Genomic DNA, 205,388 nt, shown 5'->3' on the forward strand with positions numbered 1-205,388 from the left:
ACGCGCAACACCCGTTGAATATGGCAGGTGTCAGTAAACTTTGGCAAAAAAACGTAATTAAATTGTTGCCAGCATTAGAGTTACAGTCACCAACGCTCTGGATAACATAAACAGCCTAACCAGCTCTGCTAGGGTGAGTAAAATGGTCAGAGTGAGCTGTTCTCTCATTTGTGTCTGGAAGTAGCTAGCAAGCTAGCCAACATTAGTCAGTTAGCTTGGGTGGTTGACTGCTGTTGTTAGGTCAGAACGCTCGGATCAACCCTACTTCTCGGCCAGAGCTTCCAGTGTGCGCTCTGAACAATGCCATGGCGAAACGCTCTGAATTTACTTACGGACAATCTGACAACGCTCTGAGGTTAGGAACGCCCAGAGCGTACTCTGAGCGCACTCTGGCACTCCAGATTGAATTTACGAACACACCCGTAGTATAAACCAGCCTTTAGTCTTTGGTGGTTTAGTACATGGCCTCGCATGTGAATCCTTAAAGAGATGGTTGGGGCTAAGGCTTAAGAAGGTGTGAACAATGCTGAATGGGTGTAGACAAAGAATAGCTCTCCAGTAGTTTGACCAAAACATTCAAGGGACATTTCATCAAAAGTGGGGTTACAAGTTTATCAACTTTCAAAGCAGAATTACTTTCCCATTGTTCCTCAACTGTAGTGTATGATATCATTTTCTAGCTCTGAGTCTCTACTTTTATCCAATGTAAAAAAAACAATTTCAAATTTTGCTACATAACACCGAATTGAGCCAGTCGGTCACCAATAAGGTATTTCTGTTTATAATTTTTTATAAATATCCAAACATTTCTAAAAACCTGTTTTTGCATTGTCATTATGGGGTATTGTGTGTTCAGTCGTGGTCAAAAGTTTTGAGAATGACACAAATATTAATTTTCACGAAGTCTGCTGCCTCAGTTTTGATGATGGCAATTTGCATATACTCCAGAATGTCATGAAGAGTGATCAGATGAATTGCAATTAATTGCAAAGTCCCTCTTTGCCATGAAAATGAACTTAATCCCCAAAAAAACATTTCTACTGCATTTCAGCCCTGCCACAAAAGGACCAGCTGAAATCATGTCAGTGATTCTCTCGTTAACACAGGTGAGAGTGTTGACGAGGACAAGGCTGGAGATCACTCTGTCATGCTGATTGAGTTAAAATAACAGACTGGAAGCTTTAAAAGGAGGGTGGTGCTTGAAATCATTGTTCTTCCTCTGTTAACCATAGTGACCTGCAAGGAAACGGGTGCCGTCATCATTGCTTTGCACAAAAAGGGCTTCACAGGCAAGGATATTGCTGCTAGTAAGATTGCACCTAAATCAACCATTTATCAGATCACCAAGAACTTCAAGGAGAAAGGTTCAATTGTTGTTAAGAAGGCTTCAGGGCGCCCAGGAATGTCCTGCAAGCGCCAGGACCGTCTCCTAAAGTTGATTCAGCTGTGGGATCGGGGCACCACCAGTGCAGAGCTTGCTCAGCAATGGCAGCAGGCAGGTGTGAGTGCATCTGCACGCACAGTGAGGCGAAGACTTTTGGAGGATGGCCTGGTGTCAAGAAGGGCAGCGAGGAAGCCACTTCTCTCCAGGAAAAACATCAGGGACAGACTGATATTCTGCAAAAGGTACAGGAATTGGACTGCTGAGGACTGGGGTAAAGTCATTTTCTCTGATGAATCCCCTTTCCGATTGTTTGGGGCATCCGGAAAAAAGCTTGTTAGGAGAAGACAAGGTGAGCGCTACCATCAGTCCTGTGTCATGCCAACAGTAAAGCATCCTGAGACCATTCATGTGTGAGGTTGCGTCTCAGCCAAGGGAGTGGGCTCACTCACAATTTTGCCTAAGAACACAGCCATGAATAAAGAATGGTACCAACACATCCTCCGAGAGCAACTTCTCCCAACCATCCAATAAAAGTTTGGTGACGAACAATGCCTTTTCCAGCATGATGGAGCACCTTGCCATAAGGCAAAAGTGATAACTAAGTGGCTCAGGGAACAAAACATTGACATTTTGGGTCCATGGCCAGGAAACTCCCCAGACCTTAATCTCATTGAGAACTTGTGGTCAATCCTCAAGAGGCGGGTGGACAAACAAAACCCCACAAATTCTGACAAACTCCAAGCATTGATTATGCAAGAATGGGCTCCCATCAGTCAGGATGTGGCCCAGAAGTTAATTGACAGCATGCCAGGGCGGATTGCAGAGGTCTTGAAAAATTATTGTCAACACTGCAAATATTGACTCTTTGCATAAACTTAATGTAATTGTCAATAAAAGTCTTTGACACTTATGGAATGCTTGTAATTATACTTCAGTATACCATAGTAACATCTGACAAAAATATCTAAAAACACTGAAGCAGCAAACTTTGTGAAGACCAATACTTGTGTCATTCTCAAAACTTTTGACCACAACTGATGAGGATTATTTTGTATTTAATCCATTTTAGAATAAGGTTGTACCATAAAGAAATGTGGAAAAAGGGAAGGGGTCTGAATACTTTTTGAATGCACTGTAACTCAGTAAAATCTTTGAAATGGTTGCGTTTATATTTATGTTCAGTGTACTTTGTTAACATAATAATAATATAATAATAATAATATAATAATAATAATAATAATAATATAATAATATGCCATTTAGCAGACGCTTTTATCCAAAGCGACTTACAGTCATGCGTGCATACATTTTTTTTTGTGTGTGGGTGGTCCCGGGAATCGAACCCACTACCTTGGCGTTACAAGCGCCGTGCTCTACCAGCTGAGCTAAAAGCGGATTACAATCGTTCTAAACCAGTGGATTATTTATCATTTTAAGGCTCCACTACTGGTATATATAAACACATTTATAGATCTAATTTCATTAGATTACATATATAACATATATTACAAAAATTATATACATTTACCTCAAAATCATTGTTGGAGTGACTTAAAAAGTTGAGTTGAGACAGATCAACTTTTTAGTAGTGGCAAGAAGTTAATGTAGGGCGGTTTGTGTCAAACTGTATTGCACACCTCTTGATTTATGATGGGGCCGTGTCTGGTGGGAATAGAATTGGGTAATTAAAATACATAACCAGGTGGTTTCACCCATGGTTGTAAACAAAGGGTTTCTAAGGGACTGATTTCGGGGGTTGGAATTTGGGGGGTGGGGGGTGTTCACCTGTGGCTGTAGTTACGTTAATTAAGACTCTATAAATTGACGTGAAATATACTGCTTTAAAAAAAATAGAGGGAATACTTAAACAACACAATGTAACTCCAAGTCAATCACACTTCTGTGAAATCAAACTGTCCACTTAGGAAGCAACACTGATTGACAATACATTTCACATGCTGTTGTGCAAATGGAATAGACAACAGGTGGAAATTATAGGCAATTAGCAAGACACCCCCAATAAAGGAGTGGTTCTGCAGGTGGTGACCACAGACCACTTCTCAGTTCCTATGCTTCCTGGCTGATGTTTTGGTCACTTTTGAATGCTGGCGGTGCTTTCACTCTAGTGGTAGCATGAGACGGAGTCTACAACCCACACAAGTGGCTCAGGTAGTGCAGCTCATCCAGGATGGCACATCAATGCGAGCTGTGGCAAGAAGGTTTGCTGTGTCTGTCAGCGTAGTGTCCAGAGCATGGAGGCGCTACCAGGAGACAGGCCAGTACATCAGGAGACGTGGTGGAGGTCGTAGGAGGGCAACAACCCAGCAGCAGGACCGCTACCTCCGCCCTTGTGCAAGGAGGAGCAGGAGGAGCACTGCCAGAGCCCTGCAAAATGACCTCCAGCAGGCCACAAATGTGCATGTGTCTGCTCAAACGGTCAGAAACAGACTCCATGAGGGTGGTATGAGGGCCCGACGTCCACAGGTGGGGGTTGTGCTTACAGCCCAACACCGTGCAGGACGTTTGGCATTTGCCAGAGAACACCAAGATTGGCATATTCGCCACTGGCGCCCTGTGCTCTTCACAGATGAAAGCAGGTTCACACTGAGCACGTGACAGACGTGACAGAGTCTGGAGACGCCATGGAGAACATTCTGCTGCCTACAACATCCTCCAGCATGACCGGTTTGGCGGTGGGTCAGTCATGGTGTGGGGTGGCATTTATTTGGGGGGCCGCACAGCCCTCCATGTGCTCGCCAGAGGTAGCCTGACTGCCATTAGGTACCGAGATGAGATCCTCAGACCCCTTGTGAGACCATATGCTGGTGCGGTTGGCCCTGGGTTCCTCCTAATGCAAGACAATGCTAGACCTCATGTGGCTGGAGTGTGTCAGCAGTTCCTGCAAGAGGAAGGCATTGATGCTATGGACTGGCCCGCCCGTTCCCCAGACCTGAATCCAATTGAGCACATCTGGGACATCATGTCTCGCTCCATCCACCAACGCCACGTTGCACCACAGACTGTCCAGGAGTTGGCGGATGCTTTAGTCCAGGTCTGGGAGGAGATCCCTCAGGAGACCATCCGCCACCTCATCAGGAGCATGCCCAGGCGTTGTAGGGAGGTCATACAGGCACGTGGAGGCCACACACACACTACTGAGCCTCATTTTGACTTGTTTTAAGGACATTACATCAAAGTTGGATCAGCCTGTAGAGTGGTTTTCCACTTTAATTTTGAGTTTGACTCCAAATCCAGACCTCTGTGGGTTGATACATTTGATTTCCATTGATAATTTTTGCGTGATTTTGTTGTCAGCACATTCAACTATGTAAAGAAAAAAGTATTTCATAAGATTATTTCATTCATTCAGATCTAGGATGTGTTATTTTAGTGTTCCCTCTATTTTTTTGAGCAGTGTAGTTTTGTGTGGGGGTTGTCTGTGATTGCTGTATATTTATATAATATGTTGTAGCGTTAGGTAGAAACAGACCTGCATTGTCTTGGCTGTGTGCAAAGGGCACATCAACATCAACTGTTCAGAGGAGACTGCGTGAATCAGGCCTTCATCGTCGAATTGCTGCAAAGAAACCACTACTAAAGGACACCAATAATAAGAAGAGACTTGCTTGGGCCAAGAAACACGAGCAATGGACATTAGACCGGTGGAAATCTGTCCTATGGTCTGATGAGTCCAAATTTGAGATTTTGTGAGACGCAGAGTAGGTGAACGGATGACCTCCGCATGTGTGGTTCCCACCGTAAAGCATGGAGGAGGTGATGCTGTGGGGGTGCTTTGCTGGTGACACGCTCTGTGATTTATTTAGAATTCAAGGCACACTTAACCAGCATGGCTACCAAAGCATTCTGCAGCGATACGCCATCCCATCTGGTTTGGGCTTAGTGGGACTATCATTTGTTTTTCAACAGGACAATGACCCAACACACACCTCCAGGCTGTGTAAGGGCTATTTGACCAAGGAGAGTGATTGAGTGCTGCATCAGATGACCTGGCCTCCACAATCACCTGACCTTAACCCAATTGAGATGGTTTGGGATGAGTTGGACCGCAGAGTGAAGGAAAAGCAGCCAACAAATGCTCAGCATATGTGGCTACTTTGAAGAAACTTTTGACTGGTACTGTATATAAATAAAAACAGTCAGTGTAAGGGGAAGCTACTCTCAAAATAAATGACCAATTACTTCATGCTGTGAGATGTTAAGCTACACTAAACCTAACCTCATATGATATAAACAGACAAACACCCAAACAAATTGCCACACGGCAGACAGAATCAGAGATTTTACATAAATATCTTATTACATTTTGTACATTTTTTTATTTATTAAACAGGCTACTTTCTATACATTACAACCCATCATAAGAATTGGGGTGATTATTTCAGTTTTTACAGGTAAACAAGCAACTACTTGTGCTGAAGAACTTGTCTCCTGTTAAAAGCTCTGTTCTTGTTACCCCACCTTACTTTTAAACATAATCATATTTGGTACTGCTTGAATCACCCGTTCTCTGGTTCTAAATAAATTAACCACTATGGGCATAGTTTCAATTTCACATCTCTGGATATTAATAAAACATTTTAGAAAAGGGAGCAATGACGATGTCTTAACCCTACACATACACCCCCCCCTTCACTTCCAACACAGACACCTGGATATTAGCTGATGTTTGTTGGGTGTTTCAAACTGGTTGGTCTGATCACAGGACAACCCTTTCAAATTGGATTCATCCTCTCAGCCTTGAGTGCTTCAACTTACCAAAGTCTAATGGCGCACACACAAAACCTACATCAAAAGTGCTTCCATACAATACAAGACGACCACTTGGTTACCTATTTTAATTAACACTCGCGAGGTGTTAAGTAGAGTTTGACGCAAACCGCCCTACATCTACTGGGGTCTAGAGAGGCGTGTCTTTGATGTTGAGGTAACAGTGAATCAACAATTTTTATGCAGATTTAACCTTGGTTTGGAGGGGTTATCTACTGTATACCGTGAGTGAAAAGACACAACCAACCCATACCATTTCCTCTCAAACGTTCCCCCACACCTCTGTTGGGAGTAAGTGATCTATTCACTTGATGGTTTACAGGGAACAATGTACGAATTAACATTCAATAGATCACTGGCAGGACTGAGTTCCTAACATAAGCTTCAAATCTAATCAAATTGTATTTGTCACTTACAGTTGGAAGTCGGAAGTTTACATACACACATTTCTTGTTAACAAGCTATAGTTTTGGCAAGTCGGTTAGGACATCTACTTTGTGCATGACAAGTAATTTTCCAACAATTGTTTACAGACAGATTATTTCACTTATAATTCACTATCACAATTCCAGTGGGTCAGAAGTTTACATACACTAAGTAGACTGTGCCTTTAAACAGCTTGGAAAATTCCAGAAAATGATGTCATGGCTTTAGAAGATTCTGATAGGCTAATTGACATCATTTGAGTCAATTGGAGGTGTACCTGTGGATGTATTTCAAAGCCTACCTTCAAACTCGGTGCCTCTTTGCTTGACATCATGGGAAAATCAAATGAAATCAGCCAAGACCTCAGAAAACAATTGTAGACCTCCACAAGTCTGGTTCATCCTTGGGAGCAATTTCGAAATGCCTGAAGGTACCACGTTCATCTGTACAAACAATAGTATGCAAATATAAACACCATGGGACCACACAGCCATCATACCGCTCAGGAAGGAGACGCGTTCTGTCTCCTAGAGATGAACGTACTTTAGGGCGAAAAGAGCAAATCAGTCCCAGTACAACAGCAAAGGACCTTGTGAAGATGCTGGAGGAGACAGGTACAAACGTATCTATATCCACAGTAAAACAAGTCCTATATCGACATAACCTGAAAGGCCGGTCAGCAAGGAAGAAGCCACTGCTCCAAAACCGCCATAAAAAAGCCAAACTACGGTTTGCAACTGCACATGGGGACAAAGATCGTACTTTTTGGAGAAAAGTCCTCTGGTCTGATGAAACAATAATAAAACTGTTTGGCCATAATGACCATCTTTCTGTTTGGAAGAAAAAGCGCTTGAAAGCCGAAGAACACCATCCCAACCGTGAAGCACGGGGGTGGCAGCCTCATGCTGTGGGGGTGCTTTGCTGCAGGAGGGACTGGTGCACTTCACAAAATAGATGGCATCATGAGGAAAGAAAATTATGTGGATATATTGAAGCAACATCTCAAGACATCAGTCAGGAAGTTAAAGCTTGGTCGCAAATGGGTCTTCCAAATGGACAATGACCCCAAGCATACTTCCAATGTTGTGGCAAAATGGCTTAAGGACAACAAAGTCAAGTTATTGGAGTGGCCATCACAAGGCCCTGACCTCAATTCTATAGAAAATGTGTGGGCAGAACTGAAAAAGCGTGTGCGAGCAAGGAGGCCTACAAACCTGACTCAGTTACTCCAGCTCTGTCAGGAGGAATGGGCCAAAATTCACCCAACTTATTACGGGAAGCTTGTAGTAGGCTACCCAAAAACGTTTGACCCAAGTTAAACAATTTAAAGGCAATGCTACCAAATACTAATTGAGTGTATGTAAACTTCTGACCCACTGGGAATGTTATGAAGAAATAAAAGCTGAAATAAATCACTCTACTATTATTCTGACATTTTAAATTCATAAAATAAAGTGGTGATCCTAACTGACCTAAGATAGGGAATTTTTACTAGGATTAAATGTCAGTTTAAATGTATTTGGCTAAGGTGTATGTAAACTTCCGACTCCTTCCTGAGCGGTATGACGGCTGCGTGGTCCCATGGTGTTTATACTTGCGTACTATTGTTTGTACAGATGAACGTGGTACCTTCAGGCGTTTGGAAATTGCTCCCAAGGATGAACCAGACTTGTGGAGGTCTACAATTTCTTTTCTGAGGTTTTGGCTAATTTCTTTAGATTTTTCCATGATGTCAAGCAAAGAGGCACTGCGTTTGAAGGCAGGCCTTGAAATACATCCACTGGTACACCTCCAATTGACTCAAATGATGTCAATTAGCCTATCAGAAGTTTATAAAGCCATGACATCATTTTCTGGAGTTTTTCGAAGCAGTTTAAAGGCACAGTCAACTTAGTGTATGTAAACTTCTGACCCACTGGAAATGTAATACAGTGAATAAAGTGAAATAATCTGTCTGTAAACAATTGTTGGAAAAGTTACTTGTGTCAGGCACAAAGTAGATGTCCTAACCGATTTGCCAAAACTATAGTTTGTTAACGAGAAATTTGTGGAGTGGTTGAAAAATTAGTTTTAATGACGCCATCCTAAGTGTATGTAAACTTCCGACTTCAACTGTATGAGATGAGTAGTGAAAGATATGTAAACATGATTAAAGTGACTAGTGTTCCATTTCTTAAAGTGGCCAGTGATTTCAATAGGCAGCAGCAGCCTCTAATGTGCTAGTGATGGCTATTTAACAGTCTGATGGCCTTGAGGTAGAAGCTGGTTTTCATTTTCTCTGTCCCAGCTTTGATGCACCTGTACTGACCTCGCCTTCCGGATGATAGCGGGGTGAACAGGCAGTGCCTCGGGTGGTTGATGTCCTTGATGATCTTTTTGGCCTTCCTGTGACATTGGGTGCTGTAGGTGTCTTGGAGGGCGGGTAGTTTGCCCCCGTTAATACGTTCGGCAGACCGCACAACCCTCTGGAGAGCCCTGCGGTTGCGGGCCCGACAGGATGCTCTCAATTGTGCATCTGTAAAAGTTTGTGAGCCTCCTGAAGTTGAAGAGGCTCTGTTGCGCCTTCTTCACCACACTGTCTGCGTGGGTGGACAATTTCAGTTTGTCAGTGATGTGTACGCCAAGGAACTTGAAGCTTTCCACCTTCTCCACTGCGGTCCCGTCGATGTGAATAGGGGGGTGCACCCTCTGCTGTTTCCTGAAGTCCATGATCATCTCCTTTGTTTTGTTGACGTTGAGTGAGAGGTTATTTACCTGGCACCACACTCCATGAGCCCTCACCTCCTCCCTGTACGCAGTCTCGTCATTGTTGGTAATCAAGCCTACTACTGTTGTGTCGTCTGCAAACTTGATGATTGAGTTGGAGGCGTGCTTGGCCACGCAGTCATGGGTGAACAGGGAGTACAGGAGGGGGCTGAGCACGCACCCTTGTGGGGCCCCAGTGTTGAGAATCAGCGAAGTGGAGATGTTGTTTCCTACCTTCACCACCTGGGAGGGGCTCGTCAGGAAGTTCAGGACCCAGTTGCACAGGGTGGGGTTCAGACCCAGGGCCTCGAGCTTAATGATGAGCTTGGAGGGTACTATGGTATTGAATGCTGAGCTATAGTCAATGAACAGCATTCTTACATAGGTATTCCTCTTGTCCAGATGGGATAGGGCAGTGTGCAGTGTGATGGCAATTGCATCGTCTATGGATCTATTGGGGCGGTAAGCAAATTGAAGTGGGTCTAAGGTGAAAGTTAAGGTAGAGGTTATATGATCCTTGAATAGTCTCTCAAAGCGCTTCATGATGACAGAGGTGGGTACAGGAACAATGGTGGTCATCTTGAAGCATGTGGGAACAGCAGACTGGGAAAGGGAGAGCCAGCTGGTCTGCGCATGCTCTGAGGACGCGGCTATGGATGCCGTTTGGGCCGGCAGCCTTGCGGGGGTTAACATGCTTAAATGTCTTTCTGATGTCGGCCACGGAGAAGGAGAGGCCACAGTCCTTGGTAGTGGGCCTCGTCGGTGGCACTGTGTTATCCTCAAAGCGGGCGAAGAAGGTGTTTAGCTTGTCTGGAAGCGAGACGTCGGTGTTGGCGACGTGGCTGGTTTTCTTTTTGTAGTCCGTGATTGTCTGTAGACCCTGCCACATACGTCTTGTGTCTGAGCAGTTGAATTGCGACTCCACTTTGTCTCTATACTGATGTTTTGCCAGTTTAATTGCCTTGTGGAGTGAGTAGCTACACTGTTTGTATTCTGCCATATTCCCAGTCACCTTGCCATGGTTAAATGCGGTGGTTCGCGCTTTCAGTTTTGCGTGAATGCTGCCATCTATACCCGGTTTCTGGTTAGGGTAGGTTTTAATAGTCACAGTGGGCACAACATCACCTATACACTTCCTGATAAACTCAGTCACCGTTTCAGTGTATTCGTCTAAATTATTTTCGCAAGCTACCCGGAACATATCCCAGTCCACGTGATCAAAAAAAATTTGAAGCGTGGATTCCGATTGGTCAGACCAGCGTTGAATAGTCCTTAGCACGGGTACTTCCTGTTTGAGTTTCTGCCTATAGGAAGGGAGGAGCAAAATGGAGTCGTGGTCAGATTTGCCGAAAGGAGGGCGGGGGAGGGCCTTATAACCATCCCGGTAGTTCGAATAGCAATGGTCGATGATTTTAGCAGCGCGAGTACAACAGTCATAGTGACAGAAATGATAGAACTTCGGCAGCCTAGTCCTCAAATTTGCTTGGTTAAAATCCCGGCTACAATAAATGGAGCCTCACGATATGTGGTTTCCAGTTTGCATAAAGTCCAGTGAAGTTCTGAGGGCCGTCGTGGTATCGGCTTGAGGGGGGATATACACGGCCGTGACTATAATGGAAGAAAATTATCTTGGGAGATAATACATTTGATTGTGAGATATTTGAGTTCAGTTGAACAAAAGGACTTTAGTTCCTGTACGTTACTACAATTACACCAAGAGTCGTTAATCATGAAACACACACCTCCACCCTTCTGCTTCCCGGAGAGATATTTATTCCTGTCTGCGCGATGAACTGAGAACCCATCTGGCTGGACTGATTGACAGAATATCCTCAGAGAGCCATGTTTCCGTGAAACAAAGTATGTTACAGGCCTTGATGTCTCTCTGGAAAGAAATCCTTGCCCGGAGCTCGTCGACCTTGTTAACCAGTGACTGAACATTAGCGAGTAGTATACTTGGTGGGTGGTGTGCGAGCCTCCTAAGTCGAACCAGCAGGCCGCTCCGAGTGCCTCGTCGGCGATGTTTTGGGTCAGCCGCTGGAATCAGTTCAATTGCCCTGGGGAGGGCAAACAAAGGATCTGCTTTGGGAAAGTCGTATTCCTGGTCGTAATGCTGTTGAGTTACCGCTGTTGAGTTTTTCCCTTCTGTATGTAATGATACAAAACACTTTCTGAGCTAATAATGTAAAAAAGAATACACAAAAAAACAAAATACCGCAAAGTTTCCTAAGAGCTAGTCGCGAGGCCGCCATCTTTGTCGGCGCCAGGTGATGACGTATGTCTTTGAACATAAGACATTTTCCATCACCAATGTAACTTCTTGAAAACTGTTGTCTGCAGCATCAGTGGATAGAGGTATGTTCAAGAGATCTTCAATGATCTCACAAATGCAATCAAAAAAAGTTTATTATGTCTAACAATCTCCTTGTAAGTACAAATACCCTTCTACAGAAATCCCAGATTTGACATCTGTGGTGGTAAATCACAACCCCCGGGCCTGTTTCTACCTAACGCTACAACATATTATATAAATATACATCATTCACAGACAACCCCCACATAAAACTATTTCACGCCAACTTATAGAGTCCAATTAACATAACGACAGCCACTGGAGAACACCCCCCCTACCCAAATTCTATCCCCCGAAATCAGTCCCTCACAAACCCTCTGTTTACAACCACAGGTGAAACCACCTTGTTATGTATTTGAATTACGCAATTGTATTACCACTGGACACACCCCCATCATAAATCAAGAAGTGTGCAATACAGTTTGACAGAAACCGCCATACATTAACTACTGTGGCAGCCATGGAAAGTGTTTTGCCCCACGCTTCAACATCCCATGGGCCCAGTTTCTTAAAACCTTTGATCGGATTTCGTAAATCGGATTGGATTCAATCTTAGAATTGGGTATTTCAAAATTGAAAATTTGATCATTCAATGTTGTAGTTGCGTTTTTCAAAACTACAAGGTAGTGATTAGGATAGTTTTGATGCCGAAAATCAGGAAAATCTTGATCGCACTGGAAAGGTGGATTCAGGGTGGATTTAGAAAGTTGAAAGCCACTAAAACCGAGAAATTTAAAATGTAACTAAAAACAGGGACTTTCTTACATCTGAAAACCAAAGCTTACTAATTTTATTAAAAGTTTTAGTTATGTTAAATTGACTGCAGTATGGGTATAGGTCAGTTTTTATATTGAGAAGTGTCAAATAAATGAATGTACTTACTTACCGTTTCTTCTACCAGCTGTGCTGTGCGGGCTACACGGAGAAGCAGCACAAGCTGGTACGGGAAACCGCTCGACTTACACAAAATGGAATATAACGTTGTGGATAAAGTTCGGAATGACACAATTGCATGTGTACAACATCTAAAGACCTACATCACTATACTGAGAGTGTGTTTCTAAAAAGACGTATTTGGGTGTTTTTGGATATGCTTTTTGGACGCCCGCACACTGCACAACGAGCAATGAGAAAAGTCTATCGCGGCTGTTTATCAAAAACAAGTGAAATCACCAAAAAAGTGTCTTCACCCTTTTATAACATGCTATTAACATAAAAAATACAGATTAGGCTGAAAAATAGTAACATTCTCCTTTAAAGGGCTTCAACTCATAAAATTAACATTGATAATTTGACAAAATATTAGATCTACAAGGAGCAAATGAGGGCCCAAATATCTAGTGAAGTTTTTTCATAAATAGGAAAATAAATATTGTTGTCTTCATCTTATCTTAGATCAAGCACTAAAACACATTTCTAATCAGCATGTAGTCAGTGCCCTGGCTGTTTGGTTATCCATCAAGAAATCCACTCAAGTAAATGTTTTCATTTAATGTCACAAAGCCATTCCACATCCCAAACTGAACTTGAATTAAAACAAGTAAATGGGAAACCATCCCTCTTCAACAGATGGTGGAACACTGGCCGGTGTAGGCCATCATTGTAAATAAGAATTTGTTCTTAACTGACTTGCCTAGTTAAATAAAGGTTAAATAAAAAAAATAAAAAAAATGAGAAGGCACATAATCATGCAATGTTGCTGTGACTATGGTACCTAACATTGCTGATGCATTGGCCACAAAACAATAACATTTCCAAGATTGCTTACTTCTGTAAAGTAGAATAATAACAGTTTCTGATGAGAAAGTGCAAAATATGATTACATTTCAGTTAAACGATAGCTAAAACAATTAGATTAGCAATTTTAAACCAAAGTTTAAAACTAAGTCCTGATAAAGAGAGCATGTTCCAACATACAGTGGGGGAAAAAAGTATTTAGTCAGCCACCAATTGTGCAAGTTCTAATAATAATAATATTAATAATAATAATAATAATAATATGCCATTTAGCAGACGCTATTATCCAAAGCGACTTACAGTCATGCGTGCATACATTTATTTATTTTTTTGTGTATGGGTGGTCCTGGGGATCGAACCCACTACCTTGGCGTTACAAGCGCCGTGCTCTACCAGCTGAGCTACAGAGGACCAAGTTCTCCCACTCAAAAAGATGAGAGAGGCCTTTAATTTTCATCATTTCATAATTTTTTTCTCTCCAGAAAATCACATTGTAGGATTTTTAATGAATTTCTTTGCAAATTATGGTGGAAAATAAGTATTTGGTCACCTACAAACAAGCAAGATTTCTGGCTCTCACAGACCTGTAACTTTTTCTTTAAGAGGCTCCTCTGTCCTCCACTCGTTACCTGTATTAATGGCACCTGTTTGAACGTGTTATCAGTATAAAAGACACCTGTCCACAACCTCAAACAGTCACACTCCAAACTCCACTATGGCCAAGACCAAAGAGCTGTCAAAGGACACCAGAAACAAAATTGTAGACCTGCACCAGGCTGGGAAGACTGAATCTGCAATAGGTAAGCAGCTTGGTTTGAAGAAATCAACCGTGGGAGAAATTATTAGGAAATGGAAGACATACAAGACCACTGATAATCTCCCTCGATCTGGGGCTCCACGCAAGATCACAAGAACGGTGAGCAAAAATCCCAGAACCACACGGGGGGACCTAGTGAATGACCTGCAGAGAGCTGGGACCAAAGTAACAAAGCCTACCATCAGTAACACACTACGCCGCCAGGGACTCAAATCCTGCAGTGCCAGACGTGTCCCCCTGCTTAAGCCAGTACATGTCCAGGCCCGTCTGAAGATTGCTAGAGTGCATTTGGATGATCCAGAAGAGGATTGGGAGAATGTCATATGGTCAGATGAAACCAAAATATAACTTTTTGGTAAAAACTCAACTCGTCGTGTTTGGAGGACAAAGAATGCTGAGTTGCATCCAAAGAACACCATACCTACTGTGAAGCATGGGGGTGGAAACATCATGCTTTGGGGCTGTTTTTCTGCAAAGGGACCAGGACGACTGATCCGTGTAAAGGAAAGAATGAATGGGGCCATGTATAGTGAGATTTTGAGTGAAAACCTCCTTCCATCAGCAAGGGCATTGAAGATGAAACGTGGCTGGGTCTTTCAGCATGACAATGATCCCAAACACACCGCCCGGGCAACGAAGGAGTGGCTTCGTAAGAAGCATTTCAAGGTCCTGGAGTGGCCTAGCCAGTCTCCAGATCTCAACCCCATAGAAAAGCTTTGGAGGGAGTTGAAAGTCTGTGTTGCCCAGCGACAGCCCCAAAACATCACTGCTCTAGAGGAGATCTGCATGGAGGAATGGGCAAAAATACCAGCAACAGTGTGTGAAAACCTTGTGAAGACTTACAGAAAACGTTTGACCTGTGTCATTGCCAACAAAGGGTATATAACAAAGTATTGAGAAACTTTTGTTATTGACCAAATACTTATTTTCCACCATAATTTGCAAATAAATTCATAAAAAATCCTACAATGGGATTTTCTGGATTTTTTTTCCTCATTTTGTCTGCCATAGTTGACGTGTACTTATGATGAAAATTACAGGCCTCTCATCTTTTTAAGTGGGAGAACTTGCACAATTGGTGGCTGACTAAATATTATTTTCCCCCACTGTATTACATCCATCATGTAAATACTTCACACAGCCAAGATGCAACATTCACGAAAAACCCTTGAGGGAACATCCCAACTGAACTGCAAAGCATAATCACTTAAACTGAATACCTACATGTACTCATTCGTATTCCTATAACATAGAGTTGTGCACTCGTTGTGTATGACAGTCACTTTGACCATCCACCTATTTGCTTCATGAGGAAGAGAATGTGCTCTTCCAGTTGGTCAATCTGTGAAAGAAAGGGGTTCAAAACATGTTGGTTCTACACTTTGGGCAGAAGATGGTCCTTAACACTAGAACCACCGGGCCTCGAGGCATACTGATTCAGGCCAATGTCTCACCCTTGGCGTGTCTATTTTAACAGTCTAATAAATCCATTTAATATACACCATCACAAAGAAACTCATTATCATTTCGTTTAGGGAGGTCTTAAGAAACATGAAACAAAGACTATGTATTTAAAAAGAGCAGAATAGCATATTTTAAGTTTTATGTAACTAGTCGGTGCTTAGTAGCCTAGGCTATATGCTGCCACGAGTGCTCATGTGTGTAACAGCGAATAACAGCGGTTATTCGACAAAAAAAGTGATATAGAGATATATAGAGCCCTTGAGTTGTTTGGCAAACGTAGGCTACATATATGTGTGTTTAATTAGTTTCGATATAGTTTAGGTGTAGTTTCGATGGGCCATTATGAGATGGGCAGCTAACTGTTCGGTGTCCTCGTAAAACTGCTTATAACACAAACTATTTGTGGTATCGAAATTCTCACAACATAAGTGTGTGAAATAGACTTATTTAGGAACAGTCTAGGACGGAGGTGGACAAAATGGCAGTGATCCACCTGTGGTAAATTCAATTGATTGGACATGATTTGGAATGGCACATACCCGTCTATATAAGGTCCCACAGTTGACAGTGCATGTCAGAGCAAAAACCAAGCCATGAGGTCGAAGGAATTTTCCGTAGAGCTCCGAGACAGGATTGTGTCGAGGCACAGATCTGGGGAAGGTGGTCACTCTGACAGAGCTCCAGAGTTCCTCTGTGGAGATGGGAGAACCTTCCAGAAGGACAACCATCTCTGCAGCACTCCACCAATCAGGCCTTTATTGTAGAGTGTCCAGATGGAAGCCACACCTCAGTAAAAGGCACGTGACAGCCCACTTGGAGTTTGCCAAAAGGCACCTAAAGACTCTCAGACCATGAGAAACAAGATTCTCTGGTCTGATCAAACCAAGATTGAACTCTTTGGCCTGAATGCCAGGCATCACGTCTGAAGGAAACCTGGCAGCATCCCTACGGTGAAGCATGGTGGTGGCAGCATCATGGTGTGGGGATGTTTTTCAGCAGCAGGGACTGAGAGACTAGTCAAGATCGAGTGAAAGATGAACGGAACAAAGTACAAAGAGATCCTTGATGAAAACCTGCTCCAGAGCGCTCAGGACCTCAGACTGGGGCGAAGGTTCACCTTACAACAGGATAACGACCCTAAGCACACAGCCAAGACAAAGCAGGAGCGCTTCAGGACAAGTCTCTGAATGTCCTTGAGTGGCTCAGGCAGAGCCCGGACTTCAACCCGATCTAACATCTCTGGAGAGAACTGAAAATAGTTGTGCAGCGACGCTCCCCATCCAACCTGACCGAGCTTGAGAGGATCTGCAGAGAAGAATGGGAGAAACTCCCCAAATACAGGTGTGCCAAGCTTGTAGCGTCAAACCCAAGAAGACTCGAGGCTGTAATCGTTTCCAAAAGGTGCTTGAACAAAGTACTGAGTAAAGGTTCTGAATACTTATGTAAATGTGATATTTCAGTATTATTTTGTATTATTTTTTATTTGCAAAAATTTATAAAAACCTGTTTTTTCTTTGTCATTATGGGGTATTGTGTCTAGATTAATGAGGTATAAAAAACAATTTAATCCAGTTTAGAATAAGGCTGTAACGTAACAAAATGTGGAAAAGGTTATTGCAATCTGAATAGTTTCCGAATGCACTGTATATACTGAACAAAAATATAAACGTAACATGTAAAGTGCTGATCCCATGTTTCATGAGCTGAAATAAAAGATCACAGAAATGTTCCATACGCACAAAAAGCTCAGTTTGGCCTTGCGGCAAGCTCTAGGAAGAGTCTTGGTGGTTCCAAACTTCTTCTATTTAAGAATGATGGAGGCCACTGATCTTGGGGACCTTCAATGCTGCAGATATCTTTTGGTACCCTTACCCAGATCTGTGCCTCGACACAATCCTGTCTCGGGGCTCTGCGGACAATTCCTTCGACCTGGTTTTTGCTCTGACATGCACTGTCAACTGTGGGACCTTATATAGACAGGTGTGTGCCTTTCCAAATCATGTCCAATCAATTGAATTTACCACAGGTGGGCTCCAATCAAGTTGTAGAAACATCTCAAGGATGATCAATGGAAACAGGATGCACCTGAGCTCAATTTCAAGTCTCATCGCAAAGGGTCCGAATACTGTAAATAAAAAATAATGTAAATAAGGTATCTGTTTTTTATCTTTAATACATTTGCAAAAATTTCTAAAAACCTGTTTTCGCTTTGTCATTATGGGGTATTGTGTGTAGATTGATGAGGACCTTTTTTTTTTATTTAATCCATTTTAGAATAAGGCTGTAACGTGACAAAATGTGGAAAAAGTCAAGGGGTCTGAATACGTTCCAAATGCACTATGTATATACACATATACAATACCAGTCAAAAGTTTGGACACACCTACTCAATCAAGGGTTTTTCTTTATTTTTACTATTTTTTACATTGTAGAATAATAGTGAAGACATCAAAACTATGAAATAACACATATGGAATCATGTAGTAACCAAAAAAGTGTTAAACAAATCAAAATATATTTTATATTTGAGATTCTTCAAATAGCCACCCCTTGCCTTGACAGCTTTGCACACTCTTGGCATTCTCTCAACCAGCTTCATGAGGTAGTCACCTGGAATGCATTTCAATTAACAAGTGTGCCGTCTTAAACGTTTATTTGTGGAATTTCTTTCCTTCTTAATGCGTTTGAGCCAATCAGTTGTGTTGTGACAAGTTAAGGGGGGTATACAGAAGATAGCCTTAGTCCATATTATGGCAACAGCTCAAATAAGCAAAGAGAAACGACAGTCCATCATTACTTTAAGACATGAAGGTCAGTCAATACGGGAAATTTCAAGAAGTTTCTTCAAGTGCAGTCGCAAAAACCATCAAGCGCTATGATGAAACTGCCGGCTCTCATGAAGACCGCCAGAGGAATGGAAGAGTTACCTCTGCTGCAGAGGATAAGTTCATTAGAGTTACCAGCCTCAGAAATTGAAGCCCAAATAAATGCTTCACAGAGTTCAAGTAACAGACACATCTCAACTGTTCAGAAGGGACTGTGTGAATCATGCCTTCATGGTCGAATTGCTGCAAAGAAACCACTACTAAAGGACACCAATAAGAAGAAACCTGCTTGGGCCAAGAAACATGAGCAATGGACATTAGACAGGTGGAAATTTGTCCTTTGGTCTGGAGTCCAGATTGGATATTTTTGGTTCCAACCGCCCTGTCTTTGTGAGACGCGGTGTGGGTGAACGGATGATCTCCGCATGAGTAGTTCCCACCGTAAAGCATGGAGGAGGTGTTGTTATGGTGTGGGGGTGCTTTGCTGGTGACACTGTCTGTGATTTATTTAGAATTCAAGGCACACTTAACCAGCATGGCTGCCACAGCATTCTGCAGCGATACGCCATCCCATCTGGTTTGGGCTTAGTGGAACTATCATTTGTTTTTCAACAGGACAACGACCCAACACACTTCCAGGCTGTGTAAGGGCTATTTTACCAAGAAGGAGAGGGTGCTGCATCAGATGACCTGGCCTCCACAATCCCCCGACCTCAACCCAAATGAGATAGTTTGGATGAGTCGAACCGCATAGTGAAGGAAAAGCAGCCAAAAAGTGCTCAGTATATGTGGGAACTCCTTCAAGACTGTTGGAAAAGTATTCCAGGTGAAGCTGGTTGAGAGAATGCCAAGTGTGCAAAGCTGTCATCAAGGCAAAGGGTGGCTATTTGAATAATCTCAAATCTAAAATACATTTTCATTTATTTAACAATTTTTTGGTTACTACATGATTCCATATGTGTTATTAAATAGTTTATGTCTTCACTATTATTCTACAATGTAGAAAATAGTAAAAATAAAGAAAAACCCTTGAATGAGTAGGTGTGTCCAAACTTTTGACTGGTACTGTACATTCCGGCCTCATTGCTCGTTCTGATATTTTATAATTTCTTATTTTTGGGGGGGATTGTGTGTGCATTTTTTAAAATATTTATTGCTAGGTACTTCTGTACTGTTGGAGCTAGAAACACAAGCATTTCGCTGCACCTACGATAACATCTGCAAATCTGTGTACGCGACCAATAAACTTTGATATGATTGAACAAAATCAATCAAATTCTGGAGCCCTATTTTGAGAGTAAAATATAGCAACAATAGCCTAATTGTCAACCCAAAATTAATAACTGGTTTAGGTTACATATAAAAATATCTCGAGTCATGCATTCTTGCTTGGACATGTCAGATTAAACAATGTATTTATTGACTTGAATCATACCATCTTATTAGCACTGTGAATTACTTTATAAGTAATTTTTCTACTGCTTGACAAAGGAACAATTTAGGTGTGACTAAATCATGGGTTGGTGCCACCAATTGAAAATGTTAGTAGCACCAGTGGAAAAATTCTCACCTTATGCACCAAGTCCCGGCAGCAGCATGAAGAGCTATAATCTGGAGAACAAATATTGGAGACAGTGCTTAACCAACTTGGAAGCCAAGTGATCCAGTAAGCAGTATTTGATGAGTAATTTGGTAGAGAAGACATACCATTCATGCGCTTTGAGCATGTTAAGCTCTGTGGTTCCTTGGGTTCGGTATTCTTTGGTGCAGCACACTCTGAAACTACATAATAGATTTATATATAATGCTCATCTAAAAGGTTTCATGCAAAATATTTAATTAGAAGATACTACAAACACATTGAGAAAGATGCAAAAAACAAAACAAATGGTTACATTGCCCAAGACATCACCACGGTGCGGTGACCTTGGAGCAGTGAAGGGGTTAAGTGCCTTGCTGAAGGGCACAACGGCAGGAAATGGCATCTATGATACCTAGAATCCCACCAAATTTTCCTGTAAGGCATGGGATTCGAACTGGAATCAGTCCAGTTGCAGGCCCACCTTTCTAACCTCTAGGCTACCTGCCACCCACTACAATATCCCTTTGATACTGTCTATTAGTACCATAAGAACACTGAACTGACATACCAGTCACTGGAGCTGTGGCCGGTTTGACTGGAGTTGTGGCCGGTTTGACTGGAGCTGCGGCGATGATGGGGGTCTTGGTCTGGTCTGGCTCCTGTCTGGGGGTGGAGGTCTTGGCGCTGTCGGTTTGTATGCTCTGCAGCCCCTCTAGGATCATAGCGTTGAGGTGACCCCCGCCTCGCTCCATTTGCAGGGTGACCGACAGCAGGTTGGAGTTGCCATCGAAGGCCTGCACAGAGGCCAGCACTCCGTCACTCAGCAGGACACTGAAGAGCTCCAGGACCTCCACGGGCCAGACCGACGGGAAGTGCTCCTTACCTACAGCAGGGCCAGTGCCAAACAGACAGACACATCACACAGACTGACAGGTACCATCTCAGAGCACTTCTTACATACAGGGATGAAGACTCACAAACAAGACGGATCAGTCACACAGGCAGTTGACAGACAGATACAGGTCATATCCCTCTTTATCTTCAGAAAATGAGTGCCACAGAGACAGACCAGTCACACAGACATACAACAGACACAGATCACATCTCAAAGTGCTCCTACAGGGCCAGACAGACACCAAGGGACAAGATCAGAGCTACAGGGCTAGGAGTTAACTTCAGACTGTGCAGTTGACTTCTGCCTTGTGTGGCCCCTCTTACCTGTGAGGGCACAGCGGGCAATCTGGAAGGGGAGCTGCAGGAACTTTGTGGGGATGGGCAGGATACTGGTGAAGGGGAGCTTCTCGGAGTTGCCGTAGTCTGCATAGATCACACTGGCCTCAGTCTCTGTGGTCTCCAGGAACACAGCTCTGTACCAGTTCTTATCACCTGTGGGGTAAAACAACAATAGCTTGCCTTGTAAAGTACAGCGTTATAAAGGCCACAGAGATTTTGTGTCCAAAAATTAGTGATTGAGCCAATGTTTTTTTAAGGAGAGTCATCCGTTGACAGGTGATGGACAACAGAGATAACTGTACATAAAAAAAAGCTCACAATATGTATGCCTTTGTACCGTATGCAGCTCATCTGAAAATAGCTGACTTGAATTGAACTTAGACAATGAATTCATATTCGATTAAATCCATGTTCATGTGGCAATAGTCAAAAGGAATGAGTAGTCTACGTTTCATGCAATCAGGTCAGTGTTTCTACACACAGTAGCTGCCCCTATATCAAGTGTAATATTCAGAATATTTTGATTACCAAGGGCTTGACATCTGAGAATTCAGTAGCTTTTCTCAGTGCTTCACATAATGAAACAATGGCATTTCAGCTATTAAAGACTATTGGAACACTTTTGTTGAGGGTTTTTAAGACTAGACTATTCACTCTTTACCTTGAGTAGTTTGACTAACATTTGCTGGAGCACAATGTGTGGAAAACACCATTAAATCCCAACCCTATAGTTACCTGCGCAATGGAATGCACTCTGCACTCATTGCATGCTCTACACCTAAACCTCCACACTGTGTTGAAAGAAGAGTAGACAACTGCTTTTCTGCACGCACATCGTGTCTTTATTTCACTATCAGACATGAAATGACCGGCTTTGGTCTGGAATGGCACTACTGGCTGTGGAGGTGAGAGCGAAAGAGAAAGAGAGAACAGACTCTGGTCTTTGATCGATCACCTGTCCGCTTTAGGAACACCTACCTGTAAGGTCTGTGTAAGTTTTTGGCAATTAATATTTCCTATAAGATGACAAGATAAAAAAAACGAGTGAAGGGTCGTTCCTCGTTTATTTGATTCGAATCCGAAAACAATCACAAAAGTATGCTTTTTTGTTTTCATTGTCTAAAGGAAATATTGAATAACGAGAAACTGAATAATGATTCGATTATTCAAATGTTGCGTTTTCAATGATCAGTTCAGGTTAAACCCATGTGCCGTAAGTTTTGGCCATGTGGGTCAGGTGACCAGTCCAAATTGGCCTAGGTCAGTGAGACAGCCACTTCCACAACTTATACAATCTTATGCACTTCAACATGTAGTGTATTCGGAAAGTATTCAGACCCCTTGACCTTTTCCACATTTTGTTACGTTACAGCATTACAGTGGGGAAAAAAAGTATTTAGTCAGCCACCAATTGTGCAAGTTCTCCCACTTAAAAAGATGAGAGAGGCCTGTCATTTTCATCATAGGTACACGTCAACTATGACAGACAAATTGAGATTTTTTTTTTCTCCAGAAAATCACATTGTATAAAAAGACACCTGTCCACAGAAGCAATCAATCAATCAGATTCCAAAATCTCCACCATGGCCAAGTCCAAAGAGCTCTCCAAGGATGTCATGGACAAGATTGTAGACCTACACAAGGCTGGAATAGGCTACAAGACCATCGCCAAGCAGCTTGGTGAGAAGGTGACAACAGTTGGTGCGATTATTCGCAAATGGAAGAAAAACTAAAGAACTGTCAAATCTCCCTCGGCCTGGGGCTCCATGCAAGATCTCACCTCGTGGAGTTGCAAAAATCATGAGAACGGTGAGGAATCAGCCCAGAACTACACGGGAGGATCTTGTCAATGATCTCAAGGCAGCTGGGACCATAGTCACCAAGAAAACAATTGGTAACACACTACGCCGTGAAGGACTGAAATCCTGCAGTGCCCGCAAGGTCCCCCTGCTCAAGAAAGCACATATACAGGCCCGTCTGAAGTTTGCCAATGAACATCTGAATGATTCAGAGGAGAACTGGGTGAAAGTGTTGTGGTCAGATGAGACCAAAATCGAGCTCTTTGGTATCAACTCAACGTGTTTGGAGGAGGAGGAATGCTGCCTATGTTTTTCTGCTAAGGGGACAGGACAACTTCACCGCATCAAAGGGACGATGGACAGGGCCATGTACCGTCAAATCAAGGGAGAGAACCTTCCCTCAGCCAGGGCATTGAAAATGGGTCGTGGATGGGTATTCCAGCATGACAATGACCCAAAACACACAGCCAAAGCAAGTACTAAGTCATGTTTTGCAGAGGGGTCAAATACTTATTTCCCTCATTAAAATGCAAATCAATTTATAACATTTTTGACATGCGTTTTTCTGGATTTTTTTGTTGTTATTCTGTCTCTCACTGTTCAAATAAACCTACCATTCAAATTATAGACTGATCATGTCTTTGTCAGTGGGCAAACATACAAAATCAGCGGGGGATCAAATACTTTTTTCCCCTCACTGTAGCTATGCAGCTACGCTCCCCATCCAACCTGACAGAGCTTGAGAGGATCTGCAGAGAAGCATGGGAGAAACTCCCTAAATACAGGTGTGCCAAGCTTGTAGTGTCACACCCAAGAAGACTTGAGGCTGTAATCGAGTAAAGGGTCTGAATACTTACAGTACCAGTCAAAAGTTTGGACACTCCTACTCATTAAAGGGTTTTTATTTATTTTTTTACTATTTTCTACATTGTAGAATAATAGTGTAGACATCAAAACTACGAAATAACACATGGAATCATGTAGTAACCAAAAAACTGTTAAATCAAAATATATTTTATATTTGAGATTCTTCAAATAGCCATCCTTTGCCTTGATGACAGCTTTGCACACGCTTGGCATTCTCTCAACCAGCTTCACCTGGAATACTTTTCCAACAGTCTTGAAGGAGTTCCCACATATGCTGAGCACTTGTTGGCTGCTTTTCCTTCACTATGCCGTTCGACTCATCCTAAACCATCTCAATTGGGTTGAGGTTGGGGGATTGTGGAGGCCAGGTCATCTGATGCAGCACTCCATCACTCTCCTTCTTGGTAAAATAGCCCTTACACAGCCTGTAGGTGTGTTGGGTCATTGTCCTGTTGAAAAAAAAATGATAGTCCCACTAAGCCCAAACCAGATGGGATGGCGTATCACTGCAGAATGCTGTGGCAGCCATGCTGGTTAAGTGTGCCTTGAATTCTAAATAAATCACAGACAGTGTCACCAGCAAAGCACCCCCACACCATAACACCTCCTCCTCCATGCTTTACGGTGGGAACCACACATGCAGAGATTATCTGTTCACCCACACCGCGTTTCACAAAGACACGGCAGTTGGAACCAAAAATCTCCAAATTTGACTCCAGACCAAAGGACAAATTTCGACCAGTCTAGTGTCCACTGCTAATGTTTCTAGGCCCAAGCAGTTCTCTTCTTCTTATTGGTGTCCTTTAGTAGTGGTTTCTTTGCAGCAATTCGACCATGGGCTCCCGAGTGGCGCAGTGGTCTAAGGCACTGCATCTCAGTGCTTGAGGCGTCACTACAGACCCCCTGGTTTGATACCAGGCTGTATCACAACCGGCCATGATTGGGAGTCCCATAGGGCGGCACACAATTGGCCCAGTGTCCTCCGGGTTTGGCCGGTGTAGGCCGTCATTGTAAATAAGAATTTCTTCATAACTGACTTGCCTAGTTAAAGGTAAAAATAAATAAAAATAAATAAATGAAGAACTGTCTGTGACTTGAACTCTGTGAAGCATTTATTTGGGCTGCAATTTCTGAGGCTGGTAACTCTAATGAACTTATCCTCTGCAGCAGAGGTAACTCTGGGTCTTCCATTCTTGTGGCGGTCCTCATGAGAGCCAGTTTCATCATAGCGCTTGATGGTTTTTGCGATTACTTCATGTCTTCAAGTAATGATGGACTGTTGTTTCTCTTTGCTTATTTGAGCTGTTCTTGCCATAATATGGACTTGGTCTTTTACCAAATAGGGCTATCTTCTGTATACCACCCCTACCTTGTCACAACACAACTGATTGGCTCAAACACATTAAGAAGGAAATACATTCCACAAATTAACGTTTAAGAAGGCACACCTGTTAATTGAAATGCATTCCAGGAGACTACCTCATGAAGCTGGTTGAGAGAATGCCAGGAGTGTGCAAAGCTGTCATCAAGGCAAAGGGTGGCTATTTGAAGAATCTCAAATATAAAATATATTTTGATTAGTTTAACACTTTTTTGGTTACTACATGATTCCATATGTGTTACTTCATAGTTTTCATGTCTTCACTATTATTCTACAACATAGAACATAGTACAAATAAAGAAGAACCCTTGAATGAGTAGGTGTCCAAACCTTTGACTGGTAGTGTATGTAAATGTGATATTTCAGTTTTGTATTTTTAATACATTTTCAAAAATGTCTAAAAACCAGTTTTAGCTTTGTCATTGTGTGTAGATTGTTAAGGGAAAAAAACTATTTAATCCATTTTAGAATAAGGCTGTAACGTACCAAAATGTGGAAAAGGTCAAGGGGTCTGAACACTTTCCGAATGGACTGTACATTAGGCCTATTGCATTTTGCACACATCCAGCCTATACTGTCCATTGCTTGGCCTTTCCATGTTTTTTATTGTGTAGGCTATGCTGTGAAATGAGTGTTATCTAAATCAAGATGTGCCCATTAAACCGGCTCACAGGAAGACACTTTCAGGACAATTGTCCGCCATCGCAAGTCAGCGCGAAGAACTAGTGCTGACCGTGAGTTGGTGGATAGTGTCACTCCAGGCCTGGGTTGATAATAGCATGGTGCAGGCCTGCGTGGCGAGAGACTGCCAAGAGTAGAGCTTTGATCCTTAACCCGAACCTGTCGGGACCACGACATATACAGTGCCTTCAGAAAGTATTCACAGCCCTTTACTTTTTCCACTTTGTTGTTACAGCCTGAATTTAAAATATATTAAATAGAGATATTGTGTCAATGGCCTCCACACAATACCCCAATAATGTCAAAGTGGAATTTGGTTTTTAGACATTTTTTTTAATTAATAAAAAATTACAATCTGAGATGTCTTGAGTCAATAAGTATTCAACCCCTTTGTTATGGGAAGCCTAAATAAGCTATTTGACAAAGATAAGTGTCATTGAAACTGCAGAATGATCTTTCTGATACAAAAATATAAAACGCAACAAGCAACAATTTCAAAACTTTTACTGAGTTACAGATTATATGAGGTAATCAGTCAATTTAAATGAATTCATTAGGCCCTAATCTATGGATTTCGCATGACTGGGAATACATACAGTGGGGGAAAAAAGTATTTAGTCAGCCACCAATTGTGCAAGTTCTCCCACTTAAAAAGATGAGAGAGGCCTTTAATTTTCATCATAGGTACACGTCAACTATGACAGACAAATTGAGAAAAAAAAAATCTACAGAAAATCACATTGTATGATTTTTAATGAATTTATTTGCAAATTATGGTGGAAAATAAGTATTTGGTCACCTACAAACAAGCAAGATTTCTGGCTCTCACAGACCTGTAACTTCTTCTTTAAGAGGCTCCTCTGTCCTCCACTCGTTACCTGAATTAATGGCACCTGTTTGAACTTGTTATCAGTATAAAAGACACCTGTCCACAACCTCAAACAGTCAAACTCCAAACTCCACTATGGCCAAGACCAAAGAGCTGTCAAAGAACACAAGAAATACAATTGTAGACCTGCACCAGGCTGGGAAGACTGAATCTGCAATAGGTAAGCAGCTTGGTTTGAAGAAATCAACTGTGGGAGCAATTATTAGGAAATGGAAGACATACAAGACCACTGATAATCTCCCTCGATCTGGGGCTCCACGCAAGATCTCACCCCGTGGGGTCAAAATGATCACAAGAACGGTGAGCAAAAATCCCAGAACCACACGGGGGGACCTAGTGAACAAAGTAACAAAGCCTACCATCAGTAACACACTACGCTGCCAGGGACTCAAATCCTGCAGTGCCAGACGTGTCCCTCTGCTTAAGCCAGTACATGTCCAGGCCCGTCTGAAGTTTGCTAGAGTGCATTTGGATGATCCAGAAGAGGATTGGGAGAATGTCATGTGGTCTGATGAGACAAAAATATAGCTTTTTGGTCTAAACTCCACTCACCATGTTTGGAGGAAGAAGAAGGATGAGTACAACCCCAAGAACACCATCCCAACCGTGAAGCATGGAGGTGGAAACATCATTCTTTGGGGATGCTTTTCTGCAAAGGGGACAGGACGACTGCACCGTATTGAGGAGAGGATGGATGGGGCCATGTATCGTGAGATCTTGGCCAACAACCTCCTTCCCTCAGTAAGAGCATTGAAGATGGGTCGTGGCTGGGTCTTCCAGCATGACAACGACCTGAAACACACAGCCAGGGCAACTAAGGAGTGGCTCCGTAAGAAGCATCTCAAGGTCCTGGAGTGGCCTAGCCAGTCTCCAGACCTGAACCCAATAGAACATCTTTGGAGGGCGCTGAAAGTCCGTATTTCCCAGCGACAGCCCCGAAACCTGAAGGATCTGGAGAAGGTCTGTATGGAGGAGTGGGCCAAAATCCCTGCTGCAGTGTGTGCAAACCTAGTCAAGACCTACAGGAAACATATGATCTCTGTAATTGCAAACAAAGGTTTCTGTACCAAATATTAAGTACTGCTTTTCTGATGTATCAAATACTTATGTCATGCAATAAAATGTAAATTAATTACTTAAATATCATACAATGTGATTTTCTGGATTTTTGTTTTAGATTCCGTCTCTCACAGTTGAAGTGTACCTATGATAAAAATTACAGCCCTCTACATGCTTTGTAAGTAGGAAAACCTGCAAAATCGGCAGTGTATCAAACACTTGTTCTCCCCACTGTATATGGACGAGCAATGACAGAGCGGCATGGACTAAGATACAGTAGAATAGTATAGAATACAGTATATACAGTTGAAGTCGGAAGTTGACATACACTTAGGTTGGAGTCATTAAAACTCGTTTTTCAACCACTCCACACATTTCTCCTAGAGATGAACGTACTTTGGTGCGAAAAGTGCAAATTAATCCCAGAACAACAGCAAAAAGGACCTTGTGAAGATGCTGCAGGAAACAGATACAAAAGTATCTATATCTACAGTAAAACGAGTCCTATATCAACATAACCTGAAAGGCCGCTCAGCAACGAAGAAGCCACTGCTCCAAAACTGCCATAAAAAAGCCAGACTACGGTTTGCAACTGCACATCGGGACAAAGATCATACTTTTTAGAACTGTTTAGCCTCATTATGTTTGGAGGAAAAAGGGGGTTGCTTGCAAGCCGAAGAACACAATCCCAACCGTGAAGCACAGAGGTGGCAGCATCATGCTGTGAGGGTGCTTTGCTGCAGGAGGGACTGGTGCACTTCACAAAATAATGGCATCATGAGGAAGGAAAATTATGTGGTTATATTGAAGCAACATCTCAAGACATCAGTCAGGAAGTTAAAGCTTGGTCGCAAATGGGTCTTCCAAATGGACAATGACCCCAAGCATACTTCCAAAGTTGTGGCAAAATGGCTTAAGGACAACAAAGTCAAGGTATTGGAGTGGCCATCAAAGCCCTGACCTCAATTCTATAGAAAATGTGTGGGCAGAACTGAAAAAGCGTGTGCGAGCAAGGAGGCCTACAAACCTGACTTAGTTACACCAGCTCTGTCAGGAGGAATGGGCCAAAATTCACCCAACTTATTGTGGGAAGCTTGTGGAAGGCTACCAGAAACGTTTGACCCAAGTTAAACAATTTGAAGGCAATGCTACCAAATACTAATTGAGTGTATGTAAACTTCTGACCCACTAGGAATGTGATGAAATAAATAAAAGCTGAAATAAATCATTCGCGCTACTATTATTCTGACATTTCACATTCTTAAAATAAAGTGGTGATCCTAACTGACAGGGAATTTCTACTAGGATTAAATGTCAGGAATTGTGAAAAACTTAGTTTAAATGTATTTGGCTAATGTGTATGTAAAATTCCGACTTCCAACTGTATATATCCATAAAAATGATGCAGATTCATGATTTCGACTAGCTGAGAAAAGATGTCCATCTCATCCTGACACGTTAATTCTCAATAGGATAGTGAAGATCGAATTTCAATATTGAACAACGTTGCATATGTCGACAGACAGAAACGTTCGTACAAAACCCTGTTGTTGCAAACCAAATTTTAGGCTAGAAGCAATGGGAAATAATATCTAGATGCTTTTTACTGTGGAGATCAAGTTAACGAATTGGCTGGGCTGATGGGACACTGGATGTGCAGGGATGTCTCAAAAACAAGATGCCTATGTTTACGTCATAGGCTTACCCGTGTTAAACCGGTTTTGAAGAAAGGCTTAGAACACGTCTCAACAAATAACAATGCTTGTTTTGTATTTGTATTTATTATGGATCCCCAGCGGCAGGTAGCTTGGCGGGTAGGAGCGTTGGGCCAGTAACCGAAAGGTAGCTGGATCAAATCCCCGAGCTGACAAGGTAAAAATGTGTCGTTCTGCCCCTGAGCAAGGCAATTAACCCACTGTTCCCCGGGCGCCGATGAAGTGTATGTCGATTAAGGCGGCCCCCCGCACCTCTCTGATTCAAAGGGGTTGGGTTAAATACGGAAGACACATTTCAGTTGAATGCATTCAGATGTACAATTGACTAGTAGCTGCTGCCTACTCTTCCTGGGGTCCGGCAAAATTAAGTCAGTATTACAATTTTAAAAACATTATAATACATTCATTACAGAATTCACAACACACTAATATGTGTGCCCTCAGGCCCATACTCCACTACCACATATCTACAACACAAAATCCATGTGTCCGTGTGTGTATAGTGCGTATGTTATCATGTATGTGTATGCATGTGCCTATGATTGTGTTGCTTCACAGTGCCCGCTGTTTCATAAGGTGTATTTTTATCCGTTTAAAAAAAAATCTGATTCTACTACTTGCATCAGTTACCTGATGTGGAATAGAGTTCCATGTAGTCATGGCTCTATGTAGTACTGTGCACCTCCCATAGTCTGTTCTGGACTTGGGGACTTTGAAGAGACCTCTGGTGGCATGTCTTCTGTTGTATGCATGGGGGTCTGAGCTGTGTGCTAGTCGTTTAAGCAGACAGCTCGGTGCTTTCAACATGTCAATACCTCTACTAATACAAGTAGTGATGAAGTCAATCTCTCCTCCACTTTGAGCAAGGAGAGATTGACCTGCATATTATTAATGTTTGCTCTCTGTGTACATCCAAGGGCCAGCTGTGCTACCCTGTTCTGAGCCAATTGCAATTTTCTTAAGTCCCTATTTGTGGCACCTGACCACACGACTGAAGGACCTGCCTTGTTGATGGTACTGTTAAGGTAGAGCGGCGCTTTATTATGGACAGACTTCTCCCCATCTTAGCTACTGTTGTATCAATATGTTTTGACCATGACAGTTTACAATCCAGGGTTACTCCAAGCAGTTTAGTCACCTCAACTTGCTCAATTTCCACATTATTCATTACAAGATTTCGTTGAGGTTTAGGGTTTAAGTGAATGATTTGTCCCAAATACAATGCTTTTAGTTTTTAAAATATTTAGGACTAACTTACACCTTGCCACCCATTCTGAAACTAACTGCAGCTCTCTGTTAAGTGTTGCAGTCATTTCAGTTGCTGTAGTAGCTGACGTGTATAGTGTTGAGTCATCCGCATATATAGACACACTGGCTTTACTCAAAGCCATTGGTATGTCGTTAGTAAAGATTGAAAAAAAGTAAGGGGCCTAGACAGCTGCCCTGGGGAATTCATGATTCTACCTGGAGTAGTGTTGTGTCATCCACATAGACACACTGGCTTTACTCAAAGCCAGTGGCATGTCATTAGTAAAGATTGAAAAAAGTAAGGGGCCTAGACAGCTGCCCTGGGGAATTCTGTTGGAGAGGCTTCCATTAAAGAACACCATCTATGTTGTTAGACAGGTAACGCTTATCCACAATATAGCAGGGGGTGTAGCCATAACAGATACATTTTTCCAGCAGCAGAATGATTGATAACGTCAAATGCCACCCGTTGTAGAAAGAGAAAAGGGGAGAACACCATCGTGTTCATAAGAGTCATCTTTCCATAGACTGGTCATATTAGCTTTACATGCCAAACCGTACAGATGTTTTCATGAGAAAAACCGAATTTTGGGATGTCTCATGGTCTGACACACACTGACAAACACTGCCACATTCCACCGCAGATATCCCTACCTTAAACTGACGTATTTGATGGGGATTTTTTTTATTATGTTACTCCTTGAGTCTATTGAGGTTATCTGTTTTGTTGGGTCAGAGCAAAATGTATGGAGATTGAGTGCCTCTTTGCCTATAACTGGTAGTTTCATTGTATGAGAGATATCATCACATAAAACCACGTTGGCTACCCCCATCTAATAGGGTCAATGTAAATAGTCTGGGTGGCCATTTGATTAATTGTTCAGCAGTCTTATGGCTTGGGGGTAGAAGCTGTTAAGGAGCCTTTTGGTCCTAGTCTTGGTGCTCCGGTACCACTTGCCGTGTGGTAGCAGAGAGAACAGTCTATGACTTGGGTGACTGGAGTCTGACAATTGTTTGGGCTTTCCTCTGACACTGCCAAGTATATAGGTCCTGGATGGCTAGAAGCTTGGTCCCAGTGATGTACTGGCCGTACGCACTACCCTCTGCAGCGCCTTACGGTCAGAGGCTGAGCAGTTGTCATACCAGGTGGGGATGCAACCTGTCAGGATGCTCTCGATGGTGCAAGTGTAGAACTTTGGGGATCTGGGGACCCATGCCAAATCTTTTCAGTTTCCTGAGGGGGAAAAGGTGTTGTCGTTCCCTCTTCCCGACAGTATTGGTGTGTTTGGACCATGATAGTTAGTTGGTGATGTGGACACCAAGGAACTTGAAACGCTCTACCCACTCCACTACAGCCCCGTCGATGTTAATGGGGGCCTGTTCGGCACGCCTTTTCTTGTAGTCTACAATCAGCTCCTTTGTCTTGCTCACATTGAGGGAGAGGTTGTTGTCCTGGCACCACACTGCCAGGACTCTGACCTCCTCCCTATAGGCTGTCTCATCGTTGTCTGTGATTAGGCCTACCACTGTTGTGTCGTCAGCAAACTTAATGATGGTGTTGGAGTCGTGTTTGGCCACGCAGTCGTGGGTGAACAGGGAGTACAGGAGGGGAATAGGCTTGCACCCCTGAGGGGCCCCAGTGTTGAGGATCAGCGTGGCAGACGTGTTGTTGCCTACCCTTACCACCTGGGGTGACCCGTCAGGAAGTCCAGGATCCAGTTGGGGGGAGGTGTTTAGTCCCAGGGTCCTTAGCTTAGTGATGAGCTTTGTGGGCACTATGGTGTTGAACGCTGAGCTGTAGTCAATGAACAGCATTCTCACATAGGTGTTGCTTTTGTCCAGGTGGGAAAGGACAGTGTGGTTTGCGATTGAGATTGCGTCATCTGTGGATCTGTTGGGGCGGTATGCAAATTGGAGTGTTCTTGGGCACAGGGACTATTGTGGTCTGCTTGAAACATGTTGGAATACAGACTCAGTCAGGGACATGTTGAAAATGTTAGTGAAGACACTCGCAAGTTGGTCAGCGCATGCTCGGAGTACACGTCCTGGTAATCTGTCTGGCCCTGCGGCCTTGTGAATGTTGACCTTCTTAAAAGTCTTACTCACATCGGCTACGGAGAGTGTGATCACATAGTAATCCGGAACAGCTGGTGCTCTCATGCATGCTTCAGTGTTGCTTGCCTCAAAGCGAGCATAGAAGTGATTTAGCTCGTCTGGTAGGCTTGTGTCACTGGGCAGCTCGCGGCTGTGTTTCCCTTTGTAGTCTGTAATAGTTTTCAAGCCCTGCCACATCCGACAAGCATCAGAGCCGGTGTAGTACGATTCAATCTTAGTCCTGTATTGACTCTTTGCCTGTTTGATGGTTTGTCGAACGGCACATCGGGATTTCTTATAAACGTCCGGATTAGTGTTCCGCTCCTTGAAAGCGGCAGCTCTAGCCTTTAGCTCGATGCGGATGTTGCCTGTAATCCATGGCTTCTGGTTGGGATATGTACTGTGGGGACGACGTTGTCGATGCACTTATTGATGAAGCCGATAACTGAGGTGGTATACCCCTCAATGCCATTGGATGAATCCCGGAACTTATTCCAGTCTGTGCTAGGAAAACAGTCCTGTAGCGTAGCATCCGCGTCATCTTTCCACTTCCGTATTGAGCGAGTCACTGGTACTTCCTGCTTTAGTTTTTGCTTGTAAGCAGGAATCAGGAGGATAGAATTATGGTCCGATTTGTCAAACAGAGGGCGAGGGAGAGCTTTGTATGCGTCTCTGTGTGTGGAGTAAAGGTGGTCTAGAGTTTTTTTTCCCTCTGGCTGCACATGTGACATGCTGGTAGAAATTAGGTTAAACTGATTTAAGCTTGCCTGCATTAAAGTCCCCGGCCACTAGGAGCGCATCTTCTGGATGAGCATTTTCTTGTTTGCTTATGGCCTTATTCAGCTCATTGAGTGCGGTCTTAGTGCCAGCATCGGTTTGTGGTGGTAAATAGACGGCTACGAAAAACATAGATGAGAACTCTCTTGGTAGATAGTGTGGTCTACAGCTTATCATAAGGTACTCTACCTCAGGCGAGCTTATTGACAAAGATACACACTCCCGCCCCTCGTCTTACCAGACGTAGCTTCTCTGTCCTGCCGATTCATGGAAAATCCCGCCAGCTCTATATTATCTGCATAGTCGTTCAGACACCTCAGTGAAACATAAGACATTACAGTTTTTAATGTCCCGTTGGATATTCTTGATCATAGATCATCCATTTTGTTTTCCAATGATTGCACGATGGCCAATAGAACAGATGGTAGTGGAAGTTTACTCACTCGCCCACGAATTCTCAGAAGGCAGCCCCGACCTTCGGACCCCTTTTCTCTGTACTTTCTTCATGCAAATGACGGGGATTTGGGCCCGTTCCCGAGACAGCAGTATATCCTTCATGTAGGACTCATTAAATAAAAAATCTTTGCCAAGATCGAGGTGAGTAATCGCTGTTCTGAAGTCCAGAGGTTATTTTCAGTCATGAGAGATGGTAGCAGCAACATTACGTACACAATACGTTTTAAAAATAGTTTCTTTGCCTTGTTTGTAACGTAACAAAATGGCACAGTTGGTTAGGAGCCTGTAAAACGGCAGCCATCCCCTCCGGCGCCATAAAGTATTCAGACCCCTTTACTTTTTCCACATTTTGTTACGTTACAGCCTTATTCTAAAATTGATTTAAAAAACTAAACAATCCTCAGCAATCTACACACATTACCCCATAATGACAAAGCGAAAACAGTTTTTTTATTTTAGCAAATGTATTAACTATAAAAAACAGAAATATATTTTTTACATGAGTATTCAGACTCTTTGCTATGAGACTCGAAATTGAGCTCAGGTGAATCATGTTTCCATTTATCATCCTTGAGATGTTTCTACATCTTGATTGGAGTCTACCTGTGGTAAATTCAATTGATTGGACATGATTTGGAAAGGCACACACCTGTCTATATAAGGTCCCACAGTTGACAGTGCATGTCAGAGCAAAAACTAAGCCATGAGGTCGAAAGGAATTGTCCGTAGAGCTCCGATACAGGATTGTGTCGAGGCACAGATCGGAGGAAGGGTACAAACATTTTTATGCAGCATTGAAGGTCCCCAAGAACACAGTGGCCTCCATCATTCTTAAATGGAAGAAGTTTGGAACCACCAAGACTCTTCCTAGAGCTGGCCGCCTGGCCAAACTGAGCAATCGGGGGAGAAGGGCCTTGGTCAGGCAGGTGACCAAGAACTCGATGGTCACTCAGACAGAGCTCTAGAGTTTCTCTGTGGAGATGGGAGAAACCTAAAGAAGGACAACCATCTCTGCAGCACTCCACCAATCAGGCCTTTATGATAGATTGGCCAGACGGAAGCCACTCCTCAGTAAAATGGCACATGACAGCCAAAAGGCACCTAGACCATGAGAAAGACTCTCAGACCATGAGAAACAAGATTCTTTGGTCTGATCAAACCAAGATTGAACTCTTTGGGCTGAATGCCAGGCGTCACGTCTTGAGGAAACCTGGCACCATCCCTACGGTGAAGCATGGTGGTGGCAGCAACATGCTGTGGTGATGTTTTTCAGCGGCAGGGACTGGGAGGCTAGTTAGGATCGAGGCAAAGAGGAACGGAGCAAAGTACAGAGAGATCCTTGATGAAAACCTGCTCCAGAGTGCTCAGGACCTCAGACTGGGGTGAAGGTTCACCTTCCAAAAGGACAACGACCCTAGGCACACAGCCAAGACAATGCAGGACTGGCTTCGGGACAAGTCTCAATGTCCTTGAGTGGCCCAGCAAGAGCCTGGACTTGAACCCGATTTAACATCTCTGGAGAGACCTGAAAATAGCTGTTCAGTGACGCTCCCCATCCAACCTGACAGAGCTTGAGAGGATCTGCAGAGAAGAATGGGAGAAACTCCCCAAATACAGGTGTGCCAAGCTTGTAGCGTCATACCTAAGAAGCCTCGATGCTGTAATCGCTGCCAAAGGTGCTTCAAAAAGTACTGAGTCTGAATACTTATGTAAATGTTATATTTCAGTTTTTTATTTGTAATAAATGTGCAAAAATGTATAAAACACAGTTTTTGCTTTGTCACTATGGGGTTTTGTGTGTAGATTGAGGAGGGGAAAAAAACAATTTAATCCATTTTAGAATAAGGCTGTAACGTAAAACAAAATGTGGAAAAAGTCAAGGGGTCTGAATACTTTCCGAAGCCACTGTATGGGTCTTTGGTTTCCCTCTACAATATCCACAAGCCTCATTAGAACAGAGTGAACTAGACCAGGCACTAAATCAGACGGAGGAAAAGATCATACAAAATTATTGCCTGTTCATCTTCAGAACTTCCCAATACCTTTCTGATGCATTTCAGTCACTTCAAACCATACTCAGATTGAAATACTGTCAAGACTGATTTGTAATAGACTGTGATACCCCCAATTAAAAAAGTAAACATTGGCTGTTGATTACATCATTTAAAAATAAATATATATATATATATATATTTTTTTACACATGGTGGGGTCGTGAAAATGTAATATCACAATGGGGTCGCGGGCCAAAAAAGTTTGGGAACCCCTGGACTACACAAAAAAAAAACCGGAAAAGCCAATCAATGGATATTACAAACAATCGATAGTATAGGCTGGATGTGTGCAAAAATCTATAACATGCATGCAGGCTACAGATTAAAGTGCATAAGGTTGTAAAAGTTGTGGAAGTGGCTGTCTCGCTGACCTAGGCCAATTTGGACTGGCAACATAACCCCCTACAGTGACAGTCAATCAAGAAATCATTGGAATGAGAAAAAAACAACATATAAATGACATTATTTATTCGATTTCATACACTGACCAAAAACATGAAAAGCGACACATTTATCATCTTCTGTGTTGCCAGGAATCCGAATATGAACTGCCCAAAACGTACGGTGCACGGGTTGAACCAGAACAGATCCTTGAAAAAACATTTGAATAATCTAATTATTATTCAGCTTCTCGTTATTCAATATTTCCTTTATACACTGAAAAAAAAAAGAAAACTTTTTATGTCTTGTTCGATTTCAGATTCAAATCAAATAAACGAGGAACGACCCTTTACTTGTCATCTAATGGGAAATATGAATTGGAGAAAATGTACACGAACACTAATCTTCCTTGGGGATGGGCATTCCCACATGAAAAAATACAATAGTTTACTGTGGTATAAATACTTTAGTATTACTATATTTATATACTATAGTACTCGCTGTAGTGTTGTTGCGGACATTACTGTAGTGTTTTTGCAGAAGTGTTTTTTATTTTATTTTTATAGAAGTGGGGGCACTCCTTGAGAAAACCTACTGGACTAATACTAAAAGAGCAATTTTTCAAAAACCTGTAAGTAGGTAGAACTGGGGTCTTCACAGATAGAAAAGAGTAGAAGCTCTGAACCTATAACCTGTACTGAACACAAAATATGGTCTATAGTTGGCATGTAGGTTTCTCACTCATGGGTGGCACAAATTGGGATATGGGGAGGGGAAAGGGTGGGGTATGAGCAAATTAAATATTAGCATATCAATACAGTGTGTAGTATAGTATTCACAGTATACTACAGTTTACTACAACATTATATAGTAAGCACTAGACGATCAACGGATACTAATATGGAGTATAGTATCCTACAGAATACTACTAATTCTATAGTAAGCACTACACGATCCAGGGAGTATAGTATTCTACAGTATACTATAAAACTCTACAGTAAGTACTACACATGATCAAGGGATACTAGTGTGGAGTACAGTATTCTACAGAATACTATATCATTATTTTTCTTGAATACTTTCCTGGTCTTTGGAAATAGTTTTCCACAGATAGCATTAGGATATAGTTGTTTTGGAAAATGAGCACACAACTTCGCTGTTTTCATGATATTCACGCTAAGTACAGAATATGAGTGCACAGGTAACCACAAATCCCCAAAACACTGAACCCGGATTAAAGGGATAGTTTTCGGGGTTTTCGGGGGACTCACCCGAGAACTGGGCACAGCAGGCAGCTCCTGGCATGGGTTTGCACTGACTAGGCGAGGCCTTGGTGGAGCAGTACACAGCCAAGTCCATCATCACACTCTGCAGTCTCTCCACATTCACTGGACCACACACAGACACAAAATAGTGTTAATACCGTAAACACAGATCATTTGTGGGTGAGTCTGGTGTAATTGTACACCTATAAGAATTGACATGGATTTCTGTACACACAGAGAGTGAGAGACAAAGAGAAAGACAGAGACCTCACCTGGGCTGGGGTTGAGCAGGTAGAATAGACTGGGGCTGATCACGGCTGCTATGCAAGGCTGGAAGGTCTCATTGCGAGGTAGCTCCACCGTCCTCCAGTCCAGAGGGAATGTGTCTGCTGAGGTAGAAGACAAAAATAATCGACGTATGTGGTTTCTTGTCCAACAAATGCTGTTTTCTTTGTAAATATATAATTCCTCTGATTAGCACTACTAGCGTTAGCATTGATTGACTGATGAGGTTTCCTTGACTGATGTCCTTGAAAATAAAATGATTTACACCTCCACCCCACACATTTGCATATACATATATATATATATATATATATATATATATATATATACACACACACACACATACACAGTGGGGAGAACAAGTATTTGATACACTGCTGATTTTGCAGGTTTTCCTACTTACAAAGCATGTAGAGGTCTGTAATGTTTTATCATAGGTACACTTCAACTGTGAGAGACGGAATCTAAAACAAAAATCCAGAAAATCACATTGTATGATTTTTAAGTAATTAATTTGCATTTTATTGCATGACATAAGTATTTGATACATCAGAAAAGCAGAACTTAATATTTGGTACAGAAACCTTTGTTTGCAATTACAGAGATCATACGTTTCCTGTAGGTCTTGAACAAGTTTGCACACACTGCAGTAGGGATTTTGGCCCACTCCTCCATACAGACCTTCTCCAGATCCTTCAGGTTTCGGGGCTGTCGCTGGGCAATACGGACTTTCAGCTCCCTCCAAAGATTTTCTATTGGGTTCAGGTCTGGAGACTGGCTAGGCCACTCCAGGACCTTGAGATGCTTCTTACGGAGCCACTCCTTAGTTGCCCTGGCTGTGTGTTTCGGGTCGTTGTCATGCTGGAAGACCCAGCCACGACCCATCTTCAATGCTCTTACTGAGGGAAGGAGGTTGTTGGCCAAGATCTCGCGATACATGGCCTCATCCATCCTCCCCTCAATACGGTGCAGTCGTCCTGTCCCCTTTGCAGAAAAGCATCCCCAAAGAATGATGTTTCCACCTCCATGCTTCACGGTTGGGATGGTGTTCTCTGGGTTGTACTCATCCTTCTTCTTCCTCCAAACACGGCGAGTGGAGTTTAGACAAAAAAGCTCTATTTTTGTCTCATCAGACCACATGACCTTCTCCCATTCCTCCTCTGGATCATCCAGATGGTCATTGGCAAACTTCAGACGGGCCTGGACATGCGCTGGCTTGAGAAGGGGGACCTTGCGTGCGCTGCAGGATTTTAATCCATGACGGCGTAGTGTGTTACTAATGGTTTTCTTTGAGACTGTGGTCCCAGCTCTCTTCAGGTCATTGACCAGGTCCTGCCGTGTAGTTCTGGGCTGATCCCTCACCTTCCTCATGATCACTGATGCCCCACGAGGTGAGATCTTGCATGGAGCCCCAGACCGAGGGTGATTGACCGTCATCTTAAACTTCTTCAATTTTCTAATAATTGCGCCAACAGTTGTTGCCTTCTCACCAAGCTGCTTGCCTATTGTCCTGTAGCCCATCCCAGCCTTGTGCAGGTCTACAATTTTATCCCTGATGTCCTTACACAGCTCTCTGGTCTTGGCCATTGTGGAGAGGTTGGAGTCTGTTTGATTGAGTGTGTGGACAGGTGTCTTTTATACAGGTAACGAGTTCAAACAGGTGCAGTTAATACAGGTAATGAGTGGAGAACAGGAGGGCTTCTTAAAGAAAAACTAACAGGTCTGTGAGAGCCGGAATTCTTACTGGTTGGTAGGTGATCAAATACTTATGTCATGCAATAAAATGCAAATTAATTACTTAAAAATCATACAATGTGATTTTCTGGATTTTTGTTTTAGATTCCGTCTCTCACAGTTGAAGTGTACACACATGCTTTGTAAGTAGGAAAACCTGCAAAATCGGCAGTGTATCAAATACTTGTTCTCCCCACAGTATGTATGTATGTATGTATGTATGTATATATATATATGTGCCCATCTCAGTGAACTAATCCATTGCGGAGGCCTAGATTAAAAGCCCATTTATGCTTGATCTGAAAATGTGGTCGGAGGCTCCATATGGAGGGTGTGACGCAATTGTGGAGCCTCCAGAGGCATGCAGAGGCCAAATCAAGCTTGGTACCGCATCGCCATTCGCCTCCCAAATTTTGTATCAATGCGTAGGGCTCTGTATAACTCCGCATTGACATGATTGGTTGACAGTAGGTGGGGGCGGTACATCCTGTAGAAAACACAAACTCACTTACATTTACATTACATTTACATCATTTAGCAGACGCTCTTATCCAGAGCGACTTACATTATTATTTATTTTTTTCATACCCCCTGTGGGAATCGAACCCACAACCCTGGCGTTGCAAACGCCATGCTCTATCAACTGAGCTACATCCCTGCCGGCCATTCCCTCCCCTACCCTGGACGACGCTGGGCCAATTGCGCGTCGCCCCATGGGTCTCCCGGTCACGGCCGGCTACGACAGAGCCTGGATTCGAACCAGGATCTCTAGTGGCACAGCTAGCACTGCGATGCAGTGCCTTAGACCACTGCGCCACTCAGGAGACACTCTGTAAACAATGTATCCTCTCCGACAATGATAACGGGTAATAATATTGAATGCATTAACAGAAATTACGGTAACCAAAGTAACAAACATTGTAGATTAGAAATTATAGGAATTAACGGTAAATGTACTACTGGTGATATATGTAATGGGGAATTGATACACACTAACAATCAAACGCGAACAATTCACACAATGAAGTTATGAAACAATGAATGTGCACAAATTGTCGGGAAAGTGCATTCTGGAGAGAGAAGTACATTGTGCATCTGGGCACATGGTCAATCCGACATCTGCATTGGCCACTCAGGAGACACTTCCTTGATAACAGCTCTGCAGTGCTCCACAAAGCGCAATAAATATGAATGCCCTGACTTCTGCTGAGGCCGTATCACCGTAAATGCTGCATGGCCAATGCAGATGTCGGATTGACCATGTGCCCAGATGCACAATGTACTTCTCTCTCCAGAATGCACTTTCCCGACAATTTGTGCACATTCATTGTTTCATAACTTCATTGTGTGAATTGTTCGCGTTTGATTGTTAGTGTGTATCAATTCCCCATTACATATATCACCAGTAGTACATTTACCGTTAATTCCTATAATTTCTAATCTACAATGTTTGTTACTTTGGTTACCGTAATTTCTGTTAATGCATTCAATATTATTACCCGTTATCATTGTCGGAGAGGATACATTGTTTACAGAGTGCACAACCTATGCTACACTTGTGAGAAACAAGTTATGGTTTATTTCATTCCATTTACGAGTTGTCAATTGAGTCATTGTCTTTTGTTTGGACTGCTCCTGTCAATGTTGCGTTAGGACGCGCATGCATAGATGCAGGCATATAGGCTACCTGGCCTGCGCGTAAATGTAGGAATATACAGTGCCTTCGGAAAGCATTCAGACCGGCTTGGTTTTTGCTCTGACATGCACTGTCAACTGTGGGACTTTATATAGACAGGTGTGTGCCTTTTCAAATCATGTCCAATCAATTGAAATTACCACAGGTGGACTCCAATCAAGTTGTAGAAACATCTCAAGGATGATCAATGGAAACAGGATGCACCTGAGCTCAATTTCGAGTCTCATAGCAAAGGGTCTGAATACATTTTTACATATTTGTTTTTACATTTTAGTCATTTAGCAGACGCTGTTATCCAGAGCGACTTACAGTTAGTGAGTGTGTACATTTATTTTTAATTTTTCATACTGGCCCCCCGTGGGAATCAAACCCACAACCCTGGCGTTGCAAACGCCATGCTCTACCAACTGAGCTACATCCCTGCAGGCCATCCCCTCCCCTACCCTGTACGACGCTGGGCTAAATTGTGCGCCGCCCCATGGGTCTCCCGGTCGCGTCCGGCTACGACAGAGCCTGGATTCGAACCAGGATCTCTAGTGGCACTGCGCCACTCGGAGGGAATTACGTAAATAAGGTATTTCCGTTTTTTATTTTTAATACATTTGTAAAAATTTCTAAAAACCTATTTTCGCTTTGTCATTAGGGGGTATTGTGTAAATTGCTGAGGATTTTCATTTATTTAATCAATTTTAGAATAAAGCTGTAATGTAACAAAATACTTTCTGAAGGCACTGTAAATGTGCCCATTTGGGGATCTGATTGTATTTCTGATTCACTTAATGCACCACCACTAATGACCAGTGGAGCTTCTCAAAGTAAGGTTTTCTTCACCTCAAGCAGCAAGCAAACAATGTCTGTTTTTACATCCATTGAGAATAACAATAGTTTCTCAATGTATTAGACATTTTTTTCAAGGTCTCCCCCTTTCGACAACCACTCCGCGTGAAAGGGAAAAATGTCATGCTCTGATCCAGTGGAAACTATATAAAATAGGCCTACCTGATTACTTCTTATCAGTGCTTGACTAAGGTTCCGGTACTCATTTTGGGTGCTGGAAGTGTTTATATTTAGGTGCAGGAGCTCCACAATACTTTTGAGCTAATATTCTATAAGAGGAACAGGAGCTCAAGCATTAGAAAGTTTGAGGAGCTGGTACTCAACTCCAGTGAGCTCCTGCCCAAGTCAAGCACTGCTTCTTATCCCTTGCGCAAATAGCCTACAACTGTGTCTGTCCTGAGCGCGCTGGTGCTGGAACCTCTGAGCGTCCAGAATATTTTATACAATGTTTCAAGTTCGCTAGCGCAAGCTTCAAGCCGGACCCAATTTAATAGTTGATATGTTTCAAGTTCGTTGCAGACAGGCCCATGTGTAGCCAATGTGCACATATTAGACAGTGAACTTGCAAAGTCGACTCAGACTGGTCTGTGCACTTGGTTATAACAGGCGATTAAATTAAAAAATGTGTTGCTTTGCGTGCTGCTCCAATGTAATAAATGTACAAATCTAACAGAAAACTCATCAGGGTCTGGATCTGCATCCCCGCTCGCCATCATGGCTAAATTATATTTTAAAAACTGATGGAGGAATAGACACGCAAGAAGATCGGACAGAGAGAAGCAGTTGAGTTGAGGGAGGGGATGCGGCTGGCTGATTACAGCTGCCACACCTGATATGCGCATGAAAGTGAAGTGGATATTATTGGACCTATGCATACAAGAGACTAGTGGATGTTGCTTACATTCAACTGAATTTATAATCAAAACTGACTTTATAAACATTTTATAACAGGCGCCAGCAGGTTCTTTAGAACTGTAGGGCTGAAAATGTTGATAGTATCATATGAAACGGTACTACAGTATTCTAGAATGTTGGTATCATAAGTATCATGAGGTTTTGGTACCATGATATTACCATGGTACTGTGCAACATTAGTTAAATGTAACTTAAGTTTGATTTTAGTTGAGTGATGATGTAATGATCAAACAGTACAGAGAATTGTAGGAAACTCACAGGTTTGCTGTTCAACGTCAGATAGAAAGTTTATTATATTGGACTCCGCTTGTCTTGTTGGAGTTATGAAGTGCAACTTTAGTCGGATGTCCTGTCGCAAATTCATTAATTAATTCAAGCTTTGCTAACATCCTGTTTCTGGTTGTTGTGGTCTATCATAAAATGCAGTCAGTGTTAAAACGAGAGAAAATCCTGTGTAGCTCAGTTGGTAGAGTATGGCGTTTGCAACGCCAGGGTTGTGGGTTCGATTCCCACAGGGGGCCAGTATGAAAAAATAAAAATAAATAAACATGTATGCACTCACTAACTGTAAGTCGCTCTGGATAAGAGCGTCTGCTAAATGACTAAAATGTAAATGTAAAATAAATCATGATTCTGCAACTTTTTGGGGGTCTTTCTGTTGTGATGGAACTCATATTGAATTATTAAGTTTTAGGCTATTATTTGGGGAAAGAAATATGATGGTGCATCTAGTGATGACAGCTCTTTAAAAGTATTCATTTTGGTCACACTAATTGGATAGTCCGGATTGTCCATCTGTAGATGCTCTACAGATTGTCATACTATCAACAAACTATCTGTAGATCAGCAACTTCTTGCTAAGGTTACGGTTAGGTTTAGAATATGGGTTACCGTAAGGGTTAAGATTAGGTTAGTCCATCTATAGATGGACTATCCAAATAAAGTGTTACCATCTAATAAGTCAACTCTTTAGGCTAACAGTGATCATTTCATCTTGAATAACAGTGAAGTAGAGGAAGATGTCATACACTAAGTTTGTATCTAACCTGTTGGGATAGTGGTGAGAAGTTTGAAAGAAAAGCAGAAAGGCATGACATTTTAGCGTGAGCTAACTTTTTGTCAAACCTTTTGGGAAAGTGGTACAAATTTCAGTTGTTTATAAAAAGTTATAAGAAATGTCGTTGATGAAGTTAGTAAAACAGCTTTATCGATATGTTTTTTTCCCTTCTGATTTCAGATTTGAATAGCAGAGAAGTAGAGGAAAATTTCATACGCTCTTAACTTTTTGTCTAAGTTGTTGGAAAAGTGGTCAAAATAGCTGATGTGTCAAAAGTGACATTGTTATAGTGAATAGAATGTTGGGAGTGATGTCACAATGGGACCTTTAGAATGCTGAGGAAATCCAATGAAAGTGGATGGAGGGAAAAAAGGACAAAAAGCTTAATTGTTTAAAAAGTCTAAAAGACATAAGAAAAGTTGTATGTAAGCAACTTAATCCAGACCAGTCTACACGTTTTAAAGTTTGAATGGCGTTTCAAGCTTAAATGGTGTAAGAGGAGTAGCGTGCTAAAGAATAATAACTAGATGGTAACTTTAAATGAAATAAAATGTGGGTCTTGCTTTAACTCTTTAAAAAAGTATTTTTGTGGTAGTGGAAGAAGTTTAAAATGTTTCACTTAAGCGAAGCAGTTAAATAGTCAAAGTAAAATTTAGTAAAATAGTTGGTTTGATTACTTTGATAGTCTATCACTGCTTTGATAGTCTTATCCAATCTGTATCAACCTCATTAGTTTGGATTGTGTGGCAGGTAGATCACACGTCATCAGACTACACTCAAGACTACTACACTTTTAAACACTCTCCTACTAGAATACCACAGTATGCAAACAGTAATAACAGAAGACAAGGAGACCATTGCATCCAAGCCCACCATTGGATCCCAGCTCATCATTGGATCTAAACCCATCAATGGGGGAACACTTTTCCAAACCCAGCACCACGTCTCACAGCTGCTGTGACAGTGGCAAAACGTTAGCTTTGAAAGCTGACATGCAGAGCCATGTGACTCTCGACAAGAAGAGACCCAGCGGATTCCACTTCAGCAAAAAACGCTACAATTCCGTCTGTAAACTGAAGGCCCATATCCGACTCTGTCACAGTTGGATACCCTGCACCTGCTTTGTTTGTGGCAAAACCTTAAAATACGAAATATATATCTGTCCATGCACATTAGGATTCACACAGGATAATTTAGCTGTGGTGACTGTGTGAAATAATTTTTTAAGAATAACCTAACCAGGCATAAACTAATTCAAACAGAAAATAAACAATTTAGCTGTGGTGACTGTGGGTAAAGCTTCAGACATAACACACTAAACAATCATATACTGATTCTATTGCTGACAGATAAGTGCTTTTTGAGGTCGGTACTTGCAAAGTGTAATCTGAGCTAAGAAGAATACATGAAATGCCTTCATGCACATAACAAATCCAGTGTGAACGTAATGAAGCGTGATCCAAAGGATTGCTGGGTTAACGGATATAATCCACAGTTGCTAAGGGCCTGGAACGCCAACATGGACATTCAATACGTCCTTAATCCGTAGTGTTGCATTATGTACAAGCTGTCCTACATATCCAAGGTTGAATACGAAATGAGTGACTACCTGAAAAGAGTCAAAGATATGGATCACACCAACATGTAAGACCGCGATGAAATTAAGCAGGTTATGCAGGCGTACACCAAAAACGGAGACCTCAGCGCCCAAGAGGCTGTCGGCTGCACGTGTGGTTTCAAGATGAGGTTGTGTTCACAAATTGTTATTTTCATACAAACCGATGACAATGGTTTGAAAATGAGTCTTCCTATGAGGTTTGTGGAGAAAAAACACCAGATTCAGAAGATGTTTGGATGTCTGGTTTACAAGACAAATACAAAGCCAGGCCAGAAACACTTGAATTTGAAAATAAGTGTATGGCAGAGTTTGCTTCACTGTACAGGCTGGTGAACACTAGGCAGAGGAATGGTAAAAATGTCATGCCCTTTCTAAACGACATGGGATACCTTCAAAAGCGGAAAAGAGCAGGGAGGTTTTCCAACGCCTCGCAAAGGGCACCTATTGGTAGATGGGTAAAAAAAAAGCAGACATTCAATATCCCTTTGAGCAAGGGGAAGTTATTAATTACATTTTGGATGGTGTATCAATACACCCAGTCACCACAAAGATACAGGCATCCTTCCTAACTCACCGCTCAGGGATTCCCCATGAGGCCAATGGTGAATTTAAAACAGTTACAGAGTTTAATGGCTGTGATAGGAGAAAACGGAGGATGGATCAACAACATTGTAGTTACTCCACAATACTAACCTAATTGACAGTGTGAAGAGGAAGCCTGTGCAAAATATTACAAAACATGCATCCGGTTTGTAACAAGGCACTAAAGCAATACTGCAAAAAATGTGGCAAAGCAAATCACTTTTTGTCCTGTATACAAAAGTGTTATGTTTGGGGCAAATCCATTATAAAACATTACCGAGTACCACTCTCTAAATTTTCAAGAATAGTGTTGGCTGCATAATTTTAAATCGGTATGCTTGTAATCGTTAGCGACTGGGGAATTGTTCAGGATAAAAAAAGAAACAGAATGGAGCTAAGCACAGGCAAAACCCTAGAGGAAAACCTTGTTCAGTCAGCTTTCTACCAGACACTGGGAGATGAATTCACCTTTCAGCAGGACAATAACCTAAAACACAAGGCCAAATCTACAGTGGAGTTGCTTACCAAGAAGACAGTGAATTGGCCGAGTTACAGTTTTGACTTAAATCTGCTTGAAGATCTATGGCAACACCTGAAAATGGTTGTCTAGCAATTCTCAACAACCAATTTGACTTAGCTTGAATCATTTTTTAAATAATAAAATGGGCAAATGTTGCATAATCCAGGAGTGGAAAGCTCTTCGAGATTTAGCCAGAAAGACTCACAGCTGTAATCGCTGCCAAAGGTTTTTCTAACATGTATTGACTCAGGGGGTTGAATACTTATTTAATCAAGATAGTTTATTATTATTTTCTTTTAGAAATGTTAGAATTGTGTAGATCGTTGACAATTTTTTTTTTATTAAATCAATTTTAATCCAACTTCGTAACAACAAAATGTGGAAAAAGTAAATGGGTGTGACTACTTTCTGAAGGCACTGTAAGTAAGTGTTGAGGTTGTGCAGAACATGTACCAAAATCTCAATCAAACCCAAGCGTTGATATTCTACACTGTCCACGACTGGTGCAAAAGGCTTGTGTGCGGCCAACATCCTGATCAATTCTTCTACTTCGTCACAGGCGGTGCTGGTACTGGAAAATCACACCTTATGAAATGCATCTATACAGAGGCTTCAAAGACACTATCCAAACTCCCCCGTGTACGGGAAGAGAGTGACGTGTCAATGCCCACTGTGATATTAACCGCAAGAATGGGCTTCTATCTGCGAAAGGGTCTACCCCAAATGCATCTCCATAAGCATACAATAACGACATTTCAAGAAATGTCATAGACTCTACTGTCAGCCTTCACAGAATGTTTTCCAATGCATCACATTTATGTTCCAAATGTAAACAGGATACTGGCACCTTCATGCACGTTTGTTGGTACTGTAGCAGAATCCAGTCTTAATGGGATGATATTCATTTACGCATCCAGAAGATCTTGGGTAGACAATTTGCTTTTTCACTGAATTTATATTTGCACTACTTTGATTGTAACGTTGTGTTTGACCCTGACTCAGAACGTCTGTTCAATACCCTTGTTTACTTAGCCAAAAAAATGCATATTGTTATTAAGGTCCACACCTGAAGTACCATCTGCGAGAATGTGGCTTTCTCAAGCTCCTGCTATTCTACCCCTAGATAACCTTACCTTTGACTTACACCAGAAGTCTGATACATTTTGGAAAATCTGGTCTCCATTGTGGTCCTATGTAGAAAACCTCCCATAAACGCCCCATGTTATAATTGTGACGTTTGTATATATTTTTCCTCTCCATTTTATGACTGCCTTTTTGTATAATGTTTTGCTGTATACTTATTCCTTTTATTGTACTTAATCGGTGTGGTGCACCTAGTTTGGTTGTCTATGTAACCTCTGTTAAAAGAAAATAACATTCTAATAAAAAGATAATACCAAAAAAATTAATGTGTCAAGTGCAATGTCTGTTTGTTCCTCATTACACACCACAGACCAACAAATATTATTTACATCAACAACATAGGAATCACTACAAAACTTATTGCATTACACTATATTAGGCCCAGCCTTTGGAACTTTGGTTTTCCTAGATATGGCTACTATATTGTGATCACTACATCCGATGGATCTGGATACTGCATTAGTAAAGATGTGATCAATACATGTTGATGATTTCATTCCTGTGCTGTTTGTAACTACCCTGGTAGGTTGACTGATAACCTGAACCAGGTTACAGGCACTGGTTACAGTTTGAAGCGTTTTCTTGAGTGGGCAGCTTGATGAAAGCCAGTCAATATTTAGAATCCCCCAGAGAATATACCTCTGTTGATATCACATACATTATCAAGCATTTCACACGTTATCCAGATACGGACTGTTAGCACTTTGTGGTCTATAGCAGCTAACCACCAGCATGGGCTTTAGGTGAGGCAGATGAACCTGTAGCCATATTACTTCAACAGTATTTAACATGAGATCCTCTCTAATATTTACAGGAATGTGGTTCTGAATATAAAAACAGCAACACCTCCACCTCTGGCATTTCTGTATTTTCTGCAAATGTTCTGACCTTGTATTGCTACCACTGTATCCAAGGTATTGTCTAAGTGAGATTCAGAGATAGTCAGATGTTACTAGTAAATTATTAATTTCATGAACCTTGTTTCATAAGCTACATATGTTAACGTGGGCTATTTTGAGCACTTTTCTGGGATGGTTGCTTGTTTTCAGTGCTTTACCGGGAAGCTTAGCAGAAGTAGATATTCTCATGTTATTTATGTTAGTGCAGGGTGAGCTGCACACAGTGGACTTCCTAGTAGGGCACACCGCCACAGTTCTAACAGCATAAATCTGGTTCATAGGCATATGATTGCTGCGTACAATAGCTGTAGGATCAGCTGAGGCATTCAGGGCAGTTAGAGGGACATAAATTAGGTTACTTTCATTGTGTCTACCAATGCCCTTGCTATAATGTACATTTGCTAAAGCATTATGATGACTCAGCAACATAATGGTAGGGATTAACTGAGCTGGACTTGGGTCATTGATAAGTCATTGTCTCAACGCAGCCTTATAATGCTGTGAAAGGATCCAAGAACCCAAATGATTTGGGTGGATCCCATCCTCCTTAAAAAACGTGTTTTGTTTCCAAAAGGTATCGAAATTGTCAACAAAAGTTACACCCATTGAGCTGCAATAATCACGTAGCCAGTTGTGAAGAGAAATAATCCTGCTAAATCGTTCAATGCCACGATTCAGAGAGGGCACAGGGCCAGATATGATGGGTCTTTTATTATTGTCTAGCAGAGTCAATCAGCTCTTTGAAATCCAGTTTCAACTGTTCAGAGCTGCCCTTCATAATGTCATTAAAACCCACATGGACTACGATAGAATCGATGTCCATGTCCTGGCGTAGTACAGTGGTTCTTCCTTTAAAAGTTGTGTTGTACTGCAGCACAGCTTGTGGGCTGCCGCAAAATTCTATAGCACGTTATTTAAGTGTCAGCCATTGTTGTCATTAATGCTAGTTCGTGCTAGTTTGTCCACCAGAGTGCATCTTTGAGAAGCTAAGTTTTTAAAATGACATGAAGCTGTAGGCCTAAGAGTCAAAGGGAGCCTTGAATAGAACAGACTATACAGTGGGGAAAAAAAGTATTTAGTCAGCCACCAATTGTGCAAGTTCTCCCACTTAAAAAGATGTGAGAGGCCTGTAATTTTCATCATAGGTACACGTCAACTATGACAGACAAAATGAGGAAAAAAATTCCAGAAAATCACATTGTAGGATTTTTAATGAATTTATTTGCAAATTATGGTGGAAAATAAGTATTTGGTCAATAACAAAAGTTTCTCAATATTTTGTTATATACCCTTTATTGGCAATGACACAGGTCAAATGTTTTCTGTAAGTCACACACTGTTGCTGGTATTTTGGCCCATTCCTCCATGCAGATCTCCTCTAGAGCAGTGATGTTTTGGGGCTGTCGCTGGGCAACACGGACTTTCAACTCCCTCCAAAGATTTTCTATGGGGTTGAGATCTGGAGACTGGCTAGGCCACTCCAGGACCTTGAAATGCTTCTTACGAAGCCACTCCTTCGTTGCCCGGGCGGTGTGTTTGGGATCAATGTCATGCTGAAAGACCCAGCCACGTTTCATCTTCAATGCCCTTGCTGATGGAAGGAGGTTTTCACTCAAAATCTCACGATACATGGCCCCATTCATTCTTTCCTTTACACGGATCAGTCGTCCTGGTCCCTTTGCAGAAAAACAGTCCCAAAGCATGATGTTTCCACCCCCATGCTTCACAGTAGGTATGGTGTTCTTTGGATGCAACTCAGCATTCTTTGTCCTCCAAACACGACGAGTTGAGTTTTTACCAAAAAGTTATATTTTGGTTTCATCTGACCATATGACATTCTCCCAATCCTCTTCTGGATCATCCAAATGCACTCTAGCAAACTTCAGATGGGCCTGGACATGTACTGGCTTAAGCAGGGGGACACGTCTTGTACTGCAGGATTTGAGTCCCTGGCGGCGTAGTGTGTTACTGATGGTAGGCTTTGTTACTTTGGTCCCAGCTCTCTGCAGGTCATTCACTAGGTCCCCCCGTGTGGTTCTGTGATTTTTGCTCACCGTTCTTGTGATCATTTTGACCCCACGGGGTGAGATCTTGCGTGGAGCCCCAGATCGGGGGAGATTATCAGTGGTCTTTTATGTCTTCCATTTCCTAATAATTGCTCCCACAGTTGATTTCTTCAAACCAAGCTGCTTACCTATTGCAGATTCAGTCTTCCCAGCCTGGTGCAGGTCTACAATTTTGTTTCTGGTGTCCTTTGACAGCTCTTTGGTCTTGGCCATAGTGGAGTTTGGAGTGTGACTGTTTGAGGTTGTGGACAGGTGTCTTTTATACTGATAACAAGTTCAAACAGGTGCCATTAATACAGGTAACGAGTGGAGGACAGAGGAGCCTCTTAAAGAAGAAGTTACAGGTCTGTGAGAGCCAGAAATCTTGCTTGTTTGTAGGTGACCAAATACTTATTTTCCACCATAATTTGCAAATAAATTCATTAAAAATCCTACAATGTGATTTTCTGGATTTTTTTTTCTCAATTTGTCTGTCATAGTTGACGTGTACCTATGATGAAAATTACAGGCCTCTCTCATATTTTTAAGTGGGAGAACTTGCACAATTGGTGGCTGACTAAATACTTTTTTTCCCCACTGTATGGGATAGATTTTTAGAAATGTAGCTTAATTTGATTAATATTATGGTGTTTCTATTCCTAGAAAAACGAAAATGCATTTCTTACTGTAGCTGTTTTAGCGTAACTTACTTATTGGCATAAAGGCCTACTTCAATATACAGTACATCAATCAATCATTCATTCATTTGTGCATGTCATCACACAGCATACAAGTCATCCATGTCTTTAAATACAGTCAAGCATTTTAGTTATAAAACTTAATAACAAAAGGGAGCCTTGAATAATTTAACAATCAATAAACCGCAACATGTCAACAAAAGCGATTTAATTCATGAATGCATTTGACTGTTTTCAATATTGGGGAAGTGCAACTAAAATGTAGCTGAGATGTACAGTAGTTGAAATAAACATCTGCGAGTCTTTATTATTTTATTAACGAAAGCATAAAGATGTTGATGAACAAATACTGTACAGTATATGCTTTATCCGACATTTTGAGGTTGCATGAGGTTTGGAGTTAGAAATGTAAAACTTTAGAGTACTGAAGCATCGAATAGCTGCTAATAGCCCTTCATGGAAATGTTGTTCGCAGAGTTCACAACCTGCTACACTTGTGAAAAACAAGTGTTTGAAAACATGTTTTCAAAATGCCTCGAGCTGTAAATAAAAACACAGCATATAGATTATTGAATTATTATTTTTTTATATCCCTGCAAATGAAAACGGTCTGATCTCCGCGAAAGCCAACCGAACTGAGAAATACATTTCGTTTTTATACTAACAAATAGTTGCCATGGTGAATAATCCAATAATAATTGGTATGACACGGCTCGCGGAATTCATTAAAGAGGCGGCTTCTAAATGAAAATACTGGCAGATCAATAAAATGTACTCGTAGATCTAATAAAATGTAAAGGATTCTAAATTATTATCTAAAGTGTTTTTATACAATTATAATGCAGGGTTAATAATACATTTGTAGGGGTTGATGCATTTTTCGTTTGGCAAATCTGGTCTGTGATATTGAGTTAGAAATGTAGTAATTTTCTATTTTGGGGGGGGGGGGAATAATAGCCTACTGTCCGTAGTCATAAAAACAATTAGGCTAAATAAATTGATATTATTTTGTTTGGTAACGGATCGGCTCTCGGAACTCATTAAGAGGCGGCTTCTAACTTCAATATAATCATTTGAAGGATAAACCCATAGGTTTTAGTAAATTAAATTAGATTACCAGGTTCATTTTTCATTAGGTTATAATAATCCATGCCTTCTGGGAATGTTAAAAAATCCTAAAGTTATGGGTGGAGTTAGACATTTTGCTGTCAGAAGTATTAAAATCAACCAATGTCAGCCTTTAAATGCTTTATTATCCGAATGTTTAAAGTGCGTGTGGTCGACGGAGAGAAACAAAATGGTGCAGTTTGAGGCAATGTGGCAGAGAGTGATGCGGGCGCTGGAGATGTGAGCATGTGGGTCTGGGCAGGTGTGATGTAGTTGTCGTTTGTATGTGTATGTTTTGTATTGTCTAAAAAGATAAAATTCGTACCAAAAAAAATGAAAAGCTTGCAACACGCATCTAATTATTAATTATGAATATAATTTATTTGATTTATTTCGTTTACATTCTTCATTGTAACCACAATGTCAAAAATAATTGAACACACACGAGCAGATTAATAAAGAAATTTTTTGACCAAGTTAAAGACTATCAGAAAGAATGTTGGTACTTATTTATTTTGATCCAAAGACATGAATGAGTGAGTCACTCAGCTTTATGCTGACAAATCCTCGCTGGACTCTCATTCCGTTTTATTTTTCATACTGGCCCCCCGTGGGAATCAAACCCACAACCCTGGCGTTGCAAACGCCATGCTCTACCAACTGAGCTACATCCCTGCCGGCCATTCCCTCCCCTACCCTGGACGACGCTGGGCCAATTGTGCGCAGCCCCATGGGTCGTATTGTATTTACCGAAGTTCTCTCTCAACTCCAGGACCACCGGCAGCAAACCATTTTTTTGCATGATGCAGGACTCTAGTGCCAGGGAATTGAGACTCTCGGACTGAAAACGCCTCCATTAATTTACGAAAAGATAGTCAATTTGTGCCACAGTTTAGACTAACGATAGATCAGCGTTCCAACTCCCCCTTGTGATAGTGTGGTGCAATGACAGAATGACGCAATTTACCACAATCTGCACCATCTACCACAAACGGTCGCGGCATAAGCTTGAAACTTTTAAAGGAAGAACCACTCGGGAGGAGCTTAGTAATGTAATTTACTCGAGCTCCGGGACAGGACATTGTTTTTGCACCAGGAACAGTCATTTCTTACCATGGAGCTGCCCAAAATCACGGCTTGCAAGAAGGACAAGAAAATCCGCCCACTCCCACGCTTCACAGAACGGTGCAGGCCTCCGACAGATGGAGAAGCCCCGATCCAGAGCAGGAACGGAAGGTTGCCGACGTTGACTTCGAAATCGTAGTAGTAGGCACTGCGGCCGCAGACACAAGCACCCCCAGTGACAAAGGTGCAGGAAGATCAGGCTCCAGGACGGCAAAACTATTCATTGGTAGTATCCGCTCCGGGCCTCTCGTTGGGAGTGTAGACTGCTTTGTGGTAAGCTGCAGTCTTCGGCTTCCACGACTTGTGACATGTGACCATCGTTGATTGCCATGCTCCTCTTGCTGTGCTCCTTTGACTCCGCTATCAGATGGGGGAGGAGAGGCAGGAGATGGCTCCCCTGGTGAACGAACTCCAGGCAACACCGGCCAGTCGGATAACGACAAACGACAAGACGGAGATGCATCCAACATGCGCAAACGCCGTCCAGCCACCGGTGTAGAAAAGGTAAACATTTCACTCTGTGTTTTCCCCAGTTTCTTACGTAGGCTGGCTACCTGCGTGATCAAGGAAGCCACCTCAAGCCTATAATCCTCGGCAAGCAAACAATTGCCGGATTGGAACTCTGAGTGATCCAGTTTGTACCGAAACAAAGCATTGTAGATACAGCTTCTACAGCGCTGGATCCGTTCATTTACTTCTCCAGACAGAGGGCTCAATTGGAAAACTCATCTGGGACTAACTTCGTTAGCTTGATGGCTAACTTTAGCAATTTAGCGGCTCTTTAAAGCAGACTTCAACCTGTCAGTTAAGCGGGATTCCAGGACAAGAAATAGCGGTCCTAGCTGTTAAAAGCTAACCGCGTCGCAGAATGCATGCAAAAACAAGTTTGGTATTTATGTTTAACAAAAATTGGTTATGTTTTAGTTAAAATAACAAACCAAGTGTTTCCGGTATACAATGTTCAGCTGTGCACTCTGATGACGTCAGGACCAAAATAGAAAGGGTTAAGCAGTGTTAAAAAAAAAATCTAGAAAGTTAAGTTTGGGCAGTCTGCACATTTGAGAGTTGGTTTCGTATTAATGGGAAATTTCAAAATTGTTCTACTTCATATTGATTATCTCCAGCACCACCCCAACATCAACATACACTATATATACAAAGGTATGTGGACACCCCTTCAAATTAGTGGATTCGGCTATTTCAGCCACACCCGTTGCGGACAGGTATAAAATCGAGCACACAGCCATGCAATCTCCATACACAAACATTGGCATTAGAATGGCCTTACTTTAGAGCTCAGTGACTTTCAACGTGGCACCATCAAAGGATGCCACCTTACCAACAAGTCAAATTTCTGCCCTGCTAGAGCTGCCCCAGTCAACTGTAAGTGCTGTTATTGTGAAGTGGAAAGGTCAAGGAGCAACAACGGTTCAGCCGCGAAATGGTAGGCCACACAAGCTCACAGAACGGGATTGCCGAGTGCTGAAGCACGTAAAAATCGTCTGTCCTCGGTTGCAACACTCACTATCGAGTTCCAAACTGCCTCTAGAAGTAACGTCAGCACAATAACTGTTCGTCGGGAGCTTCATGAAATGGTTTTCCATAGCTGAGCAGCTGCACACAAGCCTAAGATCACCAAGCGCAATGCCAAGCATCGGCTGGAGTGGTGTAAAGCTCGCCGCCATTGGACTCTGGAGCAGTGGAAACGCATTCTCTGAAGTGATGAATCACGCTTCACCATCTGGAAGTCCGACGTATGAATCTGGGTTTGGCGGATGCCAGGAGAACGCTACCTGCCAAATGCACAGTGCCAACTGTAAAGTTTGGTGGAGGAGGAATAATCGTCTGGGGCTGTTTTTCATGGTTCGGGCTAGGCCCCTTAGTTTCAGTGAAGGGAAATCTTTAAACGCTACAGCATACAATGACATTCTAGAAAATTCTGTGCTTCCATCTTTGTGGCAACAGTTTGGGGAAGGCCCTTTCCTGTTTCAGCATGACAATGCCCCCGTGCACAAAGCGAGAGCCATACAGAAATGGTTTGTCGAGATCGGTGTGGAAGAACTTGACTGGCCTGCACAGAGCCCTGACCTAAACTCCATCAAACACCTTTGGGATGAATTGGAACTCCGACTGCGAGCCAGTCCTAATCGCCTAACATCAGTGCCCGACCTCACTAATTCTCGTGGCTGAATGGAACTCCCCACAGCAATGTCATAGCAGCAAAGGGGGGACCAACTCCATATCAATGCCCATGATTTTGGAATGTTTGATGAGCGGGTGTCTACATACTTTTGTCTACATACCATGTAGTGTGTGTGAAAATGGCGCATTTCTATGTTTTGGAAACTGGAGATTAATATTTAGTTGAACATTTTTGAAAAGTCAATTTATTAGCTTAAATCGTTTAAGCTCTAGAGTGGGCGGAAGAAATCAAATAATATGAGTATGTAAGAAAACGCAGTAAGAACTCTACCCCTACCTCTTTTCCTGGGCTTGCATAGGATCTCATCCGGGATGCAAGGATTGTATTGTGGTGGCTGGAGAACATGAGGGCGCAGGGAAAGGAGTAGGTCTCAGGTGTAGGATTTCTGACGGCACTCGGCTTGGTAGATGGTACGGGAGCATAGGTTCAGTCAGCAGGTCTCAACCACATCATTATGGAGGAAGACGTTGTGCGTTAAGTTTGTATTCCATACAGAGTTAGTTAAGGGAGAGCAGGGAGGACCAATTTAAACACTGCTAAGAAGTTAGAGCGAACAAAAACATTGTACTTTTTCATACCAAGAGTTGCTGTCTGAAACGGTCTTCCTTGGGAGAAGTTTCCAGGTTAAATAAATTAACTGGATGTGAAGGAAATCAAAACGTTTAAAAAATGTTTTGTAAAGTTATTTAGCCCATGATAATTTAACATGATTTCTATATTTATTTTGCCATCACCTCACCACTGTTTCAGTATAAATTATAGCTAAATGATTCCTTATCAAACCACATTTACTGAATCATGATTTACTTGTATTGATGGCAGGTGTGTTGGAATTTAAGTTGATATTTCTAAGTTGCACTTGAATATTGTATGACAGCACGAGTACAGACAAACACAAACAGGAGAAATTTGCTAAACATTAATTAACATGAATTGTTCTTGTAAAAGTGTGCGGCACTGCCAATGTGACTGAAATCAATAGGTTCAGCACTGTCATGTAAGCTCACGCTGAAATAAAATATAGAGATGCGTTTTATCTGAAGGCAAGACATGGACAGACAGATAAGCTGTGACATCGCAGCCAAACTTGTGCTGTTGACCGAAAGTTATTTTATTACATAAGCTACGTTTCCATGCACTTGTAGACAGATTTCCAAACGAATTATACCAAACTGGCTTGTTGCGGACAACAAGCTGTGCGTAATGACGTAGTGCACATAAAAAGCCCTTTCATTAATAAAAAAATAAAAGGCTTGTGTCTCAATTTCAACTCTGTTGATGGTTTTGCCACAAACAGTTGCGATAAACAGCACATTTGCCCACTCTGGTCTTAGGACATGCGCTCATGCCAACAGCTCACAGATACAGTGCAGACAGAGGGTACATTATAAAATTAATTTGTAGGCTATTTGTGACTTGTTTCATGAAACTAGGCGTATGTCGCACATCACTACTTCACAAGAGCAGCATTTTAACGTAAATATAATTGTTTTAATCAAAATGCGTTGTTTTGGCAGAAATGCCTTCTGGTACATGTGAACTTTCATGTGCCTTAATAACAAACTTGTATTCCATCCATAAATACTGATAAAATTGTTAAATTACGAGCCTAGTTGGTTTAGCCATGGACAAAGACAGGAACTTTCCCACTAGCCATGATTGGCTGAGATAATGTATTGGCTGGACATGCCAAGAGATGAGTTTGGATTGGTCTGTCATGTAACACGCTTCTGTCTATAACGTGAACTGTTCAGTTTGTGTTCTTTTTTTAATTTATTTTTTTGTCATTTAGCAGACGCTCTTATCCAGAGCAACTTACAGTTAGTGAGTGCATACATTTTCATACTGGTGTTGACAGTCCTTTCTACCACGCCGTTTTTGAAAGATATACACTACCATTTAAAAGTTTGGGGTCACTTAGAAATGTCCTTGTTTTCGAAAGAAAAGCAATTTTTTTGTCCATTAAAATAACATCAAATTGATCAGAGATACAGTGTAGACATTGTTAATGTTGTAAATGGCTATTGTAGCTGGAAACGGCTGATTTTGAATGGAATATCTACATAGGCGTACAGAGGCCCATTATCAGCAACCATCAGTCCAGTGTTCCAATGGCACGTTGTGTTTGCTAATCCAAGTTTATCATTTTAAAAGGCTAATTGATCATTAGAAAACCCTTTTGCAATTATGTTAGCACAGCTGAAAACTGTTGTGCTGATTAAAGAGGTAATAAATCTGGCCTTCTTGAGACTAGTTGAGTATCTGAAGCATCAGCAATAATGGGTTCGATTACAGGCTCAAAATGGCCAGAAACAAATAACTTTCTTCTGAAACTCGTCAGTCTATTCTTGAGAAATGAAGGCTATTCCATGCGAAAATATCCAAGAAACTGAAGATCTCGTACAACGCTGTGTACTACTCCCTTCACAGAACAGCGCAAACTGGCTCTAACCAGAATAGAAAGAGGAGTGGGAGGCCCCGGTGCACAACTGAGCAAGAGGACAAATACATTAGAGTGTCTAGTTTGAGAAACAGACGCCTCTCACAGGTCCGCAACTGGCAGCATCATTAAATAGTAACCGCATAACACCAGTCTCAACGTCAATAGTGAAGAGGCGACTCCAGGATGCTGACCTTTTAGGCAGAGTCGCAAAGAAAAAGCCATATCTCAGACTGGCCAATAAAAAGAAAAGATGGGCAAAAGAACAGACAAGTGTTATGGACAGACGAATCGAAGTTTGAGGTGTTCGGATCACAAACATTTGAGAGTTGCAGACCAAATGAAAAGATGCTGGAGGAGTGCTTGATGCCATCTGTCAAGCATGGTGGAGGCAATGTGATGGTTGTGGTGAATTATTATTAATGAACTGTAGAGTTTAATGGACTATGAGGTAGAACTGGGTTAATCAAGAGTATAGAGATTTCTTTGTTACTGGGCCAGGAATTGAATTGGGTCATTTCACTGTGTGTGTGGGGTTTGTGTATGTTTCAAGGATTTAGGGCCTTGTCATGGTTAAACTAAACATGAGTGTGTGTGCAACACAGGAGAGTGAGTGATTGGTTGGAGTACTATGTGCATAATAAAAGTCGAGTTTAGTCGCCCTCAGAGACAAAGGAAGTGGGCGGAGCAATACAAGAGCGGGAAAACTGAAGAGGGGACTATAAAGGATGGAGGGAGAGCGTAAGGGGGTGAGCCATTCTGCAGAATGGTATCGGCTTTGTTGAAACTTTAATAAAGTAATTTCTTGGTGCAACAAAAACTCTGTAAGACCTTATTTGTAATAAAGTATAGTGGTTATTTTCCACAACATGGTCTGGGGGTGCTTTGGTGGTGGTAAAGTGGGAGATTTGTACAGGGTAAAAGGGATCTTGAAGAAGGAAGGCTATCACTCCATTTTGCAACACCATACCCTGTGGATGGCGCTTGATTGGAGACAATTTCCTCCTACAACAGGACAATGACCCAACGTACAGCTCCAAACTATGCAATAACTATTTAGGGAAGAAGCAGTCAGCTGTTATTCTGTCTATAATGGAGTGGCCAGCACAGTCACTGCATCTCGACCCTATTGAGCTGTTGTGGGAACAGCTTGACCGTATGGTATGTAAGAAGTGCCCATCAAGCCAATCCAACTTGTGTGAGGTGCTTCAGGAAACATGGGGTGAAATCTCTTCAGATTACCTCAACAAATTGACAACTAGAATGCCTAAGGTCTGCAAAGCTGTAATTGCTTCAAATGGAGGATTCTTTGACGAAAGCAAAGTTTGAAGGACACTATTACTTATATTAAAAATCATTATTTCTAACCTTGTAAATGACTACATTTCCTATGCATTTTGCTATATTTCCTATTCAAACTAATTTCATGTATGTTTTCATGGAAAACAAGGACATTTCTAAGTCACCCCAAACTTTTGAACGGTAGTGTATATGAAAGATATATAACGTTAGTCATCAAGAATTACAAAGGTTTTGCTACTTTTCTCAACAACATTGATACCCTGAATTTAGCACACACTCTCAACAGATCAGTATGAAAAAGTCATGAGCTACTTTCTCCACACGCCACAGTCAGTGTGAACCAAAGTGACTTGACACAAAGCTGGCCAAACAAGATGTAGCTACAAACAAAACTGAGTTAAATGGTTCCAGTCTGCCATGAAGCGTTCATCCATGTATACGGGTAAGAGTCTAGTCACATTTTCCAGATATACGTTTCAAATTTAGTCAGAAAGTCTTTTTTATTGCAAGTTTAAAGCATACCGTTAGTTAGCTAGCAAATGTTAGCTTGCTGGCTCGCTTGCTAACGTCACGTGTATGATCTGTGTAGTAATATTATTCGAATCAGCAAGCCATTTGCATTGCTAGTTATAGCCTAATGTTAGCTAGTTAACATTGAACCTAGTTTGTTAGCTTTAGCTACCTGCAGATTCATACTACAGCTATGACACTGTTTGTATTAGCAGTAGTATGAGTTGGGGTTATGCAGGTTCATTGTTTAGCTAGCTAGCTACATGTCTAAACAAAAGAATCCAATTCGGCCGGATTATTACATGTCCCATCAAATTAGCAGTTGTGTCTGGGGGTGGTTACGGCAATCAATTGTATTTCATGAACATGTGTACGTGTCTAGACAATAGTTACCCATCCACTTAGCTAGATGTGCGTGATGGGTGGTTATAGCATTTCCTTCACATGACCCATCAATTTAGACAAGTGTGTCGGGTAAGCGGCATCTAATAACGATAAAATATCTATATAAAATATTTTCATCTTGACACTTTGTTTTTGATATTGCTACTATGCAAGTATGAAAGTATTATCACTGTACCGTTTACACCTTCTGTATCCTGAGCATGTGGCAAATAAACTTACATTTGATTTGATATAGTGTGTGTTTACCACATGGCCTCACATGTGAATCTTTAAAGAGATGGGTGGGACTAAGGCTTAAGAGGGTGTGAACGATGCTGAATGGGTGTAGACAAAGAAGAGCTGTCCAGTAGGTGTACCAAAACATTCAAGGGCCATTTTCTCAAAAGTGGGGTTACAAGTTTATCAGCTTTCAAGGCATAATTACTTTCCCATTGTTCCTCAACTGCAGTGTATGTATACCATTTTCTAGCTCTGAGGCTCTACTTTTATCCAATGTAAAAAAAAAAAAAAAAAAAACACCATTACAAATTTTGCTGCTTAAGACCGAATCGAGGCGGTCGGTCACATTTGTCAATTGTCAGCCAAACACCAATCATCATGTCACCAGCATACAAATTAAGACCCTTAATATTTTTGGGAAAAGAGCATCAAGCTCATCACTGTGCACTTTCAACAAAGTGAAATTCATCATAAATTATGTAATCTATAGCCTAATAAACTGCATGCTTTTACGAGTGGTAGTGGGAGGACCACACAACTTAGCATTGTGTGAGTGTTGACACGATACCAGTATCGCGATCCTACGATACCAGATTTTACTTGGCAAAAAAGTAAACACTATTCTATCAACAATTGCGCAAAAAAAGTGTTTCCACTACCATCTGAAATATTTCAGACCCCAAAAACGATCCACCCCTTTTCAACAGATCTGGTTTTGTCAACATTTTGGAAAGTCTACCTACAATTTTATGTTTCCATAAGGCCCATCATGAGTTTTTTTATCCAACAGGTACTTTACTTGTTTAAAAATAGTTGGATGGAAACATGGTTACAGTCTATTCTTAATACCGAAAATACAGTAAATTAAACTCACCAGATGCTGTTCCATCGGACCCAAATGGGATGGCCACTTTTGCCAGCTGCCCAGCACTAGCCTTGCTCTGATTGTTTTTTTTGGCCTGCTTCGCAGTGGGCAGCTCATTTTGATTGGCGGCTCTGGCTTTGGGTGGTCCCACACTGGTGGTGGTGTCTCTCTGAATGGCAGGCTTCTGCTGGGTTTTTTTAGGGACAATGGGAGCGGATTGAGCCTGGGCCTGGCTCTGTCCAGGGGCTTTAGCCAGCTGTTCTGAGAGCAGTGTGGCTGCCACGTTTTGACCACTGCTGTCCAGTTCAAGTCCGTAGCCTCGCTCTGTGATGGAGAGGACACGTGCGTGGAGCTGCTGGCCCACACACAGGGCCTGGAAGCGGCCTATAGACTCCGCACTCCACTGGGGGCTCAGAGGCTCAACACCTAAAGGGGGTGGGGGAGGGTATTTTATAGTCATGACTCGTTAGGACAGTTTCTCACCATATTCGTATGAGCAGGTTGGAAAACAATAATTTTATGAATGAGGATATCATTAACAAAATCCTAAAAACCCTGCAAATACACACATGTACACACAATATTCTCTTTGTGCCAGACCGAGTTTAAACTCCTTACGTTTAATTTTTCTGTATTTACTTATCTGTATTAACTTTTTTTACTGCTCTAGTTATTATTCCTTGGATAACCTTTATAATTCCTTACGCGGTCCGCACTGCTTAGAACACTATAATAATTATCACTGAAGTATCACCGTGATTCATTGTAATGGTTGTTTGTGTCAATTAGGTCAGTAAGGTATGGGTTGCCAACTGGAGATTTGACATGAAAATAAAATGTCAATCATTCACATTCACACAAACACAGTAACGGTTAAGGTAAAAACACCAGTTAATGTTATAACTTACCAGATAAAGTAATAAAACATGAACAGATAACGTAATAACCTTTTTCACTTAACATTATAAGTTATTATGCAATATGGTGGTTATTACGTTATCAGGTGAGTAACAATATTTGATGAATAACGTAACATCTTTAACTGATCACGTAGCTTATAACATACCAAAATCGTATAATATTACTCAATTTGATGCATACCACACCACAGCCCAACAATTGCCAGCACACACACAAACCTCTGCACATGTACTCATACCCACACACAGATATGTACACACATGCACACACAAAATGTACAGTCAGACACACACAGGTAGGTAACACTTTATATAAAGGGGGTATGCATAACAACTTTATCAAACCAGTCATAACACCTTTGAGTGTTGCAGTATCATTCATTAGTCATAACACATTTAATTAACATCATTCGTGAGGAATTTTCAAAATAAAAGTCATTTCGAAAAGCTCTTAATTATCAGTACAGAAATGCATATTTATACTGTCACAGGACCCAACCCCGACACACTATTTTCGTAACAGTCTGGGAGCACCGTATACAGTGCCTTGCAAAAGTATTCATCCCCCTTGGCGTTTTTCCTATTTTGTTGCATTACAACCTGTAATTTAAATGGAATTTTATTTGGATTTCATGTAATGGACATACACAAAATAGTCCAAATTGGTGAAGTGAAATGAAAAATATTACTTGTTTCAAAAAATTCAAAAAAATTCATAACGGAAAAGTGGTGCGTGCATGTGTGTGCTGCCATCCTGTTAGAAGGTAACAGATTATTTTATTATAGTGGTTAAGAGTGACTTTCATTGTGTTGCATGGTGTTTATCGCCCCCTAGTGGAGCTTTCTGGTACTTAGAAGAATGTACAAAAAACGGAAGTAGAGTAGTCATTCTGCACGCAGACAAGCAGCTAGAAACAACGCTACGGTACAGTTATTTCTGTGCAACTATTTCTTGTCACGTTTCAGCCTCGGAAAATATTTGTTTTTAAGTTCAATTCAAGCATATTGCTAATGATGATAATATTGTTATTGATAGAATTGCTTAATTCTCAATGTTAGTTGGTTACATTTACTCACGCAAATTGCATTGACTTTCATAGATGCCGTCAGCTGTATTAGTTTGCTCGTGCGTCGTGTAAAACATATTATACTATAGTTTGTTAATGTTTCTAGTGTAATATGCTTTGTTATTGTACAGAAGTGTGTGCACATTATTAGAGTAATGAAAGGAGTTGGTTAGTTGTTACTCATAGAGTAATTATCTATTTGGTTTGTCGTCATGTCAGATACATGGTAACTTGGCACTTGCTTTGTATTTATGCAACTTCAACTTAACGTATAGTGTACAGCTACAGTATGTCAATGTGAATTGAATACTAAAGTATATTATTTTCTGTATTTCCAGTTTCACAACATAAACGTTTTCAATACATTTGTTCAAGAAAAGTCACGCCTTGGAAGTTTTATTGAAGACTCAGTTCTTAGCTATCTGTCTAGTTTTGCATGGGAAAGCAATTCCAGGGCAGAATAATATGTATTCACCACCTTTGCTATGAAGCCCCTAAATAAGATCTGGTGCAACCAATTACCTTCAGAAGTCACATAATTAGTTAAATAAAGTACACTTGTGTGCAATCTAAGTGTCACATGATCTCAGTTTATATACACCTGTTCTAAAAGGCCCCAGAGTCTGCAACACCACTAAGCAAGGGGCACCAACAAGCAAGGGGCACCAACAAGCAAGTGGCACCATGAAGACCAAGGAACTCTCCAAACAGGTCAGGGACAAAGTTGTGGAGAAGTAAATATCAGGGTTGGGTTATAAAAAAATATCAGAAACTTTGAATATCCCACAGAGCACCATTAAATCCATTATTAAAAATTGAAAGAATATGGCACCACAACAAACCTGGCAAGGAGGGCATTAATCAGAGGCAACAAAGAGACCAAAGATAACCCTGAAGGAGCTGCAAGGCTCCACAGCGGATATTGGAGTATCTGTCCATAGGACCACTTTAAGCCGTACACTCCACAGAGCTGGGCTTTACGGAAGAGTGGCCAGAAAAAAGCCATTGCTTAAAGAAAAAAATAAGCAAACACGTTTGTTGTTCGCCAAAAGGCATGTGGGAGACTCCCCAAACATATGGAAGAAGGTACTCGTCAGACGAGACTAAAAGTCAGCTTTTTGGCCATCAAGGAAAACGCTATGTGTGGCGCAAACCCAACACCTCTCATCACTCCGAGAACACCATCCCCACAGTGAAGCATGGTGGTGGCAGCATCATGCTGTGGGTATGTTTTTCATCAGCAGGGACTGGGAAACTGGTCAGAATTTAAGGAATAATGGATGGCGCTAAATACAGGGAAATTCTTGAGGGAAACCTGTTTCAGTCTTCCAGAGATTTGAGACTGGGACGGAGGTTCACCTTCCAGCAGGACAATGATCCTAAGCATACTGCTAAAGCAACACTCGAGTGGTTTAAGGGGAAACATTTAAATGTCTTGGAATGGCCTAGTCAAAGCCCAGACCTCAATCCAATTGAGAATCTGTGGTATGACTTAAAGATTGCTGTACACCAGCGGAACCCATCCAACTTGAAGGAGCTGGAGCAGTTTTACCTTGAAGAATGGGCAAAAATCCCAGTGGCTAGATGTGCCAAGCTTATAGAGACATACCCCAAGAGACATGCAGCTGTAACTGCTGCAAAAGGTGGCTCTACAAAGTATTGACTTTGGGGGGATGAATAGTTATGCACGCTCAAGCTTTCAGTTTTTTTGTCTTATTTCTTGGTTGTTTCACAACAAAAAAGATGTTGCATCTTCAAAGTGGTAGGCATGTTGTGTAAATCAAATGATACAAACCCCCCCAAAATCAATTTTAATTCCAGGTTGTAAGGCAACAAAATAGAAAAATGCCAAGTGGGGTGAATACTTTCGCAAGCCACTGTTAGGCTGAGATCATTACCCAAGTAGTATTTGGAATTTAGGGGTTTATTTGCCTTGCTCAAGGCCACAATGCCAGTAGGGGTTGGAACCAGACCTGGGTGTTAATTAAGCAATAAGGCATGAGAACCCGGGAATTATCGTGTGAAAACTCCCGACTCCGAAACAGCCCTTAGTTTGTGTGACAAAACCGCACATTTTAGAGTGGCCTTTAATTGTCCCCAGCACAAGGTGCACCTGTGTAATGATCATGCTGTTTAATCAGCTTCTTGATATGCCACACCTGACAGGTAGATGGATTATCTTGGCAAAGGATAAATGCTCACTAACAGGGATGTAAACAAATTTGTGCGCAAAATGAGAGAAATAAGCTTTTTGTGCATACAGAACATTTCTGGAATCTTTTATTTGAGCTCATGAAACATGGGACCAACGCTTCACATGTTGCTTTTATAGTTTTGTTCAGTGTAAACGTGTTCAGAAACATTATCTACTCACTTAGAAAGAAAATGACTGCAGTAATCGTTCAGTTACTATTGGGCAAAACATAACCCAAAACACAACCAAAACAATAGCCTGTTTTTTCTTTTTCGTATATTTCTCAATCTCACTTTCCATCCTTTAACTAAATATACTTTACTGCAACCCGCCCCACCCAATGTGGAACGGATTCTATTATTTCTTCATACATTTTTATCCAGAACCTCTGGCTGAAACTAGCCAGCTAACTAGCTACTTGCTATTAGCCACCGTTAGCGGTCTTCACCATTGTCCGTGGCCGTGACCTGCACTACCTACCAGCCAGCTCTAGCCTGGACAATTATCAGCCAGTCTGCATATCGCGTTATCGAACCAGAGCATATCGGATTTTCTGCCGGAATCACTGAATCACTGGACCTTAACACCAGACCATCGCAACTAGCTAGCTGCAACAAAATGGATGTTGACGTTGTTGGCTAATCACCACTGTCCTGAAGCTAACCCCAGTTAGCCTTGAGCTAGCCTCTCCCGGCTATCTACCTCTCTGTCAACCGGACGGGACCTCCTAGTGTTGACACGGAGCCCCGCCGATCCATCACAACTGGTCTGCCGACATAATCGTCTGATGTGGTTTCAACAGGCTTCCCGTTGCGACGACCACAAAGATCCATCTGCTAGCCCCGGCCCGCTAGCACATGCAATCAACAGCAGTGCCTCCAGCTCGCCTGTAGCGTAAGCAGCCACTGAACTGCTCCCGGACTTACTTATTGCTGTTCACTGGACCTTATGATCACTCAGCTACACAGCTGATGCCTGCTGGACTGTTCCTTTATACGGTACCCCATCCTCTTGATCTGTTTAGCCTCAGCTCAAACTTTTGTCGCCATTACCAGCTTTTGTCTTAGCTCTCTCGAATAACACCTGTGACTGCTTTTTGCCTACCTCCCATGTCAATATGCCTTGCCTATTGCTGTTTCGGTTAGTTCTAACTGTACTTTTTCAATGTAGAGCCCCCAGTCCTGCTCAACCCGTCTCAAACAGATCCTTTGTCCCACCCCCCACACACGTGTAGACCTGCTCAATCGGTGCCTCCAGTGATGCTCTCTCTTTCATCTTTACCCAACGCTTAGGTTTACCTCCACTGTACTCATTTCCTTCCATATCCTTGTCTGTACATAATGCCCTGAATCTATTCTCTATACCCAACGCACTAGAAGACCAGTTCTTAAAGCCTTTAGCCGTATCCTTATTCTACTCCTCCTCTGTTCCTCTGGTGATGTGGAGGTTAACCCATGCCCTGTAGCCCCCAGTATCACTCCTGCTCCCCAGGCGCTATCATTAATTGACTTCTGTAATAGCAAAAGCCTTGGTTTCTTGCATGTTAACATCAGAAGCCTCCTCCCTAAGTTTGAGTTATTCACTGCGTTTGCACACTCAGCCAACCCTGATGTTCTAGCAGTGTCTGAATCCTGGCTTAGGAAGGCCACCAAAGATTCTGAAATTTCCATTCCCAACTACAACATTTTCCGTCTAGATAGAACTGCCAAAGGGGGCGGAGTTGCAATCTACTGTAGAGCTCTATCATACTATCCAGGTCTGTGCCCAAACAGTTTGAGCTTCTACTTCTAAAAATCCACCTTTCCAGAAATAAGTCTCTCACTGTTGCCGCTTCCTATAGACCCCCCTCAGCCCCCAGCTGTGCCCTGAACACCATATGTGAATTGATTGCCCGCCATCTATCCTCAGAGTTCGTATTGCTTGGTGACCTAAACTGGGATATGCTTAACATTCCGGCCGTCCTACAATCTAAACTAGATGCCCTCAATCTCACACAAATTATCAAGGAACCTACCAAATACAACCCTAAATCCGTTAACATGGGCACCCTCATAGATATCATCCTGACTAATTTACCCTCTAAATACACCTCCGCTGTCTTCAACCAGGATCTCAGCGATCACTGCCTCATTGCCTGCGTCCGTAATGGGTCCGCGGTCAAACGACCACCCCTCATCACTGTCAAACGCTCCCTAAAACACTTCAGCGAGCAGGCCTTTCTAATTGACCTGGCCTGGGTATCCTGGATGGATATTGACCTCATTCTGTCAGTAGAGGATGCCTGGTTGTTCTTTAAAAGTGCTTTCCTCTCCATCTTAAATAAGCATGCCCCATTCAAAAAATTCAGAACTAAGAACAGATATAGCCCCTGGTTCACCCCAGACTTGACTGCCCTTGACCAGCACAAAAACATCCTGTGGCGTACGGCATTAGCATCGAACAGCCCCCGCGATATGCAACTTTTCAGGGAAGTCAGGAACCAATATACAAAATCAGTTAGGAAAGCAAAGGCTAGCTTTTTCAAACAGAAATGTGCATCCTGTAGCACTAACTCCAAAAGATTTTGGAACACTAAAGTCCATGGAGAATAAGAGCACCTCCTCCCAGCTGCCCACTGCACTGAGGCTAGGAAACACTGTCTCTACCGATAAATTTCAACAAGCATTTTGCTGCTCCACCTGGCTACCACTACCCCGGCCACCAGCTCTGCACCCTCCGCTGCAACTTGCCCATGCCCCCCCCCCCGCTTCTCCTTCACACAAATCCAGACAGCTGATGTTCTGAAAGAGCTGCAAAATCTGGACCCCTACAAATCAGCTGGGCTAGACAATCTGGACCCTTTCTTTCTAAAACTAGCCGCCGAAATTGTCGCAACCCCTATTACTAGCCTGTTCAACCTCTCTTTCGTAACGTCTGAGATCCCCAGAGATTGGAAAGCTGCCGCGGTCATCCCCCTCTTCAAAGGGGGTGACACTCTAGATCCAAACTATTACAGACCTATATCCATCCTGCCCTGCCTTTCGGAAGTTTTTGAAAGCCAAGTTAACAAAAAGATCACCGACCATTTCGAATCCCACCGTACCTTCTCCGCTATGCAATCCGGTTTCCGAGCTGGTCATGGGTGCACCTCAGCCACGCTCAAGGTGCTAAACGATATTATAACCTTGATCGATAATAGACAGTACTGTGCAGCCATCTTCATCGACCTGGCCAAGGCTTTCGACTGTCAACCACCGCATTCTTATTGGCAGACTAAATAGCCTTGGTTTCTCAAATGACTGCCTCGTCTGGTTCACCAACTACTTCTCAGATAGAGTTCAATGTGTCAAATCGGAGGGCCTGTTGTCTGGACCTACGGCAGTCTCTATGGGGGTGCCACAGGGTTCAATTCTTGGGCCGACTCTATTCTCTGTGTATATCAATGATGTCGCTCTTGCTGCTGGTGACTCTCAGATCCACCTCTACGCAGACGACACCATTTTGTATACATCTGGCCCTTCCTTGGACACTGTGTTAAATCTCCAAACGACCTTCAATGCCATACAATACTCCTTCAGTAGCCTCCAACTGCTCTTAAACACTAGTAAAACTAAATGCATGCTCTTCAATCGAACGCTGCTTGCACCCGCCCACCCGACTAGTATCACTACTCTCGACGGGTCTGACCTAGAGTATGTGGACAACTACAAATACCTAGGTGTCTGGTTAGACTGTAAACTCTCCTTCCAGAATCACATTAAGCATCTCCAATCCAAAGTTAAATCTAGAATCGGCTTCCTATTTCGCAACAAAACCTCCTTCACTCATGTTGCCAAACATGCCCTCGTAAAACTGACTATCCTACCGATCCTTGACTTTGGCGATGTCATTTACAAAATAGCCTCCAACACTCTACTCAGCAAATTGGATGTAGTCTATCACAGTGCCATCCGTTTTGTCACCAAATCCCCATATACTACCCACCACTGTGACCTGTACGCTCTTGTTGGCTGGTCCTCACTACATATTCGTCGCCAAACACACTGGCTCCAGGCCATCTATAAATCACTGCTAGGCAAATCCCTGCCTTATCTTAGCTCATTGGTCACCATAGCAACACCCACCCGTAGTATGCGCTCCAGCAGGTATATCTCACTGGTCATCCCCAAAGACAACACCTCCTTTGGCCGCCATTCCTTCCAGTTCTCTGCTGCCAATGACTGGAACGAATTGCAAAAATCTCTGAAGCTGGAGACACTTATCTCCCTCACTAACTTTAAGCATCAGTTGTCAGAGCACCTTACCGATCACTGCACCTGTACACAGCCCATCTGAAATTAGCCCACCCAACTACCTCATCCCCATATTGTTATTTATTTTGCTCATTTGCACCCCAGTATCTCTATTTGCACATCATCTCTTGCACATCTATCATTCCAGTGTTAATACTTATTGTAATTACTTTGCACTATGGCCTATTTATTGCCTTACCTCCATAACTTGCTACATTTGAACACACTGTATATATATTTTCTGTTGTATTTTTGACTTAATGTTATGTTTTACCCCATATGTAACTCTGTGTTGTTGTTTTTAATCGCACTGCTTTGCTTTATCTTGGCCAGGTCGCAGTTGCCAATGAGAACTTGTTCTCAACTGGCTTACCTGGTTAAATAAAGGTGCAATAAATAAAATTAAAATAAAATGAATGATGGAGCTGAGTTTTTTTGTCCAAAATTTCATTTAAGATGCTCCAAAGCTTTTTACTATCATTCTTTATGTCATTTATCTTAGTTTCATAGTGTAGTCTTTTCTTCTTTTTTTTCTTCTTCAGTTTAGTCACATGATTTCTCAATTTGCAGTACGTTTGCCAATCGGTTTTGCAGCCACACTTATATGCCATTCCTTTTGCCTCTCAACCATACAATTTTCCAATTCCTCATCAATCCATGGGGATTTAACAGTCATTTTCAAATGGGTGCATGCTTATTAGTAACTGGGATAAGCAATTTCATAAATGTGTCAAGTGTAGCTTCTGGTTGCTCTTCAGTACACACCACGGACCAACAAATATTTGTTATATCAACATAGTAATCACTACAAAACGTATTGTATGACCTCTTATACACTATATTAGGCCCAGCCTTTGGAACTTTGGTTTTCCTAGATATGGCTACTATATTGTGATCACTACATCTGATGGATTTGGATACTGCTTTAAAGCAAATTTCTGCAGCATTAGTAAAGATGTGATCAATACATGTTGATGACTTAATTCCTGTGCTGTTTGTAACTACCCTGGTAGGTTGACTGATAACCTGAACCAGGCACTAGTTACAGTTTGAAGCTTGCTCTTCCTGTAGATCTTATAACCATGTATTGCTACCACTGTATCAAAGGTATTATATCTAAGTGAGTTTCAGATTTTGTCAGAATATTAATGTCATCTGTTACTAGCAAATTATTGATTTCATGAACCTTGTTTCTTAAGGTACATATGTTAACGTGGGCCATTTTTAGCACTTTTCTGGGATGCTTGATTGTTTTTATTGCTTTCCTGGGAAGCTTAGCAGAGATGTAAATGCTCATCTTATTTATGTTAGTGCAGGGTGACCTCCTCAGTGCTAAGAGTATCACTCTGGTACATAGGCACATGATTACTGCATACAATAGCTGTGGGATCAGCAGTGACATTCAGGGCAGTAAGAGGGACATAAATTAGGTTACTTACATTGTGTCTTCCAACGCACATGGGATAAAGTACATTTCCTGACGCATTACGACAACTCAGCCACACAAATAGTAGGGATTAAATGAGCTGGGCTTGGGTCATTGATAAGTAATTGTCTCAACGCAGCCTTATAATGCTGTGAAAGGATCCAGGAACACAAATGATTTGGGTGGATCCCATCCTCCTTATAATACAAGCTTTGTTTCCAGAAGTAATCAAAATTGTCAATAAATGTTACACCCTGAGAGCTGCAATAGTCTCGTAGCCAGTTATGGAGGGCTAAAAGTCTGCTGAACCGTTCAATGCCATGATTTAGAGAGGGCAGAGGGCCAGATGTTACGGGGCGTTTGTTGGTGTCAAGTTGTGACCCAATCAGTTCTTTAAAATCTATCATCTACAGCTGTTCTGAGCTGGCCTTCATAATGTCATTGAATCCAACATTAACTATGATACTCAATTTCCTGATGCTGGGTTAAAATGTTTGGGAGCAGCTTATTGATGTCCTGTACTCGTGCTCCTTGATAGCAACGTTTTTGCTCCAGGTACTGAGACATTTCTCATCATTGAACTGCCCAATACAACGGGCGGAGAAGGGAATGGCAAAATCCGCCCATTCCCACCCCTCACACAATTCGTTTTGTCTTTCACGGGACCACGAGAAGCAGGATAGCGTATGCCCACTGCTCCCGGCGATAGTTCCAGACCTCCCACAGCAGGCAGTGCCCCATCAGATCCCGAGAGAGGGAAAGGAGCCGAACTCGACGACGAAGACGCTGCTGGAGTCAGCGTAGTTGGAGTCTGCACCGCCTTCGCAGACACAGGAAATCTGAGCGCAGGTAGATCAGGCACCAGTGCAGTGAAGCTATTCCTTATGTCAATCTGCTCTGAACCTCTCGCAGTCACTCCCGTCTGCTTAGCAGCATGCCGCTGCCGTCAGTTTCCACAACTTGTGACATGGGACCAGCGCTGATTGGGACATTCTTCTTGCTGTTCTCCGTCTACTTCACTAAAGGATGGAGGAGGAGAAGCAGATGGAGACGATTTCCTTGGTAGGCGAGTTCCAGGTAGCACAGGCCATTCGGATAGGGACAGTTGACAAGGCGGGGGACACATCCATCAGGCCCGAGCAGCATCCAGCCATAGGAGTTGAGAAAGAGAAAGTTCCAATTTGCGTTTTCCCCATAACTTCGCGCAGAATTGAGATTTGTTTGTTAAGCAAAGCCACCTCATTCTTGTAATCCTCTGCTAGCAAACAACTGCCGCATTGGAACTCGGGATTGCCAATATTTTCCCGGACAAGAGCGTAATAAACACAGCTTCTACAGCGCTGGAAACGTTCGTTAGCTATTCCAGGCGAAGCGGGCTCCATTGCAACCTAGCTAGCTGCTGTCAGTGTCCCCCGACAGCAGCTTAGTTTCTATTGCCAACTCTTTGTATATATATCCATTATAATGATTCTGATAAATGAATGCGCCTGGATCAGAGAAGCTGCCAGTCTCGTCACGTTCATATGCATGGCACAGTGGAGATAAAAAAAATATTACAAAAACTGCAACATCATGTTGCACAGGTCGGATAGGCACACAGCGAGGCAGTACCAAACCAAATGCTAGGCAAGAAGCATGGGGAAATATGTATAGACACTTTTTCCCGAGGGAGATTAAGTTTATGAATTAGCATTGACCACATAGGTGAGCAGGCCACATAGGGCCATTGTGCCAAATCGCATCTGCTCTATGTGGGGGTTGTAACCAATAGGGTCCAACTGCGATGTCATCTCTCAGAGCAGTCAAACCTGTGTCTCATTACCTTGCTATAGGGCGGCACATAGCCTAGAGGTTAGAGGGGCAGGCCTTTGAATCCTGGGTCTGATGGGAAAAATCTGGTGAATGTGAATCGGCAACTGGAGGGTTGCTGGTATCTAATCCTAGATTCCATCTCCTGCCGTTGTGCCCTTGAGCAAAGCACAAGACGATTTCAAGGTGTAATCTTCTTTATCTCAGGGGAGATAAATACTTTGCAAGTCTTTAAGTGTCAAACAAGGTTCCTCAACACGCATGTGTGGTTCACCAAACTACCAAACCTTTTGACCGCCCCCTCCTAGGGGACACCCATCCGGGCACAGACTGGATTCAAAACACGTTCTCAAGCAAGGTTACTCATCATGATACACAGCCTGTTGTGTGTATGGCGTGTCAGGGTTTGGGAACTGTGACATCGAAAAGACAAGTTCCAGTTGTACAATGGCTAAGTAAAGAAGTGTTCAATTGGGATTTAGAAAATCTCTTTCCACTGACATCATGACCGGTTTCATCTATAACCAAGGAAAGTGTGTTTCTATGACTGTGCATGTGTGTACATTTCAATGTGTGCTTGTGAAAATGTCTATATAGGAGTATTCCGGTATGATGTGCATGACTTTGTGTTTGTAACAGGCAGTATGTGCATCAAATAGAAGGAAGTAATACATAAATACATAGATTTGTATATGTTATTACATGATTGTTTAAGTTATTACGTTATTCTTCAAAACAGTTGTTTCTCACCTGATAACATTACAACCACCGGATAATGTAATAACTTATTACATAAAAAAACTATAAAGTTTGAACATTTAGAAAAGTTATTACATTAATCAGTGCTCTTACATTAACCGTTGTTACAAACACACATAAAAACTACACACAAACCTGCTAGCCAGCAGCGGATAGCCAGGAAGTGGTGTTTGAGGAGTCCGGGTGTGATCGCTCTGAGGTGGGCTGGTTCTACATCACTGGTGTTGCCATAGTCCACAAAATACACCCGGGCTTTACTGCCAGCCCACACACCCTGCACCATACCACGGTACCACGCCCCGTCACCTGTGGGGGAGGGAGAGCACACACACCAGTATTAATTAACCATAATATGCAGTTTCCAACAACGTTCACTGCACCAGTGGGATTAAGAGAGAGACTAAACATACACCAACACGACATACACTTCACATTACTTGATCCCCCATTAATATTCACAGTGGCCAATGGGCCTTTGAGTCCTTGGTGATTTTTTGGAGTGAATATCTATCACACTACCCCATATACTATGATAGTATGAAAGATATTGTCAGAGTGGCGTTTGATAAATCTGGTAGTTTGTTCTCACCAGAGAACAGGGCGCAGCAGGGCTCACCCACACTGGGACAGAAAGGGGTGATGTCTGCCTCACAATGCCGCTTCAGCTCAGCCCCCAGCTCCACTAGAACCTGCAGGTCTGACAACACAAACAGATATCGCTGATGAAGCAGTGTCAATTACTGTGAACACAGGGAATGTAACATATAAAAAGGTGAATATAATATAAATGTGTACCATATTTAACCGTTTCAGTTTATCTATACTGAACAAAAATGTAAATGCAACAATTTCAAAGATTTTACTGAGTTACAGTTCATATAAGGAAATCTGTCAATTTCAATAAATTCATTAGGCCCTAATCTATGGATTTCACATGACTGGGAATACAGATCTGCATCTGTTGGTCACATAACTTTTTTTTTAAGGTAGGGGTGTGGATCAGAAAAACCAGTCAGTATCTGGTGTGACCACCATTTGCCTCATGCAGCGCTGTTGATTGTGGCCTGTGGAATGTGGTCCCACTCCTCTTCAATGGCTGTGCAAAGTTTCTGGATATTGGCGGAAACTGGAACACGCTGTCATACACGTCGATCCAGAGCATCCCAAACTGCTCAATGAGTGACATGTGTGATGAGTATGCAGGCCATGGAAGAACTGGGAAATTGTGTACAAATCCTTGCAACATTGGACCGTGCATTATCATGCAGAAACATGAGGTGATGGTGGTGGATGAATGGCACGACAATGGGCATCAGGATCTCGTCACGGCATCTCTGTGCATTCAAATTGCCATCGATAAAATGCAATTGTGTTCGTTGTCCGTAGCTTATGCCTGCCCATACCATAACCCCACCGCCACCATGGGGCACTCTGTTCAATGTTGACATCAGCAAACCGCTCGCCCACACGACGCCATATACACTGTCTGCCATCTGCACGGTATAGTTGAAACCGGGATTAATCTGTGAAGAGCACACTTCTCCACTGTACCAGTGGCCATCGAAGGTGAGCATTTGCACACAAGTCGGTTATTACGCCGAACTGCAGTCAGGTCAAGACCGTGGTGATGACGACGAGCATGCAGATGAGCTTCCCTGAGACAGGTTCTTACAGTTTGTGCAGAAAGTCTTCGGTTGTGCAAACCCACAGTTTCATCAGCAGTCCAGATGGCTGGTCTCAGACCTTGGTATGTGGTTGTGAGGCCGGTTGGACGTACTGCCAAATTCTCTTAAATGACTTATGGTAGAGAATTAACATTAAATTCTATGGCAACAGCTCTGGTGGACATTCCTGCTGTCAGCATGCCAATTGCACGCTCCCTCAAAACTTGAGACATCTGTGGCATTGTGTTGTGTGACAAAACTGCACATTTTAGGGTGGCCTTTTATTGTCCCCAGCACAAGGTGCACCTAATGATCATGCTGTTTAATCAGCTTCTTGATATGCCACACCTGTCAAATGGATGGATTATCTTGGCAAAGGAGAAATGCTCACAAACAGGGATGTAAACAAATTTGCGCACAAAATTTGAGAGAGATAAGCTTTTTGTGCATATGGAACATTTTGGGGATCTTTTATTTCAGCTCATGAAACATGGGACCAACACTTCACGTTGCTTTTATATTTATGTTCAGCACTTGTATTGTAGCACTTGTATTGTAGTGGTGAAGAAGCAAAGTATTAACTCAACATCTCATCACTTAAGAAACAATATGTCAATGGAAATGCATTCTGTGAGGTGGTAATGAAGTCATCATTAAGTTTTGTGTTGCAGGACAGAACAGTTTCACTTCATGCTTGTTCTACCTTGTGGTATTCTACACTCAGGCTGTAGCATTGTAGTAGATAATCAGATGGCCTTGTGCTGTAGTGGATATAACATGTATACTGAAAGCCTACATGAGGCTCCCACAGCTAAGGCTCCCTTATTCTAATGTAGTAAAATCTCACTCCTACTGTGAGATGTTTAGAATGCAATGGAGTTGGCTGTACCTTCTTGGTTATATTTGTAGCAGTAGAACTCTCCAGGATTCTCCATCACACTGACTACCAGTGCCACCGTCTGGCCCTCAGTAGGAAGCTCAGCACATGTCCACTGCAGCTTCTCTGCCACAGCAGGCTTGGCCACTGTGGGACAAAGTAATGAAATAGGTAGGGTGAGATACTCCCATACGATTTGGATGAGGATTTCTACTTCTGAATGACATCCTGCTCCTCCCGGACCAGGCCCAAATACCCGACACTCGAAGAAGGAAGAGGCGCTGTTATAGAGGCCGGTGTGCAGGATACCTGACGAGACTACGTAGGTGAGTGGATAAACCGCCTCCACCCTCCATTGTATTGGCGAACATGCAATCACTGGAGAATAAACTGGACGAGCTCCGTTCGAGACTATCCTATCAACGTAATCTGAAGAACTGTAATATCCTATGTTTCTCTGAGTCGTGGCTGTAAATCTAGCAGTTTTTTTTAAAAATATATCAGCATGACAGAACAGCAGCGTCGGGCAAACTCGTGGTGGTGTCTTAACAGCTGGTGCGCAATCTCTAATATCAAGGTTTTGCTCGCCAGAGTTCGAATACCTCATGATTAGCTGTAGACCATACGATTTACATTTATATTTTCTGTGGCTGTCTACTTACCACCACAAACCGATGCTGGCACTAAGACATCACTCAACAAGCTATATAGAGCCATAAGCAAACAAGAAAATGCTCACCAAGAGGCAGCGCTCCTAGTGACCGGTGATTTCTATGCAGGAAAACTTAAATCAGTCTTACCTAATTTCTACCAGCATGTCACCTGTGCAACTAGAGGCGAAAAAACTCTAGATCACCTTTACTCCACACACAGACGCATACAAAGTTCTCCCTCGCCCTCCATTTGGAAATATGACCATAACTCTATCCTCCTGATTCCTACTTACAAGCAAAAACTTAAAACAGGAAGTACCAGTGACTCACTCAATAAGGAAGTGGTCCGATGACGCGAATGCTAAACTACAGGACTGTTTTGCTAGCAAAGACTACGATATGTTCCGGGATTTATTTGATGGCATTGAGGAGTTTACCACATCAGTCACCAGCGTCCTTAATAAGTGCATCGACGACATTGTCCCCAGTGACCGTACGTACGTACATACATTTACATCATTTAGCAGACGCTCTTATCCAGAGCGACTTACAAATTGGTGCATTCAACTTATGATATACAGTGCATTCGGCAAGTATTCAGACCCCTTCCCCTTTTCCATATTTTGTTAAGTTACAGCCTTGTTAAAAAATGCATTAAATAAAAAAAATTCCCTCATCTACACCCAATACCCCATATTGACAAAGCAAAAACAGGTTTTTATAGATTTGCAAATGAAAACAGAAATGACTCTCCCTCGGTGAGGATCAAAAGGCCTCACATTAGCTTGGCAAATGGCCGACAACAACCACCCACAGGGTGGCTGTGCCAGTCTTGACACCTTAATACTGCCATAAATATCTCCCGAGTGGCGCAGTGGTCTAAGGCACTGCATCGCAGTGCTAGCTGTGCCACTAGAGATCCTGGTTCGAATCCAGGCTCTGTCGTAGCCGGCCGCGACCGGGAGACCCATGGGGCGGCGCACAATTGGCCCAGCGTCGTCCAGGGTAGGGGAGGGAATGGCCGGAAGGGATGTAGCTCAGTTGGTAGAGCATGGCGTTTGCAACGCCAGGGTTGTGGGTTCGATTCCCACGGGGGGCCAGTATGAAAAAATAAAAAAATTAATGTATTCACTAACTGTAAGTCGCTCTGGATAAGAGCGTCTGCTAAATGACTATAATGTAAATAATAATAAATTAGAGAGGAGGATAATCTCTCTCTGGCATTCTAGTATGGTGAAAGGAATGCCTTTGTTTCAGACACCTTTTGCCACCCAAAAACTTCAACATCCAACAATGAACATTGGGACAATATATTTCAACATCCAAACGTTGGGAATGATGAGAAATTGAATATGGAAAATTAATGTATATTTTGTGACGTCATTAAAAATGGTATAAAGGCGTTATAATGAAACATTGTGACTTGAAGAGCTTTTACACTGTGTATATCAGGGTTACATCCTTTACGTTGTTATCGACAAAGCCCTGACCTCACTCCTATAGAACATTTGTGGGCAGAACTGAAAAAGCGTGTGCGAGGAAGGAGTCCTACAAACCTGACTCAGTTACACTAGCCCTGTCAGGAGGAATGGGCCAAAATTCACCCAACTTATTGTGGGAAGCTTGTGGAAGGCTACCCGCAATTGCGGGGACTTGCTTCCATTCAGCCATGAGCATTAGTGTTCCAATTCAGTCAGCGTTCCAATTCATCCCGAAGGTGTTCGATGGGGTTGAGGTCAGGGCTCTGTGCAGGCCAGTCAAGTTCTTCCACACATCTCAAAAAACCATTTCTGTATGGACCTCACTTTGTGCACGGGGGCATTGACACAGGACAGGGCCTTCCCAAAACTGTTGCCACAAAGTTGGAAGCTCAGAATCATCTAGAATGTAATTGTATGTTGTAGCGTTAATATTTCCCTTCACTGGAACTAAGGGGCCTAGCCTGAACTATGAAAAACAGCCCAATACCATTATTCCTCATCCACCAAACTTTACAGTTGGCACTATGCATCCAGGCTGGTTGCATTCTCCTGGCATACGCCAAACCCAGACTTGTGTGGCCTACCGCTTCGCTGTTGTTGCTCCTAGACGTTCCACTTCAGACCTGGGCAGCTCTAGCAGGGCAGAAATTTGACGACCTGACTTGTTGGAAAGGTGGCATCCTATGAAGGTGCCATGTTGAAATTCACAGCTCTTTAGGAAGGCCGTTCTACTGCCAATGTTTGTCTATGGAGATTGCATGGCTGTGTGCTCGATTATATACACCTGTCAGCAATGGGTGTGGCTGAAATAGCCGAATCCACTCATTTGAAGGGGTGTCCACATTTCAGAAAGTATTCAGACCCCTTGACTTTTCCACTTTGTTACTTTACAGCCTTATTCAAAAATTGATTAAAAAATAAATACATCTTATCAATCTACACACAATAAATAACCCATAATGACAAAGTGAAAACAGGTTTTTAGAAATGTTTGCAAATTCATTAAAAAATAACAACTGAAATGTCACTTTTACATAAGTATTCAGACCCTTTACTCAGTACTTTGTTGAAGAACCTTTGGCAGCGATTACAGCCTTGAGTCTTCTTGGGTATGACGCTACAATCTTGGCACACATGTATTTGGGGACCTTCTCCCATTCTTCACTGCAGATCCTCTCAAGCTCTGTCAGGTTGGATGGGGAGAGTCTCTCCAGAGATGTTCGATCGGGTTCAAGACCGGGCTCTGGCTAGGCCACTCAAGGACATCGAGACTTGTCCCGAAGCCACTCCTGCGTTGTCTTGGCTGTGTGCTTAGGGTCGTCGTCCTGTTGGAAGGTGAACCTTCGCCCCAGTCTGAGGTCCTGAGCGCTCTGGAGCATGTTTTATTCAAGGATCTCTCTGTACTTTGCTCCGTTCATCTTTGCCTCGATCCGGACTAGTCTCCCAGTCCCTGCTGCTGAAAAACATCCCCTCAGCATGCTGCTGCCACCACCATGCTTCACTGTAGGGATGGTGCCGGGTTTCCTCCAGACGTGACGCTTAGCATTCAGGCCAAAGAGTTCAATCTTGGTTTCACCTGACCAAGGCCCTTCTCCCCCGATTGATCAGATTTGGCCGGGCGGCCAGTTCTAGGAAGAGTCTTGGTGGTTCCAAACTTCTTCCATTTAAGAATGGAGGCCACTTTGTTCTTGGGGTACTTCAACGCTGCAGAATGTTTTTGGTACCCTTCCCCAGATCTGTGCCTTGCCAGAATCCTGTCTCGGAGCTCTACGGACAATTCCTTCGACCTCATGGCTTGGTTTTTGCTCTGACATGCACTGTCAACTATGGGACCTTATATAAACAGGTATGTGCCTTTTCAAATCATTTCCAATCAATTGAATTTACCACAGGTGGACTCCAATCAAGTTGTAGAAACATCAAGTATGATAAATGGAAACAGGACGCACCTGAGCTCAATTTCGAGTCTCATAGGAAAGGGTCTGAATACTTATGTAAATAAGGTATCTGTTTTTTTATTTGTAATACATTTGCACACATTTCTAAAAACATGTTTTCGCTTTGTCTTATGGGGTATTGTGTGTAGATTTCTGAGGGGGAAAAAATAAATGCAATCCATTTTAGAATAAGGCTGTAACGTAACAAAATGTGGAAAAAGTCAAGGGGTCTGAATACTTTCAGAAGTAGCAGATTGTTGAAAGTATTTATATATTTTTAACTATAACAATTTAAAACTTAACATGGGTTTAAATGAGAACCATAAGTAAACAGTGGTACCTATTCAGAATTATCCTGCTCCTTAGCAACTAACATTTTCAAAACATTATCAATTCTAACTTTTAAAATATGCATAAAATAACCCACCAACCGTAATAGTAACTCTTGAACCGTTCACATGTTCAGGCTATCCTATCAACCAAATATTTCCATCTACCACCTCTTTAAGGAATACCTGGGATAGGATAAAGTAATCCTTCTACCCCCCCCTTAACCCACCCCCCCAAAAAATAAAAATAAAAATATATTGTAAAGTGGTTGTCCCACTGGCTATCATAAGGTGAATGCACCAATTTCTAAGTCGCTCTGGATAAGAGCGTCTGCTAAATGACGAAAATGTAAATGTACCTACTTTTTCAACTATAACCAGTCTACCACTAGTATAACTTATTTCACAACCATAAATACTCTGACACAAGCTAGCAAGCACAGCCATTTTCTTTAGGAAATGTACTGTTCTAGTTTAATGTTTGGTTTCTTAAATGTAATCATTGAGTAATGACAGGAAAAAATTATGGCAATCAGTTTTTACCGCCAGTAAGAGATAGCTGAGAACTGCTAGCCAGTGATTATATTGGATTCCCTAAAGTCTCTGCTGCTAGCTAACTTGCTAGCACAACGAGTCAACAACTTCGGGAATGCAGCAGTGAGACTATGGCCCCCTGAAACCGGCACACTGCTCTCTTGTGGTGAAGGAAGAACTGCAATTGAACCCCAAAATAAATGGTCACAGGAGAATAATATTCTCAGTGTTTCCCCTATATTCATTTAGCAGTGTCAAATCGTTGCCACCACTCAAAATTATATGATAAAAATAAATATTTATACCGAGACGCATTTTTAAGATCAGAGTCACAATGTACCATTTTTTATTTAATTTATTTCACCGTTATTTAACCAGGTAAGCCAGTTGAGAACAAGTTCTCATTTACAACTGCGACCTGGTCAAGATAAAGCAAAGCAGTGCGATAAAAACAACACAGAGTTACATATGGGGTAAACAAAACATAAAGTCAAAAATAGAACAGAAAATATATATACAGTGTGTGCGAATGTAGTAAGTTATGGAGGTATATGCCATAGTGCAAAATATTTACAATTTCGTATTAACACTGGAATGATAGATGAGCAAAAGATGATGTGCAAATAGAGATACTGGGCTTTGGTGATAAAATGGATGGCACTGTGATAGACTACATCCAATTTGCTGAGTAGAGTGTTGGAGGCTATTTTGTAAATGACATCGCCGAAGTCAAGGATCGGTAGGATAGTCAGTTTTACGAGGGCATGTTTGGAAGCATGAGTGAAGGAGGCTTTGTTGCGAAATAGGAAGCCGATTCTAGATCTAACTTTTGATTGGAGATGCTTAATGTGAGTCTGGAAGGAGAGTTTACAGTCTAACCAGACACCTAGGTATTTGTAGTTGTCCACATACTCTAGGTCAGACCCGCCGAGAGTAGTGATTCTAGTCGGGTGGGCAGGTGCAAGCAGCGTTCGGTTGAAGAGCATGCATTTAGTTTTACTTGTGTTTAAGAGCAGTTGGAGGCTACGGAAGGAGTGTTGTATGGCGTTGAAGCTCGTTTGGAGATTTGTTAACACAGTGTCCAATGAAGGGCCAGATGTATATAAAATGGTGTCGTCCGCATAGAAGTGGATCCGAGCGTCACCAGCAGCAAGAGCGACATCATTGATATACACAGAGAATAGAGTCGGCCCGAGAATTGAACCCTGTGGCACCCCCATAGAGACGGCCAGAGGTCCAGACAACAGGCCCTCCGATTTGACACATTGAACTCTATCTGAGAAGTAGTTGGTGAACCAGGCGAGGCAGTCATTAGAGAAACCAAGGCTATTTAGTCTGCCAATAAGAATGCGGTGGTTGACAGAGTCGAAAGCCTTGGCCAGGTAGCAAGTAGCATTTGATTAATTCAGTGTCTTGGGGTTTTTCCAATGAGGTAAATGCAAATGGATAACCCCATGCGTCAGCCATTAAAAAAAAAAGATTAACTGAAACGCTAAAATCAACCTACAACAGTTTGTACCATGTCGATGTTAGGTTACCTTGTTGAACGTAATGTTATGAAAATGCTTTTAGTCTAATAAAAAGCATGAGCTGGCGCACACCCAGAGAAAATTATTTAGTGTAGAGGTGCTGACTAACCTTGAATAAACTGTAAACTATAAAAACAAAAGAGTCGCACACTCCCTATCTATAACCTCCCAGTAATTTATTGGGTAAAAAAAACACCAATGTTTCGGCATCACTGTGTCTTCTTCAGGGTAATGTCATGAATGATTGAACCAGGTTATGTAGACAAACAGTGCAATTACTGCAACCAGTGACAATAGTGAGGTGTGTGTCGTAATTGCTAGGTTGATCAGAATGAATTGAGCGAAACTGTTAAAAGACAATAGCCCACAGCATATTGAATATATTAAGCCATTGTTATCATTAGTATTAGCATAACATTAGCAACAACATTCATTGTTTCATAAAACTTTCACCTATATATTTAAATATTTCCAATTTCATTAAAGAAAATGGTTACATGTAATCTTTTGGGTCAATCATAATGCATAATAAGCATCATCAACAGGGGGAACATATTGGGTGTACGCTGATAGGTTGTAGGAAAGAATATTCATTTACAAGAGCTGTTCACAGAAAATATAATTGGTCATAAGAAGGGCCTGAGATCAAAGTCAATATTCAGACCACTAGGGCTCAATGTTTTTAAATAGGATATCCAGTAGGCCTCCCTCTGTAGTAGTAGGATCTCGATGTTACCTCCTCTCCTTGGTAGAGCAACATGCTCAATGTCTGTGTATTTGAGGGAGGACATGGGATGGTTAGCTTCAACAAAGTGAGCTGCTTCTGGATAGTCAGTGTTAGCACACCTGATTGAGCTGCGGTGTTCAGCTATGCATTGTTTTAATTGTCTTTTCGTTTGTCCTACGTAGGCTTTCCCACATGTACAGGTGATGAGATGGATTACTCCCTTTGTCTTGCATAAGATGATACCCCTAACAGGGATTTTTCGACCTGTATGTGGGTGTCTGAAGAAGGATGCTTTTGTAGAGCTATTGCACTGTGCGCATGAGCCACATTTGTAGTTCCCATTTGGAATGGGTGTCAAGAGTGTCTGAGTGGGCTCAGGGGGCAGTTCAGATCTCACTAAGCTATCCCCAATATTGTGACCACGCTTATAGACCACCAGTGGGGGTTCCTTGAAGAGGTGTGCAATTATTTTTGTCTGATTGCAAAATATGCCAGTGCTTTTTCAGGATCGCTTCATTTTCTCCGAACACTTGGTGTACTTAGTGCAAAACACTGTTGCGTTGTTTTTCTCCTTTGGTTTAGTTTTTAGCAATTCCTCTTGGTTTTTGAGATATTTTCATCATTGCAGCATTAAGAGTTTTGTCCTTATAGCCTCTCATTTGGAATTTTTCTGTCATTTTCTTAGCATTGCTGTCAAAAACTGACTGGTGGCCACAGATTCATTCAACCCTGCATAACTGGCTATATGGTAGACCATTCTTGAGGGGAAGGGGATGCATACTAACCGCACGTAGCAGGGTATTGCGGTCTGTGGGCTTTGTGTATAAGTCTGTATGTAATGCATCATTCTCTTTGATGATCCATAAGTCCAGGTATTTTTTTTTTTCTCTCATCAGTCTTCATGGTGAATTTGAGATATTCAGAGCTCTCGTTTAGCAGAGTTAGGAATTATTTAGTTCCTGCTGACTTCCTTCCCAGAGCACAAAGACATCATCTATGTATCTCTTCCATAGGAGGATTTTAGAAAGTAGGGGGTGTGTCTCTGTTTTGTAAATGAGCGCTTCCTCAAATTGTCCCACATACAGGTTTGCTTAGTTGGGGGCGAAGGGGGAGCCCATGGCTACACCCCGAATTTGAAGGAAAAAGTCTGACACAAAGATTAAGTAGTTATTGGATAATACCAGTTCAGTGAGTTGCAAGATGCAATCATTGGATGGAGCAAGGGGTAGGGTTTCTCTGCTGAAGGAAGTGTTGCAGCGCCTGCAAGCCTCCAGTGTGTGGGATGTTAGTGTACAAGCTCTCCACATCAAAAGTGACCAGCAGGGTGCCCTCTGGTATCCTTCCTAAGCCCTCTATCAATGAGATCATGTGACTAGTGTCTTTGACATAACATGGGAGATTCTCAATCACATCTTTTAAATGATAATCGAAGGATCTCATTGTAAGTCCTTAAGAGCCATTCGCTCGTCTCTACTTAGGTTATCATAGGATGTGTTTCTGTTTGTCTTTCAGTAGGTCACCTACATCATTTTCAACAATCCTGCAGAAGGTTTCTATGGATGCATTGCGTTTGGGGGGAGGTACGAATGAATTTTTTGCTCTAAATGTGGTTCTCTCAGAGTTCTCAGGTACCTCAGCTTGGTTGATGGCTCCATCTCCTGCTTGACTCATGGTAGGGCAGGTAAGTCTATCGATTAACGTGGTAGACCTATGTGTATATCTCACTGAGGATGACATTTCAAGTGGAGTCATGTAAATTTCACTCTTATCCAAGAACTCACGCAATCTCAGATTACGGAAAACCTTGAATAGATCTATATGGACGTCAGTCATTCATGTAGGTAGTAGGTACAAATGATAACCCCTTATTGAGAACACTAAGGTGGGCTGGTGTCAGGGTCTTACTTGATAAGTTGAAGACATTTAGCTCCTGTTGGACTGGGGGGCCGTCCTGGATCTCAACTGGTAGGTATTGCGGGATGGTAGTGGATTTCTTCTTCCCCAGACGTGTGAGTCGAACCGTCTTACGTACTGGGGGTGTTGTCCTCGACGTTGTCCCCAGTGTCCGCGCCCTCTGTTGGAGAAAAAACGCTCACCGTTGGTAGAGGAGCCAGAGGTAGCGCTGTATGTGGATAGATGGTCTGACAGAGGGACTCCCTCAGTTCCGTCGTAATCTTGGTCTGAAGGTCAGCGTTACTCTTAATGAGATCATCCAGTTTGATAGGATAATTTAGCTCGTCTCATAGAGCTTGCTGTGAATTGTCAATGGAGGTTTCGATGATCAAAGTCATCAGGTCCAGTGAACAGTTGTTAAGTATAGCACACCAACGTTCACAAAACTCTTTCGTGCGTTGGCCAAATGAAGGCTCTTTTTGCCAACGTAGTCCGCGTGGGATAACTCCATTTCGAACATACCCACTTAAAGTGACGATATGCAGGTGTGTTCTACTTTTATTAGATGAACAGTCTTGGAATTCTTTAAAAAGATTTTCCCTGGTGCCTTCTATCCAGTAGCAGCTCACTTTGTTGAAGCTAACCATCCCATGTCCTCCCTCAAATACACAGGCATTGAGCATGTTGCTCTACCAAGGAGAGGAGGTAACATCGAGACCCTACTACTACAGAGGGAGGCCTACTGGATATCCTATTTAAAAACATTGAGCCCTAGTGGTCTGAATATTGACTTTGATCTCAGGCCCTTCTTATGAACAATTATATTTTCTGTGAACAGAATTGTAATGAATATATTGATTCTACAGTTTATCAGCATATGTTCCCCCTGTTGATGATGCTTATTATGCACTATTGTTGACCCAAAAGATTACATGTAACCATTTTCTTTAATGAAATTGGAAATATTTAAATATATAGGTGAAATTAAATGAAACAATAATGCATGTTGATGCTAATGTTATGATAATGCTAACAATGGCATAATATATTAAATATGCTGTGGGCTATTGTCTTTTAACAGTTTCGCTCAATTCATTCTGATCAACCTAGCAATTATGACACACCCCTCACTGTTGTCCCATGGTTGCACTAATTGCACTGTTTTCTACATAACCTGGTTCAAGCATTCATGACATTACCCTGAAGAAGGCACAGTGACACCGAAATGTTGGTGGTTTTTTACCCAATAAATTACTGGGAGATTATACATATGGAGTGTGCAACTCTGTTTTTATAGCTTAATGAAAATGCTTTTAGAACACAATATTATATGTTTTTTTGCGTCGCACAAGCTTCAAGAGATGTGGCCGCAGCCATATTGAAACGTCACGGGAATGGTAGAGCGTCCGCGCGTCTACTTCACCGATGGTTTTTCGATCAAGAAGTGAATAAACTAAAAAGCTAAGACCACCAATCTGATATGGAAAAACAAAACACTAACAAGCATGTTAACTAGGGCTATGGCTGTCATTCAATTTTGTCAGCCGGTTATGGTCATGCAAATGACTGCCGGTCTCACGGTAATCTTTCATTAACATAATCATGTTTAGAATCTCCAGGGCGACACGCTTACGAGCTGCTGATGCGCGCCTTTCGAACATCTAGGCCACTACATAAAAAAATGTCTAATATATTTAATATACACCATAACAATAAATCCATAATTTTTTTAAGCAGGTCTAAAGAAGCATGCTACGAAGAAAATTCATTTCAGAAGAACGAAATATGGAGTCGGCCTACCGTATATTATATGGTTATGCGCCATGCCATAGGCTGTTGGCTAGTTCATTTAGCGGACAAGATATGCTAATAAGTCCCGTGCCATTATTTTATATGATTTTATAGTAAGAAGAATATAATTGAACTTAACTTAATAAATATATAAATCATATTTTTCCCATTACGGAGCGAGTGCGCATATGAAGTGGCTATGTTGAGTATTAAAGTGATAATTAAACAGGTTCTATGAGCTAGATTTATAGTTATTTGGCAGTAGTTGTGAATGACACAAACCTTAGAATGTCTAAGAAATCGAAACATGATGCGACTACATGCTATTGACTATTTGAAAAAGTCGCAAAAAAGCTTACGCTCTTTTCCTTGCCTCAGGCTGCACATGCTGTTCTCTCATCAAGTGATCATATTTTCATCCATCAGACTATTCTCAATTTAATTTCGTTTTTACAAAGATGTTAAATTAGTTTCATTAAGAACGATCCATTATCAAATTGGCAGGAACAGCGGAAAAAAAGACGTCTTCCGTACGCACGCGAATTGCGAATGGAGGCTGCATTCCCCTCAGTTCGTATTTCAAACATGCCAGATAGGCTTCTCTGTTTTTATAGCGAAGCATGTGCTTAATATTAGCAGCTGAGAAATAAATAATAGTAGCAGCTGGGATCCTCTTCTTAGGCAACCATCAAAACTCTGCTTTCACACAGGATTGCATATACAAACGTCTGGGCATATACAGTGAGGGGAAAAAAGCATTTTATCCCCTGCTGATTTTGTACGTTTGCCCACTGACAAAGAAATGATCAGTCTATAATTTTAATGGTAGGTTTATTTGAACAGTGAGAGAATAACAACAAAAAAATCCAGAAAAACGCATGTTATATATTGATTGAGAGGGGGTCAAGAATGTTATAAATTGATTCGCATTTTAATGAGGGAAATAAGTATTTGACCCCCTCTCAATCAGAAACATTTCTGGCACCAGGTGTCTTTTATTCAGGTAACGAGCTGAGATTAGGAGTGCTCCTAATCTCAGCTTGTTACCTGTAAAAGACACCTGTCCACAGAAGCAATCAATCAGATTCCAAACTCTCTAACATGGCCAAGATCAAAGAGCTCTCCAAGGATGTCAGGGACAAGATTTTAGACCTACACAAGGCTGGAATGGGCTACAAGTCCATTGCCAAGCAGCTTGGTGAGAAGGTGACAAGAGTTGGTGCGATTATTCGCAAATGGAAGAAACACAAAAGAACTGTCAATCTCCCTCGGCCTGGGGCTCCATGCAAGATCTCACCTTGTGGAGTTGCAATGATCATGAGAACGGTGAGGAATCAGCCCAGAACTACACAGGAGGATCTTGTCAATGACCTCAAGGCAGCTGGGACCATAGACACCAAGAAAACAATTGGTAACACACTACGCCGTGAAGGACTGAAATCCTGCAGCGCCCGCAAGGTCCCCCTGCTCAAGAAAGCACATATACAGGCCCGTCTGAAGTTTGCCAATGAACATCTGAATGATTCAGAGGAGAACTGGTTGAAAGTGTTGTGGTCAGATGAGACCAAAATCGAGCTCTTTGGCATCAACTCAACTCGCCGTGATTGGAGGAGGAGGAATGCTGCCTATGACCCCAAGAACACCATCCCCACCGTCAAACATGGAGGTGGAAACATTATGCTTTGGGGGTGTTTTTCTGCTAAGGGGACAGGACAACTTCACCGCATCAAACGGACGATGGACGGGGCCATGTACCGTCAAATCTTGGGTGAGAACCTCCTTTCCTCAGCCAGGGCATTGAAAATGGGTCGTGGATGGGTATTCCAGCATGACAATGACCCAAAACACATGGCCAAGGCAACAAAACAGTGGCTCAAGAAGAAGCACATTAAGGTCCTGGAGTGGCCTAGCCAGTCTCCAGACCTTAATCCCATAGAAAATCTGTGGAGGGAGCTGAAGGTTCGAGTTGCCAAACGTCAGGCTCGAAACCTTAATGACTTGGAGAAGATCTGCAAAGAGGAGAGGGACAAAATCCCTCCTGAGATGTGTGCAAACCTGGTGGCCAACTACAAGAAACGTCTGACCTCTGTGATTGCCAACAAGGGTTTTGCCACCAAGTACTAAGTCATGTTTGCAGAGGGGTCAAATACTTACTTCCGTCATTAAAATGCAAATCAATTTATAACATTTTTGACATGCGTTTTTCTGGATTTTGTTGTTGTTATACTGTCTCTCACTGTTCAAATAAACGTACCATTAAAATTATAGAATGATCATGTCTTTGTCAGTGGGAAAACGTACAAAATCAGCAGGGGATCAAATACTTTTTTCCCCTCACTGTAACACTTATATATCGTCACAATCAACCACTGAGGAGCATGCAGCCTCTCGCTGCGCGACAGGTGATATTCTGCCCTAACACTGTATAACATGGCTCTCCAACCATGTTCCTGCAGCTACCCATTTGGGAAACAAAGTGAAATCTGTTCATTAACATCGATAGTAACATGTTTTCACAACAAAATAATAAATTAAAACTGTTGACAGCCCCTCTCTCTGCGTGCTCGAGGAAGTAATGAAGGAGAGAGAAGATGGAAACGCACGGTGGTGAGATATTCTGTAGCGAATGGTAATGTCTCAGCCTACTAATTATGAAAATATAAAAAATGCCCTATTACTAGGCTATTCAAAAACAAATTCACTATAATTGAAGGCCAACTTGGTAAGCCACCCTGCACAATCGATGAACCAACAGCATTACCTAGGCCTATATGTTCTCTCACAGACTCTGTGAGAGTGGTCCTCTGTAGCTCAGCTGGTAGAGCACGGCGCTTGTAACGCCAAGGTAGTGGGTTCGATCCCCGGGACCACCCATACACAAAAAAAATGTATGCACGCATGACTGTAAGTCGCTTTGGATAAAAGCGTCTGCTAAATGGCATATTATTATTATTATTATTATTAGACTCGTGGATAGAACGTTTAAAGTGTAGCATAAGTTAACCAGTCCATCAAGTATGCATAATAATACAGTCCACCCTCAAAAGGTGATTACTAGCCGCGTCCTCAGAGCATGGCCCATTATCAGCAACCATCAGTCCTGTGTTCCAATGGCACGTTGTGTTTGCTAATCCAAGTTTATAATTTTAAAAGGCTAATTGATCATTAGAAAACCCCTTTGCAATTATGTTAGCACAGCTGAAAACGGTTGTGCTGATTAAATAAGCAATAAAACTGGCCTTCTTGAGACTAGTTGAGTATCTGGAGCATCAGCAATTGTGGGTTCGATTACATGCTCAAGATGGCCAGAAACAATTAACTTTCTTCTGAAACTCGTCAGTCTATTCTTGTTCTGAGAAATGAAGGCTATTCCATGCGAGAAATTGCCACGAAACTGAAGATCTCGTACAACGCTGCGTACTACTCCCTTCACAGAACAGTGCAAACTGTCTCTAACCAGAATAGAAAGAGGAGTGGGAGGCCCCGGTGCACAACTGAGAAAGAGGACAAATACATTAGAGTGTCTAGTTTTAGAAACAGACGCCTCACAGGTCCTCAACTGGCAGCTTCATTAAAGCTCTCAACCTATAACCTATATACTTATTATGGACACAGTATGCTTTATATTAGTTATCTTGTTGTTATTAGTTGTTGTTAGTTGTTATTAGTCCCATCCTTCAGCTCCATTCAACACATCCCATCTATCTCCTAACACCATCCATATTGGATTTATATATTTTTCAACTGTACTGTGAATGTTTCACAAAAGTTCTGAACCCTTCTATTATCATTGTTTCTACAGATTGTAAATCTAAAATAAAAAACAATTCTGAAAGTATTATTATATTATTGATCGATTGACTATGACTTTTCAGATCACCCAGTAGTGCTATCTGCAGGGTAAGCTCCAGGTAAATATTGCAATCCTTCAGCCATTCCTGGACCAGTGACCAAAAATAAGCTACAAATAGAAAGTACCAAAACAAATGATTATTTCTCTTCGCAGAAAAATCTGCAGAGCTGGGTAGATTGTATCCCCTATATAAATAACATTCTATTGGTAGCAAAATGTGTATATAATAATTTAAATTGAATCCATTTTTGTGGTAATGCTGCAATTATTTGGTCGTAATTTTGAGTAGAGCAGACATTTCCATTTGTTAGCTGCTGTTATGTGCGACACAACTCCATATAATTTATAAAGAATACCTTTTTTTTTTTTTTTTTTTTTTTTTAAACATAATGGTTTATTATCAATTAGTATATTTGAGTTTAACCACAATATTTGTTGCATTATTTGTTCTGTCGTTTCTGGAGGATTAAATTGAAATTGCAACCAACTTTCTATGGCTTGTTTTAGAAATAGTGATATTTGGGAGATTATTTCCTTTTCAAATAACTGAAAGTGAAAGGTTGTAATCTGAATAAAGGGAAAAAGGTCATTCTTGAACATGGGGTGAGACAATCTTACTAATTTGCTAGAGAACCAGTCAGATTTAAGTATAACTTTTGTATGACTGAAGCTTTTAGGTCTAATGCTTTAATATTTAATCATTTCTGTACTCCGAAATCATATTCATTATATAAATAGGCCTGTTTAATTTTGTCTGGCTTGCCGTTCCAAATAAAATGGAATATATTTTTTCTGAAATTTAAAAAAAATGTTCACTAGGCGTAGGTAAATTGGGATAATAGTAAAGCGTTAATCAGGGTGATTTTTCCACAAATAGACAGGTATTTAACCTTTCCATGGTAGCAAGATCTTATCTATTTTTGCTAACTTTCTATTCAAATGTATTGGAGTGAGATCATTTATTTCATTTGGGTTATGTATTCTGAGTATATCCACATCACCATCAGACCATGTTATTGGTAAACTACATGGACATTTTATTTTTTAGTGATCCAATATGTAATATAGTACATTTATCATAATTTGGTTGTAATCCAGAGAGTTAGAAAATGTATCTAGATATTTTATGAGGCTGTGGAGGAATTCAAGTTGTGGATTTAAAAGAAAACATGTATCATCAGCGTACAATGACACCTTTTTAAGCCCTGGATTTCTAATTCCTTGATATTATTGTTGGATACTAACATTTCGATGGCCATAATAAATAGATATGCCGATAGTGGACAACCTTGTTTTACTCCTCTTGACAGTTTAAAACATTCTGAGAAATAGCCATTATTTACTATTTTACACCTAGGGTTACTATACATGATTTTAACCCATTTTATAAGAGATTCTCCAAAATTGAAATGCTCCAGACATTTATATATAAACTCCAGTCGTACTTGTTCAAATGCCTTTTCAAAGTCTGCTATGAATAGCAGGCCTGGTTTCCCAGATTTTTCAGTGTTCCATTGTTTCCAGTACTTGCCTTATATTATCTCCAATGTATCGTCCATGTAAAAAACCTGTCTGATTAGAATGAATAATGTCAGACAATATTTTTTTTATTCTATGCGCTATACATTTTGCATCACAACACTGAAGTGTAAATGGACTGGATCTTTATATTTCCCACTTGTATCCTGTTTCAGTAATAATGAAATCAGACCTTCTTCTTGAGTGTCTGACAATCTACCATTTACATAGGAGTGGTTAAAACATGCTAATAACGGTCCTCTTAGTATATCAAAAAAGGTTTGGTATACCTCGACTGGTATGCAATCCAACCCTGGAGTTTTCCCGGACTTAAAGTCTTTAATTGCATCCAGAAGTTCCTCCTCTGTAATTTAACCTTCACATGAGTCTTTGTTTGGCTGTTAATTTTACATTATCAATTGGGAAAAAATCCCTACAGTTAGCTTCAGTTAGAGGAGATGGAGGCAACTGAAATGAAAACATATGCTTAAAGTACTTTTATTCCTCCTTCAAAATATCATTTGGTGAATCATGGTGACTGTAATTTGTAACCAGTTTCAGTAAATTATTTTTGGTAGCATTTCGATGTTGAATATTAAAAAATAATTTGGTGCATTTTTCCCCATATTCCATCCAGTTTGCTTTATTTTTTATAATATATTACACTTAAGTTTCTCCATTTATTTTTGTTTTTCCTGTAATTTATTCTGAGCCGCTATGTTACAGCTTTTATTGCTATCCATCTGTTATGTTAGAACTATTTCCTTTGCTAGTATGGAATCTTTTGACCTAAATTGCTTTTGTTTTCGAGATGAGTACTGAATTGCATGGCCTCTAAAGGCACATCTAAAAGTGTCCCATACAATAAGGGGATTTGCTGTACCTATGTTATGTCGGAAAAAAACAGTTATCAATTCCTCTGTCCTAGTTAAAAACAAGTTATCATCCAATAGGCTTTGATTAAATTTCCAATATCCTCGCCCACGTGGAAATTCAGTAAGAGTAAAGTATATGCCAATTATATGATGGTCCGACCGCATTCTGTCCCCATCAACACTTTTTAAACTTTTGGCGCCAACGAGAATGACATAAGAAAGAAGTCAAGATGACTCGCTTGATTGAGTCTCCGCCATGTGTATCTCACTAGGTCAGGATATTTAAGCCTCCATATACAGTGGGGAGAACAAGTATTTGATACACTGCTGATTTTGCAGGTTTTCCTACTTACAAAGCATGTAGAGGTCTGTAATTTTTATCATAGGTACACTTCAACTGTGAGAGACGGAATCTAAAACAAAAATCCAGAAAATCACATTGTATGATTTTTAAGTAATTAATTTGCATTTTATTGCATGACATAAGTATTTGATACATCAGAAAAGCAGAACTTAATATTTGGTACAGCAACCTTTGTTTGCAATTACAGAGATCATACGTTTCCTGTAGTTCTTGACCAGGTCTGCACACATTGCAGCAGGGATTTTGGCCCACTCCTCCATACAGACCTTCTCCAGATCCTTCAGGTTTCGGGGCTGTCGCTGGGCAATACGGACTTTCAGCTCCCTCCAAAGATTTTCTATTGGGTTCAGGTCTGGAGACTGGCTAGGCCACTCCAGGACCTTGAGATGCTTCTTACGGAGCCACTCCTTAGTTGTCCTGGCTGTGTGTTTCAGGACATTGTCATGCTGGAAGACCCAGCCACGACCCATCTTCAATGCTCTTACTGAGGGAAGGAGGTTGTTGGCCAAGATCTCGCGATACATGGCCCCATCCATCCTCCCCTCAATACGGTGCAGTCGTCCTGTCCCCTTTGCAGAAAAGCATCCCCAAAGAATGATGTTTCCACCTCCATGCTTCACGGTTGGGATGGTGTTCTTGGAGTTGTACTCATCCTTCTTCTTCCTCCAAACACGGCGAGTGGAGTTTAGACCAAAAAGCTATATTTTTGTCTCATCAGACCACATGACCTTCTCCCATTCCTCCTCTGGATCATCCAGATGGTCATTGGCAAACTTCAGATGGGCCTGGACATGCGCTGGCTTGAGCAGGGGGACCTTGCGTGCGCTGCAGGATTTTAATCCATGACGGCGTAGTGTGTTACTAATGGTTTTCTTTGAGACTGTGGTCCCAGCTCTCTTCAGGTCATTGACCAGGTCCTGCCGTGTAGTTCTGGGCTGATCCCTCACCTTCCTCATGATCATTGATGCCCCACGAGGTGAGATCTTGCATGGAGCCCCAGACCGAGGGTGATTGACCGTCATCTTGAACTTCTTCCATTTTCTAATAATTGCGCCAACAGTTGTTGCCTTCTCACCAAGCTACTTGCCTATTGTCCTGTAGCCCATCCCAGCCTTGTGCAGGTCTACAATTTTATCCCTGATGTCCTTACACAGCTCTCTGGTCTTGGCCATTGTGGAGAGGTTGTAGTCTGTTTGATTGAGTGTGTGGACAGGTGTCTTTTATACAGGTAACAAGTTCAAACAGGTGCAGTTAATACAGGTAATGAGTGGAGAACAGGAGGGCTTCTTAAAGAAAAACTAACAGGTCTGTGAGAGCCGGAATCCTTACTGGTTGGTAGGCGATCAAATACTTATGTCATGCAATAAAATGCGAATTAATTACATAAAAATCATACAATGTGATTTTCTGGATTTTTGTTTTAGATTCCGTCTCTCACAGTTGAAGTGTACCTATGATAAAAGTTAGAGATCTACATGCTTTGTAAGTAGGAAAACCTGCAAAATCGGCAGTGTATCAAATACTTGTTCTCCCCACTGTATCTACTAGTTACATTTACATTTTACATTTTAGTCATTTAGCAGACGCTCTTATCCAGAGCGACTTACAGTTAGTGAATACATTATTATTATTTTTTTTTATATACTGGCCCCCCGTGGGAATCAAACCCACAACCCTGGCGTTGCAAACGCCATGCTCTATCAACTGAGCTACATCCCTGCCGGCCATTCCCTCCCCTACCCTGGACGACGCTGGGCCAATTGTGCGCCGCCCATGAGTCTCCCGGTCACGGCCGGCTGCGACAGAGCCTGGATTCGAACCAGGATCTCTAGTGGCACAGTTAGCACTGCGATGCAGTGCCTTAGACCACTGCGCCACTCAGGAGTAGTTCTAATGTATCCATGACATTCATGATTTCCTTAAGAGCATGAGGGTGATAGTTTGTAGTGTGATTTCCTTTACGGTCCATTGTGCTATTTAAAACAGTTTTATAATCTCCCACCATAATAATATAGTATTGTATTGCTTGCAGGGTTGATAATTTATTATATATATAGTCAAAGAAGTGTGGATCATCATTATTTGGTCCGTAAAGGTTAATGAGCCATATCTGTTTATGGTCCAATAACATATTTAAAATCATCCATCTACCTTGCAGATCAGTTTGGACAATTTGCACATTTGGATCAAAATTATTGTTAATTAATATCATCACCCCTTTTGAGTTTCTTTGCCCATTGGAGAAGTATATCCCCCCCCCCCCCCAGTCCTTTTCCCACAAAACTTCATCTAGAATTGTTGAATGAGTTTCCTGTAAACTATAGATATTATATTCCTTCTCTTTGAGCCATGTAAATATTGTTCTTCTTTTGTTATTATCTGTTAAGCCATTACAATTATAACTGGCTATACTTATTTCACCACTTACCATATTGAGATACAAGTTTCTATTCTATTTATCATAATATCTTTATTTGTAAATTTACCAATAAAAAAATACCATAGTGATTGAGTGTCAATATAGCTGTCCATATAAGCTATGGCGTCTGTCTGGCCACTCTACTGTAAAGGCCTGATTGGTGTAGTGCTGCAGAGAAGGTTGTTCTTCTGGAAGGTTCTCCCATCGGGTTCTTGGTCACCTCCCTGACCAAGGCCCTTCTCCCCCTATTTGTATTTATTACGGATACCCATTAGCTGATGCCAAGGCAGCAGCTACTCTTCCTGGGGTCCAGCAAAATTAAGGCAGTTATACAATTTTAAAAACATTACAATACATTCACAGATTTCACAACACTCAGGCCCCTACTCCACCACTACCACATATCTACAATACAAAATCCATGTTATCGTGTGTGTATGCATGTGTCTATGTTTGTTGCTTCACAGTCCCTGCTGTTCCATAAGGTGTATTTTTATCTGTTTTTTTAAATATAATTTTACTGCTTGCATCAGTTACTTGATGTGGAATAGAGTTCCATGTAGTCATGGCTCTGTGTAGTACTGCGCGCCTCCCATAGTCTGTTCTGGACTTGGGGACTGTGAAGAGACCTCTGGTGGCATGTCTTCTGGGGTATGCATGGGGTGTTCAAACAGACAGCTTGGTGCATTCAACATGTCAATACCTCTCACAAATACAAGTAGTGATGAAGTCAATCTCTCCTCCACTTTGAGCCAGGAGAGATTGACATGCATATTATTCATGTTAGCTCTGTGTGTACATCTAAGAGCCAGCCGTGCTGTCTTGTTCTGAGCCAATTGCTATTTTCCTAAGTCCCATTTTGTGGCACCTGACCACACGACTGAACAGTAATCCAGGTGCGACAAAACTAGGCCCTGTAGGACCTGCCTTGTTGATACTGTTGTATCAATATGTTTTGACCATGACAGTTTACAATCCAAGCAGTTTAGTGACCTCAACTTGCTCAATTTCCACATTATTTATTACAAGATTGATATGACGTGTTAATACAGGGTTTTAGGAATGAGGTCAATCCATTAGTATGTGTCACTCTTGGTGCCACAGAGTCTGGATGCCAGGTGGTCTGGGGGGCCACTGGTGTTAATCTTAGAATGAGTATGTGATGGAATGTCCTGACTGGAGTGCACTCTGGGCGTTCATAATTCAGAGCATTGTCAGATTGTCCGTTTGTAAATTCAGAGCGCACACTGGACGCTCTGGCCAAGGAGTAGGGCTGATTTGAGCATTCTGACCTTACAACGGCAGTCAAGCACCCAAGCGAACTTGCTAGCTACTTCCAGACACAAATGAGAAAACACCTCACTCTGACCATTTTAGTCGCCCTAGCAGAGCTGGTTAGGCTGTTTTCATGTTATCCAGAGCGTTGGTGACTAAATGTGCTGCTGTTAACAATTTAATTACGCTTTTTTGCCGAGGTTTACTGACACCGGCCATACTCAACGGGTGTTGAGCATTTGTAAATTTGTCAGTTATTCTGCGCTCTGGTGTAAATTATGCTAACAAGCACTCTGGCACTCCAGATTGAATTTAAGAACACACCCAAAGTCGTAAAATGTCTAGCTAGCAATTTGTTATGCTAACAAGCTAGCAAGGAGGTTGCATAGCAACAGCATCAACTTCCGGTAGACAGGCGAAGCGCTAGTACGCTCAACTGAAAGGACACCATTTGTTTACAGTATACTAAAATGAACTATTAGTATATAGTATACAGTATGTTAGTATGGGTATTCGAACACAGCTCTAGTTAAGCTGCAGCTCCCACAGAACAGAGCGGTACGTCATGCTCTTCATTGTAATCAGAGGGCTAATATAAATACTATGCATGCCAGTCTCTCTTGGCAAAGAGTTGAGGAGAGACGGACTGCATCACTTATTTTTATAAGAAACATTAACGTGTTGAAAATTCCAAATTGTTTGCATAGTCTACTTACACATAGCTCTGACAGACACAATTACCCCACCAGACATGCCACCAGGTCCCCAAATCCAGAACAAATTCAATAAAGCGCACAGTATTATATAGAGCCATTATTGCATGGAACTCCCATCTCATATTGCTCAAATGAACAGCAAACCTGGTTTAAAAAAAAACAGATAAAGCAACACCTCACGGCACAACGCCTCTCCCCTATTTGACCTAGATAGTATGTGTGTTTGTATTGATATGTAGGCTACGTGTGCCTTTTTTAAATTTATGTAGTTCTGTCCTTGAGCTGTTATAGTCTATTAATGTTCTGTATTATGTCATGTTTCATGTTTTGTGTGGACCCCAGGAAGAGTAGCTGCTGCTTTCGCAACAGCTAATGGGGATCCTAATAAAATACCAAATTCGCCGTTGGGCGTTTGTACTCTGGCGCTAATGTCTCTTTCTCGTCACTAAATAAATGAGATCAATGGATGAATGGGTGATCGAAGCTGATAATTACACGTGACATGATTGAATTTGAATGAACTGAATGATGAGGATGAGGGTGAAGAGGTTGATTTAATTTGAATGATGAGGGTGAAATATTTTATAACTAAACAAAAAGGCTGAAGCATGATGTTGCCCATGCATTTACCCCATTGGGTTAATCATTAGCTGCTAGATCACTAACTCTAAAACATGATCTTGTTACTAGTTAGCAACGTATTGATGACTAATCTTAATGCTAAATGAGTACAGCAGAAACACTGGCGTACAGGTTGGCAGGTCTGACTTCTAGTTACCATGAGATGATTCTGTCCAGGCTCCTTCACCCTGCTCCTTGGTGGTGGCCTCTTCATCCTGATGGTTGGCAGGCAAGGCATAACCAGTGGCGACCAGCATCTCGGCCACATTGCCCTGGGGGTCGCTGGCCTCGTCGATCATGGCCACCAGCGCCATACCCTCCCGCTCGCCCAGGATCTCTACCCGCAGGAATCGGTTACACACCATCCGCCTGAGCATCAGCACAGTCTCCTCTGACCAGGCCTCTGCCGTGGGACGCACTCCTATAGGGGGAGGGGTGGGATTGTGTGTGTGTAACAGGCAATTAAAAAAGTTAGAGTTTGTAAGTGATCAGGTTAAACTACCACTATCCCTAAAACACAATTTAATGCACTGGAGATTCCTGAGTTTGAGACAAAAAGTACAGAATCAAAAGGCATGAAATGGCAATGCATTTCTTTATTGCTATAATTTAGTTAGTTATTGACACCTTGGCCAAATGGAATGACACATGAATAGAGGATGTCAGAAAAGCAGAAATTCGAGATGAATCAATATATTGACTTGAATGTGTAATAGGTCATACCTGCCAGGGCACAAGGGATGGCCTGCATTGGCAGGGCTAGGAGTTCAGAGGTGATGGAACGCAGGCGACTCAGCTCCACCTCCTCCGAGTTGCCAAAGTCAATGTAGCCCACACACACCTTCTCTTCAGAGGAGTAGGCCAGCACTTTGGCCCTGTACCACTGGTTGTCCTCTAGGAGGGTACAGTGAGTGAGAGAGAGATCACTACCAACAGCGATGAGATCCTTGGCAGGCAAAGCTCCACAAAATTCCTCAACCCGGTCAAGATTGAGATCACAACAGAGAGCTCATCGTGTGTCCATTTTCTGAGTGTGTATGTGTCCTGAGTCAATGTGAGTACTCTTGCCTGACACAGAATAAGTGTGTGTGTGTCCTTACCATAGAATAGGGAGCAGCACACTGTGCCAGGGGCAGGTCTGAAGTTCTGGCTGGCTGGGGCCTGAGAACAGTGCTCCCTCAGTTTCAGATGAAGCTCCTGGATCACACCTGCACAGACACACAACACTCAGCGCCCACGATACAAGAGACTGAATTACCTCCACTAGGTTATGTTCAATTCACTAGGGCACATTACAGCAAAACAGATTTTTTATATTTTTTATTAGTACCTCCCCGTTTCAAAATGTGTTGTCCTGTTTTGAGCCAACTGAAAACGACCCAGATACACTATATATACACACAAAAGTATGTGGACACACGTTCCAATTAGCAGATTTGGCGATTTCAGCCACACCCGTTGCTGACAGGTGTATAAAATCAAGAACATAGCCATGCAATCGTCCATAGACAAACATTGGCTCAACGTGGCACTTCCCAACAAGCCAGTTCGGCAAATTTCTGCCCTGGTCAACTGTAAGTGCTGTTATTGTGGAAACGCCCATGACAATGCCCCCGTGCACAAAGCGAGGTCCATACAGAAATGGTTTGTCGAGATCGGTGTGGAAGAACATGACTGGCCTGTCAACAAATATTGTATTAAAACAGCACTCTGTAGGGTAGCACCATGGTGTAGCCAGAGGACAGCTAGTTTCCGTCCTCCTCTGGGTACATTGACTTCAATACAAAACCTAGGAGGCTGAAGGTTCTCACCCACTTCCATACACTCAACACATTAATTATGACAACTTCCAGAGGACGTCCTTAAACCTATCAGAGCTCTCGCAACATGAACTGACATGTTGTCCACCCAATCAAAAGATCAGAGAATTAATCTAGTACTGAAAGCATAATCTACAGCTAGCTAGCACCGCAGTGCATAAAATGTGGTTAACCCAAGGAGAGATAGAAAGACAACAGTTTTTAACAAATTAAAAGTATTCAAAAATGAAGGAGAAGCAAAGGAGAGGTCTTTTTTTTCACTTTAACTTTTTTTAGCTAGCGAATGCAGCTAGGTAGTTTAGCCTACTCAAACACCCGGTTCAAACAGAGAGGGATGCCATGTTAGCTAGCTGGCTATCCAACACTGGAACTTTTCAAAGTCACGGTAAGCTTTTGGTTTTATTAATTTCTTGTCAACGGGGCCCACCAGTGTAACTGCTAAACTGCTTGCTTACTGCATGATTGTAGCGAGTTTACTAACGCGTAAGTTCTATCTAGTAGCTATGTTGAATATGACATTAGCTAATATGGTGACAAATATGTAGGCTAGCCTTGTGAAGTTTGTTTTTGCCTGGTGACAGACAGCTGATGTGTTGTGCACTGAAGTCCACACGCGAAGAGAAAAGTTGAGAGCGCGTCGATGTGAGAAGGAATTAACGAGCAAAGTGATCATGCAGTTTGTATGTGGCTGATATGAAAGTGAACTGTGTTTGCGTGTGATCAGGGGTGTACTCATTCCGCCAATTCTGTTGAAAAATGTTTAGCAAACGGAATGAAACTGACCTGAATTTGTAAAATAGAAACTCTTGTTTGTAACTGTTGGACTAATGATTACACCCTATATCAGATAGATGCAGGCAAGTGTGTGCAAGGCGGTATTGAATGTGTCACTGTCGGTCACCTTGATAACTCAAATGCTTCTCTCAAACATGTGCACCTACGTTGCAAACTTTTATTCATAGGCTAGGTTGTAGCAACCTCATGATGGGTATAGGGAAAATGTGAGTATCATGTAGTAACCTAAACCTATCGATGTTACATTGAGCTGGGTGAATGGAATGTGAATTATAGTCATCCAATATACTGTAATAGAAATAAAGCCATGCTCATAAAAATTATTAGCGTCCTCCCTCATCTTAAAAACGGCATCGACCGCCACTGGTCTAGAGACAACAGCCCAACCTACACAAAAGCACAGACACTCACTACCCTCTGTACAAGAGATATGGGATGTTAACGTTGACCAAGGAGTGCTGCATTGTTGAGAAAATCACCTACCAATAAACAGCAAGTGTGCCAAATAAGGTTTATTTAGTATACACACACACGGAACAAAAATATAAAAGCAACATGTAAAGTGTTGGTCCCATGTTTTATGACCAGAAATAAAAGATCCCAGAAATGTTCCATAAGCACAAAAAGCTTGACCATTACACAGGTGCATCTTGTGCTGGGGACAATAAAAGGCCACTAAAATGTGCAGTTTTGTCACATCACAATGCCACAGATGTCTCAAGTTTTGAGGAAGCGTGCAATTGGCATGTTAACTGCAGGAATGTCCACCAGAGCTGTTGCCAGAGAATTTAACGTTCATGCCTCTACCATAAGCCGCCTCCAAAGTCGTCTTGGAGAATTTGGCAGTACGTCCAACCATCAACACAACCACAGACCTTGTGTATGGCGTCATGTGAGCAAGCAGTTTACTGATGTCAACATTGTGAACAGAGTGCCCCATGATGGCAGTGGGGTTATGATATTGGCAGGCATAAGCTACTGACAAAAAACACAACTGCATTTCATCTATGGTAATGTTAATGCACAAAGATACTGTGATGAGATCATGAGGCCCATTATGAAGCCCATGTTGTGTTTTCCCAGTCATGTGAAATCCATAGATTAGGACCTAATACATTTAATTCAATTGACTGATTTCCTCATATGAACTGTAACTCAGTAAAACCAATGAAATTGTTACATATTGTGTTTATATTTTTGTTCAGTATTTTTAACCTTTTCACTGAGGCAAGTACACTTACACAGGATATTGATGAAGGAAATTCTCATATCTGGTCCTAAATCGTGGCATTGAACGTTTCAGCAGACTGTTAGCCCTCCATAACTGGCTACATTACTATTTCAGCTCTGTGGGTGTAACATTTATTGACAATTTTGATATCTTCTGGAAACAAAGCTCGTTTTATAAGGATGATGGGATCCACCCAAATCATTTGGGTTCCTGGATCCTTTCACAGCAATATAAGGCTGCGCTGAGACAATGACTTATCAATGACCCAAGCCCAGATAAATTAATCCCTACCATTGTGTTGCTGAGTTGACATAATGCTTCCGCAAATGTCCATTATCCCATTGAAGTTGGTAGACACAATGTAGGTAACCTAATGAATGTCCCTCTAACTGCCCTGAATGCCTCTGCTGATCCTATTGTATGCAGGAATCATGTCCCTATGAACAAGAGTTTTACTGTTAGCACTGAGGCAGTGTGCCCTACTAGGAAGTCCACTGTGTGCAGCTCACCCTACACGAACATAAATAACATGAGCATTCCTACTTCTGCTAAGCTTCCCAGTAAAGCAATGAAAACAATCAAGCATCCCAGAAAAGTGCTAAAAATAGCCTACGTTAACATATGTAGCTTAAGAAACAAGGTTCATGAAATCAATAATTTGCTAGTAACAGATGACATTCATATTCTGACAATCTCTGAAACTCACTTAGATAATACCTTTGATGATACAGTGGCAGAAACAAATGGTTATAACATCAGAAATGACAAAGGTGGTGTTGCTGTCTATATTCAGAACCACATTCCTGTAAAGCTGAGAGAGGATCTCATGTTAAATGCTGTTGAAGTAATATGGATACAGGGTCATCTGCCTCACCAAAAGCCCATTCTTGTGGGAAGCTGCTATAGACCACCAAGTGCTAACATTCAGTATCTGGATGACGTGAGAAATGCTTGATAATGTATGTGATATCAACAGAAAGGTATATTTTCTGGGTGATTTAAATATTGACTCGCTTTCGTCAAGCTGCCCACTCAAGAAAAATATTCAAACTGTAACCAGTGACAGCAACCTGGTTCAGGTTATCAGTCAACCTACCAGGGTAGTTACAAACAGCACAGGAATGAAATCATCAACATGTATTGTTCACATCTTTACTAATATTGCAGAAATGTGCTTTAAAGCAGTATCGAAACCCATTGGATGTAGTGATCACAATATAGTAGCCATATTTAGGAAAACTAAAGTTCCAAAGGCTGGGCCTAATATAGTGTATAAGAGGTCATACAATACGTTTTGTAGTGATTGCTATGTTGTTGATGTAAAGAATATTTGTTGGTCTATGGTGTATAATGAGGAGAAAGCAGACGCTGCACTTGACACATTTATGAAAATGCTTATTCCAGTTAAAACTGTTAAATCCCAGTGGATTGATGAGGAATTTAAAAATTGTATGGTTGAGCGGGATGAGGCAAAAGGAATGGCAAATAAGTCTGGCTGCACAACCGAAAACATACTGCAAATTGAGAAATCATGTGACTAAATTGAATAAAAAAGACAAAGAAACTACACTATGAAAAATATAAATTATATAAAGAATGATAGCTTTGGAGCACCTTAAATGAAATGTTGGGCAACAAGGCAAACTTAGCTCCATCATTCATTAAATCAGATGGCTCACTCATAACAAATCCCACTGATTTTGCCAATTACTTTAATGATTTTTTCATTGTTAAGATCAGCAAACTTAGGCATGCCAGCAACAAACGCAGACAATATATATCCAAGTATAACTGATCAAATATTGAAAAGACAAGCATTGTAATTTTTAATTCCGTAAAGTGAGTGTGGAAGAGGTGAAAAATGATTGTTGTCTATCAACAATGAAAAGCCACCGGCGTCTGACAACTTGGATGGAAAATTACTGAGGATAATGTGGACGTTATTGCCAATCCTTCAATCTAAGCCTACTATAAAGTGTGTGCCCTCAGGCCTGGAGGGAAGCAAAAGTAATTTCGCTACCCAACAATAGTAAAGCCCCCATTACTGGTTCAAATAGCTGACAAAATCAGCCTGTTACCCTAGTAAACTTTAGGAGAAATTGTGATTGTTTACAGTAAAATAGCATTGTATCGGGTCAAACTGACAACAGACTTTCAGCAAGCATATAGGGAAGGACATTCAACAAGCACAGCACTTGCACAAATGACTGATGATTGGCTGAGAGAAATTGATGATAAAAAGATTGTGGGAGCTGTTTTGTTAGACTTCAGTGCGGCTTTTGACATTATTAATCATAGTCCGCTGACGTAGAAACTTGTGTTATGGCTTTACACCCCCTGCTATATTGTGGATAAAGTTACCTGTATAACAGAACACAGAGGGTGTTCTTTAATGGAAACCTCTTCAACATAATCAAGGTAGAATCAGGAATTGCACAGGGCAGCTGTCTAGGCTTTTTTTCCAATGACATGCGTAAGGTAAAGCCAGTGTGGCTGTGTATGCAGATGACTCAACACTGTACAGTTCAGCTACTACAGCGAGTGAAATCAATGCAACACTTAAAGAGATGCAGTTAGTTTCAGAATGGGTGGCAAGGAATAAGTTAGTCCTAAATATAAAAAAAATAGTCATTCACAAAACCCTAGACCTCGACTAAAACTTGTAATAAATGGTGTGGAAATTGAGCAAGTTGAGGTGACTAAACTGCTTGGAGTAACCTGGATTGTAAACTGTCATGGTCAAAACATGTTGATACAACAGTAGATAAGATGGGGAGAAGTCTGGCCATAATAAAAGCGCTGCTCTGCCTTTTTAACAACACTATCAACAAGGCAGGTCCTACCGGCTCTAGTTTTGTCACACCTGGACTACTATTCAGTCGTGTGGTCAGGTGGCGCAAAGAGGGACCTCGGAAAATTAAAATTGCCTCAGAACAGGGCAGCACGGCTGGCCTTTAAATGTACATGAAGAGCTAACAATAATACGCATGTAAATCTCTCAAATCAAATTGTATTTGTCACATGCACCGAATACAACTGGTGTAGACCTTGCCGTGAAATGCTTACTTACAAGCCCTTAACCAACAAATGCAGTTCAAGAAATAGAGTTAAAAAAGATTTACTAAATAAACTAAAGTAAAAGATAAAATAAAAAGTAACACAATAAAATAACAATAACAAGGCTATATACAGGTGGTGCCAGTACCGAGTCAATGTGCGGGGGTACAGGTTAGTCGAGGTAATTTGTACATGTAGGTAGTGGTAAAGTGACTATGCATACATAATAAACCAGCGAGTTGCAGCAGTGTAAAAATGGGGGGGGGGTGGGTCAATGTAAATAGTCTGGGTGGCCATTTCATTAATTGTTCAGCAGTCTTATGGCTTGGGGTTAGAAGCTGTTAAGGAGCCTTTTGGACCTAGACTTGGCGCTCCGGTACCGCTTGCCGTGCAGTAGCAGAGAGAACAGTCTAGGACTTGGGTGACTGGAGTCTGACAATTTTTGGGGCCTTCTTCTGACACCGCCTAATATATAGGTCCTGTTTGGCAGGAAGCTTGGCCCCAATGTAGCACCTTACGGTCGGATGCTGAGCAGTTGCCATACCAGGCTGTGATGCAACACCAACGAACTTGAAACTCTCGACCCGCTCCACTACAGCCCCGTCGATGTTAATGGGGGCCTGTTCGGCCCGCCTTTTCCTGTAGTCCACGATCAGCTCCATTGTCTTGCTCACATTGAGGGAGAGGTTGTTATCCTGGCACCACACTGCCAGGTCTCTGACCTCCTCCCTATAGGCTGTCTCATCATTGTCGGTGATCAGGCCTACCACTGTTGAGTCGTCAGCAAACTTAATTATGGTGTTGGAGTCGTGCCTGGCCATGCAGTCATGGGTGAACAGGGAGTACAGGAGGGAACTAAGCACGCACCCCTGAGGGGCCCCAGTGTTGAGGATCAGCGTGGCAGATGTGTTACCTACCCTTACCACCTGGGGGCGGCCCGTCAGGAAGTTCAGATCCAGTTGCAGAGGGAGGTGTTTAGTCCCAGGGTCATTAGCTTAGTGATGAGCTTTCTGGGCACTATGGTGTTGAATGCTGAGCTGTAGTTAATGAATAGCATTCTCACATAGGTGTTCCTGTTGTCCAGGTGGGAAAGTGCAGTGTGGAGTGCGATGGAGTTCGCGTTATCTGTGGATCTGTTGGGGAGGTATGCAAATTGGAGTGGGTCTAGGCTTTCTGAGATGATGGTGTTGATGTGAGCCATTAACAGCCTTTCAAAGCACTTCATGGCTACCGACATGAGTGCTACGGGGCGGTAGCCATTTAGGCAGGTTACCTTAGCTTTCTACGGCACAGGGACTACTATGGTGGTCTGCTTCAAACATGTAGGTATCACAGACTCGGTCAGGGAGAGGTTGATAATGGCAATGAAGACATTTGCCAGCTGGTCCGCGCATGCTCGGAGTACACGTCCTAGTAATCCGTCTGGCCCCTCAGCTAGGGCTGTTGCGGTGACCGTATTTCCGGTCACGAGTCATGAAGGCAGTCAAATACCACATGACCGTTTAGTCATGGTAATTAGGATTCTCCAAGCTCTGATGCTGCTGCTGGTTATTAGTAGCCTACCAAACTTGCTAACTGCCTGGTACTCAGCAATCTATTGTCCCTCTAAATCACTCTGACATCAAGGCAAATGTAATTGAAAATCTAATCAAACACTTCATGAGAGCCCATGAGCTCATGTTGCGCAACATTTCAGTGATGGCCGCTAATAAAAAGAGGATCCCATCAGCTTTCTATAGGCTAGGCCTACTATATTTATTTCTCAACTTTCCTAATATTAAGCACATTGCTTCTCTTTACAACAAGAGTATAGCCTACCTGGCTGGCATGAAAATAACCCACGGGGAAAAGCAAGCTTTTGAACGGTAGTGTATATGATATATTTTTTCCCACTGCCCCCGTTTCGATACGAGTGCATGATAATGGTCCATTCTAAATCAAAATGAATTTCACACAAATATTATTTAGTATATTTAAAGACAAGTTTAAATCAAGAATAGGCTGAGGGTGACAATATTAGCCTATCACTTGTGAAGTAAATATTATCACTTGTGAATGATGGCCAGCATAAGGAACAATGCCTTTTTTTTGCGACTTTTTCGAATCATAGTCGCACACCTCATGTAGCATAGCCCATAGGCCTATATGTTTTAATAAGGTTTGTATCACAACTAAAGTGGCCAAATAACTTCTTAAAATTAAGCACATTAATCTGCTTTACAAGGGGTGTAGAGCCTAACTGGCATACATAAGCAGGGCGTGAGTTATAGCCTACTGCCATGTGCACATTGCTGCGCTTATAATGTGAAGAAATAGCCTAATAGTTTATCAACATTTTAAGCTAAACGTTCTAATCTGTTGCGTCAGCCACATTGCATAAAAAAGTTTTTTGATGCTAGCGGTTGTATTAATTTGGTCATTTGGGATCTATCACATCACACAACTGTCCCAGACTATGTTCGGAATATTTATTTCTCGCACAGTATAGGTCAGACTTTTGTAGTATGGGGGATAGTAGATTGACATAAGCTAGTGCTTTTGCTGTTTGTTAGACCTACTTGTTGGCTGACGGAAAGTAAATGTGGACAGTTCTTCCAATATCTTCAATATGCACCTCGGAATTGGATAAGGATGCGCGCAGTTGCGTCCCCGATGTGTCAGTCTTCACTTGTAGCCTGTGAGAAAGACCTGATCACGTGATGGAGAGCCATGTGAGTGAGAGACGCTTCGGATTGTGCAGCACACTCAGGGAGAAGGGCACACCGCAGCACTCCGGGCCGCAAAAGGCATGGATTGTTTTAGGGTGCATTACGGCCACAAAAGGGATGCCGCCGTGAAATTCGAGTTTGTCAAATTGTGAATGAGAGACTATTGGAGTGTGTACAGCCTGCGCAAAAAAACAAAGCAGAGCTCATGCCTTCCAAGCGACTTTTTTCAAATCATCATTAGTCTCATCATGCAGCCTTACAATATATTAAAAATCAAAACATATAGCCCAACATGTAGAGCAACTGAAGTTACATTAATAACTAAATTAAGCATATAGGAGTACCTATTTCATTGTTAACCACAACACAGAATAGCAGCATGTGCGCATATTTATATTTTATTCAGCTTTGTTCAATTGTATTCTTCATACTATAAAATAATGCCAAGGAATAACAAGCAAAGCTTGTCTGCTAAATGAACTAGTGTAGCCCACAGCCATTTGGCATAGCCACATCAGGACCTAACATAAGGACAACTCGGAGTATGCTATTATTTTCTTCTGAAATAGACCTTTTCTTCATATCATGCTTCTTTAGACTGGTCTAAAATAAATAATGGATTTATTGTGAAGGAGTAGGCTATATTACATGGATCTATTAGACTTTTTAAAATGACTTGTAGGCTGTGTGTGGAAGCCAGGAGATGATAAATGTGTTTATGTTAATTAACGGTCAATTACCGAGAGACTGACAGATATTTACTTGACAATCACCGGCTGACATAATTTTGTGAATGTTGCACTGTTTAAAGTTCTTGCTCCCATCGGCTACGGAGAGCGTGATCACAGTCGTCTGGAACAGCTGGCGCTCTCAAGCATGCGTTGCTTGCCTCCAAGCGAGCATAAAAAGGCATTTAGCTCGTCTGGTAGGCTCGCGTCACTGGGCAGCTCGCGGCTGGGTTTCCCTTTGTAGTCCGTAATAGTTTACAAGCCCTGCCACATCTGACGAACATCAGAGCCGGTGTAGTAGGATTCAATCTTAGTCATGTATTGACGCTTTGCCGGTTTGATGGTTCGTCTGAGGGCATAGCGGTATTTCTTATAAGAGTCCGGATTAGTGTCCCGCTCCATGAAAGAGGCAGCTCTAGCCTTTAGCTCGGTGCGGATGTTGCCTGTAATCCATGGCTTCTGGTTGGGATATGTACGTACGGTCACTGTGGGCACGACGTCGTCGATGCATTTATTGATGAAGCAGGTGACTGAGGTGATATACTCCTCAATGCCATAGGATGAATCCCGGAACATAATCCAGTCTGTGCTAGCAAAACATCTGACCACTTCCGTATTGAGCGAATCACTGGTACTTCCAGCTTCAGTTTTTGCTTGTAAGCAGGAATCAGAAGGATAGAATTATGGTCAGATTTGCCAAATAGAGGGCGAGGGAGAGCTTTGTATGAGTCTCTGTGTGTGGAGTAAAGGTGGTCTAGAGTTTTTTTCACTCTGGTTTGCACGTGACATGCTGGTAGAATTAGGTAAAACGGATTTAAGTTTGCCTGCATTAAAGTCCCCAGCCACTAGGAGCGCCGCTTCTGGATTAGCATTTTCTTGTTTGCTTATGGCTTTATTCAGCTCGTTGAGTGCGGTCTTAGTACCAGCATCTGTTTGTGGTGGTAAATAGACCGCTATGAATAATGTGGATGAAAACTCTTGGTAGATAGTGTGGTCTACAGCTTATCATGAGGTACTCTACGAGACTTCTTTAATATTAGACATCACGCACCAGCTGTTATTGACAAATAGACACCCACCCCCACCACGTCTTACCAGACATAGCTGCTCTTTCCTGCCGATGCATGGAAAACCCAGCCAGCTCTATATTATCCATGTCGCCTGTTCTCGGGGAAGCAGTATATCCTTCGTGTCGGACTCATTAACGAAAAAATCTTCATCTAGTTCGATGTGAGTAATCGCTGTTTGATGTCCAGAAACTATTTTTCGGTCATAAGAGACGGTAGCAGCAACATTATGTACAAAATAAGCACAGTTGGTTAGGAGCCCGTAAAACAGCAGCCATCCCCTCCGGCGCCATTGTGTAGTCATGGCTCACTACTTGTTTTTGTAAGAAGTGTTGACATGCTGAATGCACAGAGGTGTCTGTTTAAACTACTAGCACACAGCTTGGACACCCATGCATACACCACAAGACATGCCACCAAAGGTATCTTCACAATCCCTAAGTCAAGAACAGACTATGGGTGGCGCACAGTACTACATAGAGCCATGGCTACATGAAACACTATTCCACATCAGGTTACTGATGCAAGCAGTAGAATCAGATTTTTTAAAAATAGAGATCAAATTACACCTTATGGAACAGCAGGGACTGTGAAGAGACACACACAAATTATAAGACATGCACTCTACCCATACGTACACATGGATTTTGTATTGTAGACATGTGATAGTATAGTAGTGGCCTGAGGGCACACACTTAATGTGTTGTGAAAAGTGTTATGAAATGTAATGTCATGTAATATTTTAAATTGTATATAACTGCCTTAATGTTGCTGGACCCCAGGAAGAGTAGCTGCTGCCTTGGTAGCAGCTAATGGGGATCCTTAATAAATACAAATAAAGAAATGTATCAAAAGAGTATTGATGGGTTGTCAATAGGTTGTACTCACTGGCGTTGTCCAGTTTCTGACAGATGATGTCATAAGGCGACTGCAGGTGCGTCACCATGGCAGCGAAGGTGTCTCCCAGTCCCTGGGTCAGAGGGTCAGGTGGCTGTGCCTCCATGTTCTCGTTCTTACCCCCCGACTGGCGGCGGAAGTTTTCCAGGGAGGCACTCACCAGGGAGTCTGGAGCAGAGGGGAGCAGAGCGGGACCAACTACTGGATATTAGAACAAACTGGAGTAAACCTTTACCTTGTAGTATAAGACAACACATTTCAGCTGGAATTTGAATCAGAATGTACCAGAATCCAATTATTATTATGGAACTTTGAAAAACAAGTGTTGCAAAATGGTGACACAAAATAAAATTGACAGTGCTCACCAATGTCCTGTTCTGTGAGCTTCTTATTGACTACCTCCCTCACAGCGTAACCTTGGTCAATGAGGAAGGTGCTCAGCTGTTTGCCTGTCAGAGAAAGATATGGTGTTTACATGGCAGACATGAAGACAGACATCGTGAAAAGCACTTCAATAGTCATACAAAGGACATTTATTTTAAAAAGAGGACAATGAAGGCTATGGAGTATGGTTTACTATGTTATGGTGTTAAAGTTAGTTAAGGTTTCAGTGACACAAACATAACAAAAAAATAAAGATGCAAAGATTCATGCAAAGACATCTATATACACTACCGTTCAAAAGATTGAGATCACTTAGAAACGCCCTTGTTTTCGAAAGAAAAGCAATTTTTTTGTCCATTCAAATAACATCAAATTGATCAGAAATACAGTGTAGACATTGTTAATGTTGTAAATGGCTATTGTAGCTGGAAATGGCTGATTTTTAATGGAATATCTACATAAGCGTAGAGGCCCATTATCAGCAACCATCAGTCCTGTGTTCCAATGGCACGTTGTGTTTGCTAATCCAAGTTGATCATTTTAAAAAGGCTAATTGATCATTAGAAAACCCTTTTGCAATAATGTTAGCACAGCTGAAAACTGTTGTGCTGATTAAAGAAGCAATGAAACTGGCCTTCTTGAGACTAGTTGAGTATCCGGAGCATCAACAATTGTGGGTTCGATTACAGGCTCAAAATGGCCAGAAACAAATAACTTTCTTCTGAAAATTGTCAGTCTATTCTTGTTCTGAGAAATGAAGGACTTTCCATGCGAGAAACTGCCAAGAAACTGAAGATCTCGTACAACGCTGTGTACTACTCCCTTCACAGCACAGCGCAAACTGGTGCAAACCAGAATAGAAAGAGGCGTGGGAGGCCCCGGTGCACAACTGAGCAAGAGGACAGTTTGAGAAACAGACGCCTCACAGGTCCTCAACTGGCAGCTTCATTAAATAGTACCCGCAAAACACCAGTCTCAATGTCAACAGTGATGAGGCGACTCCGGGATGCTCATCTTCTAGGCAGAGTTGCAAAGAAAAAGCCATATATCAGACCGGCCAATAAAAAGAAAAGTTTAAGATGGGCAAAAGAACACAGACACTGGACAGAGGAAGAAAGTGTTATGGAAAGACGAATTGAAGTTTGAGGTGTTCGGATCACAAAGAAGAACATTTGTGAGACGCAGACCAACTGAAAAGATGCTGGAGGAGTGCTTGATGCCAACTGTCAAGCATGGTGGAGGCAATGTGATGGTCTGGGGGTGCTTTGGTGGTGGTAAAGTGGGAGATATGTACAGGGTAAAAGGGATCTTGAAGAAGGAAGGCTATCACTCCATTTTGCAATGCCATGCCCTGTGGACAGAGCTTGATTGGAGCCAATTTCCTCCTACAACAGGACAATGACCCAAAGCACATCTCCAAACTATGCAATAACTATTTAGGGAAGAAGCAGTCAGTTGGTATTCTGTCTATAATGGAGTGGCCAGCACAGTCACCGGATCTTAACCATATTGAGCTGTTGTGGGAGCAGCTTGACCGTATGGTACGTAAGAAGTGTCCATCAAGCCAATCCAACTTGTGGGAGGTGCTTCAGTAAGCATGGGGTGAAATCTCTTCAGATTACCTCAACAAATTGACAACTAGAATGCCTAAGGTCTGCAAAGCTGTAATTGCTTCAAATGGAGGATTCTTTGACGAAAGCAAAGTTTGAAGGACACTATTACTTATATTAAAAATCATTATTTCTAACCTTGTAAATGACTACATTTCCTATTCATTTTGCTACATTTCCTATTCAAACTAATTTCATGTATGTTTTCATGGAAAACAAAGGAAATGTCTAAGTGACCCTAAACTTTTGAACGGTAGTGTAGTTCAAAGCGACATTTCACAGAAGGACAAATTACTTTACAGCACGATGTATACTGAGAGCTGTACTCTAATAGGAGAGCGCAAAAAGATGCTCAAGGTTCCTAACCCCAATCATGCTTACGCTTATTATGGCAAATTAAATGTGGTGATTAATTCTTTCACCTACTATTATTCACTGTAGCCAACTGATCATTGCCTTCCTGTGATACAGTACCGATAGGAGTCAGTAGGATGTCCACTGCGTAGGTGCGGTTATTCTCCTGTGTGTCCACCACAGTGAGTGTCAGGCTCTTTCCAGCCACCAGCTGTCTCACAGCGATGCAACACTCCCCCATCCAGCTGTCAGTCACCGGTGTTATACCGGCGACGCTGCACTCCATAGCCTGCAAGAAAAAGGTTGTGGTAAATAAACGTGAACAAGTACTATTCATCAAGAATAAATATGCATTTGAAATAAAATAGGGCAGTAAATATTTGGGCCTTGAATGTTACTCCTGGGAAACTGAGGTGAATATGGAGAAAGAAAATTAACTTCCGTGCACAAAATTTAACCTCCATACACTATATATAATAAAGTATGTGGACACCCCTTCAAATTAGTGGATTCGGCTATTTCAGCCACACCCGTTGCTGACAGGTGTATAAAATCGAGCACACAGCAATGCAATCTCCATAGACAAACATTGGCAGTAGAATGGCCTTACTGAAGAGCTCAGTGACTTTCAAAGTGGCACCGTCATAGGATGCCACCTTTCCAACAAGTCAGTTCGTCAAATTTCTGTCCTGCTTCCCCCGTCAACTCTAAGTGCTGATATTGTGAAGTGGAAATGTCTAGGAGTAACAACGGCTCAGCCGTGAAGTGGTAGGCCATACAAGCTCACAGATTGGGAAATCCGAATGCTGAAGCGCATAGCTAGTAAAAATCGTCTGTCCTCGGTTGCAACACATACAGTGGGGAGAACAAGTATTTGATACACTGCCGATTTTGCAGGTTTTCCTACTTACAAAGCATGTAGAGGTTATCATAGGTACACTTCAACTGTGAGAGACGGAATCTAAAACAATAATCCAGAAAATCACATTGTATGATTTTTAAGTAATTAATTTGCATTTTATTGCATGACATACAGTGGGGGAAAAAAGTATTTAGTCAGCCACCAATTGTGCAAGTTCTCCCACTTAAAAAGATGAGAGAGGCCTGTAATTTTCATCATAGGTACACATCAACTATGACAGACAAAATGAGAATTTTTTTCTCCAGAAAATCACATTGTAGGATTTTTAATGAATTTATTTGCAAATTATGGTGGAAAATAAGTATTTGGTCAATAACAAAAGTTTCTCAATACTTTGTTATATACCCTTTGTTGGCAATGACACAGGTCAAACGTTTTCTGTAAGTCCTCACAAGGTTTTCACACACTGTTGCTGGTATTTTGGCCCATTCCTCCATGCAGATCTCCTCTAGAGCAGTGATGTTTTGGGGCTGTCGCTGGGCAACACGGACTTTCAACTCCCTCCAAAGATTTTCTATGGGGTTGAGATCTGGAGACTGGCTAGGCCACTCCAGGACCTTGAAATGCTTCTTACGAAGCCACTCCTTCGTTGCCCGGGCGGTGTGTTTGGGATCATTGTCATGCTGAAAGACCCAGCCACGTTTCATCTTCAATGCCCTTGCTGATGGAAGGAGGTTTTCACTCAAAATCTCACGATACATGGCCCCATTCATTCTTTCCTTTACACGGATCAGTCGTCCTGGTCCCTTTGCAGAAAAACAGCCCCAAAGCATGATGTTTCCACCCCCATGCTTTACAGTAGGTATGGTGTTCTTTGGATGCAACTCAGCATTCTTTGTCCTCCAAACACGACCAGTTGAGTTTTTACCAAAAAGTTATATTTTGGTTTCATCTGACCATATGACATTCTCCCAATCCTCTTCTGGATCATCCAAATGCACTCTAGCAAACTTCAGACGGGCCTGGACATGTACTGGCTTAAGCAGGGGGACACGTCTGGCACTGCAGGATTTGAGTCCCTGGCGGCGTAGTGTGTTACTGATGGTAGGCTTTGTTACTTTGGTCCCAGCTCTCTGCAGGTCATTCACTAGGTCCCCCCCGTGTGGTTCTGGGATTTTTGCTCACCGTTCTTGTGATCATTTTGACCCCACGGGGTGAGATCTTGCGTGGAGCCCCAGATCGAGGGAGATTATCAGTGGTCTTGGATGTCTTCCATTTCCTAATAATTGCTCCCACAGTTGATTTCTTCAAACCAAGCTGCTTACCTATTGCAGATTCAGTCTTCCCAGCCTGGTGCAGGTCTACAATTTTGTTTCTGGTGTCCTTTGACAGCTCTTTGGTCTTGGCCATAGTGGAGTTTGGAGTGTGACTGTTTGAGGTTGTGGACAGGTGTCTTTTATACTGATAACAAGTTCAAACAGGTGCCATTAATACAGGTAACGAGTGGAGGACAGAGGAGCCTCTTAAAGAAGAAGTTACAGGTCTGTGAGAGCCAGAAATCTTGCTTGTTTGTAGGTGACCAAATACTTATTTTCCACCATAATTTGCAAATAAATTCATTAAAAATCCTACAATGTGATTTTCTGGATTTTCTTTTCTCAATTTGTCTGTCATAGTTGACGTGTACCTATGATGAAAATTACAGGCCTCTCTCATCTTTTTAAGTGGGAGAACTTGCACAATTGGTGGCTGACTAAATACTTTTTTTCCCCACTGTAAGTATTTGATCAACTACCAACCAGTAAGAAATCCGGCTCTCACAGACCTATTAGTTTTTATTAAAGAAGCCCTCCTGTTCTCCACTCATTACCTGTATTAACTGCACCTGTTTGAACTCGTTACCTGTATAAAAGACACCTGTCCACACACTCAATCAAACAGACTCCAACCTCTCCACAATGGCCAAGACCAGAGAGCTGTGTAAGGACATCAGGGATAAAATTGTAAACCTGCACAATGCAAGAAATAGACCTCTGAACCTTTCACCTGTTACTACCTGTCAGGGCAAGGAGATTGAGGTTGTAACCTCATATAAATATCTTGGAATTCTAATTGATGACGGCCTCTCTTTTAAATTGCATATTCAACAACTTACAAAAAAATTGAAGCTGAAATTGGGATTTTATTTTAGGAATAAGGCCTGTTTTTCTTTTGAAGCCAGAAGGAGGCTAGTATCAGCTACATTTATGCCTTTACTAGACTATGGGGATATTTTATATATGAATGCTTCCGCTCAGTGTTTGAGATCAATTGACACTCTTTATCATGGTACTTTGAGATTTATTTTAAACTGTAAAACCCTTACGCACCACTGTACTTTGTATACCAGGGTTGGCTGGCCTTCTCTAGTCACTCGTAGGCTCAGTCACTGGTATACTTTTATTTACAAAGCCATTTTGGGTTTACTACCTTTTTATTTGGGCATTTTTATTGTTCAGAAATGTGGTGGGTACTCTCTTCGTTCACTGGACTTTATCCTGCTAACTGTTCCAAATGTCCGAACTGAATTTGGTAAAAGGTCTTTTATGTACTCTGCGCCATCGTCTTGGAACACCTTACAAAATAATTTTAAACTGGAAGAACTTGTCCCGATTGGTGTTTTTAAATCTCTGATGAAGGATTTTGAGGCTGATTCCCTGACCTGTCAATGTTTTTAATTTGCTGTTTTTGATATTGTTATACTCCTGTGAATTCATGAATGGTTTTTACTAGATTACTTGTAGTTTTTCATGTTGTCTGTCTGTAATTTTTTGTAATGACTTGGTGCTGCCTATCTTGGCCAGGACGCTCTTGAAAAAGAGATTTTAAATCTCAATGAGCCCTTCCTGGTTAAATAAAGGTTAAATAAATAAAAATTAAAAAGGCTGGGATGGGCTACAGGACAATAGGCAAGCAGCTTGGTGAGAAGGCAACAACTGTTGGCGCAATTATTAGAAAATGGAAGAAGTTCAAGATGACGGTCAATCACCCTCAGTCTGGGGCTCCATGCAAGATCTCACCTCGTGGGGCATCAATGATCGTGAGGAAGGTGAGGGATCAGCCCAGAACTAAACGGCAGGACCTGGTCAATGACCTGAAGAGAGCTGGGACCACAGTCTCAAAGAAAACCATTAGTAACACACTACGCCGTCATGGATTAAAATCCTGCAGCGCACGCAAGGTCCCCCTGCTCAAGCCAGCGCATGTCCAGGCCCGTCTGAAGTTTGCCAATGACCATCTGGATGATCCAGAGGAGGAATGGGAGAAGGTCATGTGGTCTGATGAGACAAAAATAGAGCTTTTTGGTCTAAACTCCACTCGCCGTGTTTGGAGGAAGAAGAAGGATGAGTACAACCCCAAGAACACCATCCCAACCGTGAAGCATGGAGGTGGAAACATTCTTTGGGGATGCTTTTCTGCAAAGGGGACAGGACGACTGCACCGTATTGAGGGGAGGATGGATGGGGCCATGTATCGCGAGATCTTGGCCAACAACCTCCTTCCCTCAGTAAGAGCATTGAAGATGGGTCGTGGCTGTGTCTTCCAGCATGACAACGACCCGAAACACACAGCCAGGGCAACTAAGGAGTGGCTCCGTAAGAAGCATCTCAAGGTCCTGGAGTGGCCTAGCCAGTCTCCAGACCTGAACCCAATAGAAAATCTTTGGAGGGAGCTGAAAGTCCGTATTGCCCAGCGACAGCCCCGAAACCTTAAGGATCTGGAGAAGGTCTGTATGGAGGAGTGGGCCAAAATCCCTGCTGCAGTGTGTGCAAACCTGGTCAAGACCTACAGGAAACGTATGATCTCTGTAATTGCAAACAAAGGTTTCTGTACCAAATATTAAGTTCTGCTTTTCTGATGTATCAAATACTTATGTCATGCAATAAACTGCAAATGAATTACTTAAAAATCATACAAAGTGATTTTCTGGATTTTTGTTTTAGATTCCGTCTCTCACAGTTGGAGTGTACCTATGATAAAAAAATACAGACCCTCTACATGCTTTGTAAGTAGGAAAACCTGCAAAATCGGCAGTGTATCAAATACTTGTTCTCCCCACTGTAGCTAGTAAAAATCGTCTGTCCTCGGTTGCAACACTCACTACAGAGTTCCAAACTGCCTCTGGAAGCAACGACAGCACAAGAACTGTTCGTCGGGCGCTTCATGAAATGGGTTTCAATGGCCGAGCAGCCGCACACAAGCCTATGATCACCATGCGTAATGCCAAGCGTCGGCTGGAGTTGTGTAAAGCTCGCCACCATTGGACTCTGGAGCAGTGGAAACGCGTTCCCTGGAGTGATGAATCACGCTTATCCATCTGACAGTCAGACAGACAAATCTGGGTTTGGCGGATGCCAGGAGAACGCAACTTCTAAAATAATTTTCACGATGAACTCACACATGGTGGAATGGGTTCAATGCTGGCAGCGAGGGGCTTGATCCGATCCAGTGTCACGTCTTCTTCGTTTCCGAAGTCAATGTAGAGAACGTTTGCATATTTATCATCTGCAGCTACAGACTGGACAACACCTCTGTACCATTTCTAGAGTGGGAGATAAGCAAAGGATTAGATAGAGCCTTTAAAAATCCATACTAAGAAGTATTTTTATGACTGCATTTTTTGCTTATTCCTCACCTGATCCAAGGAGTATTTGACGGCGCAGACCTCTCCGGTGATGGGCTTGTAGTCTGTCCCTAGCGAGCCGCCGTTAGTCTTCTGCAGTTCCACAGTAATGGCTCTCAGAGCCTCAACCAGCTCTGGGCTTTGGACGTGAATGAAGAACCTACCAGGGCTACGCAACTCCACCACAGACACCTTAAGGCACAGACAACCAGGAAGAGACAAGACTTCATCTGAATACACAAACACAATGAGATACTCAACATACTACAAATGTTGGCCTATGTACCTACAGGACTATCATCATTGTGTGGGTGGAACATTGAGGTATGTTGGATTAGTTTGTACACCTGTGGATTGTTCTAACATCAGACATTCCCATAGCATATTTTCTAAACATGCGTCAAAAATAAGATCAGTCCTTACTTTTGCCTCTTGAATTCAATCAATGGTGACACTTTAGGTCAGACTTTTTCCCGGACCTAAACATGACCTCAAAAGGACATTAAAGGCGCTGGCCAGAGCACAAACCTGAACTTTCATTCCTTTGGTGATGTCATTCTTACGGAGGTGCCGCAGGTACACTCGCTGGGGGCAAGTCACATCGCTGTTGTTCACCTGCAACGCCAGGTCACTGTATTACAGATCTCATAATATAGTGTTCTTCTCAGTTGACTGGTTGCAAGTCTCTAGTGTCACGAGTGTTCTAATAAATTCCATACAGTTGCTGGTCAAATATATGGTCACCCTTGCACGATTCACTAGTTCTTTTAAAATAACTAGAAATACAACTTTGTTCACGTGTATATTTGCTTGATTTACAAAACACACAGGACAAAAAAATTATCTAAACTGAAATGGAGATTCTTCACTTTGAAGTTTTAAAAAAATGGCTCCATAAATCGTGGCATCGAACTGTTCAGCAGACTTTTAGCCCTCCATAACTGGCTAGGAGACTATTGCAGCTCTGTGAGTGTAACATTTATTGACAATTTTGATAACTTCTGGAAACAAAGCTTGTATTATAAGGAGGATGGGATCCAACAAAATCATTTGGGATCCTGGATCCTTTCACAGCATTATAAGGCTGTGTTGAGACAATGACTTATCAATGACCCAAGCCAAGCTCCGTTAATCCAAACTATTGTGTAACTGAGTTGTCATAATGCTTCAGCAAATGTACATTATCCTAGGGGCGTTGGAAGAGACAATGTAAGTAACCTAATTTATGTCCCTCTTACTGCACCGAATGCCTCTGCTGATCCCACATCTATTGTATGCAGTAATCATGTGCCTATGAAGCAGAGTTATACAGTTAGCACTGAGGCGGTGTGCTCTAGTAGGAAGTCCACTGTGTGCAGCTCACCCTGCACGAACATAAAGAACATGCACATGTCTACTTCTGCCAAGCTTCCCAGTAAAGCAATTAAAACAATCAAGAATCCCAGAAAAGTGCTAAAAATAGCCCACGTGAACATATGTAGCTTAAGAAACAATGTTCATGAAATCAATAATTTGCTAGTAACAGATGACATTCATATTCTGACAATCTCTGAAACTCACATAGATAATACCTTTGATGATACAGTGGTAGCAATACATGGTTATAACATCTAAGAAAAGACAGAAATTACAAAAGGCGGAGTTGTTACCGTTCATATTCAGAACCACATTCCTGCAAAGCTGAGAGAGGATCTCATGTTAAATACTGTTGAAGTAATATGGCTACAGGTTCATCTGCCTCACGTCAAGCCCATTCTGGTGGGAAGCTACCAAGTGCTAACAGTCAGTATATGGATAACATGTGAAATGCTTGATAATGTATATGATATCAACAGAGGGGTATATTTTCTGGGTGATTCAAATATTGACTGGCTTTCATCAGGCTGCCCACTCAAGAGAAAAATTCCAACTGTAACTAGTGCCTGCAACCTGGTTCAGGTTATCAGTCAACCTACCAAGGTAGTTACAAACAGCACAGGAATGAAATCATCAACATGTATTGATCACATTTTTACTAATGCTGCAGAAATTTGCTTTAACCTTTTCACACATCAGTTCCAAATATCTCTAACAATCGCCCCAGCGTGATTTATTTTATGCACGTGATGTCAGAATGGCCGCACTGTTCCAAAATGTGACTGTTACGCAACAGGACAGTTAACATGTGCTGCCTGCTAATTATCTATAGGCTGTTTCAACTTGTCAATTTCAAATTGTTTTCTAACAAGTTTTATTTTCTAACAACAGTTTGAATTGAGGTGTGTTCCACCTCCTCATTAATTCATATAGAAGTAGCCCTTTTCAGTGTTGTGGACAATTTATGTTTGAGGCTTTACTGAGCCGGACAAACTTCTCTCTTCGAGGAGAGCCCAAGCACGTCTTCACCAATGTTTCCGCAGATCAAGTATGCAGACATTTGCGCAGTCTTGCACGAATTGGCAAATTTTCTGGCTGGCGCTCGCATTGCCTTCCTTGTATTTTTCCTTACAAATAATAACTTTGGACATGTGTGCGTTCCTATCAAAGTAAGTGCCTTATTTTCTGTATATCGTGTTGTCGTTTCTACTGTAGAATACAGTTTGTATGTGTGTATGTTTTGTACGTATGGAGCATAATGTATTTAGTTATATTCACGTTTTCAAGTTCTGGTGACAAATAATGCATTCCGATTATTGCATAGATTGTAAAGGAAACCTATGATGTGTGTAAAATACTTTTTTGAAGGTTCTGATTATAATGAGCTAATGCTAAGCTATTTGCCAGCTATGTGTGGCGCCATGTTTGTTGACATTATACAACGCATTCTGGGTGTCACGTCAACGTCTGTCAGACCAAAGAAGTTATGAGGTGAAGGGTAAACTTCCGGAAGGGAATGAAGGGAAGTGAATGACCATACACGACACACCCCCTTCAACATGCATACTGCAAACAGACCAAACTCATCTTGTCTCCTTTTATTAGCTTTGGTTGATGCGAAAAATCAAACATGGTGGCGCGCACAAACTACCCATCGTCGGATTACTTTCCATTTCTAGAAAGAGTTTACTCAATTATTTCGATCAATGGTGAGCTCACCCTTGATGTGATGAATTCTAAATAGCAATTGCTATTAGCTCATTCATATTGTGGTTTCTGACAGCCGAGAGTTCTCTAAATATGACCGCTTGTGTTACGTCAATCTTTCCTCAGTTAGCACTAGGACTAATGTAGCCTACATTTTCCGGTTTGGATGACTGTGTATGCTGTCGCTACATCTGTGAATGTCTGAACATTGCATCCAAAAAATGAACTAGTCACATTCAGGACATTACTGTGTAAGGACTGTTTGTGCAAAATGTTTCTGTGAAAAAGTGTGGCTAGCTCAAATGCTGACTGTTGCGTCAATCGAAACTGGATGTTCTAAATCGTTCTAATCACACCGGTTTGAGCGTACGCTGCAAGGACCACTGTACAATGATCACACCCGTTTGTTGTTACGTGTGAAAAGGTTAAAGCTGTATCCAAATCCATCGGATGTAGTGATCACAACATAGTAGCCATATCTAGGAAAATGAAGTTCCAAAGGCTGGGCGTAATATATTGTATAAGAGCTTTGAAAGTTTCTTCAAGTGCAGTCGCAAAAACCATCAAGCGCTATGATGAAACTGGCTCTCATGAGGACCGCCACATGTGTATTTCCCACCATAAAGCATGGAGGAGGTGGTGTTATGATGTGGGGGTGCATTGCTGGTGACACTGATTTATTTAGAATTCAAGGCACACTTAACCAGCATGGCTACCACAGCATTCTGCAGCGATACGCCATCCCATCTGGTTTGGGCTACCATTTGTTTTTCAACAGGACAATGACCCAACACACCTCCAGGGTGTATAAGGGCTATTTTACCAAGATGGAGAGCTGCATCAGATGACCTGGCCTCCACAATCCCCCGAACTCAACCAACTTGAGATGTTTGGGATGAGTCGGACCGCAGAGTGAAGGAAAAGCAGCCAACAAGTGCTCAGAATATGTGGGAACTCCTTCAAGACTGTTGGAAAAGCATTCCAGGTGAAGCTGGTTGAGAGAATGCCAAGAGTGTGCAAAGCTGTCATCAAGGCAAAGGGTGGCTATTTGAAGAATGTCAAATATATTTTGATTTGTTTAACACTTTTTTGGTTACTACATGATTCCATGTGTTATTTCATAGTTTTGATGTCTTCAGTATTATTCTACAATGTAGAAAATAGTAAAAATAAAGAAAAACCCTTGAATGAGTAGGTGTTCTAAAACTTTTGACTGGTAGTGTACACTATGAAACAAAAATAAATGAAATGCAGGGCAAAAAGGCAAACTCAGCTCCATCATTCATTGAATCATATGGCTCATTCATCACAAAACCCACTGATCTTGCCAATAAAAAAATCCTTAAAGCAGTTGGCAATATTAGCAAACAATAAACGCTTACACTACACATCCAAGTATAACGGATACAATTATGAAAGACATGCATTGTAATTTTGAATTCCGTAAGGTTAATGTGGAAGAAGTGAAAAAATACCGTTGTCTATCAACAATGATAAGCCACCGGGGTCTGACAACTTCGATGGAAAATTACTGAGGATAATAGCGGTCGATATTGCCACTCCTATTTGCCATATCTTCAATTTAAGCCTACTAGAAAGTAGAAAGTGTGTGCCATCAGGCCTGGAGGGAAACAAAAGTAATTCCGCTACCCAAGAATAGTAAAGCCCCTTTTACTGGCTCAAGTAGCCAACCAATCACCCTGTTACCAACACTTAAACTTTGGGGTAAAATAATGTTTGACCAGATACAACACAGAGGGTGTTCTTTAATGGAAGCCTCTCCAACATCATCCAGGTAGAATCAGGAATTCCCCAGGGCAGCTGTCTAGGCCCCTTATTTATTTTCTTCAGTAAAGCCAGTGTGTCTATGTGTGCTGATGACTCAACACTATACACGTCAGCTACTACAGCGAGTGAAATCACTGCAACACTTAACAAAGAGCTGCAGTTAGTTTTAGAATGGGTGGCAAGACATAAGTTAGTCCTAAATATATATTGTTTTTGGGACAAATCATTCACTTAACCCTAGACCTCAACTACATCTTGTAATAAATAATGTGAAAATTGAGCAAGTTGAGGTGACTAAACTGCTTGGAGTAAACCTGGATTGTAAACTGTCATGGTCAAAACATATTGATACAACAGTAGCTACGATGGGGATAAGTCTGTCCATAATAAAGCGCTACTCTGCCTTTTTAACAACACTATCAACAAGGCAGGTCCTACAGCCTCTAGTTTTGTCACACCTGGACTACTGTTCAGTTGTGTGGTCATGTGCCACAAAGGCGGACCTCTGAAAATTACAATAGTCTCAGAACAGGGCATCACGGCTGGCCCTTAAATGTACACTGAGAGCTAACATTAATAATATGCATGTAAATCTCTCATTGCTCAAAGTGGAGGAGAGATTGACTTCATCACTACATGTTTTTGTAAGTAGTGTTGACATGCTGAATTCACTGAGGTGTCTGTATAAACTACTAGCACACAGCTCGGACACCCATGCATACTCCACAAAACATACCACCAAAGGTCTCTTCACAATCCCCAAGTCAAGAACAGACTATGGGAGGTGCACAGTACTACATAGATCCATGGCTACATGGAACTCTATTCCACATCAGGTAACTGATGCAAGCAGTAGAATCCAATAAAAAAAAACAGATAAAAATACACCTTATGGAACAGCGGGGACTGTGAAGAGACACACATACACATGATAAGACAAGCACTCTACACACACGTGCACATGGATGTTGTATTGTAAATCTGTGGTGGTGGAGTGGTGGCCTGAGGGAACACACTGAATGTGTTGGGTAAGGTATTATGAAATGTAATGTCATGTAGTATTTTAAACTGTATGTAACTGTCTTATGTTGCTGGACCCCAGGAAGAGTATTTGCTGCCTTGGCAGCAGCTAATGGGGATCCAAAATAAATACAGAAAGTAAGATCATACAAAATAAAACATTGAAATACATTAACTCGTATTGGCTCCATTAATATTCCTTTAACAGCCTCACTAAGTAAGTAGTGCTCTATTCTCGCCCTCAGTTTGTGTAATTAACTTGAGTCACAGAGTAGTAGTGATGTGCAGTTAGTGAACGATTATTTACAGCAGGATTAATACGCTCCCTTCTGGCTCAGTGGCTCCGGAGATGTGCTCTGACCACCAACTGTATCATAAGTGCGCACATGGAAACAGCATAGAGAAGAAAAACACATGTTCAGAACTAATAATTGATCGCATGGTGCAAGAATGAATGCAATTAATTGATTATTGAATGTTATCGATGGAAATAGCTTTGTAGAACCAAAACATACACAGCTTGCCTCTGCTCAACAAACTTCAACTCGAGAACGAATCATTTTGGGGGGGGGGGGGGCTGCTGCAGTTTGCAAACGATATTGTGCTAATCTTCATCACAGCAGTCAAGCAATTGCATTCCGCCAAGAGTCATTCACAATCTAGGGCTTGATTCAATCCGTATCGCTGAAGAGCTGCGCTGTAGCGTGATTGAAATGTAATGGTAATTTCCGATTGAGCCAACATATGCAGCATTTACCGTCAATGCAGTCTCCGAACACTGCCTTGAAATTTCTATTGCACTGTAGCGCAGGTCTTCAGCTCTACGGATTGAATCGTGCCCATAGTCCGGTTGCGGCCGCAACTAGACCTCGATTCATAGGTATCAAGAAATTATCTTATTTGCATGCCTAGCAATCACAAATGTACATTGTTTGAAGCACACTTATAAGTCTCAGTCACAAATGACAGCTCCAATAAGCCCCCTATCGTGAACGAGAGGCTTGTAGAATCATGATTCTTTCGAGTTTTTAGTTCATCGTTCGCCGGTAGGGGGTCCGACGTGCTCTGGGCATTAATGAAGCAAATGAACGAAATGAGTCGAAAGATTTCAAAAGATTGAGTCAGTAAAAAGAGCCGAACTTCCCATCAGTATAGAGTAGGGCATCAGGAATTTGGCCAATTGAAACAAGTGGGTTTTTCTCTACAGCATCTCAACAACACAGAAGAAATGATACCTTTGAGACTGATGGGTTCCGCCCATTTCCAATCGGTGAAGCTGGGGTTTCCTTTGGCTTATCCCTTTTTGAGATGAAGGGTGTAAAAAAATTAAAAGGTGCATTTTAGCATTTTTGAAGGGACAATCTGCAGTTCAAACAACAAAGCAGCCACCCCACCCAGCCACCCCACCACTGATTTGGTAATCAGCTGAGAGATCTAAATTATAGTTCAAGGCAATTTTTTAAATATTTTTTTTATTTAACCTTTATTTAACCAGGTAAGCCAGTTGAGAACAAGTTCTCATTTACAACTGCGACCTGGCCTAGATAAAGCAAAGCAGTGCAATAAAAACAACAACACAGAGTTACATATTGGGTAAAACAAAACATAAAGTCAAAAATACCACAGAAAATATATATACAGTGTGTGCAAATTTAGCACGTTATGGAGGTAAGGCAATAAATAAGCCATAGTGCAAAATAATTACAATTAGTATTAACACTGGAATGATAGACGTGCAAGAGATTATGTGCAAATGTACTATACTGTGTGTTTACAATAACATTGTTCACAAACAATGCAGTAAAGAAATGCTTATATTTTGGGTTCTGATGTTAAACTAAGCTCATGAGACATTTATAAGTTATATTCTTCAAGAATCAAATGGGTATATCACTAATTTAAAAGTCCAGAAATTGATGTAGCAATCGTATACTGCCCCTTGAAGCTTAACATGAAGCAAAAAGAAGCGCTAAAGTTCCCTGCCCAGCACTAAAACATCCAATTCAACAAATCACCTTTGATTGATCCTACCAAAACCATGATTAGTTACATATTCACCTTGTGGGAGTATCCAGGGTACTGAGCTTGCACATGTGCCTGTGTGCATTCCAGTCCTCCGACTGGCAAGCCACTGAACAGTAGCAGGTTTTCTTGCAGCGCGTGCAGCGAAGGTTACCTGGAAAATATTAAGTTTTTTTTCAAATCTAGCCCAGCTTACAGACCTCGATCAACAGCATCCAACAACTGGCTTTAATAATTTGTTGTGCACTATTCAGTGATGTAAGGGATGCGGATTTAATAAGAACTGTCTACCGATTAAGATGTACCTTCCAACGCGGGACACGTGCTGCTAAACCGGTACAGTCATTTGAGTGCGACTTACCTCGAACGCTTCTCCTATTTTATACACTGAGACGGTAATCCTGTTCACAGTACTTGTACAGTATGCCGTAGAATTTGTGGGGCAAAGTCAAACAACAAACTGATACATCAATGAGAAATTAGCAAGGAAATAAGACCAACCTTGCTGACTGCAGTAGTTGCACAACTTAGTGAATGGGGGCATAGAGGCTGTTTTCTATAAAGGGCAAAATAACAATGTTATACATTTGAGACATGGAAAATCGATATTCCAATTGAAAAATAATAAATGCATACCATAGAGCCGTTTGTGAGTACAGTGGTTTCTTTTCGGCTGGCCTCAGCTTTGACAAAGAAAAGAATGATAATTATTGACATGCTAAAATGAGGGTGTTAGGTGACACCACAAACAATGGACGCTATGCGAGAATACTACAAAAAACAGCAGTGATCAAATAAATGTTCACTAAATGTCAATAATGTGGTCATCAAAATACATCAATCATTTGAAAACATGAACGTGGAAGTTAACCATGTCTAAAAATCACAATACTGTACATTATGATATTTACATGATATGAGCCCAAATGTAAAGTGTCGTGTTTAGAATGTTAAATTCTGTGGGAGAGCCTTTATGAAACCCGCAAAATCGGTGTTCATATTTGCTCTTTGCGATGGGTATTCAGCACTCTACCAGCGTAAGATCGATGTGACATTGTATAGGCAACAAGTATGGGAAAGTGCTGTGGGTGTCATACGGTCATCAAACGTCCTAGGACTGAATATATAAGGTAAAACATTTTTCCTTCGCTTCGGTCATTTATGTTTTCAGAGACACAAAAAAAAAACATTGCAGGTTACAAAGTAGAGCTTCATAGCAACATTCTGGTGTATGGGTTTTCATGGATTGGTACAAACTCACGTGGCGCCCCCTGTGACAAGATGCTAGGTAGCTAGCTGTGTGAGGGAGTGTTTGTTGGCTTGACGCCATTCGCTGATGTAACACCCTGGGCAAGAGGCAGCACTACTCTGCAGTGGGGGTATTGTGCCAGCGCAAAATGTTGTGATTGATGATTGGATTATTTCAAGTGTAAACTACCAGAATTCAGTGGCTACAGCCCTACAAATCGATAAAAACAAAGCTATATATTACTGATTTTAAAATGCATCTATCTTGCTGTGCAGGTGGCTACCAGGCAGCTAGCCACCTAGGCTAATTATTTGCCTCTGCTAATTATTTGCTGGATACGGTGCAGCTTATCCTTCCATCACTACAGTAACTCATCAACACCAAACAATGTAACCCAACTCAGATGTAGGCCTACCTTAGAAGTAAGCCATCTTATTAGACAAGTAGTGTAGCCTTCTGTGTTACAGTTCAGACTTAGTGAGAAGTAGGCTTTGGCAGTATACCGTATATACACACACACCGTAGAAATAGCCACGGGATGGTTTTTCAACACATTTTAATATTTGTAGCTACTTTTTAAGTAAATACCTGCAGTCAACTTGTGCAACATGTTAGGAGATAAAGCAGATTGCGTTCTTCATTTCACCGGTCACATGATTTTACATTATGAAGCTTACCGTAGTTCTCCAGAACAGTTGAGCCATTCACATTTGTTTGTTAATAGCACAAAGGGAGAAAGTGGGAGCAGGTGAGTCCAGCAGTGTATGGACAGGGGTTATGTTCTATAATGAAAGTCAATGTTTTAATTTTTCTTCAATAGTGTGATCAGGGACGTGCAACTATACTTTTCTTTCACAGAAAATACATTAGTGCAACACAGTTGGCAGAAAATACCTTCATTTTCATCTGAAGTGCAACGCTATTCGGCTGGCAGCCACACGTACATCAGCTTACAATGAAAAAGCAAGGTATTTTTGCAAATACAATGCATGGCCATCATATTTCTAATGTTTATCATAGAAAGAATGTAGCCAGCTACATTTCCTAATGTTTTGCTTAAAGTGAATCTTGCATTTTGAGAAAAGTACAGTAGAAAAGTAGCTACACATCAGTCAGAGCACTGTCTGCTGATAGAATGGCCGGTCGTGAATTCTCATCCGAGCGGAGAAGTGCAACTGAAGCACAAAATTTGTCTGACGCCGAGCAGATATTACAATAAGAAGCAGTTTACATCTGCATTTACAAAACGCAGCAAGATATTTCTTAAGCGTTCTCTTTTTTTCCCTGCGTGTGTTAACCGGACCCCTAAGTTTAACTACGGTGACAGGACATCATATTGCGTTAGCTTTCTGCCCTGTCTGAGAAGTCAAAGCCCTTTGGATGAGTTACAGTGGCATGCGAAAGTATTCACCCGCCTTGGCATTTTTCCTATTTTGTTGCCTTATAACTTGGAATTTAAATGGATTTTTTAGGGACAAAAAAACAGAATAGGTATGCACGCTCAAGTTTTCACCCCACCCCTAAGTCAATATTTTGTAGAGCCACCTTTTGCAGCAATTACAGTTGCAAGTCTCTTGGGGTATGTCTCGATAAGCTTGGCACATCTAGCCACTGGGATTTTTACCCATTCTTCAAGGAAAAACTGCTCCAGCTCCATCAAGTTGGTTGGGTTCCGCAGATGTACAGCAATCTTTAAGTCATACCACAGATTCTCAATTGGATTGAGGTCTGGGCTTTGACTAGGTCATTCCAAGACATTTAAATGTTTCCCCTTAAACCACTCCAATGTTGCTTTATCAGTATGCTTAGGGTCATTGTCCTGCTGGAAGGTGAACCTCCGTCCCAGTCTCAAATCTCTGGAAGACTGAAACAGGTTTCCCCTCCAAGAATTTCCCTGTATTTAGCGCCATCCATCATTCCTTCAATTCTGACCAGTTTCCCAGTCCCTGCCGATGAAAAACATTACATTTACATTTTAGTCATTTAGCAGACGCTCTTATCCAGAGCGACTTACAGTTAGTGAGTGCATACATTATTATTTTTTTATTTTGCATACTGGCCCCCCGTGGGAATCGAACCCACAACCCTGGCGTTGCAAACGCCATGCTCTACCAACTGAGCTACATCCCTGCCGGCCATTCCCTTCCCTACCCTGGACGACGCTGGGCCAATTGTGCGCCGCCCTATGGGTCTCCCGGTCACGGCCGGCTACGACAGAGCCTGGATTCGAACCAGGATCTCTAGTGGCACAGCTAGCACTGCAATGCAGTGCCTTAGACCACTGTGCCACCACCACTGCTGCCACCACCATGCGTCACTGTGGGGATGGTGTTCTTGGGGTGATGAGAGGTGTTGGGTTTGCGCCAGACATAGCGTTTTCCTTGATGGCCAAAAAGCTCAATTTTAGTCTCATCTGACCAGAGTACCTTCTTCCATATGTTTGGGGTCTCCCACATGCCTTTTGGCGAACACCAAATGTGTTTGCTTATTTTTTTCTTTAAGCAATGGCTTTTTTCTGGTCACTCTTCTGTAAAGCCCTGCTCTGTGGAGTGTACGGCTTAAAGTGATCCTATGGACAGATACTCCAATCTCCGCTGTGGAGCTTTGCAGCTCCTTCAGGGTTATCTTTGGTCTCTTTGCTGCCTCTCCGATTAATGCCCTCCTTGCCTGGTCCGTGAGTTTTGGTGGGCGGCCCTCTCTTGGCAGGTTTGTTGTGGTGCCATATTCTTTCCATTTTTTAATAATGGATTTAATGTTGCGCCGTGGGATATTCAAAGTTTCTGATATTTTCTACTTCTCCACAACTTTGTCCCTGACCTGTTTGGAGAGCTCCTTGGTCTTCATGGTGCCGCTTGCTTGGTGGTGCCCCTTGCTTAGTGGTGTTGCAGACTCTGGGGCCTTTCAGAACAGTATATACACATGTAACAGATCATGTGACACTTAGATTGCACACAGGTGGACTTCATTTAACTAATTATGTGACTTCTGAAGGTAATTGGTTGCACCAGATCTTATTTAGGGGCTTCATATCAAAGGGGATGAATACATGTGCACGCACCACTTTTCTGTTATTTATTTTTTTGAATTTTTTGAAAGTAGTAATTTTTTTTCATTTCACTTCACCAATTTGGACTATTTTGTGTATGTCCATTACATGAAATCCAAATAAAAATCCATTTAAATTACAGGTTGTAATGCAACAAAATAGGAAAAACGCCAAGGGGGATAAATACTTTTGCAGGGCACTGTCCTTGTACAGCTACCACTATCTTGATTTCCTTGCGTTTTTTCTCCTCTCCATTCTCACCTGTCTTCTCCTCCCCCCTCTTCTCCGAGCAGAGCAGGCAGGCCTAGCGACTCCAGACTCCACCCAGACACAGCGTGTAGCCTACACATGCTGCTCCAGAGCCAGTCCTGTTCTTCCTTCAGACAAGCATGCGTCAAAACTTTGTTCATTTGCACAACGTCTCTCGTTCACATTCGCTTGTAAAATGTCCAAATGCACCAAAAATGACATTAGGTAGCACCTACCTATATATGTATAACTTTGAGCTGGATTGCCTGTCTTTGCCTGTCTTCGCAATTAGTTTATTATCATTTGCGCTTGTTAGCATATTTAGATAGCAGCATCCATGGAAATTCGCTATTACTTGCGCTAATTTTTTTTAAATTACTACGGCACCTTGACAGTCTTTAAGCCAATTGGATAAGCTTTCCAGGGATATGCAGTTGACCTGGGTGGGACAAAACAAGGCCTAGAACATTTTATGCGTAATGCGAACTATTGCTACCTGGCTCAGAGACGAGACGCAACGAGCACGCTACATTGGAAACAGATTTCATTGCTTTAGCATAAAAGATGGCTTCTCAAGAAGAAGAAGAAAAAAAAGGTAAAAACTAAGAATATCGAACAGGAAGCTAAAAAGAAGGCAGCTATAAATAAGTATACCGACATAGAAGCTTTGAATAAAAAACTGGTCGGACTCGGATCAGGGGAGCGATTTGGACAACGAGTATTTCGACACGGCCGACAAAGATTGCTTTCTAGAAGGATTGGATCCACTTTTAGATCTGTAAGTAAATTATTTTCATGACATTATATAGCTCATTTACTATATGTATTTCGTTTTTTACAAGTAATTTCAATGTTATATAATTCCAAAGTAGTTATTGTCTATGTTTCATATTAGTTCACTGTTTGCTGTTCTAAGTTTCATCCTTTTGAGAGGCAACTAAACTCTCATGGCCATTGTTTATTTGTGGTTCTCACCTCTGCCTCCAAAGTGTTACTGTTTACATTGTGTGTGTTTCACACCTATGTAAGTCACTGTACAGATAAAGTTTAGACTTGGTGTTTTTCCTTCACAGTAATGTTGTTTTGTAAATTTAGTCAACTGTAATTCTGTGTGTCTTACAACAATATATCCCTTTATTTTATTCACCACAGAGTGGAGGATGCAGAGGATTTCAATGACGTTTGGGAGCCACTCCTCCCCAGCAAGAGCCCCCGCCGGGCAAGGTCTTCACCCCCCACTGCCATGTCAATCACCCCGTCTGATGGTTCTACATCCACTTTTCATAGACCTCTTGAAAAAGAAAATAGGGGCTTGTTGGACTAACAGGCTTGTGGGGCTAACAAGCTGCATTTTGTGAAATGGAAGGACACTAGGTAACCATGCTCACCACACAGCATAAGGCATTCAATAACGACCATGTCTCAAGGAGGGTGAAAAAGGAAATGTTTTCTGTGAAGGACTACAATGCCAGCATGGGGGGTGTTGACCCATCTGATGCTCTGATAGGCTACTACCAGGTCCTCCACAAGACCAGGAAGTGGAATAAGACTTTTTTTTATCACTTTGTGGACATTGCTATAGTAAATGCTTTCATTCTCCACAAGCAGATGGCCAAAGCAAAAGGTCAAACCCCTTTCTCCCAGTTGGCCTTCTGAGAGCAGCTTGTGTTGGAAATGGCTGAATTGGGGGCCCAAAGCAACCTCTCAAGACCCCCCACTCAAGGTGAGCGGCACTATCCAACACACATGCCAAAAAGACAAAAGGAAGAACTGCAAGCATTGCACAAAACACATGCCAGATCTTCTGTCCGAAATACCAGTTCGCTTTTTGTTTCCTGGCAGAGAGGGACTGCTTCAAAGACTATCATGACATGCACAAGCCAGAGTGAAAGTGAAATCTAATCATCTACACCTGGGATGTAAAACTAACACAAATGCCATTTGTAAATTGTTCATCTTATTTCTATTTTTGCACCTTTTTTAGTGAAGGACACGTGTGAAACCAAGTGTGTTTGAGAATACATTTTTATATATATCTGTTGCTTTTATATTGTTTTTGTACACAGTTCATTTGTATGTGGGACCAATATATTGGATATGCCTAGGCTAATCGTTCAGGCACTTTGGAGAGGTTGAAAAAAAAAAAAAACTTAGATATCCCCTGTATGTCCCCCGACACCACCACAATGTTTGAGAGAGGTTGGTGTTGTTTTTAATAGTGTTTCGTTTTTATAGTGAACAATAACTTTTAGGCACATCCAGTGTGCAAAAGAAAGTGCAATTACCACATTCGGGCACTTTGGAGAGGTTGAAATGAAACTTGAATGTACCCTGGATTTCCCATAACACCACCACAATGTTTGAGTGAGGTTGATATGGTAGAAATTGTGTTTTATACTGAAAAATAGTATTTAGGGATTGCAAATATGTAATAGCACAGGAATTACCTAATTGACAGACATATGTCACTTCGGAGCGGTTTAGGGACACTTGGAAACGTTCTGTGACCACACCTGACAACACTTACTAAAACATCTGCCCATTTCTAGTTGTTAGGTCTATCAATCCCATTATTTTTTTGATATTGTTCACATGTTATGGAAGCCATCTGATGTGTTTCCAGCTCTGTGAATCAATAATTCACTTATAGCTTGTCAATGAAAGATGACTTTCAAAATAAACAAAAAAAACGTATTTGTGTGCTTGATCTTGTGTATTCTGAACCATGTAACTCCTATCTTCTGATAATTTCCTCATAATCTCCCAGATGTCTTCTTTCCAAATATACCAAGTTTTGGCATGTCAGAACCATGTATTACACATAAATAACAGTTACTTTTGGGTATGTCTATTTAGGCGGAAATATTAATTTTGCCATTACATTTAAGATGTTAAGACTAATCAGTTAAGCTACTGAATACTACATAAATGTGATATATATGGACTAACTGTTACTAGTCGGTAAATAGTTACCCTGCTTTTTGTTTATGATTATGTAATCCCAATTATATGTACTCTGTTATCACCCCTGGTGGGTGGGTGGATGGCGGTGTGTGCGCATGGGTGGCACCTTACGCCATAGAGTAAACATTCTTCATTGCTAAAGCATACGGCACTGTACACTGTATTTTCTTTTCTTTATTCTCCTGTGCAGTTGTATATAACCTGTTACCAATGCTGCTAGTCATGTTTGCACTGTTACTGTACACTTCTTAATGCACCTTCATACCGATATTTGATTTAGAGAGAGAGTGAGAGCGACCCACATTGGTTTGTCTGTGTGTGTATGTGTGGGGAGAGGGCTCTATTTTTCTGGTCTTAATGCCCTGACAAACTTGCTAATCTGCTAATGGGATGTCTCAACTTCCTAAAATTCTTTGAGAAGGTGGCGATTAGGCTATATGCAGATATTCCGGTAACCGCCCATTAAGTGTTATAGGCAGTATCGTGAACTGCACTATTCCAAGCCCAGTATTGACAGTGCCCGTCGAGAGAGAGGGAGAGAGATAGAGATCCGCTTGACTGCAAAAGTAATGAAAAAAATGTTTTTATGTTAGTTAGGTGTGTCTAGGTGTGTCTAGCAAAAGCACTCCCCATTGAAGTGAATGGAATGTTGCAATTCACTAACTAATTCGCATAATTCATTTTTGTTGTTGATAAATTCAATATTTGGTATTGCTTTATGAAATTGTTACAACCTCCCAGTTCTGCAAAAAACGTCAATAAATGTTTACAATATGAGTACCTTACTTTAAATGAATGGGCTTAAGATGCTTTATACCACCACACTGTTGAATACCCGTTTCTGATTGGTTAGAAGGGCATTCTAGAATGGACATTAAAACCTGATAACGGGACAGTTGGAAAAGATATCAGGACACCTTGCAATCATGACGCAATATGCGCCTATACATGCAGACTTGATAGAAAGCTACAGAAAGCTAAACCAACAACCACACAAACCAAAATGGACTTTAAATATTCTTATTCCTGTCACTATATTTGAACTTATTGATTACGTTACAAGGGTGAACAGGAACTTTGTGTATGGAAAGTTACTGAGTGAGACAAGTGGCCAACATGTTATTGCTGAATATTAAATTCCTAAGGAAGGAGGTAAAGAGCAACAGTATAGTGTCAGTTCCTGATAAGGCAGGCCAGTTTCAGTGAAATTAGTACCAGGAGAGATGTGGAACTCAACTCGAGATAAGGTCAACAGTTGAAGAGAGAAGAAACCTCTGGGAAGAGGGTCAGAGGGGACCGCCATGACGACCCTTTAACTACAGTCCTAACTCACACACACCCTTCCACACCCATGAAGGTTCTAGACTTAGGCAGGGCCTTGACAATACCAATAAGAGGAACAGACAGTTCTTGCATAGTAACTTACACGGATTGTTTATCATAGTCATACAAAGGTGACTCCATCTAGTCGGAAGGTATAAATATATGCTTGTGTGACTTGTATGGAGTGCTTGCAGCTGAGGCACCTAGTGGGTTGAATAAACTCGGTTTGAGCTTTTTCTAGGTCGTCCATTTGAGTTTACTCTGTTCAGAACCTAACTATTGTAAACGCAGGTCCAACAAGGAAAAGCTTAGCTAGCATTTGTTTTTGCAGAGATGTATTTTTTTGGAGCATCTGATTACCTAACGTGGTGAGTGATGGAACATTAATTTCTCCGGTCCCTATGTTGCATTCATAACGCAAGTGACACTACGCTGTCAAAATGATTACCTAACGTGGTGAGTGATGGAACATTAATTTCTCCGGTCCCTATGTTGCATTCATAACGCAAGTGACACTACGCTGTCAAATCCTCCCACGTTTTTAGTTTGACCAGCTGTTTTCAGCAACTGGTATTTTTTTATTTGGTTGTCATATCGGAAGGTTAGCTAGCAACAAACTATTTAGCTAGCTTCTAGCCTAGTGTTTGATATGCAATGCGAACTCCTCGTAAATAAAGTGTTGAGTGTCCTGACGAAAAGGCAAACTTTTCTAGCTATCCCAGGCAAAATCAGGCATCATCAACTCACTGCTATGATGTGTCCAAATGAATGTCAATAGAAAACAGCTTAAACAAATGCAAATGCAGCTACTTTGCTGCTATTCTGTCTGCAGAGGTCGTGACTGTTAGCCCTAGCTAGTTGGCTAGCTAGCAAGCAAGGGACAAGAACGTTGCCAGCGAGCATGGCAACTGAACATGTAGAACGAACAACATAAATAACCGAACGAACGACAGGGTTGCTCATCTCTAGCAACCAAAAGATGAGAAAGTATGAATTATCAATGTTATTTTATTTTTTCTACTGGTAAATGTGTGCTTTAGTATTGTTTTCATTGGCAACTGTGGTATAACCGGGATAGACGCCTCTGTTCTTAACATTACCTTGGAAAAATGAACTCTGCAAAGGGACTCGGCTCCACCTCGTCTCGCTGCGTAGTCCATTATTTCCAAGGTAATGTAATGAATTTAGGCGTTCATCCCTTGCAGATTTATTTTCTTTTTTCATTCCGTACATTCGAATTAGCATATTAAGTAGTGCATTTGCATGAACTTGTATAAAAGGTTGCATTCTAATTTCTTAAATTGTTACCAACTGTTTTGCATAAAGCATGAAGATTTGTTAATAATATGACCAACCTACCTGAAATTATTAGTCTTAATTTACTTGAATTATGTATTCCGTACTGCCTCATTTGTATTTTAAGTGTACATTTGCATAATATTGCAGTTTAATTTCATACATTTTACTCTTTTTTTTTTATTTTTTTTATCAACTCTGTTCTACATCAGCCCTGAAAATGTCATAACAATATGACAACCCTATTTTGAGATATTGGACAAAACGTGTTGAAATTAAGAATCCAGACAGGTGATTTGGTGCCATTATTGACTAGGGATTAACATTGACCAGTCCGCAACCTTTTTGACCTTTTCCTATCACTTGAAAATAAGATCTCAGCAATGGTAAGTCCTATCCTCATGAAATAAAGTGTTCTGTGTTCCTGAGACGCTTCTCTATAACATGGAATCCAAAGTATAACACCAGAACCACAGTATCATTTTGACCCCTAACACCCTACTAAAATCACTACAGTATTATAAGTGACAGACATTCTGCATGGTCATTATGAAAATCAAGCAGTCATTACACTGAAATAAATCCAATAGATGTATTTCAAAACGAAATTCTCGCTAATCAACTATCATTTAACACATTGCATTGCACATTCATACAAATACCATCCCCGTTGGAGCTCGCTAGAGGCCGGTCTGGTCTTGGGCCAGGGGCCCTTGGGGTTGCAGTGGCACCTGCTGGGCTGGTTGACGGCCTCCTCAAAGGCATGTTGGGTTGCACCACGTTTTGGAAAGTGCCGCGGTTCATGATCATGCTGTCAAACCTAAATCAAAGAGCATATTAAAAGTCTTTGCTAGGTTGTTGAAACATTAACATATCAGTACAAGATTGATTTGGCACTTCGTTTGCGAGCAACCATATAGCTAGCCAAGTTGTTTGATGAATGACTACTAGCTAGCTAGCCAATTGGTGGTGAAGGTTATGGAGTGATGTAGAGTAGTCTCAGACACCTGTGACTGTGTTATCAAGATCATCGTGGCACATTAAATGTGCATTCGAAATATAGCTAGCTAAGTAACCTTACGTTTCCACCATATCATTGGAAGACAACTATTAAATTAGTCTACCTATCTAATCACTAGTTAACTTGCTAGTAAATTAACTATTTAGCCATATCATGTAGCTAGCTAGTATCGAAATGAACTGGCTAACTCAGCTAGACGCTAGCGTTTTGCTAGCCGGTTATTTTGTAGCTAAAACCCAAAGGCCGCATAAACGCTAATTGAAATATGACCCACTTATAGTGTAAAATTCACTTCTGAGTAGTTTTCCAATGAAAACATAATTATTTATTATGTCATTTCGTGAAAACTTTGAATTTACCTGTATTTCGCTGTCGCACATGGTATTGCGCCTTTTCGTTTCTGATATCTGCGCATATGCAGTGGACTAGACAATCTTCCGCGCGCTGCTCTCCTAATTTTGCGCGTGCCTCGTTGCTATTTGTTGTTCTATGTCTATATAGTCTATGTACCAAAATAAATCTATTTATTGGTTTGGTAAATACTTTGATGATGCTATTTAGATCATCCATGCACTCTCGAGCCCTTCTTGTCAATTAAAGAGGCAGTAGGGTAGACAAATGAATGGTGTTAGTTTTTCAAATGTGTCCCGTTGAGATATTTGGGGCTTTCACGTGCTGTCGGAGTTATCGAAAGTTCGGAGTTCTGACCTGGAAGTTTCACTAGAATGACCCTCCAAATTGTAATTACAAGTGGCAAACTGAGGGAATATTGAGTATGTTCCAAAATGCATACTTGTGTTCTATCTGTGGTCCTCTGTAGCTCAGCTGGTAGAGCACGGCGCTTGTAACGCCAAGGTAGTGGGTTCTATCCCCGGGACCACCCATGCACAAAAATGTATGCACGCATGACTGTAAGTCGCTTTGGATAAAAGCGTCTGCTAAATGGCATATTATTATTATCTAAAGCCTATTCATAGGTTGCACCTCCGTCACGTCATGCCATTGTTATGAACATTCTCAAGCCGCCCTCTACCGGCGGCGTAATAGTGGTGCCCTAAAGTCGTGATAAACCCAGTCATTCTGGACGGAGGATAACGACTGTTTAGTCAAAATGACACTATAGTGCCTGGAAATACGAAGACATTGCTAAAGGAGTCAAATGTTTAGTTGGAAACAACTTTGCCAACATTATCATGTCGTCAAATTTACTTTAGACAGATGTCAATGTCATTAGCTAGCAAAGTTAGTCAAAAAAAGCTAGCAATCCTAACGGTAACTAGCTCAAATCAGGTGTCCTCCCCATCTTAGCTAACTTTATACTACAATAATAATAATATGCCATTTAGCAGACGCTTTTATCCAAAGCGCCTTACAGTCATGCGTCCATAGATTTTTTTTTGTGTATGGGTGATCCCGGGGATCGAACCCACTACCTTAGCGTTACAAGCGCCGTGCTCTACCAGCTGAGCTACAGAGGACCACAACTAATATCAATCTGGTTACATCAACATGATAAAGATTTTCCTACTAAATATTTTCTTCCCTTTGAATGGCATTGTATTTCTAAGCCACTGTAATGCACTTTTGATTAAATCTTCATCAGCGCTCATTGACGCTAATGTAATGAAACAGGCAGGGAGCAGGTCTCGAACCGCGTATATAAACTCCCTCCTTTCAAAGTGCTTCAAAGTGTACTTTCAAAGTACAACTCAACGTCTTACAGGAACGCGCTCACCGGCCAAGCACAGGCACGTTCGTGGATGCAAGGTCTGATCACTTCTGACACCAATGTAATGAAACAGGCAGGGGGCAAGTCTCGAACCCTCAACCTTCTAGCCCGAAGTCCAGCGCGCCATCGACTGTGCCTCAAAAGCATGCTCGCAAGGCAGAGTCGATATCCGCGCTTATAAACCCAGGGTCGTTACAATATATTGAGTAGAATGCTCAGTTGGGCATCAGTCCAAAACTAACATTCAACACAACTGTTTCAATATGCTTTGCGTTGTAGTCATGACAGACAAAGATATATAGTTAAGCAAACTTTACTAGGCATGTTGTCAACCCGCACATTCATACAGTAAGTCCCAACTGGTTTCCGTTTCCTGTGTAACATCAATATTGCTACATGTTCTCTTTTTTTTTTTTTTTTTTTTACAACAAAGGCAGACTCCACCTAACTTTGGCTTGTAGTCCATGTCTGCAATAAACTTGAATGTGAACTGAATGTTTGTTTACTGTCTCTGACTGTCCATTAATTATTATTATTGTTACCTTCCCACAAAGTCTTTCAGGTGTATAGGTATTTGGATGGCCCTACCAGACCTTGTGTAGGGAGACTTGATTACAACAGGAGGTGCTTGACCTGAGATGTTTGGATCTACTTGTTGAGGTGCAGCGTCCACCTCTAGGTTATGTTCAGCACCCTGCTGGTTGTCAGCTGGTGCTCTGTTTACTGGCTCTGTGCCAGGCTCCTCAACAGTGGGGAAATCCTCCTCTATTTCTCTGCTCTTCCTCAGGTGTCGCCTGTTCCTCCTGAAGACTTGTCCCTGTTCTGTCTTCACCTCATAGGACCTTTGCTCCACTGGTCTGACTACTGTGGCCCTCTGTCACCAGTGTTTATGTCCTGTGAGTGGCTGAACTCTCACCCTGTCATCTCGTTGCAGCTCTGTGAGATCTTTAGCAGAGGTGTCGTAGTACTTCGCCTGTTTCTGCTGTCTTTCTTTGAACTTCTCCAGCTGACAGTTTGCCATCCCCGGTCTCAGAAGATTTTCACTCATTATAAGTAGTGTCTTTGTACGTCTTCCCATGAGCACCATTGCAGGGCTGCTGTCTGTTCCTTGTGACATGGTATTTCTGTGATCCAGCATGGCCAGATATGGTTCAGCACCTGCTCTCTTTGCTTTTGCCATCAGTCTTTTGGCTGTTTTCACTGCCGATTCCACTTTCCCATTACTTTGCGGGTATCCTGGAGATGATGTTTTGTGTGTAAAGTCCCAAGCCTTGCTGAAACTTCGGAACTCGTCTGAAGAGTACTGGGGACCATTGTCTGTGTAAAGGATGTCAGGTATCCCATAGCGTGCAATGTGTGTCTTCAGTTTTTGAATGACCGTTTTCGACTGTGTGTTCTCCAAATGGTCCACTTCCCAGAAGTTGGAGAGATAATCAACTGTGACCATGTAGTCTCTGTCGTTGAACTGGAACAGGTCAGTCCCTATTTTTTCCCAGGGACGCTTTGGTGCTTCGTGGGGCCTCAACGTTTCTTTCTGCTGCTTCATACCCCATGCCGTGCAGGTGCTACATTGTGCCATGTATGTTCTCAGCTGTACATTCATGCCTGGCCAGTAGACACACTCGCAAGCTCTTCTCAGACATCCCTCTGTTCCTATGTGTGAGGAATGGATTCTCTGCATTATCTCTGACCTGAGGGCAGTAGGCACAACGACTCGCTCAACTCTGAAGATAACTCAATTTTGCACACTCAGCTCATCTCTGTTGTGAAAATACATGGCTATTTCCAAGGGTACATGTCCTTTCACTTCAGGCCACCCCTGCAGGATCACATTTTTCAGTGTCTGGAGCTCCCGGTCCAGCTCAGTGGCTCTCTGGATGTGCTTTAGTCTCTCGCTTGACACAGGGAGGTAGTGTATCATATTGATTGATTCCACTTCGACCTCCACAGGGCCTCTGTTGTCTTGTTCTGTGAGGTACGCCCTGCTCAGGGTGTCGGCCAGAACCACATGTTTTCCCGGAACGTATCGGAGACTGACCTCATAGTTTTGGAGTCTCATGAGCATGCGTTGTAGTCTTTTTGTGAATTGGTGGAACCTCTCCATGCCAAACACCACTGCAAGCAGCTCCTTCTCTATCTGTGCATACCATTTTTCAGTTTCTGTCAGGGCTCTGCTGGCGTATGCTATTGGTTGTCCTCCCTGCACCGAGGCTGCTCCTAACCCACTCTCTGAAGCATCACACTGTAGTACAAGCTGCTCTGTTGGGTTGTAGTATTTCAGCACAGGGGTCTGTGCAATGGCATCCCTGATTTTATTGAAAGCCTGCTCATGCCTCTCTGACCACTCCCACAGTGAGTTCTTGTGTGTTAGCTGTCGCAGTGGCTCGCAGAGCTCCGTGGCGTGGCTGCAGAACTTGGCTAGGTAGTTTACCAAGCCCAGGAAGCGCTGCACCCCGTGCACATCTGTAGGCCTAGGCATCTGTTTAATGGCTGTCACTTTTCCTGGGTCCATTGTCAACTCCTCTGATGTTAGCAGGTGGCCAATGTAGGGCACTTCCTTCAGCCTGAGCTGCAGCTTCTCCGGATTCAGCTTGATACTGAGCTTCCTGCATGTGTCCAGGAGCATTTTCAGGTTTTTGTCGTGGTCCAGAGTTGCCACTTCATCGTTTTCTCCTTCTCCCACAATCAGGATGTCATCTGCAATGATTTTGACTCCTGGAAGATCTTCCATTGCCTAGTTCAACTTCCTCTGAAAGATCTCTGGGGCTGGACTGATTCCCATTGGCATGCGCAGCCACCTGTAGCGTCCCATGGGAGTAGAGCATGTGGTGAGATAGCTGGAATCCTCCTCCAGTTCCACATGCCAAAATCAATTTTTTTACATCACAAACAGAGAACACGCGTGCTCTGTTCAGATCTGGCAGCACGTCTTCAATAGTGGGAAGTGGGTAATTGCTCCTCTTGAGCGCCTTGTTGAGAAGTTTCGGATCAATGCACACTCATAGTTTTCCAGACGGTTTCTTTACTACGATCTGTGCTTTTTTCAACTGCTTTTATCATCCTTCTTTTCTCTAGACCACTGAGCTCCTCTCTGAGTGGTTTATATAGTGCTACTGGCCCTCTTCTCTTTGGCAGCTGGACGGGCTCCACTCGCTCAACCACCTCCAGCTTCAGTTTGCCGGGTAAGCATCCATCTCCCTGGAATACATCAGAGTACTCTTGTTTAATTTGCTCTTTAGTCCAGGATCCTGTTGTTTTCTCGATGGCCAGGATGTTGTGATGCTGCACATTAATCAACTCCATTGCTTGGATAGCCTTACTGCCTAGAATGGGCCTGTGCACATTCTTGTTGACTACGATGAACTCAACTCGGTAGGTTTTCTTATTGCGTGGATTGATCACTTTAAGTGTGCACTTCCCCAGTGGCATCAGAGTACTCTTGTTATACATCACCAATACCTGACTGCAGGGCTCTAGGTGACTGGCTTTTATGAGGTTTGCAGGGGGAACATTACAACTAGCACCACAATCTAGCTGAAATCTGACTGACTTTTTGTTGACCAGCACGGTTGCAAAGAGAGCTGCATTGGGGTCTGTGGTTTTCTCCTGCACCACGTTGATGCTCTCTGACTTTGGCCCTAGTGTGATGCAGACAACATCCTCATCGCTCTCTGAGTCAGCTAACGCATTTTCCATTGCCAGGACTCTGTTTCCTTGCTGGTCCCTGCACTTTTGCAAACCGTAGAGAAGTGATTGTTTTTTCCACAGGATTTACATTTTTGTCCATATGCAGGGCATTTTTCCATTTTTCTCTCATGTGTCCGTCCACAGTATCTGCATTGTATAATGCTCTGTCCATCTGTAGGGTCTCCTCTCCCTCTCGGTCTATCTTTCTGTGTGACTGCATGCAGTGCTACAGGGCCCTGCACATTTATGACTTTAGCTCTCTGTCTGGACAGTTCTGCAGCTCTTCCAATCTGTATGCATTTCTCTAAACTGAGATCAGTCTCTCTGAGTAAGCGCTCTCTTAAGTGTGGGTCACATGTGCCACACACAATCCTGTCCCTGATAAGAGAGTCTGTGATTACTCCAAAGTTGCAGGTGGCCACTAGAGTCCTCAATTCAGTGACATAGTTGTCTAAACTCTCATCTTGGCCCTGACTACGCATGAAAAAAATATATCTCTCAATTGTTTCATTTTTCTTGGGATCACAAAATGCATCCAGTGCTGCAATTACTTCCTCAACGGAGAGATTGTCTTTTGTACTGCCCACACATAAAGTTTCACAAATCTCTCTGTCTTTTTCCCCAATGAGATAATACAGTAGCTTCACTTTGTAATCCTCAGGTTTTTCTCTCATTGTAAGAGCCATATACAAATTGAATTCCTCTTTCCATCTTTTCCAGGTCAGTGCTAAATTACAATCATCAAAGTCTATTTTTCCCAGAGGTTTCAGTGCATTTTCCATGCCGATTTATTTGTAGAATGGAACGTTAGCTACTCACGAATCTGCTTGTATCCAATAGCCAGCTAGCTATTGGATACGATAGCTAGCTAACGTTAACGATCGGTGCGATGACTAGCCTGTAAACGCGGCACTTTTTCAAACTGCCGCCTGGGATGTATTCTTCCTTTACATCGATGAGATCCAGGTTCTTTTGAGTACCGCTACCACCATGTTTCAATATGCTTTGCGTTGTAGTCACGACAGACAAAGATATATAGTTAAGCAAACTTTACTATGCATGTTGTCAACCCGCACATTCATACAGTAAGTCCCAACTGGTTTCCGTTTCCTGTGTAACATCAATATGAGTAACATCAATATTGCTACAACAATATTGTGATGAAACATGCAACCCATGAATAGCGAGTACGGAAGTCAACTGTCATTTTTCAAGTGAGATTACAAACATAAGAATGTGAAAAGGCAAGTATGTACTAAGTCTACAGGAAGTTATATAAGCAGACTTGGGAGGTCTGGAAAACAAAGCACGCATGGGAGCATACATTTTAGTTCCGAAAAGTAGGATGCTTCTGTGTCACGGTGAAGATAGGGCGTTTGAAGTGGAGGGAGTACAGGGATTATCAAGTCTCTCGAGAAGAGATTTCAGGTTGGAAAAGTTGAATATTATCAGGAGTCGGGTAATTGGTTAAGGGAGGAGGATTGGAGGGAAAGAGAGAGGTGGTTGAAAACACTGACGGAGGCATGGTTTTGAATCTGTTGAAGCTAGAGAATAACAAGGGAGAGGGTATGTCGAAGAAGATTGGTGTCAAGTTCAAGCAGAGTGAGCTATACGCCAGTTCGAGTTCTGGGGGTGAAATGGAAGGGGTAGTAGGTGTTGTGAGGCGCTCGGTGCCCGAGCCTTGCATTGATGGGCATGGTTATGATAAAGATATGTTTGGTCCAGTTGGAGTGAGATTTTTGAAGAGGGTGGAACAAGGCTTTTTGGCTGATGCATGGGTGGTTTCAGGTTGGGTACAAAATATGGTGGGTGCTGTGGAGTCGGTGAAGGTAACCCGAAGTGGACTTGTGATGTTTGTTTGTGTTTCTTCAAATCAGAGGGAGCGGGAACTCTATGCGACGCAATTTGGGTCAAGATCTGTTTCTTGCTTTGTTCTTAGGAACAGGGCACCATTGAAAGGAGTGATTTCTGGGGTAGCGTTAAGTGTGGAGGCGGAGCAATTGAAGTTTCCTGGTGTTTGTGACGCCCGGCGTTTGGTGCTACTCAGATACGGTGGTGAGCGTGGTAAAACAGAGGAGTCACTGTCAGTTCTGTTGAGTTTTGAGTCAGTCTTTACCCGACAAGGTCATGTTAGGATATATCAGTTATCCTATTTGAGCGTTTGTGGTGAATCAACTGCGCTGTTTCAGGTGCAACGTTTATGGTCATGTCGCAGCAGTGTGTAGGAAGGAGATTCCAAGATGTGGGAAGTGTGCAGGAGGGTGTCGTTTTCGTGGATACATTTGTGTGTGTCAACTGTAGGGGTGCACATGTTGCTGGAGATCGGAAGTGTCCTGTGCGAGAGAGGCAGGTTGAGGTGGCTAGAGTCAGAGTAGTGCAGAAGGTGTCATATGCTGAGGCAGTGAAGAAAGTAGAGGAGGATAGATCAAGGGTGAGGGATTCTGAGCATCCCTGTGAATAGTAGATCTGTGCCAGCACAGAGGGATAGGCAAATGAGTGATATATGCTTCAGTAAGCTTGGCTTCTTAGCATTCATAGCAATGGTTATCGACTGTACCGCAGAAATGGAATGTAAATCACAGAAAATAGATGTTGTGGTGGCAGCTGCAGAGAAGTACTTGGGGGTACGAGGTTTGACTTCAGAAGTTACACAGCATGTGTTGAGTGGTAGTGTCCCGTCCTCTCAGGCTGTTGGCCTGGGTAGGATCAGATAGGGTTAAAGTAATGGAATAAGGTGATGGGTTTTAATGAGTATAGGGTTAGTTGGTATGGTAATTAAAATATTTATATTAAAAAAATCCTGGTTCCCCTTTCTCATTTTGTATCACAAAGTATAATGGATGTATACTATAGTTATAGTTCAGTTGGGGGCGGTAATGCAACATATTGAATGCCAACCGCCATTCAACCTCACCGAAGAGGAACGAATAAAAAAAAAAAAATCTGAATAGGGTAGAACGCCGATGCTACGCCCACGTACTTCTGCTAAAAATATTAGCCAGGCCATTCGGTTCCGGTCTAAAGGAAAACAAACCACAACGCGAACAGTAGCTAGCTAGCGATATCATCAGTCACCACTAAACAAAAACTGTCTTCCCCATACATTTCATCATTTTGTATTTGTTTTCTATAAAAAATCCAAGGATTTCGGGGAAGTGAAAAACGTTTAAATTTAAGCAACGGGATGGTAGCACCTGCCTGTCCTCCTCCAGTGGAACGGCTACTCCATCCAAGCACCACGTCCTGCTGTATGGCAGAGGAGAGAGCAACCATCCGAGGCAGAGGATATTGAGGATGTTGCAGATGAGGTGCCCATGGCGATGGATCATGACTACTGTTCAGCCCCCGATCCCTCAGCCCTTGATATGTCACTGGGGCAAAACGAAGATCTCCGCGAGGAGATACAGTACTGAGGGGACAGGTGAAAGAGTTGTCTGTCTGCCAGCATTTCTGTTTGGAGAGATTTGCAGCCGACTACGACGATATACGGTTTTACATAAGTTAGGTTAATATAATACTATTACTGTTAGCTATAGGCCTACAATTTAGAAACTTTTGCAATGAGCATGCCAGTTGTAGTTTACATTAGTGACCTGACGCAGGTTCTTTGGGTTTTGTGTGTGTGTGTTACACTACTATTACAACTGCTGCCAGGGCCTTCAGTCTCTGTGGGCTACTCTGGGAAAAGGACCAGAAGGAAACACATTTAAATTTTTTACATTTACATTTACATTTTTTGTCATTAACAGACGCTCTTATCCAGAGCGACTTATACATTATTTTTATTTTTTTGGTACACTTTTTCCTCCAAACATAACGGTGGTCATTATGAACAAACAGTTCTATTTTTGTTTCATCAAACCAGAGGACATTTCTCCAAAAAGTACGATCTTTGTCCCCATGTGCAGTTGCAAACCGTAGTCTGGCTTTTTTATGGCGGTTTTGGAGCAGTGGCTTCTTCCTTGCTGAGCGGCCTTTCAGGTTATGTCGATATAGGACTCGTTTTACTGTGGATATGGATACTTTTGTACCTGTTTCCTCCAGCATCTTCACAAGGTCCTTTGCTGTTGTTCTGGGATTGATTTGCACTTTTCGCACCAAAGTACGTTCATCTCTAGGAGACAGAACGCGTCTCCTTCCTGAGCGGTATGACGGCTGCGTGTCCCATGGTGTTTATACTTGCGTACTGTTGTTTGTACAGATGAACGTGGTACCTTCAGGTGTTTGGAAATTGCTCCCAAGGATGAACCAGACTTGTGGAGGTCTACAAAAAAACTTTTTGAGGTCTTGGCTGATTTCTTTAGATTTTCCCATGATGTCAAGCAAAGAGGCACTGAGTTTGAAGGTAGGCCTTGAAATACACTGCTCAAAAAAATAAAGGGAACACTAAAATAACACATCCTAGATCTGAATGAATGAAATAATCTTATTAAATACTTTTTTCTTTACATAGTTGAATGTGCTGACAACAAAATCACACAAAAATGATCAATGGAAATCAAATTGATCAACCCATGGAGGTCTGGATTTGGAGTCACCCTCAAAATTAAAGTGGAAAACCACACTACAGGCTGATCCAACTTTGATGTAATGTCCTTAAAACAAGTCAAAATGAGGCTCAGTAGTGTGTGTGGCCTCCACGTGCCTGTATGACCTCCCTACAACGCCTGGGCATGCTCCTGATGAGGTGGCGGATGGTCTCCTGAGGGATCTCCTTCCAGACCTGGACTAAAGCATCCGCCAACTCCTGGACAGTCTGTGGTGCAACGTGGCGTTGGTGGATGGAGCGAGACATGATGTCCCAGATGTGCTCAATTGGATTCAGGTCTGGGGAACAGGCGGGCCAGTCCATAGCATCAATGCCTTCCTCTTGCAGGAACTGCTGACACACTCCAGCCACATGAGGTCTAGCATTGTCTTGCATTAGGAGGAACCCAGGGCCAACCGCACCAGCATATGGTCTCACAAGGGGTCTGAGGATCTCATCTCGGTACCTAATGGCAGTCAGGCTACCTCTGGCGAGCACATGGAGGGCTGTGCGGCCCCCCAAAGAAATGCCACCCCACACCATGACTGACCCACCGCCAAACCGGTCATGCTGGAGGATGTTGCAGGCAGCAGAACGTTCTCCACGGCGTCTCCAGACTCTGTCACGTCTGTCACATGTGCTCAGTGTTAACCTGCTTTCATCTGTGAAGAGCACAGGGCGAGCAGTGGCGAATTTGCCAATCTTGGTGTTCTCTGGCAAATGCCAAACGTCCTGCACGGTGTTGGGCTGTAAGCACAACCCCCACTTGTGGACGTCGGGCCCTCATACCACCCTCATGGAGTCTGTTTCTGACCGTTTGAGCAGACACATGCACATTTGTGGCCTGCTGGAGGTCATTTTGCAGGGCTCTGGCAGTGCTCCTCCTGCTCCTCCTTGCACAAAGGCGGAGGTAGCAGTCCTGCTGCTGGGTTGTTGCCCTCCTACGGCCTCCTCCACGTCTCCTGATGTACTGGCCTGTCTCCTGGTAGCGCCTCCTTGCTCTGGACACTACGCTGACAGACACAGCAAACCTTCTTGCCATAGCTCGCATTGATGTGCCATCCTGGATGAGCTGCACTACCTGAGCCACTTGTGTGGGTTGTAGACTCCGTCTCATGCTACCACTAGAGTGAAAGCACAGCCAGCATTCAAAAGTGACCAAAACATCAGCCAGGAAGCATAGGAACTGAGAAGTGGTCTGTGGTCACCACCTGCAAAACCAGTCCTTTATTGGGGGTGTCTTGCTAATTGCCTATAATTTCCACCTGTTGTCTATTCCATTTGCACAACAGCATGTGACATTTATTGTCAATCAGTGTTGCTTCCTAAGTGGACAGTTTGATTTCACAGAAGTGTGATTGACTTGGAGTTACATTGTGTTGTTTAAGTGTTCCCTTTATTTTTTTGAGCAGTGTACATCCACATGTACACCTCCAATTGACTCAAATGATGTCAATTCGCCTATCAGAAGCTTCTAAAGCCATGACATAATTTTCTGTATTTGTCCAAGCTGTTTAAAGGCACAGTCAACTTAGTGTATATAAACTTCTGACCCACTGGAATTGTGATACAGTGAATTATAAGTGAAAGAATCTGTCTGTAAACAATTGTTGGAAAAATTACTTGTGTCATGCACAAAGTAGATGTCCTAATCGACTTGCCAAAACTATAGTTTGTTAACAAGAAATTTGTGGAGTGTTGGAAAACTGTAATAACTCCTTGGTTAATGAGAGATAATATTGTGAATGGTTCACTGAATTGTTATTCTTGCATGGTTTCTCTTCCCTCTAAGGCAGTGGTATTCAAACTTTTTCACCCAGAATTTCTGAGGATCCCATTTTTTTGCCAGAATTTCTGGGTGACCCCTCCCCAAATCTGTTGACACAACCTTAAAGGGGAATTTCGCCCTGGCTCTGCCACGGCATATTATATTAACAACATTATGTTTTTATCATAAACATCACAATTATCCAAACGACAAGCTAGAACTCACACATTTTCATTTCACTGGTAGAATCGGGAAGTTTCAACTCTGTGTATTCGTCTGCTCATAGTGAACCACAAAGTCCGGCATTCATAGCGAATGCTGATACCGCCCACTAGGTAGAGGGGGCGTGCCCACAAAGTTGAATAATGCCGCTGTTTACTTCGAACGACCAACACATAGTAATCTCAACGACTCTAGGCAAGATTTTTTTGAAAACATTTGTTTTTCACTAATGTGTGTCATCATGCCTGTGTGGTGTTCTGTGCCTGGCTGTGCTAATTACAAACAAGCGCGAAAATTAGTTAACTTTCAACGTCTCTTATGCAGAGGCTGCAAGGCAGGTTGGTGGAACTATTAGGCAGAATGATGGAGTTAATAGGGTTATTCCTGAAATAAGTGGACCTATTGTAGGAAATGTTGCTTATGTTGGTCCAGACACGGATACGAAACCTGTTCAGAACTCTTGCTCTCACAAATCTGTCGTGTCAAAGGACACCTTAATAGTTCATCAGATTTACTTTATAGCCTTCATTGGAAAGGTTATCAACCTGACTGCGTTTGTGGAAAGAAGAACTGCCAAGTTGAAGATCATTGTGGACGCAGCAACAGAGTTTTTAGGAGTAACAGATGTTACTGTCGCCATGATTGTTGATATGTTGACTCCTAATAATACTAATGATAGAATGTCTCAGTATGATGATAATTAGAGTTATGGTTTTTGTTATGCTTCAGTGGAATGCCAGAAGCCTTATTGCTAACGGTCAGGAGTTTAAGAAATATGTCATTGATTTAGAGATCAAACCTGATGTGATATGTGTTCAAGAAACATGGCTTAGACCACATCTTGATTTTATTATTCCTGGTTATTGCTCAATCAGATCTGATATATAAATTGGACAGGGTGGTGGGTGTGTTACGTTCATAAGGGAAGGACTTGTTGTCACGATCGTCATACGAAGCAGACCAAGGCGCAGCGTGAAATGCGTACATCTTTTATTTCAGTACTTTCAAATACACAAAACCACAAAACGAAACGTGAAGTCCTCGGTCATACACACAAACCAACACGGAACAAGATCCCACAAAACACAAGTGCACACAAGGCTGCCTAAGTATGGTTCCTAATCAGAGACAACAAGCAACAGCTGATTCTCGTTGCCTCTGATTGAGAACCACCCCAGCCAACACAGAAACACAATACCTAGAAACTGAACATAGAACACAAAACATAGACACTACACACCCTGGCTCAACATAAAAGAGTCCCTAGAGCCAGGGCGTGACACTTGTATATCGTAATATACCTTTCCCATCTGAATATGAATGTGCGATGGTGGAAATCTACAGTGCAGGTAGTAATATTAAGTTACAACATTTTTACAACCCTTGTCATAAACTATCTGTAGCGATGTTTGATGAAATATCAGGAGAATTGGGCTCCAGAGAGATATGGTGCGGCGACTTTAGTGCACATAATAGTTTATGGGGAAGCACACATACAGATGCTAATGGTACTATTGTGGAAGATATGATGGAAACAAGAGCATTAGTATGTCTTAAAGATGGATGTGGTAGAAGAGTTGATGTTGTTAAAGGGGTTACATCCTGCCTGGACCTCACACTGGCTCCTAACTCTATTGCATCTATGTGTGAATGGAATGTAAGGAATGATTCTGTTGGAAGTGATCATTTCCCGATTTTGTGTACCATGAACTTTGAAGTTACTGTTCCAGATGGGGTATCATTCAGAAGATGGTGCTTTCATAAAACAGACTAGGAACAGTTTGGTGATCATTGCTTAAAGTCTGTTGGACAGTTGTCTTTAGAGAGGCCGGTTGATGTATGTGCTGCCTCTGTGACATCACTGATTTTGAGTGCTGCTCATTTATATGTACCTGAAGAGTGCACTGGTTGACTGAAGAGTGCACTGCGGCTATTCGAGAATTAAATAGGGCTTACAGAGTGTTGCGTAGGAATATGACTCCTGAGAATCTACTTGATTTCCAAAGGAAGAGAGCTTTATTACGTATGGTAAGTCTGTCAAGAGAAATGCATGGAAATAGTTCTGCTCTACAATAGGCAGGGGTACTGAGCTGGGGGATGTATGGTATATGTTGAAGAAGATGACTGGAAGAAGCAAGTCCACTCAAATTCCAGTTTTAGTGTGGGTCAAAAAATGGCCGTAACTGATAAAGAAAAAGCTGATTTGTTGGGGAAGAGATTTGCTAGGGTACATAGTTACTTTGGATTAAGTATATAAGCAATGCAGGTGTGAGATTGTAAATGCTCATGTTAATGTGTATAGGAAAAGAGATACTATTGACTCTTCTTTGGATGCTGTTTTTACCATACGTGAGATGTGTTAAGCCTTAATAGGCGATGGATATACATATAATATATAATATGCCATTTAGCAGACGCTTTTATCCAAAGCGACTTACAGTCATGCGTGCATACATTTTTTTTTTTTTGTGTATGGGTGGTCCCGGGGATCGAACCCACTATCTTGGCGTTACAAGTGCCGTGCTCTACCAGCTGAGCTACAGAGGACCCCAGGTCATGATCAGTTGTGCTATGTAATGTTTAAGCATCTACCTGATGAGGTCATACATGTTCTCCTGGGATTATTTAATAAACTTTGGAGTGAGGGGGTTATACCTTCTGGTTGGAAACGTGCAGTAACATTACCTTTTGTAAAGCCTGGTATGGACCCTTCATGTGCTGATAGTTATAGACCAATAGCACTGACTTCTAACGTGTGTAAACTGATGGAAAAGATGATAGTAAACAGATTGTCATATTTCCTGGAACATAGAGGTTTATTGAGTCAATGTCAAAGTGGATTCCGTAAAGGTAGATCTACTTTGGATGCATTAGTAAAGGTGAGCAATGAAGTTGAAAAAGCTGGTCATGAAAGAAGAAATGGCTACTGTCTTTCTTGACATTGAAAAGGCTTATGACACTATGTGGAGAGAAGGCCTACTGATTAAGATGGAAAGACTTGGTATTGGTGGGAGATTATATAACTGGGTTTTGGCCTTCTTATTTAATCGCTCTTTTCGAGTTAAAATAGGATCAATTTTATCTGATGCCTATGGAGTTGACAATGGTATTCCTCAAGGCAGTGCGATCAGTCCTATTTTGTTCAATATTATGATTAACGATGTGTTTTCGAATGTAGGTAGGGGTATTTGGCCTTCCCTATATGCTGATGATGGAGCTATTTGGAAGAGAGGAAGGAATGTCTCTCATGTGATAAAATATATTCAACAAGTTATAGTGGATGTTAAAAGATAGTCGATTGACTGGGGTTTTAAATTGTCAGTGGCAAAGTCTTGTATGTTCTTCTCGAAGAAGAAAGTTGCTGATAATATACAGTTGTTTCTGTATGGACAGCCTATGGGGAGGGTTTCTAAGTACAAATATTTGTGTCTATGGTTCAATGAGCGATATACATGGAAAGATCATGTCATAGATGTTGAAACAAAGGTGGTGAATCTTATGCGCTCGGTCTCTGGTTATGAATGGTGTGCTGACAGATAATCGTTGATGGATATTTATAGAGCTCTGATCAAGATGACAATTGATTACGGATGTATAGTTTATGGAACAGCGGCGAAGACTTGGCTTCAGAGGCAGGACAGAATCCAGTATATAGCTTTAAGGATATGTATTGGTGCATTTAAATCAACATCTGTATGTGCCTTACTAGTGGAGGCAGATGAGATGCCTTTGGATATACGCCATAAAAAATGTCATTCGCTTATTGGGTTAGGTTGAAAGGCTGTGAGGTTGAGCATCCCACTGCTACTGTTCTAGATGACTGTTGGGAATATACTAGTAGACAAGGCAGTGGTTTTGGTTGGAGAGTTGGAAAGCTTGCTGATGAGAGTGGTTTGAGGGAGTTGCAGGTTGGCCCTTCTGTGATGTTAGGGGATGTTCCTCCATGGTTTCTACCAGATCCTGTTGTTGATCTAACCTTGGTAGAGAAAAGGAAAGATTGGTCAGTCTGTGAAATAGGGAAACTGGTTGACAATTACATTGGTAGAAGTTTTTATGCTTTTATGCTCGCCTTCCGAACATTCTATTCCCAGCCCAATGTTTTACATCACAATGCCTGCTTCACTATTGCAGGCAATGAGACCTGCCCACATTAACTTCGTAGACTTACCTCAGGTAACTTATTATTAAGGTTGCTTGGTGAGCAAGCTCACTCTTCGCCTGGGTACACATTGTTGTGACCCACAGTGCTAGCGATGGCTGGCGCGTAGCGATCAAACGTTAAACATTTTCTGGTCATGGTTAACCATATTGATTTTCAGACAAAGGTGTAAACCTAAACAAAACGCATGTCCCTAGCATATTTTTCAAGATGTGGCCGATTTAAACAGCCATAATACATTTTAAAAATAAGAAACAACTTTTTTTTAAACAATTTGTTTCTAAATGGCTGCTGGGTAATTTGATATGCGTCAAAATCTGTTCGTTAGTAGGCATCGAATTGAATGCTGCGCAGGTTCACTGAGTTGCAGACCAAATGGATAGGTCTAGCTCATTGATTTGTAGATCTGAAGCAGTTGCTACCTCAGATTATGAGCCTAGCAAGTCTTGTGAATGAGTTATGTAGTACCCACAGAAGGTCACAGGGAGGATCAAGAGAGCTATAAACACATACAGTTTTTTGCCCTAACCCAAGGGGGGTGGTGGGTGCTTCAATCCGCACCCGCGAGACATTTTTAAAATGTATTAAATATGATTATATTTAAGTTATGATTTTTGGCCTAAAATGACTCATTCCATGATATACAAACAACATCCAATAGATGGCGCTGTAGCCTGGCAGCGTATTTGGGCCTATAGTCAGATTCAGAAAGCCCTCAGTCATCATAGCTACTTCATTGCTTGACGACTTTTGAAAAATGAGTGCTGCGAAAATGAGAACTGGACTCAATGTCGAAACAGATGGCTTCGTTCTTTTTTCTATAGCACTGGATGAGAGTACTGACATCATAGACACCGCTCAACTTTAAATTTTTGTCAGAGGAATAAATGAGAACTTTGAAATAACAGTGGAACTTCTTGCGATGGAATCAATGATGGGAACAACCAGGGGCTCTGACTTATATGACAGGGTGTCTGCCTGCTTGGAAAAAATGAATCTACTGTGGAGCAAACTGACAAATGTCACAACAGATGGATCACCAAATCTAACTGGAAAAAACATTGGCCTAAAATCACATTGTAGGATTTTTAATGAATTTATTTGCAAATTATGGTGGAAAATAAGTATTTGGTCAATAACAAAAGTTTCTCAATACTTTGTTATATACCCTTTGTTGGCAATGACACGGGTCAAACGTTTTCAGTAAGTCTTCACAAGGTTTTCACACACTGTTGCTTGTATTTTGGCCATTCCTCCATGCATATCTCCTCTAGAGCAGTGATGTTTTGGGGCTGTTGCTGGGCAACACGGACTTTCAACTCCCTCCAAAGATTTTCTATGGGGTTGAGATCTGGAGACTGGCTAGGCCACTCCAGGACCTTGAAATGCTTCTTACGAAGCCACTCCTTCGTTGCCCGGGCGGTGTGTTTGGGATCATTGTCATACTGAAAGACCCAGCCACGTTTCATCTTCAATGCCCTTGCTGATGGAAGGAGGTTTTCACTCAAAATCTCACGATACATGGCCCCATTCATTCTTTCCTTTACACGGATCAGTCGTCCTGGTCCCTTTGCAGAAAAACAGCCCCAAAGCATGATGTTTCCACCCCCATGCTTTACAGTAGGTATGGTGTTCTTTGGATGCAACTCAGCATTCTTTGTCCTCCAAACACGACGAGTTGAGTTTTTACCAAAAAGTTATATTTTGGTTTCATATGACATTCTCCCAATCCTCTTCTGGATCATCCAAATGCACTCTAGCAAACTTCAGACGGGCCTGGACATGTACTGGCTTAAGCAGGGGGACACGTCTGGCACAGCAGGATTTGAGTCCCTGGCGGCGTAGTGTGTTACTGATGGTAGGCTTTGTTACTTTGGTCCCAGCTCTCTGCAGATCATTCACTAGGTCCCCCCGTGTGGTTCTGGGATTTTTTTGTTGTTGCTTGTGATCATTTTGACCCCACGGGGTGAGATCTTGCGTGGAGCCCCAGATCGAGGGAGATCATCAGTGGTCTTGTATGTCTTCCATTTCCTAATAATTGCTCCCATAGTTGATTTCTTCAAACCAAGCTGCTTACCTATTGCAGATTCAGTCTTCCCAGCCTGGTGCCTTTCTGGTGTCCTTTGACAGCTCTTTGGTCTTGGCCATAGTGGAGTTTGGAGTGTGACTGTTTGAGGTTGTGGACAGGTGTCTTTTATACTGATAGCAAGTTCAAACAGGTGCCATTAATACAGGTAACGAGTGGAGGACAGAGGAGCCTCTTAAAGAATAAGTTACAGGTCTGTGAGAGCCAGAAATCTTGCTTGTTTGTAGGTGACCAAATACTTATTTTCCACCATAATTTGCAAATAAATTCATTAAAAATCCTACAATGTGATTTTCTGGATTTTGTTTTCTCAATTTGTCTGTCATAGTTGACGTGTACCTATAATGAAAATTACAGGCCTCTCTCATCTTTTTAAGAGGGAGAACTTGCACAATTGGTGGCTGACTAAATACTTTTTTCCCCCACTGTATCTCAACATATTAGTCCCCAAAGGTTGCCAGGTCAAGCTGTTTCTTGTACATCCATTAAAATAGACATTTAAACAGAGTCATGGGGAAAATAGGGTGGTGCAAAAACATTTAACAAAATTAGTCTTGAGTGAATAACATGAAATCCCACTTTTGTGTGTGCAATAGTTTACCAGAAGTATCAACAAGTTAACATGACCTTGTGGTGAGAGTGACAGATGTGATGATTGGATTATTAGATACATTCTTTAATTTAAGTTCTCTCTGTTCTCTTACAATGGCTTGAAAAACACCCCCAATATGAATGAAGCAAAGATTCATTTTAAGGGTGATCCAAAAGGGAATGTTAGTTGGTTGTATCTACACGTTGAAAAACATAACCACATTTGGTTTTATATTCACACATCTATTTGCTGCTCTTAAGCAAAAGGGCTGAGCTCATTTCATCCTCCATGGTCTTAATAACTTAAATGGATTAAATGTTGACCAGTTCAAAGCCAGGCTGAAACTCTCCCCCAAAAGAGTCTATAAAAATGATCATATTACCCCTTCAGGTTAGAATATGGTGTAAACATCAAGGACTAAAACTGTTAACTGAGACCTATTCTTAGTTCTTGGAGGAATGGCCCTGCTTGTAAGCCCATCTCTTTTGAGGTATTAGCTACACTATCTGGTGTACAGAAACTTCCACAATGGGTGGTACCACATACACATAGTTCTGCAGTGGACTTGTCATGCCATAAAAACACCTGTTGCCAGTCAACATGCATGAGGACCTATCTGTATATCCTCTGATCATGCAGGTAACGTCAAGGGGGAAGGATAATGACTATATACACACAAAAAAAAGTTAAGAAATACAAAGATGAAAAAAAGCTGACATTTTTAAAAGCTGGGAGCCTCCTGACTGGTCCCCAACTGGAGACGCCTCGTGACGGACGACCCCTGTGGCATTAAATGCTTGCTGCAGGACCAAACACATTCCTATCAGAGACATACACATTTATAAATAATTAAGTAACCATTAATAAACAAATTATAAACCCCTGTAAAGGGACCCTTATTGTAAAATGCCATTTTGCACCATAAAGCTCACAAAATGTTACATGAAGTTATAATAGTTGATAGCAGGAGAGTCCAGTAAGATTAACCCACCCTCCATTTTCTCTTTGCAAAGTTCTTCTTGACAGACTCATGGATGTTCCTATCCAGGGCGGTCTCCAGCAATCCTGAGGGAGGGAGAGAGACATGAGTGCAAGGCTCTGTTGGGGGGCACAATAATATGTGCAAGAAGGTGTGTGTGCATCCATGCACTGTACCATGGGTGCTGAAGAGCCGGTTCACATGTGTAGCGTATCCTTGGGTCCTTCTCAGGTGGACTATAAAGTCTTTAGCTAAACAACACTACAGGGACACACACAACGATTGTCTCTCATCTGAGAGTGGATGACTAGCATACCTGGGTCAACGATATCGTCCCAGTAAGGAGTCAAACTTGCATTCAGAATCTGCTCAAAGAGCTTGGCATGGTTCTCGTCGTAGAATGGAGGGTATCCACACAAACTGTGGCGGGGCAAGAGCACAGAGGCATCATGTGAGATGTGACGTGTTAGGATCATTTTTCTCCTTTCTTTGATGTAATCACTGATCTGACATGTGTTTACTGGTGTAAGCCATGAAGTGAACACCTTGCTTTGACCCTATCCAATTATGTTAAATCAACATTTAACTCAGCGGAAGATGAAGTAAGGAGAATATAAGAATCATAATTAACATGGTCCTCTGTAGCTCAGCTGGTAGAGCACGGCGCTTGTAACGCCAAGGTAGTGGGTTCGATCCCCGGGACCACCCATACACAAAAATGTATGCACGCATGACTGTAAGTCGCTTTGGATAAAAGCGTCTGCTAAATGGCTTATTATTATTATTATTATAACATATAATAATGAATTAACTAGTGAACAAATAGGGTTGTGTCATTCTGTCCTGGTCGTACCATACCCCTGCTGCTGTCTCCCACATACACCACCATGTTCATCTGAGGGGCCCAGACGTGGATCTCACTCTGCCAGGAGGTCCGAGTGGACAGGGGTACCACCAGCAGGAAGAACAGATTGATGAAGGATATGATCTTTGGAAGGCCCTTCTCATCAGCCAGAACACAAATACTTCCCCTGGGAACAAGAGGGTGGAGAGGAGAGGGTAGATAGAAGAGAGAAAGGGGGTGGAGAGAGGAAAATGTGAAATGTAAAGATAATGATAGACAAATACTGCCAGTTAAACAAGATGTCAAAGACTGAAGACTGGACATACTTAAACCAGGAGTGGACAATCTTAGCCCCATTAATGACTAGTCCATAATGTATAACTGCCAATAATGTAATAGCCTTTTCATTTCTAATGTAATAACCAGTCTCCTGGCCCCTAGCGATAGATAGAGTGATAGAATGTGTAGTATCCCTGACACCATGGTACACACCAGTCTACTGGCCAGCATCACAGTGAGGTGGTAGTCCATCAGGTGGAAGTTCTGCAGAGAGATGAGACAACATAAATGGACTGAAGAAGTGAGTGAGTGCGTTTGCTCACCAGAGATGTAGAGGCAGTAGGTGACTGTGTGTCTGTGTGTTTGTGACTGCTTGCAGGTGTGTGTGTCTATACTACTACTAACCAGAGACGTTGAGGCCGCTGGATGTCTATAGGGTTACCACCACACGGTCCTGTAGATATGAATGTACTGTGTGTGTGTCTGTCTGTACTACAACTCACCAGTGACATGGAGGCAGCAGGATAACTGTAAGGGTACCACCACACAGGCTTTTAGATGTTGATGTACTGAACGGACAGCGCCACCAGCAGGTAGAGGATGAACAGGAATAAGCCTAGGTGTCTGTAGCCTGTTCATAGATTTGTGCTCTTGCCAACTTCATTGCTGTCATTGTCAAGCCAGAAATGTGGCATCACCATGAGTGACAAGGAGTTGGCATGATAGCACAAACAGACTGGGACTCAGGCTAAGGTCTGCAGCAGCAAGGAATGTGTGTGTGAGAGTGAGAGAGAGCATGTTGTGGCGAGGACAGAACAGTGGAAGATCTCTCCTCTGTGCTGCCATACCTTCTTACCCCTCAGGGGAAATATTTCAGAAAAGGTAAATAATCTCTACTCCCCCTCAGTCACATCAATGATTTATCTGACTAACCTAACCTCTATTTTGCTAGAGAAGATGAGAGTTAATATTAAAAGGCAGATATCTTACATCACAGTCACGATGGGAAGGAAGACGATATGACTGTAGCTCAACTGGTAGAGCACGGCGCTTGTAACGCCAAGGTAGTGGGTTCGATCCCCGGGACCACCCATACACAAAAATGTATGCACGCATGACTGTAAGTCGCTTTGGATAAAAGCGTCTGCTAAATGGCATATTATATTATGACCGTCTTATGGTGGTTGCAGATAGTCAACTTCAAAATGTTTCTTTAAATGGGGTTAGATCAAATAGGCTTACACATTTAATTTCCCATGGAATGAGCCGTGCGTAAATAAGCAAAGTCTCAACACGGAAGAAAGCACACTGAATCAGGAGGTAGAACACTATCTAAACTTGTGCAATATCAAATGCTTAAAAAATAATAATAATTGCAAATATAATTGCAAGATGTTTTGTTATGGTGTGTGCGTTATTGAACACAACCCAGCTTCAATCAAGAACATGTTCAAATCAATAGAGGACAGCATCAACAGGGTTGTGTTCAGGTGGATGACAATGTACACGTTGAAGATAGTAGTAGGCCTAATGTTATGAGTAGAGATTATATGATTAATTGCTAGACCTACTTGGCATAGAGACCCATAAGATAATATCTAGACAATTCATTTCTATCTGAACTTTCGACAATGTTGTTCTCTACTGAACACAGGCCGGGCACACACACGCACATGCACGCACTTTACAATGACAGACAGATGAGTGACAACACCTAGATAGATAGAACCACAGGTTATCCCAATCCCTTGGTGTGTGTGTTTGTGTTAATGTATGGACAATGAGGTATATATATATATATATATATATATATATATATATATATATATATATTTACATTTACATTTACATTTACGTCATTTAGCAGACGCTCTTATCCAGAGCGACTTACAAATTGGTGCATTCACCTTATAGCCGGTGGGATAACCACTTTACAATATGTTTTTTTTGTTCTTTCTTTGGGGTGGGGTAAGTGGGGGTAGAATAATTACTTTATCCTATCCCAGGTATTCCTTAAAGAAGTGGGGTTTCAAGTGTCTCCGGAAGGTGGTGAGTGACTCCGCTGTCCTGGCATCGTGAGGGAGCTTGTTCCACCATTGGGGTGCCAGAGCAGCGAACAGTTTTGACTGGGCTATATATATATAATATAAAACCATTAACACTTTTCACGGTTTAACACCTTACATATGCGCCATTACCCATCTATCTAGCTATTTGTAGCTAGCTGATGGTGTTGTGAACAGAACTCGTGAGCGTCGCATTCAGATGAGCTTTTTTTATTTATAAAAGTGTTTTGCATACTTTTTGTTGCAAACTGACTAAGTAGCTATCTATCTACACCCATTTCTGGTGATCCATTGATCTCATCCATGATGTCTTGACAGCTGCGTCGCAAGCTAAATGCAAAAAACGTAAAAACAAATTGTTAGGACCAATGAGAGTAGAGCTACTGAGTTCGGACGTCAAACACACACGTCCATACAATGAGGGAAAAAAGTATTTGATCCCCTGCTGATTTTGTACGTTTGCCCACTGACAAAGACATGATCAGTCTATCATTTTAATGGTAGGTTTATTTGAACAGTGAGAGACAGAATAACAACAACAAAATCCAGAAAAACGCATGTCAAAAATGTTATAAATTGATTTGCATTTTAATGAGGGAAATAAGTATTTGACCCCTCTGCAAAACATGACTTAGTACTTGGTGGCAAAACCCTTGTTGGCAATCACAGAGGTCAGGTTCTTGTAGTTGGCCACCAGGTTTGCACACATCTCAGGAGGGATTTTGTCCCACTCCTCTTTGCAGATCTTCTCCAAGTCATTAATGTTTCGAGGCTGACATTTGGCAACTTGAACCTTCAGCTCCCTCCACAGATTTTCTATGGGATTAAGGACTGGAAACTGGCTAGGCCACTCCAGGACCTTGATGTGCTTCTTCTTGAGCCACTCCTTTGTTGCCTTGGCCGTGTGTTTTGGGTCATTGTCATGCTGGAATACCCATCCACGAACCATTTTCAATGCCCTGGCTGAGGGAAGGAGGTTCTCACCCAAGATTTGACGGTACATGGCCCCGTCCATCGTCCCTTTGATGCGGTGAAGTTGTCCTGTCCCCTTAGCAGAAAAACACCCCCAAAGCATAATGTTTCCACCTCCATGTTTGATGGTGGGGATGGTGTTCTTGGGGTCATAGGCAGCATTCCTCCTCCTCCAAACATGGCGAGTTGAGTTGATGCCATGGGCAGCGCACAATTGGCCCAGCGTTGTCCAGGGTAGGGGAGGGAATGGCCGGCAGGGATGTAGCTCAGTTGATAGAGCATGGCGTTTGCAACGCCAGGGTTGTGGGTTCGATTCCCTCGGGGGACCAGTATGAATTTTTTTTTTTAAATAAAAATATGTATTCACTAACTGTAAGTCGCTCTGGATAAGAGCGTCTGCTAAATTACTAAAAATGTAAATGTAAAAAATGCCAAAGAGCTCGATTTTGGTCTCATCTGACCACAACACTTTCACCCAGTTCTCCTCTGAATCATTCAGATGTTCATTGGCAAACTTCAGACGGCCCTGTATATGTGTTTTCTTGAGCAGAGGGACCTTGCGGGCGCTGCAGGATTTCAGTCCTTCACGGCGTAGTGTGTTACCAATTGTTTTCTTGCTGACTATGGTCCCAGCTGCCTTGAGATCATTGACAAGATCCTTCTGTGTAGTTCTGGGCTGATTTCTCACCGTTCTCATGATCTTTGCCACTCCACGAGGTGAGATCTTGCATGGAGCCCCAGGCCGAGGGAGATTGACAGTTATTTTGTGTTTCTTCCATTTGCAAATAATCGCACCAACTGTTGTCACCTGCTGCTTGGCGATGGTCTTGTAGCCCATTCCAGCCTTGTGTAGATCTACAATCTTGTCCCTGACATCTTTGGAGAGCTCTTTGGTTTTGGCCATGGTGGAGAGTTTGGAATCTGATTGATTGATTGCTTCTGTGGACAGGTGTCTTTTATACAGGTAACAAGCTGAGATTAGGAGCACTCCCTTTAAGAGTGTGCTCCTAATCTCAGCTCGTTACCTGTATAAAAGACACCTGGGAGCCAGAAACCTTTCTGATTGAGAGGGGGTCAAATACTTATTTCCCTCATTAAAATGCAAATCAATGTATAACATTTTTTACATGCGTTTTTCTGGATTTTTTGTTGTTATTCTGTCTCTCACTGTTCAAATAAACCTACCATTAAAATTATGAAAACGGATCATTTCTTTTTCAGTGGGCAAACTTACAAAATCAGCAGGGGATCAAATACTTTTTTCCCTCACTGTATATGGCATTGAATTGGCAGCCATATTAGATTTTATATCCGGTGATGTCCCTCGAACCGGGACCATCTTATACCCCCCAACACGAATCAATTCTTAGAATATTTTCAAATTACGTTTTTTAGGGGGCAAGAGAGTTACAGAGGAGTCTATTTGAATTAACTCCAATTGTTTTTATTATAATTCTTACATTGCAAACAGTGAAAATTATTTTTCATGCCACAAGAGGTACCGGATCCTGGCAAATGGGTTCCGGAATGAAACAGTCCAAAACTGAGAGGTGCCGGATCCTGTTCCGACACTGGTTGCTAATTAGCATTCCACAGTTTTGAGAGTAAATGGAGGTGAATATATTGATAAAACTCACCTTGTCCAAGAGAGAGAATTACACAGTTATCAAAACATCACACCAAGCTAAGGCTACACCAAACACATACTTCATTTGAAGTGTTTGTAAAATTCACTACGTGAATAATGAATGGTGGAAAGAGGATTGGAACCATTTTCGTGTTTGACCGCTAGGTTTTATGGGTATTATGACACGTCCACTGTGGCGGACTATAGGACATTAGACGGCAAAGTTTGTCAAAGAAAAGCTAGCAATGCTAACGTTAGCTAGCTAAAATCAGGTGACCTCCCCTCAATCTTTGCTAAGGTGTTATACTGCTAAGGTGTTATACTGCCTCTAAAGTCAATCTAGCGACATCAAAACGATGACAAAAGGTTTTCCTACAAATGATTTGCATCCCTTTGAATGGCATTGTATTTCCAAGCCACTGTAATGCACTTTTGATTGAATCTTCATCAGCGCTCATTGACAGTGCCATGAGTAGAATGCTCAGTTGGGCAACAGTACAAAATGAATGTTCAAAGCAATATTGTGACAAAACATGCAACCCATGAATACATGTTCATGTCATTGTCACCAATCAACTTCATTTCAGTTAAAAATGACTTCAAGAATTCAGCATAGCAATTTTGTATGAACGTCTGGTTATTAAATGGGTAAATAGTTTAATCCATTCTCCGTTTCATTAATTTATTCACAGGTAAATCTACGCTCCAAACCGCTCTGGTGACAAACAAACTTTGTTGCCCTGTCTCCAATCGTCCACATGGCTGGGAGAACTTATTCAAGTAAGTAAATACATTTAGATTTTTTTTATATTATATATTGCTAGCTAGCTACAGTGCAGGCTAACTAAAATGAGCTGCTAATGTAGCTAGCTAGCCAGCTTTACACACTTTATAGCTAGCTAAGTATGGTGTCAAATCCGATCCAAAAGTCGAACGAGCGCAAGATGTTGTGCACGAGCAAGATGAAATGAAGGTTACGTATGTAACCACTGTTATGTGAGCTATTGGATCACTCCAATATGGTATCCTTCCGCGCGGCAGGATACATTCAGAGTAAGAATTTCTGATTAGTCCTGTGTACCGGGTAGTGCTGCGGCTGACCCCCTTAAATAGCTGCCGTCGCACTACTTCCACCTCGTGTCCTTTTCGAGGCGCCATAGATCACCGACCAAAGAGGATTGGAGTGATCCAATAGCTCACATAACCGTGGTTACATACGTAACCTTCGTTATGTAGCACTATATTGGATCACAATACTAGATAAAAAATCGGTGAACTAGGTAAGGACCAGACAGAGAGCACAGTCCTGTAGGACTGAGCTCAGGGCCGTCATAGTTGCTATGTCCCTCGTCTCCACTCAGGAAAGCGGAGGCAACACCCAGCACAGCCGTTCCAACCTCATTGGTGGGGGCAACAATGACCCGATAGTACCTAGAAAAAGGTGCAAATGTCATTAAAGGGAACTTGTCGGAGCAGTGCCCACGATGTAGCTACTCCTCTAGTAGAATGTGCCACTAGAGCAGACGGCAGAGGCCAACTGGCCAGACGATATGCTGTAGTAAAAGTGTCCACAATACAATGATAGAGTTTTTATATCGATAGGCTGGCCCAGAACTCTCTCGCCATAGCAAACGAATAGCCGATCAGACTGTCGTATTGCCTGTGTAATGTAAGTGTCCAAGGCCCTGACCCGGGCAGAGCACACTTGGGGGGAAAAAAAACAACCAGCTCACCCGCGGCCACGGGAGGAGTATATGCGGACAAATGTAAGGGCCAGTTCACGTCTGTCAAACAGGACCTTCGGCAAGAATGAGGGGTTAAGACGGAGGGTGACACTCCTCTTGTCTGGACCCATACTGAAAAACATTCAGTGCTCACTGAAAAGGCATGAAGTTCACTCACCCTCTTAGTGGAGATAATAGCCAAGAGGAATGCCACCTTCATGGATAGGTGCTTCAAAGTCATCGACTTTAGGGGCTCGAGGGCGGCTTAGCAAGCGCTGACAGCACCACGTCAACATTCCAGTTTGGCACAGAGCGGGCCATTGCTGGAAACAGATGTCGAACACCCTTCATAAATTTGGAGAGCAATGGGTAGCCAGCCGTGGGTCCCTATTGGCCTTAGTCATGGCATGCCACGACAGCGGCTAAATACACTCTCAATGTGGATGCCGCTCGGCCCGCATCAAGCAGTGACTGTGAAAACCGTAAAACCGGTTGCACATATGGCTCTCAAACCAGGTACAGCATATGACCCACCATATTTGATATGACGCATAGGTGGAAGAAAACCATGGCGCTCCGCAACGTGTTCACCACATTGTCCTGAAGGCCTAGACTAGTCCACTAATGCCTCTAAGAGGCTAAGCCCGAAGCTGGAGGCCACAGTGTCCCCCCAGCCTGAAGAGAAGGTCAGGCCTCAGGGGCAGCTGCCATGGGGTCCCCGAGAGGAGAGACAACAGAAGGCTGAACCACAGTGGTCTCGGCCAGCATTGAGCTATCAAGAGCAGCTGGTGACCAATCAAAATGACCCTGTCTAGCGTAGCTGTGATCAGGGGAAATGGTGGGCGTAAGCATAAAGCGGCGTTGCCGGCCAATCGTGAGCGAGGGTGTCCAGATCCCATAGGGTCCGACGTAGATAACCAGCGGGGGCAATGAGTGCTCTCCTAAAATGCAAACAGGTTCACCTGTGCTCTCCCGAACCTGTCCCAAAGCTGTATCACCACCTGAGGGTGTAGACTCTAATCCCCCTCCGGCGGGCCGTATCTCAAGAGTATGTCCGCTGCATTGTTCAGGACCCCGGGGATATGTGCTGCTTGCAGTGATGCCAAGTGGGTCTGAGCCCACGGTAAGAGCTCCCGAGCCATTGGATCAGGAAATGCTGTCATACCAGGTAGGGCTGGAACTTATGAAGAGCTAGGCGAACCACACTGAGCTCCAGCACATTGATGTGTTGACCACTCCATGGGGGGATCCAGCGATCAGCTGCCTCTGAACACGGCACCTCAACCAGTCAGAGGCTTCAGTGCACACCAGCTCTCTGTGGTGGACTCTGATCAGGCTCACCCCCTTTAACAGGAAGGAGTGGGATAGCCACTTCGATAGGGTCCTCAAACATGCACTCATCACCAACAGTTGACGGTGGCTGTTTTGTTTTGGATGCTGGCCGTCAATGCAAATGTTTCGAAAATCTAATCAAACACTTAATGAAAGCCTATGAGCTCATGTTGCGCAACATTTCTATAGGCTATGCAATTGCGTGAGAAAACAGAGTGATGGCAGCTAATAAAAAGAGGAGGATCCCATCAGCTTTCTATAGGCTAGGCCTACTATATTTATTTCTCAACTTTCCTAATATTAAGCACATAGCTTATATTTACAACAGGAGCATTGCCTACCTGGTTGGCATGAAAATAAACCACAGGAAAAAGAGTCCTCCATTCGCTATTTAAGTGCATAGGTGACATGTCTTTTTTCCCGCTGCCCCGTTTCGATACAGGTGCATGATAATGGTCCATTCTAAATCAAAACAAATGTCACACATATATTATTTAGTATATGTAGAGACAAGATTCAATCAAGAATAGTCTGATGGGTGGAAATATTAGCCTATGACTTGTGAATGATAAACTCAGCAAAAAAAGAAACGTCCTCTCACTGTCAACTGCGTTTATTTTGACATTAACACAGTAATAAACAGCTCTAACATTACAGACTTCACTGTCATGGCTCCCACCCGCACCCGCTGGCTTTCTGTCCGACTCCCACCCCCTACCGCAAGAACTGGTCCCAAACCCCACCGCAGTCCCGCAATGTTATTTTAGGCGTATGTGACACAGCTCACTTGCCAGCCATGGTCCCAGTAATTTTTCGCCCTATAGGCAATATCAAATGCCCAAAAATGACTTAAGAAATAGGTTAAATTACCAGAGATTCTCACATGGCCCTTACATTGTATTACCGGGCTATATCAGCCAATATGCTAGATGTAGTATGAAGAGAGCAGAGTTGGAGAGACTTGCACTTTCTCTTGAGCTATTTTTATAGCCTACCTTTTAGGAGTGGGAAGATTTTCAGATGGAGAAATATAGGTGATCAATATTTAGGCCTATTTCAAGGCAATGTTAACTCAGCAAAAAAATAAACGTCCTCTCACTGTCAACTGCGTTTATTTTGTAAATATTTGTATGAACATAACAAGATTCAACAACAGACATAAACTGAACAAGTTCCACAGACATGTGACTAACAGAAATTGAATAATGTGTCCCTGAACAAACGGGTGGTCAAAATCAAAAGTAACAGTCAGTATCTGGTGTGGCCACCAGCTGCATTAAGTACTGCAGTGCATCTCCTCCTCATGGACTGCACCAGATTTGCCAGTTCTTGCTGTGAGATGTTACCCCACTCTTCCACCAAGGCACCTGCAAGTTCCCAGACATTTCTGGGGGGAATGGCCCTAGCCCTCACCCTCCGATCCAACAGGTCCCAGATGTGCTCAATGGGATTGAGATCTGGACTCTTCACTGGCCATGGCAGAACATTGAAATTTCTGTCCTACAGGAAATCACGCACAGAACGAGCAGTATGGCTGGTGGCATTGTCATACTGGAGGGTCATGTCAGGATGAGCCTGCAGGAAGGGTACCACATGAGGTAGGAGGATGTCTTCCCTGTAACGCACAGCATTGAGATTGCCTGCAATGACAACAAGCTCAGTCCGATGATGCTGTGACACACCGCCCCAGACCATGACGGACCCTCCACCTCCAAATTGATCCCGTTCCAGAGTACAGGCCTCAATGTAATGCTCATTCCTGCGACGATAAACGCGACTCCGACCATCACCCCTGGTGAGACAAAACTGTGACTCGTCAGTGAAGAGCACTTTTTGCCAGTCCTGTCTGGTCCAGCGACGGTGGGTTTGTGCCCATAGGCGACGTTGTTGCCGGTGATGTCTGGTGAGGACCTGCCTTACAACAGGCCTACAAGCCCTCAGTCCAGCATCTCTCAGCCTATTGCGGACATCTGAGCACTGATGGAGGGATTGTGCGTTCCTGGTGTAACTCGGGCAGTTACTGCCATCCTGTACCTGTGCCGCAGGTGTGATGTTCGGATGTACCGATCCTGTGCAGGTGTTGTTGCACGTGGTCTGCCACTGCGAGGACGATCAGCTTCCGTCCTGTCTCCCTGCAGCGCTGTCTTAGGCGTCTCACAGTACGGACATTGCAATTTATTGCCCTGGCCACATCTGCATTCCTCATGCCTCCTTGCAGCATGCCTAAGGCACGTTCACGCAGATGAGCAGGGACCCTGGGCATCTTTCTTTTGGTGTTTTTCAGAGTCAGTAGAAAGGCCTCTTTAGTGTCCTAAGTTTTCATAACTGTGACCTTAATTGCCTACCGTCTGTAAGCTGTTAGTGTCTTAACGACCGTTCCACAGGTGCATGTTCATTAATTGTTTATGGTTCATTGAACAAGCATGGGAAACAGTGTTTAAACCCTTTACAATGAAGATCTGTGAAGTTATTTGGATTTTTATGAATTATCTTTGAAAGACAGGGTCCTGAAAAAGGGACGTTTCTTTTTTTGCTGAGTTTATATTATCACTTGTTAATGATGCCCAGCATAAGAAACAATGCCTTTTTTTTTGCAACTTGTTCAAATCATAGTAGCACACCTCATCTAGCCTAGCCCATAGGCCTATATGTTTTAATAAGGTTTGTATCACAACTAAAGTGGCCAAATAACTTCTTAAAATTAAGCACATTAATCCGCTTTACAAGGGGTGTAGAGCCTAACTGCCATATATAAGCAGCGCGTGAGTTTAAAGTTTGGGGAAGATAATTCTCACCATAAAAATGCACCTTTATAATAAAAGCATTACATGCATAATTACATTTACGGTCACTTTTGATAATGGTGTTTTCCGCTAATGGAACATTAGCTTATAGCCTGCTACCATGTGCGCATTGTTGCACTTATAATGTGAAGAAATAGCCTAATAGTTTATCAACATTTTAAGCTAAACGTTCTGATCTGTTGCTTCAGCCACATTGCAAAAATAAGGTTTTTTGTTGCTAGTGGTTGTATTAATTTGGGATCTATCGCATCCCACAACTTTCCCAGACTATGTTTGGAATATTTATTTCTCACACAGAATAGATATACTTTTGTACTATGGGGGATAGTAGATTGACATAGGCTAATGCTTTTGCTGTTTGTTAGGCCTACTCATCTTGTTGGCTGATGAAAAGAAAATGTGGACAGGGAGAATATAGTAGACGGTTGCTGTCAAAAAGTGATTGATGAGCTTTGCGGTGTCCTGTGTTTGACCCTGTTAATGACATCCTGTCCAGATGTTCTCACACTATCGAGTGAGTGCTTATGTAACTTGATAATGCAGCTGTTCCTTTACATTTTAGTCATTTAGCAGACGCTCTTATCCAGAGCGACTTACATCAGCAATTAGGGTTAAGTGCCTTGCTTAAGGGCACATCGACAGATTTTTCACCTAGTAGGCTCGGGGATTAGAACCAGCGACCTTTCGGTTACTGGCACAACACTCTTACCCACTAAGCTACCTGCCGCCCTTTGAAGTAAAGCACCCGTTTGAAATAGAAAGTAATGTCCTGGTTATTGATGTGGGGTGTAGTGACCTTGAACTTAAAGAAATGTGTTTGAACATTTGAAACAGTTGGGAATTTTTGTAGTGAACTTATGGAGCTGCTATGAAGCTTGTGACCCCTTGTAGAATGGAAAATATATTTCCTGGGTAGGTCTGCCTGAGTATAAGTAAGTGTTAGACCTGTGAACAAAACGAGCGACAGGAAACCTCAAGAGAGATAAACCCCTGAAAACATGCCTCCTAGACCAATTCTAGGTGTAGTGTCCTTCATGTCTGGGCCACAATGACAAAACCATCAATGCCATTCTTTGTGATGCACCTGATTGTTTTAATGGTGTGATTGATACGATTGGGCCTCCTGTAGCTCAGTTGGTAGAGCATGGCGCTTGCAACGCCAGGGTTGTGGGTTCGATTCCCACGGGGGGCCAGTATGAAAAATGTGTGCACTCACTAACTGTAAGTCGCTCTGGATAAGAGCGTCTGCTAAAATGACAAAAAAATATAAAAACACGAGTGAAGGCCATATGGGTTACATTTTCCAACCGGACGATTCAACCGTGAAGATTTTCACACAGATGACTCAACACCCTTTTTTGCATGAGAGAATGGCTTAAGATAAGACTTGCTCTATGTCAGATTGAACAGACCCTGAGTGGAACATCCCTGCCTGGATACGCACTGGAAGAGGAAGTCTGTGGTTGAGATGATTTGAAAGCCATAAGAATCTCTTCAGTGGCCTATAGTCCAGACTCCAAAGTGACAATTTTAGGTTGTTCTGAATTCAATAGCTCAAATGCCACCAAATCTGTTAGTACGTATGTATTTTCAAAAGCATGCACAGAGGTCAACTACTTTGTGCCGGTCTTTAGCTTCAGGTGGTTATTTTAAATTGCTTGAGATGATGAAACCAGTGCAACAGTTTTTCCACCATCGTGAACATTTACGACGATGGTCCATTCTGTCCATTCTGTCCCCTAAACAACTATTTGAAAACAGTTGTGTCCAGGGGGGGTCCGAGGATGTCCGGGGGCGTCCGAGGATGGAATGTAAGGTGTATGTCTCAGTCAAAGGGTTATTGTAATGATGGGCCCCTTTTAATGTTGACATAAACAGATCCATTTTACCAATAAAGGGTTCCCCCAAACAACTGTTTAGGGGGGTCCGAGGATGTCCGGGGCCTCCAAGGATTTAATGAGTAGGTGTGTCCAGACTTTTGACTGGTACTGTATGTCTCAGTCAATCACACCATCCTCTTTTGAAAGGGTTATTGTAAAGATGGGCCCCCTTTTAATGCTGACCTAATCAGATCCATTTTACCCATAAAAGAGAGTACGTGCAATGTCTCAGTCCACCACGAAAACAGATGAACAGAAGACCTGAAGACATAACATCTAAAGAAACTCCTTTAGTCCCAATGGAGCATTTTGAAGGTGAGTTGAATTTCCAATATTTTTATATCTAACTATGCATATTTATATATATATACAGTGGGGGAAAAAAGTATTTAGTCAGCCACCAATTGTGCAAGTTCTCCCACTTAAAAAGATGAGAGAGGCCTGTAATTTTCATCATAGGTACACGTCAACTATGACAGACAAATTCAGAAAAGACAATCCAGAAAATCACATTGTAGGATTTTTTATGAATTTATTTGCAAATTATGGTGGAAAATAAGTATTTGGTCATCTACAAACAAGCAAGATTTATGGCTCTCACAGACCTGTAACTTCTTCTTTAAGAGGCTCCTCTGTCCTCCACTCGTTACCTGTATTAATGGCACCTGTTTGAACTTGTTATCAGTATAAAAGACACCTATCCACAACCTCAAACAGTCACACTCCAAACTCCACTATGGCCAAGACCAAAGAGCTGTCAAAGGACACCAGAAACAAAATTGTAGACCTGCACCAGGCTGGGAAGACTGAATCTGCAATAGGTAAACAGCTTGGTTTGAAGAAATCAACCGTGGGAGCAATTATTAGGAAATGGAAGACATACAAGACCACTGATAATCTCCCTCGATCTGAGGCTCCACGCAAGATCTCACCCCGTGGGGTCAAAATGATCACAAGAACGGTGAGCAAAAATCCCAGAACCACACGGGGGGACCTAGTGAATGACCTGCAGAGAGCTGGGACCAAAGTAACAAAGCCTACCATCAGTAACACACTACGCCGCCAGGGACTCAAATCCTGCAGTGCCAGACGTGTCCCCCTGCTTAAGCCAGTACATGTCCAGGCCCGTCTGAAGTTTGCTAGAGTGCATTTGGATGATCCAGAAGAGGATTGGGAGAATGTCATATGGTCAGATGAAACCAAAATATAACTTTTTGGTAAAAACTCAACTCGTCGTGTTTGGAGGACAAAGAATGCCTAGTTGCATCCAAAGAACACCATACCTACTGTGAAGCATGGGGGTGGAAACATCATGCTTTGGGGCTGTTTTTCTGCAAAGGGACCAGGACGACTGATCCGTGTAAAGGAAAGAATGAATGGGGCCATGTATCGTGAGATTTTGAGTGAAAACCTCCTTCCATCAGCAAGGGCATTGAAGATGAAACATGGCTGGGTCTTTCAGCATGACAATGATCCCAAACACACCGCCCGGGCAACGAAGGAGTGGCTTCGTAAGAAGCATTTCAAGGTCCTGGAGTGGCCTAGCCAGTCTCCAGATCTCAACCCCATAGAAAATCTTTGGAGGGAGTTGAAAGTCCGTGTTGCCCAGCGACAGCCCCAAAACATCACTGCTCTAGAGGAGATCTGCAAATACCAGCAACAGTGTGTGAAAACCTTGTGAAGACTTACAGAAAACGTTTGACCTGTGTCATTGTCAACAAAGGGTATATAACAAAGTATTGAGAAACTTTTGTTATTGACCAAATACTTATTTTCCACCATAATCTGCAAATAAATTAATTACAAATCCTACAATGTGATTTTCTGGATTTTTTTTTCTCATTTTGTCTGTCATAGTTGACGTGTACCTATGATGAAAATTACAGGCCTCTCTCATCTTTTTAAGTGGGAGAACTTGCACAATTGGTGGTTGACTAAATACTTTTTTTCCCCACTGTATATATGTTTATGTTGTATATTATTAAAAAAATTAATAATGTATTAAATAACAATGATATAGTATATAATAAATGAGATGTTGTCTTATTGATTATTTTATTTATAAAAAAAAAACGAGAATGGACTCTACCTACATATGTATTTATCAAATGTTCTTTTTTATGTGTTCTAAGACACCTTAGATGCATTACATGCAAAGCAAAGCTCTACTCAAGAGTGGAACACTGTCTCCACATAGTGGATATTCAGTTACATAACAGTTACAGAAAAATTACTATACAATTGATCAAATCATGTCTGCGTGTGTGTGTGTGTGAGTGAGTGATAATCTATTATTTAAATGTGTAATATTACTATCTCTCTCTTAATGTATAATAAGGTTTTTTCAAATATTTAACAGCTTTGTAATATTTTCTTTCTGCAAATATTTTAAGACTGGATGACATACAATTTTCAGGTAATTAATATTATTACTGTAGTGTATTTGATATGAAATATATGTATGTTTAAGTAAAAAATGTATATTTTAATATTATTTAAATGTCTATAGGTTACCCTACATTTACCCAAGTGTTACCCGAAGTAATTGATGTGGATCAAGAACCAACACCCCTCTATAACAAGTGATTGTTATAGAAGATAACGATTTTGAGGAACAGACAGAAGCTGTATCTTTACTCAGTCCCTCGCGTCAAGATATTTTAGAGGTGAGTAAAAAAAAAAGAGTAATAATCTTGATATAATAAACAATAATCAAAAGGTGTACGATGTTTAAAAAAAACTAATCTTGTGTTTAATGCTGACACTACTCATAGAAGCGTGTACAGCGTTCAACCCCAGGCATTATGGACTCCTCCAATGAATGACTGCTTGAATGATGGTGAAAATGACGACCTATTACCGTTCTGTCCCGCTGGCTTTGACATAGACGAAAATCAAAACAACCCAAGAACAGAGGGATTGTCATACCTATACACGCCCCCAAGCCCACCTAGGCATTCAGTATATACAGTGGCTTACGAAAGTATTCATGCCCCTTGGCATTTTTCCAATTTTGTTGCCTTACAACCTGGAATGAAAATTGTTTTTTGGGGGGTTTGTATCATTTGATTTACACAACATGCCTACCACTTTGAAGATATTTGTTATTGTGAAACAAACAAGAAATAAGACAAAAAAACAGAACTTGAGCGTGCATACAGTTGAAGTCTGAAGTTTACATACACCTTAGCCAAATACATTTAAACTCAGTTTTTCACAATTCCTGACATTTAATCCTAGTAAAACTTCCCTGTTTTAGGTCAGTTAGGATCACCACTTTATTTTAAGAATGTGAAATGTCAGAATAATAGTAGAGAGAATTATTTATTTCAGCTTTTATTTCTTTCATCACATTCCCAGTGGGTCAGAAGTTTACATACACTCAATTAGTATTTGGTAGCATTGCCTTTAAATTGTTTAACTTGGGTCAAACGTTTCGGGTAGCTTTCCACAAGCTTCCCACAATAAGTTGGGTGAATTTTGGCCCGTTCCTCCTGACAGAGCTGGTGTAACTGAGTCAGGTTTGTAGGCCTCCTTGCTCGCCCACAAATGTTCTATAGGATTGAGGTCAGGGCTTGGTGATGGCCACTCCAATACCTTGACTTGGTTGTCCTTAAGCCATTTTGCCACAACTTTGGAAGTAGGCTTGGGGTCATTGTCCATTTGGAAGACCCATTTGCGACCAAGCTTTAACTTCCTGACTGATGTCTTGAGATGTTGCTTCAATATATCCACATACAGTGGGGAGAACAAGTATTTGATACACTGCCGATTTTGCAGGTTTTCCTACTTACAAAGCATATAGAGGTCTGTAATTTTTTATCATAGGTACACTTCAACTGCGAGAGACGGAATCTAAAACAAAAATCCAGAAAATCACATTGTATGATTTTTAAGAAATAATTTGCATTTTATTGCATGACATAAGTATTTGATCACCTACCAACCAGTAAGATGGAAGAAGTTCAAGATGACAGTCAATCACCCTCGGTCTGGGGCTCCATGCAAGATCTCACCTCGTGGGGCATCAATGATCATGAGGAAGGTGAGGGATCAGCCCAGAACTACACGGCAGGACCTGGTCAATGACCTGAAGAGAGCTGGTACCACAGTCTCAAAGAAAACCATTAGTAACACACTACGCCGTCATGGATGAAAATCCTGCAGCGCACGCAATGTCCCCCTTCTCAAGCCAGCGCATGTCCAGGCCCATCTGAAGTTTGCCAATGACCATCTGGATGATCCAGAGGAGGAATGGGAGAAGGTCATGTGGTCTGATGAGACAAAAATATAGCTTTTTGGTCTAAACTCCACTCGCCGTGTTTGGAGGAAGAAGAAGGATGAGTACAACCCCAAGAACACCATCCCAACCGTGAAGCATGGAGGTGGAAACATCATTCTTTGGGGATGCTTTTCTGCAAAGGGGACAGGATGACTGCACTGTATTGAGGGGAGGATGGATGGGGCCATGTATCGCAAGATCTTGGCCAACAACCTCCTTCCCTCAGTAAGAGCATTGAAGATGGGTCGTGGCTGTGTCTTCCAGCATGACAACGACCCGAAACACACAGCCAGGGCAACTAAGGAGTGGCTCCGTAAGAAGCATCTCAAGGTCCTGGAGTGGCCTAGCCAGTCTCCAGACCTGAACCCAATAGAACATCTTTGGAGGGAGCTGAAAGTCCGTATTGCCCAGCGACAGCCCCGAAACCTGAAGGATCTGGAGAAGGTCTGTATGGAGGAGTGGGCCAAATTCCCTGCTGCAGTGTAAGAAAACCTGGTCAAGACCTACAGGAAACTTATGATCTCTGTAATTGCAAACAAAGGTTTCTGTACCAAATATTACGTTCTGCTTTTCTGATGTATCAAATACTTATGTCATGCAATAAAATGCAAATTAATTACTTAAAAATCATACAATGTGATTTTCTGGATTTTTGTTTTAGATTCCGTCTCTCACAGTTGAAGTGTACCTATGATTAAAATTACAGACCTCTTCATGCTTTGTAAGTAGGAAAACCTGCAAAATCGGCAGTGTATCAAATACTTGTTCTCCCCACTGTAATTTCCCTTCGTCATGATGCCATCTATTTTGTGAAGTGCACCTTACCCTCCTGCAGCAAAGCACCCCCACAGCATGATGCTGCCACCCCTGTGCTTGACGGTTGGGATGGTGTTCTTCGGTTTGCAAGGTACCCCCTTTTTCCTCCAAACATAACGATGGTCATTATGGCCAAACAGTTATATTTTTGTTTCATCAGACCAGAGGACATTTCTCCAAAAAGTACAATATTTGTACCCATGTGCAGTTGCAAACCATAGTCTGGATTTTTTTGTGGCTGTTTTGGAGCAGTGGCTTCTTCCTTGCTGAGCGGCCTTTCAGGTTATGTCGATATAGGACTCGTTTTACTGTGGATATTGATACTTTGTACCTGTTTCCTCCAGCATCTTCACAAGGTCCTTTGCTGTTGTTCTGGGATTGATTTGCACTTTTCGCACCAAAGTACGTTCATCTCTAGGAGACAGAACGCGTCTCCTTCCTGAGCGGTATTACATTTACATTTTTGTCATTTAGCAGACGCTCTTATCCAGAGCGACTTACGGTATGATTGCTGTGTGGACCCATGGTGTTTATATTTGCATACTATTGTTTGTACAGATGAACGTGGTACCTTCAGGCATTTGGAAATTGCTCACAAGGATGAACCAGACTTGTGGAGGTCTACAATTTTTTTTCTGAGGTCTTGGCTGATTTCTTTTGATTTTCCCATGATGTCAAGTAAAGAGGCACTGAGTTTGGAGGTAGGCCTTGAAATAAATCCACAGGTACACCTCCAAATGACTCAAATGATGTCAATTAGCCTATCAGAACCTTCTAAAGCCATGACATCATTTTCGGGAATTTTCCAAGCTGTTTAAAGGTACAGTCAATTTAGTGTATGTAAACTTCTGACCCACTGGAATTGTGATACAGTGAACTATAAGTGGAATAATCTGTCTGTAAACAATTGTTGGAAAAATTGCTTGTCATGCACAAAGTAGATGTCCTAACCGACTTGCCAAAACTATAGTTTGTTAACAATACATTTGTGTAGTGGTTGAAAAACAAGTATTAATGACTCCAACCTAAGTGTATGTAAACTTCCGACTTCAACTGTAACTATTCACCCCCCCCCCCCCCCCCCAAAGTCAATACTTTGTAGAGCCACCTTTTGCAGCAATTACAGCTGCAAGTCTCTTCGGGTATGTCTCTATAAGCTTGGCACATCTAGCCACTGGGAACTTTGCCCATTCTTCAAGGCAAAACTGCTCCAGCTACTTCAAGTTGGATGGGTTCCGCTGGTGTACAGCAATCTTTAAGTCATACCACAGATTCTCAATTGGATTGAGGTCTGGGCTTTGACTAGGCCATTCCAAGTCATTTAAATGTTTCCCCTTAAACCACTCGAGTGTTGCTTTAGCAGTATGCTTAGGGTCATTGTCCTGCTGGAAGGTGAACCTCCATCCCAGTCTCAAATCTCTGGAAGACTGAAACAGGTTTCCCTCAAGAATTTCCCTGTATTTAGCGCCATCCATCATTCCTTCAATTCTGACCAGTTTCCCAGTCCCTGCTGATGAAAAACATCCCCACATCATGATGCTGCCACCACCATGCTTCACTGTGGGGATGGTGTTCTCGGGGGGATGAGAGGTGTTGTGTTTGCGCCAGACATAGCGTTTTCCTTGACGGCCAAAAAGCTCAATTTTAGTCTCATCTGACCAGAGTACCTTCTTCCATATGTTTGGAGAGTCTCCCACATGCCTTTTGGCAAACAACAAACGTGTTTGATGATTTTTTTCTTTAAGCAATGGTTTTTTTCTGGCCACTCTTCTGTAAAGCCCAGCTCAGTGGAGTGTATGACTTAAAGTGGTCCTATGGACAGATTTTGGTGGGCGGCCCTCTCTTGGCAGGTTTGTTGTGGTGCCATATTCTTTCCATTTTTAATTATGGATTTAATGGTGCTCCGTGGGATGTTCAAAGTTTAAGATATTTTTTTATAACCCAACCCTGATCTGTACTTCTCCACAACTTTGTCCCTGACCTGTTTGGAGAGCTCCTTAGTATTCGTGGTGCCGCTTGCTTGGTGGTGCCCCTTGCTTAGTGGTGTTGCAGACTCTGGGGCCTTTCAGAACAGGTGTATATATACTGAGATCATGTGACAGATCATGTGACACTTAGATTGCACACAGGTGGACTTTATTTAACTAATTATGTGACTTCTGAAGGTAATTGGTTGCACCAGATCTTATTTAGGGGCTTCATAGCAAAGGGGTTGAATACATATGGACGCACCACTTTTCCGTTATTTATTTTCTAGAATTTTTTGAAACAGGTTTTTCTTTTCACTTCACCAATTTGGACTATTTTGTGTATGTCCATTACATGAAATCCAAATAAAAATCCATTTAAATTACAGGTTGTAATGCAACAAAACAGGAAAAACGCCAAGAGGGATGAATACTTTTGCAAGGAACTGTAGCTCTGGTGCAATGGAGACATAACAAGAAGTGGGTTCTACCCCCCTGGTAGTGTAAACGTGTTTCTTGCAGCTTTTACCACAGCCTATGGGCCACTTGAACTATACACCCTCATGGAGCAGCTGCGGAGTCTGGTTCTTTACCGTGACACAGACTCTGTGGTCTATGTAAGCAACCCCCCTCTTAGCAACTATCTGGGTGGTTTAACGAGTGAACTCGAAGATGGTGACCATATCATAGAGTGGGGTTCCATCTACATAATGCCCCACTTACTAAAAGATTCCGGGTAGTCTATGACAAGAGATTACTTTTACCTGACTGGACCACCTTACCCTTTGGTTACTGACTTTATGTTACAATCCTTGTGTGTCTTAACCCTGAAGATACAATGGATGCTGTAGAAGGTTTTGATCCTAGGTTGTGTCACGATCGTCGAAGGAGGAGGACCAAGGCGCAGCGTGGAATGCAAACATATTTATTTAATAAATGATATACACGAACAAAAACAACAAAATCGATACGTGACGTCCAAAGGTGCAAACACAAACCTACACGGAACAAGATCCCGCAAACAGACTGAATAAATATGTTTCCCAATCAGAGACACCCAGCAACAGCTGACACTAATTGCCTCTGATTGAGAACCACTCTGGTCAACATAGAAAACCAACAACTAGAACAGACAAAGGAAACTCACACCCTGACTCAACATACAAGTGTCCCCAGAGCCAGGGCGTGACAGGTTGCAACAACCATTTTCATCCTTAATCGCAGGACCATCCAATAGCGGTAAAACTTGTTTTGTTAAAAGTATTTTAGAGAATTCTGAACATGTATTATCTCAGAAAACTGACAATATTGTGTGGTGTTATTCATGTTATCAACCTTTGTATGATGAGTTATTGAAGAAAATAAAAATCAAGTTTGTTGAAGGAATACCAGCATCCCTGTCTGATGATGAACTATGACCTCCTCATAAAAAAAATTGGCTGGTTTTGGATTATATGCTTTTTGCCGGTAGTGAACATCCTGAAATAGCTCAAGCTTTTACTCAATATGCTCATCATCGACACTTGTCAGTGCTTTACTTGGTACAAAATGTGTTTCACCAAGGTAAAAATTGCCTTTATTTTTTTATTTACCATTAGCTTGAATGCCAATTACTTGGTTTTGTTCAAAAACCCTAGAGACAAACTACAAATAAACATTCTAGCTCAGCAGATGTACCCTGGATGGAAATCCCACTTTATGGAAAGCTATGAGGATCAGGATCAGGCAAAGTAATCTTCTATGCGTGCTGAGGAATGTGTATTCACTCAAAATTGACAGGTCCAACAAAAAAAGACATGCTCAAATGCAAACAAAAGATAACATGTCCAACTTGCAACATTATGCAATTATTAAGAGACTAGATACAAATACAGTGGGGAAAAAAAGTATTTAGTCAGCCACCAATTGTGCAAGTTCTCCCACTTAAAAAGATGAGAGAGGCCTGTAATTTTCATCATAGGTACACGTCAACTATGACAGACAAAATCAGAAAAGAAAATCCAGAAAATCACATTGTAGGATTTTTAATGAATTTATTTGCAAATTATGGTGGAAAATAAGTATTTGGTCAATAACAAAAGTTTCTCAATACTTTGTTATATACCCTTTGTTGGCAATGACACAGGTCAAACGTTTTCTGTAAGTCTTCACAAGGTTTTCACACACTGTTGCTGGTATTTTGGCCCATTCCTCCATGCAGATCTCCTCTAGAGCAGTGATGTTTTGGGGCTGTCGCTGGGCAACACGGACTTTCAACTCCCTCCAAAGATTTTCTATGGGGTTGAGATCTGGAGACTGGCTAGGCCACTCCAGGACCTTGAAATGCTTCTTACGAAGCCACTCCTTCGTTGCCCGGGCGGTGTGTTTGGGATCATTGTCATGCTGAAAGACCCAGCCACGTTTCATCTTCAATGCCCTTGCTGATGGAAGGAGGTTTTCACTCAAAAGCTCACGATACATGGCCCCATTCATTCTTTCCTTTACACGGATTAGTCGACCAGGTCCCTTTGCAGAAAAACAGCCCCAAAGCATGATGTTTCCACCCCCATGCTTCACAGTAGGTATGGTCTTCTTTGGATGCAACTCAGCATTCTTTGTCCACCAAACACGACGAGTTGTGTTTTTACCAAAAAGTTCTATTTTGGTTTCATCTGACCATATGACATTCTCCCAATCCTCTTCTGGATCATCCAAATGCACTCTAGCAAACTTCAGACGGGCCTGGACATGTCCTGGCTTAAGCAGGGGGACACGTCTGGCACTGCAGGATTTGAGTCCCTGGCGGCGTAGTGTGTTACTGATGGTAGGCTTTGTTACTTTGGTCCCAGCTCTCTGCAGGTCATTCACTAGGTCCCCCTGTGTGGTTCTGGGATTTTTGCTCACCGTTCTTGTGATCATTTTGACCCCACGGGGTGAGATCATGCGTGGAGATTATCAGTGGTCTTGTATGTCTTCCATTTCCTAATAATTGCTCCCACAGTTGATTTCTTCAAACCAAGCTGCTTACCTATTGCAGATTCAGTCTTCCCAGCCTGGTGCAGGTCTACAATTTTGTTTCTGGTGTCCTTTGACAGCTCTTTGGTCTTGGCCATAGTGGAGTTTGGAGTGTAACTGTTTGAGGTTGTGGACAGGTGTCTTTTATACTGATAACAAGTTCAAACAGGTGCCATTAATACAGATAACGAGTGGAGGACAGAGGAGCCTCTTAAAGAAGAAGTTACAGGTCTGTGAGAGCCAAAAATCTTGCTTGTTTGTAGGTGACCAAATACTTATTTTCCACCATAATTTGCAAATAAATTCATTAAAACTCCTACAATGTGATTTTCTGGATTTTTTTTTCTCAATTTGTCTGTCATAGTTGACGTGTACCTATGATGAAAATTACAGGCCTCTCTCATCTTTTAAAGTGGGAGAACTTGCACAATTGGTGGCTGACTAAATCCTTTTTTCCCCACTGTAGCTAATCCTGGATACCAATGTTCTAGCATTAATTTATTGAGGCAAGCAGATCAGAGATGTCAAGGTGGGGGTGCCAAGCAAAAGTTTGAACACACCTACTCATTCAAGGGTTTTTCTTTATTTTTTACTATTTTTTACATTGTAGAATAATAGTGAAGACATCAAAACTATGAAATAACACATATGGAATCATGTAGTAACCAAAAAAGTGTTAAACAAATCAAAATATATTTGAGATTTGAGATTTTTCAAAGAGCCACCCTTTGCTTTGATGACAGCTTTGCACACTCTTGGCATTCTCTCAACCAGATTCATGAGGTAGTCACCTGGAATGTATTTCAATTAATTATTATGGCAAGAACAGCTCAAATAAGCAAAGAGAAGCGACAGTCCATCATTACTTTAAGACATGAAGGTCAGTCAATATGGAACATTTCAGTCGCAAAAACCATCAAGCGCTATGATGAAACTGGCTCTCATGAGGACCGCCACAGGAATGGAAGACCCAGAGTTACCTCTGCTGCAGAGGATAAGTTCATTAGAGTTACCAGCCTCAGAAATTGCAGCCCAAATAAATGCTTCACAGAGTTCAAATAACAGACACATCTCAACATCAACTGTTCAGAGGAGACTGTGTGAATCAGGCCTTCATGGTCGAATTGCTGCAAAGAAACCACTACTAAAGGACATCAATAAGAAGAAGATACTTTCTTTGGCAAAGAAACACGAGCAATGGACATTAGACTGGTGGAAATTTGTCCTTTGGTCTGGAGTCCAAATTTGAGATTTTTGTTTCCAACCGCCGTGTCTTTGTGAGACGCGGTGTTGGTGAACGGATGATCTCTGCATGTGTATTTCCCACCGTAAAGCATGGAGGAGGAGGTGTTATGGTGTGGGGGTGCTTTGCTGGTGACACTGTCTGTGATTTATTTAGAATTCAAGGCACACTTAACCAGCATGGCTACCACAGCATTCTGCAGCGATACGCCGTCCCATCTGGTTTGAGCTTAGTGGGACTATCATTTGTTTTTCAACAGGACAATGACCCAACACACCTCCAGGCTGTGTAAGGGCTATTTTACCAAGAAGGAGAGTGATGGAGTGCTGCATCAGATGACCTGGCCTCCACAATCCCCTGACCTCAACCAAATTGAGATGGTTTGGGATGAGTCGGTCCACAGAGTGAAGGAAAAGCAGCCAAGAAGTGCTCAGCATATGTGGGAACTTCTTCAAGACTGTTGGAAAAGCATTCCAGGTGAAGTTGGTTGAGATAATTCCAAGAGTGTGCAAAGCTGTCATCAAGGCAAAGGGTGGCGGCTATTTGAAGAATCTGAAATATAAAATGTATTTTGATTTGTTTAACCCTTTTTTTGGATATTACATGATTCCATATGTGTTATTTAATAGATTTGATGTCTTCACTATTATTCTACAATGTAGATTATAGTAACAAAAATAAAGAAAAACCATTGAATAAGTAGGTGTCCTAAAACCTTTGACCAGTAGTTATGTATGGTCTTATTTTATGGAGCCATCCCTTGTATCATTTTCTAGGCCTCCCAGTTATTTGCATTTAAAGTAATGTATATGATTACTGCCGCTAGGGGGAGCTGTGATGTCAATGGGAGCGTTAGTGAGATTGTGAGGTCTTGGAGGTTTCTTCTTCAATCTTGGAGAATGCCTACTACTGGAAACTACTAACGTTTCTCCGTCTCGTCATTTTACCTTATTAATTCAGGTACGTAATGTGCAAAAGTGCAATATGACTCTCAAAATATTGAGGTAGCATGGTTGACTATATAGTCCATGAGTTTAGTGATGTTTGAAGGGAGTTTTAACCGAGTAAAAAACAGGTTGGTATTTTCCCCATTGTAAGTAAAGGAGGTTGGCTAGGTTGCTAATGGTTTACATGTAAGAGAAGGGATTAAGATGGCGTCTGAACTTTCTGTACTTTTTTTTCAACAACATTTTAGATCCTATTTGTTTTATTTTCCATGAACAAAGGCTCAGTTTAGTTCAGGTAATATCTGTAAATATGTGATGTCACGATAAAATGTGTTAAAGTGTTAATATTTGTACGAAAATAGCGTTTAATAGTTCGCTAACTTGATGTTAACCAAATCTAGCTTGGCTAAGCGCTAGCTAGCTCTAGGCTAGTTGGTTTCAGTCAATGTTATCTTACATGTTAGTGGTTAATAATGTAATTGTTGTAGCATTGTTTCACATAGGCCTCCAGTAATTTATAGCTTATTTGAAATTGACACTGATGGTACAGTGAGTTATATATAATGTGAATGTGTAGATGTATAGTGACTCCAGGTTTGGATGAACGGACCAACCAGACCCTCAAGACTGCCATGGGCAAATCCCATGATGGGTACCAGGAATGGTGGGAGGACAAACTGGAGGTAATTCTCTTTGCACACAACAGCGGTGTCCAGGCCTCCAGTACTCACCCTATCGCCTGATGTACGGACGGGAGCCGCAGCTGATGACTGAGCTAAACAATGCAATTGTATATACATTTATTGCATATACTGCAGTATTAAACATTTGGGATTGACTTAGTGTTGTTTGTCTATTGATATTTTTGTATAACATACTTTGAGATCACTGAAACTCCACCTGATGTGGTGGAAGTTGTCGAACCAGATCAGAACGCCTTCGAGGACCACCTTCAGGCATGGGCTGAGAAGGATGAGGAGGTTTTTGACCAGGTAAAATTGATTGTCCTCTGTTCATTTATTTTCTGGCCCCTCCAAGAGATATGTAAGAAATGTATTTGTAATAATAGCAATCAAGGTGAGACGGAACATGGACAAGGAGCAGGAGAAACAGAAGGAGAGACCTGGGAAACCTTGCTCCTCTTTCGCTCCTAGCTGCTGTCACCATCCATTAAGGTGAATATAAAAATCTCAGATGATAACTATTTGCATTTGCCTCCTCGTGGTGGGCGGCATCACCATGCTGTCAGCAGTACCAACAATGGCCCAGGGGTTTCTCCAAATAGTCAATCTCAAGGCTAACCACTAGGTTAAGTAACCTCCGCTTCCAGATCGGTACTGTTAAGGTGTATGACTCCAGTGGTCATGACACCACCCTGGAGTTTCTCTCACAACTCACCTCTTTTATATTTTCCAGGGACCATCCCTTACCTTCCTCATCAACCCCACTGACATAAAAAAGTACAGACAGGTATCCTTTCTTTTCTGTCTGCCATTAACATTGCATGTCTAATCAAACATTTAAATTAAATAATTAAATAACTGTATTTTTACATAGCTGATCAACCTGTAACCTGTGTGTTTGCTTGTGTACGTCTCTGTCTCCTACCCTGTTTCCTTTACTCTGCTCCTGTTCTCCAGGACCTAGGGGTTCTGCATTACACCCAGACATGGATCCACCTGATGTCCTCCATTACCAACCACCCTCCAACTTTTCATTTCATCATCTACAGCTGCTGTTATTGTCATGTTGTCATTATCTGCTAAGAAAGAGCAAGAAAACTATCATACTGGGCACATAATGTGAGATACAAAGATGAGCTAAAAACACTAGCACAGCAAACACTCAGAACAAAGAGAGCAGCAGTGCCTGGACTTTACAGTCTCCCTCTTCGAGTCCCCGTTCTGAGACTGGCTGCCGGTTGAGAACAAGTGACAGGCAGAACCTCCCACCCACACAGCACCCACCACCTCTATATTCCACACACCAGAATTCAGTATTTCAGTCTACGATTGCCATGTGAGTGTACAAAAAATCTTTAAAAGTAAATTGACACACTTACCAAAAAATAATCCAAGTTTATATATTAAAATGTTAAATATTGCCAGATTGGTTTTCAAAGCTGGTTCACAAGGTGTTCACTATTGTAAATTGTAACGTATCCCTTGATGGTATTTGTTAGTTTAACATTATTCATTGTTGTATCCTAGGACCTACAATAGTTATATATATGCAACCACAAGGGTGCACTAATGAGGTATTCATTTTAAAAAATCATAATAGAAGACTACTGAAATAATATTATTTCATTGTAGAAAAGGGAAGGCCAGTTTAAAATGAAAACATGCCGGCCAGACAAGCCGGAAATTAAATATAGGTCTTCATATGTATCAAATCTGTAGGCGATTGTGGGATAAATCAATGACAAACAACTAAAATGTTCAGGCTTCATCATAATCTGTGATCAAAACAGGCTGGGGTGTTTTCGGTTCCGTTTAGGCTAAGTTTATGCGTAAGAACGCAACTGCACTGAAATGAATAGCCTGATTCAATGCGATTCTCCTAAATGAAAAAAAGTGTATCTGCTCAGCTGTTTGGTCTATGGATAGACCCATAACGATTCTATCTTTTTGGTATTTTGCCTACCACTAATATTTTAAATTGCAGAGCATTTAATAAAACAACCACATTTCCTGTGATGTTGAGGCTGAGCAAGACCTTCGATAGGCTAGTAGACTATGCGGAAATAATCATGGAGTGAATAATTGTAATAGCCTAGATCGCTTTATATAATCTGGACCGTTGTTTTTTCTAAGGCTAAGCAAACAAGGGGTAGCATTTGCTTTTTGCCCGTCTCTATAACAAGGGTTAGGCCTATGTCCTCACATACCCCCTCAATTCAAGCCCTGTTTTTAACCATAAGACATCTCCACAGAAATGTATAGCCTAAGGATTGCATGGTGACAGTGATTGTGTCTGTTAAACCGGAAAACTTGTGGTAAACTGGGAAAAACAATGACATCAGTCATTTTCAGGTCATATAAAGTTTATGAATTGGAATTCCGAGTTGGATGACCGTTAGAAACTATTTTTCCCAGTCTAAGCTAGTTTTTTTCCCGAGTTCCCAGTTCTCTTGAACGCACTAAAGTCGGAAGTCAGAGACTGCCGAGTTCTGAGTTGTTTTGAATGCGCCACTAGAGACCTAGGCTACCTCTTATTTCTGAATAGGGCTACCTCCAACAAAGAAGCCCTTGTGTCCGTATTTAATTGAGAAATAGGCATATCTACACAGTAGTGGTGGCTGGCTGCAAATCAACTAGCCTAACAATTTTTGTACTGAGGTTATATGCCTATTTTTGCTCAATCAACAAATGGAATTGATTAGATTACTCTGGCATTGAAAAATACTTTTTCACAAAATCATGTACATGTAAGGCGTTCATTGTGAGAGCTTTAATAATAAACTAAATAGACACTTAAACTAACACGTAATGCGTAAGTGTCGCACGTACACGTAGATGTCAAAGCATGATGTACACGTAGATGTGATGTAGACATTTTTAAGGCATTAATGGTGAGATCTTTCATAATAAACTTACAAGCAAACTGACACGTGACGTGTCAGTGCCACATTACACGACGTGAACACGATTACTCACCTCGTATTGGACAAAGATTTTTTCTTCAACAAGTCGGACGCGAAGGATATCCCACAGACACCCGACAAGGCCCAAATCCCTGTGAGAAAGAGACGGAGATATCGTGGACGTAGGGCGGGGTGCCTTGTAAGGATCCAACGACGAGCGAGTAAACTGCCTCTTCCATCAATCCTATTAGCCAATGTTCAATCATTTGAAAATAAATTGGATGACCTAAGATCAAGGTTATCCTACCAACGGGACATTAAAAACGGTATATCTGATGTTTCACCGAGTCGTGGCTGAAGGACGACATGGATAACATAAAGCTGGCGGGATATACGCTACATTGGCAGGATAGAACGGCTGACTCCGGTAAGACAAGGGGTGGTATATTTGTAAACAATAGCTGGTGCATAAAATGTTATACTAAGGAAGTCTCAAGGTTTTGCCCGCCTGAGATAGAGTATATCATAATAAGCTGTAAACCACACTATTTACCAAGAAAGTTTATATCTATATTTTTCGTAGCTGTCTATTTACCACCACAAACCGATGCTGGCACTAAGATTGCACTCAATGAGCTGTATAAGGCCATTAGTAAACAGGAAAACGCTCATCCAGAGGCGGCGCTCCTAGTGGCCGGGGACTTTAATGCAGGGAAATTTAAATCCGTTCTACCTCATTTCTACCAGCATGTTAAATGTGCAACCAGAGGAAATAAAACTCTAGACCACCTTTACTCCACACACAGAGAGGCGTACAAAGCTCTCCCTCAACCTCCATTTGGCAAATCTGACCATAACTCTATCCTCCTGATTCCTGCTTATAAGCGAAAACTAAAGCAGGAAGCACATGTGACTCGGTTAATAACGAAGTGGTCAGATGACGCAGACGCTAAGCTACAGGACTGTTTTGCTAGCACAGACTGGAATATGTTCTGGGATTCTTCCGACATCATTGAGGAGTACACCACATCAGTCACTGGCTTCATCACAGTGACTGTACGTACATACGCCAACCAGAAGCCATGGATTACAGCCAACATCCGCACTGAGCTAAAGGGTAGAGCTGCCGCTTTCAAGGAGTGGGACTCTAACCCGGACGCTTATAAGAAATCCCGCTATGCCCTCTGACGAACCATCAAACAAGCAAAGAGTCAATACAGGACTAAGATTGAATCGTACTACACAGGCTCCGATGCTTGTCGGATTTGGCAGGGCTTGAAAACTATTACAGACTACGAAAGGGAAGCACAGCCGCGTGCTGCCCAGTGACACAAGCCTACCAGACGAGCTAAATCACTTCTATGCTTGCTTTGAGGCAAGCAACACTGAAGCATGCATGAGAGCATCAGCTGTTCCAGATGACTATGTGATCACGCTCTCCGTAGCCGATGTGAGTAATACTTTTAAGCAGGTCAACATTACCAGGACGTGTGAATGTTGACCTGCTTAAAAGTATTACTCACATCGGCTACGGAGAGCGTGATCACATAGTCATCTGGAACAGCTGATGCTCTCATGCATGCTTCAGTGTTGCTTGCCTCAAAGCAAGCATAGAAGTGATTTAGCTCGTCTGGTAGGCTTGTGTCACTGGGCAGCTCGCGGCTGTGCTTCCCTTTCGTAGTCTGTAATAGTTTTTTTGACGGATTACCAGGACGTGTATTCCGAGCATGTGCTGACCAACTGGCAAGTGTATTCACTGACATTTTCAACATGTCCCTGACTGAGTCTGTAATACCAACATGTTTCAAGCAGACCACCATAGTCCCTGTGCCCAAGAACAGTAAGATAACCTGCCTAAATGACTACCGACCCGTAGCACTCACGTCTGTAGCCATGAAGTGCTTTGAAAGGCTGGTCACGGCTTACATCAACACCATTATCCCAGAAACCCTAGAACCACTCCAATTTGCATACCGCCCCAACAGATCCACAGATGATGCAATCTCTATTGCACTCCACACTGCCCTTTCGCACCTGGACAAGAGGAACACCTACGTGAGAATGCTATTCATTGACTACAGCTCAGCATTCAACACCATAGTGCCCTCAAAGCTCATCACTAAGCTAAGGACCCTGGGACTAAACACCTCCCAATGCAACTGGATCCTGGACTTCCTGACGGGCCGCCCCCAGTTGGTAAGGGTAGGTAACAACACATCTGCCACGCTGATCCTCAACACGGGGGCCCCTCAGGGGTGCATGCTCAGTCCCCTCCTGTACTCCCTGTTCACCCATGACTGCATGGCCAGGCACGACTCCAACACCATCATTAAGTTTGCCGACGACACAAAAGTGGTAGGCCTGATCAGAGACAACGATTAGACAGCCTATAGGGAGGAGGTCAGAGACCTGGCCGTGTGATGCCAGGATAACAACCTCTCCCTCAACGTGATCAAGACAAAGGGGATGATTGTGGACTACAGGGGAAAAAAGAGGACTAAGCACGCAATCATTCTCATCGACGGGGCTGTAGTGGAACAGGTTGAGAGCTTCAAGTTCCTTGGTGTCCACATCACCAAAAAACTATCATGGTCCAAACACACCAAGACAGTCGTGAAGAGGGCACGACAAAGCCTACTCCCCCTCAGGAGACTGAAAAGAGTTGTCATGGGTCCTCAGATCCTCAAACAGTTCTACAGCTGCACCATCGAGAGCATCCTGACTGGTTGCATCACCGCCTGGTATGGCAACTGCTCGGCCTCTGACTGCAGGGCACTACAGAGTATAGTGCGTACGGCCCAGTACATCACTGGGGCCAAGCTTCCTGCCATCCAGGACCTCTATACCAGGCGGTGTCAAAGGAACGCCCTATCAATTGTCAAAGACTCCACCCACCCTAGTCATAGACTGTTCTCTCTGCTACCGCACGGCAAGCGGTACCGGAGTGCCAAGTCTAGGTCCAAAAGGCTTCTTAACAGCTTCTACCCCCAAGCCATAAGTCTCTTGAACAGCTAATCATGGCTACCCAAACTATTTGCATTGCCCCCCCAATCCCCCCCCCCCCCCCTTTACGCTGCTGCTACTCTGTTTATTATCTATGCATAGTCAATTTAACTATACCCACATGTACATATTACCTCAATTACCTCGACTAACCAGTGCCCCCACACATTGACTCTGTACCAGTACCCCCTGTACAGTGAGGGAAAAAAGTATTTGATCCCCTGCTGATTTTGTACGTTTGCCCACTGACAAAGAAATGATCAGTCTATAATTTTAATGGTAGGTTTATTTGAACAGTGAGAGACAGAATAACAACAACAACAAAATCCAGAAAAACGCATGTCAAAAATGTTATAAATTGATTTGCATTTTAATGAGGGAAATAAGTATTTGACCCCCTCTCAATCAGAAAGATTTCTGGCTCCCAGGTGTCTTTTATACAGGTAACGAGCTGAGATTAGGAGCACACTCTTAAAGGGAGTGCTCCTAATCTCAGTTTGTTACCTGTATAAAAGACACCTGTCCACAGAAGCAATCAATCAATCAGATTCCAAACTCTCCACCATGGCCAAGACCAAAGAGCTCTCCAAGGATGTCAGGGACAAGACTGTAGACCTACACAAGTCTGGAATGGGCTACAAGACCATCGCCAAGCAGCTTGCGAGAAGGTGACAACAGTTGGTGCAATTTTTCGCAAATGGAAGAAACACAAAATAACAGTCAATCTCCCTCGGCCTGGGGCTCCATGCAAGATCTCACCTCGTGGAGTTGCAATGATCATGAGAACGGTTAGGAATCAGCCCAGAACTACACAGGAGGATATTGCCAATGATCTCAAGGCAGCTGGGACCATAGTCACCAAGAAAACAATTGGTAACACACTACGCCGTGAAGGACTGAAATCCTGCAGCACCCGCAAGGTGCCCCTGCTCAAGAAAGCACATATACAGGCCCGTCTGAAGTTTGCCAATTAACATCTGAATGATTCAGAGGAGAACTGGGTGAAAGTGTTGTGGTCAGATGAGACCAAAATCGAGCTCTTTGGCATCAACTCAACTCGCCATGTTTGGAGGAGGAGGAATGCTGCCTATGACCCCAAGAACATCATCCCCACCGTCAAACATGGAGGTGGAAACATTATGCTTTGGGGGTGTTTTTCTGCTAAGGGGACAGGACAACTTCACCGCATCAAAAGGGATGATGGACGGGGCCATGTACCGTCAAATCTTGGGTGAGAACCTCCTTCCCTCAGCCAGGGCATTGAAAATGGGTCATGGATGGGTATTCCAGCATGACAATCACCCAAAACACACGGCCAAGGCAACAAAGGAGTGGTTCAAGAAGAAGCACATTAAGGTCCTGGAGTGGCCTAGCCAGTCTCCAGACCTTAATCCCATAGAAAATCTGTGGAGGGAGCTGAAGGTTCGAGTTGCCAAACGTCAGGCTTGAAACCTTAATGACTTGGAGAAGATCTGCAAAGAGGAGTGGGACAAAATCCCTCCTGAGATGTGTGCAAACCTGGTGGCCAACTACAAGAAACGTCTGACCTCTGTGATTGCCAACAAGGGTTTTGCCACCAAGTACTAAGTCATGTTTTGCAGAGGGGTCAAATACTTATTTCCCTCATTAAAAATGCAAATCAATTTATAACATTTTTGACATGCGTTTTTCTGGATTATTTTGTTGTTATTCTGTATCTCACTATTCAAATAAACCTACCATTAAAATTATAGACTGATCATGTCTTTGTCAGTGGGCAAACGTACAAAATCAGCAGGGGATCAAATACTTTTTTCCCTCACTGTATTTAGCCTCGCTACTGTTATTTTATTTTACTGCTGCTCTTTTTTACTTACCACTTTTTTCTTAAAACTGCATTGTTGGTTAAGGGCTTGTAAGTAACCATTTCACTGTAAGGTCTACACCTGTTGTATTCGGCGCATGTGGCAAATACCATTTGATTAGATTTTATCTTATTTTCCTCTCTCTCTCAATCCAGTTGTTCTCAGGAGACAGGTCAGTATGTGTAGAGAGAACACATTTGACCAGGTGGAGTCAGGCTTCTACTTCATCGCCCTGGACAACTACACCAATGAGGCAGAGGACCTTAAGTTTGGACCAGTGAGTCACCAACTAATTTTATGCCTTACACAACTCGGCACATATGTATCGCTCCACCTTCCTCAAACTCCAGTGCCATACTTTTGTTTACCTTTTTACCAATGTCAATGGATTTTAAATTGGGACTTCGACACCATACTAAATCTAATTCCATCTCCTGTATTGTTCTGCCCTCTCTAGATTATGCTAATGCCCGACTGTAATAACCTGGAGATCTTCATTGGTTCTGACGTGGCCACAAACAGTGCCTGGGACACCTTCCAGCGCTACCGCTGTCTAGAGAACAGCTAGAGGGTGGTCAAGACTTCTGCCGAAATGTCATCTTTAGTGTGTCAGCTCTGCTGCACCTGGGAGCTAAAGGTATGGCACCACACTCCCAACAGTCATGTATGCTTAAACATACTTGTATGCTCATGTGTTTGTTAAAGAGGCAATCAGCAGTTTAAACAATAAGAAAGTGTTCTCCTTGCCCCTGTTTTGTAAAAAGCTGAGGGATGGGGCTGGAGAAATGCAACCACTCTCAAATTCATAGACAGAGCTATGGATGCAAGGACTGACCACCACGCCACCTTCTAAAACCCCATTGGAGGAGACGACCCAAGGTTCCTCGCCTCAGACCTCCTCCAAAGGGTTTTGAGGATGTGAGAGGAAGTGAGGCGTTGAGCAGAGATTAATTGGGACAGGGCTCATGTCATTGTTTTAGGTGGAATCTTATGTTGAATGATATATATATTCTGTTTGCACTTATATCTTTGTTCTACTTGTGCTCTTTCCCAATGTGCCCTCTAAGCTGCGCATGTCCAGTAGCCCGAGACTGCCGTGCAGAAATATCAGTCCACAGCGAGAAGCACTAGATTGAACTTCACTAAACTTTCTAGAGCAGTGGTCACCAGCCGGTCGACCGCAATGGACTGGTTGATCTCCAAGGCATTCCTAGTCGATCTGCAAACATTTTGTAAAAAAAAACTTTTTCTATTTTCTATATTTTTTGGGGCTGTTGGCGGTAAGTGCACCAGATTCAGCTGCCCTGTGCGCCGGGTAGGCGAACTGTTGCCATTTTGAACTGTTTCACAAGTCTGAAGGTAGAACTCTGGCTTCCCGGTGGAACCAGAGAGGAAATCAAGTGCACTATAGGCCGACCGCTGGATAAGCGGATGGCTCAGATGACCATGTCTGCAGTAACGTAGCAGTCATGAAAGAAAGCTACAGCAAAGTTGATAATGTGAGATTTCAAAACGTTTAAATCCATGACTAGAGAGAGATTGTCAACGAATACAGCGAAGATATGCCGTATTGTATGAGTGAGTTCATGTTTAAGTTCTTACAGAGCACTGTCAACACTTTGTATTCAATACTTTTATAAGCCATAAAATGCGCATTCTTCCTAGTTCCACCCAACGCTACAACAAGCACTGCAGCAATAATGAATGAGTAGGAAAGTGTATCTATAGGCTTGCGTTGTTGTTATTATTAGCGGCTTGGGTCTTTTTTAATAGAGGAATATTTTACTTTCTCTGTTCATGTTAGGCTAGGTGGGGACTCAGGCGCAGAGACGGACACACGGACAAAGAGGGTGAATTAAGATGTTGTTTATTCAGCGTGTTTTGGCAGAGAGAAACAGTTCAGGGTGGAGCAGCTTCAGACCGGGGTAGGAGCTGAGTGGGGTGGAGAGCCAGTAGCCCTGAGAGCTGGATGACGAGGATATCAGACAACAGATGAGCAGGTTGCGGCGTGGGAGTGGCAGGCAGGCAGGCAGCAGGAACAGACGGGATCTGGTCGAAGGAGAGACAGGTTACAAACGTGGCAGAGACAACTATAATGCTGAGAGGGTAACAACTAAACTGAGATTGCTGTACGGAGCCAAGCTACCACAAGTGGTGTAGGAACGAACTGGCGCTGGAGAGGTGGCCAGCCCGGGTAGATAACTGCTGGTTGATTGGTGACAATGAGCTGCAGCTGGATGTAACTGAGCAGGAGAGAGAATGGCCACGCCTCCTGACCTAGATCCTCTGACTGGGCTGCACAGCGGGAGGAGACAGACACAGACAACACACACAGGGAAAAAGGGAAAAGGAAAACAAGCGGGGACAGGAACAACAGTGCCGGACCGTAACAGTACCCCCCCCCTCAACGGGCGCCACCCGGCGACCCACCCGGCTTGTCAGGGTGGTCCCTATGGAAGTCAGCCACCAGCTGCGGGTCCAGTATAAACCGCCGGGGAATCCAGGACCTCTCCTCGGGACCGTATCCCTCCCAGTCCACCAGGTACTGAAGCCCTCTACCACGCCTCCGGACGTCCAGCAGTCTCCGCACCGTGTAGGCTGGATGGTCGTCAATAATACGCGGTGGCGGAGGGGGATCCACAGGCGGACACAAAGGGCTGGAGGAGACCAGCTTCAGCTGGGACACGTGAAATGTAGGATGGACTCTCATGGCCTGGGGAAGCTTCAACCGAACAGCCGAAGGGTTGATGATGGAGTCGATCTCGAAAGGACCCAAATACCGGGGCGACAGCTTACGGGAGTCAGTGCGCAGAGGGATGTTGCTGGAGGAGAGCCAGACTCGCTGACCAGGCTGGAACTGGGGAGCGACTACCCTGTGCCTGTCCGCCACTCTCTTGTTACACTCTGCTGTCCGTAGAAGGGCCTCACGGGTGTCCACCCACACCTTGCGGCAGCGACGAAGGTTATCCTGAACTGACGGGACGGCTAACTCCTTTTCCTGAGACGGGAGCAATGGCGGTTGGTACCCCAAAGCCGCCTCAAATGGTGAGAGGCCGGTGGCAGATGAGGTGAGGGAATTGTGGGCATATTCGACCCACGGGAGGTGTTTGGCCCAGGTGGACGGGTTCTGGGATGTCACACAGCGTAGAGCAGCCTCCAGGTCCTGATTGGTCCTCTCAGTCTGGCCATTGGACTGGGGATGGAAACCTGATGAGAGACTGACAGAGGCACCCAGAGCAGAACAAAACACCTTCCATACCCGAGAAATGAACTGTGGGCCTCTATCGGACACTATGTCCACAGGTATTCCATGGAAACGGAATACATGTAGGACAAAGAGGCGGCTGTCTCACTGGCAGACGGTAATTTTGGTAATGCAACAAAATGGGCAGATTTAGAGAATCTGTCCACGATGGTGAGTATGGTGTCATTACCTTCAGACATAGGAAGTCCAGTGACGAAGTCCAAGGCCACGTGAGACCAAGGACGACTCGGGACTGGGAGAGGCCGCAGCAGGCCCGAAGGAGCCCGGTGGGAAGCCTTATTTTGGGCACAGATGGAACAGGCCGCCACGTATTCCCGGACGTCCGCCTCGACGGATGGCCACCAAAAGTGCCTCTTCAGTAGCGACAGTGTACGTTTCATACCAGGGTGGCAGGAGAAGCGCGAGGTGTGGACCCAGTTGAGCACTTGCGGCCGCACGGCTGCGGGAACATAGAGAAGGTCGGGGGGGCCATCGGCCGGTCCAGGTTCCGACTCTTGTGCCGATCGGACGAGGGACTCGATTTCCCAGTGAACAGCCGCCACCAAACAGGAAGCGGGCAGAACAGGTTCAGGATTGCTGGAGTCTTCATTGTCTGTAAACTGGCGAGAGAGAGCATCAGGCTTGACATTACGTGTGCCAGGACGATATGTTAAAATAAACTTGAACCTGCTGAAGAACAGAGCCCATCTGGCCTGACGGGAGTTTAGCCTCTTGGATGACTGGATGTAAGCCAGGTTCTTGTGGTCTGTCCAGACTATGAAGGGTTGCTCTGCTCCGTCTAGCCAGTGCCTCCACTCCTCCAACGCCAACTTGACAGCAAGCAACTCCCGGTTACCCACGTCGTAGTTCTTCTCAGCAGGGGTCAATCTCCTGGAGAAAAAGGCCACAGGATGGAGCTTCTGGTCCGTGGGGGAACGTTGTGACAGGACAGCCCCCACCCCCGAATCAGAGGCGTCCACTTCCACAATAAACTGCAAACTGGTGTCTGGATGAATAAGAACAGGTGAGGTGGAGAACAGTTCCTTCAATGTACTCACGGCTGACTCGGCCTCAGGCGTCCACAGGAATGGCACCTTTGGGGAGGTGAGCTTGGTCAGGGGGGCAACCACTCGGCTGAAACCCCTGATGAAGCGGCGGTAGAAGTTGGCGAAGCCCAGGAAGCGTTGTAGCTGCTTCCGAGACGTGGGTGTGGGCCACTCCGCAACCGCTCTGATTTTGTCAGGGTCTGGTGACACTTGTCCCCGCTCGATAATAAAACCCAAAAAGGGGACGGACTGCCGGTGGAACTCACATTTTTCTGCTTTCACATACAGTTTATTTTCCATGAGGCGTTGGAGAACCAGACGGACATGGGAGACGTGTTCATCCTGTGACTTAGAGAATATTAGAATGTCATCCAAATAGACAAACACAAAACGGTGTAGAAAATCCCTCAACACATCGTTAACCATGGCCTGAAACACTGCTGGGGCGTTAGTGAGACCGAATGGCATGACTAGGTATTCAAAGTGTCCGAGAGGGGTATTGAACGCAGTTTTCCATTCGTCTCCCTGCCTGATCCTAACGAGGTGGTAAGCGTTACGCAGGTCGAGTTTGGTAAACACGGTGGCACCATGAAGGGGTTCAAATGCTGAGTTGATGAGAGGCAGGGGGTACGTATTTCTGACTGTGATGTTATTTAGTCCTCTGTAGTCAATGCAGGGGCGTAATGTTTTGTCCTTCTTCTCTACAAAAAAGAACCCAGCACCAACAGCGGAAGATGAGGGACGAATGATGCCAGAGGCTAGGGAGTCGCCTATGTAGGTTTCCATAGCTTCTCTCTCAGTACGGGACAGATTGAAAAGCCGACTGGACGGCAAAGGGGCTCCAGGCAGTAACTCAATAGCGCAATCGTATGGCCTATGAGGTGGTAGTGAAAGTGCTTTGGACTTACTGAATACCTCGGCCAGGTCCAGGTACTCTTCAGGGACTGAAGAGAGGTCTGGGGGTTTGACAGGGGAAGCAGGGGAACCTACAGAGGGCGGAATAGCCGACCCAAGGCAAGCAGAATGGCAGTGAGTGCTCCAACTGTGTATTTTGTGGTTTTGCCAGTCAATATGGGGGTTGTGAAGGCTAAGCCAAGGGAAACCGAGGATAAGAGGGGAGGCCGAGGAGGAGACTACTTTAAACTGGATGGTTTCTTTGTGATTGCCGGACAGCATGAGAGAAACGGGGACAGTTTGGTGGGTGATGTTGGCAAACTGATGGCCGTCTATAGCGGTTACTGTTATAGGCTTAGGCAGGGGCTTAACAGGGATCTCAGCCTGAGTGACCAGGTTAACGTCAAGGAAACTATCCTCAGCACCAGAGTCAATGAGAGCAGCTAATGGGAGAGACAGATTCCTGAACTGGACTGTAGCTGGGATAACTAGACGGGGTGCTGTGGGCATTGAGTCAGGTGTAGCACTCGCAAGTACGCCCACTTTTACCTGCAAGCTTTGTCTTTTGGGCAAACCGGACAGTTAACCAGGAAATGAGTGCGGTCCCCACAGTACACGCACTCACCAGCCCGCAGGGGACAGACGAGCACGGCCCAGCTGCATGGGCTCGTCTAGTTCCGTGGAGGGAACCGCTGAGGTGTGTGGGCGGTGTCCGAGTGGTGGTGTTGCTCGGGTTGCAGAAAGCGAGGGGGCCCTGCCTGCGGTGCGGACCCGACCGCCCCTCTCCTGTCTCCTCTCCCGTAGCCTGTTGTCTATTCGTGTAGCAAGGGAAACGAGAGAATGAAGGTTAGCAGGCTCATCACGAACAGCTAGTTCATCCTTAATCGTGTCACTCAAACCGTTAACAAACGCTCCCTGAAGAGCTTCGTCATTCCACTTGGAATCGGCTGCCAAGGTCCAAAAATCAATGGCGTATTCAGCCACGCTACCCGTGCCCTGTCGTAGCTTCAACAGTCCCTTTGTGGCGGTCCCGGCATGGTCTGGGTGATCAAACACAATTTCTAATTGAGAGGAAAAATCATCAAACGACAGGCTGGCAATCTGCTGAGTAGAACAAGCCGCTTCTGCCCAAATCAAAGCTTTGCCCCTCAGTAACCCCAGAGCGTAATGTACCTTTGAGGATTCCGTGGAGAAAGACAGGGGCTTCTGTTGGAACACCAAGCGGCACTGAAGCAGGAAACCACGGCATTTGTTCAGGTCCCCGGTGAAAGGTTCGGGTGAGGTTGTAGGGGGTTCCCGAAGGGCAGGAGCGGAAGCCGAGCCTGGAGCAACTGTAGGAGGAACAGGCGGAGGAGAAGCAGAGGGAGGAAGAGTAGTGAGTGTTACCAGGTTAGCTACCTGAGAGGTGAGCTGAGATACTTGATCCAACAACCGCTGGTTGTTATCCAATAGAGACCGGATGAGTTGGTCGTGTTGTCCCAATAACATTCCCTGTGAATGGAGGGCGCGTTGTACGCCATCACCCGTTGTTTCATGTGGCATCTCTGCTGAGTCCATGTTTGGCCAGTTCGTTCTGTTAGGCTAGGTGGGGACTCAGGCGCAGAGACGGACACACGGACAAAGAGGGTGAATTAAGATGTTGTTTATTCAGCGTGTTTTGGCAGAGAGAAACAGTTCAGGGTGGAGCAGCTTCAGACCGGGGTAGGAGCTGAGTGGGGTGGAGAGCCAGTAGCACTGAGAGCTGGATGACGAGGATATCAGACAACAGATGAGCAGGTTGCGGCGTGGGAGTGGCAGGCAGGCAGGCAGCAGGAACAGACGGGATCTGGTTGAAGGAGAGACAGGTTACAAATGTGGCAGAGACAACTATAATGCTGAGAGGGTAACAACTAAACTGAGATTGCTGTACGGAGCAAAGTTACCACAAGTGGTGTAGGAACGAACTGGCGCTGGAGAGGTGGCCAGCCCGGGTAGATAACTGCTGGTTGATTGGTGACAATGAGCTGCAGCTGGATGTAACTGAGCAGGAGAGAGAATGGCCACGCCTCCTGACCTAGATCCTCTGACTGGGCTGCACAGCGGGAGGAGACAGACACAGACAACACACACAGGGAAAAAGGGAAAAGGAAAACAAGCGGGGACAGGAACAACAGTGCCGGACCGTAACAGTTCATAGGAGTAACAACATGAATTTGTGCATGAGGCAGAAATAATGTGGTGCGACTCGAGTTTCGCCATCAGCTGGAAGACAGTGTCCCTTTTTGGTCAGTATCAGTGGAGGAAAGGGAGAGCAGAGGGATGTTGAGTGACGGACCCTCAGTCTGCTGCTCTCTCCCTCCACTGAGACTGACAATCAGCACAGTAAAATAAAAATAAAAAGCTAATTATTTAAATATATGCTCACTCAGCTGTGCTTCACAAGTAATACAGCAACGGATCTATTATCGGTGTGATCATATAGCCTACCTCAAATTTTGAAATATAATTTTTAAAAGGCCTGAACAACAATGCATTGGCAGGGCAATTCAAGCAAAGCCAATATGCGGTGATAATGTTTTGGGCCTATAGCTGTGATGGGTGAGTTGAAGGAGTCAGACGCAGGAGATTAAATCACAGAATAACAGGATTTATTCCGGAAAACAGAGTTACGCAGTAATGCGTAAAATCTGTCCAGTGCGCACTGGAACCAACTGTCACACCCTGGCTCTGGGACTCTATTTGTTGAGCCAGGGTGTGTTCATTCTATGTGTTCTGTTTCTATGTTGGGTGTTTCTAGTTCGTCATTTTCTATGTTTGACTGAGTGACTCCCAATCAGAGGCAACGAGTGTCAGCTGTGTGCTGGTTGTCTCTGATTGGGAGCCATATTTAACTGTCTGTGTTTCACTTTGTGTTTGTGGGTTTTTGTTCCTTGTCGGTCTTTGTCACCGTGGACTTCACGAGTCGTTTATTATTTTGTTTAGTGTGCTTATTATCACTGACGGTAATAAAGTCAATCATGTTCGCCCAACACGCTGCGCATTGGTCTACTTCTCTTCAAGACGATCGTGACAGAAAAACCCACCATACTAGGACCAAGCAGCGTGTCCAGGAGCAGGCAGACTGGACATGGGAGGATCGCCGGCCATGGAGTGAGACTGACGAGAGGCAACCCCAAAAAAATTTTAGGGGGGGGCACACGGCATGGACGACGGGGCTGACGGAGGCAAAGGAGGGGCGGATTCTGGAGGCCACCAGGTTACGGATACACCGCCCTGTACGTCCTGTGCGGATGCCTCACACAGAGTGTGTGAGGGTAGACATTCAGCCAGGACGGGTTGTGGCCGCTCTTCACTCCAGGGCTCCTATCCGTCTCCACAGCCCGGTTCGGCCTGTCCCTGCTCCACGCACCAAGCCTACGGTGTGCGTCGCCAGCCCAGTCCGGCCTGTCCCTGCTCCACGCACCAAGCCTACGGTGTGCGTCGCCAGCCCAGCCCGGCCTGTCCCTGCTCCACGCACCAAGCCTACGGGGTGCGTCGCCAGCCCAGTCCGGCCTGTTCCTGCTCCACGCACCAAGCCTACGGTGTGCGTCGCCAGCCCAGCCCGGCCTGTCCCTGCTCCACGCACCAAGCCTACGGGGTGCGTCGCCAGCCCAGTCCGGCCTGTTCCTGCCACTCGCACCAAGCCTACGGTGCGCGTCGCCAGCCCGGCCCGGCCTGTTCCTGCCACTCGCACCAAGCCAGGGGTGCGAGTCGCCAGCCCGGCCCGGCCTGTTCCTGCCACTCGCACCAAGCCAGGGGTGCGAGTCGTCAGCCTGGTCCAGAACGTTCCTGCTACTCGCACCAAGCCAGGGGTGCGAGTCGTCAGCCTGGTCCAGCCCGTTCCTGCTACTCGCACCAAGCCAGGGGTGCGAGTCGTCAGCCCTGGTAAGCCCGTTCCAGCTCCACGCACCAAGCCAGGGGTGCGCATCGTCAGCCCGGTCCGGCCCGTTGCTGCTCCACGCACCAAGCCAGGGGTGCGAGTCGTCAGCCCGGTCCGGCCCGTTCCGGCCTCACGCACCAAGCCAGGGGTGCGCGTCGTCAGTCCGGCACAACCCGTGCCTGGGTCATCGGTGCCAAATCAGGTACCGCTCAACTGCTCCACAACGGAGCTGAAGCTAGCCGTTCCTGCTACGTTCAGGTCAGCTCCTGCCAGCAGACCGGACCAGGGGCGCTATGGGGGGATTATTGGAGGGTGGTGGGCAAGGCCGGAGCCAGAACCGCCGCCGAGGAGGTATGCCCACCCAGCCCTCCCCTGTTTTGCTCGTATTTAGGCGCGGTCGCAGTCCGCGCCTTTAGGGGGGGTACTGTCACACCCTGGCTCTGGGACTCTATTTGTTGAGCCAGGGTGTGTTCATTCTATGTGTTCTGTTTCTATGTTGGGTGTTTCTAGTTCGTCATTTTCTATGTTTGACTGAGTGACTCCCAATCAGAGGCAACGAGTGTCAGCTGTGTGCTGGTTGTCTCTGATTGGGAGCCATATTTAACTGTCTGTGTTTCACTTTGTGTTTGTGGGTTTTTGTTCCTTGTCGGTCTTTGTCACCGTGGACTTCACGAGTCGTTTATTGTTTTGTTTAGTGTGCTTATTATCACTGACGGTAATAAAGTCAATCATGTTCGCCCAACACGCTGCGCATTGGTCTACTTCTCTTCAAGACGATCGTGACACCAACAAGGCACAATGGGGAAAACAACCCGGCGATACAAAATATAAGGAGCTCCACCGAGCTTCACTATCCTCACAATAAAAAATCACACACAAAGACAAGGGGGCAGAGGGAACACTTATACAGGTACTGATGAGGGGATATGAACCAGGTGTGTGTAATAAACAAGACAAAACAAATGGAATGATGAGATGAGGAGCGGCAGTGGCTAGAAGGCCGGTGACGACAGACGCCGAAGCCTGCCCGAACAAGGAGAGGAGGCAGCCTCGGAGGAAGTCGTGACAATAGCTTACTGCACAAACCTCATTGCTACAGTACTGTTTTTAATTGGCTAATGTTGCATAGGCTTACATTTTTTAAGTCATGTTAAAAAAAGATCTGAGCGGTAGATCTCGGCATGCATTTTGACTCAGAGTGATCTTGACTCAGAAAAGGTTGGTGACCACTTTTTTTTAGAGTTTTCCCTGTTAACACTATCAACGTTTCCCTTTACTGTGGCAATTGTGATCGAATCAACACAATATTAGCTACTTTCAATGCAACATACCGAAACAAAAGGAACTATGCAAGAGATTTTATTGTAGGCAGAACGCATCGGAGTAGGATTCTATTGCATTGACACGCACTACTCAGCCCATACTTTACACAGACCGGTCAGGCATAAACAATCAGAGCTGCAGTAGGCCTATATGCAAATAGACCATTGCCATATATGGATCTGTGCCATTTACTTTGAACTGGACTGTGTTTACAGCATGAGCGGTCGTGAATAGATGCGCTTGTTTTGAGATCAAAGCGAGAGCTGCATGTAGCCACGTGTGCACATTTTGTTCATATCCTTTGCTAGTTAGTGAGTTGTTAGCCCAGTTATAGATCATTTGTAGTCAGCAATAGGGGAGTGATTGCTTCCTACAAGAGCACAAAACGTATACATTTCTAGACAGCGAGACAGTTAAAGAGATAGTTTTTTGTCTTAAAAGGGCATTGTTGTATTTTGAGACAGGCTTGAATAAGCTAAGTAGCCAATAGGCAGAGGGTAGCATAATTTGTCTGATTCTCTGTAATAAGGATATGGGATTGATAATGCATTTTATTTTGTAAAGTGGTTTCTTGCATCAAACAACACAATAACATTTTCAGTCATCTCCATGTCATTCGGAGGTATTCAGACCCTTTTTACACTTTTTCCACATTTTGTTATATTACAGCCTTATTGTAACATTTATTTAAAAATATATATATATCTCATCAATCTACACACAATACCACATAATGAGAAAGTGAAAACAGGTTTTTAGAAACAGAAATACCTTATTTACATAAGTATTCAGACCCTTTGCTATGAGTCTCGAAATTTAGCTCAGGTGCATCCTGTTTCCATTGATCATCCTTGAGATGTTTCTACAACTTGATTGGAGTCCACCTGTGGTAAATTCAATTGATTGGACATGATTTAGAAAGGCACAAACCTGTCTATATAAGATCCCACAGTTGACAGTGCATGTCAGAGCAAAAACCAAGCCATGAGGTTGAAGGAATTGTCCGTAGAGCTCCGAGACAGGATTGTTTCGAGGCACAGATCTGGGGAAGGGTATGAAAAAATGTGTCCAGCAACCAAGACTTTTCCTAGAGATGGCTTCCCGGCCAAACTGAGCAATCGGGGGAGAAGGACCTTGGTCAGGGAGGTGACAAAGAACCTGATGGTAACTCTGACAGAGCTCCAGCATTCCTCTGTAGAAATGGGAGAACCTTCCAGAAGGACAACCATCTCTGCAGCACTCCACCAATCAGGCGTTTATGGTAGGGTGGCCAGACGGAAGCCAATCCTCAGTAAAATGCACAACAGCCAGCTTGGAGTTTGCCAAGAGGCACATTAAGGACTCTGACCATGAGAAACAAGATTCTCTGGTCTGATGAAACCAAGATTGAACTCTTTGGCCTGAATACCAAGCGTCACATCTGGAGGAAACCTGGCACCGTCCCTACGGTGAAGCATGGTGGTGGCAGCATCATTCTGTGGGGAAGTTTTTCAGCGGCAGGGACTGGGAGACTAGTCAGGATCGAGGGAAAGATGAACGGAGCAAAGTACAGAGAGATCCTTGATGAAAACCTGCTCTAGAGCGCTCAGGACCTCAGACTGGGGTGAAGGTTCACCTTCCAACAGGACAACAACCCTAAGTACACAGCCAAGACAATGCAGGAGTGGCATTGGGACAAGTCTCTGAATGTCCTTGAGTGGCCCAGCCAGAACCCAGACTTGAACCCGATCAAACATCTCTGGAGAGACCTGAAAATAGCTGGGCAGTGATGCTCCCCATCCAACCTGACAGAGCTTGAGAGGATCTGCAGAGAAGAATGGGAGAAACTCCCCAAATACATGTGTGCCAAGCTTGTAGTGTCATACCCAAGAAGACTTGAGGCTGTAGTCGCTGCCAAAGGTGCTTCAAGAATGTACTGAGTAAAAGGTCTGAATACTTATGTACATTTGATATTTCAGTTGTTTTCTTTTCATAAATGTTAAAAATGTTGGGGTATTGTGTGTAGATTGATGAGGGGGAAAAAAACAATTGAATCAATTTTAGAATAAGGCTGTAACGTAACAAAATGTGGAAAAAGTC

General features: G+C 42.7%; 1 protein-coding gene across 1 annotated transcript; it reads right to left on the minus strand.

Moving 5' to 3' along the window:
* Positions 1-15,529: 15,529 nt before the first annotated feature.
* tdrd1 (tudor domain containing 1) lies at positions 15,530-138,733 on the minus strand (the record flags this gene model as incomplete). The annotated part of the gene is made up of 24 exons (XM_084141431.1): positions 15,530-15,592; positions 20,110-20,150; positions 20,690-21,004; positions 21,340-21,507; positions 38,027-38,143; positions 38,293-38,409; positions 62,235-62,651; positions 74,807-74,977; positions 75,261-75,368; positions 77,225-77,359; positions 99,885-100,148; positions 100,451-100,621; positions 100,828-100,935; positions 112,022-112,198; positions 112,396-112,479; positions 114,451-114,667; positions 119,679-119,822; positions 119,916-120,095; positions 120,432-120,518; positions 127,010-127,073; positions 127,833-127,950; positions 128,298-128,352; positions 128,433-128,479; positions 138,586-138,733. The coding sequence occupies 24 exons, from the start codon at positions 138,731-138,733 to the stop codon at positions 15,530-15,532; spliced, it is 3,516 nt and encodes a 1,171-aa protein (XP_083997557.1).
* Between the last annotated feature and the right edge of the window lie 66,655 nt (positions 138,734-205,388).

Source organism: Coregonus lavaretus (genome assembly GCF_964263955.1).
Source record: "Coregonus lavaretus genome assembly, chromosome: 25".
Classification (NCBI taxonomy): Eukaryota; Metazoa; Chordata; class Actinopteri; order Salmoniformes; family Salmonidae; genus Coregonus; species Coregonus lavaretus.